This window comes from Chionomys nivalis, chromosome 9, assembly GCF_950005125.1.
Source record: "Chionomys nivalis chromosome 9, mChiNiv1.1, whole genome shotgun sequence".
Classification (NCBI taxonomy): domain Eukaryota; kingdom Metazoa; phylum Chordata; class Mammalia; order Rodentia; family Cricetidae; genus Chionomys; species Chionomys nivalis.
The window spans coordinates 83815335-84103692 of NC_080094.1; the positions used below are offsets into that span (position 1 = coordinate 83815335).

A 288358-nucleotide genomic window follows, 5' to 3' on the forward strand; every position below is an offset into this window, starting at 1 on the left:
CATAAAGTCAATTTTTTCTACTTCTTCATGATTAAAGTGTTCATGTCCTCCTGTTGTGAGGTCGCTGGGTTCTGGTGGTTTCATATTATTTTTCAGATTGTTGGGTGAATTCTTGCATTGGCGCCTGCCCATCTCTTCCTCTGAATGCTCCCCTATGGATCTTCTTTTACAGGATCAGGTCTCCTTGCCTACTGATGTACCTTCCCAGTGATGGTACTCCCCAGTGATGGTTCTCCTGGTGCTCCAGTGATGTCTCTCCTGGTGCCAATATCAGATCTCCGTGCCCAATGATGGCTCTCCTGGTGCCAAGATTAGCTCTCCGTGCTGGTTGGGCAGTTCATAAACAAAGTGCCTACCTTGCTTGGTGCAGGCAGGCCAGAGTAACAAAGGAACTCCCACCCGCCTGCTTGCCCTGAGGATTCACCCCCAGCACCCAGACAGGCTGAGCTGGGTGGTGTTATGTGCCCAAAAAGGGAAGGGGGCAGAAGGGAGGAGGGTTCTGAATGCAAGCTGGGTGGGATAGGAAGAGAGAGGCAGTATGCAGGGAGTAGAGTCCCTGCAGGGAGCCCAGGAAGGATGGGGGGGATGAGGAACTTCTGAGTTCCCTGTCCCGGGCTGCTGCTGTGGGTCACAAACTCACCCCAATGATGGCTCTCCTGGTGCCGAGATCAGATCTCCTTGCTGGTTGGGTAGTTCGTAAACAAAGCACCTACCTTGCTTGGTGCAGGCAGGCCAGTGAAACAAAGGAACTCCCGCCACCTGTTTGCACTGAGGATTCGCCCCCAGCACCCAGACAGGCTGAGCTAGGTGGTGTTATGTGCCCAAAGAGGGAACCACTGTGTTCTTTTTAAATTGCCTTAGCCACTCCTAAAATACCCTGCTTCCTTCCCGCCAAAAAAGTCTGAGGATAAGTGCTAGCAAGAAGGAGAAAGAGAGCACTAATTCTCCCTTTCTTTTCAAGTACCTAACCTGAAGTGGCAGCCAAATTCAACCATCAGTTCTGCAGAGAGGCCTCATCTGTGGATCACACTGCTGTTACCATAGGCTTCCAATGATGACTCAGAACCTGTTGCCTCCATTCTCCCAGCACTGCCTCCAGTTCTGGCCCAGGAGGCTTTAGTGGATCAAATGAGAAATGTTCCCCAGAGGTTCATATATGTAACACTTGATCCATGGTTGGTGAAGTGTTTGGGCTGGTGGAGGTTTGTTTGATGAAGTGCATTTCTTGGGGTGGCTTTGAAAGGTTATAACCCCACTCCCTTCCAGTTTGCCTCTCTGTTCCATGTTGGCAGTTGATAATCTGATTGCTCAATTTCCTGCTCTTGCTGCCTCCACCTCCAGCAGATGGACTCACCTGGGATTGGAGGGTCCATAGCTACTTTGGGCATGGTGTGTTATCACAGTAATGAAAAGAACCAGTACAGCAACCAACAGCACTTCTGAGGATAAGGTAGTCTACAGTAGTAGTCTCCGTGGTGACTCCTCAAGGGCAGCAAAGGCCACTGCACAACTGCAGGGGTCACTTCCAGACAGCAGCACCCTCAGAATACATTCCTCTTTTTCTTCTAAGATTTGTTTGTTTGTTTATTTAGAGTTGGGGGGTCTCACTTTATAGTCCTAACTGACCTTGAACTCTCTCAGTAGAGCAGGCTAGCCTCGAGCTCACACAGGTCCTCCTGCCTCTGCCTCCCAAATGCTGGGATTAAAGGTGTGTGCCACTACTGCCTGGCATGGTGTTCTTTTAAAAATTATTTTGAGGTGTGAGTTTGGGACAACCAAGAGAGTAGGCCTGAGCCAGGACCTCTGCAGGTCAGGCATGAGTCTTGGACTTCCAAGGGAGTAGGCAGGAACCAGAGATCTCTGCAGGTCCAGGTGTAAGTCTGGGACCACTGAGGGAGTAGGCCAGAACCAGAGATCTGCAGGTCTGGACACCAATCTGGAACCTCCGAGGGAGTAGACCTGAGCCAGGATCTCTACCAGAGCAGGCCCAAGGCAATAACCTCTACAGAAAGAGCCCCAAGCAAGCAATCTCCATGGGAGCAGGCCCAAATGACCCCTGGTATTGCAGAGCAAACCCCACAAGCGCCGAGTGACCTGCAGGAACATGGAGTGACCGACAGGGTGACTGGAACTGTGGCCCTGACTGTACCATGAAGATCAACCATCTGAGCCTTGGTTCTGCTGGCACCTGAAAGATTGTTCATCGGAGTCACAGACAGCCCCAACTACACCAATCAGAGGAAAAGATGGGTAGACAAGGTAAGAACACATGCAACACCACAAAGATCAATATGACACCAGTAAAAACTAGTGGCCCTACAACAGCAAGACTTGAACAACCAAATATAGACGATGAAGAAGAAAATGACCTAAAAATAAAGAAAACCAAGAAAAAGCAATCAAACATATAAAAGAAACTATTCAAGACTTGAAAACTGAAATACAGACAATAAAGAAAACACAAGCTGAGGGAATTATAGAAACAGAAATCATGAGAAAACAATCAGGAATCACAAATGCAGACATAAACAGCAGAATACAAGAGATGGAAGAGAGAATCTCAAGTGCTGAAAATACAATAGAGGAAATAGACTCATCAGTCAAAGAAAATGTTAAATCTGACAAAAGCTTAACATAAAATATCCAGGAAATATGGGACACCATGAAAAGGCCAAACCTAAGAATAATAAGTATAGGAGGAGAAGTTCAACCCAAAAGCACAGATAATATATTTAACAAAATCATAGAAGAAAACTTCCCCAACCTAAAGAAAGATATGCCTATGAAGATATAAGAAGCTACAGAACACCAAATAGACTGGATCAAAAATAAAGTCCCCTCACCACATAATAATCAAAACACTAAACATACAGAATAAAGAAAGAATATTAAGAGCTGCAAAGGAAAATGGTCAAGTAACATAAAGGCAGATCTATCAGAATTACACCTGACTTTTCATTGAAGACAATGAAAGCTACAAGGTCAAGTGTTATGCAGACATGAAGAGACTGTGGTTGACAGCCCAGACTACTATACCCAGCAAAACTTTTCCATCACCATAGAAGGACAAAACAAGATATTCTGTGACAGAACCAGATTTAACCAATACCTAGCCACAAAATCAACACTATAGAAAGTAGTAGAAGGAAAACTCCAACCCAAGGAATTTGGCTACATCAACAAAAACACAGACAATAAATGATCTCACAGCAACAAATCCCAAAATAACATCAACAACAAAAACTAAAATAACAGGAGATACCAATCACTGGTCTTTAATATCCCTTAATATAAATGGACTTAACTCACCTATAAAAAGACACAGGCTAACAGATTGGGTATGAAGACAGAATCCATTCTTATGCTGCATACAAGAAACATACCTCAACCTCAAAACAGGAAAGGGTTGAAAAAAGCTTTTCCAATCAAATGGACCTAAGAAACAAGCGGGTGTAGCTATCCTAATATCTAACAAAATAGACTTCAAGCTAAAATCAGTCAAAAGAGACAAAGAAGGAAATTTCGTAATAGTCATAGGAAAAATCCATCAAGAGGAAATCTCAATACTGGGCATCTATGACCCAAATACAAGGGCACCCTCATATGTAAAAGAAACACTTCTAAATCTTTAAATCACACGTCAAACCCCACAAACTAATAGTGGAAGACTTCAATACTCCACTCTCACCACTGGATAGGTCTGTCAGACAAAAAATTAACAGAGAAATTAGGAAATCAACAGATGCTATGACTCAAATGGACTTAACAGACTTCTATAGAACATACCATCCAAACAGAAAAGAATATACCTTCTTCTCAATACCTCATGGGACCTTCTCAAAAATTGACCACATACTAGGTAACAAAGCAAACCTCAACAGATACAAAACAATTGGAATAACCCCATGTTTCTTATCGGATCACCATGCTTAAAATTAGAATTCAGCAGCAACATTAATTCCAGAAAACCTACAAACACATGGAAATTAAACAATGCTCACCTGAATCATGAATGAGTCAAGGAAGAAATTAAAGACTTCCTAAAATTCAATGAAAATTGTTAGGAATATTTCCTAAGCAAGCTCTCTGACAATGCAAAAATTCCCAATCAAGCCAAATCAAAACAAGCCAAATTAAGAAATATCCAGGTTTAATGGGAGATCTGCGCTCTCCGGTGGCCCCGAGGAGGAAACGGGAAGCTACAGAAAAGCGACCCCTGGGAGGAAGAAAGGGGGACCACGTGTTCTTCTTTTGGGGGATCACTTAAGTACCCTGAGGAGTGGTCCTGACCCCACCCCCAGGGAGGGGTCAGGACCTGGCCTGCTGGGATTTGAAGTCCAGACCAGGCCTAGGGGCTGAGATAGATGCCAGGGACCAGAGCCTAGGCTCCCAATCTAACAAAAATGACCACACAACATACTCAAATTTATGGTATACAATGAAAGTAGCATTAAGAAGAAAGTTCATAGCACTAAATGTCTACATAAAGAAGCTGGAAAAATCCCATGCTATTGAATTAACAGAACGTTTGGAAACTTTAGAACAAAAAGAAGCAAACTCACCCAGGAGAACTAGACTGGCAGGAAATAATCAAATTGAGAGATGAAGCCAAAAATAGAAGCAAAGAAAACAATACAAAGAATCAATGAGACAAACTAACCAAAAGGCAGAGAGAGAATATCCAAATTAACAAAATCAGAAATGAAAAGGGAGACATAACAACAGACATAGAAGAAATCCAGAGAATCATTAGGTCATATTTTGAAAACCTGTACTCCACAAAATTGGAAAACTTAGAGGAAATGGACAACTTTCTAGATGAATATCAATTACCAAAATTAAATCAAGACCAGATAAGCAAATTAAATAGATCTATAACTGCTAAAGAAATAGAAACAGACATCAAAAGTCTCCCAACCAAAAAAAAAAAAAGTCCAGTACCAGATGATTTCAGCTCAGATTTCTACAAGACTTTCAAAGAAGAATATCAATACTCCTCAAATTGTTAGACAAAATAGAAACTGAAAAAACATTGCCAAACTCTTTTTATGAGGCTACAATTACCCTGATACCCAAACCACATAAAGACGTTACTAAAAAAGAGAATTACAGACAAGTCTCACCCTTGAACATTGATGCAAAAATACTCAATAAAATATTGGCAAATTGATTTCCAAGAACACATGAGAAAAACCATCCACCATGATCAAGTTAGCTTCATCCCAGAGATGCAGGGATGGTTCAACATATGAAAATCTGTCAATGTAATCCATCATATAAACAAACTGAAAAATGCATGATCATCTCACTGGATGCTGAAAAACCCTTCGACAAAATACAATATTCCTTCATGATAAAGGTCTTGGAGAGAGCAGGGATACAAGGAACATACCTAAACATAATAAAGACAATATACAGCAAGTCAACAGCCAACATTAGACTAAATGGAGAGAAACTCCCAGTGATCTCACTGAAATCAGGAACAAGACAAGGTTGTCCACTCTCCATATCTATTCAATAGAGTTCTTGAGGTCCTAGCTAGAGCAATAAGACACCAAAAGGAGATCAAGGGGATACAAATCAGAAAAGAAGTCAAACTCAGTATTTGCTGATAATATGATAGTTTACATAAGTGACCCTAAAAATTCTACCAAGGAACTTCTACAACTCATAAACACTTTCATTAATGTAGCAGGGTACAAGATTAACTATAAAAAATCAATAACCCTCTTTTACACAGGTGATAAACGGGCTGAGAAAGAAATCAGAGAAACATTACTCTTCACAATAGCCACAAATAGCATAAAATACCTCCAATTAACTCTAACCAAACAAGTGGAAGACCTGTATGACAACAACTTTAAATCTTTAAAGAAAGAAATTGAAGGGCTGGAGAGATGGCTCAGAGGTTAAGAGCATTGCCTGCTCTTCCAAAGGTCCTGAGTTCAATTCCCAGCAACCATGTGGTGGCTCACAACCATCTGTAATGGGGTACACTCTTCTGGCCTGCAGGCATACACACAGACAAAATATTGTATGCATAATAAATACATAAATAAATATTAAAAAAAGAAAGAAATTGAAGAAGACACCAGAAAGTGAAAAGATCTCCCATGCTCGTGGATAGGTAGAACTAACACAGTAAAAATGGCCATCTTACCAAAAGCAATCTACAGATTCAATGCAATGACTATGAAAATCCCAGCAAAATTCTTCACAGGCCTCAAAAGAATATTACTTAACTTCATATGGAAAAGCAAAAAACCTAGGAGAGCCAAAACAATCCTGTACAAGAAAGGAACTTCTGGAGGCATCACAATCCCTGACTTCAAACTCTACTACATAGCTACAGTACTAAAAACAGCCTGGTATTGGCATTAAAACAGGAGGACCAATGGAACCAAATCAAAGACCCAGATATTAATCCACACACCCATGAACACCTGATTTTTGACAAAGAAGCGAAAAATATAAAATGGAAAAATGAAAGCATATTTAACAAGTGGTGCTGGCATAACTGGATATCAACATACAGAAGAATGTAAATAGATCCAAATCTATCCCCATGCACAAAACTCAAGTCCAAATGGATCAGAGACCTCAACATAAAACCACACTGAACCTCATAGAAGAGAAAGTGGGAAGTACACTTGAATGCATTAGCACAGGAGACCACTTCCTAAATATAACCCCAGCAGCACAGACACTGAGAGAAACAATTAATACTGGGACCTCCTGAAATTGAAAAGCTTCTGTAGAGCAAAGGACATGGTCAACAAGACAAAACGGCAGCCTACAGAATGGGAAAAGATCTTCACTAACCCCACATCAAACAGAGGTCTGATCTCTAAAATATACAAAGAACTCAAGAAATTGGTCATCAAAATAACAAATAATCCAATAAAAAATGGAATACAGACATAAACAGAACTTGCAACAGAGGAATCTAAAGTGGCTGAAAAACACTTAAGGAAATGCTCAACATCCTTAGCTATCAGAGAAATGCAAATCAAAACAACTCTGAGATTGGCCAAGATCAAAAACACTGATGACAACTTATACTGGAGAAGATGTGGGGTAAAGGGAACACTCCTGCATTGCTGGTGGGAGTGCAAACTGGTTTAGGTGCTTTGGATATCAGTATGTGATTTCTCAGAAAATTAGGAAGCAACCTTCTTCAAGATCCAGTAATACCACTTTTGGATATATACCCAAAGGATCCTCAATCATACCACAAGGACATGCGCTCAACTATTTTCATTGCAGCTTTGTTTGTCATAGCCAGAACCTGGAAACAACCTAAATGCTCCTCGACCAAAGAATGGATAAGGAAAATGTGGTACATTTACACAATGGAGTACTACACAGCCGAAAATGTAATGACATTTTGAAATTTGCAGAAAAATGGATGAATCTAGAAAAAAAAAACATCTTGAGTGAGGTAACCCAGACCCAGAAAGACTAATATATGTACTCACTCATAAGTGGCTTTTAGACATAAGGCAAAGAAAACCAGCCTACAAATCACAATCCCAGAGATCCTAGACAACAATGAGGTCCCTAAGAGAGACACACATGGATCTAACATACATGGGAAGTAGGAAAAGACAAGATCTCCTGGTAAATTGGGAGCATGGGAGGGGAGAGCAAGGGAGGGGAGCAGAGAAATATATAGTTCAATAAAATCAATTATTAAAAACTGAAAAAATACTATTTTGAAATGAATGAATAAATTATGTACCTAGCTTCTAAGATTTAGTTTTAAAATTATATGTAGAGACTGAAGAAAATAGCTCAGCAGTTTTGATAGTTTGAATTGAGGCCCCAATAAGCTCATATATTTGAATGCTTTGTCCCAAGTTGGAGGAGCTGTTTGAGAATGATGAAGAGGTGTGGTCTTTTGGAGGAAGTGTATCACTGGGTTTGCATTTGAAGTTTTAAAAGCCCATGCATTCCTGCTTATGTCTGCCTGCCTCCTATTTGTAGGTAAGATGTAAGCTCTCAGCTACTGCTCCAATGACATGTCTGCCTGCCTGCTGACACATTCCCTGTCATAATGATCGTGGACTTTCATGAGCCCTAAATTAAACTTTTCTTTTTAAAAGTTGTCTTAGTTGGGGACTGGAGAGATGGCTCAGTGGTTAAGAGCACTGCCTGCTCTTCCAAAGGTTCTGAGTTTGATTCCTGGCAACCACATGGTGGCTCACAAACATCTGTAATGGGGTCTGGTGCCCTCTTCTGGCTTGAAGACATACACGCAAACAGAATATTGTATACATAATAAATAAATACATACATACACACATACATAAATACATAAATATTTAAAAATAAAAGTTGCCTTAGTATAGTGTTTTTTGTTTTTGTTTGGTTTGTTTGTTTGATGTTTTTTTTTTTTTTTTTTCGAGACAGGGTTTCTCTGCAACAGCTCTGGCTGTCCTGGAACTAGCTCTTGTAGACAAGGCTGGCCTCAAACTCACAGAGATCTGCCTGCCTCTGCCTCCCAAGTGCTGGGATTAAAGGTGTGCGCCACCACCGCCACATCAAGGATAAAGGTGTTTTATAAATGAATATAAGCATAGAGCAAAGAGGGCTGGAGTTTAGATCTGAGAGTGCTTAGAGGAATCTGAACCAGATTGAGCCTTGAAGACTAGCATATTCATTCATTCATTCATTCATTCATTCACTCACTCTCTCACTCTCTCTCTTTCATTTGACCAATATTTTTTTGAAACAGGGTTTCATGATGTAACTTAGGCTAATCTTCAATTTATGATTATCCTGCTGGGACTTCAGGTGTGTGCCACTAAGCCTGGCAAATATGTCCTGTTGCTTGTTCTTGTAGTGCTAGGGGTTAAACTTGGACCCTTGGTTATTTTAGGCAAGTACTGGTTGTTTCTCCAGTCTTATGCTAGTGGTTTTTGTTGTTGTTATCTAATTGCTGATTCCTAGTTGGGGAAAACCAACTAGTGCTCAAGGCTGCCTGGGGCCATGACTTCAGTAGAGAGAAAGTTTGTGTTGTGAGTAGAGCTCAGAATTGAGGTTGGACAGGTAAAGGAGGCTTCTGGAAGTTTTGATTATGAGGCCATAGGGAATCCTATAGATTTTTTAATAGGGTCAGACACGACTGAAGAAACAATTCAGTGATTAATGGCACTGAGTGTTTTGTAGAGGACCAGGGTTTAATTCCCAGTGCCTAAATGACTGCTCATGTGAACTGTCTGTGATCTGATGTCCTCTTCTGTAGGGACATAGCCCCACCCATTGGGGGCGTGTTCACCTCGGGCTAATGTTTACGGATAAATCTGCCGGGCGTGAGCCCAGCAGCCCTTTTCTTTTGCTCCGCTTTTCCAGTACTCCGCGGGAACCTGTGGTCCTGTAAGTCTATTTCCTTATTAAAGCTGTATATATCTATATAATCTGTCTACATTCATTTGCGCCACCACATTTGGCGTCCCAATGTCGGGCTATTTTGCCCCCGACCCGGCACAGGGGGGGCGCAAGCTCCACCTTTCCCGGCTAGTTGCCTGAGCTCAGGAAGGCGATTTACAGCGCGCTCCCTGCTCGCTTTCCCTTCCCCCACTCCAGGCCACTACAGTCGCAGAGCAGCGACCCCCACAGAGCAGTTAATAGCTCCCTGCTTCTTCCAAACCCTCACTGCCTGATTTAAGTGAAGCACCTGCGGTTTTGAAGCAAAAGCCGCCAACCCCTTCCCTTAACAGGCAGTACAATAATTTTTGTTTTGAGTTAATTGTTTCAGACCGGCTCTGGCTTAGACCACGTGGACTCAGGTGCATTTCTTTAGCCACCACTGGCAGGAAAACTTCATTACAGGTACATAATTTTCTTTTATAAATAAGAAAAATGTCTGAAAACATTACCATTCAAGACTTTAACAGCCTTTTCAGTTGTACCATGTGGGAGATTTTACAAGAAGTGTCTGTCAGCCCACAGATATGGATCTTTCTGGGATTCGTAGTTTTCCTTGGTACTGTATGGTTTGATAATAGAAATATGATAAAGTCTTTACGAGACGAGGTTGAACGCTTAAAAACAATTGAGAATGACAACAATCTTCTCAAAAATCAGTTTGAAGTTCTCCAGGCAGAGAACAGATCTTTGTTTAACATAACTCGACAAACTGAAAAAAATTTAGAAGAGGTACAGGCTGATGTTAAGGAGAAATTCATTACTATGGAAGAGGGAACAGCTGATTTGGATCGTAAGCTTCAGTCCCTTTCAGTAGGAACTGAAATATTAATGGCTGATATTAAGGAGAAATTTATTACTATGGAAGAAGGAACAGCTGATTTGGATCATAAGCTTCAGTCCCTTTCAGTAGGAACAGAAACATTAACTGAGAGAATCAAAACTGCTGAATGTGACAATCGGATTTTGTCTAAAGCTTATGACAGATTGACAGAAAGATTATCTATACAAGAAGGCACGGTATATGCTATAAAAATTATGTCCAAAGATGAGACGTTATCTCTAATGGACAAACTTCATACTTTAGAATCCTCAATGAAGACTTTAGAACATAATTCTGGACAGGAGATTCAGACATTAAAGAAGGCAATGGTGAATAGAATTGAAAAGATTGAGGAATTTCTAAATTCTGAGGAAGAAGAGCAAGAGGTAGAAAGGCATATTTTAACTAAATCTGTGGGTAAATCCCTCCGGGACAATTCCCACAAAGCTCTACCTACAGTTCTACCTGCCTTTCCAGTTGTAACAACCGAGAAAGTAGTTGGTTCCAGAAACCCTAGGGTCATCAAGGAAGATACATGGGAACCTGTCCGTATGAATGATCTCAAAGAAATTAAACAGGCTGTAATGACTTTTGGAATGAATGCCTCTTTTGTTAAAGAGATGCTAAGATCTTGGGCCACGACGAATAAGGTCACGCCCTCTGACTGGTTTCAACTGAGCTCTGCTGTCCTTGAGAGTGGAACGCAATTAAAATGGAAATGCTTATTCAGGCAAGAGGCTAGACTTTTAGAACAGCAAGAAAGAGCAAAGGGAATTGAGATTTCCATAGATCAAATTTTGGGAGAGGGGCTATTTTCTGAGCCTCAGGAACAAGCTAATTTGGATGAAAACATACTCTCTGTGTGTACTACAGCAGCCTTAAGGGCTTGGGACAAGGTGCAAGACCCAGGACAGAGGATGGAATCATTTGTCAGAGTTAAACAGGGTCAGAGAGAACCCTTTAGTGACTTTTTACAAAGAATAACTAAAGCTGTACAAATAGGGATATCTGACCCAGAAGCAAGACGTATAATGATCGAGACTTTGGCTTATGAAAATGCAAATGTGGAATGCAAAAGGATTTTGGGACCTTTAAAGCTCAGATCAGCGCCATTAGAAGAATGGGTCTTGCATACACTAGATGTTGATACATTTGACTATGGCACTGAAGCATGGGTAGAAGAAGCAATTTCCAATGGTAAAAGGAGACATCAGAATACCAAATGTTTTAATTGTGGCAAAATGGGTCATATGAAAAGGAATTGTAGACAACGGATTTTCAGAAATAATAATAATGCATCTTCTAGAAATAACAGAAATAGGAGGACTCAGCCTTCAGGTTTATGTAGAAGATGTGGAAAGGGCAGACACTGGACGAATGAGTGCAGGTCTACAAGAGATAGACAAGGCAACCTGATACAGACGGGAAACGTGAGAGGGGGGGCCTCACAGGCCCCCATGGCAAACATGGTTCAGTCATTTCCAGTTACTACAGAGAATGTGACTCGTCAGGACAAATAGAAAGCCCCATGCCTACTGTTACAAGCAATAATGATCAGAAAGATGAGTTCCGTGTGTTTTGGCAAACTTCTATAAATGACCAAAGACCAAAGCTGAGAGTGTGTGTAAATGGCATTTTTATTACTGGCCTGCTGGACACAGGTGCGGATGTAAGTATCATTACCCCAGAATCTTGGCATCCATATTGGCCTCTTCAGAATGTAAATGTTCAGCTCCTGGGAATTGGAACCCTATCTCAAGTAAGGCAGAGCACGAGATGGGTTGAATGTATAGGACCAGAGGGACAAATAGGAAAATTAAGGCCATATGTAGCCAATATTGCAATGAATTTATGGGGTCGTGACCTATTACAACAACAGAATACCCAAATTAACATTCCTGCTACTTCTAGAGCCTATATTTCTGAGAATAATATTAAAAGATATTACAAACAGAGAAAACCAGCCATTCGGGCTGTACAAGAACAAGCAATTGATGTCCCTTCAGAGACACCAACAGCCTTGCCTCTAAAATGGTTGACTGAGAAACCAATATGGACAAAGCAATGGCCTTTAGCTGAGGAAAAGTTACAGGCTTTAGAACAGCTGGTACAAGAACAATTAGATGCTGGACATATAGAAGAATCTACCAGCCCTTGGAATTCTCCTGTATTTGTGGTTAAGAAAAAAATCAGGTAAATGGAGAATGGTGACAGATCCCAGGGCCATCAACAAGGTTATTCAACCTATGGGCCCTCTGCAATCTGGAATTCCTTTGCCCTCCTTATTACCAAAAGGATGGCCTCTCATAGTTATTGATTTAAATGATTGTTTTTTCACTATACCTTTACAAAAAGAAGATAGAGAAAAATTTGCCTTCACAGTGCCTACTTATAACAATTCTCAACCTTCGAGGAGGTACCACTGGGCCGTCCTCCCCCAGGGTATGTTAAATAGCCCCTCCCTGTGCCAATATTTTGTGAATCAACCATTGCAAATACTACGCAAGAAATTTCCCAAATCTATAGTATATCATTACATGGACGACATTTTGTTATCCGATTCAAACATGGATACCTTGAACAGACTGTTTGAAGAAATAAAAATACTTTTACCAAAATGGGGATTGCAAATTGCTCCTGAAAAGATTCAGAAGGGAGATTCTGTTAATTATTTAGGTTAAAATAGGTTTACAAAAAATTAAGAGACAAAAAGCACAAATTCGGAGAGATCGCCTACGGACTCTTAATGACTTTCAAAGACTATTAGGGGACATTTCCAGTCTACGGCCAGCTATTGGGATAACACCTGATCTAATAATTCATTTGAACAAAACCTTGGATGGTGACAAAGATTTAAACAGTCCCAGAGAATTAACAGCTGAAGCAGAAAAGGAACTGACGATGATTGAGGAAAAATTACAACAGGCACATGTGGATAGGGTAAATCCAGAGCTCGACTGTATTCTCGTCATACTACCATCAAAAATTTCCCCTACAGGAATTTTAATGCAGAGAGATGATATTATCTTGGAATGGATCTTTGTACCACATAAACCAAGTAAGAAACTGAAAACTTATGTAGAAAAAGTCTCTGAGTTAATTATAAAACGCAAGTTGAGACTTCGTCAACTAGCAGGCATAGACCCAGCAGAAATTATAGTGCCTTTCACTGCTGATGAACTAAAGAAATTATGGGAAGATAATGAACCATGGCAAAGAGCTTGTGCTAATTTCTTGGGAGACATTAATAACAACTATCCAAAAAGCAAGAGGCTTAACTTCATAAAGAGAACTTCTTGGATCCTTCCTCGAATCGTCCGTGATACTCCAATAACTGGAGCCCGTACGTTCTATACTGATGCCAATAAATCAGGGAAGGCAGGTTACAAATCAGAAGACTTGGGTAAGGTGGAACAAAGTCCTTATGATTCTGCCCAGAAGGCGGAATTATATGCCATTCTTATGGTGCTAAGGGATTTTAAAGAACCTATTAATATAGTTACTGATTCACAATATGCAGAAAGAGTTATTTTACATATTGAAACTGCTGAATTTATACCTGATGATACAGAACTAACCTCTTTGTTTATCCAGGTGCAAGATTTGATTAGGAACAGGCTTTGCCCTATGTACATAACACACATCCGATCCCATACGGGTCTGCCAGGTCCTCTAGCACAAAGTAATGCAGAAATTGATCAATTATTGATTGGTAGTGTGCTACAAGCCTCTGAATTTCATAAAAAACATCATGTTAATAGCAAAGGTTTGAAGAAAGAGTTTTCTATTACATGGCAACAAGCTAGGGAGATTGTAAAGAAATGCCCTACTTGCTCTTTCTATAACCAAACGCCACTGCCTGCAGGGGCTAATCCAAAGGGCACCCAAAGGAATGAAATCTGGCAGATGGATGTGTTCCACTTTGCAGAATTTGGCAAATTAAAATATGTTCATCACACCATTGACACGTATTCAGGCTTTCAGTGGGCAACGGCTTTAAGTTCAGAAAAAGCTGATTCAGTTATCACTCATTTATTAGAAGTCATGGCTATCATGGGTATACCTACACAAATAAAGACAGATAATGGTCCTGCTTATGTCTCTAGGAAAATGAAACGGTTTTTTGATTATTACAATATCAAGCATGTTACAGGTATACCATACAATCCTACAGGTCAAGCAGTCATAGAAAGATCAAATCGAACTATAAAGGATATGTTGAACAAACAGAAAGGGGTGAAAAACACCCCCAGAAATAGGTTACATAATGCTTTGTTAACCTTGAATTTCCTCAACGCTAATGAGAAGGGAACATCGGCTGCAGAAAGACATTGGATAATGGAAAAGTCTACTGAACTAAATCAACCAGTTTATTTCAAGGATGTGCTGACCTCACAATGGAAGCCAGGAGATGTGCTGCGTTGGGGAAGGGGATTTGCTCTTGTCTCCACAGGTGAGGAAAAATTGTGGATTCCATCAAAATTGATAAAGGTTCGTTTTAATGAAGAGAAGCCAGTTGGGAAAGATAAATAACAATTCAATCACATGGATGGCAATCATACTGATGGTAAGTAATACAAATAGGTTGGGGGCAGGGTTCTCTTCTTATCTCCACAGGAAAATACCCATCTTCAAAGAATTTAAGGTACCCCTAATATTTAATTACTGATGGAGGGACTTGTTCTGTAAGTATTAATTTATATATATATATATATATATATATATATATATGTCTTAAACTTTCTTTGCTTTTCCTCATATCTGTGTCTTTCTTTATATGTCAGTATATGTCCTTGTTGTTAATGTTTAAATTTCCCATAACAAGCAACAAATTTTCCTACAGTAATCTTTGAAGTTTCCAGGATGAAGATGGGGCCCCACAACATCAACTCCATCTGGTTTTTATGACGTCATGAATTTTTTTTTTTAAAGCGCTAATATTAGACCTGTTTTTTGGTACCAACTACAAGAGACAATTTCGAATGGTGCACATTTTTGACAACACTCTGGTCGGACCTTCTCAAAACGCTCTGAGACTAGTTACAATTTTCTTAGGTCAAAGGTTAATTTGGGAATTTTACCATCATTTGCTTTCACAGGACCCCCTAAGAAGAACGTCACCCCCATGTCAGCTAGAAGCAATCTTAGAGGACGACATCCCCTCTCCCAACAGAGTTTGCCCTCAGGGTTGGGGACATCTTTTAATGGTTGGTTTAGGGTTGAGGGGATGGGGTGATATTTTTTTTTAAAAAAAAAAAAAGAAGAAGAAGAAGAGGAAGAAGAAGGGGGTAACTGGTTTTTTGGGATGATTGGTATTTGTGAATTACTGTTTATAGAAAATTGTACTGGTACTGTTTCTTGTATATTGATATGTTGAATATTGAATGTGAGTGTTCCTACCTCTATTTTTGTATGAGTATGCTTATAATTTTGTCTATATTGTATTGATACATCTACCATATTACATTGTACATTTCTACCTCTGATACTATGACATTGTTTACAGTTGAAGATCATTGTCTTCATATATTGCACAGTTGTTTATTCTTTTAGTCTTCAAAGTTAGATAGGTATTGAGAATTATATGTTTGTCATATTTATTTTTAAGTTTATCAGGTCTTTTAGTTACATAGAGATTATATTTAGTATAGATAGTATGATCTTCAGCCTCTTCGAAGAGCTGTAGAAAATGGCCTTTAATCTAACCTAAAATTTCTGTGCCAAAGAGACACAATTACTCCTGGCAACACCACTCTACTCCCGAGAGAATGTTGAGCACCAAAGACACTCCACTGGGAGCTTGTCTTCTTGGCAGAACTGGCCTTTGGGTTAAGAAAAGCCCATACCTCAACTTCTGACAAAGATACAGAATATCCCTAAGTGGATGAAACAGGATTGTCTTATCTTGCCAAGACAGGGTAGGATAGTCCTAAGAAAGTTCCTTGCCTTTAATAATGGTATGCCAGTTATGTTAGGCCTTAGCCAAAGTTGGTTGACTCAACATTGCAAACGAGACTTTGGGTGATTGCCCAGGTAGTCAGTTGTCTCTGTCAATTGTTGCACATTTTGGATATCTCTTGATTGTTAAGTAATATTTATTCCCTTCTCAGATCTTTGACGGAGTTGAAGATTATATAATTGTAGTTACTCTCTATGTTATTTAGACTCCTTGAGATAGAATGTTTAGCAAAAGTTTTGTTCTCAATATTGTTTGTTATATTTATTATTTGTTATTATTGTATATAGTTGTATTTGGTTTGGGTCTATCTTATTTAGACAAAAGGGGGAGATGTAGGGACATAGCCCCACCCATTGGGGGCGTGTTCGCCTCGGGCTAATGTTTACGGATAAATCTGCCGGGCGTGAGCCCAGCAGCCCTTTTCTTTTGCTCCGCTTTTCCAGTACTCCGCGGGAACCTGTGGTCCTGTAAGTCTATTTCCTTATTAAAGCTGTATATATCTATATAATCTGTCTACATTCATTTGCGCCACCACACTCTTCTGACCTCCTTGGTCACCAGGCATACATATGTTTCACAGACATACATGCAGGGAAAACACCCATACACCTTAATACATAAATGAACAAACAAACAAATACAGTCAGGCAGTAGAAGTGGGGAGGTCATATGACTAGCAAACAGAGTGTAGACAAGTTGCTCTACTTTGCTCTGTGACCTTGGGTCCATGCCTCTCTGTAAGCTTCAGTTTCTCCACTTGATAAAATAGGGAGACAGGAGGCTTAAGTTTGCCATGCAGGGGATAATCTAGGGGGCTGTGTGGCTTCGGAGGAAGGTTGGGCTTGGATGAAAATAGATGAAGAGCAGAACTTGCTTCTTCCCTGACCCCCATGTCATCTTCAAGTCTGCTTTTTAGCCTTTTCCTTCCCTGACCATACAGGAACAGGTTTGTACCCCTCCACCCATTGGTCTCTATTCCTTGCGCATTAGAACTCTGTGGCCTGGTAATTTCGGCTTTAAATAACATAAATCTTCATTCAAATGAGCTAAATAAGAAAGCAGCTTTGTTTTGTGAGTCATAAGGACCTGAATTCACGTCTCCTTCTGAGACAGACGAGTCTTCCAAAGGCCTGGATTCCCAGAGATGACTCCCCTGCTACTGCCATGCCCGTGGCATCCTTTCACACACATACACACTGAGACTTGTATCCCTACATCTGCTCTTCATTCTTAGGCTGCCAGCAAGAAAAATATGGGAATTACGTGTAACAATGATATACAGGAGAGAGAGAAAGGGACTATTTTTGAGACAGGGACTCATAGCCTAGGCTAACCTTAAAGTCCCTGTGCACCCCTATAGCCTAGATGATGTTGGACTCCTTATCTCCTGCTTCTTCCTTCTGAGTTCTGGGATTACAGGCCTGCTGGGCAGGTGCAGACTAAGCCAGGGTCTTGTGCGTGCAGGCACCTCACCAACTAAGCCACAGTCTCATCTCAAGGGGTCTTCGTTTTTTAATTACACTCTTTTTGAAGGAGAATAAAATAAAACTTTCCCCAACAGACATCTCCCCATGAGTCACTTAGTAAAAGTGGCTCACTTATTTGGTAGGAAGGTGCCATGGCGGGAAGGTGTCATGGCAGGAAGGTGTCACGGCGGGAAGATGTCATGGCAGGCTGATGTGCTGGAGAATTTTATTACCAGATTCAGGCACAGTGGCACATCATGTGTATGTGTCAGGCAGAATCAGGAGGATCATAGAAAGTTTGGGGTCAGCCTAGGCTAAATAGTGAGTTCTAGACTAGCCAGGATTAGATGGTGAGATTCTTTTTCAAATTATCAAAAAGGAAAAAAAGGGGTTTATTTCTAATTTCTCTGATGGATTGTGTTTTCTTCTGCTTCTGCTGAAGAGAAGGTTGTTACTTGTTTTAGTCAGTGTTCTATTCTAACCCATCAAAGATGAAAATAGCTTCTTTATTCATTAATCAATAAAAGCAACATATATACAGAAGGACCTCTTACACTGTGTGTGTGTGTGTGTGTGTGTGTGAGAGAGAGAGAGAGAGAGAGAGAGAGAGAGAGAGAGAGAGGTGTAGGAGTCTGTGGAAGTCAGAAGTGGGCCTTGAATCGACGAGGAATAGGGTTAGAGACAGTTGTGGGTCACTCAGTATGGGTGACAGGAACTGAATGCAGGTATCTGGAATTCATACAATTGAATTGGTCTGTAGTGTTTTGTGGGTGCTGTCCTTGTTGGTTTGTTTTATTTTTATTATGATTTTGTTTGTTTCTTTTGAGTCATGGTCTCTATATAGCTTTGGCTGTCCTGGAATTCACAGAGATCAGCTTACCTCTGCATCCCGAGAGCTGGGTTCAAGGGTGTGTGTACCACCACGCCAGTCTTAATAATAAAAACCCAGAGTCAGATAGTTGGGGGTGAAAGCTGAAAGATCAGAGAAGCAGCCAACCACTAGTTCTTACCTCTACGAAATCCTCAGACCGAATGGGGTATTCTGTCTCTACAAGTCCTCAGACTGAGTGCTGTCTCTACAAAACCTCTGACTGAATCCTGAGTTCCTGTCTTCTTATATCTTATATTCCTCTCTCTGCCCAACCATATCCTGTCTCCACCTTCCTAGTGCTGGGATTAAAGGTGAGAGCCACCATAGCTTGGTTTTGTTTCTCTTTTAGACTGATTCCATCTTGTGTAGCCCAGGGTGGCCTTGAGTTTACAGAGATCCAATTGACTCATCTCCCAAGTGTTGGGATTAAAGGTGTGTGCCTGCCCTCTAGGGATAACTAGTGAGGCTACTTCCACACTCTGATCTTCATTCAAGTTGTACCTGTAAAAGCACAAACAAAATATCACCACAAGCCTGGCTCTGTTTTTGTTTTATTTCAGTTCTAGGAATTGAACCAAAGACTTCACATGACGCTCTGCCACAGAGCTGTATTCTGAGCCCCCTTCCACAGAGCTGTATCCTGAGCCCCTTCCACAGAGCTGTATCCCGAGCCCCCTTTCACCTTCTGTTTTCAGACAGGTTCTTGCTAAGCTATCAGGTTTGACCAAAAACTTGCACTCCTCTTGTCTTCCCCTTCCGAGCTGGGATTACAGGTGTGAACCGCCACACTTGATGCTTGGTGTTTTTTTTTTTTTTTTTTTTTGATCCCTGAACTTCCTCCTCCAACAATACCTCCTCTTCCTTCTCTCTGTTTTTTTTTCTCTCTTTGCCCTTTTCTCAGTTGATGTGAATTCGTCGATTTCTAGTTTCCAGTGGGCTATAATTTATTAATGATAATAATTTTGGTGCCAAAGAACTCTACTAGACCAGATTTGTTTGATACACTGGTAGAGGATGCATCAGGTGTTTCTTATTTAAGTTTGTGTGTGTGTGTTACTAGAGATCAAACTTCTAGCATCTAGCTTGTAAGGAGAGTACTCTATCACTGAGCTACATCTCTAATCCAACTCAATGGTTCTTTTGTTTCTGATATTTCTTTTTCTTTTTCTTTTTTTTCAGTTTTAAAACTTGTTTTATTTTTTAATTATTTATTTTATTGAAAAAATTTCCACCTCCTCCCCGCCTCCAATTTCCCTCCCCCTCCCCCCACTTCTCTTCTCCTCCCCCCATTCCTTTCCCCTCCCTCTCCAGTCCGAAGAGCAGTCAGGGTTCCCTGCCCTATGGGAAGTCCAAGGTCCTCCATCCACCATCCAGGTCTAGAAAAGTGAGCATCCAAACAGGCTAGGCTCCCACAAAGCCAGTTCATGCAGTAGGATCAAAACCCAGTGCCATTGTCCTTGGCTTCTCATCAGCCCTCTTTGTCCGCCATGTTCAGAGAGTCCAGTTTTATCCCATGCTTTTTCAGTCTCAGTCCAGCTGGCCTTGGTGAGCTCCCAATAGATCAGCCCAACTGTCTCAGTGGGTGGGTGCCCCCCTTGTGGTCTTGACTTCCTTGCTCATGTTCTCCTTCCTTCTGCACCTCATTTGGACCTTGGGAGCTCAGTCCAGTGCTCCAATGTGGGTCTCTGTCTCTATCTCTATCCATCGCCAGATGAAGGTTCTATGGTGATATACAAGATATTCATCAGTATGGCTATAGGATAGGGCCATTTCAGGTTTCCTCTCCTCAGCTGCCCAAAGAACTAACTGGGGACATCTCCCTGGACACCTGGGAACCCCTCTAGAGTCAAGTCTCTTGCCAACCCTAAGATGGCTCCCTTAATTAAGATATATACTTCCCTGCTCCCATATCCACCCTTCCTTTATCCCAGTCATCCCATTCCCCCAAGCTCCCCCCATCCTCCCCTTCTCACTTTTCTCTCCCCATTTCCACTTACCCCCATCCCACCCTACCCCCAAGTTCCCAATTTTTGCCTGGCAATCTTGTCTACTTCCAATATCCAGGAGGATAACTATATGTTTTTCTTTGGGTTCACCTTCTTATTTAGCTTCTCTAGGATCACAAATTATAGGCTCAATGTCCTTTATTTATGGCTAGAAACCAATTATGAGTGAGTGCATCCCGTGTTCATCTTTTTGGGTCTGGGTTACCTCACTCAGGATAGTGTTTTCTATTTCCATCCATTTGCATACAAAATTCAAGATGTCATTATTTTTTACCGCTGAGTAGTATTCTAATATGTATATATTCCACACTTTCTTCATCCATTCTTCTGTTGAAGGGCATCTAGGTTGTTTCCATGTTCTGGATATTACAAATAATGCTGCTATGAACATAGTTGAACAAATGCTTTTGTAATATCATAGGGCATCTCCTGAGTATATTCCCAAGAGTGGTATTGCTGGGTCCTGGGGTAGGTTGATCCCAAATTTCCTGAGAAACCACCACACTGATTTCCAAAGTGGTTGCACAAGTTTGCATTCCCACCACAACCTCTCCAGCAAAGGCTATCATTGGTGTTTTTTTAAATATTTATTCATTTACTTATTATGTATACAATATTCTGTTTGTGTGTATGCCTGCAGGCCAGAAGAGGGCACCAGATCTCATTACAGATGATTGTGAGCCACCATGTGGTTGCTGGGAATTGAACTCAGGACCTTTGGAAGAGCAGGCAATGCTCTTAACCACTGAGCCATCTCTCCAGGCCCCTATCATTGGTGTTTTTTATTTTAGCCATTCTGACAGGTGTAAGATGGTATCTCAAAGTTGTTTTGATTTGCATTTCCCTGATCACTAAGGAGGTTGAGCATGACCTTAAGTGTCTTTTGGCCATTTGAACTTCTTCTGTTGAGAATTCTCTGTTCAGTTCAGTGCCCCATTTTTTTAATTGGGTTAATTAGCATTTTAAAGTCTAGTTTCTTGAGTTCTTTATGTATTTTGGAGATCAGACCTTTGTCTGTTGCGGGGTTGGTGAAGATCTTCTCCCAGTCAGTAGGCTGCCTTTTTGTCTTAGTGACAGTGTCCTTTGCTTTACAGAAGCTACTCAGTTTCAGCAGGTCCCATTTATTCAATGTTGCCCTTAATGTCTGTGCTGCTGGGGTTATATGTAGGAAGTGATCTCCTGTGCCCATAGGTTGTAGAGTACTTCCCACTTTCTCTTCTATCAGGTTCAGTGTGTTCAGATTGATATTGAGGTCTTTGCTCCATTTGGACTTGAGTTTTGTGCTTAGTGATAGATATGGATCTATTTTCATTCTTCTACAGGTTGACATCCAGTTATGCCAGCACCATTTGTTGAAGATGCTTTCTTTCTTCCATTGTATACTTTTAGCTCCTTTATTGAAAATGAGGTGTTCATAGGTTTGTCGGTTAAAATCCGGGTCTTCTATACAATTCCAATGATCGACTTCTCTGTTTTTATGCCAATACCAAGCTGTTCTCAATACTGTAGCTCTGTAATAGTCAGGGATGGTAATTCCTCCAGAAGTTCCTTTATTGCATAAGATTGTTTTGGCTATACTGGGTTATCTGTTTTTCCATATAAAGTTGTCCTCTCAAGATCTGTGAAGAATTTTGATGGGACCTTGATGGGGATTGCATTGAATCTATAAATTGCCTTTGGTAGAATTGCCATTTTTACTGTGTTGATCCTCCCAATACAAGAGCATGGGAGAGTCTTCCATTTTCTGGTATCCTCTTCAATTTCTTTCTTCAAAGACTTAAAGTTCTTGTCAAATAGATCTTTCACTTCCTTGGTCAGAGTTACCCCAAGATATTTTATGCTATTTGTGACTATTGTGAAAGTTGATGCTTCTCTGATTTCTCTCTCTGCTTCCTTATCCTTTGTGTATAGGAGGGCAACTGATTTTTTTGGAGTTGATCTTTTATCCTGCCGCATTACTAAAGGTGTTTATCAGCTGTAGGAGTTCTTTGGTAGAGTTTTTGGGGTCACTTATGTACACTATCATATCATCTGCAAATAATGAAAGTTTAACTTCTTCCTTTCCAATTCGAATCCCCTTGATCCCCTTATGTTGTCTTATTGCTATTGCTAAGACTTCAAGCACTATATTGAAGAGGTATGGAGAGAGTGGACAGCCTTGTCATGTTCCTGATTTTAGTGGGATGGCTTTGAGTTTCTCTCCGTTTAATTTGATGTTAGCTGTCGGCTTGCTGTAAATAGCTTTTATTATATTTAGGTATGACCCTTGTATCCCTAATCTCTCCAAGACCTTATCATAAAGGGATGTTGAATTTTGTCAAATGCTTTTTCAGCATTTAATGAAATGATCATACGGTTTTTTTCTTTCAGTTTATTTATATGATGGATTACATTGATAGATTTTTGTTGTTGAACCAGCCCTGCATCTCTGGGATGAAGCCTACTTGATCATAATGGATAATTTTTCTAATGTGTTCTTGGATTCGGTTGCCAGTATTTTATTGAGGATTTTTGCGTCAATATTCATGAGTGAGATTGGCCTGTAATTCTCTTTCTTGGTTGAGTCTTTGTATGGTTTTGGTATCAGGGTAACTGTAGCTTCATGAAAGGAGTTTGGCAATGACTCTTCTGTTTCTATATTGTGAAATACATTAAGGAGTATAAGTATTAGGTCTTCTTGGAAGTTCTGGTAGAATTCTGCATTGAAACCATACAGACCTGGGCTTTTTTTGGTAGGGAGGTTTTTGATAACAGCTTCTAATTCTTCGTGACTAACAGGTCTATTTAGGTTGTTTACCTGGTCCTGGTTTAACTTTGGTATATGGTATTCATCCAGAAAAGTGTCCATTTCTTTTACATTTTCCAGTTTTGTGGCATACAGGCTTTTGTAGTAAGATCTAATGATTCTCTGAATTTCCTCTGTGTCTGTGGTTATGTCCCCCTTTTTATTTCTGATCTTATTAATTTGTGTATTCTCTCTCTGCCATTTGATTAGTTTGGATAGGGGTTTATCAATCTTGTTGATTTTCGCCAAGAACCAGCTTTTTGTTTCATTGATTCTTTCAATTGTTTTCTGTGTTTCTATTTTGTTGATTTCAGCCCTCAGTTTGATTATTTTCAGTCTTCTATTCCTCCTAGGTGAGTCTGCTTCTTTTGTTCTAGAGCTTTCAGGTGGGCTGTTAAGTCTCCAATGTGTGCTTTCTCCGTTTTCTTTAAGTGGGCACTTAGTGCTCTGAACTTTCCTCTTAGCACTGCTTTCATAGTGTCCCATAGGTTTGAGTATGTTGAGTCTTTATTTTCATTGAATTCAAGAAAGACTTTAATTTCTTTCTTTATTTCTTCCTTGATCCAGGTGTGGTTCAGTAGTTGACTGTTCAGTTTCCATGAGTTTGTAGGCTTTCTGGGGTAGCATTGTTGTTGAATTCTAACTTTAATCCATGGTGATCCGATAAGACACAGGTGGTTACTAATATTTTTTTGTAACTGTGGATGTTTGCTTTGTTACCGAGTATGTGGTCAATTTTCGAGAAGGTTCCATGAGCTGCAGAGAAGAAGGTATATTCTTTCCTATTTGGGTGGAATGTTCTATAGATGTCTGTTAAGTCCATTTGATTCATTACATCCATTAATTCTCTTATTTCTCTGTTAGGTTTTTGTCTGATTGACCTGTCCATTGGTGAGAGAGGAGTGTTGAAGTCTCCTACTATTAATGTGTGCGGTTTGATGTCTGCCTTGAGTTTTAGTACGTGGGTGCTTTTATATTAGGGGCATAGATATTCAGGATTGAGACTTCATCCTGATGAATTGTTCCTGTTATGAGTATAAAATGTCCCTCTCCATCTCTTCTGATTGATTTTAGTTTTAAGTCAACTTCGTTAGAAATTAGTATGGCCACACCTGCTTGTGTCTTAGGTCCATTTGCTTGATAAACCTTTTCCCAGCCCTTTACTCTGAGTAGATGTCTGTCTTTGTGGTTGAGGTGTGTTTCTTGTAAACAGCAGAATGTTGGATCCTGTTTTCGTATCCAATCTCTTAGCCTCTGCCTTTTTATAGGTCAGTTGAGTCCATTGATATTAAGTGATATTAATGACCAGTGGTTGTTAACTCTGGTCATTTTTTTTGGTAGTAGAGTTTGTGTGTTTCCCTTCTTTGAGTTGTGCTGGTGAAGGGTCATTAGATGTCTGAGTTGTTGTGAGCATTGTTGGACTTCTTGATTTGTGATTTTCCTTCTAACTTTCTGTAAGGCTGGATTTGTGACTATGTATTGTTTAAATTTGTTTTTATCCTGGAAAATTTTGTTTTCTCCATTTATAGTGAATGAAAGCTTGGCTGGGTATAGTAGTCTGGGCTTACATCCATGGTCTCTTAGTTTCTCCAGTACATCTATCTAGGATCTTCTGGTTTCCATAGAGAAGTCAGGTGTACGTCTGATAGGTTTACCTTTATAAGTAACTTGACCTTTTCCTTTACAGCTCTTAATATTCTTTCTTTTTTCTGTATGTTTTGTGTTTTGATTATTATATGGCAAGGGAATTTTTTTTGATCCAGTCTATTCAGTGTTCTGTATGCTTCTTTAACCTTCATAGGAATATCTTTCTTTAGGTTGGGAAAGTTTTCTTCTATAATTTTATTAAATATATTTTCTGGACCGTTGAGCTGTACTTCTTCTCCTTCTTCTACTCCTATTATTCTTAGGTTTGGTCTTTTTATTGTGTCCCAGATTTCCTGAATGTTTTGTGATGAGAATTTGTTGGATTTGCTGTTTTCTTTGATCAGTGTATTTATTTTCTCTATGGTATCTTCAGTGTCTGAGATTCTTTCTTCTATCTCTTGTAATCTGTTGGTAATACTTGTCTCTGTAGTTCCTGTTCGTTTACCCAGATTTTCTATCTCCATCCTTCCCTCGGTTTATGTTTTCTTCATTACCTCCATTTCATTCTTCAAGCTTGAACCGTTTCCCTTACCTGTTTGATTGCTTTTTCTTGTTTCTCTTGGTTTTCTTGGGTATCTTTGAGAGATTTATTCATTTCCTCTACCTTTTTGTTTGTCATCTCTATTTCTTTATGGCAGTTTTTCACCTCCTGTTTAAGATCCTCTATTATTTTCATATAGTTCTGTTTAAAGTCGATTTCTTCTATTTCTTTTGGAGTAGGGTGTTCAATTTTTGTTTCTGGATCCCTGGATTCTGGTGATGTCATGTTGCCTTTCAGGTTGTTGGAGGAATCCTTGCATTGGCCCATCTCTTCCTTCAAATGGAGCCAGGAGAGGCCTGGTGTCTTTGTCCAGTCTTTGCTCTGGGTGGATCTCCTCAGTGCAGGAGCAGGAACCATCCTGTCTGGATGGAACTCCTCAGCAGTGTGGAGCAGAGCGGGGTCAAGTAGAACCAGGAGACCCTGCAGCACAAGCTGAAGGTGCCCGCGCTCCCTTGTGGGGACCTTCAGGCCTGCCCGGCAGCAGGCACTCACCCCTCTGGGTGGGTAGCCTTAGTGCAGGAGCAGGAAACTGTTCCTGAGCCAAGGACCTTGCAGACAACAGGGCAGGCGGGGGGTGGGGGGGAGCCTGGATCATGTGTGACAAAGACAGCCCTGCAGCAGGAGCTGGTGGAGGGGGGGTTGTGCTCTCTTCCGAGACAGGCCGCCCTGGGATAGCACACACTCACCCGTCCAGATAGTTTCTTTTTTTGTTTGTTTTTCAAGACAGGGTTTGTTTGTGTAACCCTGGCTGTTCTGTAATTAGCTTTGGACCAGAGTGGCTTTCAACTCAGAGACCCACCTGCCTCTGCCTCCTAAGTATTGGGACTAAAGGCACGTACCACCACACCCAGCTAAATGGTTTTTTAATCATTTCATCGACATGAAAATCAAGCAAACTTACCAAAGCAAGTTTATCTCTTCTACCTCTGGTTTCCCAGCAGAGCTGTTCATGGAGGAAGGCAGTGGCTCACAGGGAGAGGGGGGCTTGAAGCAAAAAGAGGATGTGAAGGCTGGAGGTGCTGCGTGCCCGAAGTGGAGCAGCAAGCAAGGCTGTTGTGGTGTCCCAACCCCTCAAGACATGTTCCCTTGCAGCCATCTTGGCAGGCTGGGATGGGGGAGGAGAAGACAGACGGCTGGTTGAGCCAAAGTTGGGGAACTACCAGATGGAGGTGTTAGAAAGACAGGGGTGAGGACACTGGAGTGCTGGCAAGAGAATGGCTGACAACGAGGCCATGGAGTCCAGGAAATCTGGGGATGAAAGTGATGCCAAGAGGCTTAAAGGAGAGTGAACAGAGCTTGTAAGAGGTTTCCTGAAGTGACTTCTGCTCGATAAAAACAATATTCTAGAAATAATCAGCTCAGGATGTTTATGAAGTGAGAGAGTTCATGCCAAGATTATTTTGGAGGTTCTGTACTCAGAGCAACCAGAGACCTTGTTATACCGAGAAATAAAAAGATTGAGCCAGAGAAACTCCTGTTGGCCTGAGACACTGTGAAGAGGACACCGTCTATAGCACACTAATGTGACTAAGAAGAAAGAGCAGTTCTCCAATGAGCAGAATTTCACAGAGACAAAGGGACCTGCAGGAGTGTTCAACCTGCAGGAGTGTTTCAGCTGCAGGAGTGAGTGTTCCACCTGCAGGAGTGAGTGTTCCACCTGCAGGAGTGAGTGTTCCACCTGCAGGAGTGAGTGTTCCACCTGCAGGAGTGAGTGTTCCACCTGCAGGAGTGAGTGTTCCACCTGCAGGAGTGTTCCACCTGCAGGAGTGAGTGTTCCACCTGCAGGAGTGAGTGTTCCACCTGCAGGAGTGAGTGTTCCATCTGCAGGAGTGTTTCAGCTGCAGGAGTGAGTGTTCCACCTGCAGGAGTGAGTGTTCCACCTGCAGGAGTGTTTCAGCTGCAGGAGTGAGTGTTCCACCTGCAGGAGTGAGTGTTCCACCTGCAGGAGTGTTTCAGCTGCAGGAGTGAGTGTTCCACCTGCAGGAGTGAGTGTTCCACCTGCAGGAGTGTTTCAGCTGCAGGAGTGAGTGTTCCACCTGCAGGAGTGTTCCACCTGTAGGAGTGAGTGTTCCACCTGCAGAAGTGAGTGTTCCACCTGCAGGAGTGAGTGTTCCACCTGCAGAAGTGTTTCACCTGCAGGCGTGTTTCCATCTGTAGGAATGAGTGTTCCACCTGCAGGAGTGAGCTTTCCACCTGCAGGAGTGAGTTTTCCACCTGCAGGAGTGAGTGTTCCACCTGCAGTCACTTTAAAGAGGTTTTTTTTTAATTTTCATGTGTGCATATGTTTGCATGCCATATGTGCATACATTACAGGTCCCAAGGAGACGAAGTTATAGGCAGTTGTGAGCCACCATGTGGTTGTTAGGAATTGAACCCAGGTCTTCTGGAAGAGCAGCCAGCACTCTTAACCACTGAGCCATCTCAAGTAAACTACAAGTAAACTTCACTTCAACTCTCAGGAGTCAGCCTGGCACAGTGGCACAGGCCTGCAATTCTAGAAACCAATAGATAGAGGCAGGAGTATCAGGAATTCGAGCTGCATAGTGAATTCAAGGCCAGCCTAGGCTACATGAGACTGTGTATCAGAACAAAACAAAACAAAAGGGGGCTGGAGATATACCTTAGTTGATGTGCCGGTTTGAATGAGAATGGCCTCCATAGGCTCATATATCTGAATGTTTGGTTCCCAGTTGGGAGACTGTTTAAAAAGGCTTAGGGGGTGTGGTTTTGTTGGAGGAGATGTGTCACTGGGTGGACTTGGAGGTTTCAAAACCTTACAACCAGGCCCAGTCTCAATCTCTTTCTGCCCAGTGCTGTGGATGAGATGAAAGCTCCCAGCTACTGCGCCAGTGTCCTGCCTGCTGCCATGCTTCCGACATGATAGTCATAGAATAACCTTCTGAGACTGGAAGCAAGCTCCCAATTAAATTCTTTCTTTCATAAGCTGCCTTGATTGTGGTGTCATCATAGTAATAGAACAGTGACTAAAAGAGTTTAGCAGGCGTCCTTTGCTTAGCATGAGGCCTAGGTTAAGTCCCTGGCATTACATGGACTGGGCGTGGTGGTTCCATGCCTATCATCCAGTAGAGGAGGCAGGAGGGTCAGAAGTTCAAGAATAATCCAGAGAGATGGCTTAGCTGTTAAGTGCTTGCTTTGAAATCATAAGGACCAGAAATGAGATCCCAGGACCCACAATAACCAGGCATACTCTACACACCATAATTCCAGACCTGAGGAGGGTGGGCTGCTCATGATGGGGCTCTGTGGCTTGGTTTCCAGTCTAACAGAGAAAATGTGAGAAACCCTGCCTCAAAAGAGCAGGCAAATGCTGGTCATGTTGATACACCGCTTTAATCCCTTGAGAGGCAGAGCCTGGTGGTCTCTGTGAGTTCCAGGCCAGCCTGGTCTAAGTGTTGACTTCCAGGTCAGAGGTCAGATAGGTTTATATAGTAAGTCCCTGTCTCAAAAAAAAAAAAAAAAAAAGGAAAAGGTAGATTGGCTGGAGAGATGGCTCAGCTGTTAAGGTTGCTGCTTTTGCAGAGATCTGGGTTCTGTCATCACCCCACAAGATGGCTCACTATCATTTATAACTTAGTTTCAGGGGATCTGACACCCTCTTCTGGATGACCCAGGCACTGCATGCATGCACGCATATAATACATGTAAGCAAACAAACATTCATTCACATAAAATAAATCTTAAAAAAAGAAAAATGTATAGCTCAATAAAAACAATAAAAATATTAGAGGCTCATATACAAGCATCATTTTTAGCAGAAGCAAAAATGCACAAAATTCAGAATTGTAGAAAAGAATAGGTAGAGAGCGATAGAAGACACCTAATGCGCTCTTCATGTCTTTAAATGATCATAGTCACCCCACCATGTATGCAATCTACCCTCACATAGAGAAGCATGAACAGAACAAAAACTCAGCAAGTGAAGGTCCAAAATAATCAACAAGGTGTGGCCTTGTTGGAGTAGGTGTGGCTTTGTTGGAGGAAGTGTGTCACTTAGGGGTAGGCTTTGGGGTTTCAGAAACCCAAGCCAGGCCCAGAGGCTTTTGCTCTCTGCCTGCTGCCTGCAGATCCAGGTACAGAACTCTCAGCGCCTGCCTGTGTGCTACGATGCTTCCTGAAATAACGACAAATGACTAAACCTCTGAACTGTAAGCCAACCTCAATGAAATGTTTTCCATTAAGCTGGGCGGTGGTGGCGCACGCCTTTAATCCCAGCTGTCAACTTTCTTGTGACCTTTATGAAATGATCACTAATCTGGATGTGGAGGAGCACTAGGCTTGGCCACCATAGGTTTGTCAGTCAGCATACACATGGAAACGTTACCTTTCGGAGCCCGATTCCACAAGAAAGTTTGCTTTGTATAGATCATATGATGACTGCATGGAGCCTAGGTATAACCCACTTAACATGGGAAGTAGAATCCAGGCCTTTTTTTTTTTTGTATTGTTGAGGCAGTTTCAGGGTGAAGAAAATAGTATAAAGATGTTGGGTCATGGCAAGCATTAACAGAGAAGTTTTTGTCTCTGTGGGAATACTCTACTAAGAAATGGAGAAAAATGCTGCTGGTTAAATTTAGTACAATTAAAATGAGCACATACACTTTTAAAGTTAGTTGGTTGTTTGTTTGTTTTCTGAGACAGGGTTTTTCAGTGTAGTCCTGGCTGTCCTGGAACTCACTCTGTAGACCAGGCTGACCTCAAACTTGGAGATCTACCTGCCTCTGCCTCCCGAGTGCTGTGATTAAAAGTGTGAACCACCATCACCTGGCTAAATTAATTTTTTTAAAAATTAGATCTCATGCAGCCTAGGAGGACTTGAACTCACTGTGTGGCTGAGGCTGGCCTTCAGTTCTTGATCCTCCTGCCTCCACCAGCTCCTCAAAGGACAGTAGACTTAGCTTGAAAGGCATCTGGGGAAGAAGGCGCCGAGTCTATGACCTGGAAACAACTCTGCTCTTCTACATAATGGAGCCAGAACTAGTGTGAGGACAGCTTGGGAAGCCTGAAGTTAGTATTTCTATTTCTACAGAGAAGAGCATTTTGTGTGGCGTTTTCTCACTGTGTCTCATGTGTTGGAAGGATGACTCCAGTGTGGCAATGCTGGTGGTATTTTGGGGTGTGACTTTGGCAGATGGTTGGGTCAGGAGGGTTTTGTAAGAAGACCAAGATCTCCCTGGCACCCCTTTTCTGTGCCATGATGTTAAGGTTTCTATTGCTTTGGGACTCCTTGCCCCAGCGAGGAGCTCCTCATTACATGTGGTTGCTTTCCCCGGTACCATGTATACTCCCTGATCATGAGAAATGCATTTTCTGCTAGGCATGATGGTTCAAGTCTGTAATCTCAGAACTCCCAAGGTGGAGGCCAGAGGACTAAAGTTCAAGGTTATTCTCACCACAAAGTAATCTAAGGCCTGCCCAAACTGCATAAGACCCTGCCTTAACACCCACGTCCTCAAAATGATCTCCTTTATCTGCTGTGCTCGCAGCATCAGTGAACGGCCTGGCGTGGCCTTAGGGTTCTGTGACAGCACAGCCACGCCCAGCGACCGTGAAAGGCTCTGAGTCGCTAGGTGTCCGGTAGCTCTCCGAAATTCCTGCACACACTCCCAGAAGAGTTTTCATGTGTCCTCCAGACTGACCTTGAATTTGTGATCCTCCTGCTGCAGCTTCTAGAGTACTGGGACTACAGGCGTGCTATGCTACGCTCAGCTCAAACTCCTCCGCTTTCAGTGTGTGTGGTGGCTTTGTTAAGACGACACAAGTCAGAGTCAACTGCGAGAAGCTGGAGCTGCGACCGAGAAAACGCCTCCATAGCACTGGGCGACTGGCAAGTCTGTGGGGATTTTCTTGATGAATGATTGATGTGGGAGGCCCCAGCCCACTGCCTGTTGCCTTGAGTCGTGTAAAACAAACTGAGTGAGCCCCAGAGAACAAGGTAGTGGCAGCATATTCCTCCCCGCATCTGTTCTGTTCATGTGTCCGGGTTTCTCTTCCATCCCTGCTTGACTCCCCCCATGGTGGACTACAATTGAGACTTATAAATCAGACAAACCCTTTCCTCTCCAAGTTGCTTCTGGAGAGGCACTTATTATGGTAAGAAAAGCAAATTAGGACAAATGCCCAATGGAGAGAAAACTCACCTGGAATTTTTGTTCTCAGTTTCTGTATCTCTAGAGTTTCTATGCCCCCAACAGAGTTGCTGTCCAGTACAAACCTGAGCAATGCTACGTGTCTGCGTTTGTTAGAGCATTTTCAAGATTTGTGATCAGGCCAGTGAGAGTGGGCCATGCTTGTTATCCCAATACCTGGGAGGCGGAGGAAGAAGGATCAGGAGTCAAAGGTCACCCTCAGCTACATAGTGAGTTTGAATTCAGCTTGAGCTCCATGGGATTCCGTCTCAGAAACATTGGCAGCGATGACAGAGGAGCCATCTGTGATCTCATCACCCCTTTCCAGGACCAGAAATGGGGGCTGGGAAGATGGCTCACCAATTGCCAAGCCTGACAACCTGAGTTTGATTTCTAGGATCCACGTGGTGGAAGGAGAAGACCAACTCTTACACGTTGTCCTCTGACTTCCATATGTGTGCTGTGCGTGCACACTAAATAAAGAAAAATAAACAAACCAAAACAAAACAGAAAAGGGTTTACCGCCACCAGACGGCGATAGTACTCCTGCTGGCCAAACAGCCTCAAAAGAAAGATTGTTTAAGAAGGACTGGAGTTAGAGCCTCCATACACACACATGAACACGTATATACATAAGCATAATACACTCGTGAGCATGTATGCACATGTGAACAGTGCATGAACATGTACATGCATAAATGAAATATGCACACACATATGAAGACATAACACAAACACAAACATGTATCCACACATACATATACAAATGAAAAATATGCTAGGAAACTTTTTTGTTTTGTTATTTTTTGAGACAGTGTTTCTCTTACACAGAGAAACAGCTCTGGCTGTACCGGAACTCACTTTGTAGACCAGGATGTTCTCGAACTCACAGAGATCCACCTGCTTCTGCATCCCAAGTGCTGGAATTAAAGGCCTGAGCCACCATCACCCAGTTCCCTTTTTATTTTTGAGACTGAATCTCATTCTGTAACTCAGTATCTCCTGTCTCAAGTGTTGGAGTTACACATGAGCCACCTTACCTAGCTTGGAGTAACCTTTTTTTTTTTTTTTTAATGTACAAGGTCTTACTTTATAACCCTGGTTGGCCTAGAACTTGGGACGTAGAACAGACTGGCCTTGAACTCATGGTTTCTACTTCCCAAGTGCTAAAATTATAGATACGGGTCACCATGCCCATCTGAATGACTCTTTTTTTCTTTCCTTGAGACAAGGTTTCTCTGTAGCTTTGAAACCTATCCTGGAACTAGCTTTTGTAGACCAGGCTGGCCTCGAACTCACAGAGATCCACCTGCCTCTGCTCCGGAATGCTGGGATTAAAGGCGTGTGCCACCACTGCTCGGCTTTTTGAGTGACTCTTCTTTAATGTGTCTCTGAACTGTGACATGACATGTAGCTGGAAGACTGTGATTGGTGCTCATGAGGAATCATGGAAAATAAAAGGATGTTGTATAAATCTGTTCACATAAGATTATGTGGAAAAAAACAATCAAGGAACAAATAACCAGAGAGAAAAAATTTTAATGGTTGAGTTAAAAATTTACACAACCTTGTTGAACATAATATATGCAACATTAAATTATAAGTAATACATGTAATTGTTTTTTGTAGATAGAAATACCTCACTTTGAGAAAACCTGATATACCATAGTCTGACTGGTCATTTAACCTTTTGGAAATTTTGACACAGACTTTTTCATATGGCACGTTCCCTAAACACGTTTAAAATAGTTTGATCTCTTACTTTAACTTTAGAGGGAACATCTATTGGTAGAAATGAGGTATATATGTGCTGTCTTTTTGTGAGTATCTACTTCAGCTTACAATAAAGGCTATTCTATACATCAAAATACAATTTCACCTTAGGATAAGAGCACTGAATTTATGAGGTGCACAGTGGAAGTACAGAGTGCAGGTCAGCATGAACACACAGCACAGCACAACATAAATAGTTTCCACTTCCTTCACAGATTTCCTCTTTTAACTGTGTATAACCCACAACATTTTCAAGGGAGCTGGAGACACAGTTCAATGGTAAAGCCCTTGCCTCATATGCTTTGGTTCCCAACACTGCATAGAAAACAAAACAGAAACCAATAAAACTACCCAAAATCTTTGGTGGAAGCACCTGCATGTCACAGCAGAAGCACACACCTAAGGGTATGTGTATATGTGCAAAGATGGGTACACCGCTGTGGCGGTGCGGTCTTTCCTTGTGGCAGGGTATTTAGTCCTAGGCCAGTTTGGCTTGACATCTGGAGCTGGCCCTAGGCTGGAGTTTGTGCTTCTCTTTGGAGAGCATGACGTAAAGCCTGGCTTCTTACTCTGCACAAAGGAGATAAAAGAGTTGAATTCACTTTCTGTCGCAATTTCTAAATTATAGTTGGGGTTGAGGTTGACCTTGCTAGACAGGAGTTAGAAAGAAATACCTGCATTTCCTTCTAATATCAAAATGGCCAACAGTGTGACAGGGCAGAGTTGAGCCAAGTCCTTGGTCAGGCTTCTCAGACAAGTAGAGTTCTATGGGCAACATTTTAGTGGATGCAGGGAATGGAAAGACTGTTTTTCTTTTTCTTTCTTTCCTTTCTTTCTTTTCTTTCTCCTTCCTTCCTTCCTTCCTTCCTTCCTTCCTTCCTTCCTTCCTTCCTTCCTTCCTTTTTCTTTTTCTTTTTTTGAGACAAGGTTTCTCTGTGTAACAGCCCTAGCTATCCTGGAACTAACTCTTGTAGATCAGGCTGACCTCAAATTCAAAGAGATCCGCCTGGTTGGGCGGTGGTGGCGCACGCCTTTAATCCCAGCACTCGGGAGACAGAGGCAGGCGGATCTCTGTGAGTTCAAGACCAGCCTGGTCTACAAGAGCTAGTTCCAGGACAGGCTCCAAAACCACAGAGAAACCCTGTCTCGAAAAACAAAACAAAACAAAACAAAAACAAAAAAAAAGAGAGAGAGAGAGAGAGAGATCCGCCTGCCTCTGTCTCCCGAGAGCTGGGATTAAAGGCGTGAGCCTCCACCACCAGGAGGGCAAGGCTGTTTTCATAAGCTGTCTATCAACATTACACAAAGGAAGATAAAGAAACATTGGGTTAAAATACTGTCCTGTGTTCCCCACTCTGCTGTCTGATATGCTCTGGGAGTTAAAATGCATTCGCATTAGAAAAAGACTCCACAGAAAAATTCAAGAGGATGAAGTAATGCTAAGGGGTTGCTGGCGTCCATCTAGCTGCCTGGAATGGACAGAACTGACTTCATGTTACGGGCTAACCAGTGTTTGAGTTGTACATATGGTTCTGTCACTGAGCGAGGAGCAAGGACAAGTTCATCACTTATTAGTCTGCTACAGCTCTCTTTAGTTTGACTTTACTAGTTACAGAAAGAGAATATTTATTTTTTATCTGCAGTAGAATATTTTATATAATAAAAAATTAAAATGAGTGTTTTTACTATGTGTCTGTATGTGCACCAGAAGGTGTCAGACTCCCTGGAATGGATGACTGTGAGTCACCATGTGAGTGCTGGGAACAGAGTCAGGTCCTCCGGAAGCGCAACAAGTGCTCTTAACTGCTGAGCCATCTTTCTACTCCATAATCAATATTATTGGGTTTTGGTTTATATCTTTCATTTTATTTTATTTATTTATTTATTTATTTATTTATTTATTTATTTATTTATTTTTGAGACAGGGTCTCACTGTGTAGTCCTGGCTTTCTTGGAACTCACCAGGTAGATTAGGCTGGCCTCAAACTCACAGAGATTCACCTATGTCTGCTTCCAAGATGCTGGGACTAAAGGCATGTGGTATTACACTCAGATTTCATAATTATTATTTTGAGACAAGAACTCTCTATGTAGTCCTGTCTGGTCTCAAATTCATTGCCTGGCCTCAAGCTTGTGATCCCTCTGCTTCAACCTTCAGTTTCATTTAAACTTCTCTGAGCTCTGCTCTTCAGTTGGTGCTACTCCATGGTAATGTACACCCTTGTCACTCTTCCTTGAGGACCTTATCTTTAGGAGTCTCTCACTTATAGGTCCTCCAGAAGACTCTTATAGGCAAGTGAGAGCATCTACACAAGAGTCAACACGTGCAAAAGCCTGGTAGAGCATCGATTTACTTCAGTTAGTGTGGTGTTCTCGACTTCATTGCCCAGACACATGAGGGATGCCCTGCTGTAACACTCTGGGGCTGTGGAAAGCCCAGGCTACCTTTCTCTTGCTTTTTGAGCTGCCTTAGTCTCCCACGTGGCTAGAATTACAGGTGTGCCCTGTCAGACTCAGCTAAGCCCGGGATGTTTAAAAGGGAAGCTCACTAGCTGTTGCTACTGCCAAGCAAAGAATGTACAAGTTCAAATTTGTGTGAACGATGTTGATAGAAGGCTGCATTGTAATTAATTCTAATGTTTTAGGAAAGCAAGAGCTTACCACTGTGGTTTGAACATGCCTGTCTCCCCTGAACCTCACTGTGGTGGTGTTGGGAAGTGGGGCCTTAAGAGCTCATTCAAGATTTTAAATCTTACAGAGCTGGGCTGTTTTATGGAACAAATTAAATTACTGGAAAAAAAGTTATGAACTGAGGCTGGTAAGGCACGCATGATGGCCACGCCGTTAGTCCCAGCAGAAGCTGGCAGATCTCTAGGTCAGTGTGGTCTCTACAGGGAATTCCAGGACAGTCATGGCTATGTAGAGAGACCTTGTCTCGAAAAACAAGCAAGCAACCCAGGCGGTGGTGCCGCACGTCTTTAATCCCAGTACTCAGGAGACAGAGGCAGGCAGATCTCTGTGAGTTTGAGGCCAGCCTGGTCTACAAGAGCTAGTTCCAGGGCACGCTCCAAAGCTACAGAGAAACCCTGTCTCAAAAAAACAAAAAACAAAACAAAACAAAAGAACAAGCAAGCAAACAGACAAGAGAGGCTGCTCCTTGAGTCTGACTCTTCTGCACACACCTCCCCGCTCTCTGACTCTTCTGCACACACCTCCCCGCTCTCTGACTCTTCTGCACACACACACGCTCTCTGACTCTTCTGCACACACCTCCCCGCTCTCTGACTCTTCTGCACACACCTCCCCGCTCTCTGACTCTTCTGCACACACCTCCCCGCTCTCTGACTCTTCTGCACACACACCCGCTCTCTGACTCTTCTGCACACACCTCCCCACTCTCTGATTCTTCTGCACACCCACCCGCTCTCTGACTCTTCTGCACACACCTCCCGCTCTCTGATTCTTCTGCACACACCTGCCCACTCTCTGATTCTGCACACACCTCCCTGCTCTCTGACTCTTCTGCACACACCTTCCTGCTCTCTGATTCTTCTGCACACACCTGCCCGCTCTCTGATTCTGCACACACTTACCCATTCTCTTATTCTTCCAGCACACTGCAATGCAGCCCAAGGCCCTCACTTTGTGGGACCCATCTTAGACTCCAATCTCAAGAAACATGAGCCAAGCAAATATCTTTTATTTATAAATTACTTAGACGTTAACTGGGCATGGTGGCATGCACCTTTAATTCCAGCACCCAGGGGGTAGAGGTAGGAGTATCTCTGTGTGTTCTTGACCAGCCTGGCCTACAGGGTGAGTTTCAGGACAGCACAGAGAAAGCTTGTCTTGAAAAACAAAACAAAACAAAAATTCCCTAGACACAGGCATTCTGTTACAGAAACAAAATTGACAAATCATTCACGCACACCAGTTTTGAGTGATCATGGTTAATGCTGCCTGTGGGGCATATCTCCCTAGCAACCGTGACACTGTATTAACAATACATACCCAGTATCATTGTTTCAACTGACATACTTCCATGGAACTACCAAATGATGGCAGCTTGTTGAAATTAAATTCTTGATATCCAGATTTTAGCTCTGGGTGGGCCATCTCTAGCCCTGTCCTATCTTAGGAGATATCCTCCAGAGTGGCCAGGTGGTTTGATTCTGATGATACAAACTACCTTAGATGTTCATCTGGGAAGAACGGGGTCTGGGTGGACACCACCACCACTCATCCAAATCAACAATGTATGTATTTATATATAGAAGTATATATAAATTAAGCTGAGTATGGTTATTATAGGTACATACCTATAATTTTAGCATCTGGGAGGCAGAGGCAGGAACAAGTCTATGAGACCAGCCAGGCCTGTATAACAAGTTTTAGGCTAGCAGGGGCTATATGTTTGAGAACCTGTCTCAAACAAAACAAGACAAAACGCACATACAAAACAAACAAACAATAAAATTAACTGTTGGCATGTGTATGTATAAATGGGGTGAAGTACCTGAATTATTTCTTTATTCTTAGGTAGAACCAGGCTGGTCAATGGTGGGTCCAGGGAGGTGCCTTTGTCTCTTCCACTTAACTCTGTCTAAAATAAAGGAATACATCCTTGCTAAGTTTTCCTTGTGAACATTGTGGACATATTGAATACACATTAGTCCTGTGGTTTTCACTCATGTTTGTTAAATCATGAGGATGATGCAACACAAAAGGAAGACAAAGCAACAAGAGTAACAACCCGGGAGAACTGATGTTTATCCAGTGCCCGCTACACGCCAGGTACCTCTTAGTTTCCCATCTAGAGCTAAAGCCACCATAAGCTACAGGTTTCTGCACTTCAATGTTGCAGATCAGAAACCGAGTTCCTGGCCTGCTGAGTAACTCTCACAGTACAGAGTTCTCAGAAATGCTTAGGAACACAAGTGTTTTGGGATTCGGATTTTTGTTTTCTGATTTTGGAATATGTGCCTATACATATATATGTGCATGTGTGTATATCTATAGAAAAGACATCTTAGAGATGGTACCCAGTGTAAGCATAACATTTATTATTGTTTCATCTGTGCACTTACACAATAACCTGAAGGTATTTTTGTATATGTGCTATGTGCACAGTGCATGTGGTGGCCAGGGTGACATCAGGTGTGGAGTTCAGTCTAATCAGCCCCGGGTCTTCCTGTCTGCCTCTTGCACTGAGGTGACAGTAGACAGCCATGCCTGGCTGTCTGTGTCCTCACGCTTCCACACAAGAACTCATCTCCCCAGCCCCTTTAAATGATCTTCTATTACTGTGCACGTGTGTGTGTGTGAGCGGGCAAGTGTATACACGCTACGTGGATGGAGGCCATACGACAACCCTTGGGAGCTCTATTTTCTTCTACTGTGGATTCTGGAAATCAAATTTAGGTTGCAAGTTTGAGACACACACACCTTAATCCCCTGAAGGATCTCACTGACCTTTATATAATGCTTGCTAATATGTTTTGTATGAAACAAGTTTCATGGTATAGAATTCTCCAATTATGGAGTCCTGGAGGGGCTGAATTGGGCTGGAATTTGAACAGATTTCAAAGCTTGTGCTCTTGACAATTACATTAGACATTAAATAGTCCTCAATGTTGATTTGAGATGGTTGTACCTGTGGGGGTTTTCCCCAGGATAGTACAGGTGGAACTCACTGTACTTAATGTATTATTGTTAACCACAGGTTAGCATTCTATACAAGGAAGGTCATTTTCTATCAGTTCTACTAAGAACCAGAATCATATCAACCCCATCCATCTCTCTCTTTCTCTCTCTCTCCCTCTCTGTGTGTGTGGGGGAGCTGACCCTAAGACTTTGGGCATGCCAGACATGCAGCCTACAACTGAGACGATAGTCTAAGTCTTTTCCCCGATGTTTTTAAAAGCTACTTACTTATGGGTTTATTGTTATTGTTGTTAATTTGGATGTTCGAGACGGGGTCTCTCTGTGTAGCCCTGGCTAGCCTGGAGCTTGCTCTGCAGACTAGGCTGAAAAAAATCTTTATTTTGGGATATATATATATATATATATGTGTGTGTGTGTGTGTACATATATCTGTATATTACTGAGCTAGTAACCATATATTGTGTAGCTCAGTTGTAATATATATCTGTACAAATGTACACCATGTATATCTAGTGCCCGAGGAGGCCAGACGAGAGCATTAGATCCTCTGGCGCTATAGATGGTTATGAGATGCCTGATGTGATGCTAGGAACTGAGTCCACATCCTCTGTAAGAACAGCAAGTGCTCGGAACTGCTGAGCTATCTTTTCAGGAACTTTCCTCCATATTTTGAGAAGGGTCTTTCTAAGTTATCCAGACTTGCCTTGAATTTGTAGTCCTTCTGTCTTAGTCTCTCCAGGAGCTGGTATTACAGGCCTATGTCACTATGCCTGATTCAAAACCAATTTTTAAAGCAATGCTAAGAATCAAACTTAGGGCCTTGCACATACTAGGCAAGTTTCCTACCATCGAGTTACATACTGATTCTCTGAAATCTAATTATTTTTTCCATTTTGGTACTAGGTCTCATGTAGAACTCATTGGTCTCCTGCTTCTACTTCTCACGTGCTGGGATTACAGGTGTGCGCCAACATATCCACTGAAAATCAAGGATTTCAGCAGGAAGATTCTAAAGTACTGAAAACTTCGCAAGTGCCTCTTCTTCATGTGTCTTTCTCTGCAACATAGTTCTTGCTGACTTGTCGCAAAGTGCCCCTAGGTCCTAAGGTCTCCAAGGAAAGACAGACTCTTGTTTACTGCTGCATTCTTGGTGTCCAATAAAGGACCTGCCATCTAGTAGGCATAGGAGAAAGAAATCTGGTAAGTGTGGATGCGTGTGTGAAACCTTGTATGGGCAATAAAAACAGCCTCCTGTTATTATGTTTCTGATATAAAACCACAAATCATCAATATTTGATATAAGATTACAGTTTTTAATCCAGAGCAATGTTAGCATCATCTTCACCTCCAGGTAACACAATGGCTCCTGCATCCTTCACCTAGATGTGCTAATTGGAGAGACCAGAGAATCTGGGTGACAAAGAGCCAAGCAAAATCACCACCTCACTGAGCCTCGGCTTTCACTTCTCACTACTGAAGAACTAGAATTCTCTGGATTTCTCAAAACAGTAGACTGCGTTTGAAGAGTAGACGCAAATCTTGCCCTTCCCTACAAGGACTGAGTGAAAGTTTTCAGCCGATCTGTTCCTCATCTCCCCAACTCACCCACCAGGGAAACACTCTTGAAAGCATTTCTTGCCTTAGAATGAGACTCTGGGCAGGGTGGCAGCGGTGGGGATGCTAGCTACAAGCGGTGGAGAGGTGCCCCTTCCTGACCCTCACCCAGCCACCCAGTCCCTCTACCTGAGCTCCATCCAGCTCCTTTCTTGTGGGAATCGGTTTTTGTTCTAACCTTACCCGCAGTGCCTGAGCGGAGCACGGGGGAAGACAGTGTGGTGAGGCTGAGATCTGCTCAGACACACATTCAGAGGACCTGAGGAAGGGCTCTGACCTTGAAACAGAAAGCACCCCTTCTTCCTACAACCCCTTCTGGCTGGGAATAAACTCTAGCCCTACCTCTGCTTCATCTGTGAAGTACAAATGACAGGCAGCAGGAAGAGGCAGCAGAGATTGCTTACTGGGGTGTCCTCTGTCAACTTTAACTCTCGCATCAGATAGTTCTGGTGCTGCTCATTTCGTTGCTTCCTCGTCTGAAGTCTTTTCTTCTTTGGCTTCTTTAACACCGTTTTCTGATTCAGCTGTTCCTGAAATTGCAGAGAAACTGGTCAGAGGGGGTTGCAGAGTTACTCACCCTCTAACAGCGGACATACAGTAGCCTGGCGTGTGGTTCTTCTTTATCGGTGTGGCAAATGAGTCAACCGTTCAACCATCTTCTTTCCAGAGGCTGTTCCCTATTTAACATGCTTGACACCACGAATATTGACTGCTACCAAAGGGATCAATAGAAATGCACACGGTTGATAAAACAAAGCCAGGCCAGGTCCAGATGCCTCTGATCACTGACATGTGGCTAAAATACTTGGCCTATTGTTACCATAAAGAAGCTCCAGCAATTAAGCAAAAAGCACATAAGGGGCACGGTACATACTCGGGGTAGGCGACCAGCTAGGACACCATTGCGATTTTCTTTCTGACTTACTGGTGACTGGCTCACACTAGGCTACCTTTCCGAGTTGCAAGCCTGGGGCTATAACTCCTGTAAGCTCTAGTACGGTTGGAACATTTTCCCAATTATCTAGTACTATGGTGTTTTTAGTTTTGGTTTTTTTTTTTTGTCTTTTTTTTAAGTTTCAATGTTTTGTGTATGCAAGAATCAGTGCGCTCTCACCTCATCTGCCATGCTCAGTAGGTGGGCAGGAAGACCATCCGAGAGGGAGCTGTCAGAGCCACTTGTGCTAGGAAAAATAAGAAAAAAGACACAGAAAGAACTGTCAGGCCGGGTGGTGGTGGCACACGCCTTTAATCCCGCACTTGGGAGGCAAGGCAGGCGGATCTCTGCTGGTCTACAAAAGCTAGTTCCAGGACAGGCTCCAAAACCACAGAGAAACCCTGTCTCGAAAAACAAAACAAACAAACAAACAAACAAACAAAAAAACAAACAAACAAACAAACAAAAAAAAGAACTGTCAGACAAGGAAGCAGAGGCTCTGAACTATCAGTGTAGCAAAACAAACCCTGGCCAGATGGGCAAAGGTACCCTGGCAGAGGGAGAGCAGGGCTGGGCTACACAGTGTGCAGTCCTAGAGAGCAGGATTCCCCTGAGGGCACTTCTATCTCCATTTCTTCTGAGCTGACACTAATTCCCCAAAGCCAGGATTCTGCCGGTTACTCTGGGAAAACCTGCTGCATGTATAACTAGATAAATAATGAGATAAATGGTCAGCAGGCTAGACAACACCAAAGTCACCTCAAGGCTACCAGCCAGGTATAGCACAACTGTGCCCTTGGGGCACTGAAGAAGGATTGTTGAGTTTGAATCCAACCTGGGCTATAGTGGACACTGTCTCTATAAAGAAAAACAAGCTGCATGTGGTAACCTGTGTCTTTAAATCCCAGGACTCAGGAGGCAGAGGCACGTGGGTTTCTCTGAAGTTGAGGCCAGCCTGGTTTACATAGTGAATTCCAGTCAAGTTTACATTGTGAGAGCACTGGCTACTCTTTCAGAGGACCTGAGTTCAGTTCTCAGGACCCACAGGCAGCTCAGAACTCTCTACCACAACAATTCCAGGGAACCTAATGCCCTCTTTTGACCCCCCACAGTCCCTGCATGCCGGTGACACACATATATGCAGGCAGGCAAAATATCCATCCACGTCAAAGAAAATCAAAATAAATAAATCTTCAGTTTTGTTTGTTGTTTGTTTGATGTTAGAGCCCGAGCCCAGAGGCTCATGAACGCCAAGACTGAGCTGCCTCTCTAGCCCTGGAACACTGGTTTGGTTTTTGTTTTTGTTTTATTTTGTTTTGTTTCTTCAAGACAAGGTGTCTCTGTAGCTTTGGAGCCTGTCGTGGAACTAGCTCTTGTAGATAAGGCTGGCCTCAAACTCACAGAGTTTGCCTCTGCCTCCTGAGTGTGGGATTAAAGGCGTGCGCCACCACCGCCCATTCTTCACTTTTTAACGACATCAATTCTTCATTCACAAGTTCTGCATGCATGTATAGACTAAAACTTTTCTCCACAAACTCTCTTCTGCCCTTTCTTGTGAGGACTAAGATGAACAGGGACTCAGATAGTTAAGCATTTCTCATCATTTCACATAAGTTTACCTCTTCCTGGGATATGGTGAGCTAGAACTGAGAATCACACCGTATATAGTAGAGGCTCCAAAAAGCGTCTTCAGGCCAGTGGGTAAAAGTGCCTGATGACTTGAATTCAGTTCTTCCCCATCTCCAATAATAATAATAAACAGATTTAAAATAAAAAAGTATCTTGAACACAAAACTCAAATTTCACAGGGGAAAAAAGGCATTTCAAACCACCTGCCCAGGCCTTCACTCATTTTGTGACCTCCCTTGGTGCACAATGAGGAGTCACACCTAGCACAGCAGAGCAGAGGAAAGGCTCATTTTTGTGATCTGATTTCCAATGTGCTGTTCTCAAAGCTTTCTCCATCTAGAAGGAGCCTTTGAAGCTGCTGGACTTTGGAGATAACAGACTTCTTTAGCAAATGGAATATCAAGGCATTAGATGCAGCATGTCCCAGAAAATGTCAATCGTGTGTACACACAGAGCAACGCCACTATTCCCAGCCTGCCTTTATGTGTGATTGTGAGAATGCAGAAGTAGAAACCCAAGGAGGCTTGTGACATCTGACTTTGTGGTATCGAAGCTGGAAACCATTCCTTCTAATTCTGGGCTAATGGCATCAGCGTTCCTGCTGATCCAGCTATATATAGTGCAGCTCTGCCTGTCCTCGCCGGGGCTTCTCCTGGGCTACGTCAGTGAGCTGACATGCACAGGACATTTTGGATTTTAGACTGCAAACAGAGAGTGGCCAGTGCAGCAGACTGAGGGAGAGTGGGAGGGGCAATGAGTGGAGAGGGCACCCTGCTTGGTCTGATGCTGTGATTCAAGTTCTCTGTAGAAACATTTGTCACACTGGGCCAGAAGAATTGCTTAGTGGCCCAGAACTCAGAGTGCTACTTAGAGTGGGTGGAAGAGCCACACCCTTCCAACTGTCTTCAAAGATGGAAGGCTACAAGCCCAGCCTTGGAACCTTTGAAGAATGACTAGGCAATCTGAGGACCCTTGGGCAGAAAGCTGGAGCCTGCACACCTACAAAAAAGAGAAAAGATGAAGTTGGAAGAGAAACATACTAGCAGGAATAAGGAAGAAACCTGAGGGGAGAGAATGGTGTTGGTATTTGAATAAAATACTTTCTATGCTCTACTAGAGACATTCAAAGATTAAGAGTACTGGCTGCTCTGGAAGACCCCTGTTCAGTTCCCAGCACCAATATGAAAGCCCCAACTATCTCTAAATACAAGTCTAAGGGATCTGATGCCCTCTTCTGATCTCTATGGATACCAGGCACACACGAGATACACATCTATACATGCAGGCAAAAATTTATACATATAAAATAAAATATATCTTTAAAAATTCAATAAAATATTAAAAGATTTAGTAAACAAAAATACACTCAGAATCCAGGCATCACTGTAGCTGTGGCTAGGATATCAGGTGCATACAGATTTCTTGGACAAGGCAACTCTATGAACAGAACCCAGAATCTCAGCATTACAAGAGCCCTGGGGTGGAACGGAAAGACTGTTTCCCTTCCTCGTCTTCACCATTGTTCTGGTCCCTAACAGTTCTTTTGTGGATCACCTGCCTGATTTTAGGAAGCAGGAGTGGATCCAGCTGGAATCTGAGAAGCTTGAGAAATACTGCAAGGCCAATGGCTCACCACCAAGACATAGAACTGCTTTGACCACAACAGGATCTAACTATCCGAAAAGAAATGACCAGATGCTAAATTGGGCTTGGGAAGCTCCACCTTCCTCACCTGTTTGCTAGTTGGCCTCTTTTGTAAGACTGAAAAACAATCCAGAATCCAATCAGTTTGACATCTTCTATCACCACTAACATTTTGTTCTAAATTACCATCACCTTTAATATATTTTATTACAATAGCATTTTGTTTTATGTTTTTGAGGCAGGGAGTAGTGGTTTCAATGAGATGGCCCTCATAGGCTCATATGTTCCCCAGTTAGTGGAACTGTTTGGGAAGGATCGGGAGCTGTGCCTGTTTTGGAGCAGCTGTGTCACTGGGGGAGGGCTTGAGGTTTTGAAAGACTGGAGCAATATATTCATGGTGTCTCTCTATGCCTCCTACTTTCAGCTCAAGATATGAACACACAAGTCAAGTGTGGTGGCACACGTCTTTAATCCCAGAATTTGGAGGCGGAGGCAGGTGGAGTTCTGCAAGCGCAAGGCCAGCCTGGTCCACAGAGTGAGCGCCAGGACAGTCAGCTTCTATAGTGACACCCTGTCTCAAACAAAACAAGATGAAACCAAAACAAAAAGATGTGAGCTCTCAGCTGTTCCTGCCATGCACCTTCACTCTGTCATCTTGGACTCCGTCCGTCTGAAACCATAAGCACAATTAAGAACTTCCTTTTCTAGGCGGTGCTGTCATGTTTTGCTGTAGTAATAGACATGATGTCTCTCCATGTAGCCCTGCTCTCCTGGGATCTACTACAGAGATCTGCTTACATCTCCCTCCAGAATTCTGAAGGTGAAGGCATGTCTCAGGACACGGACATGTTTTAAATCTAGCAGAGGCAGGCAGATCTCTGTGAGATGCAGGTCACCCACAGCAATACAGTAAAAACTTGTCTCAAATAAAAAGATAGATGGGTAGATAGATAAACAGACAAATAAACAAGAGGACAGGTGTGATGTAAATGTGATCCAGGCCTTCCTTAAATTCCCAATCCCCCTGCTTCTGTCTCCCAAGTACTGGGATCAAGGATGTATTATCAAGCCTGGATTTCCTTAGAAATGAAATTTGTTACCTGGATTCGATGTCGGACAAAGGAAAGTCACTCCAGCTTCCTTCTAAGTCCATCTCTTGTCCAGAGTTATTGAACTTCTTGTGGATTTCCTGTTGTAAGAGCTCCTTAAGCTCTTGTAGACACTGAGTGTACTGCAGCAGAGGGAAACATTTTACACACCAGTCATGAATGGTTTTGAGGGTGTGCTGGAAGGTGATTTATTGATAGGGCAAACTGTAACTCCTTCTATTAAAGACATAATAATGGATACGAGACCTGGGCTATACAAATACACTTGTTTAAAGCGGAGGATCAGCGAGCACTGCCTTAGCCACTTCCCTGCTTATCGTCCACTTCCGCAATTGTTTCACCTGTTTTGCTGAGTTACAAGGCAGGAGGAGATAGAATGGTATTGTTCTAACTTTGGCCTAAGGCAAGGATGGTTTGGATAAAGTTGTAGGTCAGTAGTAGAGTGCTTGGCTCATGTGAGCGAGAAGGCCTTCTGCTCCAGCATCACTCGGGGAAGGGAAGCACCAAACAGGCCTTTTAATTCTTTACCAAGCATTGCATATTTAGTGCTTATATGGGGATACGAGAGATGTGTTAGGGATGATGGGTATACGCTCCTCCCAAACTGAGTGAGTGAATCAAAAATAGCCATCAGAAGAACAAGGCCAAAGAAACCTTCAGCTTTTGGACAGAGGCAAGCTCGAGAACACTTGCAGTGGAGGGGAAGGATAAAAAGATGAAACAGAAAAAAGCAACAACTGAGGCCTAGTCTTAGGCAGGCAGGCTCCAGAGGGGCGGAGTTAACGAGCACGCTGTGTACACCATTGTTCTGAAATAGAAGACAAGGTGCTGCTATAGCAAACCCGTCATTTAGGCAGAGAGGGGACCAAAGCATAGCTTCTTCCTTCTAGGAGGATTGTGACGTGTCACCGTTTGTTGACAGCTTGCAGGATAGGGGTTCTATTTTCTCTGGTAATGAAAACATCAGGTAAAAAGAATATTAAGAAGGGCTGGAGAGCTGGGCAGTGGTGGTGCACGCCTTTAATCCCCAGCACTCAGGAGGCAGAGGCAGGTGGATTTTTGTGAGTTCGAGGCCAGCCTGGGTTAGAAGAGCTAGTTCCAAGACAGGCTCTAAAGCTACAGAAAAACCCTGTCTCAAAAAAAAGGGGCTGGAGAGATGGTTTAGTGGTTAGGAGCACTGGCTGCTCTTCTAGAGAACCCGGGTTCAATTCCCAACAACCACATGGCAGCTCACAACTGTCTGTAACTCCATTTCCAGGGGATCTGACACCCTCACACCAATGTACATAAAATAAAAATAAATTATAAAACATATTAAGAGGGCGACGAAGTTCCCCTGAGCTGATTCTGGACCCACAGAAGCCCAGCAGAGGACTGATAGTACACTGTTTGAAACTCTGTCTTTACCTTGGTCTGGTCAGGATCACAGAAATCCAGAATAGTGTCACAGACATGATAACCTAGGGACTTCAGGTCCTCAATGGTAAAATGAGTGTCTCTTTTACTGCCTGGGGAAAAAAACATAATTTTTCTGAGATTTTAAAACTGGGGCTGGAGAGGTGGTCTAGCAGTTAACAGCATTTGCTGCTCTTGCAGGGGATTCAGGTTAGGGTCCCTACACCCACATGGTGGCTCATAACCATCCATAGCTACAGTTCCAGGGTATCCAATGCTCTCTTCTGAGTTCAGCAGGCAGGCATGCATGTGGTGTTCCAGTGTGGGTGCTGGGAACCACGCGTGGGTGCTGTGGAAGCACTAGGGTGCTGGGACAAAAGACTCATGCACTTAAATACAAAAATAAAAACTTTAAAATCTGTGTACATAGCCCTAAATTTTTTAGTTTATTTTTAAGATTTCTATATTTATGCTCATTTTGTGAATATTTGTTTTTTTCTGCATGTATGTCTGCACCATGTGTGTGCTTGATGACTTCAGAAGTCAGAAGAGGGTGCCAGAAACCCAGGGTGGAACTAGAGGTACAGACAGTTGTGAGCATGTGCATTCTCTCCAAGAGTAAGTAGTATGTGCTCTTTACAGCCGAGACATCTTTCCAGCTTCCTAAATCTTATGCGTTAAATGCAAATCTAATTTGTGAGTCAATTTTTAGAGAACTGCTCCTCATAGGGCTGGAGGGACAGCTCACCATTAATAGAGCTTCCACAGCACCTAAGCGTGGTTCCCAGCACCCTAGTGCTTCCACGGCATCCACGTGTGGTTCCCAGCACCCTAGTGCTTCCACGGCACCCACGCGTGGTTCCCAGCACCCTAGTGCTTCCACGGCACCCACGCGTGGTTCCCAGCACCCTAGTGCTTCCACGGCACCCACGCGTGGTTCCCAGCACCCAAACTGGAACACTCACACCTTCTGTAACTTCAGCTCCAGGGGATCCAACACCCTCTTCCAACCCCTGCAAGCAAATGCACACACATGATAGACACACACACACACTACACACATACACACACACTACACACACACAGAGAGAGAGAGAGGGAGAGAGAGAGAGAGAGAGAGAGAGAGAGAGAGAGAGAGAGAGACTTGGTATACACACAGAGACACACATGTAAAGCAGACTTAAAATACCGCTTCTTGTTCTAGGATAGTATGTTTCTGGACTATAGCTCTCCTAGCTTTAATCTGGTTCAGACTAATCTTTGACAATGAAAAAGTTTCCTGTTGTAATGGATTATCAAGTTCTTTTAAAATTATTTTGGTTTTACTTTGTGGCAGGTACTACGCCTAAAGCAGTACTCATAATTCAGGTGCTATCACTGTAGCTTAGAGGGAATGTGAGCTTCAAGGAAGATAAACCCAGGACCACAGAACTTAATAAATGTAGCCCGAAGTCAAAACTGGGAGTTCCTGAGTGCAGGTTCTGAGGAGAGTGTGATTTGGCGCCCAGTGATGCGCGGATTCCACGTCCGTACTCTGGTACTTGAGGCTAGCAAGAAAATCCTGCACATCCGTTATTTCTCTGACTTTCCCAAGCCTTTTATCTCCCAGATGCTGTGCCAGGCTTCCCGTGCCAGGCTCGCCTCTTACCTAGGGTGGACCCGCCAAAGGTCGACTCCATTGTATAGCTGTTTGTGATGCCCATCCGCCACATCACAACTCTTCCTGTTCCTTCTTTGCATTTTTGGACCTTAAAGTTACAACTGTCAAAAGAGAACTAAAAAACAAGCAAATTTTCTGTTAATTATATAAACTGACAAATACAAGATGTCTAAGAATTATTAATATGGAAAAAGAATGTTTATTTGAGAGACACCCTGGAATTTGCTCTGTAGACCAGGCTGGCCCTAAACTCACAGAGATCTACCTGCCTCTACCTCCTGAGTGCTGGGATTAGAGGCCTGCCCCACTGCTAATTCTGAGAAATGTCAAAAGGTAGTGGTGGGTGAGGAGCTGTGTGGTCCCCTCAGCTGGAAATATGGGGGATTAACTAAAGAAACTGTTAGGAATATTTCCTATCCGAGCTCTCTGACGACGCAAAAATTCCCAATCAAGCCAAATCAAAACAAGCCAAATTAAGAAATATCCAGGTTTAATGGGAGATCTGCGCTCTCGGGTGGTCCCGAGAGGGAAACCGGGAAGCCGCAGGAACGCGATCCCCCGGAGGAAGAAAGGGGGATCATGTGTTCTTCTTTTGGGGGATCCCTTAAGTACCCTGAGGAGTGGTCCTGACCCCACCCCCAGGGAGGGGTCAGGACCTGGCCTGCTGGGATTTGAAGTCCAGACCAGGCCTAGGGGCTGAGATAGATGTCAGGGACTGGGGCCTATGCTCCCAACCTAACACTTTACCCCCAACCCCCTCGCTTTCCAGGGTCTCAAGTAGCCCAGAGTGCCCTTGAACTGGCTATGTAACAGAGGGTGACCTCGACTCTGATCGCTTTGATCCACCTCCTAAGTCTACTTTATATCCGTTCGTCTGTCCATCCACCCACCCACCCGTCCGTCCACTCACCTGTCCATCCATCCATCCATCCATCCATCCATCCATCCATCCATCCATCCATCCATCCATCCATCCACCCGTCCGTCCGTCCGTCCATCCACCCAGCCCCTGGCATCTATCCCAGCCCCTAGGCCTGGTCTGGACTTCAAATCCCAGCAGGCCAGGTCCTGACCCCTCCCTGGGGGTGGGGTCAGGACCACTCCTCAGGGTACTTAAGTGATCCCCCAAAAGAAGAACACGAGGTCCCCCTTTCTTCCTCCCGGGTCGCGTTCCTGCGGCTTCCCGGTTTCCCTCTCGGGACCACCCGAGAGCGCAGATCTCCCATTAAGCCTGGATATTTCTTAATTTGGCTTGTTTTGATTTGGCTTGATTGGGAATTTTTGCGTCGTCAGAGAGCTCAGATAGGAAATATTTCTAACAGAGACCTGATAGCATTTATTGTGTACTGTGATTTTTAAAAGAAAAACATACAGATAATTCCATTTCCAGCCTGATTTGCTCCTGTTCCCAGAGCATCTTGCTACACCAGGATCTCTAGAGGTCTGGCACACGGGCACACTCTGACGTTTCAGGCAGCAGGCAGCTTTTCTAGGCCTTGCTTCCCTTTCTTGACTTAACCCAGTAGCTTTCCCGCTCTCTTGCGCCCAGTAAATGCAGAGGATACACACATGTGATGGATCCGTATGGGCTTCATGACTTATTTTCTTTCACAAAATTTTCTTTCTCAGGTCTAAGTTTTCCTCCAAATATGATTTTTGGTTTGTATATTTCTATCTAGAGTTCTCCCCCTCCATGGTGTTGGTCTTTCTACTAGGAGTTCAGTCCTCCCTTTGCCTTCTATGCCCAGCTCAGCCCTTCATTACGCACGGTCTAGAACAGCTCTTGACCTCATCCTGTCCTGCTAACAAGGTTTACAAGAAGGTGTCGCGCTGTCTAGCTTCTTGGAATCCAGGGTTCTGGAGAGCTGTCTGAAGGACTGAAGGGACGAGAGCTAGCAGGGCTCTAAGCCCTGCGCCAGTGTTCACCAGTGTGGTTCTGCACTGAGCTGCTTTAGATACTGAGTCACAATTATGATTTCATCTGAAGACAAGAAAGGGAGAGAAAAAAATCTTCTTTTTGTAATAGATAAGGATAGCAGGTGTCTTGACCTTCAACTGGACTTTACTGGAGACCATGATGGGTATGCCCACTGAAACAGTCTACCTGAGCTAATGGGAGCTCACCAACTCCAGCTGGACTGGGAAGGAAGCATAGGACCAAACTAGTCCCTCTGAATATGGTTGACAGTTGCATGGCTGGGGCAGACTGAGGGGCCACTGGCAGTGGCACCAGGATTTCTCCCTACTGCATGTCCTGGCTTTTTGGAACCTGTTCTCTATGGATGGATACCTTGCTCAGCCTAGATATAGTAGGGAGGGCCTTGGACCTTCCACAAGACAATGTGCCTTACCCTCTCTGAAGATTAGATGGGGGTGGGGTGGGAAGGTGTGTGGAGGGAGTGGGAGGAGGGGAGGGAGTGGGAACTTCTTTTGGTATGTATAATTTTTTAAAAAAGATAATTTGTTTTCTTCTATAAAAAAAAGACTAGCATATGTAAAACATTTCTCACACAGGTTTTGATTTTTGGCATGTGGGTTCAAACTCTCTGTATAGCCAAGGATGACCTTGAAGTTTGGATTCTCTGTCTCCACCTCCTCACGTCCAGCTTACGTAGTGCTCCTACAAGCTGGGCAAGCACTCTCTGATCTGAACCACATTTCCAGCCTTGTCACATACAACCCAATGGGATAAAATTTGAACTATCATTTTTCTAAATCCAATCTAATCTCTAATGGCAGTTATATTTGTGAATCTACTTATAACGGGAAAAGGCAACTTCTAATATTTGCCGGGAGAGATGACTAAGAGGTCGAGAGCACTGCCAGCTCTTCCGGAGGTGCTGGGTTTGGTTCCCGGTGGCCACATGGTGGCGTGGCTCACAACCGTCTATGTGAGATCTTCTGGCCTGCAGGGATGCATGCAGGAAGAATACTGTATATATAACTAATAAATAATTCTTTAAAAAAATAAAGTGTTTCCACTACCTTTGCAGTTTTTAGGGCAAACTATCTTCATGATGTCTCCTGTCTTGGCCCCCAAACAGCTAGTATTATGGACATGTATGTGTTAGCAGCCCTGATATTTATGACCGTGTATAGAAACTTGTATCACATTAACATCTGTGTGTGGAGAGTGTACATGTGAATCAGTGTGTGTGTGTGTGTGTGTGTGTGTGTGCACGCACACATGGAGAGGCCAGAGGTCAACCTTGGGTGTCTTTCTTCAATAACCATTCACTTTTGTTTTGAGACAGGATCTTCCATGAGCCTGGGACTGCTGAAGGAGCTAGACAGCTGTCTGGCCTCAGCGATCCACCTGGCTCCTCAAGCGTTGGCATTACACGTGATCATCACCATGCCCAGTTTTTTTATGTGGGTTCTGGAATCAGACTCAGCTTCTCCATTGTTGCATAGCAAGCATTTTGCCAGCTGAGCCATCTCCCAGTCACACATTAACACTGCTCATCCTTTCTATCCCCCGCTGCTGAGCACAGTTAAGGTGACTTTAACCCAGTAGGAGTTTCAACTTTTGTCCAGGTGAAATAACCTGAACAATTTTTTAAAAATTATTGTTGGGTGGTGGTGGTACATGCCTTTAGTCTCAGCACTCTGGAGGCAGAGGCAGGAGGATTTCTGAGTTCGAGACCAGACTGGTCTACAGAATGAGTTCCAAAGATGGCCAGAGGAAACCCTGTCTCAAAAAACCAAATAATAAATAAATAAATCTTGAGATATTTTTTAGCTCAGTGATGGAGCATGTGCTTAGTATTCATGAGGCCCTGAGTTAATCACGCTTACGTGTGTGTGTGTGTGTGCGTGCACGCATGTACCCACCCACCATTTATTAATTAATTTACATAGCAGTTCCTGTTCCCTCTCCCTCCTCTCCTCCCGCTTCCCCCACCTTCCTCCCCACCCTACTCCCCATCCACTCCTTAGAGAGGGTAAGGCCCCCCCTGGGAAGTCTGCTAAATCTGTCCATCACCTCCTTAAGGCAGGACCAAGGCCCTCTCCCCCACCCACACTGTGCCTACGCTAAGCAAGTTATCTCTTCACAGACAATGGGCTCCACAAAGTCAGTTCATGCATTAGGGTTAGATCCTGGAACCACTACCAGTGGCCACACAGACTGCCCAAGCTACACCATTGTCATCTGCATTCAGGGGGCCTAGTTCAGTCCTGTACAGGTTCGCCAGTTGTCAGTGCAGAGTCAGTGAGCTCCCACTAAACCAGTCACCTGATTCTGGGGTTTCCCGTCATGGTCTTGACCCCCTTGTTCATATTATCACTCCTCCCTCTCTTTCATTACACTTCGGGAGCTCAGCCCAGTGACTGAAAAGGCTTAGTGGCTTCTTTAAGGGAGGGCTCTGGCTCTTTCAGGAGGCTGAACACTTAAATGGGGGCTGTGAGCAGCATGTTACAAATTGCTTCATGATGACATAGACCCACTCTGTGACCCTGGAGCTGGGGCGTGTGCATGGCTGTCAAAGGCAGTGAACATGATTCCTCCAAGTTGAACTGGGCAGAACCAACAGGCAAAACCACAGAGTTAGTCTTAGCCATGCCCACTTACCATTAAAAAAAAAAAAAGGTGTTCCTGGTCACAAAATGATTACAGATATACAATAAAGACAGATTCAGACAAAAATAAACCTCTGAATTGGTAACAGTATGTTTAAAAAATGTACATAGGCCTGGGAGAAAGAGATAAAGAATATAGACAGTTATAAAAATAATAAATGGTCTTAAAAAATAAAACAGAGTCTTTAAAGAGACAGCATCGAGACAGCCACAGATTAAAGGAGTAAAGAAAAATAAGCCATATAAAGATGAAAAATACACAGAGTCTGGATTATGCATATTACTAGGTTTGCTTTAAATTTTTTGACTATGAATGAGCTAAGTACAGAAAAACATTGTACAGGCTGCTAAGATAAATCAACATTTATATTTTAAAGGTATATTAACTTCAAAATTTGGGTCTAAGGATATCTTGCTTTGGAAAAGAGGTTCTGCTTTTGTTTCCACAGAGGATGAGATCCTGTGGATTCCTTCCAGACTAAGCTAATGTGTTTTGATGGACCAAGATCATAAACCCCCCAAATACTTTGCCCAACAAAAAGCAAAAAGCAGTTTGGAGAAAACTATGCCCAGATTTCCAAATATTATTTATAAATGTTTATTTACATTTAAAGGGGAATATTATATAGAAATGAATACTTTGTATTTGTGTGGATCTTGGCCTACTGATACAAATTTAAGGCTGATTTTGTTATACTGTGTATATGTATTTCTGTTCTTGTTTAAGGTATTGTGTTTGTGCAGCTTATTTAAAAATATAATATATAATTAAGAAAAAGGTTAGTAGATAGTCATCTATCATCAAACTTGTAGTCATGTTAGTTAGGTTTTCTAGATTTACAGATATACATTTTAGATGGGTAGATATTCTTCAAACCCTTCAAAGACTACCAGAATATGGCATTTAAAATGTTTTAAGAACTTAGACTTTTCTCAACAATGAGACATTATCTGTACCTGGAAGCACCAATCTACTTCAAAAGGAAGATGGGCATCAAACAAAGAGGCTCCTTATGGAGTTGGTTAGCCATTTGGGCAAAAAACTGCTCTTACATGGACTGCTTGTGGTATGCTGTAAAAACTGGACATGTAGGACCCATAGAAAAATCACTGCTGAACTTGCCTAAAGGTGAGACAATCCTTCAGGGTTTCTGCTTCATGAAAGAACTGTCAGACATTTTCCAGGACACAGAAGAAAGCAACTGATAAACTTTGCCAGTGCAAGGCATAAGAGATCATCAAATTTCTTACTTCATGGAAAAGTCTGCCAGATACTATGGGCCTGTGGGCTGAAGGTGGATGCCCCAATGGTACAGATGAACTGCGAGTGACTGTCCAGGCAACAGGATGTCTCTGTCAATTCTAGGGTTTTGGAAGTTGCTTACAATACACTTCCTCCTTATTTAGGTAATATTATATCCTTCTGGAGTCTTTGATGGAGTTGAAATAAAATAGTTATAATTATAAAAGATAAATTAGATATAAAACTTTAGATTCACAAGGATAGGATAGATGATAGAATATTTTCCTTAATTTGTCAAATGTAAGTAGACTAAATATTGTAACTATAATTCTTGTTGATACATGTTTTGTTAAATGTAATTTTACTATGTTAAAGTTAAAATTTTTCTTTTCATTCAGACAGAAAAGGGGAGGTGATGTGGGGGATTCCCCTCTGTATACCATTGGTTAATGAAGAAGCTGCTTTGGGCCTATGGCAGTGCAGAATAGAGCCAGGCAGGAATTCCAAGCAGAGACAGAGCAGAAAAGAAGGCAGAGTCAGAGAGATGCCATGTAGCTACCGAAGAGAAAGTCACTAGCCAGCATCCAGAACCTCATGATGAGTCACAGAATAATAGAAATGGGTTAATCTAAGATATAAGAGTCAGTTCATAAGAAGTCTAAGCTATTGGCCAAGCAATGTTGTAATTAATATAGTTTCTATATAACTATTTTGGGTCTGGGTGGCTGGGAGCAAACAAGCCATCTCCTACTACATGGATCTCTACATCTGCTTCCATTTGTTTCTGCATAAGGATTCTAGCTTCTCTGGGGTTGTGGACTCTAGGCTGGTTATCCTTTGCTTTATGATTTATATCTACTTATGAGTGAGTAATTCTATATTTGTCTTTCTGGGTCTGGGTTACCTCATTCAGGATGTTTTTTTCTAGTTCTGTCCATTAGCCTGTAAATTTCAAGATGTCATTGTTTTTTACCGCTCCATTGTATAAATGTAGCACATTTCTTTATCCATTCTTTGGTTGAGAAGCATCCAGGTTGCTTCCAGGTTCTAGCTACTACAAATGATGCTGCTATGAACAGAGTTAAATAAATGTCCTTGTGGTCTGAGTGTGCATCCTGTGGGTATATGCCCAAAAGTGCTATTGCTGGGTCTTGAGGTAGATTGATTGCTAGTTTTCTGAGAAACTGCCATACTGACAAGTGCTGTACAAGTTTGCACTCCCACCAGCAATGGAGGAGTGTTCCCTTACTCTATAACCTCTCCAGGATAAGCTGCAATTAATGTTAGTCATTCTGACAGGTGTAAGATGGTATCTCAGAGTTGTTTTGATTTGCATTTCCTGATGGCTAAGAACCTTGAATATTTCCTTAAGTGCCTTTCAGCCATTTGAGATTCCTCTGTTGAGAATTCTCTGTTTAGATCTGCACCACATTTTTTAATCGGATTATTTGGTATTTTGATGTCTAGTTTCTCGAGGTCTTTGTATATTTTGGAGATCAGTCCTCTGTCTGTTGAGGGGTTGTGGGGTTAATGAAGATCTTTTCTCATTTTGTAGGCTGCCATTTTGTCCTGTTATCTGTGTCCTTTGCCTTACAGAAGATTCTCAGTTTCAGAAGGTCCCATTTATTAATTGTTTCCCTCAGTGTCTGTGCTATGTTCAGGAAGTGGTCTCCTGTGGCCATGCATTCAAGGTTACTTTCCTCTCTCTCTCTCTCTCTCTCTCTCTCTCTCTCTCTCTCTCTCTCTCTCTCTCTCTTTTGAGACAGGGTTTCTCTGTGGTTTTGGAGCCTGTCCTGGAACTAGCTCTTGTAGACCAGGCTGGTCTCAAACTCACAGAGATCCACCTGCCTCTGCCTCCCGAGTGCTGGGATATTAAAGGCGTGCGCCACCACCGCCTGGCTTCCACTCTCTCTTCTATGAGGTTCAGTATGGCTGGATTTATGTTGAATTATTTGATCCATATGGACTTGAGTTTTGTGCATGGAGATATTTACATTCTTCTTCTGCATGTTGATATCCAGTTATGCCAGCACCATTTGGTAAATATGCTTTCTTTTTTCCATTGTATAATTTTAGCTTCTTTGTCAAAAATGAGATGTTCATAGTGTGTGGATTAATATCAGGGTCTTCGATTTGATTCCATTGGGTCACCTGTCTGTTTTTTGCTAATACTAAGCTGTTTTCATTACTATAGCTCTATAGTAGAGCTTAAAGTCAGGGATGGCGATGCCTCTGGAAGTTCCTTTATTGTACAGGATTGTTTGGCTATCCTTGGATTTTTTGTTTTTCCATATGAAGTTGGTCTGTGAAGAATTGTGCTGGGAATTGGATGGTTATTACATTGAATCTGTAGATTGCTCTTGGTATGATTGCCATTTTTATTATGTTTATTCTACCTATCAATGAACATGGGAAATCTTTCCATTTTCTGATATCCTCTTCATTTTTTTCTTTAAAGACTTAAAATTTTGTCATATAGGTCTTTCACTTGTTTGGTTAGAGATTTCCAAAGATATTTTATGCTGTTAGTGGCTATTGTGAAGGGTGATGTTTCTCTGATTTCTTTCTCAGCCCATTTATCATCTGTATGTAGGAGGGCTACTGATATTTTTTTAGTTGATCTTGTATTCTGCCACATTATTGAAGGTGTTTATCAGCTGTAGGAGTTCCCTGGTAGAATTTTGGGGGTCACTTATATATACTATCTGTTAGCTCGATAGTGTGGGATTTTTCTAGCTTCTTTATGTAGGCATTTAGTGATATGAACTTTCCTCTTAGCACGGCTTTCATTGTGTCTCATAAGTTTGGGTATGCTGTGGAGTCTCTTTCACTGAATTTTAGGAAGTCTTTAATTTCTTTCTTTATTTCTTCCTTTACCCAGTGGTGATTCCTTTGAGCACTGTTCAAATTCCATTTGTTTGTGGGCTTTCTGAAATTAGTATTGTTGTTGAATTCTATCTTTGAAGCTGTGGTGATTGGATAAGATACATGGGATTATTTCACTTTTTTTATCTTTTCAGGTTTGCTTTGCTACCAAGTATATGATCAGTTTTTGAGAAGATTTCATGAGGAATATTCTTATTAGGTGTATTCTTATGAGGTATATTCTTATATGTTTGGGTGGAATGTTCTATAGATGCCTGTTAAGTCCATTTGAGTCATAACATCTGTTATTTCCCTTATTTCTCTGTTAATTTTCTGTCTGACTGACCTGTCCAGTGGTGAGAGTGGAGTGTTGAAGTCTCCCACTATTAGTTTATGGGGCTTCACGAGTGATTTAAGCTTTAGTAGTGTTTCTTTCACTGCTGTGGGATGATGGTCTGTATTCTGTCTATTATATTTTAAATAAATGTTGATTGGTCAGTAGCCAAGCAGGAAGTATAGGAGGGACAACAAGACAAAAAGTAGAGGCAGATCAATAAGAACAGGAGAATTCTGGGAAGAAGAAAGTCCTAGTCTGCAGTCATGACCCAGCCACAGAAGAAGCAAGATGTGACTGCCTCACTGAATAAAGTAATGAACCATGTGGCTAACATAGACAAGAAAAATGGGCTAATATAAGTTATGATTTAATAAGAAGTCTGAGCTAAAGGACCAATCAGTTTATAACTAATGGAGACCTCTGTGTGATTTCTTTGGAACTTAACAACTGTGGGAACTGGGCAGGACAGAAACCACGACAACATTTTGCAAATGTGGGTGCCCTTGTATTTAGGGCATAGATGTTCAGTATTGATGTTTCCTCTTGAAGATTTTTTCCTGTGACAAATATGAAATGTTCTTCTTCACCTCTTTTGATTGATTTTCATTTGAAGTTTATTTTGTTAGATATTATGATAGCTACACCAGCTTGTTTCTTAGGTCCATTTGATTGGAAAATCTTTTACCAATCCTTTATTCAGATGTAATGCCTGTCTTTGAGGTCGAGACATGTTTCTTGTATGCAGCAGAAGGATGGTTTCTGTTTTCATATCCAATCTGTTAGCCTGTGTCTTTCCATGGTCTCTTAGTGTCTGCATAACACCTGTCCAGATCTTCTGGCTTTCATTATTTTCACTGAGAAGTTGGGTGTAATTCTGATAGGTCTGCCTTTATGTTACGTGGCCTTTTTCCTATGCAGCCCTTATTATTCTTTCTTTATTCTGTACGTTCAGTGTTTTGATTATTATATGGTGAAGGGATTTGGTTCAGACTATTTGGTGTTCTGTAAGCTTCTTGTATTTTCATAGGTATATCCTTAGGTTGGGAAAGTTTTCTTCTATGATTTTTTTGAATTTATTTTCTGTGCCTTTGAGTTGAACTTCTTTTCTTTCTTCTATTCCTATTATTCTTAGGTTTAGACTTTTCATGGTGTCCCAGATTTTGTGTTAAGAATTTGTTGGATGAATCTGTTTCCTCTATCATATCTTCAACTCCTGAGATTCTCTTTTACATCTCTTGTATTCTGTTGTTTATGCTTACATTTGTGGTTCCTGATCATTTACCCAAATTTTTCATTTCCAGAATTCCCTTTGTTTGTGTTTTCTTGATTGCTTCTATTTCAGTTTTCAAGTCTTGAACCATTTCTTTCATCTGTTAGATTGCTTTTTCTTGCTTTTTTTTTTTAAGGGATTTGTTGATTTCTTCCAATTTTTTGTTTGTCTTCTCCTCAACTTTTTTTTTTTTTTTTTTTTTTTTTTTGGTTTTTCGAGACAGGGTTTCTCTGTGGTTTTGGAGCCTGTCCTGGAACTAGCTCTTGTAGACCAGGCTGGTCTCGAACTCACAGAGATCTGCCTGCCTCTGCCTCCCGAGTGGCTCCTCAACTTTTTTTTTTTTTACTTATTTATTTATTTTTATTCTTTTTTAATTAAAATTTCCACCTGCTCCCCATTTCCCATTTCCCTCCCCTCCTCCCAAATATTGCCCTCCCCCCGCTCCTCAACTTTTTTAAGGGAGTTTTTTTTTGTTTTCTCTTTAGTGGCCTCAATCATAAATTGATAAATTTCATAAAGTTATTTTTATCTGCGTTGGGATGGTCAGGTCTTGCTGTTGTAGTACCACTAGTTTCTGGTGGTGCCGTATTGCTCTTTATGTTGTTGAGTGTATTCTTACCTTGTTATCTACCCATCTCTTTCTCCAATCTGTATAGGTGTAGCCTGTGTTTCAGGGGATCCCTCTTCTTTCAATTGGTATAGTTGGGAACTGGGGCTCTGTTGAACACTCCTCTAGGTGCAGTCGGGCCCAAGGCTCAGATGTTTGCTCCTCAAGGTGCAGGTGGGACCACAGTTTCAATGATTGCTCATCTAGGAGTAGGCAGGTCTGAGGTTCCAGTGATTGCTTCAGTGGTGGAGTATCTCATACAGAGAATGATAGTGGCTGATGGCTGGGACACAGGTGCTTTATCCCAGAGGAGCTTATGATAGTTTCTGGAAGCAGCTGCTGTCATCACTCCCAGTGGTCACTTGACACTCCTGGCGGTCGCTCCTAGTTAGGGTTTCTTCTTCTTTTTTTTTTACATTAATTGAGTATGTATACAGTGTTCTGCCTGCATGTGTCCCTGCAGGCCAGAAGAGGGCACCAGATCTCATTACAGGTGGTTGTGAGTCACCATATGGTTGCTGGGAACCTAGTTAGGGTTTTGATAGCTGATCCTGGCTTTACTGTACAAGTAAGTGTCTGTCCTTTCTTTATTCCTGTGCTCACTTCTACTCAGAGTTCCAGGACTCAAGCTGTTGGGGCCTTGGCATTCCAGAACATTATTGAAATACTGTCGTTGGGCTTTCCTTTAGGCTGCCAGCTCACAGATGTTGTTGATGATGATGATAAGGCTACAGTCCAACAATGGCTAGTTATGAATGGAAAGTCTCACAAGGCTGGGTGTCTCAGCTGGTCTACTGGGATCTCAAAGAAGGAATGACTATGCTGACGGAGGTGAGGGCCAGCAGTCGAAGAACCCCACCCACCAATTTTTTACTGAAATAATTTACACATTAAAAAACTAATTGTTAAGGATGCTCAATCATGCCACAAGGACATGTGCTCAACTATGTTCATAGCAGCTTTTTTTGATGGAGGTGGGTCATCTTTCTATCTGTTGTTTCATTGGTTAAGTAATAAAGAAACTGCCTTGGCCCCTTTAATAGGACAGAAAATTAGGTAGGTGGAGTAGACAGAACAGAATGCTGGGAGAAAGAAGCCGAGTCAGTGAGTCGCCATGATTCTCCCACTCCAGACAGACACAGGTTAAGATCTTTTCTGGTAAGCCAGCTCATGGTACTACACAGAATATTAGAAATGGGTTAGATCAATATGTAAGAGCTAGCCAATAAGAGGCTGGAACTAATGGGCCAGGCAGTGATTAAAAGAATACAGTTTCCGTGTAATTATTTTGGGGCATAAGCCATGCGGGCAGCCGGGTGCTAGGAACTTAGTCCGCCGCTCGTATTACAACATTTTTTGTCATAGCCAGAACCTGGAAACAACCTAAATGCCCCTGGACCAAAGAATGGATAAGGAAAATGTGGTACATTTACACAATGGAGTACTACACAGCAGAAAAAAATAACGGCATCTTGAATTTTGCAGGAAAATGGATGGAACTAGAAAACATTATTTTGAGTGAGGTAACCCAGACACAGAAAGACAGTTATCCCATGTACTCACTCATAGGTGGTTTTTAAACATAAAGCAAAGAAAGCCAGCCTACAAACCACAATCCCAGAGAACTTAGACAACAATGCGGACGCTAAGAGAGACTTACATAGATCTAATCTTCATGGGAGTAGAAACTGAAGGCAAAGGCGTAAATCACAAACAATCCCACACCAGTTTGGAATTATGATTATAGAATGGTTATTTATTTAAAGGGGAAAAAACTTACAGATCACCATTCCAGACAACAGTCCTCTGCGCAATCAGGAAGGGAGTCTAGTCGCCGGAAGCGGAGCAGGAAGTAAGAGAGCAGAGGGGGAAGTGGCCGCTTTTTTAAAGGGAGAGAGACCACATCCCAGTGGGCTGGTATCTCAGCGGCTATTGGCTGAAGGAGGGGAAGGAGCTCCCACAACAAGAAAGTTGAAAAAGACAAGATCTCCTGAGTAAATTGGGAGCATGGGGACCTTGGGGGAGAGCTGGAGGGAAAAGGGGGGAGGCAGGGAGGGGAGCAGAGAAAAATGTAGAGCTCAATAAATATCAATAAAAAATTAAAAACTAATTGTTTGAATTACACAGTTAAATAGACAATGTATATAACTCAGTCTTCATGGAGGTGCATATCTATAATCCTGGTACTTGAGAGGCAAAGACAGGAGGACTGCTCTGATCTAAACAGAGAATTTGGGGGCAGCCAGGGCTACAGATAAAGACTATGCCTTAAACAAACAAGCAAAAACACAACTCCAAAATTAAAAACATCAGTACATAATTCAGTAGTTCATTACATATACACAGTTGTTCTCCATCAGCACAATCTGAGTTTGGAACATCTCCATAACCACAGAAAGAAATTCAAGGACTAGGGATGTAGCTGGTGATGAAGCACCTGCCCGTCTTTACAGGCCCAGGCTGACACCAAATGCAAAGACACTCCATACTATCAGCAATCCCCAGTGAGCAATCATTGAACCACCCTGGCTTTACAGATCTGCCATGGGCTGGCACGATGGATCACCGAGTCTGATGACCCGATTTTAGCCCTGGTACCACAGGGAGGACGGGGAGGACGACTCCTGACAGTTGTCCTCTGTTCTGGAAACAAACAAGAGTAGGTTTGCCATTTCTGCAGATTATTCTCAGTAGCTAGGACAAACAAGACAATGTTGATCCCCAGCATGGATCAAACAGAAAAGTCTTTAGTGTTTTGCCTGGATATATGTAAGTGTGCTGTGTATATGCCTGGTGCCCTCATAGATCCGAAGAGGGCATCAGAATCCCTGGGATTGGAGTTACAGATGGTTATGAACCACCATATGGGTCCTGGGAATTGAACTTGGGTCCTCTGTAAGGGCAACAAGTGCTCTTAACCCCTGAGTCATCTTTCTAGTCCCTGATCTAGCAATTCTTAAGCCATACTTTAATTCTTGACACCTAGGTTCTGGAATTCACTAAAGACAATAACATTAATCACAATGAGCCAAATGAGACGCTTTCTCCAGGAAGTGCACTCTGTTCCTCAGCCGGAAACTTCTTACCTTATCTGGCGCGTTCTTGCTTAGCATTAAAGGAAAGACCCGCTCATGAAGCCAGTGCTTCCGACTGTTGCTGTTACAGCCGTACAGGAAGATATTGTTCTTGCGACTGTGCCCATGGAAATCACAATACAAGAGAACCTCTCTTTCTTCCAGAAGTCTATTGAGAAACAGACAAAGGATGCAGAGGACATCCAAACTCAAGAGATTAAATCACTCTCTACCTGTGGTCCCAGAATCAGTCAATGGTAAACCAGTTCTCCCATATCTGTTCACACAAGTGTGATTAGAAACTGGCATTGGTATTTTATCTGCTATGTGTTTGCCTATAGTGGAATGGAAGCTCTTTTAAGATGGGTGCTAGTATCCGACAGCTTCAAGCTGCTTCCACACAGGCTTGAAAAGTGCAAGCTAACTTATTACTTTATCTTCATTAGAAGCAAAATTTGGTGATATGAGGGGACTGGGATTCTGGAGTCAGAGATCCTATGTCCAAATAGTCACCCTGCTGCTTGTGAGCTCTGAGACCTTGCTTAAGTTATATCACAGTTTTGGAACTCAATTTCTTTATTGCATGCAGCAGAGGATATTGACCATGTGTTAGCCCGTAGGGCTGGTGGGAACATTGAAAGGACCAATGTGTAAAGTACTGATCATAGTATCTGTTACTTCCCACTTAAACACTGCTAGCTTCATCATGATTACAGTTTTATATGAATAGCAAAATTTCCCTGACCTTTTCCATCCAATTGTTTGACTTAAAAATGAAACAAGTGGCCGGGCATGGTGGAGCCCACCTTTAATTCTAGCACTCAGGAGGCAGAGGTAGGCAGATCTCTGAGTTCAAGGCTAGTCTGGTCTACAGAGTGCGTTTTAGGACAATCAGGGTTACACAGAGAAACTCTGTCTCAAAAAGAAAGAGGAGGAGGAAGAGGAAGAAGAGAAAGAAGTGAAGAAAAAGAAAGAAGGAGGAGGAGGAGGAGGGAAGGAAGGAAGAGAGAGAGAGAGAGAGAGAGAGAGAGAGAGAGAGAGAGAGAGAGAGAGGAGAGAGAGAGAACAATCCAGCATGGTGGCACAAGTCTTTAATCCCAGTAGAGGGAGACAAAGTCTGGTCTACATACTGAATTCCACACCAGGCCCTGCATCAAACACAGACATGAAATAGCTGGACTGGAGAGAGGGCTCGGTGGGAAAAGTGCTTCCTAGCAAACCCGAGGACGTGAGTTCAGATCCCATATAAATGCTGACCATGGTGGTGAGTGCCTAAAACCTCAACATGGAGAAGATGGTTGGAGAGGCCTACAGACCCCAGGGGCTCGCCAGCCGGTCGGTGCAGCCATTGATTCAGTGAGACGCTCTGTCTCACAAGATAAGATAAAATTGAGAACATAGCTCAATGACGGAGTGCTTGCCTTGCGTGAGTTAAGCCTTAAATTCAATTCCAGAGGGGTTGGGGGGCAAGTGAAATGGTTGATAAAGGAGGGACTAGCCCACTCTAGCATGTGGCTTTGGCAGGCCTTTCTCTCCTCCCCAGTTCCCTCTGTGTTGCTAAAAACCATTAGATTACATTTGTAGAGCTAGCTACCAAGCTAGCTATGTGGGGCCTGAGAAGGAACCCCTGCTATGTGGGGGGATCTCCTTCAGATATGCTGATGCATGCCTCATGTTCTTTTAAAGATCTGATGTGATTTAAATGTCTAAAAATGTACCCATAGTCCAAGACTCACCAAAGCCATACCAGACTCCTAAAACAAGAGACAAGACCATCCTCCTCATAGATAGGAGTAGCTGGTATTGAGGCTCATAGCATTCACAGAATCATCAACAAAGGGGTCTCACCTTTTGATCATATTCTTGGTGTACCAAATGCAAGGGAAAGAATCCTTAAGAACAGTTTTATAATGTCTGTTCAAGTCCCTTCCAGCCAGTGAACACCGGTAATTCCCCACAATCACTCCATCTGGATTTAGCATGGGAATCACTTTGAAGACAAAGATATCCCTGAGGAGCTGGGCATCTGGGGAGTTGCCAAGGATGAAGTCCAAAAATCCTCTCATGATCCAGGAGCCATTACTTTCTCCAGGGTGGACTCTGGCACTTAACACCACAGCTTTCTTTGTAGCTGCCTCTTGAGGGGTCCTGGATGGACTGGTGATGGTGAGCAAGTAGACCGTGTTCCCAGCTAGGCTCCTGCATAGAGCTCGGAGCTTGCAGAACTGAGACTGGATGGGGTTGTTTGCGATCGACAAGAGATAGCATTGCAAGTCAGTGTAAGTATACGGGTAAAAGTGTGCAAAGAAGCAAGTGTCCTGGTCATGCGGAAACTGAACGGTCCAGGTGAGGCAGTACAAGGGCTGCTGCCCATCATCCGTGTTGTTCTTGTAGTACTTGATTTCCTGTCCTTCTCTCCTCCAGCCAACATTGTAGGTGGCGGCATCCAGCTGAGAGTACAGAAGAGGTTTCATTCCCACCGCATACAGGCTCTTGGGCTTCAGCAAGTTCACAATGGTGAAGCGGTAGGTGACGTCTTTTCTGGTATTCTGAACTCTAAAGTAAAACCACTGGGTGTGTTTGTCTGTGTAGAGGTCAGTTCGCAAGGTGAGTTCGTACTCATAGATGCCTCTGCAATGAAAAGAAAAAAATGTTCTACACCCTATCACCTTCCCCTCAAAGCAAACCCAGGGCAGTATTGTTTTCTTCTTGTGAAGACGGACTGACAGCAGCTGCCTCCACAGCAATTGTGTCCTTTCTGGTTTACCCACTCCTCTGAGTCATATAAGAAACTGGCAAAACTTGCAAAAGGAAACTTTGTGTGGGATTGAGGAGAAAGTCTCCAGTCTCACTGTGAGCTGTACATACTTACAATCCAGACACTTGGGAGGCTGAGGTAGGAGGATCATAATTTGCAAGCCACCCTGGGCTATACAGAGATTTGAGGCTAGCCTGGGTTATCTAGGCTTTTTAAAGTTAGGGAAATCTTGTTTGAGCAAAGGGGTCAAGACCATGATGGTGATACCCACAGAAACAGCTGACCTGAGCTACTGAGAGCTCACTGACTCTGGACTGACAGTGGGAGAACCTGCATAGGAGCAAACTAGGTCAACTGAATGTGGGGGGCAGTTGTGAGGCTTGAGCAGGCTCTGGGGCCACTGGCAATGGGACCAGGATTTACCCCTAGTGCTTGAACTGGCGTCTAGGAGCACATTCTCTTTGGAGGGACACCTTGCTCAGCCTGGAGGTAAGGAGGAGGCCCTGGTCTTGCTGGAAGGAAGTGTCGGACTTTGTTGACTCCCCAGGGAAGTCTTACCCTTTCTGAGGAGTGGGTGAGGAGATGGGGTGGAGGGAAGGTGGAGGAAGCAGGAGGAGGGGAAGGAGTGGGAACAGGGATAGTCATGTAAAATGAGAAAAGATTGTATTTAAAAATTCTTATATATAAAAGAAAAAATAAATTATTCTTCCAATTTTTTTTTTAAAAGCCAAACAGACAGGTTTACTGCTGCATTGGATGTTTGGAGATTCTGCTAACTTATTGACATCTTTCCAAACATTGACTAGCAAGCTGCCCTCTGACCCACACAAATACTCACGCACACACACATGCTCGTGCAGCATGCCCTCTTCTTCAAAAGAGAATTTTTTTGTTTGTTTTTTGGGGACAGGGTTTCTCAGTGTAGCTTTGGAGTCTGCCCTGGAACCTGCTCTGTAGATCAGGCTGGCCTCGAACTCACAGAGATCCGCCTGCCTTGGCCTCCTGAGTGCTGGGATTAAAGGCGTGCGCCACCACTGCCTCGGCTGAGAAATTTTTTTTTTTTTTTTTGAGACAGGATTTCTCTGTAGCTTTTTTGAAGCCTGCCTATCTTGGAACTAACTCTTGTAGACCAGTCTGGCCTCGAACTCACGGAGATCCGCCTGCCTCTGCCTCCCAAGTGCTGGGATTAAAGGCGTGTGCCACCACTGCCTTGCTGAGAAATGTTTTTATTAAAGGACTAAGCATAGTCATGCACACATAGAATCCTAGCATTTGGAGCCTGAAGCAGGAGGATTGTAAGTTAAGGCCAGTCTCAGAGCTATAGCAAATCCTGTCCCAAAGATCAAAGAAATAAAGATGAAAAATGAATTCACAAAAGGAAATGTACAAGGCAAGGGAAAAAGATCCACCACACGAATAATTAAGAAAATGCATAGTGAAATAAGAAGTCAGCCTGGTCTACAGAGTGAGTTTCAGGACAGCAAGGGATGCACAAAGAAACCCGGTCTTGTGCTAGTAAAAATGTTAGAATTTTATATATCATTACTATTGTGTGTACTAGCAGGTATGTGCCATGGCAACTCTATGAAGGCCACAGGCCGACTTTGTGGAACTGGTTCTCTCCTTCCGCCTTTACATGGGGTCCAGGGATTGAGCTCAGGTTGTCAAGCATGAGGTGCGCATGACTTTGCCCTGCGTCCTCTTGCAGGTCCGTTTATAGAACTTTTACATAAGCTCTTCCTTCTTCTGTGAGCAGAAGAAATAACCTAGTGTTTCATTCTGGGGAAATTAGTCATAATTATTCCATTCTTCTTCGTCCCTTTAGCAAGTCTTCGACCGCTCTTTCTCAAACATTCTGCATTCCTGAGAGCCCCCTATAGCGCCCTCGCAGCCACTGCAGCCGCACCTTCCAGACTCCGTCACTTACACTCTGACGGCTTTCTGCAGATTCCCGCTCTCAAACCTTGATTCGAACAACAGGGTATTATCTTCTGGCCCTTGCAACGTAACAGCAAGTTCCTTGATAATCCCTCGTTTGCCTCCTATTCTGGAACTGGTGAAGTAGGCACCGTCTGTGGGTACTGCCGATGAGAAAGACACCATTAGGTGGCGTTCACTCAGAATTCATTTATTCAGCAAGTCTTCACTGAGCCCTCCCAACCCCATAAATAGTCAATGGATTATTTATTGTCCTCACTACCACCCTTAGTTTTACTGACGTTAGATATTTTTACGTACAGCGGTAGTGGTTGAACACAGGGCCTCACCCTGCCAGGCCAGTAATCTACCAATTAAACTTCATCTATAGCAGAGGTCCTTAGTTTTCAACATTTCATCACTCCTAAGTTTTTCATTTACTTATTTGTTTTAATTTTTGCTGTTGTTTGTTTGGTTGGTTGGTTTTCGAGACAGGGTTTCTCTGTGCAGCCAGCAGCTCTGGCTGTCCTGGAACTCGCTGTGTAGCCCAGGCTGGCCTTGAAGTTGCTGTAGACCAGGCTGGCCTCGACTCACAGAGAGTTTCCTGCTCTGCTCCTGTTGGTATCAAAGGCAAGCGCCACACCAGGCCCGACTTTCAATTTTTCTTTTGTATTCAGAATAGTGGAGGGTATGCTTAAGCGTCTGTACCTCCGTGCTGTCTACTGTGGTGCTGTGATGGACCCCAGGGTCTGGAGACGGCTGAGCAAGCACTTTCCCGTCAAGATCTAGTCCCAGCCCAGTCTCCGCAAGTTCTGCAGTTACTGTTGATAAGGTGCTTAGATGTGCACAGTGTCAGAGATCTCTCTTTGTTGCACAGGGCTTTTAGTGCTGTGTCCTCAAGAGCCCACCTCATTGCTCCTTCCATATTTTTGTTAACATGATGAAAATTTATTTTCTCACTTGTCATGACCTTGTAATTTAAAACATTTTTAATATATATACTTCATAAAATCCTGCCTTTCTTATGAAGATCACAATGATAAACAATTTTACTATACTTTCATAATGTTTATTATATTCATATATAATATTATAATAGTCATTATATAGTTCAGATGTTAACCTCACCAGTTGCCAAGATACTGCTATCAAATATGTTGACATTGGGGGGCTGGAGAGATGGCCCAGTGGTTAAGAACACTGACTGCTCTTCCAGAGGACCTGGGTTCAATTCCCAGCACCCACATGGCAGCTCACAACACCTTCACACCAATGCACATAAAATAAAGTTAAATAAACCATAAAAATTAAAAAAAACAAACCCACCCAAAAAAAGTATGTTGACCCTGGAGCATTAACCAAACAGTAGTGTTTGGAAGGAATCTGACTTTTTTAGATTTATTTTTTATTCATTTGTAGGTGCATGTCACATAAGTGCAAGTAGCCATGGAGACCAGAAGAGGGCATTCGATTCCCTGGAGTGGGAGTTCCAGGAGGTTGTGAGCCACCTGTTGTGATGATGGCAACCAAACTCAGGTCCTCTTGAAGAGCAGCAAGGGCTCTTACTGCTGAGTTATCTCTCTGGCCTCAGGAATATATACATATTTAATCATACAGTCATATACATATGTAGTCATGTATGTAGTCCTGGCTGGTCTGGGTCGGTCTACGTAAAGCAGGCTAGCCTTGAACTCACAGAGCTCTGCCTGCCGCGGCCTCCTGAGTGCTGGATCTGCACCACCATGCCCAGCCTCAGGGAGGACTTTTGTTTCCATATCCAATCTTGTCACTGTAGAGTTTAGCTAGGGGGCTGGAGAGATGGCTCAGAGGTTAAGAGCCTGCTCTTCCAAAGGTCCTGAGTTCAAGTCCCAGCAACCACATGGTGGCTCAGAACCATCTGTAATGGGGTCTGGTGCCCTCTTCTGGCCTGCAGGCATACACACAGACAGAATATTGTATACATAATAAATAAATAAATATTTAAAAAAATAGAGTTTAGCTAGCGGCTGGAGAAACAACTCTAACAAATGTGCATATAAAGAAGCCATCAGAAGAAAATAAGCGCACAGGAAGAAGGAGAGGAACCAAAAGCTGCGTGGCTCCTGAGTTCAGCTTTTCATTGGAACTGCAAAGTGCAGCTCAGAAAACAGATGCCATTCATAGAGATTTCATTATTTTGTTTAATATTTCAAAGTAACATTTAAGGTGGTCTAACTTCTGTAACACAGTAACATTTGTCAAAAAAGGCATGGTAGCACACCTATAACCAATCCAGCACTTGGGTGGCAGGGGCAGGTAGGGGGACCTCAGTGAGTTCAAGACCAGATTAGTCTACAATATTGAGTTTCAGGCTAGCCAGGGCTACACTGAAGGACCCTGTCTCAAAAATAAATAAATAAATAAATGAAAGCAAAAAAGGAAAAGAAAATGTATCATCACTTAAAAAAGAATTATGGAAGCTGGGCAGAAGTGACAGATGTTTAATCCCAGCACTCAGGAGGAGGTAGAAGCAGGCAGATCTCTGTTTGAGGCCAGCCTGGTCTACAGAGAGAGTTCCAGAACAGCCAGGGCTACACAGGGAGCCCTGTCTCAGAAACAAACAAACAAACAAACAAACGAAGAAACAAACCCCCCAAAATTTAAAAACAAATAAAGAACTATTGAAAAGCTGGGAAGATGGCTCAGTGGCTAAGAGCACTGGCTGCTCATCCAGAGGAGCTGGACTTAGTTTCCAGCACACACATGACAGTTCAGATTACGTCTAACTCCAGTTTCAGGGTGTTCATGCAGGAAAAAGCCATACACATAAAGTAATATTTAAAAGTATTTAGAAATAAGCTATTGGTATTGACTGGGTGGTTGTGGCACACACCTTTAACCCCAGCACTCAGGGAGCTGGGTGGAATCAGAGGCAGATGGATCTCTGTGAGTTCGAGGCCAGCCTGGTGTACAGAGATAGTTCCAGGATAGGCTCCAAGGCTACCGAGAAACTGTGCCTGGAAAAACAAATTAACAGATAGATAGATAGATAGATAGATAGATAGATAGATAGATAGATAGATAGATAGATGATAGATAGATAGATTGATAGATAGATGATAGATAGATAGATAGATGATAGATTGATAGATAGATAGATAGATAGATAGATAGATAGATAGATAGATAGATAGATAGATAGATAGATGATGGACGGATGGATAGATGAATAAATAGACTATTGAAAATGTCCAGGTGATCAGTCATGACTATCAAGGTCTCCATACAGGCAAAGATAGATTGTTTATCATTCAGGTGTCAATTCTTGAAATCACTATTAGGGTCAGTGAGATGGTTCAAAAGCAAAGGAACTTGCCATCGAGCCTGACGACCTGAGCTCAGACCCTGGCTTCCACAAGGTAGAAGGACAGAGGTGACTTTCAGAATTTGTCCTCTGACCTCTATCTGCATGTGCTGTGTTGTGCCTCTTTCCATAAACCCTCCTTATTCATAAAAAAATGATCGTTATAAAAAAAGGGTATAAGATTATTTTTAGGACTGGCAAGATGGCTCAGTGGGTAGAGGAGCTTAGCCTGGTGACTCCAGTTTTCTCCTTGGGACCCACACAAAGGTGCAGGAGGACTGACTTAAGCTGTCCTCAGACTTCCAAACGTGCAACATGGTACGTGGCCCATAAACACACAGACACAGAAATACATTTTTAAAAAATTAAAATCACTTCTCTTGTACACACTAAGCTTACTGTAATTTTATCCTAGTCAATCACCCATTGTTCAGTGCAGTGACTGACAGTGCCTGAATCTAACTGATGGTCAGTGCAGTAACGGTACCTGAATCTAACTGGTAGACAACTGTGCCTTGCTCTTCCCCCACAACCTCGGGCATCTTCTCGTCTCCTGTAGGTTGATAGAAGTATTCTGGCTGAGGTGGAACCCACTCTGAAAGATATTTACAAAAGTACAGAATAAGGAATGATATACAGGGCGCAATCAAAATTAAGATAAAATTATAATTACTTTGTTGCAGCCCGTGAGTCCAGCTCCCAGGACTGCACCCAGGATAGTGAAAGGAATGCCTTCTCAGAACAGCGGGGTCTGAGGGCAAATAAGGAAATGCATGCGCTCTGACCTTAAACAGAGAGGAACAAGCACACACTTTCCTGATGGCAACCTTCTTTTTGGCTTCATCTTAAATGAGCTCTTTCTTGACCGTCTCTCTACAGTTACATCTCTTTACATACGGCTACACACCACTTCTCTCTCCGGCTCTCATACTTCTCCCTCTGTACAGTAAGGTCCGCCTCCTTTTCAACTCTCTCTTGATGGAGGAGTTAATTTCATTGGTTAAATAAAGAAACTGCCTTAGCCCTTTAATAGGACAGAAAATTAGGTAGGCGGAGTAGACAGAACAGGATGCTGGGAGAAAGAAGCCGAGTCAGTGAGTCGCCATGATTCTCCCACTCCAGACAGACGCAGGTTAAGATCTTTCCTGGTAAGCCAGCTCGTGGTGCTACATAGAATATTAGAAATGGGTTAGATCAATATGTAAGAGCTAGCCGATAAGAGGTTAGAACTAATGAGCCAGGAAGTGTTCAAAAGAATACAGTTTCCGTGTAATTATTTCGGGTATAAAGCTAGCCATGTAGGCGGCCGGGTGCCGGGGATGCAGCCCCGCCGCTCTTATTACAACACTCTCTCTCTCTGTCTGTCTCTGTCTGTCTCTGTCTCTCTATGTCTCTCTCTCACACACACACACACACACACTCACACACACACACAGTGACCACACACATTCTCTCTCACACACCACACACTCACATACACAGAAACCACACACACTATCTCTCATACATACACACGCATGCATGCACACACACTCTCTCACCCCCCACACACAGACCACACACACACTCTCCCACACACACTCACACACATGCGCACAGAGCACACACATACACTCTCACACACACGCTCACTCACACAATGCACGCACGCACACACACTCTCTCACACATCACACACACACAGACCACACATACACACTCTCTCACGCACGCACACACGCATGCATGCACACACACTCTCTCAAACCACACCCTCACACACACATACACACAGACCACACACACAGTCTCACACACACTCACACACATGCATACACGCATGCACGCATGTGCACACACTCTCTCACACCACACACTCACACACACATGCATGCACGTGCATGCACACACTCTCTCACACTCACATACGCATGCACGCACACACATGCACACTTGCATGCACACACACTCTCTCACACCACACACATGCACGCACACACGCAAACGTGCACACACACACATGCACGTCTCTCCTACTTCTCCTTTTTATAGCAAAGCCTCTGGACAGATATGAATCACATTTTCAGTGTCACGCAGCACTTCCTAAGTAAATAATAAGAATCAGAGCCAAGAGGCTGGAGAGATGGCTCAGCGGTTAAGAGCATTGCCTGCTTTTCCAAAGGTCCTGAGTTCAATTCCCAGCAACCACATGGTGGCTCACAACCATCTATAATGGGGTCTGGTGCCCTCTTCTGGCCTGCAGGCATACACACAAACAGAATATTGTATACATAATAAATAATAAATAAATAAATATTAAAAAAAAAAAAAAGAATCAGAGCCAAACCGATCCCACAGTTTCTCTCAGGCAAAGGAGGTTGCGCTGACCGGCCAGTGAGTATGACCATGCACGTAGCTCTAAGTGGTCCGGGTTCCCAGGCAGAAAGTGACATTCAGGACTTACACAATAAACTGTTGGTTGGAGGTTGGGAGTACGTGCAGAAAGTCCATTGATGAGAAAATTGTGTCTACTAATGTGGCTTCAAGCCTGACCTTGATTCAGCAATAAACACCTGGGAAACCGACCTTGCGTATTCATCTCCAGAGGCAACCAGATTACTCTGACTTTGTTTTGTGACTGAGAATGCTATTACTTTCCTATGTCAGACTGAGTAATGAAAATCCTGCATTATTACTATTTATCAGAATTATTCAATTAAGCAGAAATCATCTTCCTGACCATTCACAGCTGTATGTGCCCATTAGATGGAATACATACATGAGATAAACACACAAGCAGGGGAGAAATACTCAAAACTGTTATTTTTAGGGAGAACTCATGATAGCACATGACAGAATTACAGGCAGAGACAAACAGTTATCTATATTCACAGTCATCTCCAACTGGGGCTCCCCATCAGAGTTATTTGTCTGGTGGGTCCATCTGTTGAGCACTAGTTGTCACCTGCTGTATACTCTTAATGGCCTTCAGCATTATTTTAATGACTAATGTTGCTCAATCCAACCTAATTCTCATTGCCAGTTTCCAGCCTGTTTATAAATCACCACCTTCTTCCCACAACAACTAGAGCATGTGCCTAGCATGGCAGGGTCAGACTGTGACCACAGCACTGGATACAGACACAGTAAAATCATTTTTTTTTTTTGAGACAGGGTTTCTCCGTAGCTTTTGGTTCCTGTCCTGGAACTAACTCTTGTAGACCAGGTTGGCCTCCAGTAAAATCATTTAAAGGGTGTGTGCGTGTGTTTGTGTGTTTGCGTGTGTTTGCGTGTGCGCGTGTGTTTGTGTGTGCGTGTGTTTGTGTGTGTGCATGTGTGTGCGCGTGTGTTTGTTTGTGTGTGCGTGTGTGTGCGTGTTTGTGTGTGTGTGTGTGCGTGTGTGTGTTTCTGTGTGTGTTTACAGGAGCTCTGAGAATAGCTTTCAGGAGTTTGTTCTCATCTCCTGCATGTTTAAGACGGTGTCCCTGGCTTCTTCTCTCGGACTGTGTATTCAAGGCTAGACCTCAAGCTTCTCTTGGACTATGTATTCAAGGCTAGACCTCAAGCTTTCAAACAGCTCTGTCTCTGTCTCCTAGGAGTGCTGGGATTACAGATGTCTGCCACCATACCGAACTTCTTACAAGATTCTGGGGTTCAAACTCAGCTTATTGGGATTATTTGGTTAGCCATTTCCCTTTCCCCCAATCATAAATTTTAAATAGAAAACTTAAAATATGCCAGAAAGGTCAATATAAATGCTGCAACGTGACCCTGTGTTTCCTGGAAGAAAGGGAACTGTGTTCAGATGTGTGTGTGCCAAGTATGCGGGTGCCTATGGAGGGCAGAGGATCCCTTGGAATCAGGAGTTCCAGGTAGCTGTGAGCCAGACCTGAACTTGGATCCTCTGGAAGAGAATCAGGAGCTCTACGCTAGATAGTTTTATGTGAGCTTGACACAAACTGAAGTCATCTGGGAAGAGAGAACCTCCGTTGAGAAAACGCCTCCATAACGTCTGTCTGTAGGCAACCATTGTGGGCAACCATTAGTGATGGTGGGGGAGGGTCCAGCCTCATTGAGCTGCTGGTCCTGAGGTGTAAGAAAGCAGGCTGAGCAAGTCATAAGGAGCAAGCTGGTGAGCAGCTCCCCTCCACGGCCTCCAGCCTCCTGTCCTGACTTCTTTGATGATGAAGATTGACGTAGAAGTGTAAGCTGACTGAGCTCTTTCCTCCCCAACTTGCTTTTAGTCATGACTAAAACAAGCCCTTAACCACTGACCCATCTCCCCAGTATCAGAAACACAGTTTCTACTACTAAACATACTAAAAAAATAAAATTCTGTCATAAAACAAAGGAAAAGTACATCCTTTGTTTCAGAGAAAATAAAGTTTGGTCAGCAATAAATTTAAGTGTTGGCAGTTTTGTCTTTTTGTATGTATTTTTTTTTTTTTTGAGGAAGAATCTCTCTACATTGTTCTTAATGTCCTGGAACACACTCTGTAGTCCATGCTGTCCTTGAACACACAGAGATCTGCCGGCCTCTGCTGAAATTGAAATGAAAGGCTTAGGCTGGGCAGTGGTGGTGCTCGCCTTTAATCCCAGCACTCTCTTTGAGTTCAAGGACAGCATGGTCTACAAGAGCTAGTTCCAGGACAGGTTCCAAAGCTACAGAGAAACCCTGTCTCCAAAAGAGAGAGAGAGAGAGAGAAAGAAAATGTGGTTTTGGGGGGGAGGGTTGAAGGTGGGAGGGGAGCAGAGAAAAATGTAAAGCTCAATAAAAATCAATTAAAAAAAAAAGAAACAAAAAGCTTGTACCACCGCTCCCAGCATTAAAATGTCATTTTAATAGTAGTCACTGTAAAAGCCATGGACATAATGGACATAGAAGGAAAGAACTTGGTAAAAGACAATGTCAATTTCGTCTCTTTAAGGTGGTAAGAGGTGATGAGGTTTTTGTAATTCAGTTTTCAATTAATTTTTATTTTATGTGTATGGCGTTTTTACTGCATATCTTTACGTGTGCCACATGCATGCTTGGTGCCCTAGGAGGGCAGAAGATGGTGTCAGACCTCCTGGTACTGAAATTACAATTGGTTGTGAACTATGGCATGGGTGCTGGAATTCAACCCAGGTCCCTGGGAAAAGCAGCCAGTAGCTGGGCCAGGTCTGTTTTCCAGGTTGCTGTGTGCTGTGTAAGCATCCATGGTACCAGAACATAGTTTTTACTATTAACTTTATTTTGAGTCCACTACAACTTTTTATGAGGATGGCAGAGTTGGGCTTCATGGTTGTTTATTTCTTTTGTTTTGTTTTCCTGGTGCTATAGATGGAACTCAGGCCTTTGTTCACTAGACAGAGCTACATAGTGAGACCCTGCCTTGGAAAAAAATATGCAAAAGACTGCATACCAAGAGCTCACAGATAGGACCACTTACATCACAGAGTCCACAGGCCACGAGTGGAGCTCAGTGACAGAATACTACTGACAAAGGCCTGGAAAACAGGCATAAGAATTGATATATTTGGCCTATGTCCAAATTCCCAATTATTGTTTATAAATGTTTGTTTACATTTAAAGGGGGATATGCTGTAGAGATGAATACTTTTCATTGGTATGGATCTTGGCTTATTGATACAAATTTAAGGCTGATTTTGTTATATGTATATTTCTGCTCTTAATTAAGGTATTGTGTTTGTGCAGCTCATTTAAAATGTAATGTATAATTAAGACATACAGGTTAATAGATAATCATATATAACAGTCAAGCTTATAGTCAGTTAGGTTTTCTAGATATACAGAGATATGTTTCAGATAGACAGTTATTCTTCAAACCTTTCAAAGATTAACAGAATATGACATTTAAAATGTTTTAAGAACTTAGACTTTTCTCAACAATGAGACATTATCTGTACCTGGAAGCACCAATCTACTTCAAAAGGAAGATGGGCATCAAACAAAGAGGCTCCTTATGGAGTTGGTTAGCCATTTGGGCAAAAAACTGCTCTTACATGGACTGCTTGTGGTATGCTGTAAAAACTGGACATGTAGGACCCATAGAAAAATCACTGCTGAACTTGCCTAAAGGTGAGACAATCCTTCAGGGTTTCTGCTTCATGAAAGAACTGTCAGACATTTTCCAGGACACAGAAGAAAGCAACTGATAAACTTTGCCAGTGCAAGGCATAAGAGATCATCAAATTTCTTACTTCATGGAAAAGTCTGCCAGATACTATGGGCCTGTGGGCTGAAGGTGGATGCCCCAATGGTACAAATGAACTGCGAGTGACTGTCCAGGCAACAAGATGTCTCTGTCAATTCTAGGATTTTGGAAGTTGCTTACAATACACTTCCTCTTTATTTAGGTAATATTATATCCTTCTGGAGTCTTTGATGGGGTTGAAATAAGATAGTTATAATTATAAAAGATAAATTAGATATAAAACTTTAGATTCACAAAGATAGGATAGATGATAGAGTATTTTCCTTAATTTGTCAAATGTAAATGGACTAAATATTATAACTATAATTCTTGTTGATACATGTTTTGTTAAATGTAATTTTACTATGTTAAAGTTAAAATTTTTCTTTTCATTCAGACAGAAAAGGGGAGGTGATGTGGGGGATTCCCCTCTGTATACCATTGGTTAATGAAGAAGCTGCTTTGGGCCTATGGCAGGGCATGATATAGCCAGGCGGAAAATGTGATACATGTACAGAGAAGTCACGTAGCTGACGAAGGAGACAGATGCCTGGGAACCTTACTGGCAAACCACAAGCCTTGTGGTAAAATACAAAATAATAGAAATGGGTTAACTTAAGATATAAAAGCTAGCTAAAAAGACACCTAAGCTATTGGTATTCTGTGTGATTATTTCAGGTCTGGGTGGCCGGGATATTAACAAATGGATCTCTGACTACAGGCCTCTAAGAAGCTGTCTTCCCACTCCTAAAAACAGAAGCATTCCAGTTTATGCTCTAGTGCGTTTACAGAGGGAGACTCTGCTTTGTCTTCCGTGTCAGCCTGAAAGACTCAATTCTAAGGGCTAGAGAGCCGTCTCCACCGGTGAAGCATGAGGACCTGGGCTTGATCCCCTCACACAACACTGAGAAGCTGGAAGGGAAGCCCTAACACACAACGCTGCCGAGGCTGAGATGGGCGGGTGGGTCTGGGGAACTATCTGGCTGTCAGACTCACGTGAGAGCCATCAAGGTAGATGACTCCCGAGGAATAAGGCTGATCTCGGGCTTCTACACACACATAAAACATGTCCACGTGCATTTATGTACACACGTGACTTTACATTCTATAGCCTTGTAATAAAGTAAGATAAAGAACCAGAGACAAACACAAGTTGTATTACCAATATGATGAATGTTTTCCTTGATGACCTCACACTCTATCGGCCACCTTGGAGCCTGCAGTGGCCCTCGGCTAGAGAAAAATGAGAAGAGCTCTCGGGGTTCTCGAAGACGCGGGTTCACTTCATCCAGTTCATCACAAAGAAGCTGCCTGCTCCTAAGAAGTGGTGAACTCAGCATAAGTGAATCTGCCAAAAGGAAGAAGAAATAAATGAACAACTTTCTCTTCACCTCGAGAGCTTTACTGCCCTTCTACAGCAATCAGATGATGTTAAACTGTGTATGAAGACATTAGCACTCTGGGTGTGGTAGTGCACATCTTTATCCCAGTTCTGCGAGTTCAAGGACAGCCTGGAGTTCCAGGCTAGCCAGGACTATATAGTAAGATACTGTTGTACCACCACTCCTACCAACAAAAAGGTTAAAAAAAAATAGACTATGATGACAGATAAAATTTTAAACTACTAAGTTAAAATTCTGTATAATCGAGATTTTTAAAAATCAAGTTAATGGGTCCAAGGTCTCTCAACAGTGGGCTACATAATACTCAACATTTTGTGTTCATTCAGGTGATGAAAGAGGACTTTAATTCTCCTATCGGCATTATGGGGGAAAGCACAAAAAACTTAATTACCTAGAGAAAGAAGCACAGACCTAAATGCAATCTCTAGAACACAGGCAAGACTGTGGAGCATGGTGACCGACGTTTGTGGACATTTCTGAGGACAGCACCCAACGTTGTCCTCTAGCCCCTCCCCACTTTAACTGAGGATTACCAATTACCAGTTGGTACACTGCTCGCTATGCAAGGATGAGAGTGTGAATTCAGATGTTCAGAACCCACGTAAGAAACAGGCATGGAGATGCACATCTGTAATCCCAGTTTGGGGACGTCAGAGGAATGTAGGTCACCAAAGCTCACCGACCAGACAGTGCAGCCAATCAGTGAGTTTCAAGTTCAGTAAAAATAAGGTTGAGAGGGACTGGAGAGATGTCTCAGAGGTTAAGAGCACCAACTGCTCTTCCAGAGGTCCTGAGTTCAATTCTCAGTCTGCACCCATATGGTGGCTCACACCATCTGTAGTGAGATCTGGTGCCCTCTTCTGTCATACTGGTAAACGTGCAGACAGAACACTATACATAATAAATAAATAAATAAATAAATAAATAAATAAATAAATAAATCTTAAAAACAAAACAAAAAACTTTTAGTAGCCAGGCAGAGGTGGCCACACCTTTAATCCCAGCACTCGGGAGGCAGAAGCAGGCAGATCTCTGTGAGTTTGAGGCCAGCCTGGTCTACAGAGTGAGTTTCAGGACAGCTTCTCTGTGCCAAGGATGTACAGAGAAACCCTATCAAGAAAGAAAGAAAGAAAGAAAGAAAGAAAGAAAGAAAGAAAGAAAGAAAGAAAGAAAGAAAGAGACAGACAGAAAGGAAGGAAGACAGAAAGGAAGGAAGGAAGGAAGGAAGGAAGGAAGGAAGGAAGGAAGGAAGAAAGAAAGAAAGAAAGAAAGAAAGAAAGAAAGAAAGAAAGAAAGAAAAGAAAAAGAAAACCATAGTTAAGCAACCGACAAACTGGATTTCAGGTCCATGCTGTACTCATCTGAAGTCCGATACCTCTGCTCACAGCACCTCTCTGCGTGTGCCCCGTTGAAGACAAACAGGTAGGCCCTAGAAAGAAGGAGGCACCATTTGTTTATTTTGTGCCCGCTGTCTCCCATCTCCTTTTACTTTTCATCTCCACACTGGACCCCTGAATCTCTATATAAATCTTTACCCAATAATTAATAAACGAGAAAATAAACATCTGAAAAGACGGCAGCACGAAAATAAAAGAAAGCCAGAGGTGGGGGGTGACTGGGGAGTAAGAGCTTGCTGCTCTTGTATGAACTGCGGTTCAGCCCCCAGCACGTCAGTTGAGTTTTCAGTAATTCCAGCGCTGGTGTCAAGGGCACACATGTGCACATACACACACAACATACACATATACATAACTTAAAAATAATAAACATAAAACCTTTTGTTTGTCTTTTGAGACAGGGTTTCTCTGTGTAGTTCTGCTGTCCTAGAACTTGTTCTGTAGACCAGGATGACCATTGTAACTCACAGAGATCCCCCTGCCTCTGCTTCCCAAGTGCTGGGATTAAAGGTGTGCACCACCACTGCCTGACAAAATTAAAATCTTTTTAAAAGATTTATGTTGGGTGTAGTGGGGAATGCCTTTAGTTCCAGCATTTGGGATGCAGAGGAAGGCAATTTTCTGTGAGTTTAAGGCCAGAGATACATAGTGAGACATTATCTTAAAAGTATTATATATATATATAAAATAGTACATACATATAATCCTATAATGTACCCAGGAGATAGAAGTAGGAGGATCAGGGTATCCTAAACCAGCCAAGGCTACATAGCAGGACCCTGTCTCAAAAAGTCAAAAGCTGGAGATATAGCTGTTGCCTGCCATGCAGAAGACCCTGAGTTTGATCCCTAACATGTGTGTATGTGTGTGCTTGTATGGAATATTTTAAGATATATATATATATATATATACATATATATGTATATATATATATATATGATCATTACATCATTGTTTTCAAATCATGGGAAAGGCAAAAGTTACCAAGGCAATCATCAAAAAGGAAGGTAAAATAATTATGGCACGTTAATGAGAAGTAATACTAACAGTATCTTTAAAAAGAGTGACATAGCTGGTTGTGGTGGCACACACCGGTAGGATTTGCTGAAGGAGGCAGAGGCAGGAGGATCATGAGTTCGAGGCCAGCCTGGGCTTTAAGAAAAAAAAAGAGTGAAGTAGAAGTTGGGACTCAAACTCACAGAACTTGCCTTCTCTGCCTTTCAAATGCTGGAACTTAAGGAATTCCCCACTACACCCAACATAAATCTTTTAAAAAAGATTTTATTTTTGCCAGGCGGTGGTGGTGCACACCTTTAATCCTAGCACTTGGGAGGCAGAGGCAGGCAGATCTCTGTGAGTTCCAGAGGTATGCACTTGTGATTCTAGAAACAAATTTAAACTTTTGTTCTAAAAATGTTTAGCATTATATTCTATGCCTTTGAATTTGTTTTGATCAAAATTTTTAAATAAAAAGAGAGATATAGTTATATTTGTATGTTAAAAAAGGACATTACTATGCTCAAAATAGATTTGGAGAAGGTAATTGGAACAAGAGAAGAAATTGGGAGGTCAATGAGAAAGCTAATGATGGTGGTTTGAACTGGGTGTGGTTTCTTAATGTTTGGGGTATTAAGAAGGTAATTACTTTGTTCTTTGCATCTTGGTAAAGAGGCCTTTTGCCTTCCCCCTCCTTTCTAGATTGAGGTATATAAAGGCTATGAGAGATAAATACGAGGCGAATCTCAGTATTTCCTGGATGCCCTCACGACTGTTGTCTATCTCTTCTTAATCTTCAGCCTTCCCTCCAAGCATGGATGAGTAGGCCGTATGGGACCTGGTAGTCGTCACCAAGATGCGGATACAACAAAATATAAAATACATGAAACAATACCCCTTTCAAAAACAAAACAAAACGAAACAAATAAACCAAAAATCAAAAGGCTGCTTGCTTGACTTCTCCCACATTTGGTCATGTTCTCTTAGGTTCCTAGAGTTTCAAGGCAGTAAGGTTTCTGGGTGGAGGTAGGTAGGGTGCAAGGGTTACTCACATAGAAATGTCTCTTTTTCCAAGGTGTCTGAGATCAAATTGTCTCTTTCTCCAAAAGAGCCATTCAACATGTACCGAGGACTCGTCTTCCAAACACGCTGATGAGCAGCAGAATTTGGTAGATTGCTTTTCTGGGCTAAGAGTAAGTGGTTTAGTTGAAGTTGTTTGTAGAATGGTTCAGTATCTCTAGGGATGGGATCACTATAGCAACCCAACCACTCAAACCATGACTTTTATCATCACTGTTCAGCACCGGCTTTTATAATAATATCCCATTCTTAAAAGATCTCTCACATTGCAATTTATGCAAAGTGAGAATAATGATTCCCATCTGGCAAGAGAGGAAAGAGAGTAGAGATGAACACCATGGTATAGTGTTGGTTTTAGAATAGTGTTCAGAAGGCAGAAAAACTCAGTGGCTCTAAGAACTGCTAAGAGAGCCAAAGCCAAGTGAAGGCGGGTACCGGAGTGGGAGCAAAGTACTGTACTGAGGGCAGAAGTTTCTGTCCACCAGCAGCTCCCAAATAAACACACTGGGGCTTATATTAATTATAAATGCTCAGCCAATAGCTCAGGCTTACTACTAACCAACTTTTAACATTTCTTATCTATGTTTTGTCACATGACTTGGTACATTTTCATCTTGCTTCTCTGTTTCTACTGGTGACTCCAGTCTCTGCCCTTCTTCCCCCAGCATTCTCAGTTTGGCTATCCTGCCTAATCTTAACCTGTTTAGCTATTGGCCAGCCAGCTTCTTTATTAAACCAATCACAGAGAAATATATTCACACAGTATAAATATTTGTAAATATTCCACATTGTACCAAAAGCCTTTTTTTAAAAAAAAAAAAATATAGGTCTTACTATAAAGCCCTGGCTGTCCTGGGACTCACTATGTAGACCAGGCTGACCTCAAACTCATAGAAATCTGCTTGCCTCTGCCTCCCAACTGCCAAGATTAAGGCATTCACTGGCACATTCAGCTTCCAAGCTTTTCTGTGCTAAGGACACTGAATGAATCTGACAAACTGAAGTTCTCTTTTCAACAAATTAGTCCTAACGTAGAAATTGTTAATAATAATGTTGAACAAGGTTATCAGAATTATAATCAATATTAAGCTGGCCATGGTGGATAGACAAAGATTAAGTAGGATTGTAAGTTCAAAGTCAACTAGACTACATGGCAAGACTTTGTCTCAAAACATCTAGAGTTGTAGAGTAGTAGAACACCTTCCTAATAAGTGCCTTGCACTCCAGAACTGCAAAAATAAACAAGAAAATAAAGCTATATATTGAGGTGGAGACCAGCCTGGGTTACAAGTGACCCTGTCCCAAAAGACCAAAAAATAAATAAACAAAAATGAAAACTCATGGGACATGGTGGTACATGCCTTTAGCTCCAGCACTTAGGAGGCAGCAATTGGATCTCTGAGTTCAAGGCTGTTCTGGTCTACAAAGTGAGTTCCAGGACAGCCAGTGCTGTTGCATAGAGAAACCCCATCTCAAAAAACAAAAACCAAAACAAAATGTCACACTAGAAAATTAATTTCTGGGCTGGCCGGTGGTGATGCACGCCTTTAATCCCAGCACTTGGGAGGCAGAGGCAGACAGATCTCTGTGAGTTTGAGGCCAGCCTGGTCTACAAGAGCTAGTTCCAGGACAGGCTCCAAAGCTACAGAGAAACCCTCTCTCAAAAAACAAAAACAAAACAAAACAACAACAACAACAAAAAGAAAATTAATTTATGACTGGCAAGATGAAGATGGCTTAGGGAGGAAAGGTCCTGGCTGCAAGGCCTGAGAACCTGAGTTGAATCACTGGGGGTGATGTTGGAAGGAGAGAACCAACTCCTGAAAATTGCTCTCTGACCTCCACGTGGGAACAATGGTATGTGTGAACACACATTCACAAACACAAAAGATATGTAATAAAAGTGAAATTCCTTGTCTTTTTGTAGCTGAGGATGATCTACCCACGGGCGCTTTGCAATCATTTGTTACTCAAATTCTGGCCTCTAAAGGCACCAGACATGGACAGAGTAAGCATACATACATGCAGGGAAACACACTGTGCTGGATAGTTTTATGTCAACTTGATAGAAAGGAGGGAACCTCAATGAAGAAAATACCTCTATAAAATCAGGCTGCAGTAAGTCTGTAGGGCATTTTCTCAATTAATGATTGATGACAGAGGGCCCAGCCCATTGTGGATGGTCTCCTTACTGGGCTGGTGTTCTAGGTGCTTTTTTGGAATTTACTCTGTAGATCAGGCTGGCCTTGAACTCAGGCTGGCCTGCCTTTGCCTCATAAGTCCTATGATTAAAGGTGTGTATTACTAGACTCAACTGGTCTTGGGTTCTGTAAGAAAACAGGCTGAGCAAGCCATAGAGAGCAAGTCAATAGGCAGCTCCCCTCCATGGCCTCTGCATCAGTTCTTGCCTCCAGGTTCCTGTCCTGGCAAGATGAGTTCCTGTTCTGACTTCCTTCAATGATGGACTGCAGTGCAGAAGTGTAAGCCAAATAAATCCTCTCCTCCCCAACTTGTTCTTTGGTCTGTGTTTCATTGCAATAGAAACCCTAAGACATGCACACACAAAATAAAAATAAATCTTTTTAAAGAGGCATTTAACTTGTATGATGGTTAGAATGAGGATAGCTTCCATAGGTTCATATGTTTGAATACTTCATGGAACTGCTTGGGAAGGATTAGGAGGTATGGCCTTGTTGGAAGAGATGTGTCACTGGGGATAAGAGTAAGGTTTAAAAAGACATATGCCATTCCCAGTGTATTTTTTTCTCCATGAAATATGAGTTCTCAGCTCTGGAACCATAAGCCTGATTAAATGATTTCTTTTATAAGTTGCCTTGTTCATAGTGTTTTAATCACAGCTATAGAAAAGTACCTAATACGGTTGAGGGGCAAAGGGAGGAAGACTGCATGTTTGTGGCTGGCCCAGATGAACCATGCAGTTCTAGGATGTAACCCGGTCTTAAAAAAGAGACATTTGCTCTCTGCACACTGACTTTCCAGGCCTGTGCACACCCCCCTCTAATAAATTCCTAAGCCGGTGGGGGGGGGGGGAGAGAAACATTTATAGTAATATAAAAATGGAAATACTATACAAAAATCTTTAAATATGCCCTGGGCATGGTGGTACTCATTTGCAATCCCAGTGCTTTGGAGGTAGAGGCAAGAGGATTTCAGCTTTGTCTACCTAGGAAATTATAGGCCAGCCAGGGTACACAGCAGGATTTTGTCTTAAAACAATAACAAATGGGCTGAAGAGATGGCCCACTGTTTTAACAGTGCTTACTGATCTTTCAGAGAACCCACATTGGTTTCCATCACCTATACAGTAGTTCATGAGCATCCATAACTCTAGTTCCAGGGGCCCCAACCTCCTCAGGTACACCCTACACACACACACACACACACACACACACGGTGCACATACATACATGTAGGCAAAAAACACCCATATATCTCACAGTGCCGATGCACAACTTTACTCCCAGCACTCAGGAGGCAGAGGCAGATGGATCTCTGAGTTCAAGGCCAGCCTGGTCTGCAGAGTGAGTTTCAGGACAGCCATGGCTACACAGAGAAATCCTGTTTGAAACAAAACAAAACAAAAACCTCACCGCCACCAACAAAAACAAACAAACCATTTTCTTAATAAATTCCAACTCTGCTTTACAAACAAAAAGATCAGTATGGGGAACTAAGTAATCTGGTATATACAGACTGTCTCAAAAAAATCAACAAGCGAATAAACATGCATAACAGGTTTCAAGGTGCTGGGAATTGAATGTAGCCCCGGATAATGTTAGACAAGTGTTTTATCACTGTGCACCTCACTTCCCGTTCCAAATGATTTCTTTTTAATATTACAAACTAATTTTAAAATTTACATACAGAGGACTTGAGATGTGGCTTAGCAGGGTACTTGCATAGCACACTATATTGAACAAAAGTCCAATCTCTAAAACCAAAAGACAAAAAGAAGAGAGGAAAGCAAAGACTCAAGAAAAGGCTAGATGCTTTTGAAGAACAAGGTGAAAGGAAATGACTCTCCAGATAGCAAGGCTATAAACAAACTGGGCTAGTGGTATAAGAGGCCTGTACTACACAGTGTGACTCACCTATATAAGAACTATTTGAATGTCATACGACAATTCAGAGATGGTAGTTATTAGTGCACCAGTAGAAAAGACTAGAGGAAACATTTGTACTTTTATATATAGCGAGGCTGTCCCTCGACAGAGGGACACAGCAGTTCAATAGGGGTAGCAGGTGCTTTTCAACTAATCAACTAGAGAAAGAACTCCAGTCTTAACCAAACACAGTTCTTTCAGTTAATGCCACAGGTCAGCTTGGTGATGCTGGGAAAGAACCAAGTGTTATTACCTTTAAAGTATCCATAATACTGGAGGTGATGGTGCATAAAATCCTCGTAGGGATCAGGAAGAGTCTGAAAGAAAAGGCATTCTCAAGAAGAACATGTTATTCAGATGACACTGAATTCTTAGCAACAAGTGTCAAACATGCTTCACAGGATACGGTAACAAAACAATCCATGCAAATATCGAGTTATGCTGTCTCTAACAGATCTGGGGTACTAGTGGGTGTAGAGCACACTAGGAATTACAGCGCCAGGGAAACAGAGGTAGGAGGAGCAAGTTCAAGGCTAGACTGGGCAACAGAGTGAGTTCCATGCCAACCTGCGCTACCCAACAAGATCACATTACCTACCTGCCTCCCCAAAAGCCAAACACAAAAAAATCGTCCAGTTGGACCAGCAGGCCACCACAATGAACCTTTTGGTCTAGGATTAAGTTTCTGTGAAGTTTTGGAAAGGGGAGTGTACCGACCTCCTGCTTCAACTCTGCTTCCAGCGCTGGGAACATGTTACTGCCACATAGAAAAATGCAGGCGAATCAGTAGCACCGCTGCCAGCTGCAGCCTCTGCCTAATTTCCAAAAGGGGAGCTGATTACACCAAAGTCTCAAATCACAGCAGGACGGTGGAAAGAAACCAATCCAAACACACAGCACCACCAAACACCACATCTGACGGCCCTGCCCCTTCACACTCACAGCCTTTCGACTTCAGGGCAATCCTGCACGCACCTGTGCAGTCAGGGCACACTGCGAGTCCCCGTGCTTCGTCCTCTAGACTTACCGGGACCCTCGCTGGCCCCATGCTGTGCTTACACTCAGAAGAGATGCTTGGACACCGGGAATCCTCCCGGTTGGAGGCACGAGCAGTTGAAAAGGAAAGGTCAGGGGGTCGAAAGCAACCGGTCCTGGTAACGTTCGTTCAGTTGTGAGCGTCCCACCCCAGAGATGTGACCGCTGTGGGGAAAGCCCACGGCGATGCAGAAATTCCCACCAGAGCTGGCAGGCGACCCGCGCGCCCAGCTCCCATACCCCGCCACTGCCACTCCGGCCTCAGGGGCCTGGAGAGGGCTGGCCCAACGCTCCTCAGTACCCTGCCCTCATCCCAGCCCAGCCGTCCCCACCCTCTACTTCCTTTATCCCCTACCCTGGTCACCTCCTGCCCTCCTCACCCCCTACTCTTCACCCACCCTGCCCTTCTCACCCCCTTCCCGCCTAGGATACACTAACTGGCTCCTTCGCAGGCCCAGCCCATCAGTTCACCTGCGGAGCTTGCCGCGCGGACCCTGGCAGCCTAGCAACCCGGAGCCAGAAGCGGAAGGAGGCAGGACCCCGCCCTCATCCTGCGATGTCAGGCGATTTGTCTCAATCAACGACCCAGGCTGGGAACTGGTGAGTACAGTGCCAGGAGAGTTCACCCTATTTTCTAACTTCTGTAGTTTTAGTAATTTCCCGTTTAAGGGGGAGCTGTAGCAACCAAACAAGCTTTATTTAAACAGGGAAAGCAGATCAGTCCTAGGAATCCGGCTCATTCTAATTTACATCACTCCTTCTCCCTTTGACAAACTTAAAATAGCTTCCTTTCCACTTTTTCTTGATTTGGTTTAAAATACAAGTTACTCCTTAAAAACTATCTCTCTCCCTGTTTGCGTGCAGATGCGCATGGAAGCCAGAAGACTCCGGTCCCCCGGGAATAGGACCCTGCCCTTGTGGGCTGTCTGAAGTAAGAATCGGATGCTGGGAACAAGACTGAGCTCTAGGACATCTCTCCAGCTGCCTCCCGTCCTTTTTCATAGAATTATGTTTCCATGTGGAGTTTTCCTTCCACCTTTGTATGGGTCCCAGGGACTAGCAGGTGTCAGCCAGTCAAACCCAAACCCTTTAGGCTATCCAATCAGCCCTTATTCTTTAAAAAATACAATTTTCAAAAAAAAATTGATTTTCATGTTGTGTACGTGACTGCAGGAACGTAGTGCCAGAGATCTCCCTAGAGCTGAAATTACAGTTTGGATGTGTGTGCTGGACTGCTCTTAAGTGATGAGCCACCTCTCCTGCCCCACTGATACTTTCTGAGGCTTGTTCAAGGATTTGTGTTAGAGATGTCCTATTTTAAGTTTGAGTCTTCTCTTGGCTGGAGGGCACAGCACTGGTTTCTCTTATAAGTTCAGTCTTCAGCACTCACATCGGTGGCTCACAACCATCTTTAGTTGTACCCCTATAGGATCCATGCCCTCTTCTGGCGTGCAGATATGCACACAGACAAAACATCCATATACATAAGTAGACCTTTAACAACAGCAACAAAAAGCGAATGGCCTCATAAAAGCTGAGGTCAGAATCTTGGATAAGCTATTCCGACAGGCCAGACTTGCAGGCTAGAATGTCATCTCAACTAGTGATGATACGGGCCAGCTACTGAACACTTTTACTCTTTATTCTCTACCTTCTAACCTTCTATCTAGAATGAAAAAAAATCCTGTATAAAAAAAAAAAAAAACCTAACAAACTAGTTAGAAACTAAGGGGGCAAAACCAACCCCGGGCCATCAGGTTCCTTATGTGCTCAACAGCAGGTGGTAAGGAGGCTGGCCTCTCCAGCAACAGTCACACACTCAGAAACTGTTCATTAGTTAAGACAACACAGGTGGTAAGGAGGCTGGCCTCTCCAGCAACAATTACACACCCGGAAAACTGTTAATTAGTTAAGACAAAAACTTTAACAGCTAGTTGATAACCTTTATTTATAGAAATTTAACTATGCAAATTACAAAACAATTTTAGGTACAAAATGGGCATCTCAACATTAACACATGATAAATAAAATCTAATACACTATAATACAAAGTAAAAAAATTTTAACTGCATAGGAATACTAGAATAAAATCCAAACTATTGTCTTTGGTTAACTATTGATTATAATCTTAAGTACCTATTATTTTCCATAATCAGCTTTTTATTACATATAAAAAAAGCTAGAAAGCACCTTTCTCCCTATATTACATTGTTCCCAGAACTCGGACAGGTCAAATATTAGTAAGAATGGAATGTAAGCCCTATCAGCATAGCCACACATGGCTCCACCTTGTTTAAAATCTGTCTCCGTATATCTCCAAGATGCTATTTTTTCCTGATGTTCAATTGTCAGTGTATGCTCTGTACCATGTTTGATCACAACAATTAAGAATGGACATACACTATATAACTGCAGGGTAACATGCTTAGAAGAGCAAAAGGATCACCAATCACAAGTATAAAAAGAGCTTTATTAGTGCATATGTACAAATTTACAGTGTCAGAAACTGGAGAAATACAAACAGCTTTAAGACACAATTTGCTTTTTCTTCAGTTTAAAGTGACCTTTCTTGATTGTGATACAAGAGAAAGCACACAACAGTGGACTGCTTCTTAAACACTGGAATCTTACGGAGAGGGGAATTTCTGAAGTGGGTAAACAATGCCGACAGTACACAAAGTGGCTATTTTACTGACTACCACACACTTAGGGGAATTTCTCAAAGTCAAGGATCTGAACACCTGCTGCTGCTACTCCTGCCACCCGGTATGAAATGAGTGCTGTGGGCTTCTTAGAAAATGTGGCCATCAGCACGATCTCACTACTTCAGGGGCAGCAGACTCGGGGAAGAGGTCAAAGATTCTGATGGTCAAGCAAGATAGGATACAGAGCTGCCTTCTTAATTGCACTTGTTCTGGAGTAGAAGGTAAGGAGAGTATCACGCTAGGAACCGGACAAGCCTCTAGTGGGCATTTCCTTTTGCCAGTGAGTCCTATACAGAGGTTTCATGCCCATGACTCCCATGTTCCTCAAGACTGACTCATATCTAACATGCTCAGCTTGCCAGTGTGAAAAGAGACAGTCAGGGCAAAGCAATTCCAAACACCCCTCCTTCAGCAAACAGAAAACCACACCTTCTAAGCAGACAACTTAATATGCATGGGTTTTGTCCAGGATGTTCTTCCTCACAACATTTACAGTTCATCTGACAACAGCTTAGAACTGGTTAAGACTTTAAACATAAAACAAAAAAAAAAAAATTTTTTTTTTTTTAATTAAAACTATGTGTTGGGGGCCATTTTCCTTCTCTTCAGTCTTGCTCGCCAATCCTCAGGAAGGGCTTCAAAATTTGCATTTCTTTCTGCCATGCCACTGTGAAAACAATATGCATGTTACTACTTCACTGGAAAGAGAAGAGAATCTTTTTTATTTTTATTTATTTATTTTTTTTTTAGAAATAAATACTGAGCCAGGCGATGGTGGCGCACGCCTTTAGTCCCAGCACTCGGGAGGCAGAGGCAGGCGGATCTCTGTGAGTTCGAGACCAGCCTGGTCTACAGAGCTAGTTCCAGGACAGGCTCCAAAACCACAGAGAAACCCTGTCTCAAAAAACCAAAAAGAAAGAAAGAAAGAAATACTGAAACTGAAAATTGGATCTCATGTCCACTCAGGAAAATGTTTCAAGTTTCTCAGCAAAGGAGCAGCGCAGTCTCCATGGAAGACTGTAATGTTAAGAATACGACTACCCCAAGACTAGCACAGACCTCCCATCAGGAACTGCACTCCGTTTACCTGACCAGCTGCTGCTGCTTCCACTCCTCGATTCGCTTCTGTGCAGTGGATTCCCGGTCCTCTTCACTGGAACTCGAATTATCTTCCTCATCTAACTCCCGCTGGATACTCTGCCATTTCTTTACCAAAGATGGCATTTTGGTTTTACTTTTCTTTGCCTAAAACAAAGTTACAGGTGAGAAGATGCACACAGAGAAGGAAACAGGTCCTCTATACTGACAATCAAGATCTCTCCCTGGAGCCAAGGGATAAATGTGACACTGGACACAACCAGAACCCCAGGCTTACAAGAATGAATGTGGTGTGAGCAGATAATGTTGGGACGCTGAATTCTGGCATGGCATAGATGCTCTATCGAACTCACAGCTGCTGGATTGTCTATACAAGATTAGGACTTGTATTAACAAGAGCTTGTCATGAAGAGAGCAAGGGCTTACAGGGCCCCACCCTTCTCCGAGGACTCCTACACACAGTTAACGGTTGAGAGAGGAAGGAGAGACGTTTGGTGGTGAAGGCACTGGTAAAGTGCTCAAGCCCCATAAGCTATAAAATTCACCGGGTCATTATAAGAAGCCAGGTATGGCGGCAAAAGCCTTTAACCCCAGCATTCAAGAGGTAGAAGTAGGTGGATCTCTGATTTTGAGATTAATCTAGTTGGGATAAGTGAGATTCAGTAAATCCAGGGCAACTCAGAGAAACCCTGTCTTAGAAAAAAGATATGCAAGTAAAACAAAGGCACGGGGAATAAACAAACAAAAAAATGTAGACAAGTTGGGAGGAGGAAGTGAGCCAGTGGGAGAAGGAATACAGGAAATGGTGATGGGGATGTGTGAGTATGTTCAAAACATCATGCATTAATACATGTGTAAAATTTCTTCAGAGGGGCTGAAGAGATGGCTCAGTCGTTAAGAACATTTGTTGTTCTTTGGAGAACTGGATCCGGTTCCTACTACTCATATCAGGGACTCATAACCACCTGTAGTCCAGTTCCAGGGACCCTGACGCTCTCTAGTCTCTGCAGGGACTTGTGTATACAGAGGCCTGCACACACACACACCATAAATAGAAGGAAACAGAGAAATCACTTTTAAAGAAGTGCTTAAAAACGATTAACTGGGAAGGGGGTGGAGGACAACTCCACTTACAGCTCCCCAAAGGACCTGGCTTGAGTCCTAGCGCCCACAATGGGGACTTACTGTAAAGCCAGTTGTGGCCTTCATGAGCACCAGGCACATAAGTAGTACACAGACATACATTTAGGCAAAAAACATTAAAAAAAAAACTTGGTGGGGGTGGGGTGGGGTGTGAGTTGACACAGGGTCTCACTATGTAGCTGTCTGTCCTGGAACTCACTGTGTAGACCAGGCTGGTTTCAAACTCACAGAGATCTGCCTGCCAACCTTTACCTCCCAAGTGCTGGGATTAGAGTTGTGTGTCACCACCACCTGGCAATAAATCTTTATTAAATTATTATTCCTTTGATTTTGCTATGTGAGTATCATCCTACTAATTTTTTTTGAATAAAAAAAATGAAGACTTACCTTATCTTTCTTTCCTTTTTTTGTCTTCTCAGGTGGTGGCACTTTGGGAGCTGGTGGCGGCGGAGGTGGCGTAGGTGTAGGTGGTGGAGGCGGCGGTGGGGGTTCTACGACAGCAGGTGTGGCCATAGTTCCACGAGCCTGAACTGGCTGCAATGACGGCGTGGTCACTCCAATTGGGACAGAACATTCAGCATAACTCATAATTGCAGGTGCTGCTGCTAGTCCAAGGTAATTTGATTGCAGGCTCATCCCTCTGGCCTGATGACCCATTCCTGCTGCTGCATGGCTAACTGATACTGCTTGGTGTGCCATCCCAATAGCCTGGTGTGAAATCCCCATTGCTTGGTGACCTAATGCAGGAAACATAAAAAAAGAACACTATATATAACAAGAAAGAAGGAAAAGGAAACTAGCAGTTCAATCACAAAATGATCTCAATATACTTTTTCCTTTAAAAATATTTGTTAATAGCAAAATATTAAATGTTGTAGCTGGGCAGGGTAGGCCATGCTTTTAATCCCAGCACCTGAGAGGCAAAAACACATGGATCTGAGTTCGAGGCCAGACTGGTCTACAGAGTGAGTTCCAAGACAGCCAGTACCACACAGAAAAACTGTCTTAAAAAATCAAAAAAATAAAATTAGCCGGGCGGTGGTGGTGCACGCCTTTAATCCCAGCACTCGGGAGGCAGAGGCAGGCGGATCTCTGTGAGTTCGAGACCAGCCTGGTCTACAGAGCTAGTTCCAGGACAGGCTCCAAAACCACAGAGAAACCCTGTCTCGAAAAACAAAAAAAAACAAACAAACAAAAAAAAAAAATTAAAACGTGAACACTTACAGATTGAGGCTCTTCAATATAAAAATAACTAGTATATATAAATATACAGAAAACAATTGTGTAGACCCTGAATAAATGGAACATGTCTCTAATGCCAGTACCCAGAAGGGTCTACAAAACGAGTTCTAGACCTATTAATACCCTGTCTTAAAAAAGCAAAAGCATAGCTGGGTGGTGTGGCACACGCCTGTAATTCCAGCATTCTGGAGGCAGAGACAGGCAGGTCTACAGAGCCAGAGCTACTCAAAAGAAATCCTGTCTTGGAAAAACCAAAGCAAACCAACCAACCAAACAAAAAACAATAAACCAAAACAGAAAACAATCTTGTAAGGATAAAGATACGTGTTTAAGGGTAGTTTTTAGTAACTGGGAGAAATAACTATAAATAGTATTTTCTTTTTTTTTAAAAAATCTGGTTCGATCAATCATTTTATTCATTTCCTACATTCTTTTTGCCTTTGCCTTCCTGACAATTCTACAAGTAATCCAGACAAGAAAGAATGAGAGCTCAGAAAGTTTGTCCACAGCTGGGATATGAGCCAGAACACCGGAACATTCAAGCATCAGGTCTCTTACATAAACAGTATTTTTCAATCAAACGCCTTCTATTTACAGCATCTAATGCTGGAAACAAATGATACATTGAGAAGAACCTACTGTAATTATGATGCTTACCTGCAGCTATAGCTGACTGGCTGTAGAGAACTGGAGAACTACCAATAGTAGCCGATCTCTGGACCACTGCAGTACTAATTTCTGCTGCCTTTCTCTTTACTGCTTTAGTAGGAGGACTAGAGGTGGTAGGATCAACTGAACTCTGAAACACAAACATCTCAGTCAGCAAATTACAAGCCCTACAAAACATATCCTTCTAAAGTAAAACACGCCAATTATGTTCCAGGCTCCATTACCATCCACAATGTCAAGGGCATCATTACCTGGCTAGTGACAGTCGTGGTCTGTGTTGAAGGCTTCAAAGGAGCATCCTCCTCTGTTCCTGGGGCAGGAGGCTCCTCACTTCCTTCATCCTCCATTTCTACCTCCTGAATCTCACCATCTTCTAAAGGAGGAGGTGGAGGAGGAGGTGGAGGTGGAGGAGGAGGAGATTCTGGGGGTGGAGGTGGGGGTGGAGGCATTTCCAGAGGTAATGGTGGCTGGAGCACAGGCACATGTGACTGAAGGAGGGTCCAGAATGGAGTAAGTGGCATGAGTGATGAAGAAACTTGGCCAGAAAATGATTCTTTACAAAGAGAACCTGGAAAACAGACAGCAGTGAGGGAAAAACCAAAACAAATCCTTCATAGCTAATACTCATGTTAAGGTTCACATCACTACAAACCTAAGACAAATGTGCACAGTCGTTTCAAATAGCAGGACTAGAAGGCTCTCCCGTAATTAAAACTTGACTCATAGCTAGCCACTAATGTCACTGAAACACTGAGCAGTTCAACTTGGAAATTACTTCTATAATTTATGAGGCCGAGAGAACTTTTCCTAGCTATATTGTACTAGCATTTATATCCAGATTTGTAGATAAAAAATATCACAAAACGAGTAATTCCATTATCCAAATCTAAAACTTGGAAATAAACCTTATTTTTAAGTGTATGTGTTTAGGTATGTGCCTGTGTGTGCAGGTGCCCTTAAAGACCAGAAGAAGGCACCAAATCATTGGATCCTCTTGAGGCTTGAGTTAAGGCAGATGTGACCTGTCCAGTTGGTTGGTACTGAGAACCAAATTCAGTCCTCTGCCAAAATAGTATACGCTCTTAAGAGCTTCAGACCCCTAGAATTTTTTTTTTTTTTCAAACATTTATTGCAACATGAGAAGGCAGAAATTCTCTGGGGACTATGTTTCAAAAATGAAATAAATGAATCATGTATATCTGTAATACTGATTCTGTTTTATTACTATTTTTTTTTCGGTGAACTAGTTAAGTGTGGATGCCACAGTGAAAACCCATTAAAACAAAAAAAATTCTACCTATTTGATTAACCTGGATTAGAAGTTTTAAAAATGGATATTAGAAGTATTTAAAAATGTACTTCACATGTGCAAATGACATTTGCTTAACCACACCAACAAAGGGAAGGTCACTCTTCTTTCTGTGGTGAGTGAAGAGGAATTTAGGACAAAATGTCAAATGATCACTGAGATTTTCAAACACGGTGTTAAAAGATGTAGAAACTTTAAACTGCTGTTGCTTTAGCTTGAGTTAAATTATAACTGAAAAGCTATGTTAAATTTTTCTCAAATTTCACAAACACTATCATTGAACACTGCAGTTTTGCTGCTGGGTAGAGCTTTTTAAAGATTAGAGAAAATAGGAGGATATACTTACTTGTAGCCTTCCCCATCCCTCTTTATCGTCAATAGGGATGTTTCACAATATATGGGACTATTAGATATATATCCCAGGAATGTTGAGGGGATTTTCTCCCTAAAAATCATAGAATCTAGGAGTAGAAGAAACATGAGAAATCATCTAGTTCAACTTTCTCATTTTGGAGGTAATGAAACCCAGGTAGGAACTATTATCTTAGGATGGTAGAGTTGTCAGGGGACAGGCCAGAACCAAGAGTCCAGGTCTGACGCCTAGCCCTAGTGCTTTCTTTTTCTTTTTAAGTTTTTTGAGACAGGATTTCTCTGTGTAGCTTTGGAGTCTGTCCTGGAACTAGTCCTGCAGACCACGATGGTCTTGAACTCACAGACATCCACCTGCCTCTGCCTCCTTAAGTGCTGGGATTATAGGCGTGTAAATATCCAAATGTCGCCACCTGTCAAAATTTGACTAAATAAGGGCTCCATTATGAAAAACTCTAGGTTAGGGAGAAGGTCATTTATACTCAAAGCCTGACAAGGTAAAGCCCAAGCCAACAGGCTTTTAGAATAGATTTGCTAATGGAACACCATAGTTAACATATTGTGTAAAAAATATTAAGATGATTCACACTGTTTTTATAATTACTGAAACATTCCTTATTGCTAAAGAAAGGGACATTAGAAAAAGATTTACCAGAAAACATGAATGCAGTTTTTCAGCTAGACGAACTCAAACGACTCATTAACCTTTTTTGTATTGGCATCAAGTAATATGAATTTAGTTATACACCAACTTTCCAACAGAAACATTTCAGAAGACTAATTTGACCAAAAAGTATGTATATAGTTAGAAAGTCTATATTATAAAACAGTACATCAAGATTTCATCAGAACACTAAAGATAAAAATAAAGCAATAAACACTAAAGATTATTAATTTAAGACTTTAACTTTCTTCTACTAAATTAACTATAATGCATGGTGAACTGTGTCAGCCTTGATGACACTGGCAATTTTCTTGTCTTCAATCATCAAGCCTTGATGACACTGACATGCTGCCAATCAAATAAATGCAAGGGGAACACACCGGGCCAGGGTTAATAATGTGGTCTGTGACCCAGCAAAAGCAAATCATCTAAACTTTGTGTAAGTATTATTCAACTATACTTCATTGATGGGGGTTGGGGCACTGCTCAGTTGGCAGTATGCTTCCTAGAATGCACAAAGCATTAAGTCCCATCCCAGTGCATAAAACCAGGTATGGTAACATCACCTAGGAACCCAGTTCAGCACTTAGGAGGTGGAGCAGGAAGACTGTGACTCTGAGCTACACAGCAAATCCCCAACCAGCCTGGGGTATAACAGACATTGTTTCCAAAAAAACAGACAAATAAGCAAAAGACGAGACAAACTAAACATAAGCAACACACACTACCCAGCTTGATAAATTTAGCAAAAAGTAACAGAATTCCAAGCCCCTAAATTTACTCAAACATAAAAGCTGTATCTCAAACACTGATCATTCTTTCTTTAGCTTAAGCACAGAAAGGTTGAAATTACTTAAGATGGGATGGTGGCACAAGTTAGTAATTCTAACTCCTGGGAAACTGAGTCTGAGTTAGCCTAAAATACACAGAGAGCCCATCTCAAAAAGTCAAAAGCAATGTGTCTGAAGAGACGGTTCAGTGTTAAGATGGCTTGCAGTTCTATCCTGAGGACCAGGATTCAGATGCCAGTACCCATATCAGGTGGCTCTGAAATGTTTGTTAACTGCAGTCCAAGGGATCCAAGGCCGCCTTTTGGCCTCCACAGGCACACACACAAATAATAAAAATAAGTCTTTTTAAAAAATGTTAAAATCAAAACTTCTAAACAGAAAACCTAGTTTAAGCATCATATATATGTATCTATTACAATCATACTGCTACTTGTTTATAAATCAAATCCAGTTAGTATTTTTTATACTGACATGAACATTTAATTCTGAAATCCAATGTGATGGTTAAGCTTTTGTTATGCACTAAAATTAGAACTACATTAAGTTTAAAGAGACTATTGTGAGGATACCAATTCTTAATCTAAAACCTTTTGCTCTTAGGTATCTTATATCACATGTTACTCACCATGAAGAAGTATCACTCCACCTTCAGAGATATGATGCTTACTATACACTGAAACAATGAGCAAGGACTAAAATTGAAGTAAATCTTTTAAAACTTAACTTGCCTCCTCCTTATGGCATAATACCTTTTCTGTTTTTATTTTTTGGGTGGTCTAGGCATCAAACCTGGGGACCTCATGAATGCTAAGCACATACTATTACTATGCAAATAGCTCCAGATTCTTTTTCTTTTTTAATTTTTTTTTTTTTCTCTTCTCAAGACATGGTTTTGCTGTAGTTTTTGAGCCTGTCCTGGAACTAGCTCTTGTATACCAGGCTGGCCTTGAACTCAGAGATCTGTCTGCTTCTGCTTCTCGAGTGCTAGGAATAAAGGCATGCGTGACCACCACCCAGCCTTTTTTAAAAAATTTAAATTCATTGTGTGTGTGTGTCCCCGTGTGTATTTATTTATCTAGGTCGGAGAACAACTTCAAAGAGTCAGTTCTCTCCTTCCAACATGTGGATCCTGGGGGCTGAAGCAGATCATCATCAGGTGATCATCAGGTTTGGCGGCAATCAACTTTTACCCACCGAGCAATTCTGATGGCACCCTCATTTTTCTTTAATAAAAGATGGTTTTAAAGATGGGCGTAGTGAACTGAATGGTGCGCACACCTTTAATCCCAGCACTTGGGAGGCAGGGGCAGGTGGATCTCTGAGGGTAGCCTCTGGTCTACAGAGTGAATTCTAGGTCAGCCAGAGGGTTACAGAGAAACCTTGTCACACACACACACACACACACACACACACACACACACACACACACACACACACACACACACACAGCAAACCACACTCCACACCCATAAAATGGCTCAAGGTTTACCTTTTACCAGACAGCACCAACAGTTTGCCATCAACAATAGAATAAAATCTTAATGCCTGACACTGAAGTGTTTTTTAAAGAAACAAAATCAAAAACCACCACCCCCCAACCCTTAAGACTTGTTACCTGTACAGTAGTCAATTAGGGGAGTGTATAAAATGAGGAACTATGATCAAGAGTTCCAGTGTGCTGGTGGATAACTGGGATCTCAGCACCTAGGATTTGGAGGTCAAGGTCATACTTTCCTTGTCTGTATAGGGAGTTTGAGAACAGTTTGGGGGTCTGATTCAAACAGTCAAAAATCAGCAGAGTGGTTAAGAATGGAATCATCCACTCAACCAAATTCAAGCCTCAGTTTATTATGTACTAAAGAAAAAAAACCCATAAACTGTTACTAGGAATTATTTGTCACTCACTGCTACCAAAAGTAGACTTGTAAAAAAAAACAAAAAAAAAACAAAAGTAGACTTGTAAATGTGGCAGAGTAAAAACCCTTACTCTTGCTTTAACTCTATACATTACATTATAATCTGTGATATTTTAGTCCATCTAATGTTATCTAGGCTTCTTAATGATGTTAACAAAATCATTAGGGATATGACTGCAAATTTCTTGATGGGAGCAAGAAACACTTTTTTGCACTGAAAATGGGCAAGTGTGTAAAGCAGGTGAATTTCCACCAGGTTGCCCTCAAGTTCCCAATCTTCCTGCCTTAGACTCTTTTTTTTTTAAATATTTATTTATTATGTATACAATATTCTGTCTGTGTGTACCCCTGCAGGCCAGAACATTACAGATGGTTGTGAGCCACCATGTGGTTACCGGGAATTGAACTCAGAACCTTTGGAAGAGCAGTCAGTGCTCTTAATCAATCTCTGAGCCATCTCTCCAGCCCCTGCCTTAGACTCTTGATTGAGACAGTCACTGACAACCATGCTGATTAAGCCAATTAAAAAATTTTGAGTCCTTTATTAATGGACAGACCAAGAATGGGTTTGCACCTCTAGAAAGTCGCCTGATGCCAAAGCTCAGGGGTACAGCATTCTTAAAGACAAAGCCATAATTCCATTAGTGAGGGATTTAGAGTGCTCTAATAACATCTGCTTTCTTTGTAAGGTTCAGTGGCATCTTCTAGACACCGCATAATAAACGTCTGAACCATGCTCACTGTCATGGACAATCCTAGAAGCATCACCAAGGTGAATGCGGCTGTTGGGTGTAGAAGACTGCGAAGTGGCCGTGCAGGCACAAAATGTTGGGACAGGATAGCATTATCTTAGTCATTTCGTTGAAATAAGCCACTATATACCTGATAGGAAGAAGACAAAAAAAGGAGGTTCTTCTTATGCTATCAAAGTTTCCTAGTCAGGTGGTGGTGGCATACATCTTTAATCCAGAACTCAGGAAACAAGAGACAGGGAGATCTCTGAGTTTGAGGCCAGTCTGATCTATAGAGCAAGTTTCAAGACAGTCTCCAGATGAGTTCTAACACCCACATGGCAGCTCACAACCATCTGTAGATTTCGGGGACTCTGATAGTCTTTGCCTTTGAAGTGCATGGCACTAGGCACACACAAAGTGCAAAGACACGTGCACATATAAGATGAGATGATTAAAAATACAAAAAGCACAAGAACAGGGAAATAGCAAAGTGCTTGTGTTACAAGCATGGCAACCTGAGCTCAACCTAGCAACCATGTTTTAAAAATAAACAAACAAAAAAGAGATCTGGGTGGGTGTGGCTGCACGCCTTTAACCCAGCACTTGGGAGGCAGAAGCAGATGGATCTCTGAGTTTGAGGACAGCCTCAGTCTATCTAGCAAGTACCAGACCAGCCATGAAGCTAGACTCTTAAAAAGCTAAGGAATGGGGTGGAGGCAGCTGCCAAAGCTGCAGCTTTAATTCTAGTCATATCACTTAGCAGATTAAAGACTCATGTGGTCAGAAAAAGAGATATAAAGACAGATTCAAAGGGGGAGCAAAAAACCCTCTAAACAGTTTACAGTTTGTTTAAAAATATATGTAGGCTTGGGAGAGAAAAAGGATAAAGAAAGTACTTCAAAGAAAAAGAAATAGTTGGGTGTGGTGGTGCACGCCTTTAATCCCAGCACTTGGGAGGCAGAGGCGGGTGGATCTCTATGATTTAGAGGCCAGCCTGATCTACAGAGCGAGTTCCAGGACAGAAAAAGACACACAGAGAAATCCTCTTTCAAAAAAAAAAAAAAAAAAAAAAAACATAAAAAAAAGAGTAAAAAAAAAATAAAGCAATGTAAAGATAAATCTGGATACTGTATGTTACTGTGTTGTCTTTGAATTGTTTGACTGCTGAGGATAGAGCAACAGCTGCTAAAAATATTTGATTATAAATGCTGCTGGATTAATCCAACCTATATAATTTTGAAAATGCCTTGACCTCAATTTTTTTTTAAAAAAAGATTTATCACTCATACAGTATTCTGCACGCAGGCATGCTTGCACACCAGAAGAGGACACAAGATCCCATTACAGATGGTTATGAGCTACCATGTGGTTGGCTGGGAATTGAACGCAGGACCTGTGGAAGAGCAGGCAGTGCTCTTAACTCCTGAGCCATCTCTCCAGACCTTGACTTCAAAATTTAATTCAAAAGATATGTTACTTTGGAGAAGAGGTTTTGCTTTTGCTTCCACAGGAAATGAGGGGCTGTGATTCATTATGGGTTAAGAAAAATAAGGTTCGATCAAGGAAGATCCCCTGAGAAATCTCCAATAGGAGCGGATGGCCAAGATGATCGAACATTTTAGAGCACCTCTGTTAAGTTTCCTCTGTGTTCTACATCAAGAACAGCCTCAAGACTGCTGGCTGTGATGATCCAGCCTTACAAAATACACCAGTCAGAACTTGACCACAATCCTAAAGTTTCTTTGGGTCTCCTTATTAGCACCCCCAATCAGCAGGAAATAGTCTAGGAAACTGCACCCACATTCCCAAAAAATGGATTTTGGATGTCTTTGTTTAGAGTTTTAGTTACAAGTAATTCTGAATAATGTTCGGAAAAAAGCTAAATAAAAGAGATTCAGAGTTCTTGTTTTGAAAAGAAAAAAAGGGGGAAATGTTGTGGGATAATGCTCATGTACACTGCAAAAATTTGTCACTCATATTGGTTTAATAAAATGCTGATTGGCCAATAGCCAGACAGGTAGTATAGGCGGAGTGACCAGACTAGGAGAATTCTGGGAAGAGGAAAAGCAGAGACGCAGTTGTCAGACGCAGAGGAAGTAGGATGAGAATGCCTCACTGATAAAAGGTACCAAGCCATGTGGCTAAACACAGACAAGAATAATAGGTTAATTTAAGTTGTTAAGAGGTAGTAATAAGCCTGTGCTAATAGGGTAAAGAGTTTATAATTAATATAAGCCTCTGTATTTCTTTGGGACTGAATGGCTGCAGAACCAGGCGGGACAGAAATTTACGTCTACATATAGGTCTCTTATATTTTTAAATTTAATGTGAATTTTGATTTGTACTCTATTAATGAGTATGCAAAACATGTACTAATTAATATTTATTACATGAAATCTTTTAAGATCAAAAGATAGTAGTTGATTTTTATTTTGGTGGCAGACTCTGACTTACATTATTTGGCTTTCTGACTAGTCATTGAATTAATTCCTTTCAGTGTAACTCATGCATTCTCTTAGTTTAAGTTGGACTTTGCAATTAGCGTATCTTATTACTATGCTACAAATTGTTCTATGGTAAAAATATTAATGTCCTTTTCCCCAAAACTGTTCAACTACAACAGAGTAGACTGTCCTACCTGTGGAATTCTCAGAGGACTCTGTAGAGTTTGGATCAGTGCAGGTTTTATCTTTCACAGTCGACTTAGGAAGAATCTCATCTCTAACTTCTTGTGTTTGGCTTTCTTCCTCCTCCTCACCATCTGGGAATTCCCACTGAGACTCGCCCGACTGTTCGTTTACATAGAAATATCGTCTATGATCCCTAAATTACAAGAAAGAAAACACATGTTTTAAAATCTGTTCTCCTACAGGGACACTTCCATTTGGTCCTGTCCCAGGACAGCAAGCAGTCTGCTCTCACAGGGACGAACCTCTTCTTATGGTCTGCTATTCACAAAGGCAACAAAGAGCTTTGACAATTGAGGATGGAAAACCCAGGAAAATTCAAAGCTATTTGCAGTGTCAGCAGCTCTGTGAATACAGCCCTTAGCCCTCTCCAAAGGATGAATTAGAAATCATTTCTTTTCTTTCGTTTGTTTTTGTTTTTTGCCAATGCATAACCGGGTTCCAGGTTTCATTAATGAAGGGACTCAGTTGCCTAGAACACTAATTTCCCTTCCAAAGAAGAGAACATCGAAGTGAAAGGTGACTCTTCCCCTCTTGGACCGTGGAATTCATTTCAAATTCTTGATATCAAACACAGTGAAAGCTAAAGAGAGGGAGAGGATCTGGGAGCTGAAAAATAAAAGAGCAAAGATTTCAAATAACGAAAAAAAAAAATCAAGAAAAGCCAAATATAAAAAGAAATGTTTTCATCTGACCTGCTGGCAGAGGATAGTACTCTTGTTCTTCACTCATCTTCAGTCACGAAGCTTTCCTGAACGTCACCGAGGTTAATCAGGAGTAGTTGCTTCCAGAGGTCCTGTAAAGCGCACAGAGCTCTCGCATGCGCTTAACCCCCAAGCCCGCCCTACTCCGTGCAACACTCTGGAGAGTAAAAACCGGCTTTGTCCAATCTTGGGAAAAAATCCGTTACATGGAACACTTTTAAACACTGATTTTGTTTCTCCAAATGTGTGGCTGGGCAAACTCTGCTTGCAGTGCTTTTGCCTGCCCAGCACCACTGACTGCAGCTGCTCTCAGGCTCCAGACAGGCTGTCATGGCGTCAGGTGGTGGCGATCATAAATCCAAATCATGTCTGAGATGTCAAAGGTGAAATATGAAAAGGGGAGAAGAGTGCGTACCTGTCCCAGTGGCAGGACCAGCCTTTAGGAGTGGCGTTTATTTCATACTGTTTTAGTTGTTCTGCGGCATCCTGAAGCTTTCGTTTTAAGTAATTTCCATTAAGAGCCCCTTCTCGCCAGTCTGCAATTCGAGTCTAGAATCAACAGAGAATTAAGTTTGAGATCAGAATGCCAGGCGGTGGTGGCGCACACCTTTAATCCCAGCACCCTGGAGGCAGAGGCAGAGGCAGAGGCAGGCGGATCTCTGTGAGTTCAAGGCCAGCCTGGCCTACAAGAGCTAGTTCCAGGACAGGAACCAAAAAAAAAAAAAGATTGAGATCAGAAAACAGAGTAAAAGGGACTCCAAGACTGATTACCATGTTCTAACAGATGAGCAAGATCAAGAAAGCAGCCGGGCGGTGGTGGTACAAGCCTTAAATCCCAGCATTCAGGAGGCAGAGGCAGACGGATCTCTGAGACTTTGAGGCCAGCCTGGTCTACAAAGCAAGTTCCAGGACAGGCTCCAGAGTCACAGAGAAACCCTGTCTCAAAGAAAACAAACAAACAAACAAACAAAACCCACTTCTTAAATGTATGTCTATTAAGGTGATATTTTGCTTTATTTAATAAAGTGTTACTACCTGCAGCTGATAGCTCAAACATAAATTCAGAGTTGATATTGTAAAACATATTTTAAAAATTTTAAAAGCTGGAAGTGGTAGTACAAGCCTTTAATCTCAGTTGAGGCCGGAGGACCTGTAAGTCTGAGGTTAGCCTTGTCTACATAGTGATCTCCAGGACAACCAAGATTGCACAGAGACCCTGTCTCAACCCCTCTGCCACAAAACTATTTACTACTGTGTGTGTGTGTGTGTGTGAGATTTGCTCCAAGTGGAAATTTGAGGACAACTTTGTAGAGTTGGTTCTCCCACCTTATGGGTTCTGGGACAAATGTCACCTATCTCTTTTATTACTATTTATACCCACTGTGACATCTCCCTACCCACAAAACACATTTTGAGGTGGGGTTTGAGATAGGGTTTCTCTGCCCTAGCTCTCCTGGAACTCACTGTGAATCAGGGTGGCCTAAATGTCAAGAGATTCATCTGGCATCTGCTTAGCACGTGCTGGGATTGAAGGCATGTACCACCACTGCCCAGCTACAAAACACATTTTTTTAAAAAATAATTTATTTTTATTTGATATGTGTTGGTGTTTTGCCTGCATGTATGTTTGTATGAAGGTGATGGATCCTGGAGTTACAGTTGTTAGTTCCCCATGTGGGTGATGGGAACTGAATCCAGATCCTCTGGCAGAACAGTCAGTGCTCCCAAATCACTGAGCCATCTCTCTGGCCCCATAAAACACATTCTTAAGAAAGAATGCCATTCAAACACTATTTATGGGCTATGGAGATAGCTCAGTTATTAAAAGTTCTTGCCACAAGCATCAGGACCAGAATTAAGATCCCCACACCCCAAATAAAAGCCAGGCAAGCACCATGGCCCCCCTGAAATTACAACACTCAGAAAGTGGAGACACGCTGAGCAAGTTGACCAAACATACCACAAGTATTGGTAAGCTCTAGACTCAGGTGAGAAAGTATCTCAATTAATAAGGTGAAATACAGTGGAGAACGGTTCCTAATGTTCAGTACAGAACTCCACTCGCACACAGACATAGGCATGACCACCACCCAGGCATAAAAACAAAACAAGGACTGGAAGCTGGCTGGAGGTGGCACACACCTTTAATTCCAGCACTCAGGAGGCAGAAGCAGCAGATGTCTGTGAGTTCAAAGCCAGCCTGGTCTACAGAGTGAGTTCCAGAACAGCCAGGGCTATACACAGAGAAATTCTGTCTTGAAAAACGAAAAGCAAAAACAACAACGACAAAAGAAAAACCCACAGGAATTGGAGAGTTGGTTTGGCAATTAAGACCTAAATTTGGTTCCCAGTACCCATGCCAGGTAGCTCACAGACACCTGTGACTCCAGCTTCAGGGAATTTGACGTCCTCTTCTGGCCTCTATTTGTGTATGTGTATACACATACAGTATACACAGACATCTAAATAAAAATGAAACTTTCAGGAGGGGAGTGGTGGCAAGAGCCCAGCACTCAGGAGGGAAAAATGCAGGCAGATCTTGTTGAGTTTGAGGCCATCTTGGTCTACAGAGTAAGTTCCAGGATAGCCAGGACTACACAAAGAAACCCTGTCTCAAAAAACAAACAAAACTTTCATAAAAGCTAAATAAGCTGAGTGTGGCACAACAGCCTTTAGTCCCGGCACAGAGCCAGAATCTCTAAATTTGAGACAGTCCTGGTCTGTACATTAAGCTCAGGCCAGCCAAGGCTACATAGGTTCTGTCTCAGAAAAACAAAAACACAAAAGGGCTGGAGAGATGGTTCAGAGGTTGAGAGCACTGGTTGCTCTGCCAGAGGTCCTGAGTTCAGTGCCCAGCATGGTGGCTCACAACCATCTGTAATGAGATCTGATGCCCTCTTCTGTCCTGTGGGCATACATGCAGACAGACACTGTGTACATAATACATTTTAAAGAAGAATAAATAAAAAGTAAAACAACGAAGTGACAGTCACACCAAAACTAGAAGAGTCACCTCGGTCTGTAAGAGCAGCGTGTGGAAATTGGAGATGGACTGTCTGTTAATCCCTAGGAATTCAAATTTGCTTGTCAGGGTATTTGCCAGTTCTCCAATCTGAAACTGTAATAAAGAACAGAAAAAAATTAAACCAGAACTCGAGCATTTCTTCCTTCATTAATTTATTATTACAGATACTGGAAATTTATTAGCTGTACACAAATAACTATAGCTAGACATGCTTAGAATTCTATTTTATAATAAAATTCACATAAATAATAAAATGCTTATCTACTCACTCTATTACAATGTATTCAAACAGCATAAATTTCAACAGCTGAATATAGATTCTAATCTTAAACAACCAAATTTACATAAAGAGAATATCGAGCCAGGTGGTGGTGGCGCACGCCTTTAATCCCAGCACTTGGGAGGCAGAGGCAGGCGGATCTTTGTGAGTTCGAGACCAGCCTGGTCTACAAGACCAGGACAGGTTCCAAAACCACAGAGAAACCCTGTCTCGAAAAACCAAAAAAAAAAAAAAAAAAAAAAAGAATATCGAAATTGTGGTTGCTGCTAAGGCTGAAGTGATAAGGGAAATACTGGTCCAGTAGTAGAAACCATTCACCCACAAAATTGGGCTCTAAGGTACAGCTTGGTGACTATAGCCAACAATACATTTTGTACAGCTGAAATTCAGAGAAATAGTCTAACAGCCCTATACCAAAGAAAGATCTGTGATATGACTATATACACACACATAAAACATCTTACTATAAATGGTAAATATGTCAACTATATCTTAAAATAACTGAAAGGAAAATATCACAAATGATATTCCAATATTGTCCAAATTTTCATTTACTTATGCTGGAAAATAATATTCTCCCAGTCTCTTCTAGGTTGCACAATACAGAAAAATACATGCTACAGTTTTTTTTCCAACAAATCACATTTAAAGGGTCACATTAAATCAACAGACTAAGAATTTTAGAAAATAAATAAATAAACCAGTCTATGTTAAAGAAGCATAGACATTTTTGGTTATATCTCTCAATACAGTGTACACCAGGTATGGTAGTACAGGCCAATAATCCCAACACTCATGAGGCTGAGGATGGAGGACTGAGTTCCAACCCTGCCTGAGCTCCATGATGATACTGTTTCAAAAGAACCATTCAAATAGCCGTTAACGTAGTATTAGGTGTAGTATGAGGTATTATAAGCTGCCCAGGTGTTTTAACATATATGGAGGATGTGCATTCAGTTATTTATAAATTAAGACTCAAACAGTTCAGATTTGGGCATAGCCAGATGTGGTCCTTGTTATAAATCCCTGTGGATAGAAAAGAATCTCATGAGGCTACAAATGCAACTGGAAACAAATGTTCCTTCCTTTAAAGACAAGCATTTCTTTTCTTTTCTTTTAAAAATATTTATTTATTAAGTACACAGTGTTCTGCCTGCATGTATACCTGCAGGCCAGAAGAGGGCACCAGATCTCATTACAGATGGTTGTGAGCCACCACGTGGATGCTGGGAATTGAACTCAGGACCTCTGGCAGTGCAGCCAGTGCTCTTAACCTCTGAGCCATCTCTCCAGCCCAAGACAAGCATTTCTTTTCTTTTTATCCTTTTTTTTTTTTTTTTGGTTTTTCGAGACAGGGTTTCTCTGTGTACCTTTGGTGCCTGTCCTGGAACTCACTCTGTAGACCAGGCTGGCCTCAAACTCACAGAGATCCGCCTGCCCCTGCCTCCCAAGTGCTGGAATTAAAGGCGTGCGCCACCACCACCTGGCCTAAAGACAAGCATTTCACATAAGAATCAAATCTTTCCTCTTTTTAGTACTTGTAAATCAGAGAAGCCTGTATTTCTTCCCAGCAAAGGATTAATTTCAATGAAAGTATTTACAATTTTCATACCACTTACTTCTCAGCATCATTCTTATTCTAGCCTTAAATAAAATCTTTTATTCTAACAAAATGAGAATTTTAGTTTCGGACACAATAAAGCTTATGACTTGCTGACAGAAGTTAGCACCAGTTTAATGGCTGAACCTGTAACCCCAGCATTTGGGATACTGAAGCAGGAGTATCCCAAGTCTCAGGCCAGCCTTCTCCATGTGCACCTCCCCAGTTCAGACCACAAATACCCGTACTTTCAAATCCTGCTCTTCTTCTACTCTAGGTGCTATTTGGACTTTTATCTTCTCAGAAGACTCTTCTACTTCTGCCTCCTTGTCCGAATTTTCATCTGTTTTTTCAGAATTTTCAGCACCGATTGCTACAAAAACAAAAGCACCATGAAATTAAGCCAACACAGACAACCGAGAGCTCCAAGACACATTTTCTTCTCTTTGCACCTCGCTTGCCTGCTTTATCGAAGTTCTAATAACTCGTCCATCAGCACCAAAGGTACCTTTTCTGGAAAGGCGACCACCAAGTCCCATTGTTCTACTACCATGTTTACCTTAGAGTTTCCGCTTTCCCTTTGTCTTTAACATCTTTTCTTCCATTTCTTACAAAAGTTAGGTATCAAACTAGGAATACACAGGATTCTTTACCAAATTGGGCAGAACAGGAAGAAAAGTTGGGCAGCATCAACTTCAGCTGCCAAGCACAGGTCACACCTGTTAGTATCCCGGAATGGATAGAAGGATCCTGAGTTTCAGGCCAGTCTGGACTATATAACAAGTCATCAATGCCAGTCATGGTGGTACATGTCTTTAGCTCCATCACTTAGGCAGAGGCAGGAGAAACCCCCTTTTCAAAAAAAAAAAAAAAAAATCACCACCACCAAACATTGCCCCATTACCTTCCTGAAATCCTCAAGTGGCTAAGAACTATAAAAACTTATAAGACCATCAAGATTCATATAGTTGTCTATACCAATAGCCCCAGCTATTCTAGATGACAGCAGAGGAGATGTTGGGCCAGCAGAGGCAACCTGGCCAAGATCCCTTCTCTTCCATTATAGGGCTTCACAACTGACATGGTAGCACGCACCCATGATCCCAACACTTGAGGGGTAAAGGCAAGAAAAATTAATTCAACACCACCAAAAACTACACCGGGAGCTCTAGGCTAGACAGGGATACAAAGTAAGACATTTTACAAACTCTAAGATAAGACAAAATGAAAGTTAGAATATGATCTCACTTGGTAGCCCAGTCTATCCTGAAACCTATGGTCCTAAAATCTCTGTATCCTAAGTGTCAGAATTATAGAAACAGATAATGATACCCCTTAGACTTTTTAAGTGATAATTAAAATAATATTCTTTGTATGTGTGTTGTTATGCCATTGTTCACACGTGGACATTAGAGAAGAACTTTGTGAAGGTGGTTCTCTCCTTCTACATTTATATGGGTCCTAGGGATTGAACTCGAGTCATGACTGCATTGTTGGGCAGTAAATGCCTTTACCCACTGAGTCATCTTGCTAGCCCTTGTTTTTTCTATGTTTTTAAATGATTTGAAACAAAATCTATTAGTCTGACTTATTAACTTATAAAAATCATATTTTAGAAGTCTATCTAATGGCAGGTAAAAAAGCAATTCTATAGGGCAATTAAACAAAAACTTAAGTTATATAGGTGTGAACACTAAGACCCTAAGGCAGGTGGCTGTGAAGACTGTAGTGGGCTATCACCAAGCCACAGAACCTCAATGTTTACAGGGCACCCAACAACCTCCTCAAGATTGGTGTGAGCAGCCCCCACTTCACCAGACCTCTGAGGGTCAAGACTAACCTTCCTATAATCAAGCTGAAGGCTCTGTTAGAAGTCAATTAGAGAGAGTGAGGCTGTAGTTCCCCGATCTCTGGGAAAGCATGTTTGCAGCAAGCGATGGAATATTGGACAACAATGCCATCAATATAAACATCACTGGTCATCCTCTACCACAGAATGCATGTTGTCTTAACATGTTTGTATAGGAGTAAATAGATAAAAACTATACGACCCCCTCCCCAAAATAAAATATACCTGAATTTGGCCAGAGAACAAGACTACTAATGATTCATCTGTATCAATTAACACTGCTATAATATGCCTTGAGTATACAAAACTCACTCACATGCTTCCATTTATTTGTTGTTTTGGCAGTTGATAAGAAGTTAATATTTTTAGTGAAAACTTCCTTATCCAGTTTCTAACTAGCTCTTCTTTGCTGTAGTCTCAGAAGCAGCCCTATAAAACCTGCGGTGTCCTAATTAAAGTTGCTGACTTGGTCTTATTTGCAGCTTTTATGTCATGTTTGCTCTTGAATCTGACTGACTAGAATATTTCTATTCCTCCTTTAATGTCTGATGCCATCACTTGGGCACTCCAGCATACACTGCACATGAAGGCATACTTGTATGCACAACATTATCTTCCTTTTGGCCTATAGTTCCTTTCACAAGGAAGATTAATGAAGAAAATATTTATATTCTGTATAAAAAACAAAATCAACCCAGGCAGTGGTGGGGCACGCCTTTAATCCCAACACTCGAGGCAGAGGCAGGCATATTTCTGTGAGTTCAAGGCCAGCCTGCTCTAGTTCCAGGATAGCTAGGGCGGTTACACAGAGAAACCCTGTGTTGAAAAACCAAAAAGAAAAAAAAAAACACTATAATCATGTTTAAAATTCTTTTCAAATAAAAGCTGAAAAGCAAAACACACACTCCCAAGATATAAATAACAAAGAATCTATCTGTAGGGGCTGGAGAGGTGGCTCAGCAGTTAAGAACACTGACTGCTCTTCCAGAAGACCCAGGTTCAATTCCCAGCACCCACATGGCAGCTCACAACTGTCTGTAACTCCAGTTCCGGGGCTTCTGATGCCCTCACATAGGCGTTCATGCACTAATGTACATAAAACAAAAATAATTAAATTAAAAAAAAGAATCTATCTGCAGTAAAACTAAAATGTGCATAAAGATACATGTACTAGCATGTTTATTAGAGTAATATATATTGTTGAACACCTTGACAAATACATGTGATACAGTGTGAGCAACAGAAAGAACAAAGAAACTACAATTTGGCTTCATCTGGATCCCTGTACCTGTCATCAACCTTCCTACCTACAACCTTCTACAGACAACCTCTATTTTGATGGTATTATTCCTTAGTTTCATCAAGTTTTTGCCTATTTTCTGGCTTACAATATACAGACTAGAATGTGATTTTTCTATGTTGCTTTTTATTCACACCGTCTCAAAAATTCCTATGTTGTTACCCATAATTACGACTCATTCATTTCTGCACTGCTGCATACAATTCCATCATAAAAATGTAAAACTTCTCCATCCTACCATTTTGACAAGATACCAGGCAATCTAAAACAACAAGCGGGATGGAGAGATGGCTCAATAGTTAAGAGTTCTTGAGTTCAATTCCCAGCAACCACATGATGGCTTGTAACCATTTATAGTGGGATCGGAAGCACTCTTCTAGCAAAAAGTCAATAGAGCACTCAAATACATAAAATAAATCTATAAAAAATAAAAACAACAAAAAAGGGAAAATGGTCTGGAAGAGTGTACGTACATAAAAAAGACAAAATGTATAGCAGGGATAGGAAACCAGAATTCTTTATTTGCTGGAAAAAAACAAAACAAAACAAAACAAAACAAAACAAAACAAAACAAAACAGGCTACACAGTGTAGCCCTGGCTGGTTTAGGATTCAAGAGATCTGGTTGCCTGCTTGTCTTTCAAGTGCTAAGATTAAAGGCAGGTGTCATCCCACCTAGATTCTTTTTGTTTGCATTTTGTTTTTGAGACAGGGTTTCTCGGTATAACCCTGACTATCCTGGAACTCATTCTGTAGACCAGGCTGGCCTTGAGTGAACTCAAGAGATCCACCTGCCTTTTTCACCTGAGTGCTGGGATTAAAGGCGTGTACCACCACCAACCAGCTCCAGATTCTTTTAAAAAAAAATTACATTTACTTATTGTGCAGGTGTGGCGTATAGGAGTGTAGATGTGTGCACATTATGGTGCATGTGTGGATGTCAGAGCACAACTTTTAAGACTTCCTTTCTTCCTCTTCCCACCACTCAGGTCCTGGGAATCAAACACAGATTGTCATCCTTAGTGGTTTTATCTGCTGTCTCAAAAAACCAAACAACAACAACATAGATTACTTGTATTATTAGGTAGCATTTTAGCTAGAACTGATAAAAAGTGTCTTGTAGAAAGGCTTGGTGCTCAAATCTTACTCCCAATTTTCCAACACAAAATTAGAGTCAAATGTAAATGAAAACATTAGCTTTATTTGGAGTTCTCTGATTAACTGGGAATTGAAATAGAGCTCTTCCACCATTCCCAGAATAGAGACAACTTGAATCCCGTGACAGAATCAGGCTGTCAACCTACCCATAATAAAGAGGGTAACTTTTACAGAGAACAGAACCAAGATGTAGACTGGGCTTGCCAGGAGTAGACCTTTGATATTCTCCTAGCAGTAGTAAGCAAAGGAATATTCACGTCTTACACACAAGTTAGGGCAATTTTGTGCAAGCAATAAAACGGGGGCTAGTGTGGTTCAGTGAGAGCTCACTACTGTATGAGCTGGATGACCTGCGTCAGTCCTTAAGAGTCCATGGAAAGGTAGAAGAAAATCGACTCCTCAAAGTTGTCCGCTCATCTACACATACCATGGCACACACGCACAATAAAAGACAAAGAAAGAAAAGAAATAAAAAGGCTGGAACAATCTTATTTCCTGCTGTGGGAAAAAGTAGTAATCCCAACTTTGTAAGAAATACAGGACCTGACTGATGTCAACCTATCAAATTCGTACATGTCAACAAGAAAAACAAAAAAAAAACCAAGAGATGTAGAAGAAAGCTTCACTTACAGAATTTCAAATACTAAGAACACCATCTGTCTGCTATTGTGTAGAAGAAAAACAGAGAAGGCTTATCACACTACCCAGTACTCTAAAGTTTACTGTGCTCTAGGAATGCAAAGCTCAGTGGTAATGAGGTTTCCAAGAGAGAGGGTTGGGGAGGGAATTAGTTTATGGGAAGCACAAATTACCAGGTTCTCCATTTTCTGGAGTCTCTTGTCCAGTTTTACTAGAACTTCGGCTGGTGGACTCTGGACTGGTAGCTCGAACAAACATCTTCCATTTTCCTCTTTTAGACGTAAGTCTACGCATTCCATCCTGAGATGCTGGCTGGCTGATATCAGAACGTGGACTAGACCCTGACATACTTCCATCTCCTTCTTCCAAGGCTCTTAACTCTGCCTACAAAGAATGTGTTAATAAAATTAGCAAGATATTAACTACTTTATCAACGGTTAAATACTGCAAGTACTAAGAACAATGGTCATAACTGGTTAAGTTTAAAACTTTTGGGCTGGAGAGATGGCTCAGAGGTTAAGACCACACTGGCTGTTCTTCCAGAGGTCCTGATTCAATTCCCAGCAACCACATGGTGGCCCACAACCATCTGTAATGAGATCTTGTGCTCTCTTCTGGCCTGCAGGCATACATGAAGATAGAATACTGCATGTATAATAATTAAAAAAACTTGAGAAGCAGCATTTTTAACCACTTTCTTTCACAGCTCAAAATTAAGTTCCATTTCCATATATTCCTCTGCTATTAATAAATGTTCATTCATGGGATTTGAGATTTAGCTCAGTGGTATAGAGCCTAGCAAATGCAAGGTCCTGGGTTTGCCCCTCAGCTTAGGGGTGAGGGGTAGGGGCGGGGGGAAAAATCACAAAAAAGCTAGGCAGTAGTGCCACATGCTTTTAATCCCAGTACTTGAGAGACAAAGGTAGGCAAACCTTTGTGAATTCAAGGCCAGCCTGGGCTACATAGAGAAACCGTCTCAAAAAAAACAAACAAACAAACAAAAAAAAAAAACCCCATAAATGTTCATTCACAATTAATTACAGTGACAAATTTTGATGTGTCACAAACATATAAACCTTCTGACATGCATACACATAATGGAAACAGTTTTATTAGCTGGTCCCCTACAGATTCAAAGCTTCAGGTTATTGTTACTGACCCAGGTCAAGCTTTGGGGCTGGAGATGGTTCATCAGTTAAGAGCACTGTCTGCTCTTCTAGTGGTCCTAAATTCAATTCCCAGCAACTACATGTTACCTCACAACCTCCTATAGTGCGATCTGAGGCCCTCTTCTGGCATAAAGTTGTGTATGATAGAGCACTCATACACATAAATTTAAAAATTAAAAAAGAAAATAAAAAATCCTGCTTCATATTGGACTTTTAAAGACAAAGCATAAGACTACCCCCTAAGAGGAGAGGGCAAAAAAAGAACTGGGTGTGGTGAACATGCCTGTAATCCCAGTACTCAGGAGACTAAGGCAGAAGATCACAAGTTTGAAGCCATCCCACCTCTACCCCTTAGTATTATGTCACAAGACCTATTTACTGTTTGACAACTAGCAAGAGCAGCACTAGAAACCGAAACAACAATTCTGTACTTCATTAGATTAGAAAACACTTAGGGAACTGGAGAGATGGTTCAGTTGTTATGAGCTCTGTTGCTCTTGCAAAGGACCTGGGTTTAGTTCACTGTCATCTATAACTGTAGTTCCTGGGATCTGATGTCCTTCCTCAGACCTCTGCAGGCACTAGGCATGCATCAATGTGCACAAAATACACATATAAAAAATAAATCTTCAAAAATAACACAGGTGAAGAGATGAGCAAAAGTCAAGTCCCAATAATGGTTGTAAGTTGAGCATCCGAGTATAACAGTAATAAGGGGAAGTCCCTTAAATCAGTGATGATTAATCAGCACTGTCCCCTTGAATGGTTCTAGAAGAACGTAGGAGACTCATCTATGGGTATATTAGTAAAAGAGGTTTTCATGAGAATTTTATTGTGACAGCATCAGGCCACGAGCTGGGGGGGGGGTGTCCCAAAATGAATAAAAAAAAAATGGGAAAGCAGCCAGCTGAGCACTGGCATTCACCTTCACTTCCTGACTATGGAAACACAATCCTCAAGGTAGAGTGCCTGTAGAACCCTGCTCATCACTGTCACACAATGGGATGGGCTGTACCCCCAGCTGTCATCCAAAATACATCCTTTTTCCTTAAGACGCTTATGTCAGACACTTTGCCACGACAAAGAGAAAGGTTAACTATATTTTGAAAATCTTCAAAACCTTACTTTTTTCCTTTCCAAAGCTAGCTCCAGCTCAAGGGTATCTTGCTCTTCTTCCTCCTCACTTTCTCCAGACTGAACAACACTGCAAAGATCCTCCTGAGAAGGGTCTTCTAAGCTGTCCAGGGTGACTTCCTGGGGCTTCATGACAGTCCCCATTTCCTCCGCTGCTGTGCTTGTTTCCTTAACCTCTGACATGGGATCTGCTTCTTTACAAATGACTTTTCTTCTCCATCTTTCTTCTTCCTCTTTCACTCCTTCAGGCAGCAAGGGAGCAAGCAACGCTGCTGCCACCCCTTTCCTTTCCTCCTCGCTGTTGGAAAGAGCTTGAATTCCTTCATTCACTTCCTATAAAGAATAAAAGCATTGCCTCACAACTCTCAAAATAATCCCTTGGAATATTCAATTATTTGTATTAACTAGCTTCTTAATTACTGGATACGCACAAAACACCCATACTCAACATATTAGTACACACTACATGCACACGAAGGAAACACTGCTTTAGGAAGGCAGTAGTTGAACTACAATCTACTGTCTCTGGATAGCGAAGGGAAGCTAGTAGGAAGCAGATAGCCATGACATCAGCATTTTGTTAACACATGACTACATAAATCTTCACCTTCTTCTTCTGCAAGGTGAAAAAAAGCTCATGTTTCAAAGGGAACTTAAGAAAAAAATAAAGTTTCTAAAATAAAATATGTGCTTGAGCTGGGCACTGAAGGTGCATGCTTAAATGCCATCTAATCTGGGAGACAAGAGGAAAAGAAATATAGAATTTACCCTTAATAATGCTAACTTAATGATAGCCTTGACAATACCATCTTAAAACAAAATTGCTTCATTCATATGTTTAAAGTGACCGGATGGTGGTGGTGGTGCAAACCTTTAGACCCAGCATTTAGGAGACAGAAATAGGCAGATATCAAGTTCGAGGCCTGCTTAGTCTACAGAATGAGTTCCGTGACAGAGAGACCCTGTCTCGAAATAAAAACAAAAAACCTATTTTATCTATTGGAATACTTAACCATCCTAGAAATGTACAGATTACAAAAAAAAAAAAAAAAAATAAATTGGGGATGGGGTCTCATGTAACCCAGACTGAACTCAAATTGGCATATAGCAAAGGCTATCCTTGAAGTTTGTACTTTGGAGATTAGGAATACAATTTAACACATGATACTTAATCTGATCCTAAGTACCGGGTGGGTAGGGATGGGAGGTTGTGTGTATCACTCTGAAAAATCAAAATAAATTGTAATTCAATGTACAATTCATTTGTTTCTAAACTCCATCTCAAAAAATAACTAAATAAACATTATAGGTAAGGCTGGATATAGTGGTAGACTCCTTTAATCTCAGCATTTGTGGGGCAGGGGAAATCTTTGAGTTTGACATTAGCCTGCTTTACATACTGAGATCCTGTCTCAAATAAATAAATCAATAAATAATGCAAGTTTAATACAAGTCTATTATATGAAAGCCTGAAGAGGTTTCAGTGGATAAAGGCACTTTCTAAAAAGTGTGACACACTGGGTGTGGTAGGGCACACTTTTAATCCCACCTGCCTCTGCCTGGATCTCTGTGAATTCAAGGCCACCTTAATCTATATAATGAATTCTAAGCCAATATGGCTGCAGAGATCCTGTCTCAAAACTCCAAGTCTGATGACTGAGTCTGTCTAACCAGAGCCTACGTGGTAGACCAGAACTATAATGCTACCAGATATTAGCAGGTGGTCCTCTGACCTATACTCTGGCAACTGTGCTCCCCACCCCCCATAAATAAATGCCAAAAAATTATATGAAATTATCAAGCTATATGTATATGAACTATAAATGATTTTTATGTTCATACTATGGGCCTATCCACAAGGTATGTTTATATAAATTCAATTACTCCGAAATCTAAAAACCCCAAATCTGAAATATTTTGGATAAGGATGACTTTTATAATTTTTCTTAAATTTTAATTGGGGGCTGGAGAGATGGCTCAGCGCTCTTCCAAAGGTCTTGAGTTTCATTCCCAGCAACCACATGGTGCCTCACAGCCATCTGTAATGAGATCTGATTCCCTTTTCTGGCCTGCAGGCATACACACAAGCAGAACATTATACATAATAAATAAATCTTTAAAACATTTTGTTTGTGTATGTAAATGTAGGTGTCTACAGAGGCCAGCAGAGTCTGGTTCCCCCAGAGCTGGAGTTCAGGCCTTTAGGAGCCTCCTGATGTGGGTGCTGGAAGAGTAATAGGGCTCCTGCTGAGCTCTCCAGCCACTAGAGTTTTAAGTTTTTAAAGAAATGACTCCCCTTACTCTCCACCGCACAAGCTCATCTTGCTATAACTCAGGTTTGCTATGCTTGAGTTCTTCCTGCAACTACCACTCACACACTGGGATTGCAGGTAAATGTCCCCACACCTGACATATCCGACACATCTGCTTATTTTAGATATATCTAATCCTGGGGGTGGGAAGTGGCTCTTAAAAGGAAACCCAAAATGAGACGATAACTTCGTTCTCAAGTTCAGATGGGAATCTTGGTTGTTGTCTTATACAGTCTATAAGAGTGGTCTATAATAGCCATGCTTTCGGTTTCTAATAAGTCAGTTTAAGTATATAATATAAGAAAGTAAAAGAATAGCAAAGAAAAACAGAAGTATCAGATAGATAATAAAACACCATCAAGGTCTGGAGAGATGGCTCAGAGGTTAAGAGCATTGCCTCTCTTCCTAGAGGTCCTGAGTTCAATCCCCAGCAACCACATGGTGGCTCACAACCATCTGTAATGGGGTCTGGGGCCCTCTTCTGGCCTGCAGGCATACACACAGACAGAATATTGTATACATAATAAATAAATAAATAAATAAATAAATAAATAAATATTTTTTTAGAAAAATAAATAAAATAAAAAAATTAAACACCATCAAACAGAAGTTTACACCTGGCAGAGCCGACTGGAGTTGCCTGATTGAGAGCAAAGAGGGGTAACAACAAGTCAGCTTACAACCATCTAGCACAGTGGTTTTCAACTCCCTTAATGCTGCAACCTTTTAATACAGTTCTTTATGTTGTGGTGACCACCAACCATAAAATGTCCATTATAACTTCATAGTTGTAATTTTGCTATTGCTTGAAATAAAATGTTAATATATGATATGCTGGATATCTGCATGTGACTCTCAGGGTGAGAACCACTGATCTAGCAAAAACTGATGGGGAAACTTCAGCTGGGGTTCCCAACTGAGACTTCTCTCCATGGAGGAACTTCCCACCTCCTGTTTTTACTGCAGGCATTTTTTATGAACGGTAAACCTCTGCTTGGAATGGGTTACTGTCGCTGGGCGGTGGCACACACCTTTAACCCCAGCATTCGGGAGGCTAGGTCAGACAGGTCTGTGAGTTCAAGGTCAGCCTGATTTACAGAGCGAGTTCCAGGTCAGGCTCCAAAGCTGCAGAGAAACCCACCCAGTCTTGAAAACAAAACAAACAAAAAGGGCTACTATTTGATAGTGGTGGCCTGTGCTTTTAATCACAGCACTGAGAGGCAGAGGCAGGTTGATCTGAGTTTGAGGGCAGCCTGGTCTATAGAGCAAGTTTCAGGATGAGCAGGGTTGCAAAGACAAAAACAAAACAAAACAAGGGTTACCTTCTAGCTATTCTTAAGAACCCATGTTTTTTTTTTTTTGGTTTTTCGAGACAGGGTTTCTCTGTGGTTTTGGAACTAGCTCTGTAGACCAGGCTGGTCTCGAACTCACAGAGATCCGCCTGCCTCTGCCTCCCGAGTGCTGGGATTAAAGACGTGCGCCACCACCGCCCGGCAGAACCCATGTTTTTAATACCCTTAGTGGCTTGCTGTTTGTCCTTTTCACTGTTACAATTAGAGGTCCAGTTTGCCATAGAACATATAGGATTTTAAAGGACACTGAAACAAACATTGGTCTGAGATGGTATGGGAACCCAACTCCAGAGTCAGCTTCTCAAAAAGCACAAACAGCACATGACAATTTATAAGTATAATATATATATAATAGCGTTCCCATGTCCCTTTAGATTGCTTAAGTAGTTTTCATAGCACTAAATCTGAGTCACTAAAGTGGTCAGCAATTTCTAAAAACACACAGAAACAGATCAGGTAAAATTAAGAACACTTGTGCTGTGAAATACTAGCATATTAAGTTCTTAGATTAGAAAACTACCAAACGCAGTATTTAAAATACTAACCTTTTTAACTTCTCGTTTGGCTATGACTGGTCCACTTTTATTACTGGAAACAGTAATAGTTTTCTCCTTTATATATGTGTCTGTATTTACCATAAAACCAGCTTCAGTACCTGTTACAGAACTGGGGATGGGAATGTCAAGAAAAACAAAAGGTAAATGCCCACAGCAACAATTTTCTCCTAAGTAATTTCTTCTTCAGGTCTAGACTTACCTGGGCTGGTAATGCTGTAATCCCTGCACCTGTGTGGCAAGATATTGGGGTAATTCCCAAGTTACTTCGTTTGTTTGTGTGTTCCAATAATAATAGCAACCTGTGTTCTCATCCCAGACTTCTTGCCAATCTCCCATCTCAATTTCAACTATAAGAAAACAAAACATATTTCAAGTATAATACACTCACACAAACACAGAATCCTGACTTCTCTCCTAAGATAGCTTTTAAACCATGACAACTTAACATAGGGTTCTCAAATCTGAGTTGCAGAGTTTAACAACACCCCTAGAGTATACCACTAAAGAAAACCTCCCCTGCATTGTGATACCCAATATATATCTTTAGACATTACTAAATGTTCCCTGTAAACAACTCCTCTATAAGAATTATTTTTTCAATAAAAATTTATTCACAGGTCAGGTGGTGGCGGCACACGCCTTTAATCCCAGCACTCAGGAGGCAGAGGCAGGTGGATCTCTGAGTTTGAGGCCAGCCTGGTCTACAAGAGCTAGTTCCAGAACAGGCTCCAAAAGCTACAGAGAAACCCTACCTCGAAAACAAAATAAAACAAAACAAAAAAATTTATTCACAGCCGGGCATGGTGGTGCATGTCTTAAATCCCAGCACTGAAGAGGCAGAAGCAGGCAGATCTCTGTGAATTCAAGGCATCCTGGTTTACAAATTGAGTTCCAGGATAACACAGAGAATCCCTGACTGAATCCCTGAATCCTCCATCAAAACAAAAATCATATTAAACAAATTAAAAACTGTCTAATACTCAAAAAATGAATTCTGAACCCTGAAAAATTTTCAAAACAATGGCTTTTATTACTCATCTGGGGCCATAATCCTATCTACTAACTTCCAAATATTACATTAAAAGGCCAGACATTGAGACCTAGAGCTAAAGTACCTGGCTTCACGTTTAGGAAGGCTAATGTCTAACACACCAGTGAGGATTACCTTCAAGTCACTTGAAACAGGGACCACACTCACCTCCTGCCAGTGAGCACTGAGTATCATAATGCCACCCTGGCGTCTGGGTTGAGTCTGTTCCATTTGACGAGGTGGAAGAAAGGGCAGGCGTTGTTGCTTCCTTTGGTTCTGGTCGAGGTGGAGTTGGAGGGGGAGCAGAAGCTACCACAGAAGCTGCAGGCTGAGGAGCTGTTATGGCATCAATCTCCTATAGAATAAAAATAGCAATAAATGACTGGGCATGGTGGCCCCTAGCCCAGGGGGGCAGAAGTAGGATGACAGCTGCAAGTTCCAGACCAGCCAGGGTCACAAAAGTACTATTTCAAAACAAACAAACAAACAAACATGTAAACAAAAGCATCACTAACCGCAAGGAAGTTTGCCAATGTACTATCAATGTCAGTTGACTGGTTTCCATTGGCCTCTTTGGATTGCGCTGTTTTTTCAGAAACATCACTCTCGTCATCATCACTGTCAGCATAAGCACCAAGCAAACACAGACCCCCTACAGATAAAGGGAAAACATTAGTAACACCAACACTGACATAGTCTATGAAATACTTAAGAAAATAAATACACGGGGCTGGAGAGATGTATTAGCAGTTAATAGCACATCAAAATAATAATAATAAAAAAAAGACTACACAAGTCAGGAGGTGGTAGCACCAGCCTTAAACCCAGCACTTGGGAGGCAGAGACAGGCGGATCTCTAGAACTCTGGGAGTTCAAGGCCAGCCTGGCCTACAAGAGTTAGGATGTTACAAAGAAACCATCTAGAAAAACAAACAAAAGACTACATTGTTTTCCTTTTATTATGTGTGATATGCACATACGCATGGAGGCCCCATAGTGGGGTCTCCTATTAAACCTGGAGCTTGCTATTTTAGTTAGTTTGGCTACCCAGCCAGCTCTAAGGAACCCAGGAACCCATCTCCTCACTGGAATTACAGACAAGATGCTACATGCATTCAATTTTTACAAAGGTTCTGCAGATTACAACTCTGATCCTCATGTCTTTGCTAAATGACACCCAGAGCCAAACCACATGGTTTTTTGTTTTAAATGTTTTATTATTTTATTATGTGCACAAACATTTTGGCTACATGTCCATATTTGGTATTTGGCATACCTGGTGTCCTCACAGAAGACATTGTACCCCCTGGAACTGGACTTTTTTTTTTTTTGCTTTTCGAGACAGGCTTTTTCAGTGTAGCCCTGGCTATCCTGGAGCTAGCTCTTGGAGACTGGACTGGCCTCAAACTCATGTAGATCTGCCTACCTCTGCCTCCTGAGTACTAGGATGAAAGGAGTGCACCACCACCACCCAGCCTGAGTTTCAGACAATTGTGTGCCATTATGTGTGTACTAGAAATCAAACCCAAATCCTCCAGAAGAGCAGTCAATGTTTTTAATCTCCCAATCATTTCTCCAGCCCCAGCCACATTTTGTTTATTTACAAATTAGAACTTAATTTCAAATCAGAATAATCACTAAATTAGGACTAGGACTACAATTTAGTTGAAAAAGTATGTACTTAGCATGTATAAGAACCTGGATTCAATTCTAACACACACACATGCACACACACAACCCCTATGCTGGGCACGGTGGCACAAGTATGTTTCTTGACACACAAGAAATTGAGGTAAGATCATCATAAAAGGGCATGATGACACTGTGTCTTAAATTCCAGCACTCAGGAGGCAAAGACAGCTGATCTCTGAATTCCAGAATAGCCTGGTCTACAAAATGAGTTCTTAGACATCCAAGGCTATAGAATGATATTTTGTCTCAAAAACAAACAACACGTAAAAACAGGAAAGATGGAGTGTGAATAATATATATATAAATATGGTCATTGTGAAAATATCAAAAGAAAAGATTATTAAAAAAAACCCCAAAACCACAAAGAATGACATTCAACTACCACAGATATAAATTATATAGTATCAGGCTGGAGAGATGGCTCTGGCTGCTCTTCCAGAGGTCCTGAGTTCAATTCCCAGCAACCACATGGTGGCTCACAACCACCTGTAATGAGATCTGGTGTCCTCTTCTGGCCTGCAGGGACACATGCAGGCAGAACACTGTATACATAATAAGTAAATAAATCTTAAAAGAAAAAAATATATAATATCCCCTCAAGGGGTCAGGGTTGGTAGCACAAGCTCAGGGCAGTCAGACCTACACAATGTCACCCTGTTTCTACCCCTAGCAAAATCCTTCAAGATAATAAAGTCAATCTATACATACTTGATATCCTTCCCCCAAATATACCATGAATCACTGAGCCTCACTCTCTCAAAGTAACAAAATTTGGTATTAGACTCAAGGTAGGTGTTGTATAGGTCTGTTTTTCCAACAGTCAGGAGGTAAAGCATGACTGAAGTTTGGGGTCAAATATGGACTACTAGTGATTTCTAGGGCAGTCTAAACTACAAATGGTAGCCCTGTCTCAAAAATTAAAATATCTCAGATACCTAAATCAATCAAAATATAATAGTTGAAACATATTTTCTAAGTAGAAACAAAGCAAACACTTAATGATCACTTCTCAAATGGAAAGGTCCATGAACTAAGGTACATAAGACAAATAAATATAAGTGGGCTAGTCATAGTGGACTTTAATTCTAGCATATGGGAGGCAAAGACAGGCAGATTTCTGTTTGAGGCCGGCTAGGGCTACCAAAGTGAGACTCTCTCTCAAAACAAATCAAACAAACATCTTAGACAAAGAAGTTGCTATAATTATAAAATATTTAAATCTGTGTTTAGCCGGGCGGTGGTGGCGCACGTCTTTAATCCCAGCACTCGGGAGGCAGAGGCAGGCGGATCTCTGTGAGTTCGAGACCAGCCTGGTCTACAAGAGCTAGTTCCAGGACAGACTCCAAAACCACAGAGAAACCCTGTCTCGAAAAACCAAAAAAAAAAAAAAAAAAAAAAAAAGAAAGAAATAGTTGGTGACCATAAAGAAACTAGCGGGAGATGGCTCAGTTTGTAAGACGCTCAAGGACTTGCACTGCCATCTCTTGTACCACGTGCTCATCTGAGCAAGAGGCGCTCATCTGTAGCACAGTGCTGGGGTGGAGTGCTACACACGGGTAGATGGGGAGGAGTCTCTGTCCAGCCACTCAGGCTCAGGTTCATTTGAGACACTGACTTAAAAAATAAAAAAGTTAGGTGGTAAAGTCATAGAAGCATGCAATCTTGTGTGCCTGCGTGTACACAGGATTTAAGGTATAGCAGTAAATAAATAAAAAACAACAAAAATAAACTTTCATGTAACTTAAAGTTCGTATACAGAAACCCTTAGATTTTTTTTTTTTCGTTTTCTGAGACAGGGTTTCTCTGTGTAGCTTTGGAGCCTGTCGTGGAACTAGCTTTGTAGCCCAAGCTGGCCTCGAACTCACAGAGATCCCCCTTACTCTGCCTCCTGAGTGATAGGATTAAGGCGTGCACCATCACCACCTGGCTGCTATTCTATCACTGATAACAAACCTCATGCCCAGAAAACTTTACTACTTTTTATGAGAAATACTAACTTAACCTTATCCACCAGAAATACTAACTTAACCATCCACCAGACAATCCCAACCCCAGAAAAACTTTACTTTTTATGAGAAATAGTAAATTAGCAACACTTAACCATCCAACAGACAATCCAGGCACACAATCAATTTTAACTTAAAATATTTTAGGAAAAACGTAAAAGAACAACAAAATCCTGTACCTGTTGCCTTAACGGCTGTGGGTCTGGTAGTCATGACTGGTTTTGGAGGATTTGGAACAACTTTGGGAACCTCCACCACCACTTCCTGTTCATCTATATTTGAAACGAACAAAATGAAACGGGAGTCAGTCAGTGGATCAGAGAAAACACAAGAAGCAAAAATCAAAATTTGACCTTTCAGGCCTGTATTTCATCAACTTATAAAACCAGCACGCATCAATAGTCCAAATTAGGTAATAAAACAATGATGAATCTTCCACTCATTTAGTGACATCGACAGCAATAACAATAATGTGAACATTATATGAGAATGGCACCTGCAATATTTAACAATTAAAATGTGTAAATAAGCCCGCAGGTTTCCACACCACATTATGTTCTTCCTATTATCATGTTTTCTTTTTTCCCCCTTCATTTTTCGAGACAGGGTTTCTCTGTGTACCTTTGGAGCCTGTCCTGGAACTAGCTCTTGTAGACCAGGCTGGCCTCGAACTCACAGAGATCCGCCTGCCTCTACCTCCCGAGTGCTGGGATTAAAGGTGTGCGCCACCACCGCGCGGTTTAAGATTTCTTAACACTTGATAATGGTCCCGCTTATCCAGCATCTACCCCATGTATTGTTACCCTTAAGCCAAATACAGTTCCAGGGAAACACCCAGGTTTTGTTACTTTCCTACGAGTCTGTGAGTACCGATGCTTTGTCTGACATAAAGAAAAAAAGGTGGCTGTCTTAATTTCCACAAAACCGAAACCAAGTGTGACACAAGCAGAGGATAGGCTCAACCGCTTCAAGGCTCGCACGTGGAAATTGTCCTTCGCCTTTTGCGTTAACAAGATCGGAGAGGGTCATTTGGGAGATATTTGGGGTACCAGACCTTCGTGGATTGCACAGATTCCCGGGAGAAACCCCCGCACCCACAATGGCGCCTCAGATGAGCCGCGGCCGGGCCTTGCGCCACCCAGTGTCCACGGTCACTGTCTCGCAGACTCCAGGTCTCCGGCAGCCGAGGCTCCAGGGTTAGTCTTCCCCACAGGGTCCGAAGAGGCACCTGGGAGGCCTAGGCCGCAAGCCCCGGGCTCGAGTTCCGGACGTCCCAAATAAAGGCAGGGGCACCCCGCGCGCACTTACCTTCCGAAGGCGAGTCCTCAGGGGCAGCGGTGGCAGGCACCGCGGGCGACGTCGCGGCCGCCGCCGGGGCTGACTGGGTGGTCGCCGCCGCCGTCGAGTCAGCCTCGGGATCCGGATCCGGGTCGGGATCCCGGCCCGGCGTGCTGCTCCGAGGACCGGGTGGAGAGAGCTGCAGGATAGGCCTGCGGCCGGGTACCGCCCGGGACTTCTTCCCCATCGCGAGCCCGAGCGCGAGCAGCCGAGCGTCGGCAGTCTGGAGGGGCGGGCGCACGGGGCCGCGCTGCGTAATCAATATTCATGGACCGCGGCACCGCCTCCCCAGGAGATCCGCTTCTAACCGGCGCGGTGCGGTGACCTCGCGCATGCGCCCTGAGCCAGGGCGCCTCTCCGGACGCTCCGCCCCGTTCACGGAAGGGTGGGCTTTGTCCAGGGAAAAGGCGATTGGCTGTTTTGACTTGAGAAGGACCCGGTAGCCAATGGCGAAGGGAAAAGACAGGACGTCGGGCCAATAGTGCGGAGAGGCCCGCGTTTAGTGCGACTTCCTGACGGAGATTCGGATTCGTACATGCGCGCTGTTAGCCGAGTGTTTTCTTTAGTGCTTTGTTCGCCATCTTGTGGCTATTTTCAGCTGTTTGTCATTTAGGAAGGTAAAGATTCATTTCACCCTTCTAAAGGTTCCGTTGATTCTTGTGGTATAGTATTAAACAATAGTTATAATGCTGGGTGTTTATATCCCTGTAGACTCTTAAAACGCAAGTACGATGTTGATGTAGTGTTGGGGCGGGGGGCGGGGGGCGGGGGGGGGGGGCGGTCGCGCAAAGTTGGGACAGACCACCAAAGTCTAATAAACAAGATTCCAGGAAAACCAGAAGCAAACTTAAAAGAAAAAAACACCGCAGGGCATAGAATCTTATCAGCTAGTTGAGACTACAGCCAGAAATGGCATTTATTAGGCTGTGGCAAAAGGTGGATTTCTGAACCCATCTTTTTATAGTAGGGGCAAAAGCATTAGTTCTGAACAAAGGAATTTTTACGATCTTGCCCCCAAGAGAGACCCTAAGGGGGGAGGGGGTTCTAAGGTCAATGGGTAACTAGGCAGCTATCATGAAATATGTTTCAGAGATTACAGCGAAAGTCACTAATTGCAAGAAAACAGATGTCTTTAGCAATTAGTTAGAAAAAGGAACTGCTAGTAATGTCAGAGGGTTAATAAATTAGAATAATTGGTTCTTAGGCTGGGAACTTAGAAGATAGCAGAAAGCTTTTCACACCATCTCAGGGTAAATCTCACATACAGACTGCCTTACTTTACAACCTCCTTTAGCAGAGTTCATTAGTCAAACCCGTTCCTGTATCAATCCACTCTCTCTCCTGGTACCTCCAGGCAGTGTATACTGGAGCCCTATGCCTTTCCTTTGATAGCACCAGTTTCCCATAACAGACACAGTGCCTAACTCACCCAGAGGTCAGTATCTCTGTCTCCTAAAAGTTAACTCAGCCCATATCTGTGGTTTATTAAGGATGGTGCAGAGAGAAGCTCCAGCCCTGTAAATAGAGCTATGGGCTGTAAAGGGAAATAGCCCACTGTTAATAGTTCATCCTCAAGCTGCTGACAGTCTGTTCTCTTTCTCCTAGACTTACAACTTTGTATTTCTTTATTTTTACATTTCTATTTTCTTATTCTTGGACTCTTCAATTAGTAGGGAAAATGAGTGGACCTTGAAAACGGTCAAACTAGCCGCGGCGGCGATCCTTTAATCCCAGAACTGGGAGGTAGAGACAGGCCAGCCTGGTCTAAAAAGCTAGTTCCAGGACAGGTTCGAAAAACTACAGAGAAACTCTGTCTCGAAAAAAATGACAGTCAGAAAGAGTGTTATCTTCCATAAACACTCCTTTCTGTTCCACTCCCAAATCCTCCATTTGTAGCTAGAGAAAAAAAAAATCTTGAGGAGACTGGGGATGTTGAGCTCTCTAAATTCTGCATCTTGTCGGACGGTGGTGGCGCATGCCTTTAATCCCAGCACTCGGGAGGCAGAGGCAGGTGGATCTCTGTGAATTCGAGGCCAGCCTGGTCTACAAGAGCTAGTTCTAGGACAGGAACCAAAAGCTACAGAGAAACCCTGTCTCGAAAAACCAAAATAAATAAATAAAAATAAAAATAAATTCTGCATCTTGTTTGCCTGCAGAAGTGACCTCCCCATCCCTAGAGGCAGGTGACATCCTGAGCCATTAAAGTTCTCCCCTGAGGTAGTTGCCTAGCAAGATAATGCTGATTTTTCAGGACTCACGCCTACCTGCTTCTAGACCTATAACTAATGTGAGCAGGCCTCTAAAGTGAGGTATAATTGTGGTCTAGAAGGCGGTGCACTGTACCACAGGAGAGCTACTGAAGTATTCTAATAGTACTAGCAGAACTAGTTATGGTTCATATCTATTATCTCAGTGGAGACTGAGGCAGGAGGATCACTACAAGTGAGTCTAGCCAGTTATGCATAATAGAAGATCATTCTGGCTTACAGAGTGAGATATTGTCTTAAAGATAACAATAACAACAACGCATTAGTAAAATAATACTATAAGCAGAAATCTTGGAAAGATGTATGGGAATGGGTAGTAAAGATACAGAATTACAGACTGAATGTCGAAGCACTTGAGAGGCAGAGGCAGGCAGATCTCTGAGTTCCAGTACAGGCATGGATACATAGTAAGACCCTGTTTCAAAACAGAAACAACAAAACTCAGAGCTAGAGAGATGGCTCAGTAGTTAGGAGCATTGAATGACCTCTGTCAGTACCCACATGGTGGCTCACAACTGTCTGTACTGCAATTCCTGGGATCTGTTGCCTTCTCCTGGCCTCTGGCACCAAGTATGCATGTGATGCACATATACATAAAATAAAAAATTCTAAAAACCTACTTACACTTGCAAAGTTGAGAGGCCATACCTTTGACCAGGCCCCAGTATTTCTGAAGAGCTTTCTTGACTGCAGGTTAGACATTATAGTGGCAATAGTGTCTCACTTGAAAAGCTAAAAAATAAAAATGGATCCTGGACTGGCAGAGGCCAAATGGAGACATTCATGATGAATGTAGATGTGTTCATAACATAGACTACAATCAGAAAACTGAGTCTATGAAGGGTTATGATATTCACTGTAGAGCTACAAGTGAAATAGGAAGCCTACTAAATTAAATTTTTGATCTAAGTAGAAGTCTTTCAGCTCGGCCGGGCGGTGGTGGCGCACGCCTTTAATCCCAGCACTCGGGAGGCAGAGGCAGGCGGATCTCTGTGAGTTCGAGACCAGCCTGGTCTACAAGAGCTAGTTCCAGGACAGGCTCCAAAACCACAGAGAAACCCTGTCTCGAAAAACCAAAAAAAAAAAAAAAAAAAAAAAAGTCTTTCAGCTCAATAAAAGTTTAACTTTAAACTTAAGAATAGAGAACTGTGGCCCCTCTATCAGTGCTCAGACATTTATCCTTTCTGAAGATGGTCTTTGACTCAACTTCCCATCCATTTCTCTCACCTTAAATCCATCCTTTACTCTAGTTGCAATAACTACTGTATCACATTCCCCCTAGGCTCAGTGCAGACAAGACCTTTCTGAACACTGAGTATCTCTGCCTCACTGTTAAGGCCCTTTTTGGCATTGACAGTAGTGTGGATACCTGTCTTCCTCTTCCAGAGGACATGGGTTCAATTCCCAGCACCCACATGGCTCACAGTTGCGGCTGTTTGTAACTCCAGTTCCAGGGGATCTGGCACCTTCACACCAACACACACAATAAAGTTTTTAAAAAATAACTGGTGGGATATATTTTTACAACCACAGAAGCTAATTAGGTTCCTACCCAAGCACTCTATAAATATCTAACATTATGCTGGGTGGTGGTGGCACATGCTTTTAATCTCAGCACTTGGGAGGCAGAAGCAGGCAAATCTCTGTGAATTCGAGGTCAGCCTGGTCTACAAGAGCTAGTTCCAGGACAGGCTCCAAAACTACAGAGAATCTGTCTCAAAAAAAAAAAAAAAGGATCATTATTTACTATGATTTATATTATGTTCTATGTGTTACCAGCTAGTCACTTTGAATGTAGAATGTATTTGATTCTCATAACCTTACAGAGTAAATGTCTGAATTTTGCATGCACCCACTAATTGGTTGTCAAATGCAAAATGCACTAGAACAATAACTTGATTTTTAAAAATTCATTTGTTTCCCATGTTTATAAAGCATACTTTCTGGAACATAAGAGGCATTCAGCATATGTCATATATGAACGAATAAATATATACAAACTTAAAAAAAGATTATTTTCCTTTATTTTTATTTTTTCATTCTTTGAGACAGGTTTCTCAGTAGCTATGGAGCCTGTTCTGGAACTTGCTTTGTAGACCAGGCTGGTCTCAAATTCACAGAGATCCACCTACCTCTGCCTCCCGAGTGTTGGGATTAAGGGCGTGCGCCACCACTGCCCAGCCTGTTTTTCTTTTTTTACCTATGGATGAAGAGTATGAATATTTAAAGTGTCCTAAGATTTGTGGAAAAAATAACATAAGATAAGGTTAACTATTTTGAAGTTGTTAATAATCTTCTGATTTATTTCTTGGGAAGAATGGCAGTAGAATATGGTAGTTGTACAGTGGAAATTTTGTTTTGTTTTGTTTTTCGAGACAGGGTTTCTCTAGCTTTGGAGCAAAAATCTTTTTTAAAAAATGTATTAAACCGGGAGGTGGTGGCGCATGCCTTTAATCCCAGCACTTGGGAGGCAGAGGCAGGCGGATCTCTGTGAGTTCGAGACCAGCCTGGTCTACAAGAGCTAGTTCCAGGGCAGGCTCCAAAACCACAGAGAAACCCTGTCTCGAAAAACCAAAAATAAATAAATAAATAAAAATAAAAAAATGTATTACATTAGCTGGGTTGTAGTGGCGCACGCCTTTAATCCCAGCACTCAGGAGGCAGAGGCAGGTAAATCCCTGTGAGTTCGAGGCCAGGCTCATCTACAAGAGCTAGTTCCAGGACAGCTAGAACTGTTACACAGGGAAACCCTGTCTCGAAAAACAAACAAACAAACAAACAAAAAAAACCAAAAAAAAAAAAGTATTACATTGGAAGATAGGGACAGGTGGATCCCTAGAGTTCAACGTTAGCCTGGTCTACCTAGCAAGTTCCAGGCTAGCTGGGAATACACAGTGAAACTCCTGTGTAAAAGAAAAAAAAATAGGCATGTGTGTCAGAAAACAACTTTCAGAAGCTGGTCCTCCTTTTCTGCTGTGATGCCAAGACTGAAGACACATCATTAGACTTGGCAGCAGATACCTTTACCTGCTGAAACATCACTAGCCCTATTAACAAAAAGAACATTGATTGATTGACTGACTGATTGATGGGGTTATGCTGTCAGTGTTGTGCCCAGATTACAACCACCAGAGAGGCCCAGACTGTAATAAATAAAGCAAGGTTTATTTAGCGTAATACAAACTAGTTTGGAACCCATCTCTAACCCCTGCTGCAGTGAGGTAGAGAGGAATTCTAGCTCCTCTGTGGGGTAAGCTTTTAAAGGTGTAACTACAAAGAGGCCTTTTGAAGCTGCATTGGCACGGGCACAAGGTCTTTTGCTCTGTTCCATCCTGCTGTGTCAGCTAGTTCTTTGTTCCTGAGTCAGGCCATCTTTATCAGCCTGTACCCAGGTGACCGGGCGTAATCTCAGGTGGGGGGGGGAGGCCACTATCTTCCTAGGAGCAAGCTAGTCTGGGTTTCTATTTTTATTTTTTTTAAATTTATTTATTATGTATACAATATTCTGTCTGTGTGTGTGTCTGCAGGCCAGAAGAGGACACCAAACCTCATTACAGATGGTTGTGAGCCACCATGTGGTTGCTGGGAATTGAACTCATGACCTTTGGAAGAGCAGGCAATGCTCTTAACCACTGAGCCATCTCTCCAGCCCCTGGGTTTCTATTTTTAAAACATTCTGCTAGGAAATTCCTTTTGAGAACAAGGGGTGGGGGTGGGGGTCTCACAAGAGAACAACGTGTAAGAGCTTCTTTCCTTCCAGACTCAGGTCATCAGGTATGGAGTGATCTCTTTACCTGCTTCTCTATCCTCCCCCTATTTTTAACTTTTTGAGAAACTATACTGATTTTTGCAATGACTGCACAATTTTGCATTCCCATCAACATTATTGGGTTTTCCTTTTTTATATCTTCACCAGCATTTGTTGACATTTATTTTCTTGATGCTAGCCATTCTAAATGGAGTGAGATTGAATCTCAAATACTTTTGTATTTCCCTGATGGCTAAGAACGTTGATCACTTTAAAAACATTTATTGGAAACTTGAGGATTGTCTTGCTCAGTTCATTAGCCCATTTATTCATTGGAAGATTTTTTTTGGGGGGGTTAACTTTTCCAGTTCTGCATTTATTCTAGATATTAATTCCCCTCCTGAAGTATAACTGGCAAAGACCCCCCGATTCTATAGGCTGTTTCTTCTCTCTGTTGAGAGTTTACTTTGCTGTGTGCTCTTTGACTTCATGTAATTCTATTTGTCAGTTCTTGTGATTATTTCCAGAGGAGAACTGCTGAGAAAGTCTCAGAAACTATTCACATAAGCAAGGGGATTTGCATAAACTAGGAAATGGAATCAGCCTAGATGTCCATCAGCACATGAGTGCAGTAAATAAATGTGGTATATATACACAATGGATTCAGCTATAAAGAAAAATCAAATTCTCGGGCGGTGGTGGCACACGCCTTTAATTCCAGCACTCGGGAGGCAGAGGCAGATGGATCTCTTGAGTTCAAGATCAGCCTGGTCTACAGAGCAAGTCCCAGGACAGCCAGGGCTAAACAAAAAACAAAAACAAACAAGCAAACACAAAAGAAAAACCAAATCATGACAGTTGGCGGAATGTAAGGAAATGAATCTTACTACTCTGTATGCTAATTTAAAAAACTAAAAACATTTGACAATTGACAAGTGAAAGTTTTGAACATCATTTGAATAAACATCTATTGCCTCTAATTTTTTTCTACTTTTCAGTGTGTGTGTGTGCACGCGTGCGCGCAAGTGCCCTTGGAGTCTACAGAGTCATCAAACTCTGGAATTATAGGCCGCTGTTAATAACCCGTTGTGGGTGCTAGGTCCTTCCAAGAACAGCACATGCTTGTTTAAGACAGGGTTTTTCTGTGTAGTCCTGGCTGTCTTGGATCTCACTTTGTAGACCAGACTGGCCTCGAATTCAAAGGTCTACCTGCATTTGCCCCCAAAGTGTTGCCACCATGCCCAACTGCAGTACAGGCTCTTAACTACTGATCTCTCACACCTGTATCATCTTTAAATAAACATTTTCAAATATATTTAGTTGTACTCATTTGGTAGGTGGCCTTTACTATTTGGTAGTTTTGAGAGCTAAGCTTCCTGAACCTATTTAAGAGCTTTGCCTTTTGGAATTCACTGGCAAAGGCAATTAATTCTGTGAACAATCCACAAAAGAGCCAATTCAGTAAGGTAGGATGAAATTTCAATGGCTGTATTGATTTAGCTAAGTGTAATTATTTACTGTTTCACCTCAAATTGGTACAACTCAATTCTGGCCACCTGGAATTAGAACCAGACTCCATAGGGTTCCGATTTCAGGAGCACCTGCACTTGAGTGGCTCTCACTAATACTCTCAGAGCTCAGAATTCTAAACTTACTACTGCTACAGTGTTAGTATAAGGATAGTAAATAGGGTGAGATGCAGGGAAGGCAAGGGAAAGGGTGATCACGGCTTCCGCTCAGCCTTCCTGTGTAACCAGAGTGTGTCAGTTTCCCAGTTTACCATGTGGGAAGCTCCATTTGTTAATTTTTTTTAAGGGCCTTGATTCCCAAAATTGCTGGCCATAAGATTGGCCCCAGATCTTTTTTTTTTTTTTTTTTTTTTTTTGCTTTTTCGAGACAGGGTTTCTCTGTGGTTTTGGAGCCTGTCCTGGAACTAGCTCTTGTAGACCAGGCTGGTCTCGAATTCACAGAGATCCGCCTGCCTCTGCCTCCCAAGTGCTGGGATTAAAGGCGTGCGCCACCACCACCCGGCTTGGCCCCAGATCTTATTTCTACTAGAAAGTTGGGCTGGTTCAAGGTGCTAACCCTCAAATCTTGTGGTTGTTTTCTGGTGAGCAGTTCCATTTTGGAAGCTAGTTAGGAACTTACCAAGATTCAGCTTATTAAGCAAATTCCCATAGCTCAGGAAATTCCAAAGGTTTTTGAAGTTCTGTGCTAAGAACCAAGGACAACGATCAGCTTATTTATAATACCACATTATTTGACTTTACATGTTTTATGGAAGTTCATTTAAACCGCGAAGCCTGGTTTATTGAAAGAAATACCTGTATTTATTTAGTCCATAGGCCATTTGAACAATAAATTGGCCTTTTACTTATTGAGCTCTGAGTAGACACAATGAAAGGTTAAAGGTGAGTTATTTGCATCCAAGTCTCTAATTCTCGGGTGTGTGGAAGAGCCCAGGAACACAGGAACATCTATGGTTTTAGGTACTGTGATTGGGAAGAGTAGGAGAGATGAAAGAAAACTTTAGGAGTTTCTATGATGGGGCTGGAGAGATGGCCCAGTGGTTAGAAATAAAAAAGAAAAGAAAAAAAAAAAAGAAAAAACAAACCTCTTGCTGAAGATCCAGGTTTGATTCCCAGCACACATATAGTAGCTTACCACCATCTGTAACTCCCTGCCCCTGCTCTGGCCCCATGGTCACCAGGTACACACATGGTAAACAAAAATACATTTAGGCAAAACACTCATAAATTTAAAACATGAGTCATAAATTTCTATAATATAAAACGATGTGCTAATGGAATCTGGTATATTTGTACCAGACTGAGGTAAGCCACCTTGATTCTCCTATCTACACTGTGTTCATGGACAGACTTTCCTTTTGCTCTTTAGGTATAAATCCCATCCATATTCATTTGAGAGGAGAGTTAGTGTTTGCAATGGGCTGGAGAGGAGATTCTGCCACTCTGCCTCCCCAGAAAAACCAATGTCTTCAAATTGGGGTTGGATTTGGGATACAGTTCAGTTGGTAGAGTGCTTGACAGGATACATAGAGACCTGGGTTAGATTCTGACACTGCGTAAGTGGTTTATGACTAATCCTAGTACTTCAGAGGCAGAGGCAAGAATATCAGAAATTCAACATCATCTTTGGCTACAGTGAATTCAAGGCTGGCCTGGGATACATGAAACCCTATGTTGGGGGAAATAAAAAGAGAATCTTTATTTTATTTTTTTTGTTGTTGTTGTTTGTAGTTCTGGCTTTCCTGGAACAGAGAACTGCCTGCCTCTGCCTCTGTCATTATGTGGACAGCTACTTCAGGAGGCCAGATGGCTTTAGATTCCCTAGAGCTGGAGTTAAAAGCTGATTGTTGACGGTGATGGTGCTGGGAATTGAACTCTGGTCCCCAGGAAGGGCAGAAAATACTCTTTAACAGTGGAACCATCTCTCCAGACCTATTTCTTGACATTTGCTGACCCCTACATGCTCAGGAGAGTCTTAGGAAACTGTCTGAGAAACACTAAGCACCTAAGCAGAGGGAGTCAGAATAGAGACAAGGCGGGTACTGAACTCTTGACAACTGACCTCAAGGGTTCTTCCTTTTATCAAGACAGGCTCTCTCTATACAGCCCTGGCTGTCCTAGAACTATGTAGACCCGGCTGGCTTCAGACTCAGAGAAATTCGCCTGTCCCTGTCTCCTGAGTGTGAGTGCTAGGATTAAAGGCGTGCACCACTTTGACCAGCAGACCCCAAGAGTTCTTAAGTAACTAGAACTCAGTGAGAAGAGCTGGCAGAGGGGGAAAAATTCTAAAAAAGTGTTGTAAAGCAAATTTTACAAAGTTACAATAATAATAGTAACATACTTACTAAAAATTATCATATAAAAACTCAGTGATATTTTTTTCCTTTCCCCTTTGTGGTGTTTGGGATCAAACACAAGGCTTGACACCCAGGCCTACCAAATCTAGTACTACAAAAAAGGGCACCTGTTGCAGCCATTGCAGTAAAGTGCTGGGGACTGAGGGCCTTGGGCCTGCTAAGCAAATGTTCTACCACTGAACTTCACTCCTAGCACAACAGAACCTTTAAAAACCAGTATGTTTTATCATTTGTACTTATGTTTATGTGTGGGAGTGTGCAGAAGTGCAGGTGTCAATGGAGTACAGACGATGGAGTCAGAGCCCCTGGAGCTGGTATTTCAGGTAGTTGTGAGCTGCCCAACATGGGGCCCAAACTTGGGTCCTGTGGAAGAGCGGCAAGCTTGGCTAACCACTGAGCCATTGCCCTAGACCCTCAGGTAACCTTTAAAACAATACTTTGTGACAGAAAAGTCACCAGAGTAGGAAAAAACAAGAAATGGTCTTATTACTATGGACTATGAAAATATCACAGGGTGTAGTAAATATAAACACAGGCCCAAAGTGGTATGCAAATTGGAGTGAGGCAGGTGGAAATAAATGGAAGAAAGACCTGGCTGGCTTTGACAAGGGGTTAGCAAAAAAAAGTTGGTCAGTGCTACATGAGCTGCTGCTGTGGAAGCTGCTGCCTGGATCAGCAACCAGACCCAAAAAGATCTTGATACGGCACTAGCATCTTCCTTACTGCTCAGACATGGCCACAACAGGACTTGATATGTGTATGTACATAGATGGGTCAACGCCTTTCTTGTAGTGGAAAGCCTCAAGCTTGGAAACCTGGGACGGCAAGTGCCAATCCCTAAAATCTCATATTAAGCATTACAGAGCTAAAAACGATGTACTATAAATAGGTTGTTAATTAGTATAAATTCTAAAGGCTTATGAAAACCCAGAAAGTCAAAGGGTATTCATGCACACAAGCAGTATAGAAATGGTTTCCTTGAAAGATCAATCTTAGCCAGGCAGTGGTGGCGCACACCTTTAATCCCAGCACTCAGGAGGCAGAGGCAGGCGGATCTCTGTGAGTTCGAGGCCAGCCTGGTCTACAAGAACTAGTTCCAGAACAGGCTCCAAAGCTACAGAGAAACCCTGCCTCGAAAAATAAAAGAGAAAGATAAATCTTAATATACAGAATAAAATCAAAGGATTTTTTTTATTATTTTTTTAACCTTTCCCAAAGTTTGTAGTTTATACGTATGAATGTTTCTGATTCTGACCAGTAAAATTCTATTTTGATCCAAAATATTATCAGACTAACTGTATGATCAAGTCCAGCTTGATTATGATAAGTCACATAAACTAATACATTTTGAAAATGAAAATCTGTTTCTTTCATAGATGATGTACATTAATTTTTCTAATGTTTACTCAACATTAGCTTAGAGTGAGACTCAAAATGTATTTTCCTTAAAAAGCTGGTCATAATTTATACTTAATCTAGGCAAATTACTTAATACTTTATTGATGGTCATATGAAAAACTCTACAATAAATAATGACAGAGTATGCAAAAACCACTAGCCTTTGTTTGCAATACAGAAAATACATGTTAATTCTGGACCAAAACAATCCCACTGAAATACAAAAACTGATAAGGAAAAATTAAAAGATATGCAGTGACTATTTGTGGCCAGTTATAACAAGCCAACAACCATCATGTATAATGGAAAGTCAAGGTCAGTTTTCATTTGCAGATAAAGGATGTCTTCGGTAGCTTAAAAAAATATAAACTCTGAAAAAGCTTGTGAATCATATACAAAAGCAGCTGTGGGAGAGGAAGGTTGAAAACCAGAAACCGTGATAGCACCACCAGCGAGCGCGGGGTTGATCCTGACTCTCCAGTTCTCTTAGCCTGTGCAGAATTCAGATTCAAAGTGCCATACAAATCATTAATAGTTATAAAAACTGGCCTTGAGCACAGGGTTCTGTGGAGCAGTCCTAAGCCCTAAGAGGCACCAATCGGTTACAAAGGCTGAGTAGCTATCCAGGTCACAAGTCCCGACGGTATAATAAATCCCGTGTTGCCTTGTCAACTTTTTGCTGGTAGTCTTCTAGTTTGTCAAGAATTTTCTGGGACAGCTGTAAGGAAAGGAAGGCAGTCATTATACAGAATAGCTTGAAGAGTGAAGGCCAGAGTGTGCCTACTGAAGATGTTAGGTGCTTTGCTTCTACTCAGTGCACAAGTCTGTTCTGTGATGCTACAGTCAGACCTGGTCCTTCCCTGTTATATGTAACTAACATTCCTATTTTTGTAATGAATCACATTTTTGTGTTTGTAGAACTCAAACCCTTATGCACATGGGGCAATGGCTCTACTACTGGGCAGTATCTTCAATTTAGTTACACCACTATATATGTTTGTATGCGGCTTCCATGTGTCTGTATATGTATGTATTCATTTATTTGTGAGACAAGGTATTATGTATCCTGCTTTTTTCTTCCCAAGTTTTTTTGTTGTTTTGTTTATAGACAAGGTGTCAGTACACAGCCATAGTTGGCCTAGATCTCACTATGTAGACCAAGCTAGTCTTAATGCTCAGGGATACCCCCTGGGATGAAAGTTGTGCACCACAATGCCTTGCTTATGAAGATGTGAAATCAAACTCATGATCCTCTGCCTCTTCTTCACCATATCCTACCATTGTGTTCTACCACAATAGGCCACACCAGTATATTTTATTTTATTTTTCTCCCTTTTTTGAGTCAGAATCTCACTAAGATCTGGCTGTCCTGGAACTTACTCTGTCAACGAGGCTGTCCTCAGAGATCCACCTGTCTCTGCCTCCCAAGTGCTGGGATTGTTTTTACTAAAAGAATTACTAGCTTTTTTCTTTTTTCCTGGAATAAGACCTCACATCTGATTTTTTAAAAGATATATTTATAAAAACAAAACAAAACAAAACAAACAAACAAACAAAAAAACCAAAAAAAGATTATTTATTTACTATGTATGCAGTGTTCTGGCTGCAGACCATAAAAGGGCACCATACTTCATTATGGATGGTTGTGAGCCACCATCTGGTTGCTGGGAATTGAATTCAGGACCTCTGGAAAAGCAGCCAGTGCACTTAACTGCTGAGCCATCTCTCTAGCCCCCATTACATCTGATTTAACTGGTTCATTAGCTAGAAAATCATGAGTTTGGGAGCAGCTGGAGCATACACCTAACACATTCAAAAACAAAAAGGAAGTGCAACAAGAAAGCAAGGCACTCCTACTCCTACAGCCTTTCGCTCAGTTCTGCTAAGACGCCAATCTCCTATGTAGCTGGGCTGACCCTGAACTCCTAAGATCAAGGGACTGATTTCTTGCCTTAGCTCCAGTAGCTAGGACTATAGGTGTGTGCTACTGTAATACGTTGTTTGCAACCCTATCTTGTGAGTTCTGATTGATAGGGTTGGAAAGACACTTTAGCAAACAAAAAAGTCATTTTTATAAGATCAAGAAAGCAAATACTACTATTTTATGTATTTATTTACCTTTTAGGGTAAGTTGTAGCTAGTATGGGTTCCAGAACACATTGTCATTTACAGATATCACGCAGGATACTGATAGTTGAATCGAATGCAGTGGTAACACTGTATTCAAGCACTATTCATCCTGCCCGCTAAGCACCTTTTAAGAAAGAATTGTAGGTCATTGTCTCCATGTAACTGAAGCCTAGATAATTCCTTCTTAAAACTTCTGAAATGATTGTTTAGATTTTTTTTTATTTAGAAAGGGAGTGAGGTACAGTACATTATGGGCAATAAGTGGCTTTTGTCCCCTCTCTTCTAGAGAACCGATAATCATGCCTTAGGATGTGCCTGCCATTAGAGCTTTGGTGAAGACAACCCAGAGGTTTACTTACGACAATGTTGTGACTGTTGGCACTGTTTTCTCCAAGAGCCTGGAGAAGCTGATCAATAGAGGAGTATGGGAGCCATACCATTGGGGCTGTTGCAGACAGCGGGAACTGAAAGAAAATGTCTGTTATTAACATGACATCATTTCTTCTAAGTAGTTGCTTTTGCAGGATTCTATACATGAAACATTTTAACCCACCTACACCATGGTTAAGAAATTGTATGGGGCTCGTGAGATGGTAAAGGCACTTGCTACCAAGCCTAAGTTACTGATTTCAATCTCGGATCACATAGTGGAAAGAAAGACATGGATCCCCCAAGTTGTTCTCTGACCACCATGTGCAGTGTGGCATATGTGTGTATGCACACACAATAAGTAAGTGTAATAAGAAAAAGGAATTACATGTACATAACACACATACTTGAATTCCTTCCTTTTCTTTCAATTAAGTAAATATACCTTGCGCTATCATTCATCTGATCTCTAAGAGTTCCAGGACAACCAGAACTACATAATACAGAGACCATATCTCAAAAACACCAAAAAAAGAAAGAGTGCATCTGAATTTGATTCCCAGAATCCTTATCAGGCAGTTCACAACTGCCTGTGACTCTAGCTCCAGAGAAGCCAAACCTCCGGCCTTCTCAGGCACTCACAGGCAGGTGGTGCATACACACAATTAAAAATACATCCTTTTTCTCTTCCTTCCTTCCTTTCTTTTTTTAGACAAAGTTTCTCTAGCTCTCCTGGAACTCTGTAGACCAGGCTGGTCTCGAACTCGCAGAGATCCGCCTGCCTCTGCCCCTCAGGTGCTGGGATTAAAGGAGTGCGCAACCACACCTGGCTAAAAATAAACCTTAAAAAAGAAGAAAAGAAACTAGAGATCCCTAGAGTATCAATATTTCACTATATAACTATATACTTTATATCAATTTACTTTAAATACTCCCTTACTTATTACTTAGTGTGGTAATACACAATCAAAAGTAAACATTCACATGCATCTACCTCAATTCCAAAGTACTGGTGTCCTTTCCCTAATACAGCATCCACATACTCGGAGACCAAATCGACAGCTTCTTCTAAAAGGTCATAGTTCAGGTACAGACGAAGCAACTCAGCAGCATCGACTTTCTGTAAAAAGCAACAATTATAAGCATGTCTACTCCCAGTTGGAATAGAACAGTGCTGCCTTCTAGAATGTTTTAGAAATTATGCAAGAAACCAAATGCTCACACCCCTAAATGTACTACCAAAACATATATTGTTTCTGTGCATCAACAAATATCAGGTTTTCCTATTAATGTTTTTCCCCTATTAATGTTTTCAATACAGTTGTATTTCAACTTATAAGAAACATCTAGGTAAGCAGGGCTATATAGTCCTACCTCAAAACAAACAACACACAATTAAAAAAAGGTTGCTTATGAGCGCCTGGGTTTATTCATCTGTTCCTCAGATTTATAAACTCTCCAAGAGCCCAGTTACCTCCAGGCATACAGTAAAGCTCCATCTGTTGAATGGCTTTTCTCTTCTGTTTTGTGATCCAAGACATGTTTTAACTTGTCCCTATTTCAATTTTACATTAGTAATGTCAACATGTCTTCCCAGAAATGCTGAGCACTAAAGTGACAGGATATATACACCAATTCTTAGAAATAATGAAATGCAAAAGTACCACCAGTTTTAAATTTGTACTTTATGTAAATCAAGTGATAGAAAGACAAACAGCCTCACTTATGAACAGTAAGTATGCTTTACTATATTACATGAGGATATTGTACCACTTCCCCACTACCACCCAAGTCAAGGTTTCTCTGTGTAGCCCTGGCTGTCCTGGAACTCCCTCTGTAGACCAGGCTGGTCTTGAACTCAGAGATACACCTGCCTCTGCCTCCTGAGTACTGGGATTAAAGGTGGGCACCACCAGCCAGATCCTCTGTATTCCATTATAGTGAGGATACTGTACTCTATTACAGGGATTATGTGAACTCAATGGATACTCTATTACAGTGAGGATGCTGAATTCTATTATTGTAATCATGTTTTACTCAATGAATACTTTATTATAACGAAGATGCTTTTTTTGTTCTGATATAATCTCAATTTTCCTCTTCCCATTTTAGCTACTTTTCTCTACTTTCCTCTCTCTCTCTCTTTTTTTTTTTTTTTTTGAGGCAGGGTTTCTTGAATTTCTGACCCTGTATGTGCACCACCACACCCAGTTTAGGCAGTGCTAGGGATTAAGTTCAGCACTTCCTGTATGCTAGGTAAACTGTTTCGGCTTTTTTGAGACAGGGTCTTGCTATGTAACCCAGGCTGGCCTTGAACTTCTGCTCAGTCTTCCAAGTTCTGTAATTACAAATGCCTAACACCATACTGGGTTGTTCTTTTGACAAACAAACAAACAAACAAACAAAAACCCTCTATAAAAGTGCTTCAGACTATTATCTTCAAACTCAAGTGCACATCCTAAGCAGATCAGAACTGCCTGCCTCAGCAGCATAAATGCTAAAACTAGAATGATAAATAGAAGATTGGCATGGCTCCTATACAAGAACAGCACATGAACTCATGAAACTTATATACTAAAATAACAACAACAACAAAAACTTGGTTTGGTCCTGCACACTTTAATAGTTGGAGGGGGAGGCTGGTGGAATTTGAACCTAGTCTGGTTTACATAGTAAATTCAAGACCAGCCCAGTTTACAGCAAATTCTAGGCCAGCCAGAACTACAGCAGAACCCTGTCTCAAATAAACAAATGAATAAATAAATAAGCTTGTCAAAATGTGGAGTTCTCTTATCTTGCCCCAGGTAATCTTACTTTGTAGTCTTACATGAGACCTAGGAATCTACATTTTAAAGAAGATAGCATTCAAGCCATTTTGCTATAGATGATTTTTGTATAGTCCAGATGTGGATTCCTATATTAGAGGTCTAGACCCCAATGCGATAGCACTGAGAGAGAAAGGGACCTTTGAGAAGTAGGACCAAGTGGAGGATGTTTAGAGGGAGGAGGGCACTGTCCTCTCTGAAGAACTGTTCTCTGGCTTCCTGTCTGATGACATGACCATATTATTCTCCCATGCATTCCCATTACAGTGCAGTCTGCTATGCTACAACAGTACTCACTGACGGCAACAACAACGAGCCATGTGTTCTTCATGTTTAGCTTATAAAACTGTGAGCAAAAAACACCATTTCTCTATAAAGCTGGCCTGCCCAGGTACTTCTTCATGTGAACAGACAACAGACCAATATATAATCCTGATTCTAAAAAACACTGTTGTACTAATTGGTAATCATTCTACCCACTGCTATCAAGTTTTTGAGCAACAATAGTAGATACTGTACCATATCTAATAATACACTACTCATTACTCTAAGATCACTGTTTAGTGAGTACAGAAGTAGATATTAATCTAATTATTAATCCATGAAACTTTAAATCTAAATTCCTAGTACTCAATTGCTAGAATGCTTACTTAAATTCCCATTACTATGTGTAGAATTTAACTTAAATTATTTTAGTCCTGTTAGTTGTGATTGAGATATAAATATAAACCAGTGAATTCTCTCTGTTCCCCTCTTCCACCTTTTGCCAGTGTCTCATTTAGCCTAGGCAGACCCTGAACTCACTATGTAGCGATGGCTGCCTCTACCTCCCAACTACTGCCACCACAAGTGGCTTGTGAGTCAGAACATTTTCTCAAATTATCACCCCACTTCAGTATCACATACCTTGTAACTGTTTATAAGCCAGTTAGGCAGAGGGACTCCATGAGACAGCAACTTGTTGATCACACAATGATGATACAAGTTATTCTGGACTCTGTATCTTTCCAAGTAAGTTGACAATAACCTCCATGCTTCATCTGTAGCACTTGAAAAAGGTAAAAAGGACAAAGGAGTTCAGATTCCTTTCCTATTACTTAATTATTAGAGATGGGGGTCTTACTATGTATACCAGGTTGATCTTAAGAGCCTACTATCTGCCTCCTGAGTGCTTGATTATAGGTGTGAGCAGACACACTGAAGCTGTTTCAGATTTAAAAAAGATTATACGTTACACTTATTTTAGTGTGTGTGTGTGTGTATGTGTGTGGGTGTTCATACACCATGCCGTCCATCTGGAAGTTACAGAACAACTTTTTAAGAGTTGACTCTCTTTTCTACAATGTGGGTAACAGGAAATCAAATTAGGGTCCTCTGTAAGGACCTGCTAAGTCATCTCTTCAGTTAACAAATGAATTGGTAATACAGCTAAATGATAACAAGAAATTAGATGAGCTAATAAAAACTGGAGTTACAGACAGTTGTGAACTGACATGTAGGTGCTGGAAACTGAACCCAGGTCTGCTGGAAGAATAGCCAGTGCTTGTAACTGCTGAGCCATCTCTCCAGCCCCAAAAACATTTTAAAAAGAAATCAAATGAGTTAAGATTTATTTTTCTCTTACTAACTACATACAATTTATTTAATTCATTTGTTCTAGGATTTTAAAGAAAAAAAGAAATTGGTTCACACCATTAGTACTGATCTCCCAAACTGACCAAGCAATAGATTCATGTAGGAAACAATTAAAACAATTTTTATGTATATGAATATTTTATCTGTATGTATGTATATGCACCATGTGTGTTCCTGGTGCCCATGGAGGCCAGAAGAGGGTATCAGATTCCCCTGGAACTGTAGTTATGATCCACCATATAAATGTTACAAACTAAATCTGGTCCTCTGCAAGAGCAGCATATACTTTTAACTGCTGAGCCATCTATCCAGTCTCTCATGTAAAAATTTTAATGTTCTCTGAACAAAGGAATTTAAAAAGAAGAAAAAAAAATTTTTTAATGTTCTAAACTTCAGAGTTTAAAAATAGTAACAGAGAACTTCTGCTAGAGGGAGCAGTGGTGGCCTATATGACAGTACTTGATCTGTGGAGGCGAGAGATCACGAGTTCAAGACCAGCCTGCTTATAGGAAACCCTGTCTCAAGAAAACAAAACAAAACAAACAGATTCAACGCAATGCCCATCAAAATTCTTTAAGGACCTGGAAAGAACAGTGCACAACTTCATATGGAAAAGCAAAAAACCCAGGACAGCCAAAACAATCCTGTACAATAAAAGAACTTCTGGAGGCATCACAATCCCTGACATCAAACTCTACTACAGAGCTACAGTACTGAAAACAGCCTGGAATTGGCATAGGAACAGACAGAAGGACCAATGGAACAGAATAGAAGACCCGGATATCAACCCACACACCTTCGAACACCTGATATTTGATGAAGAAGCAAACAATATCAAATGGAAAGCATATTTAACAAGTGGTGCTGGCATAACTGGATATCAACATGTAGAAGAATGAAAACAGACCCATATCTATCACCATGCACAAAACTCAAATCCAAATGGATCAACGTCCTCAACATAAAGCTAGCCACACTGAACCTTATAGAAGAGAAAGTGGGAAGTACACTTGAACGCATTGGCACAGGACACCACTTCCTAAATATAACCCTAGCAGAAAAGACACTGAGAGAAACAATTAATAAATGGAACCTCCTGAAACTGAAAAGCTTCTGTAAAGCAAAGGACACGGTCAACAAGACAAAATGACAGCCTACAGAATGGGAAAAGATCTTCACTGACCCCACATCAGACAGAGGTCTGATCTCCAAAATATACAAAGAACTCAAGAAATTGGACACCAAAAGATCACATAATCCAATAAAAAAATGGAGTACAGACCTAAACAGAGAACTCTCAACAGAGGAATCTAAAATGGCTGAAAGACACTTAAGGAAATGTTCAACATCCTTAGTCAACAGAGAAATGCAAATCAAAACAACTCTGAGATTCCATCTTAAACCTGTAAGAATGGCCAAAATCAAAAACACTCATGCTGGAGAGGTTGTGGGGAAAGGGGAACACTTCTGCATTGCCGGTGGGAATGCAAGCTGGTACAAAACCTTTGGATGTCAGTGTGGCAATTTCTCAGAAAATTAGGAAACAGCCTTCCTCAAGACTCAGTAATATCACTTTTGGGTATATATCCAAAGGGTGCTCAATTGTGCTACAAGGACATGTGCTCAACTATGTTCCTAGAAGCTTTGTTTGTCACAGCCAGAACCTGGCAACAATCTAAATGCCCCTTGACCGAAGAATGAATAAAGAAAATGTGGTACATTTACACAATGGAGTACTACACAGCAGAAAAAAATAACGACATCTTGAATTTTGCAGGAAAATGGATGGAGCTAGAAAACATTATTTTGAGTGAGATAACCCAGACACAGAAAGACAATTATCACATGTACTCACTCATAGGTGGTTTTTAAACATAAAGCAAAGAAAGCCAGCCCACAAACCACAATCCCAGAGAACTTAGACAACAATGAAGACACTAAGAGAGACTTATATAGATCTAGTCTACATGGGAAGTATAAAAAGACAAGCTCTCCTGAGTAAATTGGGAGCATGGGGACCTTGGGGTAGGATTGAAGCGGGGAAGAGAGAGGTAGGGAGGGAAGCAGAGAAAAATGTAGAGCTCAATAAATATCAATAAAAAGTGAAAAAAATTAATACACACAAAAAAACAAAAACAAGCTGGGCAGTGGTGGTATATACCTTTAATTTCAGCACTTGAGAGGCAGAGGCAGGCAGATCTCTGAGTTTGAGGTCAGCCTGATCTATAATGCAAGCTCTAGGACAGCTAGAGCTGTTACGAGAAACCCTGTCTCAAAAACCAAACAAAGACCTATGAAAAAAACAAACGTATAGAAAACAAAAACCACTGGAACAGCAGATCTCTTAGAAGGTACAGGTGCTTTTTGATAAGCCTATCAACCTCAGTTTGATCCCTGGGACCTACAAGATGAAAGAGACTCCTGAAAGTTGTCCTCTGACCCACATATACTCCCCGAGGACGCTATGTCACTCTCCAGACTGCAATGAATGAATGAATGAATGAATGAATGAATGAATGAAAGAATTAAAGAAGGAAGGAAGGAAGGAAAGAAAGAAAGAAAGAAAGAAAGAAAGAAAGAAAGAAAGAAAGAAAGAAAGAGGAAGAAAACAAAAGCAAACCCCCAACCGTTAAGAGCCAGTGTGAGATGGCTTGGTAGGTAAGGTCCTTGCTGAGTAAGTCTAGAGATCAGAGTCAGGTCATGGGGACCCAGGTAAAGGTAGGTTTACTGACTCCATTTGTTTCCCACTAATACTAAAAATAGAGAGTAAAAAGGCTGTAATTTGAAAATGGTCCCTCCAAGCTCATCTGTTAGAAACAGTTTTAAAACAAGACCTATTTATTTACTTACTTTCTTTTTTTTTTTTTTTTTTTTTTTTTGAGACAGGATCTCTCTGGGTAGCCCTGGTTGCCCAGAAACTTAATCTGTAAACCAGGCTGGTCTGGAACTCAGAGATAGAGATCCCTTCTTTGGCCTCACAAGTGCTGGGATTAAAGGTGTGCACTACCACTGCATGGCACAAGATTTATGTGTATGCATGTATGTCCGTCCATCCATCCATCCATTATCTATCTATGCATGTGTACAGGTGTCTGCAGAGGCCAGTTTAGGTTGTCAGATTCCTGGAATTGAAGTTACAGATGGTTGTGAGCTGGCCAGTATGGGTGCTGGGAACTAACTGAGCCACCTCTCCAGCCCTTATTAGGGCAACAATCTTCAATGTAATAGTTTTGAGAAATATGGTCTAGTAAGAAGTTCCTGCCTCATGAACATATCAGCGTCCCTACTGAAGAAGTGGATTAATCATTATGGATAGACTTAGTGTAAAGAAGAGACTATTCCTTTCTTGATGTAGGACTTTTAGCTTCCAGAACATGAAGAAAAGAACATTGTACTGTTTATAGATCATACAAGCACAGATATGCTGTAGCATCAGTAGAGAACAGATTTAAACAAGAACTTTCACATTCTAAACACTATCACTTTAAATACTACATACAGCATAAATGCATTTCACAGAAGGTAGTTTACTACAATTAGGATCGTTTGAGAGAATTCTGAAGAGACGGAGTTTCTTGGGGTTTTGAGCAAAGTAAGTACATAAAGGAGATCAGAACAAAGCAGACCCTGGAGGGTAGTGCAGGCTGCTAAAGAGGGACTTGTAAAGAGAGCACTGACAGCAGCCATACAGTCTCAGTGTGGTAGAAGGAATGGGGGAAAATCAGTTGAGTCAAGAAAATAAAGACCTTTGTTTTAAGACTCATTTAAAAAAAAAAAATCTCGTTTTTTTGGCTTTATGTGTATCTGTGCACCACATGCATGCAATACCTAGAAGGGGGTGTTGGATCCCATGGAACCAGAGTTACAGGAAGTTGTGAGCTGCCATGTGGGTGCTGGAAATTAAACCCAGGTCCTTTGAAGGAACAGTAAGTGCTCTTAAAAAACGGAGTGATCTCTTCAGTTTCAAGGCTGTGGGTTTTTTTTTGTTTTGTTTTTCCCTTTGAGAAATGGTCTTGCTATGTTGCCCAGGCTGGCCTTAATTTTGTGGTTATGAGTGATATTCTTGCCCCAGCCTTGAAAGTAGCTGTGAACCTAGGCTATCTATTCCACACTAAGCTAAGAGGTCCCTCTGCTTTTGAGGAAGGGGATATGGAGAGATATCGCATAGACAATACATCATGGTCTTAACTATAACTGTCAGCCTAATTATAAACTTCTAGCTTTTATTTTTATTTTGAGACAGGGTCTCTCTATTAAGTAGCTCTGGCTGTTACAGAACTTGTTATGTAGACTAGGTTGGCCCCACACTCACACACTGCCACCTATCCCTGCTTCCTAAGTGCTGGGATTAAAACCAAGCTCTACTACCCAGCATTTTTAATTTATTTTTTAAAAAGACTGTTGTGAGTTGCCTGATGTGGGTGCTAGGAGTCAAACTTGAGTCTTGCAAGAGCAATAAGCCCCTTTTAATTAATTAATTAATTATGTTTGAGACAGGGTTTCTACCTAGCTCTGGCTGTAACGGAACTTACTATGTAGACCAGGCTGACTTCAAACTCACAGAGAACAGCTTGCCTCTCTCTCCCTAGTTCTGGGATTAAAGGTGTATGCCATGTCTGGTTGTAACATGTACTCTTAATCACTGAGCCATCTCTCCAGACTAACTTCCAGATTCTATAAAAACTTAGCAGAAGGCTGAAGGGATAGCTCAGATGTTTCTCCAGAAAACCCACATAATTCCCAGCATCAGTATTAGGTGGTTACAACTTCCCGTAACTTGAAAAGACACAAGTACGCACACACCATATAAATAAAGACAGGTATGACATTGCATGAGTGTAAACAATCCCATCACTCAGGAGGGTGAGGCAGGAGAAAAGTGTGGGCTACATAATAAGATCACATTTAAAAACAACAATAAGAAACCTCAAATTAAGGCAGGTGGTGGGGGTGCATGCCTTTAAAATCCCAGGATTGAAGAGACAGAGGCAAGTGGATCTTAGTGAGTTTGAGGCTAGCCTGGATTACAAAATGAGTTTCAGGACAGCCAGGACTGATACACAGATCAGTGTACCTGTCTCAAAAAGAAAAACAAAAATTCTAAACGTTATCTATTCAAGGAAAGAGTGCTATAGCTTTGCAAAAGGTGAATCTATCAGGCCTACAGGAACACGAGGCTACCTGGACTCCTTCGTAGTGATGACAGAAGACAGCTGATTGGCTGCTAGCCAGGCCCAGGCTTCTGCTTGTGCTGCTTCTCCTCCAAACTGCAACTTGATGCATCTGCAATAAAAATGGTCCAAGGCAGCTGAGTCAGCTTTAGCTCTGGCCTATCACTGAGTTCATTACTAGTACACTGGCTTCTCCTCCTCCTAAAAGTCCCGCAGCTGGATGACCCACATGCCTATTAGTCATCAAGAGACATTTGCAAACCTTCAATCCCAGCACTTGGGAGACAGAGGAAGGTAGATGGCTGAGATCTCAGCCAGCCTTGGCTACACAGTCCCTATCTCAAAACTAAAAATTAGAATGTTTCATTAAGAAATTCTTTATTATATATATGGGTGTTTTGCCTGAGGTATATCTGTTCACCATCTGCAAGTCTGGTACATGTAGAGGCCAAGCACCTGGTGCTCCCAGCCTTCGAGCTATCTCTCCAGCTTCCCAAATTAGAATGTTTCACAAACAAGTTACCAGTAGCTGTAAGTTCAATAAAAAGTTGTCTGTAATACCAGCACTTAGAAGGCTGGAGTACCTATGACTTTTAGGCCAGCCCGGGTTATATGGAGAGAAACCCCGTCTCAAAAAACAAGTGCTCGGAGCAGAACTTAGGAAGGACCCTGCACAAGCTAGGCATGTCCATCACCGTATTAAACTCCCAGCTCATAATTGCCTTTTAGGGATAGTTGAGTGGCTGAGTGGATAAAGTGCTTGTTACATAAGTGTAGTACACAAGTTTGATTCCCAGCAACCAAATAAAAAGCTGGGCATGGTGGCATGAAGTAATCCCAGTGTTGGGGAGGTAGAAACAGGAGCACTCCTAAGTTCACTGGCCCACCAACCTAGCCTAATGGGCAAGTCCCAGACGCCAGTGAGATCCTGTCTCAAAACTAAGGTGGAAGTTCAAGAGAACAATATCCCAAGTTATCTTTACACACACACGAGAAGAGGACAAACAAGAAACAGTTTTCAAAAAAATGACTACAAGAGCCAAAAGCTATCCCAAAGGATTGAAAGGAGCACATGCCTCATCTAGAATGAACACTATTACCATCATCTAACTCAGAATGTCTTCCCAAGAAACCTAAAAAAATCTAGATGTTTGGTTTGTTTTTGAGACATGGTCTATATAGCTGAGGCTAGCCTTGAATTCAATTCTCCTGCCTTTACCTGTCCACTACTCCTGATAAAGTTATGTTTAAAATAAAATTATAAGTTATCAATTTAAAAAAATTCCTGCATAAATCAGAGCACCTCTTTATAATGGTTTAGCAGCTTCTGATTATTTGTTATCACACTAAATAATAAGACAGAATTTCTGATTAGAAAATTAGACTTTTTGCCGGGCGGTGGTGGCGCACGCCTTTAATCCCAGCACTCGGGAGGCAGAGGCAGGCGGATCTCTGTGAGTTCGAGACCAGCCTGGTCTACAGAGCTAGTTCCAGGACAGGCTCCAAAGCCATAGAGAAACCCTGTCTCGAAAAACCAAAAAAAAAAAAAGAAAATTAGACTTTTAGTTGTTTTTAGTTGTTGTTTTTTGAGACAGAGTTTCTCTGCATAGCCTTGGAGCCTGTTATAGAACTCACTCTGTAGACCAGGCTGGCCTCGAACTCAGAGATCCACCTGCCTCTGCCTCCCAAGTACTGGGATTAAAGGCGTGTGCCACTGCCACCCAGAGACATTAAGGCTATTAAAAGTTAATTTTTACTTACTTAAAAGCAAGTCCCTCAAAGACTGGTGTTAAGGGAAGCTTAAAAGTCTGACACAGTGATATGGCAGTGTCAAAGAGTCCGGCCTGAACCAGAAGAGTGACCATCTCCTTCGCTGATGAACTTCCTGTGGAAATGGAATATAGCCAGTTAGTTCACCTAAGGGTGTACACAAATGAGACAAAAAGCTTTGATTGTTGACAAACATCTGAATAACACCACTGCCTGGTCCTGTGTCATTGGTACTGGTTGGTTAGAAGTTAATTCCTACCTGCAATGGCAATCGCTGATGGATCATGCCGAGCCAACGTAAGGCGAATTCGAGCTAAAGAACATTCTTTTTCCAGATCTTCCAGTTCCAGAATTTCAATTTGTCGATTGCCTAAAAACCAAATAAATTTTATTACCCAAAGTATAAGGAAGTATCTATTAAGTGAACTTGTTACTTTTGAGGGACGAAAGTGGGACAAGGTCTCTCAGTTTAATTCTCCAAGGCACAGAGGAAGAAATGAAGAAAACAGAGGATTCAGTAAAAATTAAGCAATGCCCCTAGCCCCCTGAGACAGGGTTTCTCCGTGTAGCCTTAGCTGTCCTGGAACTTGTTTTTTCTGTTTTGTTTTTCTTCAAGACAGGGTTTTTAAAAAAAAAAAAAAAAAAAAAAAAAAAAAAAAAAAAAAGAAGACAGGGTTTTTCTGTAGGTTTGAATTCTTTCCTGGAACTCCCTCTGTAGACCAGGCTGGCCTCAAATTCACAGAGATCTGCCTCCTGAGTGCTGAGAGTAAAGCTGTGTGCCACCTACCGCCAGGTTAGGCCACAGAGATTCCCAAAATACTTAAAAGTAATTTTCATTTCTTTATATGACAGTATGATATTTTCAAAGGCTTCTTAAAACAACCTTTAACAGATTAGAAAGTTGAAACCAAAACAAAATGTAATTTGACCATATGTACTGACTATGTGTAATATTTTTTTAAAGGTTTATTTAACTTTTTAAATTTTATTTTATGTGCATTGGTATGAAGGTGTCAGATCCCCTGCAACTGGATCTTTAGACAGTTGTGAACTGCCATATGGGTGCTGGGAATTGAACCCGGGTCCTTTGGAAGAAGTCAGTGTTCTTAACCACTGAGCCATCTCTCCAGCCCCTGTATGTGTAGTATTAATAGTATATATGCTACCAGCTGTCTATAATATAATCACTGTAACACACACACACACACACACACACACACACACACACCCTTAATCCATATGTCTCCTAAACTGTAACAATAGCTACTGTCCAAAGATGAGAAATCCCTGACTCACTTGGGGCAACTGTGCACTCGCCATCATGATTCCTCTTGGGAGATGCGCCAGGGCGATCAGACTGAAAACAAAAAACAGGGACTTAGCTGCAAAAGATAGTTCTTTTTTTGGGGGGTGGGGTGGGTGGTTGAGACAAGGTCTCTCTGTGTAGCCTTGGCTGTCCTACAACTCACAAAGCTCCATCTGCCTCTGTCTCCTGGGAAAGTGCTGTCTGTACCACCTCTGCCTACCTAAAAGACAATATTTTATTTTTATAGCATTAACTACTAAAGCATTCATGCCTAAATTCTCAAGAGAATTTTTTTTATTTTTTATTTTTTATGGCAGGGCCTCACTACATAGCTTATGCTGTCCTGTCCTGGAACTCACTATGTAAATCAGGCTAACCTCAAAGCCACAGAGTCTAACTGCTTCTGCTTCCCAAGTGCTGGAATCAAAGGCGTGCACCACCATACCTGGTACAGGGATACTGAAACCATCATTCAACAAAATGCAGCTAATTATCAAGGACTCATTTATCTACCACATGTTATTTACACCAAGGTCATAGATTTGATCTGTATATAAATCACATGCTTTTCACCAGCTCCATAGTTCTATCATCAGTGGTAACTTTGGGCAATAGCCTACTAACACAAAGAACCATCAGCAGGATAAAAAAAACTGTATCTGCCTTCTCAAATGCTAACTATTAATAAACAAGACTGAATTTAAAAGTGCCTATCATGTAATAAGCATGTTTTTGAGACAGGGTGTCATGTAAACGAGGCTAGCCGGCCTTAAATTCAGTACGTGACTGAGGCTATATTTGAAGTCCTGGTCCTCCTTGTCTCTACTTCCTGCGTGCTGGTATTATAGGTATGTGCCACCATCACCAGCGCCTTTAGTAGACATTTTAAATTAAATGAAGAGGGGGCTGGACAGATGGCTCAGTGGTTAAGAGCACTGGCTGTTCTTCCAGAGGTCCCGAGTTCAATTTCCAGCAACCACATGGTGGCTCACAACCATCTGTAATGAGATCTGGTGCCCTCTTCTGGTGTGCGGGCATACATGGAGGCAGAATGTTGTATACATAATAAATAAATCTTTAAAAAAAATTAAATAAAGCAAAATGAAACTTAAAAAAACAAAACAAAAAACCCCAAACCAAAAACTAATGATTCGAAAATACTGCAAAGAAGTTTTCATACCACTGCCCCAGAAGCTGGCTGTACGATCCATGCATACTCTGGACGAATAAGGCGTAAACAGTTAATAGCAGCCAGATAACAGTTGCCTTGCTTCTCGAGTCCCCGGAGAGTTCGAACTTCTCTGCCAAGGCGCATACCATATTCAAACATCACTGTACCAGCTATGAGACAAAAGTAAATTAGACAGAAATGTTTCTTTAAGATACACATGAGACACTAAAATTTGAGGAAACACTGTGTGTAATGTAAAGCCACACACAAAACTGCTGGTGAAGATATCAAGCACAACCCCTGTGGCACCTTTTCAGGAAATGTAAAAATACAGCGTCTGTGAGGCCTGGCTGGCCTTGAATTCACTTTGCAGCTAAAGATGACATTGAGTTCTTAATCCTGCATTTATGTCCCAATTGATGGATTACAGGTAAGTACCATCATGTCTGGCTGTATTTTTGTGTCTCTGTGTATGCTTGTGAGCGTATGTGAAGGCCAGAGGACAAACTTGGGTGTTCTGCAGGAGCCATGTATTGTTGTTAAGACAGGGTTGCTCACTGGTCTGTACTTCTCTACTTAGGTTAAGCTAGCTGGCCACAGAGCCCTAGGAAACTCCATCTGTCTCCACGACAGGATGACAAGAGCACACAAATCCATGCCTAGCTTTTCAGGTGGGTTCTGGATCTAACCCAGGTCCTATGCCCACTCACCATGTGCTTTACTGACTGTAAAGCTCGCTACCAGGCCCCCATTTTTGGCTTTCTGAAAGCAAGACTTTGAAGAGACTATTCTGAAGAATTATTTACAACAGCCAAAATGCAGAAGTGATTCATGTATCCACTGATAGATGAAAAAATAAAATATAATATTTTGATACACCTATAACATTTTTTGGAGGTGTAGTGGTGCTAGTAATCAAACCCAGAGCCTCCATACATGCTAAGCAAGTTTTCTACCACTGAACCCATATAATTCAATCTTAAAATGGAAAATAAAAAGGAAATACTAACACATGCAGCTGCATGGATGAACCCTAAAGTCAAGCTAACTCAAATAAGCCAGTTCCAAAGACAAGTACTGCAGATTGCAGCAGTCAGATTCCGAAAAGGCAAGCGAACAGCGCATGTTAGAGATGGAGAGTGCAGGAGAAACAGTGGCACAGACCTTCCGTTTCTTAGGAGGAAAAGAGTGTTTGGAGAGTGGTCATATAACACTTGGAATGTCTAGCTACCTCTGAACAGTTCACTCACAAATGGCTAACCCAGAAGGGGGAGAAGGCTAGAAGTAGTTTAGTCACAGAGCCTAAATGCTTGGGCCTCTGAGTTTGAGCTCTAATATGAAAAAGAAAACAAAGACAAAAATAGTAAAAACTGCCAACATGGGGCTGGTAGGATAGCTCAGTAAATAAAGGCACTTAATGCTAAACTGGACAACCTGCATTTGATCCCTGGAACCCACATGGTCAGAGGAGAGAACCAACTCTGTGACCTTGTGAGCCACAAGTCTCTCCTAACACATGTACATAGAAGAAACTAATTTAAAAACCCTACTCAAAAGAGATGGCTCAGGGGTAAGAGCTTGTGTTACTGTTGCAGAAGCCTTGAGCTCAATTCCCAGCACACACGATGGGCAACTAACAACCACCTTTACCTTTCAAAAATGTATAGCAAAGTATAAGCTTTCAATATATATATATGTGTGTGTGTATGTGTGTGTATACATGTATATATATAGCTCATCTCTCCAGGACCCTGTAGCCCTTTAAAAAAGTGATAAAATATACACAGCATAAAATATGCCATTTAGTGGTTCATTTGTAGTTGTTTAATGTAGGATATTTGCTTATATGTATGTCTGTCCATCACCTAGTATTCTGTGCTTTTGGTAACTGAATTCTGGTCCGTATATTTGTGCAGCAAGTGTTTTTACTGCTGGGCTAATTCTTTATAGTCCTCATTTTTATTTTTCTTGGTATAAGAGGATGTTGCCTGTAGTGGTGGTGCACACCTTTAATCCCAGCACTCAGGAGACAGAGACAGGTGGATCTCTGTGAGTTTGAGGCCATCTTGATCTATTTAGCCAGAGCTACATAGTGAGAAGAGAGAGAGTAAGAGAGAAAGAGAACCAAGTGGTGTTGGTCACGCATTTAATACCAGCACTTGGGAGGCAAAAAAGCAGGTGGATCTCTGAGTTCAAGGCCAACTTGGTCTATAGAGTTCTAGGAGCTACTTTAAAAAAAGAAAGAGAGCCGGGCGGTGGTGGCGCACGCCTTTAATCCCAGCACTCGGGAGGCAGAGGCAGGCGGATCTCTGTGAGTTCGAGACCAGCCTGGTCTACAAGAGCTAGTTCCAGGACAGGCTCCAAAACCACAGAGAAACCCTGTCTCGAAAAACCGTAAAAAAAACCAAAAAACAAACAACAAAAAAAAAAAAAACAAAAAAAATAAAAAAAGAGAGAGAATGCCCATAGTCCTCTGCAGTATTTATATATTAAGAGTTATGACGTCTGTAACTTACTTTTAACGTGATCAGCAAACAGAAGTGGTCTATGAGACTCAAAATCAGGTCACCAGGCAGCAAGTACCTTTACCTGCTAAGCCATCTTGATGGTCAAAATTTAGATTACTAAGATATCATTTTATCAAATGATTTTTTGTCTTCAGTTTTGAGAACTGAGCCTAGGGTATTAAACATGCTAGGCAAATGATCTGCCACTGAACTATATCCTCATATCTCCTCTAAAATTATTATTTGAGGGGCTGGAGAGATGGCTCAGTGGTTAAGAGCACCACCTGCTCTTCCAAAGGTCCTGAGTTCAATTCCCAGCAACCACATGGTGGCTCACAACCATCTGTAATGAGATCTGGTGCCCTCTTCGGGCCTGTAGGCAAAGCACTGAGGATACTGTATATGTAATAAATAAATAAATCTTTAAAATTATTATTTGAGACAGGATCTCACTATGTAGTAGCATTGGTTGACCTGGAACTTGCTACGTAGACCAGGCTGGTCTCTGCGGGGATTAAAGGTATGCACCACCACACTCAGACCATCTCATATTATTTCATCTCTAATCTAGGTTCCCCTGCCCCCTCTACACTCTACAACCCTATTTTTAGACTTGGTCTTATGTAGCACTGGTTCAAGAATGACCTAGAACTTTTGATCTTCATGCCTCCAACTCCCAGGTACTAGGTGTGGTGTATACCACCATTCTTCCTTTATGTGGTACTGATCAATAACCCAGAGCTTGTTGCATGCTAGGCAAACACACAACCAACAGAGTTATATCCAGGTCTATATCTCTAATAGGTTTTATTAAGTTAACCCTAAAACAATTTTTGACCAAAGGTTTATCCAACACAGGCTATCCATGAACTCATGATTCCCCGTTCTTCAACCTTCCAAGTGCTGGGATTAAAGGTATACACTACAATGCGTACTCATTTGATAACTTTTTCTGCTTATTTGTTTATTCATTTATTTATTTTTTTCCGAGACAGGGTTTCTCTGGGTATCAGCTGTAGCTGTCCTGGAACTAGCTCTTGTAAACCAAGCTGGCCTCTAACTCACAGAGATCTACCTGCCTCTGCTTCCAGAGCCCTGGGATTAAAGGCATGTGCCACTACCATCAGGCTATTTATTTATTTGTTTGTTTATTTTTGAGACAAAGTTTCATTATTTATTATTGGCTGGTCTGAAGCGCCTTATGTAGACCATGCAGACCTCCAATTCACAGAGATTCACTTGCCTCTGGAGTTCTGGGATTAAAATCAAGTTGTTCATTTAATTATTTATTTAATTTTAATTTGGTTTTTCAAGACAGGATTTCTCTGTGTTTATGTAGCCTTGGTTGTCCTGGAATTCAATCTGTAGACTAGGCTGGCCTTGAACTCACAGAGATCTGCCTGCCTCTGCCTCCTATTGCTACCACCATCCAGCTTTCATTTAATTATACTTCTAAACATCAAATTGTCATCTCTTTTAAAAGAATTTGAATAACACTGACATGATAATTCAACAATTGATAATAGGGAAGACTATATATTATACTCAGATGACTTAAGAATATTTAAGCAGTTAGGTGTTTGCTTGGAGACAAACGTGAAAGAGCACAGGAGCTAAACACGAAGGAACACAAAGTGCTTTCAGTTTGAGAAAGCCAATATTCCCTTCACAATCAGAAGAAAATGTAGAGTACCAGCTCACTGGAATTTACTTGAAAATGTCCTAGAATGGGAACACATACACAATCAATTCTTTTAAACATGACACGATTTCTTAAAAATTTGTTTTTATTTCATGTGCTTTGTGTTTTTTTTTTTTTTAAATCTGTCTTGTATGTCTGTGTGAGTGTGCCAGATTTTGGAGTTACAAACAGTTGTGAGTTGCCATGTGGTGCTGGGAATTGACCCAGGTCCTCCGGTGGAGTAGTAGCGCTCTCAACGAGTCATCTCTCCAGCCCCAGTTTTTCAATGTTATTGGACAAGTATATATTTTCCTAGTGTTACTAGATAATCATCAAAAGGTTGACACTAGTTTTTTACTTAAATATAACTAAAATACATGTCCAATAATATCTTTGGAAATATGACTAAACTCATAAAGTTGCTTTCAACAGCCAGGTTCCGGTTTAGTTGCTCACCTTTTCGGTAATTGTGGCGGTAGATGTGAAAAGCATAGAGAAGTTCGTAGTAATTGTGAGTCATAAGGTCCACAGCTCTAGCACGTGATTCAATTATTCCTACAACCTATCAAAAGACGAGCAATAAGATCTTGAAGTTAATAACAATCACGGCAATGAAAAGACTTGTTACTCGACAAAAGCGGACAGACTAATCACCTCATTATGCAGATTCACATAGGGAAATGCCACGAGGTCCTGCAATTGGGAGCGCTCGCAAAGAACCACCACCAGTTGTCGCAAGCAGTCCATCTGACTGCAAAGAGAGAAGATGAGGGCAAATTGTCTTAGCAAGTTAAACAGGGCTGTAAACTGTCTTCTCTAAAAATGACAAGGAGATTGATTACCTGCTGGAATCAGGAATTTGGGTTAGGGCCTCATATGCTTGGCTATTGTGACCTAAGTCCAAATGATGTTTGAAAATGCATGTTCTTAAAATAGCCTGAACCAAATATCAAAAAAAGAGCATTAGAAATTAAAATACCGTATTGATAACAAATCTTAAGTTAAACAACCAAACTTAGTTAGTTTGTACCTGACTTTTCCAGTCATCACTGGTTTCAGTAATTGCTACCGTAGCTAGCTGAATAATCAGTTCAGGCAATCCAACAACACCCAGTAGACTTAAAACCTACAAAGTTAAGAAATTTGTGTTAAAATTCATGTACTGGGGGCCCAAGAGGGCTCAGCGGTTCAGAACATGTTAGCTCTGGCAGTGTACCTAACTAAGTTCAACTCCCAGCACTCACATCAGATAGCACACATCTGTCCATAACTTTAGCTCTGGGGAGATCCCCAGCCTCCTTGGGCACTGGAATTCACATACACAGAAGCATACAGATTAAAAAATTCACCTGACAGTAGAGCTCTAGTGGTTCTAAGTTACTCAGAAAAGATAGCTAGGTGAGATCATGATGAAATAAGATGTGCTGACAAAGGAACTGAAGGGCGGTCCGTGGCAAAGACCTAGCAGAGACGTGTGTTTGAGGGCCTGGTCAGTTAACTAGCGTCACAGGGTGAGGTGCCAAGATGGACAGAATAATTTGGATAATATTTCAGAATTTTCAGCTGTACAGGGCATTATAGTGCATATCTGTAACCCTGGATTTGGGATGTGAAGGTAAGAGGAAGAGCGAGAGTTCAGCCAGGCTGGGCTACAGGAGATGCTATACCAAAACCCAACCAGTCAGCTAACCAACCCATCCAGCCACAGCTCAGCATAAAATCCATTTGTTTACCAGAAAATGCTACTACAACAACAGGCCCTAGCTATAGATCAATTTTGCTTGCTACTGTTAGGCCGAAACAGGTGAAATTTAAGAGATAATGCAAACATTCTATACAGAACTTCTAAGAACCACTACTAAGGAATAGCAGGTCATACAGGGCTTTTGGTCACCCTATTTATTTATTTACTTATTTATTTATTTAATAGACAGGGCTTTATTATATTACCAGACTTAATGGAACTCCTGAACTCAAGTAATCCTTATGTCTTAGTCTCCCAAATACTGAGACCATAGGCAGGAACATTTGTTCTTTCCCTATGGACAGATGTGATGAAGTAATGAAAAGTTCCCAAAGACATGGAAATGTCTGCATCCTTACATTTGCACCCAGTAAGCTGAGAGTACAAATATCACACTGATCACCAAGCCTCTATGGTGCTCTCACGACAGATGAAGACTTACAGACTCTCAGTAAAGGATGACATGTCCAAGCTCACTCAGTCTTGGTATTCCAATTCCCACATCGAAACTACAAGTTTTATCACTACAGTTTCCAAGATAGTTTAATAACAAGGTAACATTTCATCTATCCCCTTGATCTGCTTTGCTTCTATCAAATATTTAGTAACATCACCACACACACACAGACACACACACACACAATGACAGGCTTTAGTTATAGATTAGTTTTGCTTGCTACACACACCCCTAGTCTCTTTCCCACTCAAGAATCAAGGAAGTGATTTTGAAAGAATAACTACAATTTTACTACAGGTTGATCATCCCTAAACTAAAAATCTGAAATTCAAAATTTTCTCCCCCCCCCTACTTTTTATTGATACTTTATGGATTTCACATCCTGCATCCTGATCCCATTCATCTCCCCATCCCTTGGTATTCACTACTCTATGTCCTTTGATCTCCACCCCCAAAATAAAACTTAAAAGACAGGAAAAAAGTACCATCATGGAAGCCACAGTGTGACCAGTGAGTCACACAGAGCCCTCTAGCCTACATATCTTTATTTGCAGGTGTCCATTGCAATGAGTCATTGGTCTGCCTTGAGGCCTCCGGCTTCTGCTACATCGTCGATATTGGGCCCTCTCCGGGACTCTTCTTGGATATCCTGTTATTGGGCCCTCTCCAGGACTCCTCTTGGATATCCTGTTGCCCTGCATCATGGAGATCTTGTAGCTCTGGATATGCAGAACTGGCCCTTTCATGTGCTCCAGCAGTTCACAGTTTGGGTGGATATGGGGTTCTGGGCCTGCGTGGTAGCTAGGTTGGTCAGTCGGGCAGCTCTCCTTATCCTCAACACCAGGATGAGCTCTCCAGCACTGCCCTGGCTTGCTCACCCAATGCAGTAGGCAGTAAGGGACAGGGACAGTTCTTGTGCTCTCACGCCCTTAGGCTGGCTCACCTGCACCCACACCAGGGCAGCTCTACTGTGCTGCATAGGTTTGGTGCATGGTCTGCTGTGTTGGGAATATTATTTTAAGGTGTGTTGCCTTTGTTTAATTCTGTGAAGCTGTGATACTTTGCCTGTCTAGAACGCCTGATGGAAAAAAGATAGGCAGGGCTGGTAGGCAGAGAGAATATCTAGAAGGACAGAACTGGGAGAAGGGGATTGGAGGAGAAACAGCCAGAGAGGAGAACATCAAGGGTCAGCCACCCAGCTACACAATCCACAGAGTAAGAGTTACAGAAGTAACAGAATGGGAAAAACCCAGAGACAAAAAGTAGACAGGATAATACAGGTTAAGGAAAGCAGGCAATAAACAAGCCGAGTTAAGGCTGAATGTTTATAACTAAGAATAAGACTTCTTGTGTGATTCATTTGGGAGCTGGGTGGCAAGCCCCCAAAACTAAACTGTTGCAGTCTGTGAGGGGCAGGACCAGCTCTCCCACCTGCCACAGTGTGTGTGTGTGTATAAGTGTAATTCTTTCCCTTGTCCAAGCACTGCACAGCAGATGAGTATCAGTGTCACTTTAAATGGAAAATCCTACACATGATCTCATATGAGTGTCTCAGCCAGATCATAGAGGGCTGGGGAGACGACCCACTCACCAATAAAGCAGTTGCTGTTCAAGTATGAGAACCTGAATCTGGATCCCCAACACTCATACAAAAGGTAGGGAGGGCATGGCAGTATGTAACAGCAAGTCCAGTGGTGGGAGAGGAAGTCTAATGGCCAGCCAATCAAGCCAAGATGGCTGGCTCTAGGTTCAGTGAGAGATCAAAAATGAGGTGGAGGAACTGGAGATATGGCTTAGAGGTTAAGAGAGCTTCCTGCCCTTCTAGAAACTCAGTTTGGTTATAGCAGCTCAAAACCACTTATAACTCCAGCAGCAGGGGAACAGACTTCCTTTTCTAGCCTTTACGAGCACCCACACACAGACACATAAATAAAAACAAATCTCCATATTAAGAAAAGATAGCCAGGCGGTGGTGGCACACGCCTAAATTTTATACCAGCACTTGGGAGGCAGAGGCAGGCGGATCTCTGTGAGTTCGAGGCCAGCCTGGTCTACAAGAGCTAGTTCCAGGACATCTAGGGCTGTTACACAGAGAAACCATGTCAAAAAAAAAAAAAAAAAAAAAACCCCACAAAACATAACAAAAACCAAAAAAACCCCACAAAACAAACAAACAAACAAAAAAAAAAAAACAAAAGAAAGAAAAAGGAAGAAGAGATGGAGAAGGGGAAACACCTCAGTGGCTGTGAGCATTTTGTTGCCGCTCCTGTAGACGGGAATTTCATTTTCAGCACTGACATGGTGGCTCACAACCAACCATAATGCCAGTTCCGGGGGATCTAATACCCTCTTCAGAGCTCTGCAGGCACTGGGCACTCAGCACAGGGTGCACCTAACATCCAGGCATAATTTAAAAGAAAATCTAAAATAAAATAAAGATGGAATGTGATACTGAAAAGATATATAAAGTTGACCTTTGTCCTTCAAGGGTGAGCACACCTATACATATACCACACCTATTACTTCTATGAGTATTAATGCTTAAAAAATAATTTTAAATCTTTCATTAAGTAAGTACATCTTTCAGTATATATTTATTATTGAAATGTCTATAGATAATAAATTTTCTAAAGTAGTTTTGACAAATCTACATTCCTCTGTGATTGTTTTGTACTATTTTGAAGTGGGACGGCATGGTTCCAGGGTTACTTGGCTTAAAATTAAGTCCCATTGTTTCTGGACGACGTAACAGACGTGGTTACAGACTGCTACTGTTGTGATGAAGCTGATGAAGGTCAAGGGTAGAAATGCTAGTTTTATCTTTCCCTCATGTTTGTACTTTCACAGTTAATATATTGTCTTTAACCTGGACCTTATGTGCTTCCATGGTATTTTTTCCCTCCTGGCATTCACACTTAGGACCTTACACACTAGACAAAGGATCTGCTACTAAGTTACATCCCCACCTTTTTTTTTTTTTTAACGAGATAGAATCTCATATTTTCCAAGCATGTGCTGAATGTTTATCCCCAAGTGACTCCCCTGTCTCAGATTCCCATGAACTTCAGGTGCATGCCGCCACATTTGAAGTAAATTTTTAAAAAACACATGTGAGCCAGGTGGTGATGCACGCCTTTAATCCCAGCACTCGGGAGGCAGAGGCAGGCGGATCTCTGTGAGTTCGAGGCCAGCCTGGTCTACAAGAGCTAGTTCCAGGACAGGCTCCAAAGCTACAGAGAAACCTTGTTTTAAAAACAAACAAAAAACAAAACAAAACAAAACAAACAAACAAACAAAAAACACACGTGAAGAACAGTTTTCTTCACATGAAGCAATAACATGGCTAAATCTATTTGGTCATGTAGACATAACCTACTAAACAATAACAGGTGAAGGTGCCACTACCTTACCCCACCCCTAGCTGGGATACTTGACTCTTCCAAGACGCCTACCCTCAGATTGAGTGACAAGCGGACCGACAGAGCACCAGTTAAAACCTGTGCTGCCAAACACAATGGTTCCTTCCAGGAGAGAAACCCACGGTTTCTCCACGAGTCTGCTTCTGTTTTCACTTGAACGTTCTAGGAACAACGGAATATCGAGACAACGTATTTCAGCTGCACTCTGTACAGAGCAATCTGGGAAGAACCAGACCATGACACCGTACCTTAGTATAATACTGAAGCTTGGGAGTTGACACAACCTCCCCATCCTCTGAGCTGACCAAGCGATCTAAGAATTCTTCTTTGCCTACTTCAGATGCTGCCTGACAGAAACATTCCAGAGCCTGAAGAGATAAAGGATAAAAAAAAATACAAAGTGGCTTACAAGAGATTGTTCAAAGGTTAGGCATAGTGGGACACATTTCTAACCTCAACAGTCTTGAGGCAGGGGCAGAAAGATCTTTTCAGGTGAAGTCAGCTTGGGGTACATAATGAGACCCTGTTTCAACAAACAAAAAGTTTATTACAATTCTAGTTGCTATAGATCAGGGCATATGTACTAGAAAAAGCTAAAACAGAAACAAAATTCCTTAAAAAAGCCTATAGTACATTCACATTTTCCGTCAAATCTAAATGTTCTTTGTCTATTTTTTTTTTTTTTCCTTGAGACAGGGTCTCTATCTGTAGCCCAAGCAGTATTGGAACTCATTATGTAAACCAGGCTGGTATCAAACTCAGAGATTTGCCTACTTGTGCCTTACAAATGCTGGGATTAAAGGTATGCATTACTATCCCTGGCTGCCAAACCTAAATTTTGAGAAATCATTTCATATATTTCTTAAAATTTTCCCATTTTTCCCATCTACTTTGTGTGCACATGTGCCACAGCACACACACAGAGGTCAGAGACAACTTTCAGGAAATGGTCTTTCCTTCCACTATGTGGGCTCCAGGGACTGAACTCAGGTTCAGGATTGGCAGCAAGTATTCTTACCACTAATAAGCCATCTTGCCTTTCCCTCTCTCACTTTTTAAAATGTCAATATTATATAAAGATTTATATTTTGCCAGCACGTATGTATATCACTTGTGTGCATTAGAAAGGGATGTCAGATGCCCTGGAACTGGAGTTACATTGATCATGAGTCACCGTGTATAGCCTGGGAATTTAACTTGGCTCCTTTACAATGGTAACAAGTATTCTTAACCATTGAGCCATCTCTCCAGCACCTTAAATTACAAAGCAAACATTTGTTGCCAGATGTGGTAACAAGTTTCAGCACTCAGGAGGTAGAGGTAGGTGGATTTTTGTGAGTTCATGGCTAGCCTGATCTATAATAGTGAGTTCAAGGTCGGCTGGGGTGAGATCCTGTCTCAAAAATCACAAACCAAACAAAAAAGCAAATAGGTGTCAGGCACGGTGGCTCATACTTCCAGCACTCAGGAAGCAGAGGCAGTGACGTGCTGTGAGTTTAAGGTCAGTCTGGTCTACACGGTGCATTCTAGGCTAGTCATAGCTACATAGAAAAATCCTGTCTTACAACAAAATGTAGACATGTGAGACATGTAATAGAGAAGATGCCTGCAATTCCAACACTGGGATGCTAAAGCACCAGGACAGCAGGTTCAAAGCCAACCTCAAACCCAAATGTGGTGGCACACACCTTTAATTCCAGCACTTGAGAGGCAGAGGCAGGTGGATCTCTGTGAGTTTGAGACCAACCTGGTCTACAGAGCAAGTTCTAGGACAGTCAGGGCTACACAGAGAAACCCTGTCTTGAAAAAACCAAATAAACACTGAAGACCCAGCAGTTAAGATTATTGTCTGCTCTTCCAGAGGCTCCAGGTTTAACTCCCAGCACCCACATGGCCACTCACAACTGTCTGTAACTCCAGTCACACACACATACATATAGGTAGAATACCAATGCACATAAAGTAAATATAAATAAATCATTAAAGAAAAAAAAGAAAAGAAAAAAAGGGGGGATATCATCAGAATTAAGCCAATTCTCTCGATACCTTTATCTTCTATTTTGAGAGAATAAATTCCTATTATTAACAAACAAAGGTGGAATTGGTCATAGCTCAGTGAAACTGGGCTAGCATGTCAGACTCTGAATTTGATTGCTAGTATCTCACACATACATGTAAACTTTAATTAGATTTCTATTTGGGTTTTTAAAAACTTTCAAAAAATATATCTTTATGTTTTTATCTGATAAATCAGTATAATAAAGCAACGACAGCAGCATGTTACCAACTACAGAATGTGACAGGCGCATGATTGTTCACTAGGTCAATCTTTCCTTAAACTTGATCATGTATGGACATTTCGCCTGCATGCACGTCTGTGCTGGAGTGGCATTCGGCTGTGGGCTGGGGCATGGACTGGGAATTAAACCTGGGTCCTGTGGAAGGACAGTGAGCTCTTTATTCCTGAAACATCTACTAGCTTCAACTATGTGAATCTTTAAGTAAATTCAGCTTTTAAAAAATGCATCACTAGTGCTGCTCTTGCAGAGGCCCGAAATTCAGTTCATACACCCACACCAGGCAACTCAGAACCACTGTAACTCCAGGTCCAGGGGGATCTGATACCTCAGACCTCTGTGTGCACCTCTGAGGCAGGGCAATACAAGCACAAGCCACAGCATGCACACTCCCAATGAATAAGCAAAATTGGCCAAAATAACCTGTCAGAGACTCAAAAGCACAGTAACTAATGACGTGCACTCCTAGTCAATCACAAAACGCCAGTTTCAAAAGAACCAGCCAAGAAATGTTCCTGCTTCCTATGGCAGCTTAATTTCCCTAACCCCATAAAAACTCCTGACCCTTCTACAATAAAGAACTTTTACGTTAGAAAAAAAATGCATCACTAATTCCTAAAGACATCTGCACTGGGGCAGACAAATTTTAATGCTTTCTTCTTACTTCCCTGCACTAATGAACAAAGTACAAATCCTGGCCAATCCTGACACACATCGTGTTCTTTAATATTCCTACAAGACTCTGTGCCTCCTGTACCACAGTCAGATGGAAGTCAGGTGTCTTCCTTGCACTAGTCTGTTCACCACTCCAATTTCGTTTACCTTCTGCACTTCTCCTGTAACCAGGTAACACCGTCCCAGCATAAATCGACAGGATCCAACATTGACTTGACACCAGGGATTCAACAGTTGAATATAATCCTAAAAGGTATAAAAGAACTTTCTGCTTAGAAAATAAGCAACACTTAAGAACTGTCAATTCTAACTTCTTCAGAGGAAAATGAGTGTTCAGTAGAAGGCTTTATTTCTGAAATACCCAGAGATTAAAAATGAATCCAATTATTACTTTTTATATAAAGCTAGACACCATGGGGTAGTGACACATGCCTATAATCACAACTAATCTAAGTCAGGGACAGGAAGATCACTTGCAGTCAAGAGTACGAGGCCAACCTGGGTGGTGGTGGTGTATGGCTTTAATCCTAGCACTTGGGAGGCCGAGGCAAATGGATCTCTGTGAGTTCAAGTCAGCCTGGTCTGCAAGAGCTAGTTCCAGGACAGCTAAGGCCATTACACAGAGAAACCCTGTCTTGAAAAAGCAAAAGAGTATGAGAGCAGCCTGGGCACCACAGTGGGGCTCCCCTCACTCCAACTTCTGGTGGCGTCCAGAAGCACAGTAGGGACTTCATACACTTCATGTCTAAGTAATCTCACAATTTTTGGTGCTCCCTTATTCCGTGAGTACAGTACAATAAAGGATTTATATGTAAATGGTTTGTTTCATTATAAAGAGAACCTAGTAAGAATTAAAAAGTTTTCTTTTTGGATTTGAAAATAATTTTGTTTTGGTTTAAATGAAAAATTCTGGGGCAGGCAGCTGCCTAGAGAAGGAAGATGGAAAGACAAAGAGAAAGCCATGTTGTCTGAGGTAAGCTGGCACAGAGGCCAACTATGGAAAGAGGAAAGCTTTGGAGAAAATGTGATGTCCAAATGTTAGGGAAACATGCTTTGAAGATTTAGGGGTAAAAGCATGTTTTTCTGAGTAGTTCAGAAAAGTAAGGAGACTTAGGCTACATGGCTATGGCTCTGTGAACTACTGTTTACAGAAAAGAATTAAAACCAAAATGACCAGAGACATGGCTCAGTGGTTAAGAACACTTGTTGCTCTTGTAGAGGACCTGTGTTCAGTTCCAACCACCCCCACGGTGGTTCAACAACCATCTGTTAACTCTAGTTTGAGGGGATTCAATGCCTTCTGATGTCCACGAGCACCAGACAAGCACATGCTATAGAGACGAGCAGGGATGTAGAGGGCCTTGTGCACAAAGATAAGCACTGGAGAAGCAAGAAAAGTTAAACGCAAAGCTCATCTCTTCAGTGGACTAGATGTTTATCTGTTCTTCCTGGAATGTTGGGAATGGATGTAGTTTAATAACCTCGTGATCTTATTCTGTCTGATGAGCTACCCTGTATCTTCCAGAATTTATGTTTTATTATCCCAGACCCTTTCCCCTTAAAACCTTATTCATTACTTCTAGGTCATAAAACTCATCCTTGTGAGAGATGTCATTTGTACTTTATAACAGCCTAAGTGACTTCTATGTTATCTTCGGGCCAGGTTAAATCCTGACTCCCATGGGGATTCTGTTTGCTTTAGTCATTCTCCTAGAGTCCAGGGATATAGCTCAGTGGCAGAGGTTTTCTTTTTCTTCGTTTGCTTTTGAGATAAGGTCTCACTTTGTAGCTCTGGGTGGTCTGCAAGTCACTATGTAGTTCAGGCTGGCTTCAAACTCAGAGATTCACCTGCCTCTGCCTCCTAGTGCTGGGATTAAAGTGATGTGCCCCTAGGCTCTGCAGTAGAGCGCTTTTTTAACATATCCAAAGTAGTGGGTGAGAGAGAGAATATGAATTCATGCCCACTGGAACATGTCTTGGCATAATCAAATTAATTTTTGTAGCTCTTGCTATCAGTATAATTAAAATGCAGTTAACATTCACAGATAAATAATCTATAATCTATCAATGACCTACTTTTTAAGAATGGTAAGACATCTTCAACAACACTCACCTGCAACTGTACATACTGGCAATTTCCCATCAAACATTCTAGAAAGAGACAGCCAGGATTGCTAGGCCACCTAATCACTGTATTAAGGAATTCCCCCTGTTTGAGTGAAACTCAAAATATACATATTAATGGGCATCAAACTCAGAAGAGTCAATGAAATAGTTTAAAAAGAAAAACTAGAAAAGCCCTAGGGCTTGAGGTATAGCTATGTCTTAGAACACTTGTCTAGGGTGTGCTGCCCTGGATTTGATCCCCAGCACTGAGAAAGAAAAGAAAATGTTATTATGTGGGCAGAATAAATGCTGTAGGGACAATTTAGATTTGTCACCTGGCTTTCAAGCAAAGGATACAAAAGCTGCAACAAATAACTGGTAATTGCAGTAATCATTTCAGGCCAGTTCAATCCAGTTTGACTCAAAGGGGCTTTTGGTTGAGAGAAGAGATGAGATATAATATGTTTTCTTGCAACTTCTTGGAAGAATAACTCCATAATTGTCTGAGGACTAGACACTTAAAAAAAAAAAGACTTGTAATTATAATATCAACTTTTAATCAAGATCATATTAATTCATTTTATGCCAGAAACAAAGGGCAATGATCATTTTAAAACAGACAATGCAATTTCAGTAGCAGCAGCTTACAAACTGTGTCACGCTGCACAAATGCAATGGAAAAGCCATGTAAGGAATTTCATGATCTCACTATAGTTAAGCAATTTGTCCAGAAACCTTTTAAAATATAGTCCCAAATAGTCCATATTTTAGCTCAAACAAATCCTCTACAACAGTACTGAAGTATGAGTGAGAGCCCTTTAAATATTGATTAAGATTACAAAAGCCACTTAGTAAATTTAGAACTCACTAAAATTTTAAAATGATTTTGTTGAATTAATCATTGGAGTATCAAAACACAATGGACAAAACAGCAATATAAGAAATACTAAAGGCGCCAGTGGTGGTAGTGCACATCTATAATCCAAGCACTAGGGAGGCAGAGGAAGGTGGATCTCTGCGTTCAGGCTAGAGTGAGTTCCAGGGCAGCCGGGCTATATAGAGAAACCCTGTCCTGAAAAACCAAAAACCATAAAAAACAAAACAAAACAAAAGAAAAAAAAAAACCACTAAAGGCAAGAGCATGATTCTCAGCAAGGTTTCTCTTGCTATCTCCCTAATAGTGTTTGTGCCACACACACACCTACAACAGCCCTCATTTACATCTGGTCTGAGACCACTAGATGCCTTGCCATAACCACAGGTCTCAGGCCACAAGTTGCTCATGCATGAAAGCAAAGAACAGCCCATCAAATTCCTAGCAAAATTCTTCAAAGACCTCGAAAGAACAGTAATCAACTACATTTAGAAAAGCAAAAAACCAAGGATAAGCCCAAACAATCCTATACAATAAAAGAACTTCTGGAGGCATCACAATTCCTAACTTCAAACTCTACTACAGAGCTACAGTACTGAAAACAGCCTGGATTTGGCATAGGAACAGACAGAAGGACCAATGGAACCGAATAGAAGACCCGGATATCAACCCACACACCTTTGAACACCTGATATTTGATGAAGAAGCAAACAATATCAAATGGAAAGCATATTTAACAAGTGGTGCTGGCATAACTGGATATCAACATGTAGAAGAATGAAAGCAGACCCATATCTATCACCATACACAAAACTCAGGTCCAAATGGATCAAAGACCTCAACATAAAGCCAGCCACACTGAACCTTATAGAAGAGAAAGAGTGGGAAGTACACTTGAACGCATTGACAGAGAGAACCATCCCTAAATATAACCCCAGGAGCACAGACACTGAGAGAAACAATTAATAAATGGATCTCCTGAAACTGAAAAGCTTCTGTAAAGCAAAGGACACAGTAAACAAGACAAAACGACAGCCTACAGAATGGGAAAAGATCTTCACTGACCCCACATCAGACAGAGGTCTGATCTCCAAAATATACAAAGAACTCAAGAAACTGGATACCAAAAGATCACGTAATCCAATAAAAAAATGGAGTACAGACCTAAACAGAGAACTCTCAACAGAGGAATCTAAAATGGCTGAAAGACACTTAAGGAAATGTTCAACATCCTTAGTCATCATAGAAATGTAAATCAAAACAACTCTGAGATTCCATCTTACACCTGTAAGAATGGCCAAAATGAAAAACACTGATGACAACTTATGCTGGAGAGGTTGTGGGGAAAAGGGAACACTTCTGCATTGCTGGTGGAAGTGCAAACTGGTACAGCCCCTTTGGATGTCAGTGTGGTGATTTCTCAGAAAATTAGGAAACAGCCTTCCTCAAGACTCAGTAATACCACTTTTGGGTATATATCCAAAGGATGCTCAATCGAGCCACAAGGACATGTGCTCAACTATGTTCCTAGCAGCTTTGTTTGTCACAGCCAGAACCTGGAAACAACCTAAATGCCCCTTGATCAAAGAATGAATAAGAGAAATGTGGCGCATTTACACAATGGAGTACTATACAGCAGAAAAAACAATGACATCGTGAATTTTGCAGGAAAATGGATGGAGCTAGAAAACATTATTGAGTGAGGTAACCCAGACACAGAGAGACAACTATCACATGTACTCACTCATAGGTGGTTTTTAAACATAAAGCAAAGAAAGCCAGCCTACAAAACACAATCCCAGAGAACTTAGACAACAATGAGGACACTAAGAGAGACTTAGATAGATCTAATCTACATGGGAAGTAGTAAATATAAAAAGACAAGCTCTCCTGAGTAAATTGGGAGCATGGGGACTTTGCGGGGAGGACTGAAGGAGGAAGAGAGAGGTAGGGAGGGAAGCAGAAAAAAAATGTAGAGCTCAATAAATATCAATAAATAGAGAGAAAAAATTAGAAAAAAGGAGAAAAAAAAGCAAAGAACAAGTCCATTTCTACAACAAAAGAACATTTTTAAAAATGTACAATAAACACCCAAAATAAAAGTAAATATATAGTCTACTCCTTACCTAATTTATTTGCCATTAAGGCACCAGAATCAGTTAATTTCAGTACTGACAAATGTTGCAGATTAGATTCCCTATGAGAAAAGAGAAAACAAACTAATAAATACTGTTAAACATTGTATCTCTACGTTTATTTTACATTGCTGTTTAAATTAATAGTCAAGTGGTAGTGGTACACACCTTAAATCCCCATACTCAGGAGGCAGAGGCAGAGGCAGGCAGATCTCTGTGAGTTTGAGGCCAGCCTGGTCTACAAGAGCTAGTTCCAGGACAGGTAGGACACAGAGAAACCCTGTCTCCAAAAACCAAACCAAAAAAACAAAAACAAAAAACCCACCAAGACCCAAAAAAAATCCACTAAAAGCTTAAAAATATATATATTATTTAAGGACTGTTCAAAGAGTCATTTGTGAGACAAAGCTCATAGACTAACGGCAGTATTAACTGTCAACTTGGCAGAATCTAGTCATCTGGGAGGCAAGCACTCAAGCATACCTGTGAAGGATCATCTATGCAATCCCCAGAGAATGTCTGAGGGATTTTCTGGAGTGTGCATGTCGTGGAGAAAGGGCACTAATGTGTGTTCACTGAGCTCTGCTCTGCTTCCTAAATGCATGCGACCAGTTGCTACCGCACCTGCAGCCATAGAGGCCTTCACCCTTCAACTGTGAGCTGAGACATGTTTGTCAGCTGTTTTATCAGAGCAACAGGGAAAGGAACAGGAAAACACTGTAACCACTGGATTTTCTTTCTTTACATATAAAGTTCAGTCCAATTCCAATAACCACTTTGTGTATGGTTTAACTCCTCCTGTTTCACCTTATTTTGCCATCAATAAAACTTTTCTCCATATTATACACAGTGTATGTATGCATAAGTACTAAAGTTAGTGAGTGTATGTATGCATAAGTATATGCATACACACACACACACACATACACACATATAAAATAACATTACTTTCTGAAAAATTACCCTTAACCATTAAAAAATGGAGTATATAAAAATGTTAATTATAGACAGTAGTGATCCGCCATGTGGGTGCTGGGCATTGAACCCCTGTCCTCTGAAGAGCAGCTGATGTTCTTAACCACTCAGCCATCTCTCCAGCCTCAGCTTCTGATTATTTTTTTTTTTCTTTTTTTTTTTGATTTTCGAGACAGGGTTTCTCCGTAGCTTTTGGTTCCTGTCCTAGAACTAGCTCTTCTAGACCAGGCTGGCCTCGAACTCACAGAGATCCACCTGCCTCTCTGCCTCCTAAGTGCTGGGATTAAAGGTGTGCGCCACCACCGCCTGGCCAGCTTCTGATTCTTAAAGACAAATTGTTTCTGCAATAAATGCTTTAAAAAGTCCCGTAGTTCAATTCCCAGCACCACAGCAAACAAACAAGCCCCACAACCTATTTTAAACATGTCTTTATTCTAAAATACAATGAAATAAAAGATAACGCCACTCACAGTGTGTCAACTGGAACATCAGTTGCCAAGCACTGACTTGCCCACTTAATGAGGTAGTAGGACAAGAGCAGGGGAGCTGTGCGATGCAGCAAGTCTTGCTGAGCCTGAAAAAGCTGACCAGCTCCCAAGATCACCTAGAACAGAAAAGCTGTTAGGAGGGTAGGTCCTGAGCTCAGGAAAGGTGAATAGAGCGCAGTTACAAGAGCAGCGCTGTGAAGGGAGTCACACGCTGCACTGTTGGGCAGCAGCTGGCAAAGCACTGCGCTGACCAGAAATAGTCAAAACAGACAGATATACTGAACAGTAATAGTCAAAACAGACAGATATACTGAACAGTAATGGTCAAAACGGACGGATATACTGAACAGCAAGAGTCAAAACAGACAAATATACTGAACAGCAAGCCAGTTTCATTCTTTTCCTTTAGGCTTTTTTTTTTTTTTTTTTTGGCGACAGGCTTCTCTTCACAGCCTTGTCACCTGGTGTCTGCACCCAGAGTAGAAAGCACTGAATATAGACAAGTCTCCAGCTCTCCTAGGTTTTACAGTTCACAAGTCTCTCCACAAGTAGTACTTACTGCATCTCCTAGTCTTGTTAAAAGCTGCTGTAAGATCAATAGGTCTCGGCAGATCAGGAAACGAGTGCTGGCAATTTTATACACACCTCTGCACACAATAGAGCCTGCTGCGCTACTACCACAGAGCTGGTAGAGATTCATTCGAACATTCAAAGGCTGAGCTGAAACATAAAAAGTGGAGTTAAAGGGTGGTAAGATAGCTCAACAGGTAGAGGAATCTGCTGAGTTCATTCCCAGGGACCCACGTAGCAGGAAAAAGCTGACTGCCCACAAGTTCTGTCTTATGACCTCTGCATGTAGACCAGGGCATATGTTTGCATGCACATACACAAAATAAATGTAAAATACAATTAAAAAAGAAAAATGAAATTAATACATCATTTAAAGTTTTATTATTACTATTTTTAAAACTATGCATATGTGTGTCTATCTCTATGTGGGTATGTGCACATGAGTACAGGTGTCCACAGACCAGAGACTCAGATCCCCTAAAACTGGCTTCAAGTTACCTGATGTGGGTGTTGGGAGGTGAACTCAGTTCTTCTAGAATGGTACATGCTCTTAACCACTAAGCCATCCCTCCAGCCCCATATCACTGTTTTCTGTAAAGCACACTTGTTGTTTTGCTGTTTACCTGGATCAAATCCCTTTTCCATCTCTACTTCTGTCTCATAATCCATTTCCCGTATAAGAAGTCCAATGGCATGGACAGGGTTTCTGATCTCTTGCAGCTTACTACAAATGTCTTCCATCACATTTTCTCTACACAACAATTAGAAAATTCCTATTATTATTGATAACATTTAGACAGGTTATATGTGTGCTGCCCACAGTAAAGTAGTGGAGACAGTCATTCTGGCACAAGATAATCAAGAGCCTACATAAAACTACCTTTAATTGGGGAATGAACACAAGGGAAAAATGTGTATTTTTAGAATATCCAGTTCAACCAAAAAAAAAAAAAAAAAAAAGAGAGAGAGAGAGAGAGAGAAACTGGGCGGTGGTGGCGCACACCTTTAATCCTAGCACTCGGGAGGCAGAGACAAGCAGATCTCTGTGAGTTCGGGGCCAGCCTGGTCTACAGAGCGAGTTTCAGGACAGGCTCCAAAATTACACAGGGAAAGCCTGTCTTAAAAAACAAAAACAAAAACAAAAAAAACAAAATAAAACAAACAAAAAAGCCCCAAAAGAGAATATCCAGTTCAATTGAGGGGTAACAGAAGTATATTTTGAGTTTGTTTGCCCCCTATAACATATAAAACGGGTGCTGTAGATGTAATTTAGTGGTAGAGCACTTGCCTAGAATGCACAAGGCAGGTTCCTCCCCAGCACCACACACACAAAAAGAAAGACCTATGTAGACTCAAGAACAATCACTTTAACATTAAACTAAGATTTTTCATATACTTAACTACCTATTAAAAAATCTGTGATAATAAATACTGCTAAATTCCATTAGGAAATGCACTTTACCCTAAATTCTCCTTACACATCAATAGTGATCAAATCTTCCAAAATGTGCTCTGCAGCCTTTTCTGGAGACTGTAAGTTATAACAACTGGTTTCCATCAAAACTGCCATATCCATGGTAACTGACTCTCCAATCATCCGGAGGCATTTTATAAGACATATGACATCCCGAGCCACATCTGCATCTAGGAGTAAGAGAATGTTAACACTGATGTCTGAAGCCATGACAGTCTATATATATAATATAGTATAGTATATTTTATAATATATTATAACATATTAAAAGAAGCATCACTAATTCTATAACATAGGTGTTTAAGCCTCTCGAGCTTAAAGTATCTTCAGTGAGGTAAATTCATCAAAACAGATCACAGTGGTAATTAATGTTTTTTGTGGCCATTTGACATAAAACGTAAGGTTCATACAGGAAGGGGATCAACTATAGGCAGAACAATTATTATTACCATCCGATATGGTTGTCTCATCCTCTGTCAAAAGGTGCTCATCAGGCAGGAGATATAAATGATCTACTAAGGAAGATGGCGCAAGGAAAGACAGGTATCCCTGAAAGTAGAAAGCCTTCAATTATTATTGTTTTAATAATTCAAAAAGAAGCCCATGTAAAATAACTCATAATCTATAATATATCATATTAACAACAAATCATATTGTACATAATATTTATAAATAATTCCATGTCATTTTTTAAAAGTTGGAAGTGGCTAGGGGATGTAACTTAGTGGTAGATGGCTTACCTAATTCATGCAGGCCTCACGTCTGAGTCTCAGCAAAGTCAGAATGATAGAGCAAGCTAAGTTTCCATCTTTACATGTGTGTCTGTGCATTTGTATGTATGTGTTTGGTTGACTGGGGTGCATGTGTGTGTCTACAGGATAACCTTGGCTCTCGTTCTCAGGAATGCAGTCCATCTCCTTTGAGATAGGCTTCTCACTGGCCTGAAAATCATAAATTAGGCAAGAATGACTGACCAGCAAGCCCCCTGTGAGAGGGGATATATGCTGAAATATTTACAGATATCAAGGCATCAGTGTTTCAGGAGGAAAAAAAGGGGGAGAAGATAAAGAGGAAGAAGAAGGAAGAGGAGGAGAAAAAAGAAAGAGAGAAGGTAGGCAGGCTAAGCAAGCAAGCAGAAGCAAAGAGGTTGGGATATAGTTCAGTGGCATTATGTATGCTTGTTAGCATGAATGGGCTTGGATTCAATCCCTAGCAATAAAATCAACCCATCTACCAACAAACCAACCAATCCACCCACCAAAATGGAAGCTAATAAGTGATGAGTATGGGTAAGGGAAATACAGAAATTGTTGTGTTGTCACTATTTGTTGTCATTGTGTTATCATTATCATCTTGTTTGGTTGTTGAAGCAGGGTCTCACTCCAGCTTCTTCAGCTGGAGCTTATGGTGTGTTCCCATTTACTCTTCTAGATGGTAGGATTTACAAGCACGAGCCATCACATTATTTTCATAACTGTTATTTTAAATTTGTAAGACCATCAGTATAAAAGTAAACAAGTAAGATAAAAATTTAAAAGTACCAATAATGATGCAGAAGATTAAGTTCAAATGAATTATAGATTTAGGTAAGTGATTAAAAAACATAAAGTCCTAAAAATGGCACCATGTACCACAGTAACATTTAGAAGACTCATTGCACTACACAGAGGCGCTCTGAGTGCTCCAGCTGGCTTACTTTCTTCAGAAGGCACACCATGTTTGTGAGAGGGTTCAAATGTAGAGCAAGAGGGTGAGAGAGGGCTTCCTGATACTGGAGACAGCAGGCATAGAACTTGCACCAGAATTCCTGTTGCAAAGTACGAAATTCATCCTGGGAGAATTCATATTCTGTTACACTTCCTTGGAGCTGACAAAGAAAGAGAAATTAACTTTCTGGGGTTTTCTCTACAAAATATTTTTTATGCATTAAATCCCACGAGATATGTAAATACTTATCAAATTCTCTAATGATAAGGATTGAGCCTTATCTTTCTACTATTATGATAAAAATGATCAAGTCTGACAGTTCTATCAGACAGACAACATTGTTAATTCTACCCTTACCCACATCTCACCTCATTTTCAACAGCTAAAGTAATTTCTTTTTTAAGTTCACTCCATGAAAGATCCAAGTTTCTCTCAGTTCCCCTGCAGAAAATCTAAAGTTAAAAGAAATTATTTCAGAATACTATACAATATCCAAATTGAAGGAAGTCTCACCTAGAAGGCACTAAGGCAATATTCAATTGCACAGCAATATCAGGATTGCCAGGAGTTTCCTCCTCTTGCCCCTCCTCCTCTAATATTGCAAAATCAATTCCTAACAGAATAGCAATTGAAGTTTAATCCAGAATAATCTTTAGAAATCTATGAGTTTGAAAGAATCATAATGATGATTAAAAAAAAATCAATTAAAATAAAAATAACTAGCCTGACAGTAGTGGTGCACACCTTTAATCCCAGCACTTGGGAGGAAGAGGCAGGCGGATCTCTGTGAGTTTGAGTCCTTTACAAAGTGAGTCCCAGAACAGCCAGGGCTGTTACAGAGAAACCCTGTCTCAAAAAACCAAAACCAAAACAAAACAATCAAAATGACTATTGCCTATTTGGAAAGAAAGGTGTACGTGATGTTAAAGACCCACAGCCTAAGATTACATAGAAAATTTGACTAGTAATGATGGTGATCACTCTACTAGGAAAGATTCTTCTCACAGGAATTAATAAATGCATTAATTATGCTTTTGTATCTTAACTGTATACTGTATACTATGAGAAGTATTTTCACACACCTAATTATTATTGCCGGGTGTAGTGGTACATGCCTTTAAAGCCTAGCACTCAGAGGCACAGGCAGGCAAATCTCCGAGTTTGAGGCCAGCCTGGTCTACACAGGGAGTTGTAGGATAGTCAGGGCTCCACAAAGAAACCCTGTCTCGAAAAACTAACCAACCAAAAAAAAAAAATAAGCCCAAACAAAGCCAAACAAACAAACAAACAAAAAAAATCCACCAAACAAAACCAAACCCAAAACAATGAAGAAATGGTGAAGAGAAGAAACGAGACTATTTTATTCAGAAGTGATCATATCATTCTGTAGTTTTATCAGAGGGAATGTATCTACACTGAAGGAAAGCCAAGGGCCTGGAAACTGTCACTCTGTAATTCCAGCATTTCAGAGACTGAGGCAGGACGATCAGAGTTCAAGACCAACCTGGGCTACACAGTCAGATTGTCTTAAAACCCATAGAACCCTAGCTATTGGGAGGTGGAGGCAGAAGGATCAGAAGTTCAAAGTCTTCCTCAAAAACAACACCAACAAATTACAAGGAAAAACCATGTTTTGTAAAAATAAAACACACCTTTTAAGTCATGACTAAAAATAAAATGTAATTCTGAGGCAGTTTCACTATGCAATACAGACAGGCTGCCTCTCATTCATGATCCTCCTTTGTCTTGGGACTGTATATTCACCTGGCTTGAAGCTAAAATATTTTGAGTATTCTATACTTTGAACCTTGAACTTGAACACTCACTATACTAAAATAACGGTACAAACAACATATAATCAATTGTAACTAACCTAAAAACCAACCTTTAAATCTCTGTCAAGTCTGAAGATTATTATGGCAGTTTATGCCAGTTTCTTTTTACAACTGTGTTGACACACAATCTGGACTCTGACACGCTCCCTCAGTTACTGGGAAAATGTTTCCTGCTCCTACGTCTCAGTCACAAGTCTTATTTTGTGAAAATAATTTTAAAACAAATTACAATAGTATTTACAAGAGACTGTATGTACATATACTCAGGAACAGTTTTTTTAAGTATTAAAACATTAGCTATTTGCTTGCTTACCTGTAAAGCTTTAGATAAAGCTGCATTTATGAATCGTCCTGGTGTAAAAAGGCTCCGCAAATACATTTCCTATTAGAACATTAAAACAAAAGCTGTATCATTCTGAAAAAGATGAAACTGGGAAAAATACACAGCAAGTTGGTCACACTGACTCCGGTGTGTGAATCTCTACTATTATGAACTGTACTTGAGCAGCAAGCTGTACTGCAGTTACGTATTTTCAGCGTAAGTGAAGACTGCAATGCTTCTGGGGTCTCGATGATAGGCTATTCTGAATGGTATGCATTCTTAACAGCACTCTACTGGGTACACTGAGAAACAAGTTGTCAGCTGTCAATCTTAAACACAAAGGGTGGACCCAGACTGCTGCTGATGTGCATTGGTAAAAGAGCAGTTAAAAGTCCCATTTCCACAAGGACTCACACATAAAAGAAACTGACAATAGGTACTGTAAATAACAGAAAACTCTCACACAGGAATAGACTATAATAGAAAACTTCCATGCTGCCTCATTATTTTGATAAGGCTCATGAGCTAGATTTGCTTCTAAGCATCCTGATTGACCTTCATTACTGAGTTCTTTCTTCTGCTGAGCTGCTGTTTTTTTTATTTTTATGTGCATTGATGTTTTATCTGCATATATGTCTGTGTGAGGGTGCCAGATCCTTTGGAACTGGAATTACAGATGGTTGTAAGCTGCCATGTTAGTGCTAGGAACTGAACCCGGGTCCTCTGGAGGAGCAGACGTCTCTCCAGCCCATCTGTTGAGCTCTTTGATGAGTAATAATGAACACAATGGAACAAAAGCCTACTAATAGTTAGTATGAGACTTTGGCTTTAAACAAAACCCCAAACCCAGTATTTGTTAACTGAAATAATCAATAACCATTACTAATGAACTCTACGGATTAACATTTCAGATACTTAAAGTGGGGTTTCTGAAATGCAAATCTTCGTCATTTCAGTCCACAATCATTAAGCTCACTTAACACTAAGGCACCAACTAGAAACTTCTTTCATTTATCCTGAAGATATACCCTTCAAAACTGAGGACACTGGCCTATTATGTTTTATTGCTTTACCTTTTCAAATTTTCTTCATTGCATATTTTTTTTAAATATTTATTTATTATATATACAATATTCTGTCTGTGTGTATGTATGCAGGCCAGAAGAGGGCACCAGACCTCATTACAGATGGTTGTGAGCCACCTTGTGGTTGCCGGGAATTGAACTCAGGACCTTTGGAAGAGCAGGCAATGCTCTTAACCACTGAGCCATCTCTCCAGCCCATATTTTTATAAACTTAAAATCCCCTGATGTTGGGAATTGAACCCAGGTCTGGTGCATGTACTCGGTCAGTAAACTATACTCGTCAAAATTTATCTGAATTCCACAAAATATTTAAACAGCTACAAATACTAATTATTATAATTGATATTACATATCACTTATATGTATCATTATCATGCTACACTTCACAGGTGTGCATAATTACTACATGAATTAAAACGTTCGGAGATAGCCAGGCAGTGGTGGCGCACTTTAATCCCAGCACTTGGGAGGCAGAGGCAGGCGGATCTCTTTGAGTTCAAGGTCGGCCTGGTCTACAGACTGAGTTACAGGACAACCAAGGTGACAGAGACCCTGTCAAAACAACAACAAATAAACAAACAAACAAAGGTTTGGGGCTGGAGAGATGGCTCACTTTTTGCTCTTGTAGAGGACCCAGCTTTGGTTCCTAGTACCCACATAGCAGCTGACCAATTGTGGAATATTATTTTAAGATGCTTTACATCTTATATGCTGTGAAATATTTAATGATGCAAAGATGTGTTGCATTCTTCTACACTGCATTTGTTTAACTTTGTGAAGCTGTGTTAATCTGCCTGCCTGTAACAGCTGATTGGTCTAATAAAGAGCTGAATGACCAATAGCTAGGCAGTAGAGAGATAGGTGGGGCTGGCAGGCAGAGAGAATAAATTGAAGAGAGAAGAGAGGAGAGAAAGGAGAGGTGGACACCAGTGGCCAGCCACCCAGCCAGCCATGGAGTAAGAAGGAAAGAGAAGTATACAGAATAGAGAAAGGTAAAAGCCCAGAAGCAAAAGATTAAAGGGAAAAAGTTAAGAAAAGCTGGCTAGAAACAAGCCAAGCTAAGGCTGGGTGTTCATAAGTAAGAATAAGTCTCTGTGTATTTATTTGGGGGGTGGGGGGTGGGTCCCCAAAGAACAAAGAGTTTAAAAAAAAAAAAAACAACCAATCATCATCCATCCATACCTCTAGTTCAGGAATCTAGAACTCTGTGGGCACCACACCAGGCAAGCACAGGGTGCACATACACATAGACAAGCAAAATTCTCATATACATCAAATAAAATAATCTAAAGAAGAATATTAAAAATTCTGTCATTGAAATGGGTCAGGAGTTAACAATGTAAAGGCACTAGCCAGCAAACCTAATGATCTCAGTTAGAACACTGGGTCCCATATGATGGAAGGAGAGAAATGATTACAGACAGCTGTCTTCTGACCTCCCCATCTGCACTGGTGCATATGTGTCATGCTAGCCCAGAACACCCTCTTCTGGACAGTGAACACATTAGGAATTAACACACCACTCAGGCCAGGCAGCTAACCACACAGAATGTAGGCCCTATCAGGGGAAGAGGTACTATCTAAGAACAAAAACAGCAAGGAAGAAGCAGAATAAAGAGATGAAGTCCTGCTGGGCGGTGGTGGGGCACGCCTTTAATCCCACCACTCCACTCAGGAGGCCGAGGCAGGCCGATCTTTGTGAGTTCAAGGCCAGACTGGTTAACAAGAGCTAGTTCCAGGACAGGCTCCAAAGCTACAGGGAAACCCTGTCTCGAAAAACCAAGAGATGAAGTCCTGAAAGCACCATGCCAGCCCTGTCTGAAAGCAGACGCTGAACATCTCAACCACACAAGCCAGTGCACTTGCCTTCTCATTTCAGTCTGTTCAAATTAGCTGACAGTAACAGTTTACAAACTTACTCTGGGGTCTTGGTCATCTCTGATGACAATTTCTTCTTCTGGCAGAGGCTGCATAAAAACTGGATTCCACTGACCTGCAACATTGCTATAAGAAAAAAATCCAAAACTTTACCAAACCATAGCAATACACTTTGGCAGTATCTGAGTAGGGAAGGCCTCATCAGTGAACCCCTGTTCAATCAATACTTAATTCTGTTACTAAGTACAGTTCTTATGTGTTCTTACTATCTGTGTGTATGTGTGCATGAGCAGGTGCACAGATGTGTATGTCTTTGCGGAGGTCAGAGTTCAGTGTCAAATATATTTCTCAATTGTTCTCCATGTGTTTTAAGTTATTGATGATGATGATGTGGTGAAAGCATGTGCACTGGTGCCACGGTAGATACGCAGAGGTCAAAGGACCTTTCTAGTCTCCTCTCTTTCCATCAGGAGTTCTGGGATTGTGTGGCTCCCACAGCAAACACTTTATTTACCAAGATGCCTCACTAGCCCTGACCTTATTATTTTGAGACAGGGCTCCCAATGAATCCACAGTTCACCGATTTAGCTAGACTAAGCTGGCCATTAAGCTTTGCCTTACGAGTATGGGCTTGTAAGTGTGCACTGCTATGATTGGTTTGCTGTTTACAGGGGTGCTGAGGATCCAAACTCAGGTCTTCATGAATAAACAGCAGAAACTGCCAACTGAGCCATCTCTCTGCCCCAGTGTTCTATCTTAAACAGGCAACACCCTCAATTTAAAATCTGAAATATAAATCTAAAAATAGCTGATCTTTACTAGATTATTACTATATATGACACAAGGTACTGTTCTAAAAACTACTCCTGTATGCCCTACAATCTCCTTGAAGGATGTATTACATCTAATTTGTAGCTGAGGAAGTAAGAATCTCTCAATTCTCTTGCTTTCACGTACTCCAGGCTGGCCCTAAACTCACTCTGTAACTGAAGATGGTCTTTGATTTCTAGTCCTCCCGCCTCTCCTTCCAGAGTGCTGGGATTACAAGCGCACAAGTCTTGGAGGTGCTAGGAATTGAATGAAGCTAGGGCTTTGACTCTGAGGAAGACACAATATTCACTAAGTCACATTCTGAATCCTGAAGTTTATTTTCTCACGAGCAAAACAGTTTCCTGCTTAAGACAGTTCCAAAGAACCACACTAGTTCATTTTACCCCTGATCGTATCTTAAGGAAATTGAGAATAAATAGGAACTTCAGTGTCTTTGCTAAGTTGTGGGTGTAAGAAACATGGTATTAGCAGTAAGCTTCCATATTAGAAGTATTTGGGGTACATAACTAGTCCCCTAAGAAATATGGTATTTTATCTTAGCCCAACCCTACGTATATTTATTTGCTCTAAAATCAAAAGGTAAAAAACAAAAAAGGTGGCGCTTTAGAAACTTTTCAAGATCAGAATCCTTCAAATTAAATTACACAGTTCTAGACGAAAAAGTCTCATCTCAGTGTGGCTGTGCCTATGGTTAAGCAAGAAGACAAAAGTTAAATAGTCCATACTGTTCAAAGTTGATATATTTGACAATTGTTTGGTTCTCAGCATCATGCCACAGGGCCCAGATATCCGTTGAGGTTAAGGCAAAATCGACCAGTGTTTCCTAGAAATAAATGGGGGAAAATAAAAAAAGAGCAGGGACAAAGTTTGTTTTGACAATAGAGAAAAATATATAAAAGCACAACATGGCACATGAACTTGATAAATCCCAACTTAAACTTTTTGTTTCTATATGTGAAGAGGGGCCGGAGAGAGAGCTCTGGTTCAGAGTGCTGGTTGTTTTCCCAGAAGACTGTGGCTCAATTCCTAGTACCCACATGGTGGGCTTTCAACTGTCTATACATGAAATATTTTAAGGATATAATCTCCCCTCAAACCCCCCCCCCACTCAAACTGCCTGAGACAGGGTTTCTCTGTAGCTTTGGTGCCTGTCCTGGAACTCCCTCTGTAGACCAGGTTGGCCTTGAGCTGATGGAGATCTGCCTGCCTTTGCCTCCTGAGTGCTGGGATTAAAGGCGTGCGCCACCCCCCACCCCCAGTTTAAGACTATAATCTTACAAACAGTTAAAGCCTTTTGAGACAGTCTCACTGTGTTGCTATGCTGGTCTGGAATGCCTGTGTTCAAATGAGCCTCTAGCCTCAGACTCACAAGCAGCTATGATTTTGAGGTAGTCAACACTTTGTATTGTGCTTGTGTCAAATGTACAGGATGGTTCAACCTACCTGAGAAGTGAACAGTGAAGAAATGTGATCTAAACTATACCGATTATTCTCAGTGCTCACCAACTGGAAAACGCAGAACTGTTGAAACACAAGTTAATAGTTCATCACCCCATACAATCAACATGCTACTCTAAGAAAAGAATTCACAATTCTCCTACCTCTGGATGCTGCAAATACAGATAAATTTCCATCTTAACCATTTTCAAGTATGCAGTTTAAATACATCGATATTGCTGTGCTACCAGTATACAGGACTCTTTATCTTGCAAAACTGAAACTTTATCCCCATCAAACAACTGCCTTCTCAGTCCCTATCTGATGAAGAAAGGTCATTGGTTAAATAATAAAGAAACTGCCTAGGCCCATTTATAGGCCAGCCCTTAGGTGGGTGGAGTAAACAGACAGGATGCTGGGAGAAAAAAGCCGAGTAAGAGAGTCGCCATGATTCGCCCACCAGACACAGACGCAGGTTAAGATCTCCCTGGTAAGCCACCAGATCATGGTACTACACAGAATATTAGAAATGGGTTAGATCAATATGTAAGAGCTAGCCAATAAGAGGCTGAAACTAATGAGCCAGGCAGTGATTAAAAGAATACAGTTTCCGTGTAATTATTTCGGGGCATAAGCTAAGCCATGTGGGCGGCTGGGTGCCGGGGACGCAGACCCGCCGCTCATATTTCAACAGAGTGGCGCCCAACGTGCTAATATAAATAATTTACATTGGTGTGGATTTGAAGGTCAATTTTGTTATATGTATATGCATATTTCTAATCTTGATTAAGGTATTGTGATTGTATAGTTCATTTAAAAATGTAATGTATATAGGTTGTTAATGGATAATCATCAATAGTAATCAAGCTTGTAGTCATGTTAGTTAGATTTTCTAGATGTGCATAGATATATTTCAGTTAGATAGGCATTCTTCATATCTTTCAAAGACTGCAGAATATGGCATTAAATGTTTTAATAACTTAGGACTTTTCATGACAATGAGACACGTCTGCTCCTGGCAGCACCAATCTACTTCAAGAGGAAGATGGGCATCGAAGAGGCTCCTTATGGAGTTTAATAGCTATTTAGGTAAGAAACTGCTCTTGCCTGGACTGATGCATAAGCTGGACACAGAAAACCCGCAGAGAGAGGACTGCTAAACTTGCCTAAAGGTGAGACGGTCTTTCGGGGTTCCTGACTCATAAAAGAGTCTGCGAGACATTCTGTAGGACACAGCAAAAAGTGACTGAACTGTCTTTGAAATTTCCTGCTTGATGAAAATGTCTGCTGGATACTATGGGCCTGAAGGCTAAAGATGGATGCCCCAACGGTACAAAAGAACTTTGGGTGACTGTCTAGGCAGCGAGATGTCTCTGTCATTTCTAGAGTTTTGGATCTCTTGTTTGCTTAGGTAATATTATATCCTTCTGGAGTCTTTGATGGAGTTAAAAAATGGTTAGTTATAGTTATAGTTTTCCTTAGTAATGATAAAAGATAAAATAGATATAAATATTGTAACTGTAATTCTTGCTTGATAACTGTTTTGCTATATGTAATCTTACTATGTTAAAATGAAAGCTTTTTTTTGTTTAAACAGAAAAAGGGGAAATGATGAAGAAAGGTCATTGGTTAAATAATAAAGAAACTGCCTAGGCCCATTTATAGGCCAGCCCTTAGGTGGGTGGAGTAAACAGACAGGATGCTGGGAGAAAAAAGCTGAGTAAGAGAGTCGCCATGATTCGCCCACCAGACACAGCCGCAGGTTAAGATCTCCCTGGTAAGCCACCAGATCATGGTACTACACAGAATATTAGAAATGGGTTAGATCAATATGTAAGAGCTAGCCAATAAGAGGCTAAAACTAATGAGCCAGACAGTGATTAAAAGAATACAGTTTCCGTGTAATTATTTCGGGGCATAAGCTAAGCCATGTGGGCGGCTGGGTGCCGGGGACGCAGACCCGCCGCTCATATTTCAACACCTATCCTTTCTTCTACCTGCTGAGTCTACAGCTACTTTAGAAACTACTAATGTGAAACCCTAGGTTTGACCCCCAGTGCCAACGCACCCACACACTTCCTGTAAAATTAGAAGACAATTCAAGTTTACATGTTCTAATCCACCACCAGGATTAGGAATAGGACTCAGCTGCAGAGCATTTGCCTCATGTGCGCAAGAAAACAAAAATAATCTCACACTCAGACAACAACATCAATAACAAAACACTATTTCTAAAACTAAAACTTTCAAACAGAAACATGACATTTGATGGCCTGGAGAGGTGGCTCAGCATTTCAGAACATTTAGTGCTCTTGCAGAGGACCACGGATTTGGTTCCCAGGATTCACATGGTGGCTTACAATTGCCAATAACTCCAGGTCCAGGACGATCCAATGCCCTCTTTTAGCCTCCACAGGTTCCTGTAGTGCTCATACATATAAATTTAAAATATACAATATACAAAACATAAATATTATGTATAAATTATATGCTAAGTATACAAAAAAGCTTTTCTTAAATGACCGTTGAAGGCTAGGTTAACTCAGTGGTAGAGTCACTGCCTTAAGTGTGTAAGGTCTTGGGTTCAATCCCTTACACTAGAGGAAAAGATAAACAAAACTGAAGAAGTTAAAGCACAGTCAGGGAGAGGGAGAGGGAGGGGAGTGGTGTATGGGGAGTGGGGGGAGGGGGAGGGAAAAGGGAGGCAGGGAGGAGGCGGGAATTTTTAATTAAAAAAATTTAATTAAAAAAAAGAAATTAAAGCACAGGATACTTATGAATAGTGTTTTTTTTTTTTTTATGAATAGTATTTTTAACAATTCGGAGAATTCACTGTGCACTGACAATGTGATGACCTGTGCCTTAGGAAGGCAACTATTCACAGGACGACGAAAACATATTTTTTTATATTTATTTATTGTATGTGTGTCTGTGTGTCTGTGTACTGTTCTGTTTCTACCGCGTGAGCTCAGGTCTGGCAGCAAACACCTGTACCATCTTGTCACTGCCCACATCTAACCACTATTTTTTTTTTTAAAAAAAAAGTTTTTTTGAGACAGGATCTTTTGAAAAAAATTCATCAATTCATCACTGTGGTATCTGTTATAGTAAAATACATTTTATAATTTTTCTGCCATATTTCTATCATGCATATGCATACTAAGTAGCTCAAACAAAACAACAAAAATCCAGGAAATGCTGACTGAGTACAGAATTTCTCAAAAGACTTGTGAAAAAGAATGAATTTATCCCATTTTTTTTCCCCAAATTTTTCTTTTGAGACAGTCTTATGATATCCCTTAGCGTGGCCTCAAAACAACAACAATCTTGCTCCAGTCTTCTGAATATTGGGATTTAGACATGTACAGCAACACTAGGCCTATTTAAGTTCTCATCACATTTTACTCACTGACTCAGCATCTGTGTGTTTCACATGCGCTCCATCACTTGTGTGGTGGCCAGAGGAGAACTAAGGAGTTTCTCTTCCACCACATGCGTCTTGGGGATCTGACTCAGGTTGTCAGGCTCAAAGGCAAGCACCGTTACCCACTGAGCCATCTCATCAGTCCTGTTATGATAATTTCCACTGTGGGCAACAGGAGTCAGGGTCTCAGGGCCCAAACAGGGAGAGGATATAAAGCCCAACAAAGAACGTGAAGATTTATAAGCAGGACAGAAACCTAGCATGGGGAATCAGAGCCGCAATAAGCAAGGAAGACGCACCCTTTCTCTAGGAGGATGGCAGTAAGCCTTCCCAAGTGTTGCTCCTATTAGTACATCCACATATAAGGCGCAGCACTAGGCTAAACACAAATACCTAAAATGGTTATTTATTATTTGATTACACAATTACATACACCCTGTATGCCTCACAACAGCAGTGCCTGGTTGGTGAACAATAATATTTGAAAACATTAATTTCTCCATAATTACTTACTAACATTATATTCCTTTTCAGCAATTTCATTTTTTTTCACCTATATTTTCATATTTGTTTTCAAATTTGTTTAGTTTTGGTTAACTTTCCTTTAATTCTTACCACCCCTCCACAATTTTCTAATTCATATATGAGCACAAAACCCAATCACCCTTGAACAGCTCAGCATTTGACACAAAGCTTAAGTGGGCTCAATGAGCCTGACATTTCCCGCAAGTAATCCACAGAGAACGCCTTGACACATGCCTTATTTCTTCATACCTGTCCTCGTTTTGGGGCATGCATATATATTCCTAGGTAGAGCCCCATGGATGGTGAATATGCAAGTCGTAATTTATGTCCCGTTCCTGCAGTGAGTCGAAGGTCTTTGTTCACAGGGACATATTCCAGCATGTCAGCTACCATGAGGCACATTTGGTCCTGCCCAAGAGAAAGGTTAATAGGTGATGTTGTAGAACAGTGAGACTAGATACATCCCTTACCTTTAAAGAAAATCATTCTGAGAGGCCTGGCAGAGAGGCACATGCACACCTTTAATCGCAACACTCGGCAGGCAGAGGCAGGCAGATCTTTGTGAGTTCAAGCCAGCCAGGACTACCACACAAGTTCCAGGCCAGCTAGGGCTACAATGTGAAACCCTGCCTCAAAACAAAACAAAATTACCAGCCTTTTTTTGATCTTGAAAACTATCTTATCAACATGCATTTAAAAAAATGTTTTTAAAACTTTTATGTGTATGGATGTTTTGCCTCCATGTACATCTATGTACTACTTATGTCTCTGGTGCCTCTGGAGAGCAGGTGTCTGAACCCTGGAAATGGAGATACAGATAGTTGTAAATCACCATATAGGTGCTGGGAATTGAATCCCAACTCTATGGAAGAGCTGCCAGTACTGCTAACCAGTGTTAGCCAGGGCCATCTCTTCTGTCCTAGCATGGATTTTAGTAGCACAATTGTGGGGACTAAAACCACCCGTAACACCAGTTCCAGGGGATCTGACACCTCTTCTGATATCTGCAGGCACCAAGCATACATTAATCATACATATTGCAAATAAGCAAAACAGTAATGCACATAAAATACATCTAAAAAAGTATTTTGAAACGACTGTTGCCCTTAAGTAAAGACTTTATCTTTTTTAAAATTTATTTTTATTTTATATTTATTGGTGTTTTGCTTGCATGTGTGTCTGAGGGTGTCAGATCCCCTGGAACCAGAGTGCAGGCAGTTGTGAGCTGCCATATCGGTACTGGAAATTGAACCCAGGTCCCCTAGAAGAGCAGTCAGTGCTCGTAACTGCTAAGTCATCTCTCTAGCACTAAGACTATCTTCTACTGCCTTTTAAACTCTCATATAGGGCTCAAATTATCAAAGTAAAAAAATAAGAATAGGGAAATGTACAGAAAAGGATATTGATTCAAACTGTCAAGATCTGAAAGTATATCTAAATTTCTAAACCAAATGATCTATCATCTTTAAATGAGCAGTACGATAGATCTCAACTCTTCCACATGTCCCACTCATATTTTAACTTAGCCAACCATAAATGCAGTATTTACCTTATAGGACCACATCCGGAGTTTATGATCCTGACACAGGGCAAAAATGAAAGCATCGTGTTCAACACAGTGAACAGCAAGACTGAGGGCACGATCTGAAGGCCCCTGGTCACCCCTAAAAACAAGGACAGGTTTTAGATTTTTTAACTACTGCATATCACGAGAATTTGTGATTCAAGAGGTAAAATAAAACTATAATGGATATTCTTAGAAAGAACAAGAGTTTACATGATGGCATAAGACAAATACATTTCTATGTACATTATACCAATTATCATCATAAAATCAAGTAGGTTCTACTATTATAAAAAGCAACTAATTTCATATTGGTTTGGCCCAATAGTCAAAAACTTCCTTTTTCTGAGACAGAGTCTCATTATATAGCTCTGGCTAGCCTGGAACTCACAGAGATCTATCTGCCTTTGCCTCCTGAATACTAAGATTAAAGTCGTGCATGACCACATCAGGCTTATTAGGTCTTTTTTAAAAGTATATTTTTAAATTGTGTGTGTGTGTGTGTGTGAGAGAGAGAGAGAGAGAGAGAGAGAGAGAGAATGAACACCAGGGTTCATGTGTGAAGGTCAGTGGACAATGTAGTAGCTGGGTTTCTCCCCTCTACCATATGGGACCTGACATAAGACTTGTCACCTGCAGGAACACCTTGTGCACTTCACCTTAGCAGTCTAACTCAAATCTGGGTACAGCATGGAATTGGACATTGTGAAAACAGAGAAGTATGGTGTCAAAGTATAGGACTGCAAATAAGCAGACTCTGGAGTGCGGCTTTCCTCAGGCAGGACATCATGCTATGCACTCCTAAACTCAGCACAACAGAAGTAATAACACAAGGATTACAACCTGGCCCCTTTGATTTCCTGCAGGGCACAACTTACCTTATAGCTGTGGGCATCCAGCCTGTGAGCAATCGCTGCATCACTGAACTCTGTTTCAGTTCCACAACTGATGCTACCCCTGCAACGATACCCAAGGAACCTCCTGATTATAACTTAGAAAAACCCAAAGCCACAAACAGAATCAAGGAGGTCTTTATAATACATGACAGACTTCTACATTTTTATACTCACAAGGTTCTTAAATGTACTTTTCTATATATATCACACCTAAAATACTTTGAATTAGTACCAGATAATCTTTTTTATATTCTTAGGGAAAATGTCTTGCCATTTACAGATAGGAGTCTATTCTTCCAGTCAACAGAATCATTTCATATTTTCTTAATCACTGGGTCCCTTTCATGTAGCAGTAGTTCTAGGTGTTGGGAGATTTATTGGTAAACAAACAATTGCCCTGATGAAACTTTAACATTCTACTGCTGGAGGATGAGAGAAGTAGGAAGTTAAATTAATAGTGAAAAGGAAAGTAAGCATTGCTGGTATTGTGGAGGGAAGATGGCATTTTCAAAAGGTTGGTCAAGGAAGGCTTCATTGAGGAGACAGAATCATGAACTAAAAACAGTGGTGGGGAATTCCAAGTTAGGAATATGCCTCATGTCTTTAAGAAACTGCAAAGGCATATAGCTGGTATCGAGGGTGAGGGGAGAATGAAAAGGTGAGGTGAGAGACAGCACGGGGCACTCAATGTTAGCCAATGGAGACTGGGTTTATTCAGATCATTATCAACACTGCAGTAGCATGATTTTGTTTGCTAATGTATTTATCTGTATGGGTGTTTTGCCTGCACATGTACACACACACTACTTGCATGCCTGATGCCCTTGAAGTCCAGAAGAGGGCACTAGATCCCATGGAACTGAAGTTATGAGCTGGTATGTGAGTGCTTGAAATAGAACCCAGGTCCTTTGGAAGAGCAGCCAGTGTTTTAACTGTTGACCCATCTCTCTAGTCCCCTAACTAATGTTTAATGTATCAATCTCCCTGAGAAGTTCCTGAAATGGGAGGGCAGATCTGGACACATTTAGGACTTTAATCCAATATTGCAGGCAAAAAACAGTGGTGACTTCAAACAGGGATCAGTTGTCAATTTGGTCCCAAAATTCATTCTTTGTAAATACAATACTTTTCAGTATGAGGGCGGGAATAGTAATTTATGTCTACTGCTGAACTTCGAATAGGGACACACACACACACACCACACACACACAATCTGTTTTCCTATACCCAGCATTCCTTCTTCTAGTTCCTCATCCATTGAATAAATGCACAACAGCAGGGAGCAAACAAGCAACTATGAAAGCAGGAACAACACAGACTTAACCCTTGCACTGACAATGGATGGGACTGAATGTCTGTTTTAATCTCACCACTGATGATGAAAGATAAATTCATGCTCCATTCCCATCCTTACCAGGTATGTCATAAGGAGGTAGTTTAAGAACAAAGATGCCACCAGCAGCAGATGGTAAAGCAAAAAGAGCCTCCCCATCACTGCTAAGCCAGGCTGCAGAGGTGGTAGAATTTGAGGACAGTCCAGGTACTGTTGGAATTAACTGATAGTTGCAAGGATCTCTGAAATCAACTTTTCCAATGTCAGTAAATACTGACTGCATCTGACTTTCAGTTACCAGCTCCTGTAATGAAAAAGAATCTGTTTTGAAATAAGCTGAATTTTGTTTAGTTCCTCTCAATTACTAAGAATATTTATTTAAAAAGATGTTGATGGGTTGGAAGGATGGCTCAGTGGTTAAGAGCACCTGTGGCTAAGAGCACCTGTGACTCATACACATAAAAACAAATCTCAAAAAAAAAAAAAAATGTTGAGCATGAGATAAAAGCTTTCTCCCTTCCCTGCCAGCCAGGCTGTCACTATGTGGCCCAGGTTGGCTATGAACTTCTGTACAGCTGAGATTGCGCTGAGACTTGAAATCCTCTAGCTCGGCCTCCCTGTTTCTGGAATTATAAGTGTATAAGAAAACTAGTTTATCAACTTAAAATGTCTGAACCTTTTTTATTTTTTATTTTTGGTTTTTCTGTAACTTTGGAGCCTGTTCTAGAACTAGGTCTTAAACTTAGAGATCTGCCTTCCTCTATCTCCTGAGTGCTGGGATTAAAGGCATGCACCACCACTGCCCGGCTAAAATGTCTGATCTTTATGTTGTTGAGACAGGGTTTTATGAAGCCCAAATTAGCCTTGAACTCCATGATGACCCTGAACTTGTGACCTTTCTGTTTCCATCTCCTAAGTAGTGGGATTACAGGCACAAATTCAATTTCTGAGGATGGAACCCAGGGCTTTGTTCATGTGAGGCCAGCACTCTATGACCGAATACCATCCCCAAGTTTAATTATTTCAAACCATAACTATAAAGTATGCTCAGTTAACAAGGAGTCCAATTTTTTTCCATTTCAAAGACTATCATGCTAGTCCTAAATCTGTGATAGCTAGCATAATATGGAAAATAAGTTATTGCACATAACAATCAACTTACACTTCTGTACATACGGGAAGGGTGTGGTAAAATTAACCTGTGCACTGTCTGATTGGTTAATATCAAGATTATCACATGATTCTGAGTTTCAGAGACATGAACCCCACTGGGTAAGAGGATGCAGTTTTGGAATTTTAGGCGAACTGCATTATTCAACAAATTTATGTCCAGTGATTCCTCCACCAGCTCCAATGTATCCCCAGAAGTCTTCCTGTTTAAAAAGAGAGAGAGATTAATTAAAATTTTTTTTCTCAATGACTGCTGCACTAAAATGCATGATAATCGTGTCTAAATGAACATCGTGTCTAAATGAACTCTCCAAATTTGAAAAGGATTAGACAATCCAATTTGGATCCCTTTTCTTCTCTCCTTCTCTCTCCTTCTCTCCAGGGTCTCTCTACATAGCCCTGCCATGAAACTCACTTCATAGACCAGGCTGGCCTCAAACTCACAGAGATCTCCCTGCCTCTGTCTCCTGACAGCTGGGATTAAAGGAGTGCACCATGTCTGGTTTAGACAACTTTTTCATTTAAGAACATATTATATAGACTTATAAAACACAACAGAACAACAAAATCTAAATCTCATTATGGTAATATTAAATATACATCCATTTCCTTAGCCCCTACTTAAGATAAATTCTGCTGTATAAAAATTAATCCCACCCATAGAGGAATGAGGTATCCACACACACTATAGCACCAAACAAATAATAAGCACATTTTCCTTATCTATTACTTTTTAACATATTAAAAAATAGCAATTTTATGAGTTTTGCTCTTGTTTTATAAGGGTCAGTATTTAATATTTATTTATTTGTTTTTTTCGAGACATGGTTTTTCTGTAGCTTTGGAGTCTGTCCTAGAACTAGCTCTTATAGACCAGGCTGGTCTCGAACTCACAGAGATCCGCTCGCCTCTGCCTCTTGAGTGCTGGGATTAAAGGCGTGCACTGCCACTGCCCAGTTAGTATTTAATATTTTTAAAAATATAAAATTAACTGCATGTTGAGCCTACCAAGGTTTGTTTCTACACCATTATGCCAGTCCAACTACCTATTATTCTTCAAAGAGAGTTTCTGAATAAATGGCAATAAACACTTTAAGTATAGAGGTAACTGTCATGTGTATTTGGCTATCTGCAGACTTAGGAAACTATTTGAATCAGAGCTGACATTCAATAAACACTGTCTGATAAGATACAAATGCAGATGGAAGCAACATGTGGCAGTGGGAAGAGGGGGGCTTTATTCAAATCCATATCATAACACAGGAGCCACCCCTACTAATCACCCCTACTGCCTGTGCTGTCATTTGTACCCATCACAGATGTTGCCACTTTACCTAATTCTGCAAGGTATTTCTTACCTTTGCCTTCTAAGTACTTATCATTTTAAAACATCTGTAGCACATACTCACTGGTCTATGTCAACATGTATGATGCTAGTTTGGATTGTGAATGTCTCCCAAAGTCTTATGTGTTAAAGGTTAGTTTTCAAGGCACTACTGAGATATGGTAGGACCTTTTAAGGGCGAGGCCATAGGACCAAAGGCAAGAATAGATCAATTCTGGACCAGAACCTCTAAAACTGTGAACTAAAATAAACCATTCTCCTCAGATTCCAGTTAGTTGCCTCTGCAAATTCATAGGTTCTACGCCCACAAATTCAACTAACTACAAATTGAAAACCAAACCAAACCTGTGTTTGTATCTCTATTCTCTTTTCAACATCCCTCTATGCAGCACAATAATTATTTACATAGTATTAACATCATATAAAGCACTGAAAGTGGGCTAGAGTGAACTGAAGTATGTGTGGCCACACAGATCACCTGCGAATACTGTGCTGTTTAACAGCATGGGGACTGTTTGCAGACTGAGGTGTCTGAAGAGAGAGGTGCTGGAACCGGTCCTTAAATATAGAAGGACAATGGCTCTTTGCCTTTATCCTTACCCTTAGTCTCCCCACCCCCCGGTTTTTTTCATTCCTTTTCTTGAGCTATATATTTTTCTCTGCTCCCCTCCCCTTCTACCCTCTCCCATGATCCCCATGCTCCCAATTTACTCAGGAAATCTTGTCCTTTTCTACTTTAGGGCCCTTTTCTTAGCAGTACCAGGTTATACTTAAGTGACTGCCAAAGGTTTCTCCTTTATCTTGTGATTACACTGACTTCAGTGATTAAATGAGCAACAATTGACTAAATTTAAATTTAAATTATAGCACGTATACACGCACACACACAAACACACACGCGCGCGCGCGCGCGCGCGCACACACACACAAATCAACCAACTTAGTCTTCCTTAAATTTCAGCCCTTAGTTTTATCCCACTGCTCCTTTCAGATAAATATATTCTTTTATTAAAATTGTTCTGACTAGTGCTTACAATAGCACATACCTTTAATCGTGGCACTCTGGAGATAGAGGCAGACAGATCTTTGTAAATTAGAGGCCTGTTTGGCTACATAGTGAGTTCCATACCAGCTGGGAATACAGTGCAACCTTGTCTCCACCTACCAACTCCTCACACACACAAAAAGTTAACAGTGTGGGGGCTCTAAGGATGGCTCAGTGATTAAGAACACCTGTTGTTCTTTCAGAAGATCCAGGTTTGATCCCCAGCACTCACAACCAGCCCTAACTCCAGTTCCAGGAACCCAGACGACCTCTTCTGGTCTCCAAGGGCACCATGTATGTATGTGATGCACGTAAGTGCACGCAGGCAAAACACTCATACACATACTTTCTAAATCTAAAAAAATTATTTTCAATGTTTTATTCACAAAGTATTTTTGAACTTTATCATTTAAAATAAATTTTTTTCATTTTCCTTCTCCAATTTTCACTTCTTTCAAGCGGCTCTCTGCAGCTTTCTTTATTATAACTTGTTACCTTGTTACCTTGGCAGGAGAAATGCCACCTAGAGGTTTCTCACCTTGACTCCTTTTACTGAAGCTCAGCTCTTGCTCTTAGGGCTGCCATCTTTGGTACATGTACATTGTGGTGTTAATTTTGACTCAGCTGACTGATTTTACCCACAATAGAGCAAAGAAAAAAAAATGCTATGAATGAATCCAAACTTTTCTATTCTTAGAGTAAAAGTTCTAAAAATCTACTCATCTTTGCTGAGGGACAGATGACCTAGCAGAAAATAACTTAAAGCAGAGTACAAAAAGACACCAAGAGGTGGACTGGAGAGATGGCTGAGCAGTTAAGAGCACTGGCTGCTCTTCCACAGGACCTGGCTGCAATGTCCAGCACCCACACTGCAGCTCACAACTGCAATCTATAACTCCATTTCAGGGGTCTGACACCCTCATACAGACATGCAAGAAAAACACCAATGCACAAAAAATAAAAATAAATAAAAGAATGATAACACATAATTATTCAAATAGATATATTTGGGGTAGGTGTGGCCTTGTTGGAGGAGGTGTGTCACTCAGGGTGGGCTGATCCAGATGTAGGACTCTGCGCTACCTCTTTAACATCACATCTGCCTGCATGCCACCATGCTTCCTACCATAATGACAATGAACTAAATCTCCGAACCTGAAAGCAAGCCCCAAATAAATGCTTTCCTTTATAAAAGTTGACATGGTCATGGCGTCTCTTCACAGTAACAGAAACCCTAACAGCCTGGAAGTGGTGGTGCACGCCTTTAATCCCAGCACTCGAGGGGCAGAGGCAGGCGGATCTCTGTGAAGCTACAGAGAAACCCTGTCTCGAAAAAACAAACAAACAAATAAACAAAAAACCCTAACTAAGACACATCCATACTTAAACAAGGCCAGACCCATGGTAGGATATAAGAAGATTCATGCAAGGTACAGAAGTCTAAGCTCCTATCACCTTACCTACCACCCTATCCACATACTTGCCTCCAAAACCAAGTCTCTTTCAGTTAAAACACTGATCTCGGCTTTCCCGGGTACCTTCTTCCTGTATCCATCCTCCTTTTCTTTCAGTCTTTCTTTGATATTCAGATTCTTTGTTCCCTGGCCTCTCCTCTAACTCAGCTCTCAAGTTTTGTCCATTTCCCTCCATGGTCCAACTCTTTGCCCACACCTAGCTAATTTTTTTGATTGTTTGGATATAACTGTGACTTTCTACCCTCCCTCCTGGTCAATAACACCTGATTGTCCCATTAGCTTTCTGGGGCAAGCATGAAAATCTGTGTTTATATACCTATATCATTAGTTTAGCGTTGCTTTTTGTGTGTGAAACTGACACAACAAAAGTGATAGCTACTATACTTCTGTCCTTACATAGCTACTATACTTCTGTCCTTACATAGCTACTATACTTCTGTCCTTACATAGCTACAATATTTTTGCACCATTTCCCGGTACTCAGCACCATTTATGACGTGTACAAGTTCAATCTCATCGGCAGAAGCAGCATCAAAGACTATATTGACACTATAAATATATGTCTAAAATGGGTCTTCAATGTTGTATCTCCTTTGTTTTTAAACTGCTAGCAGAATAACTCTCCTAGAACCAATTATGACATGAACTGAAGGCAGTGATTCTCTTTTCCTATGTGCAGATTACTGCTGGACGTAATAATTTGGAACAGGCACGAATATTCATACATCAGACAACCCTACTTTCCAGGGGTTTGGGGAACGCAGCACTCACCAATGAATGAACCTGTTTCTGGTGACGGAGAACAACTTGCCACTTTCCACATAATAGAAGCCTCCCGCGCTCTCGCTGTATTTCACGGCTCCAAACGCAGCACTGGCAGTCCCTGCAAAATGAATGCGGTCGGCTCGCACACGTGCTTCTCTGGGGATGTCAGGCACTGAGGAGTGCTGAGGAAACAGAGTGCATGGGACTGACAGTGCATACAACAGGACGTGGGAAAAGGAGAAAGAAGTCAGGCTGTGAGGCACTGGCTTTGGGCATGTGGACTTGGACAAACCAGGGAGGAGGCCAAAGTCGTACTTGACGAGCCCGAAGGGAAGCAATGGTTCCCATTCCCCCAAGCTCTTTCCGTACCGACGACGCGGGCTGTAAATTCACGAAAGTGCCTGGGCCTTTCGCGTTCAGCTCCGATCAGCTCCACGAAGCTCCGTTCCAGGGATCCCGCCGCCGCCATCTTCCCGCCGTCGCCGCGAGGCCCGACGGGACAGGGGTGGGTCGCGTCGCTGTCGTCACTTCCGGGAATGTGGCGCAAAACTAGAGTCACGGCGGGTCTGAGTGGCTGAGAACCGCGAGTCTGACTGTCACCCGCGAGTTTTCATCACGAGAATGAGACTAGGAGGAAGACGCCTCGGCCTGCGGTCTCCTGGGAGCCGCCGGCGGCGGCGACAGAGGCAGCGCCTTTCCCGGCGGCCTCGAGCAGGGGCGGGGCTGTGTGTGTTTCCATTTTGAAAAGCTGGCGCGGGCGCCGGGGAAGAGCCCTAAGGGGCCTTGTGTCCTAAACCTGGGCCACCTCCCCCCTCGGTCTGATTGCGTAGAAATTGTCACCCAGCCTCTTCCACGTTCAGAAAAACGGAAGAAAAGTGAATGGAAGGGGGACCTTTTGTGTTGGAATTTTTACGAGACTTTTCTTTTTTTTTTTTAATTTTAACACATCCTCATATATATACATATTTTGGGATAGCTCCTTTTCCAGCCCAGATTAGCTTCAAATTCTGATCCTCCTGTCTCGTCTCCTGAATGCTAGGGTTTCAGGCTCATGCCACCGTGACCGACACGAGTCTGATGTGTTGAATTAAACATTAAAACGGCAGCCTCCTGAGATGATCAAAATGCCACTCAATTTGCAAACGTGCAAATAATTGTGTGTCTGGTTTTTTTTTTTGTTGTTGTTGTTGTTTGTTTTCGAGACAGGGTTTCTCTGTGGCTTTGGAGCCTGTCCTGGAACTAGCTCTGTAGACCAGGCTGGCCTCGAACTCACAGAGATCTGCCTGCCTCTGCCTCCATAGTGCTGGGATTAAAGGCGTGCACCACCACTGCCCAGCCAAATAATTTGTTTTGTTTTGTTTTGTTTTGTTTTTCTTCCCTGGGACCTCTAAGCTCTCTTGAGGTTGAGACAAGTGTGTTGCTCATTCAAAGCCATCTAGGGCTACAGTGAGTTTTTTTTTTTTTTTTTTTTGTCTGTGAATGAACGAGTAAATAAAAACTATCTAAATCCAGATTTACAGCTTAACATGTTCCTTGGCAACTTCACCAGAACCCTAACAGTGGGCTGTTCCAGAGCTCTGCCCCAGCAACCACATCTCCCTTGACCGTTTTACTGCCTGAATGAACATGTTTGAGATTGTAACTGCCCACACCTTTCTCAACCTTCCTTTCAGTTTACTCTGAAAATCCAAGTATCCGGGCTTGTGTGGGCAGCAGCTTTGGGAAGTTAGATCAGGAGTTCTCTAGGTCACTTTCCAATCTGTGTCAAGACAGCCTAAGGCTGTCTGAAACCCTGGCCCAAATCAAACAAAAATCAGTCAAATGTGATGGTCCCCCTCTTTAATCCAGGTACTTGGGAGGCTGAAGCAGGTGAATTTGTAAATTCCTGGACAGCCAGTGCTATATAGAGACCCTGTCTCAAAAAACAAACAAACAAAAAAGGTGACTAGGGAGAGGCATAGCAGCTTGCTATTTAAACATGAGAATCCAAGCTTGGATCCCCAACTGTCCCTGATTATAGAGAGACACCCTTTCTACATCTATTTTAGGTCACCTGATGAACATTTTAGCAATTCTTGTTTGTATCTTTAACTTTTCCATTTTTACCAATTTATTCCTCTAAACATACAAACGTGTCATTTCTCTTCACCATAAACAAGCCCTTATTTGACTCACCTTCCTCAGTCTCTCCCTTACCACCTCCCCCAATACAAACATGGTTTCTGTTGCCCCGGCTAGGCTAGTCTCCAACTTAGTAGTAGCTGATCTTGAACTTCTGACCGTCCTGTTTCCACCTGTAAGTGCTGAAATTACAGGTCTGTGTTCTACAGCCAGCTATGCAGTGCTAGAGACTGAACCCAGGGTTTGGTGTGCACTTCACAAGCACCCTACCATTGAACTAGCGACATCCTCAGCCCTTTTATTCTAGCGCTGTCTCGCTCTCTCCCTCTTTCCTCTCTCTTTCTTCCTCCCTGTCTCCTACCTCTCTTTGTTTTTGAAACAGTCTCTTATGTATCCCAGGTTGGCCTCATACTGCTATATAGTTTGGATGGGTTGGGATAACAGGGAGAGTAGTGTGAGCTTACTCACATTAATAATAACAGTGAGTAATAGTGAGATGAACTATTATTGATAGACAATTTACATTGGTATAGATTCTTGTATATTGATACACATTCAAATTGTATTTGTTATGTTAAATATGCTCCTATTTCTGTTTACAATATTTATACACCTATGCAAAGTTATTTTGTCATATTATATGCATGCATGTTTCTACCTCTGCTGTGGGACAATGGTCTTATACCCTGGAAAGATTTGTCAGTTGTATTGCTTTAATAAAATGCTGATTGGCCAGTAGCTAGGCAGGAAGTAGAGGCAGGGCAATGAGAACAAGAGAATTCTAGGAAGAGGAAAGGTGTAATCTGCAGTTGTCATCCAGACACAGAGGACACAAGATGTGACTGCCTTTCTGACAAAAGGTACCAAGCCATGTGGCTAACACAGATAAGAATTATGGGCTAATATGTTATAAGAGTTAATAAGAAGCCTGAGTTAATAGGCCACACAGTTTAAGACTAATGTAGACGTCTGTGTGTTTCTTTGAGAAGGAATGACTGCGGGACTGAGCAGGACAGAAACCTCTGTCAACATACCTCTGCTTAAGACATTTTGTATATTGATACAATTTTAGGATATATTTATCATATTGCACTATACATTTTTACCTCTAATCAAGATACTTGTACATTGTTTACATTTTGAGGTCATTGCCCTCATTTGCTGCACATTTGTTTAAAGATTGTTTAATATTCTAATATGAAGTCTTAGTCTTTATAGCTATAGGTATTAAGAATCAAAAGTTCAGTAGTCATTCATGTTTATCATACTCATAGTTAGACTAATCAGGTTCTTTAGATCCATAGAGATTGTATTCTGCATAGACAGGTAATCTTCAACACTTCAAAGAACTGTAGAATATGGCATATAAATAACTTAGGATTCTATTGATGTGACACACGGTTGATTCTGGCAACACCGATCTATTCCCAAGAGAATATTGGGCATTGAAGACACTCCACTTGGAGCTTGTTTTCTTCTTAACAAAACCAGCCTTTGGGCAAAGAACTGCCCCTGCCTTGACCACTGACAAAATGGATGGTGTTCAGACTGGACAAGTAGGATACAAGAAAAAAGAATGCCAAACCTTGCCAAGACAGGATCAGATGGTTTTTCAAATTTTTCTGCCTCTGAAAATGGTCTGTCAGTTACTCTAGGCCTTAGCCAAAGTTGATTGCCCCAATGTTGTAAATGAGACATTGGGTGATTGCTCAGATAGCCAGTTGTCTCTGTCATTTTTACATCTTTTGGAAGTTGCTTGGTTGCTCTTCCTGTTTACTCAAGTAATATTATTTTCCTTCTCAGGTCTTTGATGGGGTTGGAGACTAGATAGTTGTAGTTACTTTCCTCTCATGACTTAGCCAAGCCATTTTTAAAAAAATTTTATTTATTTATTATTTATTAGTTTATTATGTATTCAGTGTTGTGCCTGCATGTATATCTCTGCAGGCCAGAAGAGGGCACCAGATCAGATGGTTGTGAGCCACCATGTGGTTGCTGGGAATTGAACTCAGGACCTCTGGAAGAACAGCCAGTGCTCTTAACCTCTGAGCCATCTCTCCAGCCCAGCCAAGCCATTTTTAATATAAGACTTATACTCCTTAGGATAGAATAATTATTGAAACATTCAGGCATATTTCTTGTTTGATATTGCTTATGCTAGTTGTAATTTTAATTTATATATATATATATATATTTTTTTTTTACCTCTTCTTTTTCCTGGACAATGCTTGATATTTGTTCTTATAGTATATAGTTTTGTATTAGGCTTAGAACTCTCCTACTTAGACAAAAGGGGGAGGTGCTGTGGGAGCTCCTTCAGTCAATAGCCTTTAAGATACCAGCCCATTTTGGGTGTGTTCTCATGCACTATAAATGCAGATGAAAAGTGTGTGTGGGCCTCTTGGCTGCTGGATTTGGTTCGAGTTCCCAGTGCAGGCAGAGGACTGTGGATCACTCCTCTTTCTGTGAGTTTTTACCCAAATAAATAAGTCTTTGCTATGCTCCATCCCAGGCTAATGCGGAACTCTTTGCTATGCTCCATTCCAGGCTAATGCGGAACTCTTTTGTATGCCAACAGTAGTTGAGAGTGACTTGATAGTTATTTTGAATATGTGGGGGAAACGACACTAAAGTCATGTTCTCCATAACATATCCTACAGAACCATGGTCCAAGTTGCTCCTGGAAAGGAGTATCCTTGAGATCAATGCAGCATACCTAAGTCCTTGAAGCTTTTCAGAACTCTTCATCATTGAAATGTCTCAGAAAAGTCTTTCAGGAAAGATATGCTTGACTTTATCACATCCTATACCTATTTAAGCCTCCAAATGATTCTTTTAAGAGATATCTAGTTTTGAATTTAAATAATTAATTAATTAATAATAGGGTCTCACTGTGTAATATGCAATTTTGGCTGACTTAGAACTATGTAGACCAGGTTGGTCTTGAACTCACAGAGATTTTTCTGCATCTGCCTCCTGAGTGCTGGGGTTAAAGATGTGTGCCACCATGCTCAACTACAAGTATTCTTTTTTGTGTTTTTTTGAAACAGGGCCTGTCACATTCCATCATGGGGCAGGGTGGGATGGCGATTGGGAGTGGGCTCATGAGACTCCACCCCTCCTTAAAGAATCATAGGTAAAATCAATGCCTGATGACCTGAGTTTATCCTTCAGAATTCATGTAAAGGTGGAAGGAGAGAACTGACTTCTCTGACTTTACATGTGAGCTGTGCTAAGCCCCCATAATAATTCTTTTAAATGATTCATTTATCTTTATTGTTGTGTATTTGTGTGAATACCTGCATTGTACATATGGACCACAGGCCTACCTGGTGCTTTAGGAGGCCAGAAGAAGGCACTGGATCTATTAGAATTGGAGTTACAGGCAGTTACGAGAGGTCTTGTGGATACTGAGAATGGAATCCAAGTACTCTGCGTGAGTACTCAAGTGAGTGCTCTTAACTGCAGAGCCATCTCTCCAGTCCCATAATGATTTTCAAAATTAATTTTTATTATTTATTTTATGTGTATGATTGTTTTGCCTGTATGCATGTCTGTGTAACATGTGTGTGCAGTGCCCAAAGAGGCCAGAAGAGAACATCAGATCCCATGGAACTGGAGTTACAGCTTCTTGTGAGCTGTCATATGAGTGCTTGGAATCAAACCTGGATTATCTGGAAGAGAAGCCAATGCTCTTAACTGCTGAGTCCAAAATAAATAAAAAAGTATTATTTTAGGGACTAAGGTGATGATGACTCAGTGGTGGAGGGCTTGCTTAGCATGCACAAGCCCTGGGTTTGCAATACTCAGGATCACTTCCCCTCAAATATTAACAGTATTTTGTTATAGTTGTTGCTGTTATTATTATTTTGTGGGCTTTTTGCTTATTTGGGTTTTTTTTTTTTTGGTTTTGATTTTTGTTGTTTTGAGACAGGGTTTCACTATGTAGCCTAGGCTGGCTTATAAATTACTATGTAGACCAGGCTGGCCTGAAATTCACTGAAATTTGTTTGCCTCTGACTCTTAGGCCCTCCCCACCCTGACTGGCGAAGAGCTTTATTTCACTGGGTATGACGGCCACATCACTTGGAAGTTGGGGGCAAGACTGGGACTTCAAAGTCAGCCTACCTAGTGAGTTTGAGGCCAGCCTGGGCTACGTGAGACCCTATTTAACTTTTTTTCAATCAAACCTTTGTAAAGTGTTTGAAAAATATTAAGTGCATTAGAAGGGCTGAGGAGCTAGCTCAGTCAGCACTTAGCATTATGGCAGGGGACAGCATTGGTTCTCAGGACCCACATGGTGGCTCATAACTGCCTCCTGTCCCAGGGGATCTAATGCCCTCTTCTGGCCTCTTAGATTTTCTGAACAGATGTGGTGCACATAATACTCATGCATATAAAAATAATCAAATCTTTATATGACGTTTGCACAAGGGTGAGCAAGGAGAACATTGCTTTTTTCTTTTTTTTTTTCAAGACAGGGTTTCTCTGTATAACTCTGGCTGTCCTGAAATTCACTCTGTAGACCAGGTGGCCTTGAACTCAGAGATCCACCAGCTTCTACCTCCTGAGTGCTATGATTAGAGGCATGTGTCACCATTGCTCAGCAGGACATTGCTTAAAGAGTAGCGGTCACTAGAAAGTTAAGTCATGGAGCAGTCAGACTGACATCGTAAGTGTACATAATTGCTCTGACAAAGAGTCTAAAATTTTTCACTTCTCCCCAGGAAAACCCTAACACATAACATTGCAAGGGGAGCTTCTTTTAAAAAGAGAAATTGTGCCAGGCGGCTGTGGCACACGCCTTTAATCCCAGCACTTAGGAGGCAGAGGCAGGCGGATCTCTGTGAGTTTGAGACCAGCCTGGTCTACAGAGCTAGTTCCAGGACAGGCTCCAAAGCCACAGAGAAACCCTGTCTCGAAAAACCAAAGAGAGAGAAATTGTGAGAGAAGTGAAGTATGTCAGCGTTCTCACTTCTGTTTCTGTTACTTTGCCTGACTTCTGTTTTTCATATATTTCCATAAACTTGAACATGTACTTTGTTCCATATTAATTAATGTTATTATATTTTACTTTTTTATATAATATTTCCACAAATTTGAACATGTTACACTTTGTTCCACATTAATTAATGTAATTATATTTTACTTTCTTATATAATATTTCCATAAATTTGAATATGTTGCACTTTGTTCCATATTAATTAATGTTATTATATTTTACTTTTTTAGACTAACCAAAGTGAACATGATTTTATGAAGGTAGAATAGTGGGAAACGACCTTCTGAGAGTTAAAAGGGTCCAAGGGATGAATCTTGGAATGTTAATTTTGTATATTTAAAAAAGCAGTTCACATAGGCTGGACAAGGTGGCACATACCTTTAGTTATATCGTTGAGAGGGAAAAACAGGTAGTGCTCTGTGAGTTTAGGGCTAGCCTGGTCTACATATGGAGTTCCAGGACAGCCAGGTCTACATAATAAGACCCTGGTTTTGCTTGAAATGTGGTACATAATGTAATCCACAAACTCAGGGAAGAATGAGTTTCCTGAGACAGTTTTATCCGTTAAAGCCAGCTCTGGTGTATCAGGAAATGACCCAATTTCAGTAGTGACTACATAGGAAAGCTTGACCAGTTACCCTTTGTAGGAGACAGATGCCACACACGGTCTTTACCAGTGAAGCCATATAGCCTTTCCACCTATGCACACCTTGCTAGTGAGTTTTGGGAGTGCTTTCCCTCTGAGTATCAGTGCAAGTAACACATTTACCATCTGTCCTTGAAAGTAGTCCTTAAGGGAGGAATTGAAAGCGCCAACAAGAAGCAAGTTGTGAACCCGGGGTGGGGTGGCAGCGGTGGCACACCTTTAATCCCAGCACCTTGGAGGCAGAGGCAGAGGCAGGTGGACCTCTGTGTTTGAAGCCAACCTGGTCTGCAGAGTGAGTTCCAGGACAGTTAGGACTATACAGAGAAACCCTGTCTTGGAAAAACAAAAATAAGTAAGATGCAAGATGCGTAGACAGCTTAATGGTGTGATGTAAGCTATTGTCACTGGGCTAAGCTTCCAGCCTGTCCTGCCTACACCCTCAGGGATGCCATTTCTCTGCTTCTGTGCCGTGTCATACCAAAAACAGTGCTGGCAGTAAATGTCAGTGGAGATATTTCCCAATCTGTGTAGTGATTTTTCTCCTCTCCTCTGCTCTGGAAAGTTCTTTCAAACCCTTCTGCTCATTCCTTCAAAAGGGCAAAAAGGTTCAACTCATAAAAATAGAACTTTTAGAGACATCGCTCCTTCCTCATTTTACCACCAAGTTTCACTTCTATGCAGGTGCCAAAGTGTCACCAGGCAAATAAAGTCAGTCACTTTCTCACACAGCAGAGCCTGGTCTTCAGTGCCCTAAGCAGGATTTGGGACTTTGATAAAAGGTTCAAGCTGGAGGTCAGAGGCCAAAGCTTTCCTAAATTCCAGGCTTTTAGTTTTGTTTTAGCTAGTCTTTGTTGCCCCTGCAAGAATGTCTGGAAACTCAGTCAGTTGAACTATATGACTGCAATTTCAGGCCTGGCAAAGCTTCTGCAGGCATGCACAGTCCACACCCAATCATTGTTATGTTTCTTTCGACCCTTCCAGGGCCCTGTTTACGCACCAGTTTCTCCTGAGTAACAGTGTGTGGAGCCAAGTCAGTAACACCAATGTTCCTCGTCTGTCTTCTTGGGCTTGCCCTGACGCTGGCCTGACAATACCAGGCTCGGCAAATATTTGTTTCTGAAACCTAGCCAAGAAGTCTAACAATTCTCTCCCTTCCTTTCTGTTGCCCTCTTCTTCCTTACTGATGCCAAGTCTGGGATTTTCCTTGTCTAGAGACCATACAAGCAAGGAAATGAGCTTTCTTGGGATAAGATAGAAACGTAGCAGAGAGTTCGCCCTTTGTCCTCATTCCAGTGCCTTTCTCTCATAGACATGCTTTCTACACTTCCTGCTTTATTTCTCCTGTAGCCCAGGCTGATCTCAAAGTTGTTACGACCTTAAGATAACCTTGAACTCTGAATCCTCCTGCTTCCACCTCCAGAATACTGGAATACAGGCAAGTACCACTGTGCCTAGCTATGCATTCTGAGTTTTCCTGATTGGCAGGGAAGAGATCAGAACAATTCTTAGATCTGAACCCATCCTTTAGACATATTTAAAAACTGGGGCTAGAGAGATGGCTCAGATCACTTACTATTCTTGCAGAGGATCCAGGTTTGGTTCTCAGAATGCACATGGAAGCTCAGAACTGCCTGTATCTCCAGTTCCAGGAGAGCCAGTGCCCTCTTCTGGCCTCTGTGGGCTCGTGCATACATGTGGTACACATACACCAAAGCACAAATGCTAATGCACACACACACTAATGTGTGCACAGACACACACACACACTAATGTGCACACACACACACACTAATGTGTGTGCGCGCACACACACACACATTCTAATTCCTTGCAACCATGGCCAAACCATAGGAGGCAAGCCCTTGTGTTTACCTACAGAAAATAAGAAGTCTCACATCTGGTTGTTGATCACTATTTTTAACTGTCAGAAGCCAGAAAACGTGACTTCACTTGACCAACCTCAAGGTCGGTTCATTAGGTGGGCAGGTTCTCCTGCCCACTGTTCACAAGCAGCGTGACCTTGGGCAAATTGCTTCACTGCTCTGAGCTGCTGCTTTGACTGTGAAATGAGGCAGTAAGCTTCATGATCTATTAGGTTTCCTTCTGTCCTTAGGAGTTAACCATGGGGAAAGACTGCGAGAAAGGCACAAGTGACAGTTATCTTTAGAGAGTCAGGTACATGTTGGTACAGTTTGCTTCCTTTCTTCCGTTTTTACTGCACATTAACTGTATGTAATGCCGGGCCTCACTGTGATCTTTTTATAAACGTATAGAATGGGCATTGCTCGTATTCACTTCCTCTCATGACATAACAGTACTACTTTAAAAATGAGTATCTCTGGAGGAGAAAACGTTTTCATAGTTTCCGTTTCACTCTTGGGGTTTTATTTTAAGGAAACAATCAGAGGGATGCAGTGTTTATTTTGTAAATAAACTTTTAATTTCCCCAGGTTAGCAGATTGTATTAATATTTGTCACAACTGATAAAGCACTGTTAACATGCTATTAACTAAAATGCATACTTTAGTCTGTGTGGTGGATCATATCTTTAATGCCAGAACTTAGGAGGCAGAAGCAGGCAGACCTCTGACTTTGAGACTAGCCTGGTCTAAATTGTGAGTTTTAGGTTAACCAGAGCTACACATATAGCAAGACCTTGTCTCTAAAACCCCTGAACTAGTTAGGGTTGCTATTGCTATACAGAAATACCTTCACTGCCAGGCGGTGGTGGCGCATGCCTTTAATCTCACTACTCGGGAGGCAGAGGCAGGTGGATTTTTGTGAGTTCGAGACCATCCTGGTCTACAAGAGCTAGTTCCAGGACAGGCTCCAAAGCTACAGAGAAAATCTGTCTCAAAAAACAAAAACAAAACAAAACAAAACAAAACAAAAGAACAAGAAGAAGAAGAAAGAAAAAGAAACACCTTGACCACCAGATATGGTGGCTGTTAAGTTGGGAGCATAGACCCCAGCCCCTCACAAATGTTCCAGCCCCAGACTAAGAGTTGTATTGGTCTGGACTCCAAATCCCAGCATGCCAGGTCCTGATCTCCTTCCTGGGGGGGCAGGGTTCAGGACCACTCCCACAGAGTATTTAAGTGAACTCCCAAAAGAGGATCATGTGGCCCCTTTTCCTTCCTCCCTGTGGCCCCTTTTCCTTCCTCCCGGTTGTCGCATTCATGGCCTCCCAGTTCCCCCTTGGGGGCACCCAAGAGCGCAGGACCCCCCCATTAAACCTGGATATTTCTTAATTTGGCTTGTTTTGATTTGACTTGATTGGGAATTTGCGTTAGCAGAGAGCTCACGTTAGGAAGAATTCCTAACAGTGGCATGCACCTATAATCCCAGCACTGAGAAGGCAGAAGCAGGTGGATCTTTGCGAGTGAGTTCTAGGCCAGCCTGATCTACAAAAAGAGTTCTAGGACAGCCAGGATTGTTACACAGAGAAACCCGCCCCCCCCCCCAAAAAAAAACAAACAAAACAACAACAACAACAAAAAGAAAAAGAAATACTATGACCAAAAGCAACTTGGGGAGGAAAAGGATTTATTTGGTTTATGCTTTATCGTCACTATTCAATGTCAAAGGACGTCAGCACAGATACTCAAACAGGGCAGGATCCTGGAGGCAGGGGCTGCTGTAGAGACCATGGAGAGGAATGCTGCTTACTGGCTTGCTCCTCATGGCTTGCTCAACCTGCTCTCTTCTAGAACTCAGGGGGGGTGGTACCCACAATGGGCTGGGCCCTCCCCCATCACTCAATAATTAATGAGGTTCTCTATAGGCTTATCTATAGTCACATCTTTTGTTTGTTTATGTGCTTGTTTTTGAGATAGGGTCTCACTATATACTTCAGGCAGTGCTGGAACTCGCTGTGTAGACCAGGCCAGCCTTGAACTCACAAAGATCCACTTGCCTTTGCCTCACCTTTAATCCTAGCATTTGGGAGACAGAGGCAGGCAGGTCTCTGAATTCAAGCCTGGTCTACAAAGCGAGTTCCAAGACATCAGGGCTACACGGAAAAGACTTGTCTTGAAAAAAACAAAATTGCATATGCCACTATGCCTACAGTTAGACCTTGTGGAGCCAGTTTCTTAATTGAGGTTCCTTCCTCTCAGATGACTTTAGCTGTGTCAAGTTGGCATAAACTACCCTGTCTTTCTTTCTCCCCACCATTACAAACATTCACCTTTATATCTGACTTTCATAATGTGCGTGTGTGAGCACGTGTGTGCACACGTGGAGGTCAGAGAACAACTTCCAGGAGTCAGTTTTCTCCTTCTGCCTTTGTTTCCCAGGATTTATGTTGTCAGGCTTGCAACAAGTGTTGTTTTTCCCACTGAGCCATCTCACTGAATCTGCCTTCTTTTTAACATGATGGTCTTTTTTGTTTCGGGATTCTACATAAGATACCCAGTTCCATGTGGGACCCGGATTCATATCAAGTCAGTGGGAGTTTCTTGAATATTTTTTGTTTTGTATAGTCTTGATAGTTTCCTACACTAAGCTATATCCCAATGATGTTCAATATTTAATTTTCTAACAATAAAAAGGAATATTTAAAAAATGTTATTGGGTTTTTTGTTTCTGAGACTCTGGTCTCACTATGTCGCTTTGGGTATTGTGGAACTTGCTATGCAGACCAGGCTGAGCTTGAGCTCCCAGAGGTCCCCTGCCTCTGCCTCCTGCTTGCTGGAACTCAAGTTATGTGCCACCATAACCAGCTTAGGAATTATTTTTTAAATTAGAAAGAAATACACTAAAATGGAGGATTTTGAAAAAATTAATTCATTTCTGTGGGGGGGGGGCATGTGTGCAAACGTATACCACAGCATACAAGTACAGCCAGAGGACAGCTTGTGGGCATTGGTTTTCTTCTCCAGCATGTGGCTCCCAAGGATGGAACTCAGGTCATCAAGTTTGGTGGCAAGCACTCCCGGAGCCAGATTGCCACCCTGGAAAAATATTCTCTAGCTAGGAGGACAGATGTACCCGTGTGGTGCCCAACAACCACATTATCAGCACTGTGACGTATCTGTGGAGGAACTGAAATCAGTGGTGTGAGGCCGAGTGATGTCCTCAAAATTCTGCAGTTTCTAGGAAACTGGGCACCATCTGCTTCTGATTAGAACATTAAAGTTGCAGGACCATGAGCTGGATCTTTATTACTTTCAAGAAATTGTTTAAAGTTAAAAACAAAAGGGAAGAAGAATGTAGAGCAACACCAAATGCTAAGGGTTCCTGTGCGAGGCAGAGCCAGGCCTGTGTCCTTCCCAGACAGGCTGTGGTTTTCTGTGATTATCTTTCCACTTCCTGTGTTGCGTTTTCCTCGCTGTAAAATAACTCTTTGTACATGCTCGCTTTTCCTTCCTTGATCACTCACGAACTTTCTCCAGTCTTCCACTGCGTATTTTCTGATAGTGATTTACAAGTTAGGTAGCATTTTGGTTCTCTAATCGGGCTTTTAGTAGCTTTAGTTTCGAATCTTAGCTTGTCTATATTTGCTGTGTGATCTGAGGACAACGGCGCAGCTTGAGTTTCCTCCTCTGAACACAAGGACAACGCTGTGTAGCCGCTGGGAGCAGTACAGGATTAAGTGAGGCTTACGGTAAATCGAGAGGCTCTAAGCTAGCGCGTGGCACAAAGGAGCACTCCACCTTCCTTGTCTTCTTTTCCTTTTCTCCTTCCATGAATCCTCTAATACCCTGGCTCGTGTTCTCTCTCTCTAACATGGCCACATGCTAAAGGATCAAACCTACACTTATTGGCTTTTAGGGTCCCCCCATATGAACCTACACCCTATCTTTGTGGCCTCGCCACTTTCTGCCACATTCAGTATACACTCCACTCTGGCGTTACACCAGATTCCCAGCTCTTGTCTAAATATACGATACTACATTTATAAGCACCGTCTTCTGTGTCTGGAACTTTTACTCACTCCTGCCTGTAAAGTTTGCAGAACTTGCCGAACCAGCTGAAGGGCCCATGCTCCCCTCTGACCGAAGTCAGAGCTTTATGAATGTAGCTCCTTAGTTAACTGTATAATCTACTCCACTGATCCAACAGATCCAGTCACCGCCACATGCCATGCACGTAAGAAAACCTCTGTGGCATTTTGAGGGTCTATAAGGGCAGGATCTGCCTGAATTTACCTCCAGTGCTTGTTGAGGGGGAAGAGAGCACTAGATATGTGTTTGTTGAAAACAGGATAAAATGAAAACAGATCTTTCTCAGTGGCCTACATAAAATGATATTACCCAAAGCCGACTTCGTCATTTCTAGGTGAGGGTGAAGACAAAGAGCACTCTTTTTACATGTAACATGTTGTACTTAGTGACAATCCCAAGAGCTCAGAACCACTATTCTGCTTCAAACGTTCTCCATCTGGAAGAGTTTAGCTAATTCAATGAAAGACTGCAGATGAGTTACCCCACTGTATCGTCAGTGGGTGAAATCGTTTCTGCTCTGGAGGATTCATTAGGCAAATATCAAAGGTCAGATCTATTTTTTAGTAACTCAGTTTTGAAAGTCTCAGTTTGTTTTTTTGAAATTTCTAAAATCAATATAATACTATTGAAAATCTTTTAATTTTATTTAAAAAAATAAGGCAAGTGTGGGTCATAGATGAAGACACCTGCCTCTGACAAACCTGGGTTTGATCCCTGGAACCCACATGTTGGAATGGGAGAACCAGCTCCAAGTTGTCCTTTGATTTCACATGCGCAGCAGAGCACATGACCCCCTCAATCAATAAGGCATAATTTAAAAACATAAATGCTTAACTGAACTTTAGCTTCTAAAGAAGCATTTGTCTTAATTTTTTTTTACTCTATTAGAAACCAATTCGGTGCCAGATGGTGGTGGCACGCGCCTTTAATCCCAGCACTGGGAAGGCAGAGGCAGTCGGATCTCTGTGAGTTCATAACGATTGGTCTATAAGAGCTAGTTCCAGGACAGGCTCCAAAACTACAGAGAAACCCTGTCTCGGAAACAAGAAAGAAAGAAAGAGAGAGAGAGAGAGAGAGAGAGAGAGAGAGAGAGAGAGAGAGAGAGAGAGAGAGAGAAAGAAAGAAAGCAGTTAGGTAATTAGCCTGCTAGAAGCAAGTTAGAGAAAATGACTTCCGTCACGCCTTTTAGATTCCTGTTGATAACGGTATTCTGTGCAGAGTCAATGCTGATCCAGAGGAAGCTACTGCCTGTCAGTGGGAGGGATGTTCAGTTTCTCACTGCAAATGTTTCTCAGCTGTGGCTCTGACCCCTAACTTTTCCTGGACTGCATTCTCCCAGGTGTAGAGACACTCAGGCAGTGTTTTCTCTGTGTGGCAGGCACACTGCAGGAGTGTTGACTCACGTGCAGTTATACTTCTAACACGTTTGCACTTCTGAGTGAGACCTGTGTTAACTTCAGATGAACACGTGTGCATGCGTGTGTGTGTGTGTGTGTGTGTGTGTGTGTGTGTGTAGACCAAAAGACAGCTTTTTGAAGTCAGTTCTTTCCTTTCGTTTTTGAATGGACTCCAGGGGTTGAACTCAGGCAGCCAATCTTGTGTGACCAGTTAGTTCTTTTACCTGTTGAGCCTTCTTGCCAGCCCCCAAGTCATTAAATAATGGCTGCAAGAGCTAAGTTTTAATGATAGAAATTTGCTTACTCTGCTAAAATGAATTTTTTTTCTCTATAGCTGGAAACAGTGTGTCCATTTTCTGGATTATATCATGGGATTTAAACTGAGAGGCCATGATGGGAGGAGCTCAATCAGGTTTCTGTGAAAAAGATAGGGTGTGAAATTTGATAGTGGTTAAAATAAATCTAATGTCCAACACTGCCATCCTTGCTAGGGTGCTCAGAATGCTCAACACATTCGAACTAAATTTCATTCTAGGTTAAAAAATATCCAGGTGTTAGGTGTGTGGGGGGGGTATGGACAAGGTGGAGCCCAGAGGATTTGTAGGGCAAAGAACAGCATATCTCTTTTGTCATTGAACCCTAGGAGTCACACATGCTATGGAGACACATTGAAAATGACATCTTGTTTTTTACAAGTTATTTATTACCATTGAATGTGTATTTTGTGTTTATGCATGTGTGTATGCCCATGCTCCAGGATGTATGTGTATATAGGTCAGAGAACAACATTTTTTTTGCATTTTTTAAAGTTTTATTGATGTATAATTAAAATAATACATGATTTACCCATCTAAAGTGTGTGAGTCAATTTTCTTTAGAAGATTCCAAAGATTGTACAGTTATTATTACAATCAATTTTAGAACATTTTCACCACACACACACACACACACACACACACACACAAAACAAAATAAAAAACCCCAAAACACTCACAAAATCAAAGTGCTGTCCACATCTTCCTCAGGCAACCATACATCCACTAGCCAGTTAGTGGACATTCTGAGTCTTTACATTTTTGGTTGTTAAGAAAATCCAAATGTAAGTTTTTATATGAGTGTATCTTTGTTTGTTTCATGATGTGATGTGGGATTCCCCTCTGCATGCTGTGAATACCATTGGTAAATAAACTGCCTTGGCCTGTTGATAGGGCAGAACTTATATAGGGAAAACTAAGCCGAATGCTGGGAGAAAGGAGGCAGAGTCAGAGAGAAGCCATGGAGCCACTGCCAGAGACAGACACGCTGAAACTTTGCTGGTAGGCCATGACCTTGTGGTGATGCACAGATTAATGAGATGGGTTAAATTAAGATGTAAGAGTTAGCAAATAAGAAGCTAGAGCTAATGGGCCAAGCAGTGATTTAAATAATACAGTTTCTGTGTGGTTATTTTAGGGCTGAGCAGCTGGGAACCAACAAGCGGCCTTCTGACTACAATGATGGGTCTCAGGTACACAGGCTAGCCTCCCAATTGCCATGAACGTCCAGGCTCACCCTAAAGACTTGGTCCTTTTGTGTTCACTTCCAAATGCTGGAATTACAGATGTACACTATGATACACTTTTTTTGCAGTTATCTTGCTTTTTTAAAAAATTGTTTTTATTGAGCTATACATTTTTCTCTGCTCCTCTCCTTTCTTCCCCCTTCCCTTCTGCCCTCTCTCATGACTCCCATGCTCCCAATTTACTCAGGAGATACTGTCTTTTTTTCTTTCCTATGTAGATCTGTGTGTGTCTCTCTTAGGGTCCAGGACAACTTTTGGGAGTTGGTTCTCTTACTTGAAGCTTGATAAAAAAAACTTTGTTAAATTGCCCCAAACTGGTCTAGAACTCTATGTAGCCATAATGATCTCAAATTTGAGATCCTCCTACTTTTCTCTCAAAGACTGGGATTACATCCAGTGTGGCTTTGATCTTCTGATACCACTACCTCAATCTCTAGAGTGCTGCTGGGATCACACATGCACCACCATGCCTGCTTTATGGGGCACAAAGGGTTAAACCCTGGCTTCCTGCATGCTGGGCAGGCACTTTACCCACTGAGGAAAAACCCCATCCTCTGAACTGGCTTCTAGACATGGACTTCCTGATTTGAATCTTGCTGCTGCTGTTGCTGCTGCTTGTTGTTGTTGTTGTTCTTCCTCTTCCTCTTCCTCTTCCTCTTCCTCTTCCTCTTCCTCTTCTTCTTCTTCTTCTTCTTCTTCTTCTTCATTTATTTATTTTGGATTTTTGAGATAGGGTTTCTCTGTGTAGTCCGGGCTGTCCTGGAACTCCCTCTACAGACCAGGCTGACCTCAAACTCATGTAGATTTGCCTGTAGTGCGGGGCTAAAGGCATGTACCACCACACCCAACTTGAATCTTGTTTCTTTACTTTAAATTATGCTTTTCATGTCTAATTGATCGTACAAGTGTTTGCATCTATACAATTGACCTTAGATAAAACATAAATGAGTGATTAAACATTGTGGATAAGGGAATCCAGAGAGAAATTACTTGTCTAAGGTAGCAGACAGTTTCATTTATAAGAGGCCTGCCACAAATTACCACTGGTAAAATCTGGATGTGCTCACAAATACCTGTAGTCCCCACACTTAGGATGTGAAGAACAGAAGATCAGGAGTTTGAGATTAGCATGGTCTTCACGAGACTCAGCTCAAAGAAACAAAATTTACCCACATTGCAGTGTAGATTGTATGAGACACCATGGCAGTCCCCATGGTTCAGAAGAATAAAGCAATGACCAGGAATTGTTAGTGAATGGTAAGGCAAATGCCTCCGCATTTTTGTTTATTTTGTTTCGTTTGTTTTGATTTCCCTATAAGAGAACACAGTGACCCAAAGGAAGTGGTTCTCAGTGGGAGAGGACAGAAAACGGTGACAGAAGGCTAAAACAGGACCACAGGAGGAGCAGCCGTGACATGAAGAAACTGAAGGGGGTTATTGGAAGGCAGGCTCACAAACCGTCCAAACCAGGGTCATAAGCTCCCAGAAAAGTGGCTATAATTTCTGCTGATGAATGGGAGGAAATTTGCAATAAGGAAAAATACACCCATCTGAAAAGAAACCCAGTTCAGAAGGTCAGTCCAACCCGGAATAGCCTCGGGGAACAGGAACTGGGTTCACAGAACAATACAGAACTTAGCTGTCTAGTGGCCAGCTCCTTCTTTTCTAGAGCACACACAGCTTACACCTAACTCTGAACTGAAAAGTCAGGAGCCTTCTCCAAAACTTCTCTGTTTCTTTGTACAAATGCACGACAGACTCTTTCACATGGTTAGTGGGTGTTAAAAATGAGACTCCAGTGACCAGGCACAATGAAACTTCTTGAGAGTGTCACCTGAGGATATTTTACATTAAATTTCAACAAACAGACATGCATGGTTGTCCACACCTGAAATCTCAGCACTTGGGGGGCAGATGCAGGAGGTTCATGAATTCAAGGCAACCTAGGCTACCGAGTGAGACCCTGTCTCAAAACAAAAGCAAAGATCAGGGCTGTGAGCGCAGGAGCCAGTGGTGACTGGAGGTTCAGTTCCCTCTGGGGCTGGAGTTACTGGGCTCAGTCAGTAAAATACTTTCTACATAGATGTAAGAACTTGAATTCAATCCCAAACACCCATATAAAAAGCAGGTGCGTGGTATACACTTGTAATTTCGATGTTGAGAAGGGAGGCCCTGGAACTTGTCGGACAGCTAGTCAAGCCAAGTCAATGAGCTTCAGTTTCAGAGAGACCCTGTTTCAAAACACAAAATGGCTGGGCGGTGCTTTAATCCCAGCACTCAGGAGGCAGAGGCAGGTGGATTTCTGTGAGTTCAAGGCCAGCCTGGTCTACAGAGTGAATTCTAGGATAGGTTCCAAAGCTACACAGAGAAATCTTGTCTCAAAAAACTAACCAACCAACCAACCAATCAACCAATCAACCAATCAACCAATCAACCAACAAACAAGCATAAAGAGGAGAAACAATCGAGGAAGACACTTGGTGGCAACCTCCGGCCTTTACACACATGCACATTCGTATGTGCACCAATGCACATGCGTGGACAAATGCACTCAATTTTTTTCAATCTTAAAAGTTAAAAATAGGTTGAAAGGCAAAATCTGATTTAAGAAAACAGTCTTCCTCAGTGTCAGCTATAAAGTCTTGAGCAGCTATTTTTATATAGAACATTACAGTTACAGCTCATTGTAGTCAGGCCTGGTAACTAATGGCCATAAAATTTTTTAAAAATCACAAACAAGACAAATCTGATGAAAATGCCCACAGGTACCTTTAAGAACATCATCGCCATCATATTGTGATCATGTGTGCTGGCCACAGTGCCTTTGGTCAGCACGTGTCGACCCCTTTAATTTGATTCTTACAATGATCCTTTAAGGGAGTCACACATGACACATGCAGGCACATATGGACCTGGCTATTTTTCATGTATCTATACTTACATCTCTCACTGTCAGACTTTCCCAGAACCCAGTGTTTATTAATCCTTTCAGAGTGTTTGGGTAAGGCCCCTCAAGGATTCCTAGGGAAAGAGGCAATACGTGTACTCTTCCCTGACTCCTACCCCCGAGGGTTCTATGCTAGTAAGGAACACATATTGTCATAACACCAAACAGTTATGACAATCTTTTGAGATGATTTATGTGATTAACTTCATTTTACATCTGTAGAAACTCTAGGTGTATGGGACTGGAGAGATGTGTTAGTGGTTAAGAACCCCGGTTCTTTATCCAGATTTGTTTCTAACACCTACAACGTGGTTCACAAACATCCGTAACTCTAACATCTGTGAGCACCAAGCACTGACACGATGAACATACATACATTCAGGCAGCATACTCATGCACATAAAATAATTTTTAAAAACTCCAGTACATATGTAAAAAGGTTTAGTTCATTTGCACCTAGCAAATGGCAGAGTAGGACCTTCAGCGAGCTCTGTGTGTGTGTGTTCACGTTGTTTCTACTCTTCCCTTTCTTCCCTCTAAGTTACCAATGCCCCCAAATCCATATCCTCTTCAATTGCTATTGCTATTCATATAAACTCATATAGAGACATATCACTGAGTCCATTTAGTGTTGTGTGTGTGTTTATGATATCAGTGCTAAACATAGTCTCATCCCTGGGGAAGACCAATTCTCCCACTCTTAGGATCCCTTAGAAACTTTTTTTTTGTTGTTTGTTTGTTTTTCGAGACAGGGTTTCTCTGTGGTTTTGGAGCCTGTCCTGGAACTAGCTCTTGTAGACCAGGCTGGTCTCGAACTCACAGAGATCCGCCTGCCTCTGCCTCCCGAGTGCTGGGATTAAAGGCGTGTGCCACTACTGCCTGGCGCAAATTCATATTCTTTTTGTTTGTTTCTGATACTATGTAGCTATGGCTGGCCTGGAACTCATTTTGTAGACCAGATTGGCCTCAAACCACAGATGTTCATCAAGCTCTGCCTCCCTAGTGTGGCATTAAAGTGCGCATAGAAAACATATGTAAACAAAACATCCATGCACATAGAGTAAAATTTAAAAAGAAATTGAATTACTTATTTCAATTACTCCCTATGCACCCTATTTTTGGGGGGCGGGGAGAGAGAGGGAGAGGGAGAGGGAGAGGGAGAGAGAGAGAGAGCGCGAGTGCGCGTGCAGTCCTTGCCCTCTTGGGCTAGTGAGAGCCGATGCGGTAGAACTGGCACGGGTCAAATGAGAGCAGCAGTTAACCGGTTGCTATGCTTGCCCTGAAGGACCTGCCGCACTGGGCCAGAGGGGCGCGCTCAGGAAACCGCAAGGGACTGTAGACGGAGGGTGAGGTGCCCTCGCTCCCTTAGGAAGGTTATGGTTGCTTTGTTTGGACAATCCTGTAACCACAGAATTCGGGACAGAATTTGCCAATCAGGGAGGAGCAGGAATTGCACGTGGTCTATGTGATAATGAGGGTGTGTGTGTGTGTGTCTACTTAAGAGGGCGGGGTTGAACCAGAACATTGCTAAACACATCCTCTACCACTGAGCTGTATCCATATTCTTTACAACAAAGGCTCAAAGTAATGAAGACTGACTAGGGACTGAACCTCAAAAGCAGAGTGAGTAGAAAACCTTGTATCAGGCCCTCAGTTTGACCAGACTTCAAGGCTGCGCATGATATTAATTTAACTGCTACCCTGTGCCAGTGATGCACAGGAGGAATTAGAGCTAGGTTGTACAGCTCCTTCTAAAACCATGTGGGTCCCAGGATTGAGTGGAAACTGGTTAAAGAGAGGTTAAGACTGTTAACGGGATTTGCTCAGATAAGACATGGAACAAGGGCTGGAGATGTAGCTTAAGTAGCAGAAAGCTCGTCTGGGCTCTGATTGGCAGCATCACATTCACTGGGCATGGTGGAACACATCGGACCCCAGGATTTGTAGGTTGGAAACAGCAGGATCAAGAGTTCTGTGTCAGAAACTGAATGTGGTGGCTGATGCCATCAATCCCAGCACTGGGGAGAGAGAGACAGGCAGATCTCTGGGAGTCTGAGGCCAGGCATGAATAAGCAGAGACCTTGTCTAAAAAACAAAACAAACCCCAAAACAACAACAGAAAGAGTTCTAGGTTAGGTTAGGGAGATGGCTCAGGTGGTAAAATGTTTGCTGAGCAAGCAAGAGGTCCCGAGTTTAGATTCCCAGAATGCATATGTAACAGCCAGGCATGTGTGTGTCTGTGACCGTAGTGGGGGACAAAAGGGATGGGGAGGAGAAGGAGCAAAGGGTTACCAAGCCAGTCTTGGCAATTGGTGAATGCGGGGTTCAATGGAAACGTTCTCAAAGATGAAGTGGAGAGTCAGGAAGACACCAATGTAGACTGATGGCCTTCATATGCACCCCCATATATACACTATGCATGAACACAGTTGTTTTTAAATGTCATTCTGATCCTAACATTCTGGAGGTAGAGCCAGGCAAATCTCCTTGACTTTGAGGTCTGCTTGATCTATATAGGGAGTTCCAGGCCAGCTAGGTCTACATAATAAGACCCTGTCTCAAAAGCACCAAAAAAATTAGCTCAAGGTTATCTTTGGCTACCTAGAGTTTGAGGCTAGCCTGGACTACACAAACCAATGTCTCAAAAGAAGACAGTGAAGAAAAAGAAGAAGAAGAAGAGAGAGAGATGGCATTTGTTCTGGACTCATTCAAGCACCAATAGGGAGTGTTCAGTGAGCATGCTTGTAGGATATCTGGTGCTATTGACCCTTGAGGGAGAAATAGATATACCTAATTGCCAGAGCCTGCTGTAACTAAGATTTTTGTTTGCTTGTAATTTTTTGTGGTTTGCTGTTTTCATTTCTTACCTGTTCTTTGACAATTTCATACACACAGTGTATCTTGAGGACATCCATCTCATCCCCATTCCATAAGACCACCCCAAATGCCCCCTTTCTTCCTTCTTCATGTCATCATTGCCATTCTCTTCTTTTTCTTCTTTTCCACTGACTTCAAATACTGCATGAGTGTGGGCAACTTTCCAGTGGCCATATCCCTCAACAAAACAAAACCAGAAACTGAAAACAAACCAAAGAAACCCCCTCTCCCCTAGCAGCTATGGATTACCAGCTGCTCCCTAACTGCGGGTAGAGCCTCATGAGACCTCTCGTCTGTGCCAGGATTTTCACTGCTGTGATTTTGTGTTGGCCATGTGCAGGTGACCACACACTTCTGCGAGTTCCTGAATGCATTGGTCACGCCACGTCCAGATGACACGTCACAGCACTCTTTCACATGCTCATGCCTTTACATTCTTTCCACCCTTTCTTCCTCCAGCCATGTGGCTGGGTTGGGGGTGGGGTTGATGTAAGTGCTCCATTTAAGTCTGAGCAGTCGCCAGTTATGACTGCATTGACTTCTCCCTACTGTAAAGAGGGGCATCTCTGAGCAAGCAGCATAGATAAATAAATATTTGCATGACAGTCTGATAACATGTTCATTTGACAAAGCAACAGTAATAGGCTTCTGCTAGGCCCTATTGTTAGGATTCAGGCATTATGCTGGCCCCTGTCGCCTGGCAGGATGAACCCAGGCAGTACCTTAGCCAGCCCAGGGTCCTAAGGCTGCTACATCACTAAGCAGGTGCAAAGGTCCCTTTAAGAGACAAGCTCCATCCACTCCCACTCTCTTTCTGCTGTGCATCTGAAGGGGCAGGCAAGACTTTTCCTCTTCTTCTCTTTCTCTTCTCTTCCCTTCTCCCAATAAAACTTCCCACTTAATTCTATCTGCCTGGCCATGTTGGTCCCTCACCCGTGTGGGGCTTAGCTCAAGGGTCCCACCCATGCCATTTTACAAACCTATGACCTCACTTTTGTGGATGGATTGTCCTGCTGTAAGGGCAGTAGAGATTCCCTAGGGCAGTTCCTTCTCATGAAGGACCTCACACACACTGGGCACTCCATCAGTCCCAGATCATTTCTCCCATTCCCAGTGAACACAACCTTGCTTGGTTCAGAGGTTCTTCAGTTCTCTTAGCCAGGCCGAGTAGAGAAAACTGCTAGGGAAAGCTCTGCCACATGTGCTAAGTGCAAGGCTAGGGGGTTAAAGCAAGGGTTCTTCACGAGGCTGGCATGGACTGTGACCCCAGCCCACCACACTTATTATTTAATTCTAAAATAACAGAGATAACACACAATGAACTTTTTAACTTGCTACTTTCCCCTTATCTTTTTTACTTTTGTGAGCCTAAAATATCATGTTCTTTCATTCAATCCCTCAGGAAAAAAGTAAATCTCTTTGGCCATTCCAGTTCTCTCCTGTCCTGGAGAAGAACAGTCTCTATCTGATATTTCAGCTGGAAGGCAGGGTGCAGATTCTTTCCACTGGGGTGGCAACTTCCTCCCTATTTTCAGAACACACCCCTTCCCAAAATTCCACCCTCTTAGGCCAGAGGCGTCAGTACATGCCCACATCCCTTCCTTTTCCTTCTACGCCCATGTCCTGAGAATGGCACAGTGCTTAGGCATGGGTGGGGCACACTGGCAGCCTCTGGAAGGCCTGGAAGTGGCCTGTCATTCATCCCTTGCCTTCTTGGTTCATCTTTCAAGTCAACTGTCAGCAGTGATTTTCCTGCATCCAAAGTACAATCATGATTTTATCCTACCCACTAAAGAACTGCCTTTGGCTCCCAGCAAGTGCTTTCAAACCATCCAGTATATGTCTGATTTGCATGAAAACATCACTTTATCTGGATGCAAGTAGACCTTGCGTCTAGATGCAAGGTTTCAGTAGACCTTAGGGATCTGTCTATTAGTCTAGATTCTGTACCCTACAAATGATAGAAACTCAGATTGGGTTAGAATCTTAAAAGGAACCCATCCATTCCTCTGACTAGGAAGTTCAGAAATAGACCTTAGTCATACCGTATGTGTGTGTGCATGCATGTGTGTGCTTGTGTGTGTGTGTTTGTGTGTGCGCACGCTAGCTGTCTTTTTCTGAGGTGGAACCTCATATATCCTAGGCTTGCCTTTAACTCTTATATAACTGAACATGATCTTGATTTTTTGACTCTCCTACCTCTACCTTCCAAGAGCTGGGATTAAAGGCATGTACCATCACAACCAGTTTATACAGTGGTAGGGAACAAACCCGGGGCTCTGTCTATGGTAGGCAAGATCTATAACAATTGGATTACATCCCTAGGACTTTAATTTATGGAGATGTCTGAGTGATGATACACAGAATTTATCATTTATGTATCCACAGGTCCTGATGGAGAGGTATAAGTCGGGTAAGGAAGCAAAGGGGGGATAGGGCAGGGCATAGGCTGATGTCCTTTGTCAAGGTTTCAGTAACAAGGGCAGAAAGAACATAAAAGGTGAAAACCTCAGAAGGTAACTTGAAGAATCAAGTGTGCTCTGGGGCCCAGGGGCTGATATCTGGTTCTAGGTTGGTGTTTTAGGGCAGGGCACATATTGGCTTGATGTGTGAATGCTAGCTCAAGGAGATGATTTGGGAAAGAGAAGACCACAGTGACTGGTGAGTGCCAAATCGGAAAGTACAAATTCTAAGGAACCTGAATTCAGATGAGTACTGCCTCTGTGGGAATGAACCTGGGGCTGTTGCTTCAATAAGAAATTAGCTGGGCTCATCCTTGTGGATTTCTGGAGACTTTCCTGGTGCCATGTTTCTTCCTAGCCCCATAATGACTCCCACAATCAAGATATCTCTTTCCTTGCTCTCCCTCACTGTCCTTCCCCGATCTTGATCATCCCATTCCCTCATGGTCTCCTCAGCCCTCCCCTTCTTCCCTCCTGGTCTCCTTCCACCCTCCATTCTCCCCCTCCCACATCTCCAGTTTTTTCAGAAGATCTCATCTATTTCCCCTTCCCAGGGGCTTCCATGTATGATTCTCTAGGGTTCTCCTTGTTACCAGTTTCTCATGGACTATAGGCTGGTTCTCCTTTGCTTTACATCTAATATCCACTTATGAGTGTGCACATACTGTGTTTGTCTTTCTGGGTCTGGGTTAGCTCACTCAGGATGATTTTTTTTTCTAGTTGTTATGGTAAAAATAAAACAGCACCATTCTCCAAGGGGCCTGAGGGCCACAAGGGGCAGTGAATCCCAGGCAGGGTGCCACGTGGCAGGTGAGAGACAGAGATGGATAAGCACACGCCATACAGTGTGAGGTTGGACATGTATTTAGTGGGTTATGGAAGGGAAGGGGAAAATGGAGAAGGGGAAAAGGGGGAGAGGAGAGAGAGAGAGAGAGAGAGAGAGAGAGAGAGAGAGAGAGAGAGAGGGAGGGAAAGGGTAGAAGTGGGGAGAAGAGAGAGGCAGAAGCTGCCTCTTTGGGAGAGAGATGGAAGGGAAGGACTTGCCGGCTTCAGTGGAAGGAAGATCCACTTGCCTTGGCAGATAGGGGAGGGAATGGGTGGAGCTTGTCTCTTAAAGGGACAGGACACACTAGTTCCATCCATTTTTGGAGAGGGTGCCTGAACTGGCCTTCCCCTGTAATCAGATTGATGATTACTTTAATTGTCATCTTAGAACCTTCATCCAGCAACTAATGGAAGCAGAGGCAGAGATCCACAGCGAAGCACTGGGCTGAGCTACCTGAGACCAGTTGAAGAGAGGGAGGACCAATTCATATTATAGTCAAGACCATGACGGGGATGCCCACAGAAACTCCTGACCTGAGCTAGTGAGAGGTCCCTGACTCTGGACTAATAGTGGTGGAACCTGCATAGCACCAAACAAGGCTCTGTGAATGTGGGCAACAGTTGTGTGGCTTGGGCAGTCTGTGGGGCCACTGGCAGTAGGACCAGGATTTATCCCTAGTGCTTGAACTGGGTTTTCAGAGTCCATTCTTTTTGGAGGAATACTTCACTCAGCCTAAAAATGGGGGGGGGGCTTAGTCCTGCCTCAAAGTGACTTTGTTGACTCCCCATGGGAAGCCTTACCCTCTCTGATGAGTGGAAGGGGGCTCGGATGGGGGAAGGTGGGGAGAACGGGAGGAGGGGAGGGAGTGGGACTGGGACAGGTATGTAGAATGAGAAAAGATCTTTCTAAAAAACAAATTAATTAACTAAAAAAAAAGTTAAAGCTGGGCAGTGGTGGTGTACGCCTTTAATCCCAGTACTCAGGGAGAGGCAGGCAGATCTCTGTGAGTTGGAGGCCAGCCTCGTCTACAGAATGAGTTCTAGGGTAGCCAGAGATACACAGAGAAATCCTGTCTTGAAAAAAAAAAAACAAAACAAAAAAACCAAAACAACAACAACAGCAAAAAGAATTAGAGGGAGAGAGAGAATTAGCGTATGTGTACATATCACAGCTTCTGTGAGGGTTAGAGGACAATGTAGGTGTGAGTTCTCTCCTTCCTCTACTTTCATGCTGCAGCCTGGAGACAGAACTCAGGTAGTTGGCAAGCACCTTTACCTGCTGAACCATCTTGCTGACCCCTGGCGTCAGCTGCATAGTGTTTCCTTGGGGCTGGAAATTACATTTAGAGCAACACTGTTCAATAAAAACATAATGGAAGCACAAAAGAAACAACAATTTCTAGTAATCACACTAAAAAGAATAAAAAGAAACATGAAATTGATTTTAGAACTATATTTGATTTATTAAGGCCAAGATATTATTTCAACATTATATCTACATATAATCATTGACACACCTTACATTCCTGATTTCATACTAAGTCTGACACCCTGAGTTTGATCTTGAACTCACTACACGATGGAAAGAAAGGGGCTCCTTCCTCCACTTGGATGCTGAGGTGTGGGTCTTCAAGGGGGTGGTGTAGTACAAATTTCAATTAATAAATAAAACCCAGAGTCAGATATAGAGGTTAATGCTGAAGATCAGAGAAGCAGAACAGCCAGACACTAGAGAGTTCTTTTACCACCAATGCTCAGACCAAAGGAGCGATTCTATCCTCAGACTGCCTCCTCAGACTTTGTACTCTGACTTTCAGGGGCGATCTTCAGACTGCAACTGTCTCCACTAAACCTCAGATTGCAAACTGTCTCCATCAAACATCAGACTGCAAGGAGCTCCTGTCTCCTCGTGCCTTATACTCCTCCCTCTGCCCAGATACTCTGTCTCCACCTCCCTAGTACTGAGATTAAAAGCGTGGAACCCCAAAGTGCTGGAATCACCTTGTGTCAGGTCTGGTTTTTTTTTTTTTTTTTTTTTTAAACAGATTCAATCTTGAGTAGCCCAGGATGGCCTTGAACCAACAGAGATCCCTCTGCCTCTGTCTTCCAAATCCTGGTGTGTGCCACCACTCCCTAGCCTCTGTGGCTTAGCTCTACATTCTGATCTTCAGGCAAATTTGTATAATATAAACAAAAGTTATAAACAATAATTTTAAAAATATTACTACAGGGTGGGAGACGGTGGTGGACAGGATAGTTCCGTGACCGTCATTTAGGCACCTGCAGGAAACTGAGCATTTGTTCATGCTTAGTTGAAGCATCATGTGTGGGGCACCAGCACACAGCCCTGATGAGACCTGTGGTTCTCGCTCTCCAGGGCTTAGAGTGGAATGGTCTCAATGAATGCTGTAATAGAGCTGAGAAAGCATCATTACAGACTTCAAAGACACGAACTTAATTCTTCCTACCAGTTCCCTTGGGTGTCCATTGGACTGCAGAGGCGATAGCGGGTGATGAGGGATGAAAGGGTATTTTCGGGAGAGAGAACAGCAAATGCCAAGGTTCAGGGAGAACCAAGTGTAAAATTATTAAATATTCTGCAGGTTCCCTGGCAGCGGCAGGCAGGAGAAACGCTGCAGGTCCCCAAGCAGTGGCAGTGGGCCATGTGGCAGCAGGCAGCAGGCCCTGAGAGCAGCCAATCCCAGGCAGAGACAGCTGCAGGTCCCCAGCAGTGGCAGGTCCAGGGTAGGGAGACATGCGGCAGCAGGCAAGAGACAGAGATATGGATAGGCACGCCATGCAGAGTGAGGCTGGATATTCATTCAGTGGGTTATGGAGGGGGAAGGGAGAAGGGGAGAAGAGGAGAGAGAGAGAGAGAGAGAGAGAGAGAGAGAGAGAGAGAGAGAGAGAGAGAAGGAAAGACAGAAGGGGGAAGGGGAGAAATGAAAGAACTCAGGCTGGAAGCTGAAGATCAGCCTGTCTCAGCAGATGGCGGGGCAGGGGGAGTGAGTGTGGCTTGTCTCTTAAAGAGAAAGAACAGATCATTACATTAATCTGCTGTCCCAATTCCTTTAAACTGTGGTGCCTATCCTCCGCCTTTTTATTATGAAAAGGAGATGGGAATGTAATGATTGTGAGTACCTGCACACATGTGTACATAACTGCACAGAGACATAGATATAAACAAACTCAGGTAGGGGGCCAATGGCTGATTGCTGAGCAGGTAAAGGTGCCTACTGAGTTAGATCCCCTGGACTGTCATGGCAGAAAGAGAGGCGTGAGGCATGCTCATGGTTACTACTACTCCATTAAAAAAGCTGAAGAAGCCATTAATCCCAAGACTTGGGAGGCAGAGACAGAGGTAGCTGGATCTCTGTGATCTTGAGGCTAGCATGGGCTAGTGGTCCCCTGTTTCAAACAACACCAACATCAAAAAGAGAAGAGCCCAAATGGCCATAATCACAGTACTTGGAAGCCTGAGGCAGGGGCATTATGAGTTTAGGCCAGCTTGGGCTATATATACAGCAAGACCCCAAAATCTCCCTTCAAATTCACTAACACTGTAGCCCAGTGGTAGAGTCTCATGTATGTAAGACTCTGGCTTATATTTCCAGTACTGAAAAGGAACAAGGAAATAGAACAGAACCTGTTGGCATCACTTTAAAAGCAGCACATGTTTCTGCTCTTGCCTGGTCTTACTCCTCCTCTTCTTTGAGCCTGCCCTGTCATCTTTCTCTGAACTAGGGGACCAGCTCAGCACAGGCAGTTCCTGGTGCATACCCATTTGATCTGGCAGACTCAGGAAGCAGATGCATCTTCTCAGTCCCAGTTCAACTCATTGGATCTCTCTCTCTCTCTCCCTTCCTCTTTCCCTCTCTCCCTCTCTTCCTCCCTCCCTCCCTTTCTTTTTCTTTCACCAAAGCCAGATCTTGGTCTCAATCAACACAGAGGAAAAAAGAATTACTGAAGTATTACTGTTAATATTATTTCCTGCTAGGAACTGCCTCATTCCTTTCTTTACTCCCTGATTAGGGAGGAAATCTAAAAATAGCCCTGTCTTGGATAAGGAATATATTAATTATTTTTAAACCTGTTTGCACTGGGGATCTCTGTGAGACTTTATGAAGAAGACAATCTTCTTACACCCACAAAGCGTAACACAGTTTTAAGAGGTGTATACACCTCTTGAAGACTTGAGTGCTCAACAGAGTCCATGAACCCCAGTTAGGAAACTCTGCTCTGATGGGTGCTGTGGCTCAGGTTCAGCATCCCAGCACTTGGGAGGTAGAGGTGGGAGATTCAGGAGTTGAAGGTCATTCTTGACTACCTAGTAAGTTCAAGACCAGTCTGGGAAACATGAGACCCTGTCTCAAATACAACACACCAAACAGACAGACAAATAGTAAGGGGTGTATGTGAAGATAACACTTAGCAGAAGAGCGGTATCCTTAAAAAAGTGATGGTGGCAATAATACAAGGCTAATGTTTGAAGGTCAGTCATTTATATGTCAGCAATGAACAAACATATTTTCAAGTGTTTCATTTGAAAATAAAAACACATTGCTGGGCCGGCGAGGAGATTGCTCAGTGGAGAAAGTCACTCGGCACCAAACCTGATGGACCAAGTTTGATCTCCAAAGACCCCATGGTTGAAGTTGAAGGAGATGACTCTTACAAGTTATCCTCTGGCCTATACACATACACACACACACACACACACACACACACACGTAAATAAATATTAAAAACTCACATCGCCGCCTTTAATCCAAGTACTCAGGAGGCAGAGACAGGCAGATCTCTGAGTTTGGGGCCAGCCTGGTCTCCAAATCAAGTTCCAGTACAGCCAGGGCTACACAGAGAAATATTGTCTCCAAAAACCAAAAGCAAAAACAGAAACAAGCCACCACCACCACCAACAGAAACCCCACATTGTTATTTATATTGGCACCCCTGAAGTCTTTTTTTTTTTTTTTAAAGATAATGTAGCACAGGCTTTTCAAAAAAGATTGATGGAGGTGGGTCATCTTTCTATCTGTTGCTTTCATTGGTTAATTAATAAAGAAACTGCTTGGCCTCTGATAGGGTAGAATTAAGATAGGCGGAGTAAACAGAATAGAGTGCTGGGAGAAAGAAGCAGAATCAGGCAGTCGCCATGATTCTCTCACCTGACACAGATGCAAGTTAAGATCTCCCTGGTAAGCCACCTCGTAGGGCTACACAGAATATCAGAAATGGGTTAGATCAATATGTAAGAGCTAGCCAATAAGAGGTTAAAACTAATGGGCCAAGCAGTGTTTAAAAGAATACAGTTTCCGTGTAATTATTTCGGGGCATAAGCTAGCCATGCGGGCGGCTGGGTGCTGGGGACGCAGCCCCACTCCTCCTATTACAACAGAGTGGCACCCAACGTGCTAATGAACTCCACGTAAAACCTGAGAGGGCTTGAAAAGGAGAGAGAAAATTTAAGACAGCTTTTTGCTGTTTGTGGGTTGCATGCCGCAAAGAAATTGTCCTGACTCAGCAGCAGGAAAAAACTGGCTGTTTTAAAATGCCGGCTTTCTGGGCTGTGCCGCCATCGCGATCTGTCTGGCTCCTGCGGGAGACAGAGCTTTTGAATGGAGCATTTGGAGTAAAGTGCTACGGCTTGCTTGATGGCAATGTGGACTGCTGTGTGCCTGGAACTGTGTGTGGCTCAGGGGCACCAAATGGCTCTGAGGCAGGAGGGCTCAGCTCTGCCAGGCTGAACTGTGCTGGTCTCAGGCAGGAACTACCATAATTACTGTAATAACACCGCAGTTAAGGTTTAGACTGGGCAGGACACAGGCAGTACTGTATTATCTGTATATGGTGCAACTTAAGTTTTTAAGAAGTGCTTAACATTTTAAGAAATGCTCCTGGATAGTAAAAAAATTACAGATTCACAATAAAACAGATTCAGACATAAAAGACCACAGTGTTCGATGAGTGTACATAGGCTTGAGAGAGAGGAGAAAAATATATAGAGAATAAAGTTAATGGTTTAAAAAAAGGGTAAAGTCTTTAAAGAGGCAGAGTACAGATAGTTGTAGATTAAAAGAAATAAAGAAAAATAAGACAAGTAACAATGGAAAATTTACAGAGAGTCTGGATCATGTACATTGTGTTTTCTTTAAAATTTTTGACTGTGAAGGAGCTAAGTACAGAGAGACATTTCATTATATGGGCTGCCAAGCTAAACCAGAATGGATATAAGGGTATTATGATTTCAGAATATGGGTCTAAGGATATGATGCTTTGGAGAGGGTCTTCTTTTGTTTTCACAGAGGATGAGACTCTGTGGATTGCGTCTATTCCAATATGGTATGATAGACCACGCCCTCCTGAAAGGTTGCTGTGAACATCTTCAAAAAATTACTTCATTCAACTGCCGACTGAGATGACCCTGACACACAGGTTACACCATGAAAGATCTGAATACAGCGCCCCCATTCAGTAGGAAGCAGTTTGGAGAGAAAAACTGCACCCATGTTCCAAAATATGGTTTATAAATGTTCTTTTACATTTAAAGGGGGATATGATATAGATATGAATAATTTGCATTGGTATGGATTTTAAGGTCAATTTTGTTATATGTATATGTATTTCTGCTCTTGATTAAGGTATTGCGATTATGTAGTTCATTTAAAAATGTAATGTATAATTAGGAAATATAGGTTGTTAGTGGATAATCATCGATAATAGTCAAGCTTGTAGTCATGTTAGTTAGATTTTCTAGATATATAGAGATATATTTCAATTAAATAGGCATTCTTCATATCTTTCAAAGACTACAGAATATGGCATTTTAAATATTTTAATAACTTAGGGTTTTTCATGACAATGAGACATGTCTGCTTCTGGCAGCACCAGTCTACTTCGAAAGGAAGATGGGCATCGAAGAGGCTCCTTATGGAGTTTGATAGTCATTTGGGCAAGAAACTGCTCTTGCCTGGACTGTTGCATAAACTGGACACAGAGAACCCACAGAGAGAGGACTGCTGAACTTGCCTAAAGGTGAGATAGTCTTTCGGGGTTCCTGATTCATGAAAGAGTCTGCGAGACATTCTGCAGGACACAGCAGAAAGTGACTGAACTATCTTTGAATTTTCCTGCTTCATGGAAATGTCTGCTGGATACTATGGGTCTGTAGGCTGAAGATGGATGCCCCAACGGTACAAAAGAACTTTGGGTGACTGTCCAGGCAGCGAGATGTCTCTGTCATTTCTAGAGCTTTGGACTTCTTGTTTACTTAGGTAATATTATATCCTTCTGGAGTCTTTGATGGAGTTGAAGAATGGATAGATAGTTATAGTTTTCCTTAGTCATGATAAAGTATAAAATAGATATAAATATTGTAACTGTAATTCTTGCTTGATAACTGTTTTATGTAATTTTACTATGTTAAAATGAAAGCCTTCCTTTTTTGTTTAAACAGAAAAAGGGGAAATGATGGAGGTGGGTCATCTTTCTATCTGTTGCTTTCATTGGTTAATTAATAAAGAAACTGCTTGGCTTCTGATAGGGTAGAATTAAGATAGGCGGAGTAAACAGAATAGAGTGCTGGGAGAAAGAAGCAGAATCAGGCAGTTGCCATGATTCTCTCACCTGACACAGATGCAAGTTAAGATCTCCCTGGTAAGCCACCTCGTAGGGGGCTACACAGAATATCAGAAATGGGTTAGATCAATATGTAAGAGCTAGCCAATAAGAGGTTAAAACTAATGGGCCAAGCAGTGTTTAAAAGAATACAGTTTCCGTGTAATTATTTCGGGGCATAAGCTAGCCATGCGGGCGGCTGGGTGCCGGGGACGCAGCCCTGCCGCTCATATTGCAACAAAAGATTTATTTTCTTATCTTTATCCATTTTACACTTCTTTGGTGAATTTCTTTTCTGAGTCTCATAAACAGGAAAGCTGTAACGATCTAGTCCTCGCAGACCCCAGAAGGGAATAATATTAACCGAGTAAGCAGGACGTGCAAGCGAGCACTTTCAAAAAACGTGAGAAAGGACAGAAACAGCTGACTGCCTGGACAGTCACCCACAGATAATGGAGCATTTTCTCTGAATTTGTCAAATGCAAATGGACCAGACATTGTTGATGTGCTTATTGTCTGTATATATTGTATATATTATTGTACTTATTGTATATAGTTCTCCTTGTATTAGTTATAGCCTTCTTTTTATTTAGATAAAAAGGGAAATATAGTGATATTTATTTGTGTTTTAATAAATAACGCTTGCCTGAAGATCATGGTGCAAAGCAACCACACTAGTCATCCATGAAGACCAGGCAGTGGTGGCACACACCCATACCCCCAGCAGCCACACTAGTTAGCCATAGAGGCTGGGTGGTGATGGTGCATGCCTTTAATCCCAGTACTAGAGAGGAATATAAGGCAGGAGGAGACAGGAACTTGCTCTCTATTTTCAATCTGAAGATTTCATAGACGTAAGAGCTCTCTAGTGGCTTAGCTGCTTTGCTTTTGTGATCTTTATCTTGAACCCACACGAAAAGATTTCTTTTAAATGTTGTGTATGAATATTTGACCATATGTATGTTCACTATGTATGTGCCTGGTACCCTCAGAGGTCAGATCCCTTGGAGTTGGAGTTATGGATGGTTGTGAGCCACCATGTGGGTTCTGGGAACTGAATCCAGGTCTTTACAAGAGCAACAAGTTCTCTTAACCCCTGAATCACCTCTCCAGCCTCTCTAGGGCAGTTGGGAGCTCAAGATCCTCCTACCTCAGTATTCTCTCCTCTCTCTTCTCTCCTCTCTACCTTTCCTTTCCTTCCTTCTCTCTTTCTTTTCTCATTTCATAATTTATGGAGTACATAACTAGGGTGCAGCAGGCAGGATAGCTAGAGTACCACCTGTCCTGTAATATTTTATTACCCCTTTAATATCAATGAAGATCTGTAATGATGTCTTATCTTTCATTTATGATGATAGTAATTTGTGTCTTCTCTCTGTGAATTATCCTTGTTGGTTTTATTAACCTATCCGAAAGAAGGCTTTCAGTTTGGCTGGCTTGCAGTTCACGTTCATGGACAGGAAGAATCAGTAGGACTTTCTGCTGCATGTGCATTTCTGCTGCATGCGCATGCATTCATGCATTTGTGTACAAGCCTAAGTGCTTAGAATTCACTTCCCCTTTTTACTCCTGTAACCCGTCACCTAATTGACTCAAATAAAAAGTCATAAGTAAATAAAGAAGAAGTCAGGAAAAGTCCTTTCATGGATGTGGACACCACAGACACCAGACTGATTTGCTCTGAGGGTTCGTTATCAGGACTCCTCTTCTCCGTTCACTCTCCTGGCCAGGTCGTCCACCTGCTCTACTGTTGTGATCCAGCTGCCCTCACTCCCTGTGACTGACAGCGGAACTTCCTTGTGGTATGTAATTGACAAGGATGTTTGTGTTCTTTCTGGCTGGTGGGTCTCCACAGAAGCAGTAGAGGTATAAAATGTTTCTGGGCAAAATAAAGGTTGCTGTTCTTCCACCTGAAAAGAAGCCTCTGTGTCTCAATCCCGGCACCTGCCTCCAGTCTTGGCTATCTAGGCTGCTACTGTCTTGTAGCAGCTGCTCGGCCTCCCGAGTGCTGGGATTAAAGGCAAGTGTTACCACCGTCCAGTGGGGAACATTTTTATAACCCTTCGTAGACTTCTCGCTGTGTCTGCCATCTCAGGCCTCAGGAGGCTTTTGTATTTTTGAAAGTTCACCTGCACAGCCAGCTCTGGTGACCATGACTTCCATTTCCTTTTAATCCTAGGGAGAAAGTACGGAGCACGGCTACTTCACCAAGAGAAAGTGGGCTCTAGGTGAGTCGAGCTATCTGGGTTCTGTTCACACCCATGGCTCTAATCATCAAAATCAACTTATCATATAGATTTCTAGTCCTACCTCAACTTCCCCTGATGGAAGTATGAAGGACAGGAGACTCCCAAATGGTCGGAGTGAGCCTGTAAGGTAGAGGAAGCAGTGGGTGGTCCCTTTCTGGTTTAGGAAGCAGTGGGTGGTCCCTTTCTGGTTTAAGGTGTTCTTTTCCCTCCTGCTTGATTGCACCCCTTCCTCATGCTTTCTTTCCTATCACACTGAAACATACCTTTATCATGTATGTTTCTTAAGTGATACTATCTACATTTTGTGTATTTCCTCCCTTGTCTGCCTAGCTATTCATGGCTAGGAATTGTACCTGATTGATATTTTCTTTAGTGCACTCAGGACTGCCATCCAGTATTGAAGAGGTTGTTCCCAGGACAAAGAGAAGTGTGTTGGGTAAGTGCGGTTGTATATGGGGCTAAACCCCAGCCTGACTCAGCAAGGCTTTAGTTATATCCTCTAGTGATTAGAAGGAAGGATGCTTTTTCTAATACAACAATGATTCCAGGTAGGCTACTGCTGGCTCGGTTTGTGCCTGGCTTCATAACAGTGTGAGAAAAATCTGGGCATCTATTCAAGAAAAGCAGTTTGAGGCTGGGAGTGGTGGCGCATGCCTTTCATCCCAGTTCTTGGGAGGCAGAGGCAGGAGGATCTCTGCATTCGAGGCCAGCGTAGTCTACACACTAAGTTCCAGGACAGCCAGGACTACATAGACATACCCTGTCTCAAACAGCCCCCCCCCCAAATTAAAGTAGTTTAGTGCTTTTGGTAGAGGGTGGGTGATTGCACAGTGTTTACTATATTGAATAGAAAACTTTTCTCACTTTTCCGGTGGCGGCGCCGCACGGTGAGGACCTCGTGTTCATACTCGCAGCTATGCCAGCCAAGGCTCCGCTGCAGTCTGTGCAAGTCTTAGGACGCAAGAAGACAGCCACAGCCGTGGCACACTGCAAACGGGGGAATGGGCTCATCAAGGTGAACGGACGTCCCCTGGAGATGATGGAGCCGCGCAAGTTACTGGAGCCTGTTCTGCTGCTGGACAAGGAGCGATTCGTGGGTGTGGATATCCGGGTCTGTGTGAAGGGTGGTGGTCATGTGGCCCAAATTTATGCTATCCGACAGTCCATCTCCAAAGCCCTGGTGGCCAAAAATATGTGGATGAGGCCTCTAAGAAGGAGATCAAAGATATCCTCATCCAGTATGATTGGACCCTGCTTGTAGCTGATCCTTGGCGCTGTGAATCCAAAAAGTTCAGAGGTCCTGGTGCCCGTGCTCAATACCCGAAATCCTACTGATAAGCCCAACTCAAGGATCAGGGTTTACCTTTGTAATAAACATCCTAGGGTTTTAATGTTTCTTTTCTTGTGTTATGGTCTTTTTGAGATATGGTCTCTATATTATAGCCCTAACTGTCCTGGAACTCATTGTGTAGACCAGACAGGCCTCAAACTCAAGGTGTGTGCCTGCCCTCTGTTGAGAGCTGTAGTAAGGAGGAGCGGCAGACTGTGTCCCGCCACCCAGCTAGCTTTACCCGAAATAATTACATGGAAACTGTATTCATTTAAACACTGCCTGGCCCATTAGTTCTAACCTCTTATTGGTTAACTCTCACGTATTAGTTCAACCCATCTCCATTAATGTGTATTGCCACTTGACTGTGGCTTATCGCCCTTAGTCTAACCAGCGTCCTTTTCGGAGAGGAGAGCCATAGTGTCTGCCACCTGCCTTCTTCCTCTCGGCATTCTGTTCTGTCTACTCCACCCACCTAATTTTCTGCCCTATTAAAAGGCCAGGCAGTCTCTTTATTTAACCAATGAAAGTAACACATAGACCGAAAACCCTCCTACACCAGAGAGTTCTCTGTTTAGGTTTGTACTCCATATTTTTTATTGGATTATGTGATCTTTTGGTGTCCAATTTCTTGAGTTTTGGAGATCAGATCTCTGTCTGATGTGGGGTTGGTGAAGATCTTTTCCCATTCTGTAGGCTGTCGTTTTGTCTTGTTGACCGTGTCTTTGCTTTAAGAAGCTTTTCTGTTTCAGGAGATCCCATTTATTAATTGTTTCTCTCAGTGTCTGTGCTCCTGGGGTTATATTTAGGAATGGTTCCCTCTGTCAATGCATTCAAGTGCAGTTCCCACTTTCTCTTCTATGAGGTTCTGTGTGGCTGGGTTTATGTTGAGGTCTTTGATCCATTTGGACTTGAGTTCTGTGCATGGTGATAGATATGGGTCTATTTTCATTCTTCTACATGTTGATATCCAGTTATGCCAGCACCACTTGTTTTTTTTTCTTCTTTTTATTTATTTATTTTATTTATTTATTAAAGATTTCTGCCTCCTCCCCGACATCGCCTCCCATTTCCCTCCCCCTCCCTCATCAGCCCGAAGAACAGTCAGGGTTCCCTGCCCTGTGGGAAGTCCAAGGACCTCCCACCTCCTTCCAGGTCTAGTAAGGTGAGCATCCAAACTGCCTAGGCTCCCACAAAGTCAGTACGTGCAGTAGGATCAAAACCCACCAGCACCACTTGTTAAATATGCTTTCTTTTTTCCATTTGATATTTTTTGTTTCTTTATCAAAGATCTGGTGTTCAAAGATGTGTGGATTGATATCCGGGTCTTCTCTTTGTTTCCACTGGTTCTCCTGTTTGTTCTTATGCCAATACCAAAAATAGTTACTTTTTAAAAAAGATTTATTTATTTATTATGTATACAACATTCTGCCTCCATGAATGCCCACATGCCAGAAGAGGGCACCAGATCTTATTACAGATGGTTGAGAGTCAATATGTGGTTGCTGGGAATTGAACTCACAACTTCTGGAAGAGCAGCCAGTGCTCTTAACCACTGAGCCATCTCTCCAGCCCCTAAAATAGTTACATTTAAAAGGAGGCTATTTTCACCAGGAGAGTTGAAATGTGACTTTATAATGTTTTGAATATTGGGATTCTGTCAAGTTAATATACTGGAGCTCATTGATTATGTTTTTTTAAAAAACGAAGCCTTTTGAGAAGTGACTAAGTCAGAGCTTTGTCTTTCATGAATGGAATTTGTGACCTTATGAAGGGTGTGGAAGGTTACGGCTCTGCCTTTCCACGTGTAAGGGTGCCATGAGAAAATGCCCTCTTGAACAGAAGGCTGAGCAGACTCCAGGTCTGCTGACACTTCCCAGTTAGGGACTTTCCACACTCCAGGACCATGAGCAGTAAATGAGAGAGGGGTGGGCAGCAGACAGAGAGAGTGCTTAGGATCCACTCCAATGAGTGTGTTGAAAGAATTGGAGCCAAGGCTGCCAGGCAGAGCATGGGGGCTGTCACTAAGGAACACAGCCTCAGGATGAAGTAGCCCCTATCAGAGGACTGCTGACCTCATGGCAGTGGGGAAGGGCACCTACAGTCCAGCCATACACTGGCTCTCACTCCGCTAGAGGCCTCACACCTGACTTCTACTCACATTGATGGAACCAAGCAGGACACAATTTATACTTATGAGCAGGAGTACTAAGTGAGTATCCAGCCTGAGTGGGCAGAAGAGCATGTGCGTGGTGTGATTAGAAACCCGGTTGTTCCAACGCTCAAATGTGGGTATTGTCTGGTCTTCCTGTGGGACTGCAAAGGAGCAAGAGCTGTTTCCAGTTCAGGCCCAGTATTGCTAAGAATCTCTTTGGTGCTGAGTAGTGGTGGCACATGCCTTTAATCTCAGCTCTCTGGCGGCAGGTAGATCTCTCTGAGCTCGAGGTCAGCCTGGTCTACAGAACGAGTTCCAGGATAGCCAAGGCTACACAAAGAAACCCTGTCTCGAAAATCAAAAAACAAAACAAAACAAAGAATAAAAAGGAAATCTCTGGTTTCCAGAGAGAATAGGGTTGTAACAGCCTCCTTTTGAGTTAGATGTCACATACAGGGTACAGATACAGGATGGGGTCAGTGAGGGCAGTCTCCCACAAATCCTGCCCTTGTTTATGCACATTCTTTCCTCTTCCGGCTATGAAGTCATATGCTCTTCTGGAGCTTGTCGCTAAGTCCTACTGAAAGAGGTGGGGACATACGGCAATCTTGGAAGTCAAGAGCATGGAGAAGAGCCTTAGGCATGGAACAACTTTTGGAACCGCACTGTTTGATGGCCCCAGATTGAACCCTGATCTTGATCTCAGATTGACCTATTACCCCTGCTAAAGATAGCAATCAAGAAGGCATGCCAAGTTCATATAGATTTGGAGTTAGCAATTTTTAAAATATAAATGATCAGAAAGGATACAGGCTTTGGGTGTCTATCAGAGTTACTCAACTTTGCTGTTGCTGTATGAAAATAGCTAGAGACAATATGTAAATGAACAAGCATGGCTATGTTCCAAGAAAATTTTACTTGCAAAAATGATAGGGTTGGGTGTAGTAGGAGCTGCGGGCTGCCTTCCTGCCACCGGCTCCCGGCCGCCTGGCTAGCCTATACCCCGAAATAATTTTCGGAAACTGTATTCTTTTAAACACTGCTTGGCCCATTAGTTCTAGCCTCTTAATGGCTAATTCTCACATCTTGCCTAACCCATATTTGTAATCTGTGTAGCACCAGTCTTACCAGGAAAAATTAAGCATGTCTGACCTGGCGGCTTGCTTCATCGCATCTGCCCTGGAGAGGAGCGGCGTGGCGTCTGCCTCACTTCCTCCCAGCATTCTGTTCTGTTTTCCCTGCCTACCTATGTTCTGGCCTATCAGGCCAAGCAGTTTTCTTACTAATCAACCACTGAAACAACAGATAGATATAGACCCTTCTACATCAGTTGGGGATATAACCCAGTTGATAGAATGCTTGCCTAGCGTGCATGAGGACTCGGGTAAAAACAGGTGTGTTGGTGTATACCTGTAATCCCAGCATTTGGGAGGTAAAAGCAGGCAGACATCTGAGCTCAACGGCCAGCCTGATCTACATATTGCATTCCAGGCTAGCCAGAGCTACATAGTAAGACTCTGTGTAAAAAAAGAAAGAAATGCTGATTATAATATCATACTATGTACTCGCTCATAAAAGACTTTTACACATACAGCAAAGAAAAACAGCCAACAATCCACAATCCTAGAGAACCTAGATAACAAAGAGGACCCTAAGAGAGACATACATGGATCTAATCTATATGGGAAGTAGAAAAAGACAAGATCTCCTGAGTGAATTGTAAGTGTGGGGAGAGAGTAGAAGGGAAGAGGGGAGGAAGGGAAGGAAGCAGAGAAAAATATATAGAGCGATTAAAAAAGAAAAATTGAGGGGCTGGAGAGATGGGTCAGCAGTTAAGAGCACTGGGAGCTCCTGCAGAGGACCCAGGTTTCCCAGAACCCACACAGTGGCTCACCAGTGACTCCTGTTCCAGAGGATCTGATACCTTCTTCTGACCTTCAGAGAAACAAGGTACACACATGGCAAACAGACGTACAGGAAGGCAAAACATTCACACAATTAAAATAAAACTTTAAAAGAATGTCAGGCCAGGTGGTGTTGGCGCACGCTTTTAATCCCAGCACTTGCGAGGACAGGCCTCTGTGAGTTCCAGCCTGGCCTACAGACCGAGTTCCAGGACAGGCTTTAAAGCTACAGAGAAACCCTGTCTAAAAAAAAAAAAATAAATAAACAAACAAAAAACCAAACCCAACCAAACAAAAGAAGGGTTTTATGTATCCTGGACTGGCCTCAATTTTTCTATTGTAGCCTAGTATGACCTTGAACTCCTAATCTTCCTTTCTCCACTTTTCAAGTAGTTGGATTAAGGCATGCTCCCCAGTGTCTGTATTGTGCAGTGCTGAGTATCAAAGGGTCTGACTAGCCAGCATGCTACCAGTTGAGCTGGAGCCCCAGTCTGGATTCAGAATTTTAGAGGAAGCCCTTGTCCCTTACTGAAGCCCACACTGAAGATGAGGCTGGATGTACACCACCTCAAGTTCTTGGGTAGCTCTTCTGGGCCGATGGTTTATAACCCCAAAGGGTAAATGCAAAATATGAGCCGGGACACTGACAAGAAGTAAAAGTTCCTTTTGCCTCAAACATGCCGGGCAGATGTTCTGATACTTAGCTAAACCCCAGCCAAAAGGCATACTGAGGTGCATTGTAAGGATAGAGCATTTTAACCCTTTGAAGACTGTGGCGTTGACTAAAGCTGGTATGCCTCAGCGAACGTCGGGGTGAATTTAGAGTCCTACAATGTGTCTTCAAAAGGGTGGTATGATACCCATCAGTCTTTTGAGATTCTCTACTATTTTAAAAAAAGCTGTGTGATTCTGGATAAGTCACTCACTTCTCCCTTTTGGGGTTGGGGCAGGGTTGCATGTAGCTGGTGCTGGCTGGACGCCAGCCTTATGTACTTAAGGATAATTTTGACCTCTTGTTCTTCATGCTTCTACCTCCCTGCAGTTGGAATTGAAGACCTGTGCCACCACACTGAACTCACTTTCCTTGCCTTAAAAATGTTATTGGGTTTATTTATCTTTATTTTATGTATGTGAGTGTTTGTCTTTACCTATGTATGTGTACCACGTGCTAGGTGTTTGGCACCTGAAGAGGTCAGAGGGTGGCATCAGATTCCCTGGGATTTTGCATGGTTTGAGCCACCATGTGGGAGCTGGGAACTGAGCCTGAAGCCTCTGCAAGAGCTGCAAGTGCTTTTAAACTGGGGGCTATTTCCCTGCCCCACTTCCCCTTTCTGAGACACAGTCACTGTCCCATCCCGGTCCCCGCACCCACACAGAGAGGGAGGCCATAGCTTCTTCCCAGAGCCGTAGTTCTCATCCCCACACAGAGAGGGAGGCCATAGCCTCTTCCCAGAGCTGTAGTTCCCACCTGTCAATCTCATGGGGGAAAACCCTGCCAGTGAGCAACAAATAAAATAATTAAAGGTAAAACATGGAAATGGATTGAAAACAAGAAATAAAAGGTATGTTTCAAATCCCCTTCCTCTCTTCTTATTTGCTTCTTGCTTGCGGGCAGCTGCCTTTCCACAGGTACTATTCTGGTTATACAGCCAGTTGTCATCTCGGCTCTACGCCCGTCAATCTTCTAGACACTGTCTGGTTCTAGGCTTATTGACGAGCCAGATTCTTCCTACTTTGTATTTTATGACATGCTCTGTAACTAATACATGGTTTTTCATGATGCTGATTTGCTTTGGAATTTAAGTACTTCCTCACACACATAGCAGTTGGGAATAATCTATTTTCTGTTGCTATGACAAAATAACTGAGCCTGAGTGCTTATGAAGACAAAAAAGGTTCATTTTACTGTTTTGGAGGTTGAAAGTTCAAACAGCATGGCACCGGTTCTTCCAAGGTTCTTGTAGCCCCACACATTCCAGAGGTGGGGGCACTCAGGAGGCGATCAGACAGTACGACAGGAAGCTAGGGAAATTCAGCCGTCAGACATCCTCTTTTTAAGATTAGCTGTTTTTATGAGAACTGTCTTACTTTAGACCAGCTTTAATCTTCTGAGGACAATGCTCCCAACGATCTAATGAGCTCATACCAGGCTCAACCTGTTAATGCTCCCACTACTTCAAGATCATTGCATGAAGGACCAAGTGTGTGACCCATTAGTGGACAAACTGCACCTGAAGAAAGGAAGTGCTCTTCAGCAAGGGCACTGTGTGTGTGAAACACTGTAGTTGATGTGCCCAGAGCTGGGCGAGCACATGGATGCTAATGTGCAAAGGCAAGTGTGAAGGCTACAGACAAAATACCATGGCCGAGCAGGGACACACTGTCGTGTGCTTCGGTGCTGGGACTCCAGGGAAGCATATTATTTGTGTCACCCAGTCATAGGACACAGCTCCTGTCTGTCCAGGATTACTCAGCTCTTTGATTTCTCCCCTGGGAGCCACATGGACTGTCAACTAGAAGGCGCAAGAAAGAAATTAGATTGCTCTAGCGTCTTCTTGGATGACTAAAGATAAGGCCTACAGGGATCTCTACGTTGCTTTCCAGGAGTCAATGCAGAAAGACATCTGTTTAGCATTTGAGTCACACACCTGGCTTACTTCGATTAAAAGAGAAAAATAAATACTAAAATATAAGAAACCACAGAATTACTCCTCTTGTGGCTGGTTTGCCTACTGCTTTGAATCCTATACTAAAATCTAGTTTAAATTTGGGGTATGTATAATAGGATATTCTTGCCCTCTGCCCCACTTCCTCGATGTAGAATGTCCTTCTGTGTGTTGTGAATATGTTTTATTATCATTGGTTAATAAAGAAGCTGATTTGGTCAATATCCCGACAGAATAGAACCAGGCGGGAAAGTCAAGCAGAAATACAGGGAGAAGAAGGGTATAGTCAGAGAGATGTCATCCAGCCACCTAAGGAGTAACATGCCAGAGTACCACCAGTAAGTCATGGGTCATGTGGTGATATACAGATTAATAGAAATGGGTTAATTTAAATGTAAAGGCTAGCTAGTAATAAGCCAGAGACATTGGTCAAACATTTGGAATTAATATTAAGCCTCAGAGTGATCATTTGGGAGTTTGTGGGCAGGAGAGAAACTTCCAGTTATACTTCCTCTTGCTTTTTGAAGTGGAATCTCTCTATGTTGCCCATGGTTCTCTCAAACTCCTGGTCTCAAGAAATCCTCTCACCTCTCAAGTACAGGATTTCCGTGCTCCAGATTAATCAGGAAGGCTAAAGATCTCCCCAAGAGAGGTCTGGGATTTCCTTCTAGAGTCTGACCTTTGTCTCTCATAAGAGACTTGGAAAACGTGCTGAGGATCTGCAAGAGTGAGAGAGATATCTGTTTGGCAAGCATCGGCTTTTAGCTGGGAAGCATATAGAAGGCTGGAATGTTGGACACCTGTCAGTTGCCTCTCCAGGCCTGCTCTCTACCCTTCCCACCCTGCACTGTCCTGGGAGGTTGACTTGTGTGAGCTGTGCCAATAGGCTAGGCCAAGGTCCCTGCCCAAGGAGACGAGAGGCAGGAGGAGAGTGAAGTAAGGCTATTGTTTGCTCAACTCCTTCCCTCCTAGGACACCTTGGACAGGCTGTGCCTCTGCTCTGAAGACCATAGCTCTTGCATGGTGTCCTCCTCTATACAGTGACATCTCTGCTGAAGTCACTGCCTCACTCTTCTTCTCTCAAGGCCTGAGGTCAGCAAGGAGTTTGGCACCAAATCCTGAGATACTGAACTCTCTTTTTTTTGTGTGTGCACCTTTGTAAGAAGCCCTATGTGTGCTCTGTGATCAAATTAGGAAGCTTGAGTGTACCGTCTGCTTACTGCTGGAGCCTAGCTGCGGTGCTCAGAGAGGCTTAATGACTTGCCCAAGGTTGCAAGAGGATTTGATTGCATAAAACTATTACAGTGTTTTACAGTTCCTAGGAAACTTTCAAAACCAGTCTCAGGGTGCAGTAAAGGCATTAAGCTTACCATACACTGGCTAGGAAATTAAATTTTCAGTCAGAGATAGGATTAGCTACATCCGGTGAAGCTCTGTGCCTCTTCCCCCAGATCATGGACTATGATGGTCGCAGCACAGCTCACCCCCAGCTAGGAGGAATCTAACTCTTATCTAACACAGTTCCACACAGTGAGCATCAGGAAACAAACGTCACCGGCGTTCCCTCTTCCAGGCCTGAGCTACTGATAGGTACATACTCCCCACACCCCATGAGGCAAATGGGAGCATCTCTACTTTGCATATGAGAAAATCGAGGTACAGAAGGTTAAATATTCTATCCAGAGTTATACAACAAAAATTAGGCTCAATTAGAAAGCAGGCCTGCCCACCCTGCCTCCAAGTGCCTGGAGGTTCCACACATCCACTGCATTTTCACCACAAACTATTATCAGCCTGGCCTTCAAATAACTCTGGTTTTCAGCCTGGTTTTCTTGTTGGACAGCTAAAGAGGTTTTTGTAAGTAAAACCGATAGAAAATGAACTGTGCCTGATGTAGAGCAAGAGGCAAGAAGGCCGGGCCAGGTGGGCCCTTTGTCTCAGAGGGCCTGAGAAAACACGTTGGAGGTGTGTTTGGTCGTGGAGGGATTAGGGTTGCCAAAGGAAAGTTTAGTTTTGACAAGTCATTCCTGCCCTCTTCATGGCTGAGAGGGGTCTTCTGATCTACCATGGTAGATCTGGTCAAAAGTTTTTTTTCTTTTAATCCTAGGACATAAAAGCAGAGCCCTGGGGTTGCGTACGTTCTGTGTGGCCGCCAAGGACTCGCTTCCTCAGTTTGAGTCTTCATGGCCTTATTTCAGATAAAAGGGTGACAGATTCGTGGCTCTGCTCCTCTCTTTCTAGTCTGCACTTCATGAGCTCAGGGGCCTAGAGAAAGATAGGATTCTAAGATCACCCTCCCTCCTACTTAGCAGAACTCAGGGGGATGCATGAGACCATGCATACTACAACTTGGTTTGTGGCAAGGACAAGCTTGAATTCAGGACCTTGCTTGGGAAGTGCTTTAGACTTCTGTCCAGCCTTGAATAGTGTTTTGCAGTCGAGGGAGTATCATATATGAAGAGTCAACTCCCTCCTCCCATTACCTTCATGTTCTCTTTACATCAGAGGAAAGGGGGGGGACAGTGGTCATAAGTGGCTTGCCCATTGTTCAGGGTGATGCTGCATTGAAGGAGGTCCTCTAGCCTCCCTGTGTGCTGGACGCTGATTGCCCAAGGACACCAGTGGAGTGTTCGGTTCAGAGCTTCATTTGTAGCTTCCCAGTTTAGGTGTGGAGATGCTTGTTGAGCTTGCTCAGAGTCGGGCTTCATCCTCAACATGAGATGAATGACGCGAAGGTGAAAGTGAAAAGGAATGACTCATTGCCTTGCTAGCTTTTGAGAAGTGCAGGTTTTAAACTCAATAGCAAGTGAGTGTCTCCTTGTTGCTGCTGAGAGTTAGGGACCACTCTTTGCCACAGTGCTTGGGTTCACAATGCAAGTCAAGTGGTGATGCAAGCATTAGAGGAACAGAGAGGGTGAGTCTTACCTGGGGAATGGAGACATGGGTTCCTAGAGGAGGGTACAGCCCAGACAATAGGGAGGTCCTGGGACTAGTGGACCAATCTATAGGGAGGTTTGTTTGGGGAAGATTTGCCTCCCTCTAACACCGGTGTTAGATGTTTATCCTCCTCCTATCCACATCTCGGCATCAGAGTTTCTGCCCCCTTTGGTCAGGGAAACCCTCTCCCCCGTCCTCCTTCCATTTCCCTCTCCCTCTCTTCCTTTCTCTCTGTCCCCTCCTCCCTCTTCCTTCCTTTATACATTTTCTTTCAGGTAAGGTCTCTAGCCCAGACTGGCCTTGAACTCCCTGTGTGACTAAAGATGACCTTGAACTCCTGATCCTCTTGACTCTTCTTCCCAAGTGCTGGCATTACAGGTGTGTACTACCATACCCAGTTTATCAGAACCAGGATAAATCTCAGAGCCTTCTACATGCTAAGTCTCTCTACCAATTTAGCTATGTTCCAGTTCTTGTTTTGGAGACAAAGTCTTACTATATGGCTCAGATTGGCCTAAAATTCATGAGCCTTCTGCCCCGTTCTCCTAAGTACTGGGATTATAGGCACGAGCCATCATACCTTACCTAGGAACAGTCAGACTCCCAGACAGATTTTAAGAGACAAGCTCTGCCCACTCCTCTCCTTCGCCGTGGCAAGTGGATCTTCCTTCTGCTCCAGCCTGCTCTCTGTCTCTCTCTTTGGAAGAGAGAATTTCAGCTTGTTTGAACCTGTAATGAGGTTTTTTTCTGTCCACCAGTCAGTCCCCAAATAAAGACACGGAGACTTCTTATTAATTATGAAAGCTCGTCTTTCTAATTAATAAGCTAATTAGCACTTATAACTTAAATTAACCCTGTTTATATTGACTACAGTCTACCTCATGGCTTTTCACCTTTATTTTATTCTGTGTGTCTGGCTCCTTCCATGTCTCGTTGGTGTCTCCTCCGTGCCTTGATTCCTCCACCTATTTTTCCTGCCTAGATATTGACCATTCAGCCTTTTATTACATCAATCACAGCAATGCATCTTCACACAGTGTACAAATATCACACAACAGGAAGCAACAATAAACTAGAGCCCATGTAGCCTTGTCTACATGTAGGTTAATATGTGGGGAAACTGAGAATGAACAGTAAAGGACTCACTGGGTGTGTGTAATCAGTTGCTGGCAGTGTCAGGCCTGAGGCACACGTCTTTGATTCTGCTTTGTGTGCTCTCCAGATAGATGACTGCTCCAGACAAATATGAGCCATGTTCTCAGCCAGCATGAGGTGGAGAGTTGGTGCTTGTAAACAGAACTTAGTCACTCTAATTTCACACCCATAATCATTAAGAGTCAAAGTTTATTGAGATTTTACGATGTGCTTATTATGTGCTAACAATTTTATAGTAATTACTTCATTTAATTTCTGCGGTTAAGTCACAAAAGACACGCTATTAGCCTGGGCTTCTCAGATGAAGAACTTGAGACACACAGAAGTGGCAGACAGCTCAGTCAGTGAAGTACTTCCTTTGCACATAGGAGACCTTCGTTTGATCCCTAGCACACATATTAACAACAACAACAATAGCAAAAGACAGGTGTGATAGTGTGTGCTTATAACCCAGCACTGGGAAGGTAGAACTAGATAGGCCTGGAGCTTTCTGGCTAGCCAGCCTGGCCTATTGGGTAAGCCTCAGTCCAATCTCAAAAAAAAAGACTGTATCTCAAAAAAGAAAGAAAGGAAGGAAGAAAGAAAGAAAGAAAGAAGAAAGGAAGAAAAGAGAAAAAAAATGTGTCTGTCTCCTGTCTTCTTGTAGCCTTCATACACATGTGAGTACATATATGTATGTGCACGCACGCGCACACACACACACTCACACATAAAAGAAGTAAAGTATGTAACCAAGAGTCACATGGCCAGTATATAATAGAAGGAGAGTGAGAATGTAGTGTTTAGTGTAAATCCTCAACTCTAAACTACTAGAGTAATTTGTAATAATTCTTTAAGATCTGCTTACTTCTGCCTGAGATTAAAGGTGTGGGCCACTATGATGCTGGGTAGCAGATGGATTTTAAGCATCTTCTTTCTTCATATTCTGCTGTTTTAAATTATGTAATAGTCTGTCCTATCCCTTTAAGAAACAAGCCCCGCCCACTCCCCCTTCTGCTGGGGCAAGTGGATCTTCCTTCTGCTGCAGCCTGCTCTCTGTCTCTTTGGAAGAGGTGGCTAGGGTCTCCTCTCCTCCCCCCACCTCCTCTCTCTCTGTTTCTCTTTCTCTCTTTCTCTCTGCATCTCTCTTTTCCCCCTTTTCCCCTTTCACTTTCCCCTCAATAACCCACTAAATAAATGCCCACTTTCTCTGCATAACATGCCTACCCATCTCTGTCTCTCACCTGCTGTGACTCCTCATGGGACCAGTCTCTCACGTGCCACCTCTCCCTGCCTGGGACCCACAGAGGCCTTGGGTGGTGGGACCAGCTTCCCCTGGTGGCTGGTGTGGTCTCCCACCAGCCCCTGCCCTAAACCAGCGGCAGTGGCCTGCTGCCGTCCCTTGGGGAACTGTGCTGTTTTACCATTAGAAATTAATCACCTAGGATGGAAAGTCAGCATAAAGCAGTAGTTAATATTGTTATGCCCAGATCACAGAGTCACCTCAAAACCAACCAGGAGACCAAGTCCTGTGTGTAAAAGCAAAGAGCCTTTATCCTACACAAGTGTGCAAACTCGGACTCTCCATGTGTCCAACGTATTGAAATAACCGGAGAGCCCTTAGCTCAGTTAGAGTTGGGTTTTTATAGTAGCACAGGTGGGGGTGAGGGATTTTTAAGGTTTAGAGGACCCCCTCATTGGCTGACATTTGTCTAGGAGTGTCCTGGTGAAAAGCGATGGTGTGTGCTGGCAGGCGATCCTATCTACAGCAGTTGGAACATTAGCACTTTCCTTTGGATGGTCTGTTCCTGGGTGGTGCCTGGGTGGTCTCAGTTCATGGTCTTTCTTGGAACCAGGTAAACTACTGAGACTGGGGCCTCTATTGAGCTTGTCTCGTCTGGGTTCTACAAATGTGTGCCAGCATCCCCTGCTTCTGTGATAGCGTACTAACTCCAGCCTGCTGCCCTGTTGCAGGAGGCTGGGAGCGGAGCCACGGATGCTGTTTCCAGCATGGTTTCCCACGAGTTACTGCTGCTGCTGCTGCTGCTGCTGCTGCTGCTGCTGCTGTGCTGCTTGACCCACACTTGTGCCACTAATTTGAGGAATCAAAGACAAAGAAAAAAGACTGTGTTAGCTGAGCTTTCTTCCCCGGGTTTATTTTCACATAAGGATTTAGGAATAAATAAAGTTTTTGTCCTGGGAGCCAGCAATTATTCCCGTGAAGAAGTAATAATATAATCTGTTCTGTTCATCACTCCCCAAGGGTTACAGAAGGGTTTTAGTCAGGATGCGTTGTTGTTGAGAGGGCTAAAGGCTGTGGCTGATAGGAGGAGGCCGCTAAAGAACAAAAAGGATTCCTGGCATTTTTATCTCTTCTGCTTACCACTGGCTGGAAAACTGAGGGTTCCGGGTGATAAAAGGCAAGCCTCTGAGCTTAGGTCATATGACCATTCCTGAATCAATCACCACGGGGCAAGGAATATGATGTTCTGATTGGCCAAGCCTGAGTCGCATGCCCCTTCCAAGCAAATGAACTCTGGGCAACAAATTCCACCTAGATGCTGAGCTGCAAGTGCTCCCTGAGGAAGACGCGGGGAGAGATGAGGGCACCACGAAGAGGGGAAATGGATGCCAGGTGGCCAAAGCCGTCACACATGATCACCTTCCTAGTTGCTAAGCAACCTTTCACCTTTCCGTTTTGGTTATTCCCGTTTTACAAAGCTTGACTCAGGCAAGGGTTAATCTTTTAGCATGGAGGAGGACAGAGCTCAGGAGGCCCCTAGTGAAGCAGAAAGAGAATTCCACAGATTGGAGACAAATTCGCTAGCCGACATGGTCAGAAAGGCACTTGTGGTATTCAGTATAGACAAGAGGATATGCCTTTCACCTGTGAAGGCATCACTCCTGGTATCACAATCCCCCACGCCATCCCTTCTCGGATGACCATTGGTCCCTTGATTGAATGTCTTCAAGGGAAGGTCGCGGCTAACGAGGGTGAAATTGGTGATGCCACTTCACTTAATTATGCTGTCAATGTGCAGAAGATTTCTAATCTTTTATCTGATTATGGCTACCATCTCAGAGGAAACAAGGTCCTCTACAATGGATTTATTGGTCAAAAAATCACATGACAGATTTTTATTGGCCCCACTTACTACCAGCATTTGAATTACTAGCTGTAAACCTTCCTGCAGCACCCATGGTGTGGTGTAGGAGTACCTTCTGTTTGTGTGTTGCTTCATTGGTTAATGAATAAAGAAACTGCCTTGGCCTAGTTGATAGGGCAGAACTTAGGTAGGCGGAGAAAACAGAACTGAATGTTGGGAGGAAGAAGGGCAGAGTCAGAGAAGCCATGAATCCTCCGCTGGAAATGGATGTTGGTTAGCATCTCCGGTAAGTCACTGCAACATGGCAACACACAGATTAATATGTAAGAGTTATCCAATAAGAAGTTAGAGCTAATGGCCAAGCAGTGTTTCAATTAATACAGTTTCTGTGTGGTTATTTTGGGGTAAGTTAGCCGAGAGGCTGGGACAAACAAGTGGCTTGCTCCTTGTAACAATGGTGGGTGACAAAGTTCGTTCTCATGCTAGGGGATGAGATCTTTAACAGACAGCCCACGGAGGGAAGATCTTAGGGGACCTATTCAGACCCTTAACAGACAGCCCACGGAGGGCAGATCTTGTGATGGTGGCCTGCGCTTTTGAGAAATGGAATGAGATTGTCAGATTGCCCATGGTGCAGTGCAGTTTGCAGAGAAAGGTTGTTTGAGGCATCAGATCCATATCAGGTTCATGTTTGTAATCTCTGTGGAATGCAGGGGCTGCCGAAACAAAACCCAGATTTCTTTGGTGCTAATGCCTTATGCGTGCAAACTGTTATTCAAGGAGCTTATGTCCATGAGTATCACGCAGTGAATGGTGAGTGTCTAGTTCTGTTGGAAGTTCACAGCGAGACACTGTAAATATCAGTATCTTGTTTCTGTGATTGTCGTTTTAAGAAAATGACAGAATGTGCTGCAGTTTTATTTGTTTTGTTTGAAGCTTTGCATGATTTTTTGTAAAAAACAGCAACAACAACAACAAAAAAAAGAGATTTGGGTTCTGTCCCTATGCTACCACAAATGTCATTTTCAAAGCCTCTTGTTTTGTTTTTTCCTTGTGACAAAGAAACTGGGTGGAACTTTTTAGAGGCCTGGCAACTCTGTAAAAGACCGTGGTTTCCTGTTAATGTCACAGGCGGTGCCTGCATGTTGCACAATATAAAAGAAAGCAGCTTTTTCAGAACATGGGCAACAGCTACCATGTAGCAATGTCACCTACTGGAAAGTGCCTTGATCTTGACACTAGATTCCTGATTTAGCTGTGGATCTCCTTTATTGCTATGCAACTGGGGAAAATCACCTAACCTCGCTGAACCTACTTTGTGAAATGGAACTCATGATAATCTATGTCTTTGTTCTCAAAGGTTATTGAGAGATTCCAATGAGGCAATGGATGTGAAAGTGCTGTGTGAGTCTCAGAGCTGGATAAGTGAAGAGCCCATGGGTGCAGGACACCCTGACTCCGAATCTGTAAAGCGCAGGGACTTGCTACTCCTGAGAAAGGTTAACATCCTAAACCTGAGGGTCTAGGAGGTGGCTCAGTTGGCTACCAGGCATAGAGTCTGAGCATGGAGGCACATGCCTGTAACCCCAGCACCTGAGAGGTGGAGGCAGGAGGATGAGGGGTTCAAGGTTATCTTTGACTATGAAGGGAGTTGGAGGCTGGCCCGGGACACATGATATCCTGTCCGTAAATGAATAAATCTTGTTATAATACAGAGCAGTGCATCCTAGGTGGTAAACTGAGGCCCCCGTGATCAGGGTGAAGACCAGAGATCACTGATGACTCCACATCACTCAAGGAGAATCTATCCTGGATTCTCAGCCTAGCGACAAAGACCCATGGGAAAGAGCGAGCAGGAAACGAGGAGCTGCTCTTTGCTGACCATGCTGTCCTCCCAGGGGACCTTCGGACAGAGCCTTCCCTTCCTCTTCTAGTGTGTAGTGGAAATAATATCCACTGTGAAACAGTTACATCAAATTAACCTTTAGAATGAGTCACATGATTTGTTTGTACCTCTAAAACATATCTTTTTATATTGTTTAAAATTACATAAACGTCACCTGCAGCCATTCAGTCCCCTCCACCTCCACTCCAACACAGACACTGTGTTATCAAACCCTGTCTGTTCCCTTATAAAGCACAGTTCCATTGTGGCCCATTCCCACGCTACCACCCTCCTGAGACTATCTTCTTTTACCGAACTCAGTAACTTCTTAGTCACTATCTGGGGTTTTACCCCCTGCCTCCCAGAATGTATGCACAGCTATTGATAACTTTCTCATATACACATCTGATGTCATTGTCACCCTCTTACAGCTCTTCATAGGCTGCTGGGCACATCTGGAATGGACTCCATAGTCCCCAGTGTGGGTCTGCCCCCTGCCCACCTCCCTGGCACAGCCTTCTCACTGCGTGCTGCTCCAGTACTAGTCACTGGTCAGTTTACAAACAAGCTCATTCCTATACGCTGAAATTTGCTTATGTTCTTTCCTAGACAATCATTCTAGCTGGCAACTCTTCTCCATTCTTCATATCTCTCTCCCTGTTTATGGTTCAAGTTTGGGCTGAAGAAGGCCACAATATCAAAGAAACCTTCCCTATCATCTGTTCAAGTAACACTCCACTTCACTCCTAGTTAGTCTTTTTATTTTATTCTATGTGTGCACACACATGTGTATGCATGCATGAGTGTGTGTGTATGTGTGTGTGTGTGTGTGTGCATGTGTGCATGTAAGGGGAGAACCAATTTTCCTGAAAGTTATCCTCTGACCTATACATGCTTTGTGACAAACCCCCTACATATCACACACTCATACACATCTTCACTGTGGTACAGTCACACTGTGTGTGTCTGTAATTGGCCCCCATAAGCTCAAAGGAATGACTGACACTATTAGAAGGTGTGCTTTTGTGGAGTGGGAATGGCCTTTTTGGAGGAAGAGTGTCACTGTGGAGGTGGGCTTTGAGGTCTCCTTGGTTCAAGCTTCACTCAGTGTGACATTTAGTTAACTTCCCGTTGCCTGCAGATCAAAATGTAGAATTCTCAGTTCGTTCTCTGGCACCATGTTTGCTCGAACACTGCCATGTCCCACCATGATAATAATGGACTGAACCTCTGAAACTGTAAGCCACCTAATTAAATGTTTTCTGTTATCAGAATTGTCTTGGTCATTGTGCCTCTTCACAGCAATAGAAACCCTACCAAAGACACCCAAGCTCTACATTTTGAAGAAAAAATAATATCTTGAAATTTATGGGCAAATGAATGGATCTAGAAAGCATCATATTGAGTGAGATAACCCAGACTCAGAAAGACAAATATTATATGCACTCATTCATAAGTGGCTTTTAGACATAGAGCAAGAAAACCAGCCAGTTGTAAGGAGGCTGCTTGTTAGTTCTCGGTCACTTAGCCCCGAAATAATCACACAGAAACCATATTATTTAAATTGCTTGGCCCATTAGCTCTAATTTATTGATTAACTCTTACATCTTAATTTAACCCATTTCCATTAATTTGTGTATTGCCACGTGGCAGTGGCTTACCAGGTAAAGTTCCCAGCATCTGTCTCTGGTGACAGCTCCATAGCTTCTCCCTGACTTTGCCTCCTTTCTCCCAGCATTCAGTTTAGTTTTCTCTGCCTACCTAAGTTCTGCCCTATCAACAGGCCACAGCAGTTTCTTTATTTACCAATGGTATTCACAGCATACAGAGGGGAATCCCACATCACCAGCCTACAATTCGCAATCCCAGAGAACCTAGACAACGATGAGGGCCCTAAGAGAGACACACATGGATCTAATCTACATAGGAAGTAGAAAAAGACAAGATCTCCCAAGTAAATTGGGTGCATGGGGACCACGGGAGAAGGTAGAAGGGAAGGGGAGATAAAGGGAGGGGAGCAGAGAAAAATGTATAACTCAATAAAATCAATTAAAAAAAGTAAAGAAAAAATTGAGACTGAGCTTTATATAGTATAGGATGGTCTTGAACTTGTTATATAACTGAAGATAACTTTGAACTTTGGATCCTCCTACTTCCACCTCTCAAGCACTGGAATTACAGATGTCTGTGTGCTCATAAACTCAGTTTATGTGGTGCTAGTGACTGGGCCCAGGGCTTCATGAATGCTAGGCAAGCACTCTACACCTAATGACTGCATCTTCAGCCTTCATAAATATCTTCTTGAGCGAAGGAACAAACATTTGCAAAATTAAAGACATCATTCCTATGCCTTTTTCAGAAAACTTCTTTCGGCCTATGAATCAGTCATTCTAGGTAGAGAGGACAATCTTGGCCAAGTACCAGCAACCGGCTTAGCTCCCTCTCCAGCCCTAAGATGGCCTGCCCAGGGGTGAAGGGGAAGTTGATGTCTGCATTTCCAAGCTCCTCTACAGTGGTATATGTGTCTGACTGGGTCCCAGGTTCTCAGGTCTCTAAACCTCGGCTGTGACTTTCTGCTTGCATATGGCTAAAGGTGTAACTATCAGAACCTTAAATTCTTCTGAAACAGATTTCATGGGAAAGGATCTGAATCTGATAAATTCAGAAATACTGAATTTGGGGCCGAGATGACTCGATGTGTAAAGGCTCTTGCCACACAAACCTGCAACCTGAGTTTGAGTTCAAGAACCCGTGGAGAAGGAGAGAACCAACTCCTGAAAGTTGTCCTCTGGCTCCTACCTGCTTTGTGCTGCTCCACCACACACACATCTCTCACACAAGTAAATAAGAAACACTGGAATATTGAATGGTGAAGATACAGTTTTCTCACCAATGAATTAATTGACATTTGTAGTGGGCAAAAGATTTGGGGAGTATTCCTGGAGTATTGAAAACATAGTTTTCTTTTCTTTTTTCTTTTTTATTTGTCTTTTTTCGAGACAGGGTTTCTCTGTAGCTTTGGAGCCTATCCTGGAACTAACTCCTGTAGACCAGGCTGGTCTCGAACTCAGAGATCCTCTGGGATTAAAGGTGTGCACACCACTGCCCGGCTGAAAGCATAATTTTCAAAGCCCAATACAACATGAATATGTGAGCCCCCCCCCCTTTAAAAGTCAGCAACAGTTTCAAGATGACAGAGCACTCAGCCAAGTGCAAAAGCCCTACCATGACTGGGTCACACCCTTGTCTTGGTCACACCCCTGCCTGGATCACAGAGGCAGGATATTTATTCAGCTTCCTGGGCTACCCCTGCACTGTTGCGGATGCTGCAGCTTCCCCAGAGATCCTTCCCTTCAGTATCAGGTGGATGCTTCTTGCAGACAGCCAAGGCGCACCAGGCACAGAGGAGAACGCTGCCACTTTCCCAGACATTCCTTTAAGCGCTATGGTTTCCAGTGAAGTCAATTGACTCGGAGTTTATAGTGGTCGAAGGAAGCAGGGAAGTTGTTTTTGTAAAATTCTCTGCAAGGTAAACATGATGATAGCCTCTCGTTCTGTTTACAGGACACATTGGCACGGAGGGAGTTTCTGTTGCCACCACAAGCTACTGTTTACCTGTTCTTTACACACACTTTCAGCAAAAGAGGCAGCTGGTACCAAGCTCAGCCTTCATCCGTGAAGGGAGGACCAAAGCCTGGAGAAGAGCTGTGACCCAGGGTGGTGACTGCAGGAGAGTGGGAGGAGTTACTGTCGGACACTTCCTGTAGGCCACAGCGGAAACTCCACTACGTTTGCCAACTTCTTCAATAAAATAGATTTATAAGGAGTTGTCGATGTGATTAGGTATTGTTAATGTGATTATGTTAAAAAAGCAATATAGTCTTAAACAAAAGACTTCCTCATTCCTAAATAACTTCCTTCCCACCTCGGAAGAACTCAGAATAACTAGTTTTTGTTTATTTGTTTGTCTCCCGGCAGAAATAGTTTGTGTAAAAGTAGATATGAGTGCGTCTCTCCTCTTCGTTATTCTCCCCCATCCTTTTAGGGCAGTGGCAGTGGCCTCAGATCTATTCCATACCTTGCTCTCCAGCCACTACGTCGGGGGGGCCATCCTATATTGCTTTGCAAGGAGTTCTGTCTCTATAGATGTGCTTAGTATCCCGAGTGCCAGAGTTTATGTAGTCAAGCATGTCAGGTTCCACCTCACACTCTCTTTCAAAGCACCTCTGAAAGGACCAGAGTTGGGTTCTTACAGGGACACTTGCATTCACATCTATATACCCATGCACACATTTGTACATAATTAAAAAACAAAAGCTGGTTTTAAACAGTCCCTCTGAGAGCAGATTGTGTACATTTGGTCATACTAACATTCAGCAAATTTGGCGGTGGGCATCCAGTACCCACTTGTTGCTAACACTGGAGACACAGCAAGGACACCTCTGGTCCTGTCTCTTCAGGGGTGCAGAATCTAAGTAAAGGAACAAGGCATTTGAGAGAGTGGTAAGCGTAGAGGCGATGTAGTGGAATATGGGGTGCCATGTCATCCCTTGGAATGACCAAGCTGTCCTTGTGGGGTGGAGGGACTGTACCAGAAGAGGCAAAACAACTCAGTCATTTGGATTTTATTTTATTTATTGTTTGTTTGAGACAGGGTCTCACTATGTAGCCTTGGCTGTCCAGGAGTTTCCTGTGTAGATCAGGCTTGAAGCCATAGAAAGTCTCCATAGCGCTAAGAAAAAAGGCATGCAGCACCACACCTGCTATGGATTTGTGTCATTTAAAGATAGTTCAGACTCTGTCTCCTATTAGTTGGTTGCCTAATGCACAGCCCTTAGTTTCCCAGGGGCAAGGGTGTTTAGAGGCATTCTCTCTTTCTCTCCCACAACCCACTCTCTTCGATCCTACAAAAAAGTGAACATCTTTTACACTCTCCTCAATCAGGCATGCCCCCATACTGCCTGATGACAGACCTCAGAAGCGCATTCTCAGGGTGGTTTAGGAGGCCTTGGTACTTATGACTCAAGCTGACTGAACTCAGAGTTCTCCTTACCTCCAAGTGACCCACAGCCTTCAAAAACTGTGCCCTGTAGGTGCCTATGGTGGTGTCAGCTCAACTGAAGGGCCAGTGACCATTGTTCTTCATTGCTCTCAGCCATGTGCTTCAGATGCATGAAGAGTCTCAAGGCTCTGTGTAGGAACCACCTGACTAGAAACCTAAGTATGTTGGTTTGGAATCTGTCTTTCATCAAGGAATGATGTTCAAGACCTTGACCCATTAGGTCAGCACCAGCACTGACCCATCAGGCAGAAACCTCTCCTGGACCAAACAGTGTGTGTCTTCTTCCTGGGGCAGCACATGTGTGTCTTCTTCCTGGGGCAGCACATATGTGTCTTCTTCTTGGGGCAGCACATGCTCCGCTGCTCTGCTTTCCTCTCGCAGGGCAGACCCTGAGGGATGGCTGTGCAAACCCGGGCATCGGAGCTGGGTTCCATATCCGTCATATTACAGCAGGGAGCAGTACATCCGTCACTCCAGAACTTGTTGGGGGCGGGGGGAGCAAGCAGATCTAGGAGGCTTGTGACTGCCAAATCTGTGAAGTCCAGGTTTAGTGGGAGGCCTTATCTCAAAAGATAAGGTGGAGCTAGAAAGGTGGTGAATGATTGAGAAAGATGCCTCCACACACATATCATGGACAAGTGTACCTGCACAAAATCACACCCACACACACCCACACACACACACACACACACACACACACACACTCTCTCTCTTTCTCTCTCTCTCACCTTCCAAATTCCAACTCAGATAAGCCTTGTTTATGAATTCTCCCTCTTTTAGGCAATTTTTTTTTATTTTAAAGATTTATTTATTTGATATGTACTGGTTTTTTTATTAAATTATGTATAGTTCTTATAAAAATAAACAGTAAATATATAATAAAAATAGTCACAAATGCTGTATGAATACTTAAAATTTGGATAATATGAAGTAAGGGATAACTTACTTCCTTATCTCATGCCCTGTAGATTCAATATTTATTTATTTATTAAAAATTTCCACGTCCTCCCATTTCCCTCTTCCTACCCCCACTTCCCCTCTCCCTCCCTCTCCAGTCCTAAGAGCAGTCAGGGTTTCCTGCCCTGTGGGAAGTCTAAGGTAGTCCCCCCTCCATCCAGGTCTAGGAAGGTGAGCATCCAGACAGACAAAGCCAGCTCATGCAGTAGAATCAAAACCCAGTGCCATTGTCCTTAGCTTGTCAGTCAGCCCTCATTGTCAGCCACATTCAGAGAGTCCAGGTTGATCACATGCCCCCAGTCCAACTGGCCTTGGTGAGCTCCCATTAGATCAGTCCCACCGTTTCCGTGGGTGGACGCTGATGTACTGGTGTTTTGTTGGTACATATTCTGTATGAGGATGCTGGATCTCCTGGAGCTGGAGTTACAAACAGCTGTAAGTTGCCATGTGGGTTGCTGGGAATTGAACCTGTGTCCTCTGGAAGAGCAGCCAGTGCTCTTAATCTCTGAGCCATCTCTCCAGCCCTTTTCTAGGCTAATTTAACCCTTAGGCAGATAGCAAGCATCACCCCTTTCCCTACAAGGTCTTTAGGGGCAGAAACTTTTCTGTTCCCTGAGCCTTCACTATAAAGCCTTGTCCACACCAGGCCTACAGTGTACACGGTTGAGAACAGAGTCAAAGTACCGCCCCGACTTGCCTGGCACTGCATAGAAATGCATGTTGGTAGAGCTCAGCAAAGGGCAGCTAGCCATTGTTGCTTGAAGCTGTTCTAGCGGGCTTATCGCCCTCCAAGTCGACACTGTCCTATTTTCTATTTTGGTCCCATTTTACTAGAAGGATTAAACAAAAGGGAAATCATCAAAAACCACCATGGAGCCTGATGGGGTGGAGGAAAAGGCAGAAACGAACTTGTGGGCTTTCAGGGAAGGTGATAAAGGAACTGGACAAGTCTTAGAGATGGGGTGGCCCAGGCTAACCCTGAACCAAGAAGCAGATGTGAGACAAGACCAGATGGCAGGATGTTCAGAGGAACAGCTTCATGAGTAGTCAAACTGAGTGCAAGTAACTTCACCCTGGGAACCAGTCAGCTGCCCTAACTTTTAAGAGAAGGAAACCAAAATTGTTCTAGAAGTGTTTTTTCTTCCTGGAAAGAATTCTGAACAGTAATTCCAGCTTGATCCTACCCTCTCAGAGGGTTCTTTGGGATGGACTGTAGATTTTTTCTCTCTCTGGAGAAGAGGAACTCACTGAATACATTCTATTCCTGGGGGCTGCTGGGAGAGAGGATTTGGCCTCCCAAATTCTTCCCCTTGGTGGAGGAGGCTGGAGGCAGACACTCACTTGCCTAATGGGTTCAGAGGCATGCCTAAGCACAGAAAGTCCAGCAGTGCTGAAAAGACCTGCAAGGAATAGGAAGCCCCAGCACCCCAGGGAGTCACACAAAGACAGTGTAGCCTAGCGAAGGGGTCCACAAAAGGAGAGGCAATGAGGCACATTTCTTGGAGCTGCTGCTGCTGCTGTGAGCTTTGGTACCAATCCCTCCATCAGGGTGCATGGACCCTATGTGGGCTCCTTGTACCCCACACCCTATCCTTCAGAGATCTGACACTGAAGGCACTCCAAACTGTGTGTGCTGTTAGGCATAAAATACACCACAGTCTTTTTATGGAGAAAGAATATGAAATACCTATTATATAATTTTATGATAATTACACGAGGATCTGTTAATATTTTAGAAATACAAGTTTAAAGAAAAAATGTGTTTTTCTGGGGATAGTGGTACACATCTTTAAACACAGCAGCTGGGTGGGGTGGGGCAGAGGTGAACAAATCTCTGTGGGTTGCAGGCCAGCCTCGTTTATAAACTTAGCTCGAGCTAGGACTACATAGTGAGACCCTGTTAAAAGGAAGGAAAGAAAGGGAGACTTAAAAGAAAGAATGATGCATGTGCACATGTATGGCTGGAACGGGAGGTGAGAAGTCTATCTTAAGTCTTGTTTTGTTGTCGTTTTGAGACAGGGTTCCTCCGTGTAGCTGTACGGGAACTTGCTCTGTAGACAGTGCTGGCCTTGAACTCACAGAAATCTGCTTGCCTCTGCATCCTGAGTTCTGGGGCTAACAGGTGTGTGAAAACATGCTTGGTCTTAAGTCCTATTCTTCAGGTAATATCTGTCTTTTTACCAACTACATCTCTCACTGGCCTGGAGCTTCACCGACGAGGCTAGCTAGGCCAGCAGGCTCTAAGGACCACCTATCTACATCTTCTCAGTGCTGGGCTGCACTTGTCTACCACTGTTCTTGGTTTTGTGTATTGGTGTGGGAGGTCCTTCTGTCTGTGTGTTGCTTTTCTTGGTTAACGAATAAAGAAACTGCCTTGGTCTACTGATAGGGTAGAATTTAGGTAGGCAGGGAAGATGGAAATGAATGCTGAGAGGGAGAAGGGCAGAGTCAGGGAGACGCCATGGATCCGCTGCTGGAGATAGACGTGCTGAAACCTTGCTGGTAGGGCACGACCTCATGGTGATGCACAGATTAATAGAAATGGGTTAAATTAAGATGTAAGAGTTAGCCAATAAGAAGCTAGAGCTAATGGGTCAAGTAGTGATTTAATATACAGTTTCTGTGTGGTTATTTTGGTTCTGGGCGGCTGGGACGAACAAGCAGTTCCCTTCTCTGGCAGTGTATGAGTTCTAGGGCTCAAACTCAGGTCCTGATGCTTGTAAGGCAAGTCCTTTACTGACTAAGCTATCTCCCCACACTAAGAAAATATGTCCTTAAATGTATTTTGCCTGTTTACTTTCTAATTTTTTGCCTGTCCTAAATTGTTGTTAGCCATATATTTTACATACATTACATGTGTTAGCAGCAGTGGAGGAGCTGGGGAATATTGTATCTTACCCAAATTGCACAGCAATAACCACTAGAGGTACAGGGCAACCTGTAGCCTTTTCTAATACTGAGAGCTCCTATGTCTATTGTTCCAGGCCACCATGTCCCTGGGCTTTTGGGCTAGCTTGGTGATTTATTTGGTCTCAGGATTTCTACTGAAAACTTTATGAATGGATGGATGAGAAGAACCTCAGAAATCTGGATGTGGTAGGTTCACCAACCTGTAGGTATTCCTTACTCTCATATCTCCATAGAAGGGAGGAAGAGGTGTTTCAGAGCCCCTGGAAATAAAGTTATAGGTGGTTGTGAATGGCCCAGTGTGGGTGTTGGGGACCAAACTCCGGTCCTCTAAAGAGCTGTATGTGTTCTTCATTGAAGAATCACCTCTTCAGACCCTCCCAGTAAAATGCATCATTTCATTTGATCAATCATAAAAACCTAAGAGTCCATAGGAAGGAGATTCTGATGCATTCACCGTGCCAAGAGATGGACCTGCTAACTTCTAGATCAGAGGACCCTAAATGTTAGGAGCTCAATGCTCTTTCTACATTTATCTTGAAAAAAAATCATATTTTGTGTACTCTACTGTGTACATGTTCTAGGGGTAGGGGTCTAGCTTGGAAGAAACCAGAGGTTTGTATTCATGGGAAAGAAAACCTCCCAGTAAAAAGTTAAACAAGACACAGGGTATATATCAAAAGCAGCACCAGAAACATACACCATGATAGGGGATGCCTGGTAAGGAGAACAGAAAGATCAGCTGTGGGTTTTGAATATGCTGGTCTGGGAAGGCTGCTCCAAGAACACGACATTGAGGTAAGCCTTGGGGAAATGAGGCAGTGAACTTTGAGGGACTCTCGGAGGAATACCTGCCAGGGCTCTGGGGCAGTAAGGAGGCCAGTGTCTGTTGGAGGTCAGGGAGAGAAGATAAAGTCAGGGATTTGTGGGGAGCAGACACACTGGGATCTTGCAGACCATCATCCTGCCTTTGGGCACCACTCTGAGTGACTTGGGGCACTTGGAGAGGGAGGGCTGAGGCCTGATGACCTGACTGACTTTACCACAGGATCAGTGGGAGGAAGTTGGGCACGTCAAATGCCAACACTTTAATTAGGATAAGATGAAAGAGCAGCTGCTTCTAGGGTGGTCAGGGTGGAAGATTGGTCAGGAGCTACCTGGGTGGCCTTCTAGGTTTTCATTTCTTTCCCGCAGTGGAGGCAGCAGAGCTATTCCTGAGGCTAAGGCAGGGACAGCTGGCTGGCTCTGTCCACACCCTCACTGCTTTCTTCTGCCTCCCAGCTGCCACTGAGCCCCTCTGGTCTATGGTTCACCCAGTTCTGCTTGTCTTTGTGTTTGTTCTATGGATGTTACTGTCCAACTTCCAAGAAGTTTCCTGTCATTATTTAGCTAACTGCCCAGACGTCATCCCTCAGAGAGACCTCTTACACCACAACCTCAAGGAGCCTCTAACACTGTCAGCGCCCACCATGACACCCTGTTTTACAACTTCTTGGTGGTCTCCTTTATTTATTTATTTATTTATTTATTTATTTATTTAATAGCTTCTTTACTGTGGAGACATGGTTGGGGGGTGACTGCTGTGTCCTCAGTGACTAAGGCAGGCCTGAGAGGATGAGAACACAGATAATACCCAATGCAATAAGCCATGGGTTCTGTCTGTCCTGTCCCTTTAACTGGAGGTGAGGAGGCATAAGGTGTGGATTTGACCTTAGTTGACTGTGTTCATTTGCTTCCTATGGTGGCCTTGGGCAGAATTCTTCAAGTTTCAGTTTTATCATTCGTAAAATGGAGATAACATGCTCACAGGGATGTCACAAGAACTGATGACAGAGAGCGAAAGAAGTGATTGGCCCTGCACCTGGAACTGTCGTGATTATTAACAAACTGCCTATGTATATCATTCTCATTCTATGTCTAATATTTTTGTTTGTTTGATTTCTCAAGACAGGTTTTCTCTGTGTAGACCTGGCTGTCCTGGAACTTATTCTGTAGACCAGACTGGTTTTGAACTCACAGAGATCCACCTGCCTCTGCCTCCTGAGTGCTGGGATTAAAGGTGTGTGCCACCACCACCCAACTATTGTCTAAATTTTGGGGCTCTGGGGCTGGAGAAATGGCTTAGTGCTCCAAATCAGTGATTTTTTTTAAAAAAATACTATTTTAATTTAAAAGATAAAATGGATGTTTGTGACTTATGTTTTTGCATAATTAATGTGTTTTTATAATTAATGTGCAAATTATCATATTATACATAATTACAATGCAATGAAAGTGTTTTAAAATAGTGGAAGAAAGAGATGAAATTTTATTTATTTTCTTTTTTCTTCTTCTTCTTATTACAAATTTTCACCTCCTCCCCTCCTCCCATTTCTCTCCCTGCTTTCCCCATGCCCCTCCCCCTCCAGTCCAAAGAGTAGTCAGGGTTCCCTGCCCTGCGGGAAGTCCAAGGTCCTCCCCACTCCATCCAGGTCTAGGAAGATGAGCATCCAGACTAGGCTCCCACAAAGCCAGTACATGGAGTAGAATCAAAACCCTGCGCCATTGACCTTGGCTTCTCCGTCAGCCTCCGCTGTCAGCCACATTCAGAGAGTCCTATTTGACCACATGCTCCATCAGTCCCAGTCCAGCTGGTCTTGGTGAGCTCCCATTAGATCGGCCCCACCGTCACAGTGGGTGGGCGCACCCCTCGCGGCCCTGACTTCCTTGCTCATGTTCTCTTTCCTTCTGCTCCTCATTTGGACCTTGGGAGCTCAGTTCAGTGTCCAATGTGGGTCTCTGTCTCTATCTCCATCCATCACCAGATGAAGGTTCTATGGTGATATGCAAGATATTCATCAGAGTGGCTATAGTATAGTATAGTATAGAAGAAAAAGATGAAATTTTAAAATATCTATTTAATTTTATTTTTACGTGATGAGTATTTTTGTCTGTCTGTATGTATATCACATGCATGCCTGAGGTGACAGAGGTCAGAAGCGGGTGTCAGAGGTCCTGGAACTGGAGATAAAAGTAGTTGTTAACCAACATGCAGGTTCAGGGAGCCCAAGCTGGGTCCTCCAAGAGATTCTGAAACACGGAGCTGTTTCTCCAGCCCCAAGATGAACATTTGACCCAAGTAGTTCTTTATTCTTTAGAGATTGTCTAAGTCAGTCCATTTCTCCCCCAAAGTGTCACACTCTGTAGCCCACGCTGGCCTCAAACGCAGAGCCATCTGCCTGCCTCAGTCTCGGCAATGCTGTAACAGATGTGAGCCGGTACGCGCAGCTGCCAGTCCTTCCATTTATAAATGAGAGGGAAGTAACTTAGCCAAAGCCCAAGACGCTGGCCCCAGTTCTGTGCTTTTCTGTAGGGTTACAGTAGACGGCCCACATATTTTTGTAATTATCTTTCCAAAGAACAAAAGCAATTAGAGTTCAGCTACAGTACTAAATCAATCCAGACTTTAGAGTTCGTTTTCCTACTACTGAGCATTTGGGACAGACCTTAGCTTTTAGCAAAAAATGTTTGGTTTTGATGTATAGAGACAAAAACCCTAAGATATTCTTTGAGTTTTGTTGGATGAATGACTGTTTATTATCAATATTTTAAAAATTACTGTATTATATTTTAAAATCCCAGATTCTCAGGAGGCTGAGGTAGGAGTATTATTTCGGTCTAGAAGATGAGAGTCAGTATGAGAAATGTGAGACCCTGACCCTGCTTCTTAACTTCTCTCTCTCTCTCTCTCTCTCTCTCTCTCTCTCTCTCTCTCTCTCTCTCACACACACACACACACATACACACCAAATATGCATACATACCACATACACAGATACTCATACACACTACACACACATATATACACACACAGCATACACATGCACATACACACACACCACACACACACCACATACATATATATACACACATACACACCACCCCCACACCCTCACATACACATACACACAGATACACATACATACATAACATACATACACATATATACACAGAGAGAGAGAGTAGCAAAGCAAGTAAGGAGGCATATGGCATCTATAAAGAATTATAACAGCTAGGAGGTAGTGGTAGAAGAATTTGAAGTTCAAGGACAGCCTCAGATACATAATAATTCAAGTTCAACTAGGTTATATGAAAAAGAAAGAAATTAAGCATAAAAATGCCTCTAGTTTTCTAAAGATAAATGTGAAAATTAAAATGTGGGTGGTGTGGGGAGGGAAGATCACCACAGTGTTACCCTGATGCTCAAGTCTGTTCTAGACACTGATCCCCAGCACGTCCTATGTGAATCCTCTCTTGCTTCTGACTGGTATAGTGGCATGTGCCTGTGGTCCCAGTACTCGAGGGGCAAAGGCTGAAGAATCTTGGGTTCCAGGTTGGCCTGAGCAATGCTTTAACATCCCCCTCTTTTTGTATGGCTTCTTAGAACTCAGAACAGATTTGTTGTCCACCAGAGACAGCTCCTGAGAATTCATGCTAGTCCTTCTCTCACCGAAAGACCCCCCCTTCTGCTGGTTAATTCTGTCTTTTTTAAGGATGTCAGTATCCTGCTGAACATTCTTTTTAGAAGAGGGAAAGGGTGGGCTAGAGAGATGGCCCAGCGGTTAAGAGCACTAGCCGTTCTTGTGAATGTTGGTTCAGTTCCGGGCACCCACATGACCTTTCAGAACAGATCCAGGAGACCTGATGTCCTCTTCTGACCTTGAAGGACACCAGGCTTGTACTTGGCACACACACACGCATTTGCCCTGGCAAAACACTCACACATAAATAAATACATCCTTTTATAAAAAAAAGGATAAGGAAAATGTGGTACATTTACACAATGGAGTACTACACAGTAGAAAAAAACATCTTGAAATTTGCAGGAAAATGGATGGAGCTAGAAAACATCATTTTGAGTGAGCTAACCCAGACCCAGAGAGACAATTGTCACATGTATTCGCTCACAAGTGGTTTTTAAACATAAAGCAAAGAAAACCAGCATGCAAATCACAATCCCAGAGAACCTAGACAACAATGAGGCCCCTAAGAGAGACTTACATAGATCTAATCTGCATTGGGAGCATGGGGACCTTGGGAGAGGGTTGAAAGGTGGAGGGGAGAGGCAGGGAAGGGAACAGAGAAAAATGTAGAGCTCAATAAAAAAATTAAAAAAGGAGAGGAAAATAGAAACCAATGATGATAAGAATTGAACAACATGAGGCTCTTCTTTCCTGCCTTCCACTTTCTGGCTAGACTGAGGAACAGCCTCAGCAGATGGATGCAGACAGAGAAACTGTACAACTTTGCTTCTCTTCTGTTGTCTAGTAACTCGGGTCTGAAGGCTGCAGATGTCTCTTAGTACAGTGCTTGCCATGCACACAAGCATTTGAACCCAAGTTTGGATACCAAACACCCACTTAAAAAGCTGGACACAAATGTATATTTCTTACCTGGGTAGGTGAGGACAGATAAATCCCTGGAGCTCATTGGCCAACAGGTCTGGTTAAGTTGGTTAGCTCCAGGTTCAGTAAGACACTGTCTCAGAAAATAAGGTAAAGATCAATTCAGGAAGCTATCCTGGTGTGGGAGGTCCTTCTGTCTGTGTGTTGCTTTTCTTGGTTAATGAATAAGGAAACTGCATTGGCCTTTTGATGGGGCAGAACTTAGGTAGGCAGGGAAGACAGAACTGAATGCTGGGAGAAAGAAAGGCAGAGTCAGAGAGACACTATGGAGCCACTGCCAGAGTCAGATATGCCAGAACTTTAGCTGGTAAGCCACTGCCACGTGGTGATACAAAGATTAATAAAAATGGGTTAGCCAATAAGAAGCTAGAGCTAATGGGCCAAACAGTGTTGTAATTAATATAATTTTTGTGTGGTTAATTTTGGTTCTGGGTGACCAGGACTAACAAGCGGGCCCTCCTACCATATCCACTATTGACCTCCACATACAGACAGGCACAGGTAAACACACCTGGATGCACAAACATATATACACAAATATGTACATATCACACACACACAAACACATATACACAAATATGTACATATCACATACACACACAAACATATGTACACAAATATGTACATATCACACACACACACACAAATCAGCCATCACTTCACCTTAATGAAAAGTTCTAGGAGTGTAACTATTGGCCTGTTTTAAAACTTTTCAAAATGCTTGTTTACATAAATAAACACACATGTATAATACTTTTCTGTATCGTTAATGCACTTCTGCAAACACATGCTGTTTTGTTAACTCAAAAACACTAAATTTGTGGTATGATGTCATAAATGTACAACCTGATTACAGTCATTAGAAAAATACCCAATAAATGCAGACAGAGCAACTTTCTGCAAAATGCCTCATCACCGTTCTCAACAACAACCCAATAACTCAAAAGATAAAGAAAAACTTCAAAGCTACTCCAGAAGCCAGGTAAAAAAAAGAGACAGCACTTGATATAAGATTTTTCTTTGGCTGTAGTGGGATTATGAAGATAACTTGAGAGATTTGGATGAAGTCTCGCACGTGAATAATAAGGTTGCCTCACTATCAATAAAGTAGGTAATATAATTATCTCAAATGATTCAGAACAAATATATTTGGAGTGTGTGTAGGAAGAGAGGAGGAAGGGAGGAAGGAAGGGAGATGGAGAACAATAAAGCAGCACCTGTCATCGCTCAGGACACCTGGGTGAAGAACTGAACTGTAATTTTCACTTTTGCTTTTCTTTACACAATTTCTTTTTGTCTGAAATTGTGTCAAAATAAATGAAACCCGAAAACTTTAAAATGTCCCCAATGAATAGGCACAGATTTTTGAAATATAAAAAATAAGACAGGTTTATTGTTTTTTTTTCTCATTCGTTTTGTAAAACTAGCTCCCGTGCAGAACCGTCACTGTTTTCACAAACATCTAAGGCCGCAATCAGTGTTGGTCCAGGGCCTCGATAGAGGGCGCTGCAGCATTGCAAAGCCCAAGCCACGGCCCTTGTGCTTTGGGATCGCCACTAAAACCGGTAGGACGGTAGGAGAGTCTCAGAGCTGAACTGGATCCGCAACTTATTTTGCAGAGGAGCGCACTGAGATGCAGAGAGGGAAAACTTGTCGCTCAAAGCCATCGCCACAAGCAGCAGCCCTCTCCTGACACTGAGAGCACAGCTGGCGTCTCTCCAAGGGTTTCCTAGGTTCCCAATCTGCACTGAGTGCTTGGGTACCTATCTGATCACGTGCCTCCACCCACTTTTATGTCTGAGTTGAGAGCTGGTAAGTCACAACTTCTCTGGTGTCACAACAAACAAACAAAAGATGAAAGAAAAGAAATTCTGGCTGTACTTAACAGCTGACTTCGCATTGCACGACATAGATCTGCCTGGGAATTTACTCTGAAAGAATTGACCACAGAAAAGGGGAAGCAGAGCAAAGCCATCAGAACAGAAGGGAACTGAGAACCTCATGATGGACACATGCTTGCTGACGAGGAGCCAGAGCCCAGGGAAGGAAGGTTGTTGGGACAGAGGAAGGCAGAAAGCAGGCTGCAAGGTACAGTCAGGCAGTAGGAGGCCTATGAAATTGGGAAAGTTGGGCTGGGGAGATGGTTCAGGGGTAAAAAGTGCCTGCTGTTAAATCTGACAGCCTGAGGACCACATCCAGGGGGCCACATGGCAGAAGGAGAGAGACAGCTCCCTCAAGTTACGCTTTCTCCACACACTTATACTGTGCAACACACATGTGCACACGCACGTGCGCGCGCATACACACACTACATGGCAGAAGGAGAGAGACAGCTCCCACAAGTTATACTTTCCCTGCACACTTATACTGTGGTACACACATATGCACACACACGTGCACACACACAGATGCACACACACACATGCACACGCACGCACGCGCACATACACACACACCATATGGCAGAAGGAGAGAGCCAGCTTCCACAAGTTATGCTTTCCCTGCACACTTATACTATGGTACACACACATGCATGCACACCTGTACATGCACACACACCACACAATATAAAAAAAGAACAAGATATGGTTTTGTTTTTTTGAGACAGGGTTTCTCTGTAGCTTTAGAGCCTGTCCTGAAACTAGCTCTTGTAGACCAGGCTGGCCTCGAACTCACAGAGATCCGCCTGCCTTTGCCTTTCGAGTGTTGGGATTAAAGGCATGTGCCACCACTACCTGGCCAGAATCACCTTTATTTATTTATTTATTTATTTATTTATTTATTTATTTATTTATTTATATTCTTTTTTTTAATTAAGATTTCCACCTGCTCCCCGTTTCCCATTTCCCTCCCCCTCCTCCCACATATTGCCCCCTTCCCCCACTCTCCTCCCCCTATCCCCACTCCTCTTCTCCTCCCTCCACTCCATTCGCCCTCCCTCTCGATACTGAAGAGCAGTCCAAATTCCCTGCCCTGTGGGGAAACCAAGGTCCTCCCACTTCTATCTAGGTCCAGGAAGGTGAGCGTCCAAACAGGCTAAGCTCCCACAAAGCCAGTTCATGTATTAAGATTGAAACCTAGTGCCATTGTCCTTGGCTTCTCATCAGCCTTCATTGTCTGCCATGTTCAGAGAGTCCAGTTTCAAACCATGCATGGGATGTACTCACTCATAATCGGTTTCTAGCCATAAATAAAGGACATTGAGCATATAATTTGTGATCCTAGAGAAGCTAAATAAGAAAGTGAACCCAAAGAAAAACGTATAGTCATTCGCCTGGATAGGGGAAGTAGGCAAGATTGCCGGGCAAAAACTGGGAACTTACGGGTGAGGTGGCATGGGGCTAAGGGGAAATGGGGTAAGAAACGTGAGAAGGGGAGGATGGGAGGAGCTTGGGGGAATGGGATGGTTGGGATATAGGAAGGGTGGATACGGGAGCAGCGAAGTATATATCCTAACTAAGGGAGCCATCTTAGGGTTGGCAAGAGACTTGACTCTAGAGGGGCTCGCAGGTGTCCAGGGAGATGTCCCCAGCTGGTACCTTGGGCAACTGAGGAGAGGGAACCTGAAATGACCCTATCCTATACTGATGAATATCTTGCATATCACCTTAGAACCTTCATCTGGCGATGGATCGAGACAGAGACAGAGACCCAATTTGGAGCAACGGTCTGAGCTCTTAAGGTCCAAATGAGGAGCAGAAGGAGGGAGCAAGGAAATCAGGACCACGAGGGGTGCACCCACCCACTGTGACAGTTGAACTGATCTATTGGGAGCCCACCAAGGCCAGCTGGACTGGGACTGAATAAGCATGGGTTGAAACCAGAATAACCTTTTAAAACATATACCTTAAAATAGTATTTTGGGGGTTGGAGAGATGGCTCAGTTGTCAAGAGCACTTTTGGCTCTTCCAGAAATCCTAAGTTTAATTCCCAACAACCACATGGTGGCTCACAACTGTCTATAATGAGATCTGGTGCCCTCTTCTGACATGCAGGCAGAACTCTGTATGTATAATAAATAAAGATATCTTAAAAATATTTTAGTTTTAAGCACATGTAAGTGTGTGGCACATGTGTGCAGCTGCCCTTGGAGGCCAAAAGAGGGTGTTGGATATCTAGGAACCACAGTGTAGGTGGATGTGAGTTGCCCTGCATGGGTGCTGGTAACCACCAAACTGCCTCTCTAGTTCCTAAACCATGTATATCAACAACCGTGTTAGAAGAAGTAAAAGTTGGTCCAGGCTGTGTGTGTGTTGGTTCTGGTGTTCTTCTGTGATGATAGAGATATGAAATTTGGTTTGGATTTTGCTTTCTGGAAGGTGGGCATGAAAAGGTATACTTCCACCCAGTGATTAGGCTTTAACCATGGGAATGAGCCCTGAAGACTTTCGTTTTTGTACTTATGAAGATGATAGGACATCGTCCTATAATTTTAAATTGTGATTAAAAATAATTGAGCTCACTGAGCTCATCTTCACAGTGAGCTCACTTCTGGGAAAAACAAACTTTCACGCACCGCATCAATGCACCCTCCTTGGCTTCTAACAGAACTCTCCACCACTTTCAATAAATCAAAATGCCTTGCCAGGCTCTGTCTGAGTAGGCCCCTCCTGACACTCCTCAGGGACCCTGCCTCCTGCTGTCTTAAGAACTTCTCACCCTGGGTATTCGGTACTGGCTCCTCCCTGAGTCTGGAACACCCTGTGCTCTGGGCTTCAGATGGTTTACCCCCTTCTTCTCTTGTAGGTCTCCTCTCAATAGGACTTCCTGGAGAGGGCTCTCCAACTGCCAGATCAAGGTAGCCGCATTGCCTATCCATCACCGTGCCCCTTTCTGTTTGTGATTTGACATGGTCTGGGGCTTTCTCTTCATTTGTTTCTTCCTCTATTATGTCTGTCTTTTCCTCTCTAGACTGAGTATTTTTGAAGCTAGAATCTTCTTTTGGTCATCGTACTGGTGCTCTGAGCTGTGAGTGTCTGCCAATAGTAGGGATATAGGATGTAGTAAATAACTATGAATGAATGGAACAAGGCTTTACGGCGAGACAAAGTCGAGGGCAGGAAGGGGAAGATGTTTGAAAGCCTTAGGGCAAGATTAAGGAGGCCCATAAAGTCTAACAACTAAAGGTTGTTGATTTCTGGAAATGCAAGACTTTTTAAATTAACGGCAATCAGTGCTGAAGAGGAATTAGAAAAGAGCTTAGATCCCAGGTGGTGGCAGCAGCGCACACCTTTAAGCCCAGCACTCAGGAGGCAGAGTTCGAGATCAGCCTGGTCTACAGAGCTAGTTCCTTTGACAGTCAAGGTTATACAAAGAAACTCTGTCTCAAAAAACAAAACAAAATCAGAGAAAGAGAGAGAGGGAGATTAGACAGAGGGTGCTGAGTTAGAGGTCAAGTCAGAGAATTGATTGATTGATTGATGGAAAAGACTTCAGGGAAAGATACCAGAGCCAAGATTCCACCCCCTCCCCCCAGTTTCAGACAGGATCTTCCTGTAGCCCAGGTTGGCCTTAAACTCTCAACTCTCTGTCCTCCTGCCTCCACTTCCCAAGTGCTGGGGTTACAAGTGGAGGCCACTACCCCTAGCTATTCTCAAGCTAAATTTCCTGCTTTGACATGAGCAAACACTGCAGCTCACACATGCATAGATTTTACTGGCAGAGTTTTCATCTACACACCTGAGTATAATGTCTCTTGGTGGCGGGGTGGAGTGAAGAGCTTCCTTCGAGAGAGCTAGAAATAAGATAGGATGAATGTGACACAGTTCATCTGGGCCCCGCACCTGAGGTTTGCAGATGACATCATTTTAGTGAATGTGACACAGCTCATCTGGGCCCCGCACCTGAGGTTTGCAGATGACATCATTTTAGTGCACCTTTAAAGAGTTAACCATCAGTCACAGGATTTAGAGATTTAGAAGTCTCAGCCCTAGGAGGGACCTAGTGATTTGCCTTTTATTTTACAGATAAAGGACAATGAGATTAGAGTTGGGAGGTGGCTTGCCAAAGGCTCCCAGGCAGAAGCCTCACTAAGGGTCCTCCTGAGGAAGAGACAGTGGCAAAGTCCTCTGCACAGGACCTGGTAATTGCAGTGAGAGGGTTGGGAGCACACAGCAAGGGTCTCATGGGATGTTTACTTATAACTGGCAGGTTAGCCTTAGCTGAAGCCTGGGCTCTTTCTCCCACCAAGCTTTTATCCAGTGCTTACCAGTGCGGGTCTTGTTCCTGCCGCCAAGACATTGCAGTGCCCATGGCCCTTGCAATTCTTACACTACTGGGGGCTTACTTGCCAGAGATGTGTGTGTGTGTGTGTGTGTGTATGTATTCAATAATCATAAATGCTATGAAGAAAAGGGAGGCAAGAAAGAGGTAAGAGAGCAGAGATAGGGAGAGGGCTGGAACTGTAAATGTGTGTGTCTGGGGTGGGGGTGGGGCTATCAAGGAAAGCCTCTCAGAGAAAGGATTCTGGGATAAACCTAGCAATGAGGAAGAACTTTCCTTTTCCTTCAGAGAAACACTTGTTTCAGGCAGCAGTCTGGAAGAGAAAGTGAGTTTGCTGGGGCTGGTGGTGATGTCGCCGTGGGTTGCAGAGATGAAACCCAGCCATCAGCACTGTTTCAGAACATCAGATGTAATTTTCTGCTTCCTTCTTGGAAACCCAACGAAGCGGAAGATTTCAAAAGTTAGCAGAAATAATTTCACAAAGACACACCCTTGAGTTGTTATATTTCTCCTCCTCTGTGTGCGTGTGTGTATTGTGAGTGTGCATGTGTTTTGAGATACTATGTTGCCCAGGCTGACCCAGGACCCATTTTGTGGGCTCTGCTGGCCTGAAACTTGTGTTTCTCCGGCTTCTGCCTGCCAGGTGGCATTGCACGTGGATTCCAGTCTTCTTTGAGTAGCTTTAGAATGGGACAGGAGCCAATGCTTGATGATCCCTACAATATGCTCAGTGCAGGGCTAGGGTTCTGTATATACCATCCCATTTTATACTCAATAAAGCAAGGGGCTATTATTGTTCACATTTGTCGATGAGGAAAATGAGGCTCAGAGTGGCACCTGTCTTGCCCAACATCAGTTCTGCCAGGCAGGGGCACATCGAACATTCAGACCCTGGCTGGCTTGTTTCCATATCTTGGACTTTCTATTTCCCATCCAAATATCAATCAAGCTTGGTCCTGTTCAGCTTCTGAGATCAGACAACAACCAACAACATTCAGGTAGTTCAGCCATAGCCATCCTAGGCACTCTGTGATGCCATCTTCTGAGGAAAGATGGGATGGTTCTGAAATCCAAGACTCTGACAATCCAGCTGCACTTCCTGATCAATGGAGGTGTGTTGTCCAAATACATGGCAGAGGCATGGCTAATGTCAACCGCAGCCTTTTTCAGACCAGAAATGAAGTTACTTGATAGTATACATAAGTGACCCTAAAGATTCTACCAGGGAACTCTTACAACTGATAAACACTATCAGCAAAGTAGCTTGGATACAAGATTAATTCACAAAAATCAGTCCCCTCCTATCAACTTTCACAATAGCCTCAAATAATATAAAATATCTTAGGATAACTCTAACCAAGCAAGTAAAAGACCTATCTGATAAAAACTTCAAGTCTTTGAAGAAAGAAATTGAAGAAGATATCAAAAGATTGAAAGATCTCTCATGTATCCGTAGGATTAACAGTAAAAATGGCCATCCTACCAAAAGCAACCTACAGATTCAATGCAATCCCCAACAAAATTCTGACACAGTTTTTCACAGACCTTGAAAGGACAATTCTCAAATTCATATGGAAACACAAAAAAAGAACCATAATAGCTAAAACATCCTAATAATAAAGAACTGCTGAATGTCCCACCATTCCAGATTTCAAGTTGTACGAAAGAACTATAAATAACAAAAACCTTCATGGTGTCAGCATAAAAACAGACATGCTGATTGATCAATGGAATCACACTGAAGACACAGATATAAATCTACATACCTATGGACATTTGATTTTTTATTTTGAAAAAGCTATAAGTACACACTGGACAAAAGACAACATCTTCAACAAATGGTGCTGATCAAACTGTATGTCTGCATGTAGAAAAATGCAAATAGGTCTATACATATCACCCTGCACAAAACTCAAGTTCAAATGGAGCAAAGACCTTAACATAAACCCAGATACACTTAACTTGATAGAAGAGAAAGTGGGGAAAAGCCTTGAACACATTGGCACAGGAGACAATTTCTTAAATAGAATACCAGTAGCACAGACACTAAGATCAACAATTAATAAATGGGACCTCATAAAACTGAAAAACTGAAAAAAAAAAAGGCAAAGGAAACCCTCAGTAGGACAAAGTGGTGGCCTATAGAATGGGAAAAGATTTTTACCAACTTCACATCTAATAGAGGACTAATGTCTAAAATACATAAAGAGCTCAGGAAACTAGATATCAAAAACTAATAATCCAGTTAAAATGGGTACAGATCTAAACAGACTACTCAATAGAGGAAATGCAAATGACCGAGAAACACTTAGAGAAATGGTCAACATCCTTGGCCATCAGGGAAATACAAATCAAAACTACTTTGAGATTCCATTTTACACCTGTAGAACAGGTAAGATCAATAACACAAGTGACAGCTCATGCTGACAAGGATGTGGAGTGAGGGGAACACTCATTCACTGCTGGTGAGAGGGCAGATTTGTTTACTCATTATGAAAATCACTATGGTGGTTCTTTGAAAATTTGGGAATGGATTTACCTCAAGATTTAGCCATATACTCTTGGACACTTCCTTCCACCACTGTGACACTTGCTCAAGCGTGTTACTGCTGCTTTATCCATGATAGCCAGAAAGTGGAAGCAACCAAGATGTCCCTGCACAGAAGAATGGATAAAGAAAATGTGGCACATTTACTCAATGCAGTATTACTATTACTCATCTGTTAAAAAACGACACCATAAAATTTTTAGGCAAGTGGATGGAACTAGAAAAAAAACATCCTGAGTGAAGTAACCCAGACCCAGAAAGAAAAATATGGTATGTATTAGCTTATATGTGGATATTAGCTTTTAAAGAAATGATGATCAACCTACAATCTATATATCCAGAGAGGTTAGGTATAGAGGAAGGTGTTGGGAGGCTCTGCTGTCCGGAGGTTGCTGTCTCCATGTCCTGGCTCAACAATATGGATGACACCTCTCTATGGTGAAACCAAGCACTACTGTCTAAAAAAAATCAATACAACAATGCCTAATGTTATTCTAATATACTTATAGATCAGGGTCTTGCTGAGCCATCATCAGAGAAGCTTCCTCCTGCAGGAGAACAAATAGAGAAACCCACAGCTGGACATTACATGGGGAGTGAGAGATCTTGGAAAACACAGCTCTAAACAGGGTGTCTTCATCAAATCCCTCCCCTCAGAGCTCAGGGAACCCAGGGAAGAGGAGGCAAAAAGAGTGCAAGAGCCAGAGGGGATGGAGCACAGCAAGAGAACAAGGCCCTCTGAATCAACCGAACAAAGCTCATATGAACTCCCAGAGATGGAAGCAGCAAGCACAGGGCCCAGATCTGCTACATATCCCTGCATATGTATTATAGCTTTCAGTTCAGTTAGATTTATTACTTACTTACTTATTTATTTTGGCTTTTCTTTTCTTTTTTTTGCTTTCCCTTTTATTTATTCTCAGCCCAATTTCTTCATTCTCTAGACAGCTCAGAGTCCTCTGACTAGGGAATACTGTCGCCCACAGTGGGCTGGGTATTCCCACATCAGTTAACTTAATTAAGATTGTAGTCTACAGACATGCACATGAACAACCCAATTTAGACAGTCCCACACTGAGATTCTTTTTTTTTTTTATTCTTTTTTACTTAAAATTTCCAACTGCTCCCCGTTTCCCATTTCCCTCCCCCTCCTCCCACATATTGCCCCCTCCCCCCGCTCCCCTCCCCCTATCCCCACTCCACTTCTCCTCCCCCTAGTCCACTCCCCCTCCCTCTCGATACTGAAGAGCAGTCCAAATTCCCTGCTCTACAGGAAGACCAAGGTCCTCCCACTTCTATCTAGGTCCAGGAAGGTGAGCATCCAAACAGGCTACGCTCCCACAAAGCCAGTTCATGTATTAGGATCGAAACCTAGTGCCATTGTCCTTGGCTTCTCATCAGCCTTCATTGTCCGCCTTGTTCAGAGAGTCCAGTTTCAACCCATGCTTATTCAGTCCCAGTCCAGCTGGCCTTGGAGAGCTCCCAATAGATCAGTTCCACTGTCACAGTGGGTGGGTGCACGCCTCGTGGTCCTGATTTCCTTGCTCATGTTCTCCCTCCTTCTGCTCCTCATTTGGACCTTAAGAGCTCAGACGGTTGATCCAAATTGGGTCTCTGTCTCTCTCTCGATCCATCGCCAGATGAAAGTTCCTGTGCCATTCTCCTTGGCCTCTCGTCAGCTCTCATTGTCCACCACATTCAGAGAGTCCGGTTTTATACCATGTTTTTTTCAGTAGCAGTCCAGCTGGCCTTGGTGAGCTCCCAATAGATCGGCCCCCCTGTCTCAGTGGTTGGGTGCACCCCTCATGGTCCTGACTTCCTTGTTCATGTTCTCTCTCCTTCTGCTCCTCATTATAACCTTGGGAGCTCAGTCCGGTGCTCCAGTGTGGGTCTCTGTCTCTATCTCCATCCATCGCTAGATGAAGGTTCTATGGCGATATGCAAGATATTCATCAGTATGATTATAGGATAGGTTTATTTCAGGTTCCCTATCCTCAGGTGCCCCAATGAACTAACTGGGGACATTGCCCTGGGCTTCTGGTAGCCATTCCAGGTTCAAGTCTCTTGCCAACCCTTAGGTGGCTCCCTTAACTAAGGTATGAGTTTCCCTGCTCCCCCATCCAACCTTCCTTTACCCCCAATCACCCCGATTCCCCCAGTTCCCCTCATCCTCTCCTTCACACTTTTCTCTCCCCATCTCCCCTCATCCCCATCCCACCCCACCCCCCAAGATTCCCATTTTTTGCCCATCAATCTTGTCTATTTCCCATAGCTGGGAGGATATCTATATGTTTTTCCTTGGGTTTACCCTCTTGTTTAGCTTCTTTAGGATCACAAATTATAGACTCAGTGGCCCCTATCCATGGCTAGAAACCAATTATGAGTGAGTACATCCCATGATCTTCTTTTTGGGTCTGGGTTACCTCACTCAGGATCGTATTTTCTATTTCCATCCATTTGCATGCAAAATTCGAGAAGTCATTGTTTTTTACCGCAGAGTAGTACTCTAATGTATATATATATTCCACACTTTCTTCATCCATTCTTCTATTGAAGGGCATCTAGGTTGCTTCCAGGTTCTGGCTATTACAAATAATGCTGCTATGAACATAGTTGGACAAATGCTTTTGTCATATGCTAGGGCATCTCTTGGGTATATTCCCAAGAGTGCTATTGCTGGGTCCAGGGGTAGGTTGATCCCAATTTTTCTGAGAAACCGCCACACTGATTTCCAAAGTGGTTGCACAAGTTTGCAGTCCCACCAGCAATGGATGAGGGTACCCCTTTCTCCACAACCTCTCCAGCAAAGGCTATCCTTGGTGTTTTTGATTTTAGCCATTCTGACAGGTGTAAGATGATATCTCAAAGTTGTTTTGATTTGCATTTCTCTGATCGCTAAGGAGGTTGAGCATGACCTTAAGTATCTTTTGGCCATTTTAACTTCTTCTGATGAGAATTCTCTGTTCAGTTCAGTGCCCCATTTTTTAATTGGGTTAATTATCCTTTTAAAGTCTAGTTTCTTGAGTTCTTTATATATTTTGGAGATCAGACCTTTGTCTGTTGCGGGGTTGGTGAAGATCTTCTCCCAGTCAGTGGGCTGCCTTTTTGTCTTAATGACAGTGTCCTTTGCTTTACAGAAGCTTCTCAGTTTCAGGAGGTCCCATTTATTCAATGTTGCCCTTAATGTCTGTGCTGCTGGGGTTATACATAGGAAGCGATCTCCTGTGCCCATATGTTGTAGGGTACTTCCCATTTTCTCTTCTATCAGGTTCAGTGTGTTCAGATTGATATTGAGGTCTTTGATCCATTTGGACTTGAGTTTTGTGCATGGTGATAGATATGGGTCTATTTTCATTCTTCTACAGGTTGACATCCAATTGTGCCAGCACCATTTGTTGAAGATGCTTTCTTTCTTCCATTGTATACTTTTAGCTCCTTTATCAAAAATCAGTTGTTCATAGGTTTGTGGGTTAAAATCCGGGTCTTCTATACGATTCCATTGGTCGACTGCTCTGTTTTTATGCCAGTACCACGCTGTTTTCATTACTGTAGCTCTGTAATAGAGTTTGAAGTCAGGGATGGTAATGCCTCCAGAAGTTCCTTTATTATATAAGATTGTTTTGGCTATCCTGGGTTTTTTGTTTCTCCATATAAAGTTGATTATTGTCCTTTCAAGATCTGTGAAGAATTTTGATGGGATTTTAATGGGGATTGCATTGAATCTATAAATTGCCCTTGGTAGAATTGCCATTTTTACTATGTTGATCCTCCCAATCCAGGAGCAAGGGAGATCCTTCCATTTTCTGGTATCCTCTTCAATTTCTTTCTTCAATGCCTTAAAGTTCTTGTCAAATAGATCTTTCACTTCCTTGGTTAGAGTTACCCCAAGATATTTTATGCTTTTTGTGGCTATCGTGAAAGGTGATGATTCTCTTATTTCCCTCTCTGCTTCCATATCCTTTGTGTATAAGAGGGCGACTGATTTTTTGGAGTTGATCTTGTATCCTGCCACATTACTAAAGGCGTTTATCAGCTGTAGGAGTTCTTTGGTGGAGTTTTTGGGGTCGCTCATGTACACTATCATATCATCTACAAATAATGCAAGTTTAACTTCTTCCTTTCCAATTTGAGTCCCCTTTATCCCCTTATGTTGTCTTATTGCTATTGCTAAAACTTCGAGAACTATATTGAAGAGGTATGGAGAGAGTGGACAGCCTTGGCGTGTTCCTGATTTTAGTGGGATGGCTTTAAGTTTCTCTCCATTTAATTTGATATTAGCTGTCGGCTTGCTGTATATAGCTTTAATTAAATTTAGGTATGACCCTTGTATCCCTAATCTCTCCAAGACTTTTATCATAAAGGGATGTTGAATTTTGTCAAATGCTTTTTCAGCGTCTAATGAAACGATCATATGGTTTTTTTCTTTCAGTTTATTTATATGATGGATTACATTGATAGATTTGCGTATGTTAAACCAGCCCTGCATCTCTGGTATGAAGCCTACTTGATCATAATGGATAATTTTTCTAATGTGTTCTTGGATTCGGTTTGCCAGAATTTTGTTGAGGATTTTTGCGTCAATGTTCATGAGTGAGATTGGCCTGTAATTTTCTTTCTTGGTTGGGTCTTTGTGTGGTTTTGGTATCAGAGTTACTGTAGCTTCATAAAAGGAATTTGGCAATGACTCTTCTGTTTCTATATTGTGAAATACCTTAAGGAGTATAGGTATTAGGTCTTCTTGGAAGTTCTGGTAGAATTCCGCATTGAAACCATCTGGTCCTGGACTTTTTTTGGAAGGGAGGTTTTTGATAACCGCTTCTAATTCTTCACGACTAACAGGTCTATTTAGGTTGTTCACCTGGTCCTGGTTTAACTTTGGTATATGGTATTTATCTAAAAAAGTGTCCATTTCTTTTACATTTTCCAGTTTTGTGGCATACAAGCTTTTGTAGTAAGACCTAATGATTCTCTGAATTTCCTCTGTGTCTGTGGTTATGTCTCCCTTTTCATTTCTGATCTTATTAATTTGCAAATTCTCTCTCTGTCGTTTGGTTAGTTTGGATAGGGGTTTATCAATCTTGTTGATTTTCTCGAGGAACCAGCTTTTTGATTTATTGATTCTTTCAATTGTTTTCTGTGTTTCTATTTTGTTGATTTCAGCCCTCAGTTTGATTATTTCCAGTCTTCTACCCCTTCTAGGTGAGTCTGCTTCTTTTTTTTCTAGAGCTTTCAGGTGGGCTGTTAAGTCTCCAATGTGTGCTTTCTCTGTTTTCTTTAAGTGGGCAGTTAGTGCTATGAACTTTCCTCTCAGGACTGCTTTCATAGTGTCCCATAAGTTTGAGTATGTTGTTTCTTTATTTTCATTGTCTTCACGGAAGACTATAATTTCTTTCTTTATTTCTTCCTTAATCCAGGTATGGTTCAGTAGTTGACTATTCATTTTCCATGAGTTTGTAGGTTTTCTGGGGGTAGCATTGTTGCTGAATTCTAGCTTTAATCCATGGTGATCTGATAAGATACAGGTGGTTATTAATATTTTTTTGTAACTGTGAATGTTTGCTTTGTTACCGAGTATGTGGTCGATTTTTGAGAAGGTTCCATGAGCTGCAGAGAAGAAGGTATATTCTTTCCTATTTGGGTGGAATATTCTATAGATGTCTGTTAAGTCCATTTGATTCATTACCTCCATTAATTCTCTTATTTCTCTGTTAGGTTTCTGTCTAATTGACCTGTCCATTGGTGAGAGAGGAGTATTAAAGTCTCCTACTATTAATGTGTGCGGTTTGATGGCTGCCTTGAGTTTTAACAATGTTTCTTTTACATACGTGGGTGTTTTTATATTAGGGGCATAGATATTCAGGATTGAGATTTCATCCTGATGAATTGTTCCTGTTATGAGTAGAAAATGTCCCTCTCTATCTCTTCTGATTGATTTAAGTTTGAAGTCAACTTTGTTAGAAATTAGTATGGCCACCCCTGCTTGTTTCCTAGGCCCATTTACTTGATAAGCCTTATCCCAGCCCTTTACTCTGAGTAGGTGCCTGTCTTTGTGGTTGAGGTGTGTTTCTTGTAAACAGCAGAATGTTGGATCCTGTTTTCGTATCCAATCTCTTAGTCTGTGCCTTTTTATAGGTGAGTTGAGTCCATTGACATTAAGTGATATTAATGACCAGTGGTTGTTAACTCCGGTCATTTTTTTTAGTAGTAGATTTTGTGTGTTTCCCTTCTTTGAGATGTGCTGGTAATGGGTCTCTAGATGTCTGAGTTACTGTGGTCATTGTTGGACTCCTTGATTAGTGATTTTCCTTCTATTACTTTCTGTAAGGCTGGATTTGTGGCTACGTATTGTTTAAATTTGTTTTTATCCTGGAAAATTTTGTTTTCTCCATTTATAGTGAACGAAAGCTTGGCTGGGTATAGTAGTCTGGGCTTGCATCCATGGTCTCTTAGTTTCTGCAGTACATCTATCCAGGACCTTCTGGCTTTCATGGTTTCCATAGAGAAGTCAGGTGTAAGTCTGATAGGTTTACCTTTATAAGTAACTTGGCCTTTTTCTTTTGCTGCTCTTAGTATTCTTTCTTTATTCTGTATGCTTTGTGTTTTGATTATTATATGGCGAGAGGATGTTTTTTTTTGATCCAGCCTATTCGGTGTTCTGTATGCTTCTTGAACCTTCATAGGTATATCTTTCTTTAGGTTGGGAAAGTTTTCTTCTATAATTTTATTAAATATATTTTCTGGACCATTGAGCTGCGCTTCTTCTCCTTCTTCTATTCCTATTATTCTTAGGTTTGGTCTTTTTATTGTGTCCCATATTTCCTGAATGTTTTGTGATGAGAATTTGTTGGCCTTGCTGTTTTCTTTGATCAGCGTGTTTATTTTCTCTATGGTATCTTCAGAATCTGAGATTCTTTCTTCTATCTCTTGTATTCTGTTGGTTATGCTTGCTTCTGTAGTCTCTATTCGTTTACCTAGATTTTCCCTGTCCAGCTGGCCTTCTGTTTGTGTTTTCTTCTTTGCCTCCATTTCAGTTTTTAAGTCTTGAACTGTTTCCATTATTTGTTTGATTGTTTTTCCTTGGTTTCCTAGGGTATCATTCACTGATTTACTCAATTCTTCAAACTTTCTGTTATACTTCTCATCCATTTCTATAAGGGCATTTTTTACATGCTGTTTAAGGGCGTCAATCACTTTCATAAAGTCAATTTTATCTACTTCTTCATGATTAAGGTGTTCATGTCCTCCTGTTGTGAGGTCGCTGGGTTCTGGTGGTTTCATATAGTTTTTCAGATTGTTGGGTGAATTCTTGCATTGGCGCCTGCCCATCTCTTTCTCCGAATGCTCCCCTATGGATCTTCTTTTAACGGATCAGGTCTCCTTGCCTACTGATGTACTTTCCCAGTGATGGCACCCTGCAGTGATAGCTCTCCTGGTGCTCCAGTGATGTCTCTCCTGGTACCAATATCAGATCTCCGTGCCCAAAGATGGCTCTCCTGGTACCCAGATTAGCTCTCCCACTGATGGCTCTCCTGGTGCCAAGATCAGATCTCCAGGCAGGTTGGGTAGTTCGTAAACAAAGCTCCTACCTTGCTTGGTGCAGGCAGGCCAGTGAACCAAAGGAAGTCTCGCCTGCCTACTTGCCCTGAGGATTTGCCCCCAGCGCCAGACAGACTGAGCTGGATGGTGTTATGTGCCCAAAGAGGAAAGGGGGCAGAAGGAAGAAGGGTTCTGGATGCAAGCTGGGTGGGACAAGAAGAGAGAGGCAGTATGCAGGGTGTAGAGCCCCTGCAGGGAGCCCAGGGAGTATAGGGTGGGGGATGAGGAACTTCAGAGTTCCCTGTCCAGGGCTGCTTCCGCCGCCGCCGGTCAGGTCACAAACTCACCCCGCTGCTGTCTCTCCTGGTGCCTAGATCAGATCTCCGTGCAGGTTGGGTAGTTTGTAAACAAAGGCCTTACCTTGCTTGGTGCGGGCAGGCTTGCTTGGTGCTGGCAGGCCCGCTGCTGTCTCTCCTCCTGAGATTCTTTTCTATGCTGACAGTCAACTCTAGGCACAGAATCTACTGTGGAAGGAAAATTTTGACTCCCAAGAGTTGTCTTCTGACTGTTTGTAACTTTTTTTTGCGTTTCTTTCTTTTTTAGAAAAATTTATTAGTTTTTTTTTTTTAAAAATACCAATCCAAGTTTCCACTCCCTCCCCTCCTCCCATTCCTTCCACATACCCTCCCATCCCACCCGCACCTAATCCTCAGAGAGGGTAAAGCACATTGCCTTGTGGAAAGTCCAAGGCCCTCCCTACTATATCTAGGCTGAGCAAGGTATCCATCCAAAGAGAATAGGATTCCAAAAAGCCAGTACATGCAGAAGGGATAAATCCTGGTGCCACTGCCAGTGGCCCTTCAGTCTGCCCCATCCATACAACTGTCAATCACATTCAGAAGAACTAGTTTGGTCCTATGCTTTTTCTTTCTCAGTCTGGCTGGAGTTGGAGAACTCCCATTAGCTCAGGCAAACTGTTTCAGTGGGTGTACCCATCATGGTTTTGACCTCCTTGTTCATGTTCTCACTCCTCCCACTCTTCAACTAGACTTTGGGAACTCAGTCCAGTGCTCCAATGCAGGTCACTGCCTCTGCCTCCACCAGTTGTTGGATGAAGGTTCTATGGTGATATTTAAGATAATCATAAGTTTGACCACAGGGCAAGTCAAGATCAGGGGCCCCCTCTCTTCTATTGCCCAGGGTCCTGGGTGAGGTCATCCTTTTGGATTCCTGAGAATTTCTCTAGAGCCAAGTTTCTGCTAACCCTCAATCATGTTATCTCTTTCCTTGCTCTCATCTCTATCCTTCCTCTGTCTAGACCAACCCATTCCCCTAAGTTCTCCCCTACCCTCCCACTCTGTCCTCCTCTTTGCCTCTTACCCTCCCCTCTCCCCTCACCACCATGCTCCCAGCAGTGCCATTAAGTCCTGTCCATTTCTAATTGTCAGGTGGATCTCTATATACTTTTCTTTGGGTTCACCTTATTACTTGACCTCTCTAGGATCATGAGCTATAGGCTCAATGTCCTTTGTTTATAGCTAGAATCCACTTATTAGTGAGTACATACCATATTCATCTTTTTGGGTCTGGGTTACCTCACTCAGGATAATGTTTTCTAATTCCATCCATTTGCATGCAAAATTCAAGTACTCTAATGTGTAAATGTGCAACATTTTCTTTATCCATTCTTTGGTTGAGGGGCATCTACATTGTTTCCAGGTTCTGGCTGTTACAAATAATGCTGCTATAAACATAGTTGGGTAAATGGTTTTGTAGTATGATTGAGCATCTTTTGGGTATATGTCCAAGAGTGGTATTGCTGGATCCTGAGGTAAGTTGATTCCCAATTTTCTGAGAAACCACTACACTGACTTCCAGAGTGTTTGTACAACTTTGCACTCCCACCAGCAATTCTCCAGCATAAGTTATCATTAGTGTTTTTGATTTTAGCCATTCTGACAGGTGTAAGATGGTATCTCAGAGTTGTTTTGATTTGCATTTCTTTGATAGTTAAGGATGTTGAACATTTTCTTAAGTATCTTTTGGCCATTTGAGATTCTTTTGTTGAGAATTCTCTGTTTAGTTCAGTACCCCATTTTTTAATTGGGTTATTTAGAATTTTACTGTTTAATTTCTTGAGATCAGTCCTTTGTCTGATGTGGGGCTGGTGAGGATCTTTTCCTATTCAGTAGGTTGCCTTTTTGTCTTATTGATTGTGTCCTTTGCTTTTGTAAAGCTTCTTTTTACAAAAGCTTCTCAGTTTCAGAAAGTCCCATTTATTTATTGTTGCTCTTATTTTTTGCGATACTGGGGTTATATTTAGGAAGTGGTCCCCTGTGCCCATGCATTGAAGACTACTTCCCACTTTCTCTTCTAGCAGGTTCAGTGTGGTAGAATTTATATTTTGAGGTCTTCAATTCATTTGGACTTGAGTTTGGTGCATGGTGATAGATATGGATCTATTTTCATTCTTCTACAGGTTGATATCCAGTTATGCCAGCACCATTTGCTGAAGAGACTTTCTTTTTTCCATTGTATAATTTTATCTTGTCAAAAACCAGGTGTTCATAGATGTGTGGATTAATATCTGAGTCTTCAATTTGATTCCATTGGTCAACCTCTCTGTTTTTATGCTAATACCAAGCTGTTATTCATCACTGTAGCTCTGTAATAGAACTTGATGTCAGGGATGGTGATGCCTTCGGAAGTTCCTTTATTGTACAGGATTGTTTTGGCTATCTTGGGTTTTTTGTTTTCCTATATAAAGTTGTTTATTGTTCTTTCAAGGTCTGTGAAGAACTGTGTTGGGATTTTGAAGGGGATTTCATTGAATCTATAGATTGCTTTTGGTAGGATTGCCATTTTTACTATGTTGATACTACCAAAGCATGGGAGATCTTTTCATTTTCTGGTATCTTCTTCAGTTTCTTTCTTCATAGACATAAAGTTCTTGTCAAATAGGTCTTTCACTTCTTTAGCTAGTGTTACCCCAAGATATTTTATGTTATTTGTGGCTATCGTGAAAGGTGATGTTTCTCTGACTTCCCTCTCAGCTTCTTTATTGTTTGTGTATAGGAGGGCTACTGATTCTTTTTTGAGTTGATCTTGTATCCTGCCACATGACTGAAGGTATTTATCAGCTGTAGGAGTTCTCACGTAGAGTTTTTGGGGTCACTTATGTATACTATCATATCATCTGCAAATAACGAAAATTTTACTTCTTCCTTTCCAATTTTAATCCCCTCGATCTCCTTTCACTGTCTTACTGCTATTGCTAAAACTTCAAGAACTATGTTGAAGAGATATGGAGAGAGTGAACAGCCTTGTCTTGTTTCTGACTTTAGTGGAATTGTTTTGAATTTCTCTTCATTTAATTTGATGTTGGCTGTCAGCTTGCTGTATTGCTTTTATTTTATTTAGATATGTTCCTTGTATCCCTGATCTCTCTAAGACCTTTATCATGAAGGGGTGTTGGATTTTGTCAAATGCTTTTTCAGCATCTAATGAAATGATTATATGGTCTTTTTCTTTCAGTTTATTTATATGATGGGTTACATTGATAGATTTTTTGTTTGTTTGTTGAACCAGCCCTGCATCTCTGGGATAAAGCTGACTTGATCATGGTGGATGATTTTTTTGATGTGTTCTTGGATTCGGCTTGTCAGTATTTTATTGAGTTTCTTTTTGCATCCATGTTCATGAGTGAAATTGGTCTGCAATTCTCTTTCTTGGTTGAGTCTTTGTGTGGTTTTGGAATCAGGGTAACTGTAGTCTCATAAAAAGAGTTTGGCAATGTTTCTTCTGTTTCTATTATGTGGAACACTTTGAGGAGTATAGGTATTAGCTCTTCTTGAAAGTTCTGGTAGAATTCTGCACTAAAACTATCCGGCCCTGGCCTTTTTTTTTTTTTGGTTGGGAGGTTTTTGATGACAGCTTCTATTTCCTTGCAGTTTATAGGTCTATTTACATTGCTCACCTGGTCTTGATTTAATTTTGGTATATGGTATCTATCTAAAAAATTGTTCATTTCTTTTACATTTTCCAGTTTTGTGGAGTATAGGTTTTTGTAGTATGACCTAATAATTCTTTGAATTTTCTCAATATCTGTTGCTATGTCCCCCTTTTCATTTCTGATTTTGTTAATTTGCATGTTCTCTCTCTGCCTTTTGATTAGTTTGGATAAGGGTTTGTCTATTTTGTTGATTTTCTCAACAAAAATATTTTGGTATTGTTTTCTTTGTTTCTATTTTGTTGATTTCAGCCCTCAACTTGATTATTTCCTATCTTTTACTCCTCCTGAGTGAGTCTGCTTCTTTTTGTTCTAGAGCTTTCAGGTGTGCTGTTAAGTCACTAATGTGAGCTTTCTCTGTTTTCTTTATGTGGGCACTTAGTGCTGTGAACTTTCCTCTCAGCACTGCTTTCATGGTATCCCATAGGTTTGGATGTGTTGTGTCTTCATTTTCATTGAATTCAGGGAAGTCTTTCATTTCTTTCTTTATTTCTTCCTTGACCCAGGTATGGTTCATTAGTTCACTGTTCAATTTCCATGAGTTTGTAGGCTTTCTGAGAGTAGTATTGTTAAATTGTAACTTTAATCTATGGTGATCTGATAAGACACAGGGGGTTACTGCAATTTTTTTTGTATCTGTGGAGGTTTGCTTTGTTACCGAGTATGTGATCAATTGTTAGAAAAGGTTCCATGTGGTGCTGAGAAGGTATATTCTTTTGTGCTTGAGTGGAATGTTCTATACATGTCTGTTAAGTCCATTTGATTCATGACATCTGTTAGTTCTCTTATTTCTCTGTTAAGTTTCTGTCTGATTGACCTCTCCATTGGCGAGAGTGGAGTGTTGAAGTCTCATACTATTAATGTGTGAGGTTTGATGTGTGATTTTAGTTTTAGTAATGTTTCTTTTACATATGTAGGTGCTCTTGTATGTTCATAGATATTTAGGATTGAGACTGCATTTTGATGAATTGTTCCTGTTATAAGTATAAAATTCATTCTCCATCTTTTCTGATTGATTTTAGTTTGAAATCAATTATATTAGGAAAGCCACATCTGCTTGTTTCTTAGGTCCATTTGATTGGAAAATCTTTCCCAACTCCTTACTCTGAGGTAGTGTCTGTCTTTGAAGTTGAGGTGCGTTTCTTGTATACAGCAGAAGGCTGGATCCTGTTTTTGCATCCATTCTTTTAGCCTGTGTCTTTTTATAGGTGAATTGAGTTCATTAATATTAAGCTATATTAATGACCAATGGCTGTTAATTCCGGTTATTTTTTGATAGTAATGTTTGTGTATTTCTCTTCTTTGGGTTATGCTGGTGGGGGGATTATCAGCTGTCTGTGTTTTTATGGGTGTGGTTAGCTTCCTTGGGTTGGGGTTTTCCTTCTAGTACTTTTTATAAGGCTGGGTTTGTGGATACCTATTGTTTAAATCTATTTTTGTCACGGAATATCTTGTTTTCTCCATCCATGGTGAATGAAAGCTTTGCTGGGCTTGCATTCATGGTCGTTTAGTGTCTGTGGCACATCTATCCAGTACCTTCTGGCTTTCATGATTTCCATTGAGAAGTCGGGTGTAATTCTGATAGGTTTACCTTTATATGTTACTTGACCTTTTTCCTTTGCAGCTCTTAATATTCTTTCTTTATTTTGCATGTTTTGTGTTTTGATTATTATATGGTGAGGGGATTTTTTTTTTGATCCAGTCTATTTGGTGTTCTGTAAGCTTCTTGTACCTTCATAGGGATATTCTTCTTTAGGTTGGGAAGATTTTCTTATATGATTTTGTTGAATATATTTTCTATGCCTTTGAGCTGGAGTTCTTTTCCCTCTTCTACGCCTATTATTCTTAGGTTTGGTCTTTTCGTGATGTCCCAGATTTCCTGGATGTTGTATTAAGAACTTGTTGGACTTAATGTTTCCTTTAACCAATGAGTCTATTTCCTCTATAGTATCTTCAGTGCCTGAGATTCTTTCTTCTATCTCTTGTATTCTGTTGGTTATACTTGTCTCTTTAGTTCCTGTTTATTTACCCAGATTTTTCATATCCAGAATTCCCCTAGTTTGTGTTTTCTTTATTACCTCTATTTCATTCTTCAAGTGTTGAACTGTTTTCTTCACTTGTTTGACTGTTTTTTTTCTTGGTTTTCTTTGAGGGATTTATTAATTTCTTCCAATATTTGCTTGTCTTCTCCTCCATTTCTTTAAGGGAGTTTTTCATTTCTTCTTTAAAGGTCTCCATTATTTTCATAAAGTTTCATTTAAAGTTGTTTTCTTCTATGTCTGTGTTAGGATGATCAAGTCTTCCTGTTGTGTGATCACTGGGTTCTGGTGTTACCATGTTCCTTTTTAGATTGTTGGAGGAATTCTTACATTGGTGCCTACTGATTTCTTCCTTCAAATGAGGCCAGCAGTGTCTTTGCGTCTTGGTCCAATCCTTGCTGTGGCTTTCTGAGTGTTTGGGAGTGTTTTTTGATCTGCTCTGTACTGTCAATGTCTGTCTCATAAAGCTTCTGAGGTCTCTATATGCCTGCTCTCTTGGTCTTCTCTACTGGTTTGCTTTCTTGGTGCTCTCTCTTAATTCCCTTAGTGTCGTAGCAATCTCTTGGTCCCTCTTAAGTCCCCTCAGCTTTGAGCAAGCTGTGTTTCAGAGGTCCACCTACGTTGCAGAAGGATGGGGGGGTCTTATTTTGTTTTTTCAAGAGAGGGTTTATCTGTGCAGCCCTGGCTATCCTGGAATTCATTTTATAGACCAGGGTGGCCTCAAACTCACAGAGATCCACCTACCTCTGCCTTCCAAGTGCTGGAATTAAAGGCCTGTGCCACCACCACCTAGTTTGTCAGTTTAGTATTTTTATGGGATTCCTGAGTGCGTGAATGAGTAAGTCTCTGATCTTGGGCCTTCTCTGGGGGCTCTTTTCCTTCTGGTGGGTTGCTTTGTCCAACTTTGATATGATGTTTTTGGTTTTATTTATTCTTTATTTTGTCATGTCATATTTGGTTGTTATCTCTTAGAAGCCTGTTCTTTTCTAATGAGAGACTCTGGTAAGGAGGAACTGGGAAGATTAGATGGAAGTGAAAAATGAAAGAAAAGAAATGAAGTCACTTGCTGAAGGTGGCTCAGCAGGTTAGTGGCAAAGCTTCTACTCCAGGGTCTCCCAGGTCCCACTCTCCTCTAGTCACTTACGGTTTCATTTGATGACAAAGATGAACAGCTGTCAGGCCTACGGAAGACCTGATAGTCACTCAAGAGACCAGAACAGGAGGAATGGGGACTAGGCCTGGGCTCTATGCACTTCTCTTTCCATCAGAAAAAAAAAAAAAACCAACCAAACAAACAAAAAACAAACCCATGTCTGATTGGCTTCTCTTCAGATTTACAGGCAAGCAGTATTTATTCATCAGGACAAGGTACTAGAC

General features: G+C 42.2%; 3 protein-coding genes and 1 pseudogene across 12 annotated transcripts; 1 reads left to right on the forward strand and 3 right to left on the reverse strand.

Annotated features, from left to right (window-relative positions):
- Positions 1–33318: 33318 nt before the first annotated feature.
- Agbl2 (AGBL carboxypeptidase 2) lies at positions 33319–87393 on the reverse strand. 2 transcript variants are annotated; one of them, XM_057781022.1, is made up of 17 exons: positions 87242–87393; positions 86984–87081; positions 86520–86583; positions 82115–82249; positions 80045–80098; positions 78429–78614; positions 71578–71685; positions 67758–67911; positions 64921–65703; positions 63085–63241; positions 49084–49210; positions 47448–47548; positions 46032–46162; positions 41839–41905; positions 41129–41254; positions 37963–38049; positions 33319–34016 (listed from the first exon to the last, which is right to left on the reverse strand). In XM_057781022.1, exons 2-17 carry the CDS (start codon positions 87017–87019, stop codon positions 33846–33848), a joined length of 2487 nt encoding a protein of 828 aa, XP_057637005.1. In that variant the 5' UTR covers positions 87020–87081; positions 87242–87393; the 3' UTR covers positions 33319–33845. The 2 variants fall into 2 exon arrangements, with proteins under 2 accessions (XP_057637005.1, XP_057637006.1); XM_057781023.1 differs by having other exon boundaries at positions 87326–87354.
- A 1843-nt stretch (positions 87394–89236) lies between these two features.
- Fnbp4 (formin binding protein 4) lies at positions 89237–126048 on the reverse strand. 7 transcript variants are annotated; one of them, XM_057780406.1, is made up of 17 exons: positions 125743–126048; positions 124614–124706; positions 121252–121388; positions 120905–121091; positions 119906–120053; positions 119695–119815; positions 115477–115818; positions 113356–113566; positions 108486–108610; positions 106346–106450; positions 103748–103881; positions 102580–102764; positions 94410–94726; positions 94147–94288; positions 92635–92984; positions 91094–91251; positions 89237–90673 (listed from the first exon to the last, which is right to left on the reverse strand). In XM_057780406.1, the coding sequence occupies exons 1-17, from the start codon at positions 125957–125959 to the stop codon at positions 90583–90585; spliced, it is 3063 nt and encodes a 1020-aa protein (XP_057636389.1). In that variant the 5' UTR covers positions 125960–126048; the 3' UTR covers positions 89237–90582. The 7 variants fall into 7 exon arrangements, 4 of the variants coding, with proteins under 4 accessions (XP_057636389.1, XP_057636390.1, XP_057636391.1 ...); XM_057780407.1 differs by lacking the exons at positions 89237–90673; positions 91094–91251; positions 92635–92984; positions 94147–94288 and having other exon boundaries at positions 94585–97964; XR_009057705.1 differs by lacking the exons at positions 89237–90673; positions 91094–91251; positions 92635–92984; positions 94147–94288; positions 94410–94726 and adding an exon at positions 103324–103424 and having other exon boundaries at positions 102624–103237.
- Positions 126049–136868: 10820 nt separating this feature from the next.
- On the reverse strand, positions 136869–197970 carry Nup160 (nucleoporin 160). Of its 3 annotated transcripts, XM_057781347.1 has the most exons (36): positions 197857–197970; positions 197494–197605; positions 192850–193060; positions 191769–191991; positions 190337–190415; positions 189444–189558; positions 188144–188302; positions 183952–184029; positions 183234–183331; positions 181719–181803; positions 178706–178774; positions 176926–177009; positions 176547–176717; positions 175300–175399; positions 174855–175020; positions 174000–174127; positions 173366–173526; positions 172789–172922; positions 171335–171405; positions 168692–168851; positions 168342–168411; positions 166376–166474; positions 163505–163624; positions 158667–158762; positions 158479–158573; positions 158291–158387; positions 158093–158198; positions 153458–153618; positions 152268–152328; positions 151231–151341; positions 150963–151086; positions 149212–149313; positions 143302–143443; positions 140565–140690; positions 139561–139665; positions 136869–137789 (listed from the first exon to the last, which is right to left on the reverse strand). In XM_057781347.1, the coding sequence occupies exons 1-36, from the start codon at positions 197954–197956 to the stop codon at positions 137700–137702; spliced, it is 4209 nt and encodes a 1402-aa protein (XP_057637330.1). In that variant the 5' UTR covers positions 197957–197970; the 3' UTR covers positions 136869–137699. The 3 variants fall into 3 exon arrangements, with proteins under 3 accessions (XP_057637330.1, XP_057637331.1, XP_057637332.1); XM_057781348.1 differs by lacking the exons at positions 175300–175399; positions 176547–176717; positions 176926–177009; ... (9 more) ...; positions 197494–197605; positions 197857–197970 and having other exon boundaries at positions 174839–174897; XM_057781349.1 differs by lacking the exons at positions 136869–137789; positions 139561–139665; positions 140565–140690; ... (15 more) ...; positions 172789–172922; positions 173366–173526 and having other exon boundaries at positions 174005–174127; positions 174839–175020.
- A 36040-nt stretch (positions 197971–234010) lies between these two features.
- LOC130881787 (40S ribosomal protein S16-like) lies at positions 234011–234474 on the forward strand (annotated as a pseudogene).
- Positions 234475–288358: the final 53884 nt, after the last annotated feature.

What these genes read in the sequence shown, in the direction of transcription:
- Agbl2 (XM_057781022.1), bottom strand. Translation starts at nt 87,019, where the DNA reads ATGTTCCCAGCGCTGGAAGCAGAGTTGAAGCAGGAG. An exon ending in GTATTATGGATACTTTAAAG is followed by an intron (nt 82,250 to 86,519) that starts GTAATAACACTT and finishes ACTTACTCTTAG; the next exon opens with CCCAGAAAAGCAATCTACCA. An exon ending in AGTTGACAGAGGACACCCCA is followed by an intron (nt 38,050 to 41,128) that starts GTAAGCAATCTC and finishes CCTTTATTTTAG; the next exon opens with ACAGAGTTAAGTGGAAGAGA.
- Fnbp4 (XM_057780406.1), bottom strand. Translation starts at nt 125,959, where the DNA reads ATGGGGAAGAAGTCCCGGGCGGTACCCGGCCGCAGGCCTATCCTGCAG. An exon ending in TTACAGCATTACCAGCCCAG is followed by an intron (nt 119,816 to 119,905) that starts GTAAGTCTAGAC and finishes TCCCATCCCCAG; the next exon opens with TTCTGTAACAGGTACTGAAG. An exon ending in AAGCAGCAGCAGCTGGTCAG is followed by an intron (nt 90,674 to 91,093) that starts GTAAACGGAGTG and finishes TTGTTTTCACAG; the next exon opens with TGGCATGGCAGAAAGAAATG.
- Nup160 (XM_057781347.1), bottom strand. Translation starts at nt 197,956, where the DNA reads ATGGCGGCGGCGGGATCCCTGGAACGGAGCTTCGTGGAGCTGATCGGA. An exon ending in TGGTGTGCCTTCTGAAGAAA is followed by an intron (nt 175,400 to 176,546) that starts GTAAGCCAGCTG and finishes TTCTACTTTCAG; the next exon opens with GGATACCTGTCTTTCCTTGC. An exon ending in ATCACTACGAAGGAGTCCAG is followed by an intron (nt 143,444 to 149,211) that starts GTAGCCTCGTGT and finishes ACCTTTTTCAAG; the next exon opens with TGCTACAGATGAAGCATGGA.